General features: G+C 38.8%; 5 protein-coding genes, 2 long non-coding RNA genes and 1 pseudogene across 9 annotated transcripts; 4 read left to right on the top strand and 4 right to left on the bottom strand.

The window, feature by feature from the left end:
• The first annotated feature begins 7,629 nt into the window (after positions 1 to 7,629).
• On the top strand, positions 7,630 to 26,277 carry CNRIP1 (cannabinoid receptor interacting protein 1). Its single transcript, XM_043603539.1, has 3 exons — positions 7,630 to 8,428; positions 10,458 to 10,608; positions 25,264 to 26,277. The coding sequence occupies exons 1-3, from the start codon at positions 8,250 to 8,252 to the stop codon at positions 25,426 to 25,428; spliced, it is 495 nt and encodes a 164-aa protein (XP_043459474.1). The 5' UTR covers positions 7,630 to 8,249; the 3' UTR covers positions 25,429 to 26,277.
• A 31,461-nt stretch (positions 26,278 to 57,738) lies between these two features.
• PPP3R1 (protein phosphatase 3 regulatory subunit B, alpha) lies at positions 57,739 to 124,552 on the top strand. Of its 2 annotated transcripts, XM_043603537.1 has the most exons (6): positions 57,739 to 57,845; positions 92,347 to 92,386; positions 115,296 to 115,472; positions 116,946 to 117,005; positions 118,144 to 118,328; positions 122,429 to 124,552. In XM_043603537.1, the coding sequence occupies exons 1-6, from the start codon at positions 57,843 to 57,845 to the stop codon at positions 122,474 to 122,476; spliced, it is 513 nt and encodes a 170-aa protein (XP_043459472.1). In that variant the 5' UTR covers positions 57,739 to 57,842; the 3' UTR covers positions 122,477 to 124,552. The 2 variants fall into 2 exon arrangements, with proteins under 2 accessions (XP_043459472.1, XP_043459473.1); XM_043603538.1 differs by lacking the exons at positions 57,739 to 57,845; positions 92,347 to 92,386 and adding an exon at positions 115,085 to 115,129.
• On the bottom strand, positions 88,171 to 89,694 carry LOC122496934 (annotated as a pseudogene).
• Positions 124,553 to 125,514: 962 nt separating the features above from the next.
• On the bottom strand, positions 125,515 to 137,705 carry PNO1 (partner of NOB1 homolog). The gene is made up of 7 exons (XM_043603536.1): positions 137,408 to 137,705; positions 137,020 to 137,169; positions 132,888 to 132,971; positions 132,409 to 132,469; positions 132,050 to 132,167; positions 126,639 to 126,709; positions 125,515 to 125,976 (listed from the first exon to the last, which is right to left on the bottom strand). Exons 1-7 carry the CDS (start codon positions 137,612 to 137,614, stop codon positions 125,909 to 125,911), a joined length of 759 nt encoding a protein of 252 aa, XP_043459471.1. The 5' UTR covers positions 137,615 to 137,705; the 3' UTR covers positions 125,515 to 125,908.
• A 396-nt stretch (positions 137,706 to 138,101) lies between these two features.
• Positions 138,102 to 163,301, top strand: DNAAF10 (dynein axonemal assembly factor 10). Its single transcript, XM_043603535.1, has 8 exons — positions 138,102 to 138,309; positions 147,374 to 147,474; positions 150,522 to 150,652; positions 153,263 to 153,364; positions 155,496 to 155,611; positions 156,802 to 156,936; positions 159,241 to 159,338; positions 162,395 to 163,301. The coding sequence occupies exons 1-8, from the start codon at positions 138,127 to 138,129 to the stop codon at positions 162,600 to 162,602; spliced, it is 1,074 nt and encodes a 357-aa protein (XP_043459470.1). The 5' UTR covers positions 138,102 to 138,126; the 3' UTR covers positions 162,603 to 163,301.
• Positions 163,302 to 164,317: 1,016 nt separating this feature from the next.
• LOC122496929 lies at positions 164,318 to 182,638 on the bottom strand. The gene is made up of 2 exons (XR_006300990.1): positions 180,530 to 182,638; positions 164,318 to 164,665 (listed from the first exon to the last, which is right to left on the bottom strand). It is a non-coding gene; the product is annotated as an uncharacterized LOC122496929 (long non-coding RNA).
• A 4,725-nt stretch (positions 182,639 to 187,363) lies between these two features.
• LOC122496928 lies at positions 187,364 to 204,065 on the bottom strand. The gene is made up of 3 exons (XR_006300989.1): positions 203,961 to 204,065; positions 203,371 to 203,530; positions 187,364 to 188,513 (listed from the first exon to the last, which is right to left on the bottom strand). It is a non-coding gene; the product is annotated as an uncharacterized LOC122496928 (long non-coding RNA).
• A 38-nt stretch (positions 204,066 to 204,103) lies between these two features.
• C1D (C1D nuclear receptor corepressor) lies at positions 204,104 to 224,525 on the top strand. 2 transcript variants are annotated; one of them, XM_043603533.1, is made up of 5 exons: positions 204,104 to 204,175; positions 218,474 to 218,620; positions 219,344 to 219,410; positions 219,968 to 220,023; positions 222,897 to 224,525. In XM_043603533.1, exons 2-5 carry the CDS (start codon positions 218,483 to 218,485, stop codon positions 223,059 to 223,061), a joined length of 426 nt encoding a protein of 141 aa, XP_043459468.1. In that variant the 5' UTR covers positions 204,104 to 204,175; positions 218,474 to 218,482; the 3' UTR covers positions 223,062 to 224,525. The 2 variants fall into 2 exon arrangements, with proteins under 2 accessions (XP_043459468.1, XP_043459469.1); XM_043603534.1 differs by lacking the exon at positions 204,104 to 204,175 and adding an exon at positions 214,717 to 214,745.
• The last annotated feature ends 63,833 nt before the right edge of the window (positions 224,526 to 288,358 follow it).

Genomic DNA, 288,358 nt, shown 5'->3' with positions numbered 1-288,358 from the left:
CCCTTACTCAATTTGTTTCTTCATTAATCAGAGAACTCTAAAGGTAGAATAAACTGCAAAAGATCATTAAAAATCCCATCTGGTCTTTGAACTCCATAGCTACGTCTTCAACAAAATTAGACGGGATCTAATGACATGGGTTGACAAGGGTTATCAGTGGCGATGGGCTTGCCAGGCACTGTGCTCGGACTTCAGGCACCAGACTTGGACCATCTCAGCTCAGACTCCTCCTCCATCATTTATTTTTGTTTTTATTTTTTCTTTTGCTTGACCAGTACCTTCACTGGTCTTTCTTTGGGAAATAGCACCCCCTTCTTTTGGGAAATGATTCTTCTCTCCAACCATTTGTTTTAAAGTTTCTATTTCTAGTTATTCCTGAGGTCCAGCTAATACTTCCTCTCCTCTGTACTATCCTTTTTTTTTTTTTTTTTTTTTTTTTTTTTCATAAAATACCCAGACAGCCTTTACCTAAGCTGGTTAGAATTGAGTTCCTTTACTTGTAATCACTTGCAAATTAATCCTAATTCAACTGTGCTATGTGTCATGGTGTAAATAAAAGAATAGGAAATTATGGTCTGACTGTATCATAAGACATGTAAAAATAATTAGAGACCTATGTAAGACAATACATAAATATAATTATGGTAATCAATTACCTAGTGGTATATTAAGTGGGTTTTAGCTAAAGACCATTTAAAACCCAATATTCCATTTGTGAAAAAAAATTATTAAAATTGCCACACTTGCATGTTAAAAAAATCTATAATTGATTATCATATGCTAACCATTAATACCCTCACCAAACAGATATAATGTATAATATTTTGCGGCAGCCAGACATTCTGCCACTTTTCTGTGGAAATCCAAGCTCTACTCTCTTGTTGAACATCCAAAAGTTTAAGTATTATTCACATAACTTTAGTAGTCAAAATGTTAGCATCCTAACATTGAAGAAAATTTCAAAATATTTGAACAAATGGAAAAATGGGAAGAGGGGAAAAAATTAAGCTGTCCCTATCCTTATCACTTGCATTTAACAGAGCGAAAACAGGAAGGGGTCACTTTTTTAAAGTGCTCCTATGGGAAGAGAAAATGTGGCAATAATCTGAACCTATCACAGGAGACTCAGTGAATGTCCTGCTCTGGTTTGTTCTGCATCGAACGAAAAATTTTGCAGCCTAAGAACAGAAGACAACTTTACTGTCTTTTTCTTGGGTAACCATATTAATACAATGCCATGAATTTTTCAGAGGACATATTGAAGAAAATAGAAATGACCAATGGCTTGAATATAATACATGGAAACCTCATTTGTAAACACTGAGAAATGACAGCTACATGAGGTTGTTCAGTGTGAGGATGGAGAACAGTAGAGGAGGGAAGCAGAGAGTAAAAATAAAATTGTGATCAATACTTCAGCCTATGGGAAGAATGTGTAGATGTCTAAAAAGACAGTTTGCTCGATGATGAACTCAGATTTCATGGGCTTCATTGTATTATTTGAGAATAAAGAAGAATACTGGACCATTTTTTGGTCAAAAACTTTCACCTTTAGAAAGGAACCTATAAAGAAAAAATATTGCTCTAAAATATTAGGCATACTCTAAATATCATATTCATTTTGCACTAGATTTTGACTAATTTTATTTTTATAGAATTAAGTAAGGAAAATTAGAAGTGGGATATTTCCCACTTCCTGAGTCTACCTCTCTTCCCCTCATGCACTCACATGCCTGCGTGCTCAGATGCCTGAAACCACACCCCCCCAACCCCTGACATGAAACAGAATGCACAATACCAGTCACTACAAACTTGGGTTATCCATGTCCATTTTCTCCTCTTGCAGTCTGCCATTGCCCCCAATATTCCAATTAGCTGTCAGTTGACTATATTGTGATTGCTCTGGGACTTGAAGAGCAGTGAGTATTGGTGAGGGCTGGGCTAGTCAGTAACAGCTTTAGGAAGAAGGCAAGACTTGACTTAGGCGTTGGTGGATGGGTTAATTACAAATAATTCTGAAAAACTGTGATTCATTGATTCATTCAACAAATATTAAGCACCTATTATTTGCTAGGTTCAGTTCTAGGTACTGGGAAGAAGGTTGTAAACAGGATAGAATCTTTGCCCTAAAGGTTTTTATATGCTGGTGGAGGAAACAATGTACAAGTGGACAAGTAAATGTATATTTTATAATTCGAGATGCTAAATGTTCTGAAAATAAAATAGGGGGATGGCATGGGGGCTAAATTTAGACCTCTCTAGTGAGCTAACATTTGATCAGGGGCCTGATTACAAAGACAGAACAAGGAATGCAGAGATGCAGTGAAATAGCATTCCAGGAGTTTGGGGGGAGGGGAGAATGGGAACTTAGTGTCTCACCCAGGCAGAGTTTGAGTTGGGGACAATGAAACCATTCTGGAGATGAATGTTGGTGACGGTTCCACAATGATGAATGTACTTAATACCACAGAAGTGTACACTCTTAAAACTGGTTAAAATGGTCAATTTTATATTATGCATATGTTTTAAACTTTTTACCATTTATTCATTATTGAGAGACAGAGCACGAGCATGGGAGGGGCAGAGAGAGGGGGAGACACAGAATCCGAAGCAGGCTCCAGGCTCCAGGCTCCAGGCTCCGAGCTGTCAGCACAGAGCTGGACACTGGGCTCGAACCCACGAGCAGTGAGATCATGACCTGAGCCGAAGTCGGACACCCAACCAACTGAGCCACCCAGGTGCCCCTATTATGCATATTTTAATCACAACTGTTTTTAAAAGGTTTGTATCTCTATGAAATCTAATTTTAATTGAATATTTATTTTGTGAACAAAAAGTGAGTACTGTTCTTCAGATTACATCCATGGCAGGAATTAACAAAAGTTTTATTTGGATGTCACTTCTTTTTTTTTTTTTTAATTTTTTTTTTCAACGTTTATTTATTTTTAAGACAGAGAGAGACAGCATGAACGGGGGAGGGGCAGAGAGAGAGGGAGACACAGAATCGGAAGCAGGCTCCAGGCTCTGAGCCATCAGCCCAGAGCCTGACGCGGGGCTCGAACTCACGCACCGCGAGATCGTGACCTGGCTGAAGTCGGACGCTTAACCGACTGCGCCACCCAGGCGCCCCCTCTTTTTTTTTTTTTTTAATTTTTTTTTTTTAACGTTTATTTGTTTTTGAGACAGAGAGAGACACAGCATGAACGGGGGAGGGGCAGAGAGAGAGGGAGACACAGAATCGGAAGCAAGCTCCAGGCTCCGAGCCATCAGCCCAGAGCCCGACGCAGGGCTCAAACTCGCAGACCGAGAGATCTCGTGACCTGAGCTGAAGTCGGCGCCCCTGGATGTCAATTCTTATGCTAAATTGATCCAGAACAAATGCAAGCAAGAACTGATATTAGGATCACCATCACTGAGCCAGAGTCTGCACACTAACTGCATGAGAAGGTAACCAGATTCCCCCAAGAGTCTAGCAGACAAACAGTAGGCCTGTTGCTCATCACCATGGCTACAAAATCCTTTGGGCATAAAGTAGGACCTGCATTCTTCAGAAATGGTCTGGGAGAATGGCTTTGCCTTCAAGTCTAGCAAATGAAACTCAGAGAGGGAGTCTTAATAAAATAGACAGTAAACTAGTTAAAATCTCTGCCACTGAGTCAGTCTGAGCAGGAGAGAGGAGTCTGGCACATCATAAATTACTGATACTAATGTTTTTTAAAAAAAGGAAGGAAGAAAGAGCTTCTGCAGGTATTAAAAACTGAACATAGATTGAATGAAAAAGAAAGTAGCTAAGCATGCTGGGATTGGATTTTATGTATATGTATATGTATACACACACACACACACACACAGAGCTATGTCTTATGTCATAATGCTGATTGCTTTTTGAAGCCTATTATGAATTTAACACAGAGTCTGAAACAGTGAACATGGAAAGTTGCTAGCCTGGTTCCTCTGTCAAACCCACCATTCACTCGGGCTAAATTTACCAATTTCCAAAAGAATATAATAATTGTTTCCCTGTTGATAGACAATGTTTAAAGTCATCAATTTGAGATAGTAACACCAGAGACCTTAAAAATATTTGGGGGGGGGGGGTGCCTGGATGGCTCAGTTGGTTAAGCATCTGACTTAGGCTCAGGTCATGATCTTGCGGTTTGTGAGTTCGAGCCCTGCGACGGGCTCTGGGCTGATGGCTCAGAGCCTGGAGCCTGCTTCAGATTCTGTGTCTCCCTCTCTCTCTGCACCTTCCCTGCTTGTGCTCTCTCTGTCTGTCTCTCTCTCTCTCAAAAATAAACATGAAAAAATATTTTTTTCAAATAAAAATAGCTACAATTTATTAAGTATCTATATGTATCTGATACTCTTGCTTGTTTTATATAACCTCATTGGGTTCTATGAGCATCATATATGTTACCATTATCATTGAACAAATGAAAAACCTAGGGTTCTGAGAGGTTAAGTAGCTTGGCTTGTTCAAGGTTACTAGCACATAATCAGCAGAGTTGGGATACAAACACAGATCCATTAGACTCTATTCTCATACTCTTTGCACCTTTGTGTTAAAAATAAGAAAATTTCCAGTTACTTTTACATTTACTAATTCCATTTTAAGAAGTTGCATTTTATCATTCTGAAAATGTTATTCCTAATGCATTTTGCCCAGCATCTGTAACACCTCATATTTGAAAAGTAATTTATTTTTTTCAGATGTTTTCCATTTTCTCATTTAATTCTCATAGTGTTGGGAAGGACATATTTTAATTCCCATTTTACACATAATGACAATTGAAATGCAAAGATCTTAAGCGCTTTGCATAAAGCCACTAATTAGTGGCTGAGCCAGCATTCAAACTGGAGTCATCTTACTCCACATCCCATACTCTTTTCAACACACAGGTAGAAGTTGACTTGAGACTGTGGCATTGCTGAACAAAAAGTGGAGGAAAACTAAACTTTCCAAAATGACTTTAAAATAATTCCAAAAGAGTATCACCCTCTTTCTAGTCCCTATCCACCAGAGTAACCAACATTACGCTTGTTGTGTACCTTCTAACTCTTTTTTAAAGGACTAATAAAAACAGATACACATTTATATGGTTTCAATTTTTTTTTTTAGTGTTTTGTAATACTATCATCCTATAGATATTACTTGCAATTAGATTTTTTTTTCAGTTTACATTACTTCAGATAAATCATATGGGCCTAATTACTTTTCAAGATATGGGAGAATTTACATAAGAACATGTTTAAACCAAGGACAGAAATTCAATGCAACAAATATTTACAGAGCCCCTACTATGTGCCAGGCACTGTTCTATGCATTCTAGGTTACAGCAAAGAACAAAACAAAAGTGTTTGCCCTTGGCCTGCCACAGTTTGCCATTGTGTACTGACCCCACTTTTACCAATAACAGTTTTAGCATATGTGTTTGCTAATACAACATATAATTATATTAACAGTGGCACAAATTATATAGCATGGGTATATAATAACTTACTTATTGGTTGACATTCAGTTTATGCTTTGTTTTGAATTTTACTATCAATGATGCAATTAAGAGCCAAACTACATATATCCAATGAATGTAATGATGATTTTATTTTTTCTGAAGAATTGGTTTTTAGGGGCGCCTGGGTGGCGCAGTCGGTTGGGCGTCCGACTTCAGCCAGGTCACGATCTCGCGGTCCGTGAGTTCGAGCCCCGCGTCAAGCTCTGTGCTGATGGGTCAGAGCCTGGAGCCTGTTTCCGATTCTGTGTCTCCCTCTCTCTCTGCCCCTCCCCCGTTCATGCTCTGTCTCTCTCTGTCCCAAAAATAAATAAACGTTGAAAAAAAAATTAAAAAAAAAAAAAGAATTGGTTTTTAAAAGTAGGATTGCTGACCCAGCAATGTACGTATGTACATACATACATGTATACATACATGGTTTAACTTTAACAAAATTCTTTAGATTTTTTATTTTTTAAGTAATCTCTACACCCAACGTGGAGCTCAAACTCACAACCCCAAGATCGAAAGTTGCATGCTCTACCTGAGGCAGGCAGGAGCCCCATTTACAGTTTAACTTTTAATAAATTCATTAAATTACTTCCAATAAAAGGTTGTAGCAATTATATTCTTCCACCAGGTTATAACAGCGCTGATTTCCCTACCTCCTTACTATCACTGAATTTTAAGTCTTTAAACTGATAGACAAACTGATAGACAAACAAAAAAGTTTGATATTACTGACCTAGTTTGCATTCCCCTGGCTTTGCTACTAGAAATGACTAAGCATCCTGACATGTTTATTGACCATTTGTGTTTCCACTTAATATTAATTGCTAATATTAGAGTCAGGCACTGGAATGTGCATCATCTCATTTGATTATCACAATAACCCTATCAGAGAGATAACGTTTTCTTCCTCTACCCCTTTTGCAAATGAGAAAACCGTTTCCAAGAGGTTATGAAATTTGCCCAAGGTCACACAGCTGGCAAGGTGATAGAGTGAGGGTTTTAACAAGTCTGACTGTAGGGTTTCTGGGCTTAACTACTACATAAACTGCCTCTGCTGCCAAGGAACATTTTCAAGTCAATCCCTCCAGCTTCATTCCATCCCTTCTAGTGAAGTCTGAACAACTTGGTTAAACTAGCAAATATTTAATCCTTGCAGAAGACACTATGGTAGACATTATTGGGTGATCTGAAGAAGAGCTCCTGCCCCCAAATCTTATTGGGGAACCAAAGTACATTTTATGTAAGGAACATATGTATCAGGTTTTTAAAGGGATTTTATTTAATGTCAACAACTTTGGTATGGTCAACAAACTTATCAATGTAGAGAAGTGAACAATCACACAAAACTCTGCAGCCTGACAGAATTTAATATTATTCAAGAGTAGTGTAGGGAATACGGCAAACAACTGCGAAATGAGAGTTAAAGCTGATGTAGCTTTAATGTAGGAAACAAATCACTTTTGAGATGATGTTATTTCTAAAGAAAAGCAATACTAACCTGGTTGAACAAAAACTACCGCACAGACCTCTCCCTTCCCATTCGTCCTCACCAACCAACTTCTCCATTCCCCAGGTGTGCTCAGTGGCTCTGGTACTATCCACCCAGGTGGTGCTGAAGCAGGTGCTTCCTCCCGTTTTGCGAAGCCATTTCCAGTACAGCCCTAATACCCTTGGTCTCCTCTTGCTTCCCAAATCATGAGCTGTCAACCGACTTCTCCCATGGAGACGCTCCAATCTCGCTCAATAGGAAATCTAAATTCTGCCTTGTCGCAAGGGGTGCCCTGCCAATAATCTTGTGACCAATTCCTCCTCTTGGCCATTGTCACAAGGGTTATTAGCTCATTTTTCAAGATTTATGTAAATATACGCGACTCATTACACCGTGTCATCCTTGAGAAAAAGATATACATAATAGAAATACACATCTACAAGAAGGTGGAGTTCTTTGAATATGTATTGGTTATTTTCTTTTTTTTTTTTTCTTTTTTTTTTTTCTTGCGCACATTTCTAATCCAGTTTAGTTTGCTGGTCACATTAGATGGAATTGCGCCTTCCCTCGGCCATTTCCCCCAAGCTTTGGAAGGACTCATATTTCCTGACATCTAAATCACTGGCTAGCGGTTTCCTGCCCCGCTTCCCGTCTCCTTTTCGCCTCTCCGCCTCCTCCTGCCTGGCTGGTGCCCCGATTCGCCAGCAATGGTGTCCACAGCTCTCAGTCGACCGAAGTGGTATCCAGATTACGAGGTCTCGGTCCTTGGTGTAGTGTCGCTTAACCCCAGCACCCCAGTACCTCCTCCTTCCCAATCCTCTTCTCCGCCCGCCCCGCGTGGCTCTAGGAGGAGCCTAAATGTCCTCTTCCCCAGCTGAAGGGGATTGTGGTGCGTAAACAGGATTAACTCTCTCGCCCCCAGCTGCGCGGATCTGCCCCGGGCCTGCCGGCTGGAGCGAACCCATCAGTGCGCGGAGGGCGCAGCACCGGAGCGGGGGATGGGGCAGCTCGGGGCCTCGGAGCTATCTCCCGGGCTCTCTTCCTCGCCGAGTGGGGCGGGAGGCCACGGCCTCAGGAGCTGCCTCTCAAAACCCAGGGCGAACGGCCGCGACGGTGCGGGCTCTTAGCTGCAGCCTCCCCTCCGCCACCACCCTCTCCCGCCCCGTGCTTCCTCTCCGCCCCCCACGCTCCAGCCGCTCGGTCGCAGTCCGCGCAGTCCTCCGCCCCCCGGAGCCTCCGCGCCGGTCCCGCACCCAGCCATGGGGGACCTGCCGGGTCTCGTGCGCCTCTCCATCGCGCTGCGCATTCAGCCCAACGACGGCCCGGTCTTCTTCAAGGTGGACGGGCAGCGCTTCGGCCAGAACCGCACCATCAAGCTGCTCACCGGCTCCTCCTACAAGGTGGAGGTGAAGATTAAGCCCACCACGCTGCAGGTCGAGTGAGTAAGCGCGCGAACCGCGGCTGCCCGGCTCCGCTAGGGGTCCGCGCGGAGGACTGAGGCCCCCGGGACAGCCTGAGCCTCTCCCCTGTCCCTCTGGCCTCGCGTCGCGCCCAGCGGGCCCAAGGGTGGGAGAAAGAGGTCAGTTCCCTGCTCTTTTTGGTCCCCTCCTCTGTTTTATGCTTGACTTTCCCTATTCACGCTTCCTTCCACCCGTTGCGGGGAGGGATGTTTAAAACAGCGTCAGGAAGCCAGGGTTGGGCCGAGGGTTTGTTTTCTTGCAAATTTTTCATCCCTTCTGCCCAGCCCTCGGCACGGACCCCGAGGCATCCCGGGTGGTTCACCTACCGCAATCCCAGCCCTGTCGACTCGCCGGATTCAGCCAACCGCGAAACTAAGGAGCGAGAAGGGCTGAGGAATGAGGTGTAAAGGCGGGGATGGGATGATTATTGGGGTTCCCTAAGGGATGCACCCTACTCCACCATCAGCCCTTATGTGACTGGAGACCTTGGGGCTGGAGTAGCAGCCATAAATCCGAGCTCAGCCTCCTCTGCTTGGGCCTAGGTTCCCGGTTTTCCTTGCCAGGTGTTTTTCATTTTCTCCTGATTTGTTTGTTCATCCTGGTGATGGTGCCTGGGATTAGCAACCTCCCTGCCACAAAAGGATGTTTCTTGGTTTATTTGTGGCAGGGATTATCTCTCCCCTGCTACCACAATTTGGTTCACCCAGTAGACTTCTTCAGTATAGAATGGTGCAGTAGTTTATGGGGAAGTATCTAGGGATGGAGCCCGTTACCTCTCAGCTTCCACTTAAAGCATGGTGTGAAGTTTAATATGGAAAGGGGAAATAAACCAGCTTACACTATATCTACCATGTGCTGAGCTTGCAGGGCGGGGAAGGGTTTTGAATCCACCAGATACCTTGTATAGCTGAAGTGTCATCTGTAGTCATTAAATTCAATAAACTTGTATTGGCGTTCTAGGTATCAGGCCCTAATTCAAGGACCTAGAACAAAACTGGTTTGTTTCTGGTGCTCTGGCCCATCTACTTGTCACTGTCCCCCACAGCTACATGCACTGGTTACTTTCATTTCCCAGAGTTCTGTGCATCCCCATATGATCCAGACTTCCTTTCCCATCTTTCCTGGCAGCCTCTTCTCCCAAGTTATCTGTTCTATAACACGTTTTCTTCAAGGTGGTTCTCTATTTTTTTAAAACTAATCTAAAATGAATGTGTTAATGACAACTATTTTTTCTATTTACACTTTAATTTTATCAAGTATTTTTTTTTTACTGCCCTAACCTAGTAGTTCTTAAACTTGAGTGTCTGTCAGAATCATCTAAAGTGTTTACTAAAACACAGATGGCTGAGCCCCACCCTAGTTTCCAGTTGCTATGTCTAAGGGTAAAGCTTAAAATTTTGTTTTAGGCAGGCGATGCTGACACTGCTGGTCTAGGAACATACCTTGAGAATCACTACCTTAACACAAAGGAATGATGTCAGTGAGAATTCCTGATTCTGTGGCTGGCTTTGAGTAGCCCAAATCATGGGACCTCTGATTGTTGGAACAGAAAAAAATCATGAAATAACTAGTTCAGTGTTTCTCAACCCTACCTGCAAGTTAGAATCACCTAGAGAACCTTAAGATAAATTTACCAGTGCCCAGACCATACCCAACCAGTTGAATTCTAAGTTCCAGGGTTGGGAATGGGGCTGGGTATAGGTAAGTTTTTCATAGCCCCACAAATGACAAACTATAGAGGAGGACTGATGGAGTCTGACTCAGCCTTGTACAAGTATTCTGGATGAGAATACTGAGGTGAGTCCAGAGAGTTTAAGTAGTTGGTCTAGGGTCACGTGACTGGTTAGTTGGAGAACTCAAGACTCCTGACTTTTCAGAACTTTCTACAACACCAGAATGTCTCCTTTAGCCAAACCCGGTAGGATTCCTGCCTAGGGTGTGGTCCAGACCAGGATGGGGTACCTAAGCTAATTCCTACCATATATAGGTAACCTCTGTCCATTGCAGGAACATTTCCATTGGTGGTGTGCTTGTCCCATTGGAGCTGAAGTCCAAAGAGCCTGATGGTGACCGAATTGTTTACACGGGCACATATGACACGGAAGGTGTGGCCCCAACCAAGAGTGGAGAACGGCAACCCATCCAGATCACAATGCCGGTAAGACCTGTATGGGGGTGTCAGGGCAAATGGAAACCATGGAAAAGAAAACAGTCACTATCTTCCCTTAAGAAATAAAAGGAAATACTATGAAATTATAAAATATTATTTTAATTCATCATTTCATATTGGAATCTATTTGTCTATAATATCCCAATGCAATTAATTAAATAATCCGTGCTTCTTCAATGGTCAGTTTCTTAGTAATTTCTTATATGGCAAAAATATTAAATCTCTTCCCACACTTTCTAATCTGTTCCATTGATCTGCCTATTCTTAGGCTAATACTGCATTGTTTTAAATGTATTGCTTTTATAATATGTGTTCATGTATTTTGTAACTGGCCACCTTATTAAATTTGCTTGCTAAAATTTTTCATTTAATCTTAGGTTTTTCAGATAGGCAGTCATAATCTACATATAACTGTCATTTTCTGAATCTTGTTGTGCACTGGCTAATGTTTTTAGAATAGTGTTGCATGCTAATGGTGGTAACAGGTATCCTTGTCTTCAGGGTTTTACTATTAGGTACAATGTTAGTTTTAAATATTTATCATGTTGGGGCGCCTGGGTGGCGCAGTCGGTTAAGCGTCCGACTTCAGCCAGGTCACGATCTTGCGGTCCATGAGTTCGAGCCCCGCGTCAGGCTCTGGGCTGATGGCTCAGAGCCTGGAGCCTACTTCTGATTCTGTGTCTGCCTCTCTCTCTGCCCCTCCCCCGTTCATGCTCTGTCTCTCTCTGTCCCAAAAATAAATAAACGTTGAAAAAAAAATTTTTTTTAATATTTATCATGTTAAAGCATCCTTTTTCTAGTTCACTAAGAGGTATTTTTTTTTAGTTGGGAGATGTGTTGAATTTTATCTAATTCCTTTTCCCGTCTATGGAGATAATTGATCTACTTTGATACATTAATGTAAGAATTATATAATAAACTTTCCAGTAATAAACTACCCTTTACTTCCTAAAATAAACCGTACTTAAATGTTATGTATTTTTTTAAAAATATCACTAAATTCAATATGCTAATATTTTACTTAGGATTTTTAGATTTTTATTTTATTAATTTTTTTATTTGCTTGATTCATCAGCAAATGTGAGGATTTCTTACCTATCAGGCACTGGAGAGGATTAATGAACGAAATAGATATCCCTGTCTTCATGGGGCTTCTAATCTAGAGGAGGAAAACATACTTTATACATGATTATCAATAAATAAATAATTGTTACTATACAACATATATTGGAAAAAGTAGTAGTGCCTTTGGAGCATATACCAAGGGTCTTATCCTAATCCAAGATTTTGGGGTTGGCCTTATTGAAAAATAAACAAACAATAAATAAGAGTTGAGGGAGGAGGGAACACTTGAGGAAAGAGGAGCTACAGAGGTCAAGAGCTGGGGGAGAGTATAACGTGTTGTAATGAAGGAGAGAAACCCAGTGTGGGTGGAGCAGAGAGGGAAGCAGAGACCGCTCAAGATAGAGCTGGGGCAGCATAGGTGGATTTCACTACCTCATCTCCAAAGCCACTTTCAGTTTTAAAATGGTATAAGGGTTACAAATAGACCTAGTCAGGTGATGAAGGAAGTCAGATTCCCAAATATAGTTATTTAGGAACACTGAATAGGTCTGAAGGCCAGCAAGTCCCTAGTAGGATTCCTTTTTGATTGGGCACAGATACAGAGAGGAGGGGCTGGGAATATATCCTAGCATCTCAAGGATTTACATATTGTTTTAACATGAAAAAAATTAAAACTTAAATGTGAAAAGGGGCACCTGGGTGGCTCAGTCAGTTGAATGTCCGACTCCTGGTTTCAGCTCAGGTCATGATCTTAACGCTTTCATGAGTTTGAGCCTTGTGTGGGGCTCCACGCTGATAGTATGGACCCTGCTTGGGGGTTCTCTGTCTCTCCTGCTCTCTGCCCCTCCCCCACTCATGCTGTCTCTGTTTCTCTCAAAATAAATAAACTTTAAAAATGAAATAACATATCAAGTTTCAGAAATTTGAACAAAAACTTTTTAAATTTTTTTTTTTTTTTTAGTGTTTATTTATTTTAGAGAGAGACAGAGCATGAGCAAGGGAGGGGCAGAGAGAGAGAGAGGGAGACATAGAATCCGAAGCAGGCTCCAGGCTCTGAGCTGTCAGCACAGAGCCCAATGCGGGGTTCAAACCCACAAACCTCAAGATCTTGATCTGAGCTGAAGTTGGACATGTAACCAACCGAGCCACCCAGGCACCCCAAGAAAAATTTTAAATCAACAGTAATCCCTACATTTTGACTCTGTTGATTTTCAGATTACCTTTCACATATATATAGTTGAGAGTTGCAGTCATTTTTATTATATAATCGTGCAACATTCTATACACATTCATTGTTATAATTTTAATGGCAACATAAGACTGTATAATGCTATGTCATAATGATTAGACTGTTCCCCAGAGATTAGGTATGTCAATTGTTCTCATCATAAAAAGTGCTATGATGAATAATTCTGTGCATATAACTACCTCAATAGGAGTAATATTATTTGGCCAAAAGAAATCCTTATGGCTGTTCCCACATATGGCCATTTGTTTTCTGTTTTGTTTTTGTTTTTTTTTAAGTGTTGTATGTACTCACTTTACAATGTTACCAGCAATATAGAAGTCTGCTATAATCATGACATAATGGGGAATTAGTTTAAAAAATAATACATTTTCTACTTTACACTTTTTACTATAATTTACAAGAATGAACATTTCAACATTTAATTTTCTTTTTGTGTAAATTGGTTCTTTCATGTTTTGTCAATATTTCTATCAAAGATTATTTTTTATAAATCAGAGTCCTAGGGCATGCCTGGGTGGCTCGGTTGAGCATCTGACTCTTGATTTCAGCTCAGGGCATGATCTCAGGGTCATGGGATAGAGCCCCTCATCGTGCTCTAAACTGAATGTGGAGCCTACTTAAGATATTCGCTCTCTCTCCCCTCTTTCCCCTCTCTAACCTCCATCTGCCCCTCTACCCTGCTCACATGCTTGCTAGCACTCTCGCTCTCTCTCTCTCAAATGAAATAATGTAGGGGGCGCCTGGGTGGCTCAGTTGGTTAAGCACCCAGCTTCAGATCAGGTCATGATCTTGTAGTCTGTGAGTTCGAGCCCCACGTTGGGCTCTGTTCTGACCCCTCAGAGCCTGGAGACTACTTCAGATTCTGTATCTCTCCCTTTCTGCCCCTTCCCCACTCATGCTCTGTCTCTCTCTCAAAAATAAGTGAATATTTTTAAAAAAATTTTAATAAAATGAAATAAAGTAAAATTAAAAAGTGGAGTTCTCATGAAGATTTTTTTTATATCTGTCATATCTGTCGTATTTCTCTCACTATTGCTTTGCTTACTTTAATTTTCCATTGTGTAGAAACATAATTACATTTAAATCTCTCCTTTTCCTTTATGATTTCTTCTATTTAAAACTGAGAAGGTTATTTTTCCAGAGTTGACAGTTTATTTTGATGTTTCCATAATTTTAGATTTTATGTTATTTAACTTTCTGCTCATTCAAACTTGATTTATATGTTTATACTATAGATCATCTTACGAAGGATTTAAGATTGTATTAGCATTTTTTGAGTCCCAGTAGTAAAGCCCAGGTTCTTACCTATAATGCCCACATCTAGAAGCAAGTGCTTGATAGTTGATTGTTCCAACAATGACCACACTGGTCATGAGCATTGTCCATGTACTTGTATGGTATCTGTAATAGGCTGATTCTAAGGAAAAAATTGAAGTTATAGAAGATTTCCTGATCAAGTCAGCAGACTTAATGTTAAATTCAAATTTCATTCTAGTAATGAAAGCCTCACATAGCCTTTAACACTATTTTATGACTTTTGTCATCAGTGTTTCAAGCTTAAGTATTGTAAATTACAGACACAACCACACTTTCACAGACAATAAGGAAGCCTTGAAATGTCCAAGTAAATCCAATTAATCAAGTAGGTGAATCCAGCAAGGGAAACTGAATTAAGGGTATACAAGAGAAACTTCTTAGAAGTGTAAAGTTACTTCAAAGTATTTTTTTTTTTATCTTTGGATAAATAATGCTGGGATTATTGGCTATTTGGCGGGGGGAGGGGGGAGGGGGGGGAATCACTGTTATTCTTTCCTGATATCATACCTCAAAATATATTTCAGATGAATCAAGGGGTTAACTGTAAAAAGTCAACTTCTTAAAAAATTGGCATGAAAAGAATTAACTTAAACCTGTAGAAATGGAAGATATCCAAAGCTAAAAATTGAAAGTTTTGATTAAATGCAATGTAAAGTTTCTGTCAAACATCATAAAGTTAAATTTTCATTAAAACATTTTAAAAATTTTTTAACATTTATTTATTTTTGAGGGAGAAAGAGAGAGCGCGAACTGGGGAGAGGCAGAGAGAGAGGGAGACACAGAATCTGAAGCAGGCTCCAGCACAGAGCCTGACACGGGGCTCGAACTCACAAGCTGTGAGATCATGACCTGAGCCGAAGTCGGATGCTCAACTGACTGAGCCACCCGGCACCCCATCATTAAAAGACCATTTAAATTAAAAGGCAAATAGCAATTGGTGAAAAACTTATTTGTAACATGCATAGTATCCTAAGCTATGTTGCCTTGATTTTCAGCCACTGCCCACACGGATCTTGCTTGCTGCCATTAGTGACTTTTCACAGCCCTTTACTACCCACTGAAGCTGAAGGCAGGAAGTAGTCAAATAATATCTGACTTAGGCTGATGGCAGTGATCTGTTTATTCAGATAATTCCAGAGGCCCCAGCACTGGGAGTGAATAAAGTGATACCCAACTCTTAAAGCTCTCAACCTGCACTTCAAACACCAGCACTGATTTGTACCTTAATGTGACTGATGCCCCACTCAGTCCCTCCAAGGAGAGAGTCCAGGTGGAGATTCTGTTGGCACAAATCATCCCATTCCCCTTTTGTTGGCCCTCTTCAGTGGGAGGCTGGTGGGAGTTTGAAGGAACAAAAAGGGCAGGGACTTATAGGCGCTTGTTAGGAGGCTATGTGCACAGAGGTAGGTAGCCTTACACATGTCTTCCCAAATAGACAAGTTGTTCCTCATGTCAGCTCTGTGGAGTCATTTGGCAAGATCTGTAACTTAATATACAAAGAATTCTTAGAAACCAGTGAGAAAAAGATAACCATGGGATGTGGCAAATGGAAAAATAAGCAAAAAAAAAGAAAAAAAAAAAGCAATTCACAGAAGAGGAAATACAAATGACCAATATATATATTTTTAAATGGCTTGATTTCACTATTGTTAAAAACAAAAAACAAAACCCTACAAATAGTGCAATGCCAATTTTCACCTACAAAGTTGGTGAAATATTAAAAAATAATACCAGTTAAGTGCGAGCATATTTCTTAATGAAATATAGTAATTTTTATAAATTGATATTGTATCCTACAAATTTGCTAAATTCACCTATTAATTTTAGTAGCTTTTTATTAGATTGCTTAGTATTTTCTGCAGAGTTGTTCGTCTATAAATAGAAACAGTTTTACTTTCCCTTTTTTTTTTCCCTCTTGCCTTAAGGTACTGGCTAGGACCTTCAACACAGTGCTAAACAGAAGTAGTAAGAGCTGATGTTCTTGCCTTATTTCCAATCTTACAGGGAAAGAACTCATTCTCTTACCTTTAAGGGTGATATTAACTATAGATTTTTTTATCAATGCCCCGTAGTCAGATTAAAGAACTTTCTTTCTAGCCCCAGTTTGCTGAGAGTTTTTATCATGAATGGATGTTGAATTACCAAATGTTGAATTATCCATCTATGGATATGGCTTTTCTTCTTTATTTTTGTTAATACGGTGAATTACGGGGATTTTAAATTATTCAACCATCCTTGAGTTCCAAGGATAAACCTCTCTTGGTACTGTTGTAAGATCCTATTTCTAGATTTGATTTATTAATATTTCAAGCAAATAAAAGTTAAAAGCAAATTTTATGCATAAGTCCATGAGGAATTTTTGTCTGTAATTTACCTTGTAGTATCTTTGTCATTTGTGTTAGGGTAAAACTGGCTTCATAAAATGAATTAAGGGGCAGTTGGCTGACACAGTCAGAAGAGCATGCAACTCTTAATCTCTGGGTTGTGAGTTCGAGCCCAACATGGGGTATAGAGATTACTAAAAAATAAAGTCTTTTTTTTTTTTTTTTAATTTTTTTTTTTTCAACGTTTATTTATTTTTGGGACAGAGAGAGACAGAGCATGAACAGGGGAGGGGCACAGAGAGAAGGAGACACAGAATCGGAAACAGGCTCTAGGCTCTGAGCCATCAGCCCAGAGCCCGACGCGGGGCTCGAACTCACGGACCGCGCGATCGTGACCTGGCTGAAGTCGGACGCTTAACCGACTGCGCCACCCAGGCGCCCCAAAAATAAAGTCTTTAAGGGATACCTGGGTGGCTCAGCTGGTTAAGCATCTGACTTCGGCTCAGGTCATGATCTCATGGTTTGTGAATTCAAGTCCCGCATCAGGTTCTGTGATAACAGCTTGTAGCCTGGAGCCTGTTTCAGATTCTGTGTCTCCTTTGCTCTCTCTGCCCCTCCCCCACCTATGCTCTGTCTCTGTCTCTCTTTCTCTGTCAAAAATAAACATTAAAAATTTTTTAATTAAAAGATCTTTAATAAATAAATAAATGAATAAACAGTAAAATGAATTGAGAAGTGTTCCTTCCTCTCTTGTCTAAAAGAATTTATGTAGAATTGTTATTTTTCCCTTAAATGCCTGAATTTATCAGTGAAGCCATTTGGGCCTGAAATTTTCTTTCTGGGAAGATTTTTAACTTTGGATACAATTTCTTCAGTAAATGGAGGTCTACAAATAGCCTGTAGCTTTCAAGGATTTTGTCCATTTCGTTAACTGTATTGGTATAAAGTTGTTCCTAATTTAAAGTTTTTAGGATCTATAGTGATAATATCTCTTTAATTCCTGATATTGGTAACTTGTTTTCTTTTTCTTGCTCTGTTTTTCTAGGGGTTTATCAATTTTTAAATTTTACTTGTTTATTTATTTAAAGTAGGCCCCAAACCCAGTGTGGGGCTTGTACTCACGACCCTGAGATTAAGAGTCACGTTCTCCACTGACCAAGCCAGCCAGATGCCCCTACGGTTTATCAATTTTTTAAAAAATTTTTTAATGTTTATTTATTTCTGAGAAAGAGCAAGAGAGAAAGAACATGAGTGGGAGAGGAGCAGGGAGAGAGGAAGACACAGAATCTGAAGCAGGTTCCAGGTTCTGAGCTGTCTGCACAGAGCACGACGTGGGGCTCAAACTCACAAACCATGAGATCATGACGTGAGCCTAAGTCAGATGCTTAACCAGCTGAGCCACTGAGGCACCCCAGGGTTTATCAATTTTTAAGACCTCTTCCAAAAGCCAGATTTTTGGTTTCATACTTTTTCTTTGCACTTTTTTTCTCTAGAGTCTTATAGTCTTTATCATTTTCTCTTTTCTGTTTCATTGATTTCTACTTTTTATTATCTTCTCTACCACTGGACTGACTAAAATTAAGAGGACTGGCAATGCCAACTGTTGGATAGGATGTAGAGCAACTGAAATTCTCATATTGCTGGTAGGAATGTAAAGTGGTGCAATCAGGAAAAGTTTGACAGTTTCCTATAAAGTTAAACATACTGTATAATTCACAGAAGTTTTAGTCCTATCTGTTCAACTAAGAGAATTGGAAAACGCGTATTTACTAATAAAACTTCAAAAGGTACAGGAGTAGAAAGGCTTGGAATCCAGTAGGAACTGATAGATCACTCCACACTAAAAGTCACAGGTGCTTATTATACTGAATTTGTTTACCAATGAAGTAACATCATGCTTCTACCAATATAATGTTGCTCTGTGCTCTCAAGTCAATGGGTTTCTGAGTGACCCATATGAATTTCATATATCTCTAATGTAAGTGGGTGGCGTGGTGAGAAGTACTCTAATGATTCTAGGCCAACTGGTTGTAGGACCATCGATATTATTTAAAACAAACTTTTCAGACTCCTTATTTGTTACTGAAGATGACAGATGAGTCTCCTCTCCATGGAACTGGATGCTTCTCTTCCATATCAGTTGTAAAATAAAAATATACCAAGGCTTGCAACTTGTACAGACAAGTGACAAGTAACATGTCCAGGTCTATAGTAAAGTGTCACTTTCAGAATACAGTAGACTGGGTGGCTTAAACAACAAATATTTATTTCTCACAGTTCTGGAGGCTGAATTCCAAGACCAAGGCACTAGCAAATTTGGTGTCTGATGAGAGCCCTCTTGTTGGTTTAAACAGTTGCTTTCTGGGGCGCCTGGGTGGCGCAGTCGGTTAAGCGTCCGACTTCAGCCAGGTCACGATCTCGCCGTCCGTGAGTTTGAGCCCTGTGTCGGGCTCTGGGCTGATGGCTCAGAGCCTGGAGCCTGTTTCCGATTCTGTGTCTCCCTCTCTCTCTGCCCCTCCCCCATTCATGCTCTGTCTCTCTCTGTCCCAAAAATAAATAAACGTTGAAAAAAAAAATGTTTTTTAAACAGTTGCTTTCTTGCTGTATCCTCACATGAAAAAGCATAGAGACATCATCCCTTTTTTGTCTATTTTTATAAGGGCACTAATTCCATTCACAAGGGCTCCACCCTCATGAACTAATTTCTTCTGAAAGGCCCCACCTCCAAATACCATCACATTGGGGATTTAGGCTTCAACATATGAATTTGTGGTTGGGGGGGGGGGTTGCGGATACACACATTCAGTGCCTAGTAGTGTCCTAAAGCGTTCTACATATGACAATCCATTCATGTTCTTAAGGAGAAAAAAGAAAAATTGTTCCATTGACTCTTATCTCATTTGCTTATATAAGCAGTTTGGTTTAGTGATAATAGCTACCAGATGGGAATTAGGAAACCTAAGTTCTTGACTTTCTCCTATCGTTAGTTAGCTGCATAGTCTAGACCTAGGGCAGTCACTTAACCTCTCTGAATCTTAGTTCTTTCATCTGTAAAATGGAAATGCTAAAACTAGTCAAAAGACCAGAGTAGAATGACATATGTAAGGTATTATATAAAATAAGAAGTGCTATACAAATGCAGAGAATCATACCTGTGTAAATCACATCACCCAGGGAGCCTGACTGGGTAAGTTTTCCTTGGAAGGCACAGATGGGTTGGGAGGGAGTAGAGAGCCTGTGTAGTTGCTTCTGTTCTTTAAGAAGAATATCAGCTTTTGAGACCCCATCTGCTCCTGTATCAGAGGAGAAGAAATTCTCAGCTAGGTGTTGAGGCATCCTGGAAATAGAACTCCAGAAGAAAGACCAGGAAGAAGGCTAATGGGAAGTTAGGACAAGTAAGGCATGGGGAAATATATGCATAGGTAGCAGCAATTAACTACAAGATGACCTTGGGTCCAGTATTAATGAAAGAAAAAAAACAGGGTGCCTGGATGGCTCAGTCTGTTGAGCATCTGACTCTTGATTTCAGCCCAGGTCATGATCCTAGGGTCATGGGTTCTAGTCCCATGTTGGGCTCTGAGCTGGTGCTGAGTGTGGGTGTGGAGCCTGCTTGAGATTCTCTCTCTCTCTCTCTCTCTCTCTCTCTCTCTCTCTCTCTCTCTGCCCTTCTTCCCTGCTCATACTCTTCTTTCTCTCTCAAACTTTAAAAAAAAGAATGATTTCCCCCAAATCGAGTAAACTAAAAGACTTGGAGATGTATGACTTAGAGAAACAGTTTACCAGTATTGGCACTGGAGAAAGTAGCTATAATGTATGGACTCACCAAATGATGATAGTAGCCAATAAAACTATTACAAATCCCAAGCATATGCAGCTATTAAAGAGGAAGGTACTTTATAATTCAGTTTTCTGGTTTCTGTTTTCATTGACGTTCAAGTACACATTTAGTATTTCGTTCAGCTACTGAAGAGCTGAGATTAAGCCTTTAAGATACATCAGGCTCTGCTCTGACAGCGTGGAGGCTGCTTGGGATTCTCTCTGCCCCCCACCCATACTTCCTCACATGCACTCTCTTTTTTCTTTCTCTCAAAATAAAAAAAAAACCTTTTTTAAAAAGAGGGAAAAAAATGAATTAGAAGCACCTAAACATTCCATATCTTTTAGCTCTGACTGTTGCTGTCAGCAGATTTCTACAGTGGTCTCCTGTGTTACCTTGAGACTTTCTTAATTTTTAGGTTATTCAGATACAGTGTCACACCTTAAGGTTTTTCTTCCCTGTAGTCATAATCATCTTTGTTTTTGCAACCAACTTTTATTTATTTATATCTATTTCAAGAAAGGCCTCGGTGTTGTTTCTCCCACTTACCCAGCATGGTCTCAAGCTGCTTTCCTCAAAAGATTAGCTGGTATGTGTAAAATATTTTTATAGCTTAATGTAATTCAATTGTACTTAAAATGTGCAGTGCCCTGTGCTGGTCAAATAATAATAATCCCTCTTTAAAAATCTTGGTCATTTATAAAATGAGATTTCAATTTATTCTTCCCATAACGACCCTGCTGTCAACAAAGCTGTGATCTTTTCATTACTATATATGTATCCTTGATAGAATTTATAAAACTGCTGTGGTGAGGGAGATATATATGTTAATTTTTTAGGGATGATAAATCCATTTCACCCTTTAAAATATTCTGATTATAGGGGTTTCTGGGTGGCTCAGTTGTTAAGTGTCTGACTTTGGCTCAGGTCATGATCTCACGGTTTGTGGGTTCAAGCCCCACGTGGGGCTCTGTGCTGACAGCTCAGAGCCTGGAACCTCCTTCAAATTCTGTGTCTCCCTCTCTTTCTGTGTTCCTCCCCTGCTCACTCTCTGTCTCTCTCTCTCTCTCTCAAAAATAAATAAACATTAAAAATAAAAACAAAATGTTCTGATTATAAAAGTAACATGTTTATTGCAGAAAATTCAAGTAGAAAAGATGGAAAAACACTCAATTTCTTTACTTAGAAACTTTATTGTTAATATTTTTCTATCTTTTTTATGTCTTATTTTACATACTGGAGCTCATACTGTATATATACTGTCTTTATCCATCTTTTGCTTGTTGATACTGTTCTAAGCATTTTCTCTCACCATTAAAAACCCCAAATTCCTGTGAAATGGTTATATAAATCCATCATATGGATATGCCACCACTTCTATTATATTACCCTGAAGTTGGATGCTTAAATTGCTTCTGGTATTCAGAAATTTTTACCAAGTTGATAGGTGAATAATATCTCTGTAAAAGTTCACATGTATTTTTAATTTTTTATTTTATTGTATAGAGAGAGCATGCACATGACTAGGGGAGAGGAGCCGAGATTGGGGGGGGGAGAGAGAGAAAGAGAGAGGGAGGGAAGGAGGGAAAGAATCTCAAGCAGGCTGCACACTCAATGTAGAGCCTGACACAGGGCTTAATCCCACAGCTCTGGGATCATGACCTGAGCTGAAATCAGGAGTTGGATGTTCAACGGACTGAGCCACCCAGGGTCCCCTAATATTACATTAGAAGATTTTTCAGATGTTAGCTATTTTTTCTTTTTAATGAATGTGTTCCAGCTTTATCCAAATATTCATAGTAGCTTACTAATTAATCATATGATCTTTTATATTCAGGATGTTAACTATTTGGTAATATCTGTTGTAAATACAGTTTAGCTTAATTTTCCTTTCTGATTATAAAAACTAAATCATTGAATTTTGAAAATACAAATAAGTATACAGGATAAATAAAACCCATTCCATCCGTGTTTCTAACATGAATATGTATATTTTAATTGAATTAATACCAGATGTTCTTGTTGGTACTTTGCTTAGTTCAGGTAACAATGGAGAATAATAGAAAAAGTTTATTAAATATCTACATTTAGTGGGAAACTGGGTGGCTCAGTCAGTTAAGCAGCCGACTTAAGCTCAGGTCATGATCTCATGGTTTATGAGTTCAAGCCGCTCATCAGGCTCTCTACTGTCAGCACAGAGCCCACTTCAGATCCTTTGTCTCCTACTCTCTTTGCCCTTCCCCTGCTCTTTCTCCCTCTTACAAAAATAAATGTACATTAAAAATAATAAATTTTTGCATGTAGAATTTCTATATAGTATTCCACTACATAGATATACCATAAAACTGTCTTAAAGATAGGCATTTAGTGTTCAGGTTTTCACTACTATAAAGACTGTGTTATTTATTTATTTGTTTATTATTTATTTAGAGAGTGAGAGTGAGCGTGAGTATGCAGCGGGGTGGGGGACGGAGTGGGAGGGAGTAAGAGCAGGAGAGAGAGAATATCTCAAGCAAGCTCCATGCTGTCATCATGGAACCCAATGAGGGGCTGGATGCTGGATCCCCAGAACTGTGAGATCATGACCTGAGCTGAGAGCAAGAGCCCATTACCTAACCAACCAAGCCGCCCAGGCACCCATCACTGTGATGTTCTTAAGATAAATTAGAAGTAGAATTGCTCAACCCAAGTATATTCACTCTTTAACCCTTTCTAAAGCCTGTACAATTCAATTCCCACTGGCAGTGTTTAGGATATCTGTTTCCTTGTAGCTCACTAAAAATCCATATTTCTTTTTTTTTTTTAACCAACTTTGAGGCGTACTTTCCATGTAATGAATGCACTCATTTTAAGCATACTGATCAATGAGCTTTGACAAATATACATATACTTGTATAACCACCACCCCAGTCAAGATGTAAAACATTTTCTCCAAAAAAGATCCCTCTTGTAGATTTTCATCAATCATTAATTCCTTCCTCCTACCGCAGGTTCTTTTTTGATTTTTTTTTTTTTAACATTTGTTCATTTTTGAAAGGCAGAGATAGAGTGTGAATGGGGGAGGGGCAGAGAGAGAGGGAGACACAGAATCTGAAGCAGGCTCCAGGCTCTGAGCTATCAGCACAGAGCCGGATGCAGGGCTCAAACTCACGGACCACGAGATCATGACTTGAGCCAAAGTCAGCCACTTAACCAACTGAGCCACCCAGGTGCCCCCACTCCCACCGCAGGTTCTAAGTAACCCCAGATGCTTCCTGCTTCCTGTCAGCATAGGTTGTATTCCATCACTGTAGATTGGAGAGATAGACAGGCAGACAGACAGACAGGTGTGGCGGGGGGGAGGAGGGAGGGAGGGAGATGGAACGGAATCATACAGTATATGTGTTCTTTGGGATCTGAATTCTTTTGCTCAGCACATCTTTGAGATCCATCGTTGTTGCTGCCTGAATCATTATGTTTCTTTTTATTGTTGAGTAAAATGCCATTTTATAGATATACCAGAACTTGTTTATCACCAAGTGAGTAATGAAACATTGGGTTGATTCCAATCTGGGGCTATAGTGAATAAAGCTACCGTATACTTATACAGGTCTCTAGACTGTTAAACCGTGATCCACTAGAAAAAGGTTCTTTTCTTACCTGGGGAAAGAGTTGGGGACTCTAGGTATATCACCCATTGTTTCAAGTCAGGCAGATTTCTCAGAGGAAAGCCAAACCTTGTTTTGGAATCAAATTAGCAGGATGAGGCAATGGTGCAGGATATAATTTTGAGAGCATCTTGGAAAGCCATCTGGGAAGCACCTGATCATCCTCCTCCTGTAGCAGCCTCAAGCATAAGGCTCCTGTTGCTCACTGCCCTGCCACCCTCCACGTCTTCTGGCTCCTGACAAGTCTAAGAATTCTGCCAAGTCAGTCCCTCTCCCTTCCCATGACAGGAGAGGGTCAGAGGAGAAAATAACGTCAGGCATCATGCTGTGTAATGCCAGATCCCCTAAATAGCTCCAGGAGGCAGTAGCAGGGTCAGGCTACCCTGCAGGCCACTTGAGCACCTGCCCAGTGGCCTCTAGGCTATTCTATGCCCTCTTCTTAGCCACATGCGAATTGTATGGTTATGGCTCAGGAAAAATCTGTGCAGTGACCCGCAGGGCCTACCTTCTGGAAGTAAAATGCAAACTTCTTGAGGGCAAGAATCACACCTTATACACATTTTTATATGTGTAAGGCACATAGTAGGCACTTAAATATGGCTTTTGATAATGTGTAATCAAAGCCTGAGACATAGGCCTGGATTCCTGACTTATAAAACTCAATAGTATTTGCAAAAGTTAAAGAAGGGTCTTAAACAATCAAATGCTAAGAAAATATTTTCCCCTGGAATTGAAATTAATGATGGAAGGGCAATTGTGTCTTATGTTTAGTGATATAGTTCATATGTTATTTCATACAACTGTCTTTTGAAATAGAAACCAAAAGATAATCATTAATGACTATTCCCTCTCTTTTCTTCCTCATCCCCCTTTGTAACAAGCTCTGAAATTTTGAGATTCAAAGAGTGGTTTCCAATAATTAAATTTGGAAAACAGATAAATTTGGGGAGTTATTTTTATTAAAGACAGTGTGACAGCAAATGCCACTGGCACAATGGGAATAAGATTGTACAGAGGGGGGAAAAAGTGGTTTACAGCTTTTCAGGAAAATATCTCACATAATAAAGGAAAACAGTGCATTAAAATAAAGGCCTAAGCTTTGCAGACCGAAAGAATCCTGACTGATTACTATTGATTATGCAGGATCTCTCTCACTACCATTAGCTCTTACCTGTTGCTTGTGGCAGAATGAGGTTTTTATGGGGCGTGTTTCTCTTCCCTCAGTTCACTGACATTGGGACCTTCGAGACAGTGTGGCAAGTCAAGTTCTACAATTACCACAAGCGAGATCACTGCCAATGGGGAAGCCCCTTCTCTGTCATTGAATACGAATGCAAGCCCAATGAGACACGTAGCCTCATGTGGGTGAACAAGGAGTCCTTCCTCTGAAGATGGCTCTTTCGGATGTTGCTGGACAATCTCTTCAAAACCCTACGTTTAGATAACCCAGCACAAGCCTTCACCAAGGCACACCACAGCGTTGCTGTTACCCATCGGGTGCTGATGACCTACTAGCCCCGACTATTTTGAAAGTGTAATTCCCTTCTGATGCAATGCTCCTGACGTAAAAGATTGTGAGTGATGTACCATCCCCAAGAAGATCCCTTTCTGTATTCTGTGTTGGTGTTCCTGCATCCAGTTGTTCCCGGTCATGCGGTTGACCGCTTGTGAGGAGCTCAGTGGAATTGCAGACATACCCCTTCTTAATGATTCCACTGAATGTGGTGTTTTGTTTCCAAGTTGAGTGATTTCCCCCCCTTTTTTTTTGTAAAATGCTAAATAAAAAATAACAATGTGTTGTGGGTTCTCTCCCAAGTGTAATATGGTAACATGTAACTTGCAATGTTATGTGGCTCTCTAAGCAGGCTTGGTGAAAATGTAATACAAACAGCAGTGAGTTGGACTCAGATGCTGTGCTTCCTATAAACAGCTCAGCTTTTTCAGGGAACAATAATGACAAATAAAAGGACAAATATTTAAGAAGTATTTATAACACATTAAAACTCTTTCAAGTAACTTAAGGTATTATGTTATGGCCTAACAGAAATGGGAAAAGGCGTCGTTGGGGTCCACTGTTAAGGTGACAGAAGTTGTAGGGTTACCCTTTTGACAAGCTACCCTAGTACTCAAACATGCATATGATGGCATCCCTACGTTCCCCTTCACTTGAACTTTGTAAAACTGTGTATGCAACTGTAATGAACTTTTGATATTTCTTAATAAAGGTATTAAAAATCATGCCTTGACTTGCCTTCTTAATTTGGTTACTATCTGTCTAGCAGGTGGATCACTGCTTCAGGTTAGCCCTCTTCAGCTCTCCAGCTAAATTGCAGGATAAGGAGGATATACCTGGAGTAGAATTAGCACACTTAATCGTAGATCAGCTTTGACAGTCAGCACTCCAGCCAGCTCTAACAAAGTTAGCAGAGACTCTGGCACTTGGTGAGCAATCAGAAAAGTTTATCCTGGGGCGCCTGGGTGGCTCAGTTGGGTAAGTGTCTGACTTTGGCTCAGGTCATGGTCTCACGGTTCATGAGTTTGAGCCCAGCGCCAGGCTCTCTGCTGTCAGTGTGGAGCCCACTGCGGCTTCTCAAACTCCCTCTCTCTTTGGCCCTCCCCCGCTTGCTCACTCCCCCAAAAATAAATAAACATTTATAAAAAAGAAAATGTTTGCCCTGTCTTCTCTCCGCTCCTCCTTCCACAACGACCAGTCTCATCAGCTGGCTATGTAGCTGAGCAGCCTGAAGATGCACTACTGTAACAGAGCACGTACACCAGGGTAGAGACCTCCTTGCTTGCTCCCAGGGTACTGCAAGTTAGGTGACACAAAGCCCTTACTCCATGCAGTTTGAGGGTAAATTCCCTGAGAAGGAAAGAAACTTTTTCTGGAAAAGTAACATACTACTCTGCAACAGTGTTGTCATGTTCACTTGGGAAGAACAGCTCCTACCGTGTTGGGAAAAGTTAGCTGTGGCTTTGCTTTTTTTGCTACCTGCAAAGCCTTTGTAGGAATATGCTAGGTTAATGGAAGTGTAAGCCGTTTATCGTAGAACCACGTTGGCAAGGCTGGCCCCAAACCCTTTGCCCCTCTAAGTCACGTACCTGTAATGAGGCTGTACCGCCAGCAGGGCACAGCAATGCCTTGGGTTTAGGCTAATCATGAGCGATGTTGAAAGAGAGCAGTGTGTTTCTCAATTCATTTGTCAAAAATAATAGTGTCTATTACAACTGCTAAATACAAGCATTAATCCATTCCTAACCTCTGTATTTAAAAACCAACGTTCAATTATTTGAACAGACACTGAGATAAGTAATGGATTTACTACAGACAGAGGCTTAAGTTTTCTTCCAGAATATCCAATAGAAATGCAGGCTTACAGGCGGTGGGAAAACGTGAAAATGATATCTTCTAGTCTTTTGAAGCATTCGATTAGGAAATACTTTCATTTGTGAAATGAGGTTTCAAGCTAGTGACTCCTCTGTCAGGGCTTTAGTATTGGTTTTGAGGAGGGGAAGCAATATCACAGCTTCTGTAATTTTTTTTTTTTTCAACCAGAGGCTTTAATTTTTGAGTTTACAATGACGCAGGGCTGGGGCAATATGACCTGGTGTACCTGCACACACCCTCCCACAGAAGAGTGGGAAGGTGAGCCCCAGACAAGAAGCTGGAGGATCTGAGTCCCGCAAACATGCTGGTTGAGCCTAAGTGGTCACCACCTTTGTAGGTCTCCGCTTGTGTCTAAAACGAGGAGTTAGGCTAGTAGAATTCTAAAGCCCTTGGGGCACCTGGGTGGCTCAGTCGGTTAAACCTCTGACTCTCAGTTTCCAGTCCGGTCATGATCTCAGGGCTTCATGGGCTGGGGCCCCATATCAGGGCTCTGCGCCGGCAGAGTGGAGCCTGCTTGGGATTCTCTCTCCGCCCCTCCCCCCTACTCACGCTGTCTCTCTCTCAAAATAAACAAATTAAAAAAAAAATTCTAAAGCCCTTTAAGTATCTCAACTTTACTCTCTCCCTTTTTTTAAATTTAGTTTTCATTTATTTAGTATTTTTAAATTTACATCCAAGTTAGTTAGCATATAGTACAATAATGATTTTAGGAATAGAATCCAGTGATTCATCCCCTACATATAACACCCAGTGCTCACTTAACAAGTGTCCTCCTTAATGCTCCTTGCCCATTAGCCCATCCTCCCACCCAAAACCCCTCCAGCAACCGTCAGTTTGTTCTCTGTATTTAAGAGTCTCTTCTGTTTTGTCCCCCTCCAAAAAGTGTGTGTGTGTGTGTGTGTGTGTGTGTGTGTGTGTTCCTTAGGGCTAAGAGGTAAGGTTGAATCAAGAGAGGTGGGGAGGAGATGGAGAAGAAGTAAACAGGAAATCTTAACAGCTAATCTGCCACGTTAAGTGATCTTTCCTGGCATATACTGTTCTACTTATGATTGGAGTCCAGCCCAGTCTCTCTGGCTAGTTCTCGCATAGCTCTCCTCCTACTCCAAAATTTGAGTGCTCAGCTATATCAAGCTGCTGAGTTGTAACTTTGCCCCTCAGCCATCTGGAAGGGCTATTTTTATACAAGTTGTAGCCATGTCCCTCTACTTCTAAGCATCAGATGGCTACCCAAAAGCTTGAGGAACTAGGCCATCCTTCTAATTATGATGATGACTAACACACTTTTGAACAGGTGGAAGAGTAGAAATGCCTTGAATTTATATTTTGTGACACCTCACTTATCGAGAAGTCACTTACCCAGCCATCCAAACTATCTGGATCACAGTGGATAACAGAAAACATGCCAAAAAATAAAGATCCCTGTCACAGATGTCACAAAGTCCATTCACTAAAGGCTTGGGTCTTCCCTCAAGACCTCACAACTCCTACTTCAGAGACAGTTCTAATATATCGGGTGATCTGGCTTCTGGATTTTAGGAAGTTGGAAGCAGAATAATTGGAAGAAAGAGGGCAATTTGTAGGAGTAGATACATTGAAGATAATTATTTTTTCACCGAGGACAAAGAAAGCAGGTAAAGTACATCAAAAAGTGTAATAGTGGGGCGCCTGGGTGGCGCAGCCGGTTAAGCGTCCGACTTCAGCCAGGTCACGATCTCGCGGTCCGTGAGTTCGAGCCCCGCGTCGGGCTCTGGGCTGATGGCTCAGAGCCTGGAGCCTGTTTCCGATTCTGTGTCTCCCTCTCTCTCTGCCCCTCCCCCGTTCATGCTCTGTCTCTCTCTGTCCCAAAAATAAATAAAACGTTGAAAAAAAAATTAAAAAAAAAATAATAAATGTTGAAAAAAAAATTAAAAAAAAAAGTGTAATAGATAAGGACATCCCTCTACTACAGGGATACAACCTGTGCTAGACCACAGTAGTTTCTGTGGACATCAAATAAAAATTTATATACACAGTCATTGCCCTGATTTATTTAGGAAGATGATCCATTATCTTCAGAAATGTAGCATCGTGACTCAGTGTTTAAGAGTTCAGATTCTGGGGGCGCCTGGGTGGCGCAGTCGGTTAAGCGTCCGACTTCAGCCAGGTCACGATCTCGCGGTCCGTGAGTTCGAGCCCCGCGTCGGGCTCTGGGCTGATGGCTCAGAGCCTGGAGCCTGTTTCCGATTCTGTGTCTCCCTCTCTCTCTGCCCCTCCCCCGTTCATTCTCTGTCTCTCTCTGTCCCCAAAAAAATAAATAAACGTTGGAAAAAAAAAAAATTAAAAAAAAGAGTTCAGATTCTGGGGGCACCTGGATGGCTCAGTCAGTTGAGCCTCCAGCTCTTGATTTCAGTTCAGGTCACGATCCCAGGGTCATGGGATCGAGCCCCAAGTTCAGCTCTGCACTGAGTATGAAGCCTGCTTAAGATTCTCTCTCTCTCTCTCTGCCCTTCTCCCCACTTCTGCTTTCTCTTTCTCTCTTTCTCTCTCCCTCTCTCTCAATCTCTCTCAAAAAAAGAAAAAAAAAAAAAAGATCAGATTCTGTAACTTAGAAGCCTCAAATCAAATCCTGGCTCATCCTCTTAACAACAGTATGACCTTAGGCAAGTCACTTAATATCTCTCTGCTTCAGTTTTCCCACTTAGAAAATGGAGATAATAAAGTCCCTTATGGAGGGGTTGTAAGGATTAAAGAAGTTAAATTATGTAAAATCTTTAGAATTGTGCCTGACACATAATATTATTTTTTTAATTTATTATTTTTTGAGTGTAGTTGACACACAATGTTTCATTAATTTTATATGTACAACCTGGTGATTTGACAAATTTATACATTATGCTATGTTCATCACAAGTATAGCTACCATCTGTCCCATCACATCGCTATTAGAGTATCATTGGCACACACATAGCATTGTTTGGTTCATTTTGTTTAAAAGACAGGGAACAATACATTTCCAAACAAAAGCATTTTAAAAATGTCAAGAAATTAAAAACTGAAGGTATTTAAGGGACTATAACTTCTTCTTCTAGGATATTCCTTACATGAATATGGAGTGATAGTCAAAGTTTATAGTCTATTTTTATACAAAAAAAAAAGAAAAAAAAGAAAGAAGAAAGAAAGAAAGAATAAAGAAAGAAAGAAAGAAAGAAAGGAAAAGAAAAACATATAGAGACAATATTTTAATGATTTAAAAGTAAATACCTTGAAATAGTATATTTTAAGATATGCTGGAAAAAGAGTTTCTCCACAACCAGGCTTCATAAAGTTTCTTTCAGGAAGACCCAGTTTTGAACAACATGGAAACATCAGGACAGAGTCAGAGAACTTAAAATATGGTAAAGGTCAAGAATGCTGTCTCAAGTTCTTTCTGTTATTTCATTTCAGGTAGGCAGTGCCTGTATCTCCATTTTCCAGAGGAAAAATAAGTCTCAGCTGCTGAAACTTAAGGCTTCAGTTTAATCAGCTGATTTTATAAGGAACTCCTTTCTTTGATCCCCGGTTTCCTCACTTATGAAACAGTGACAATAATATCCCCATCACAAAGTGTGTTCAGATTAAATAATATATCACATGCAAAGTACCTTCTTTCTCTTCTTCCCATCTCCTTCCGCCTGACACATTTCATTTAAAATGACTTCATTATGTGCCCACGCTCCTACAGTGTTTGTTTTTTTATCTTGATGGCTTTGCCTAAATTTATTTGCAGTCAGGTAGATCAGTTGCTTTTACAAAGAAAATAACTGCAGCTATCTTAAATATATATGATATATAGCTCATAATATATATGAGACTTAAAAATTACTGCCAATAAATAGAAGTACTCAATCTCTTGAAACTCAGTACTTGGTATAGAAATATATAGCACTCTACACAGCAAATTTCTTAAAGATGACCTTTTCTCTCTTTTTTTTAAATTATTTTTTATTTTGAGGTGGGGGAGGGGCACAGACAGAGGGAGAGAGACAATCCCAAGCAGGCTTTGAGCTGTCAGCGCAGAGCCCCATGAGGTGTTCAAACTCACGAACCCTGAGAACACGACCTGAGCTGAAATCGAGTTGGACACCCAACAGACTGAGCCACCCAGACACCCCAAGATGACCTTTTCTCTTTAAAGTCATAACTAACTACTATTAGAGCACTAGCTAAGTAAGATATTACCATTTTTCCTGAACAAGTATGGTATTCCACTCCCATTTGCTAACGAGTGAAAGCTCAGGCAATATTTTTGATCCCACCCAGGCACCGTAGATTCTAGCCACAGTGAATTTCTGATTCTCCTTCAGATATACCAAGTCAGAACAGTTTCCTTCCCACTGTACAGGCTGTTCCCTCTGCTTGGAATGCCCTGCTCCATTTTCTACCTAGCAATGCCTTCAAGTGCCAGTTTAAATGTCACCCCAGTGATGAAGTCCTTCCTGACTTCTCTAAAATGTTGACAGTCAAGAATAATGTTGAAATCTTGTTTACTGAAATATTTTACTTTTTTTTTTTTTACCCCATTTCTGAAAAGTGTCATCAGCCTCCATCTAACTTCTGCTTTTCTTAAGTTCTCTGGATGGCTTCCACATATTCTTACTGACTCAGTGAAAATGATCTGACTCAATAAAAAGGTGATGAGATTCTAGAAAGAGCTAGCTGGCTAGCTGGCTGACTGGCTGGCTGAAAAACCAACCAGTGAGAAGTTTGGAATGTATTAACCCTTCGGGGGTTAGTTCTGCTCTCTCTAGAAGAAGGAAAGCAGATGATAAAGAAAGAAGCTTCTGCATTTTCTTACTGACTTTGATTTAAGTGAATATAACTTTTCATGTTAGTATTGTTAATGATGTTGGTACTAAGATGTGTAGCTCTTTTAAGGAGTTTATTTATGTCAGGGTAATCGTTTGCGCTCCCCACCAAATGTTTCCAGCCTTCCCCTGTCTAAGCACATGATAGGATTGCACTTCTATGGCCTGGCCAGAGCCATGTGAGAGTAGCTCAGGCCAATAAGTAGTTGTGAGCAGAAGTGACTCTGTGCTTCCAGCCTGAAATATCCAACTATCTATGCAATACCCGACAGAGCTCTCTTTCCCTTTGCCATGGCAAACAGCCACTTTCAGGATGATCCATCATGAGAAAACATGGAGTAGAACCCTAGGCAGACTTTACTAAACCTGTAGCATAAGTAAGAAATAAACTTTTGTCCCCAACCTTTTAATGTGAAAATGTTGAAATCTACAGAAAAGTGGAAAGAACTGTACAACAAACATCCACATACCCATCACCTGGATTTCACAATTGACATATTGATATATTTGCTTTATCACTTATCCATCCATTCATCCACCCACCTATCCATCCATCCATCCATCCTCCTATGCTGAATCAATCTATCTTTTTTTTTTTTTTTTTTTTTTTTTTTGGTTAATGAGAAGCTACCGTAAAATACTACTAAGATTAGGTGTTGTTTATTATGACAGTATAACTTAGACTTTCCTGATCTACAGCTGAGGAGCCCTGACCAGCTACTCTCCTTTCCTACTGAGGATTCTAAAGTGGAACTACTCCAAAAGGAAAAGTAATTGTTTTAAACTAGTTCTAAGACATCATTTCCTGCCAGGGAAAATTTAAAGTCATGGAATGAATTAGGAGATTAATTAAACCATCTTTTTTTCCTCTCATGGACTTAAAAAATAAGATAAACTGTAAGCTAGTTTAGGTGAAGCTCTGTCTGGAAGCAATAGGATGGAATAAATGGGGGGAAAGGAAAGGCAAAAAGCACATTCATTAAGTGCTTGTTGTGGGGCAGACATTTTATATATACTATCTCATTAAATCCTATAAACTATACATGATTTCCATTTTTATTTTTATTTTTTTTCAACGTTTATTTATTTTTGGGACAGAGAGAGACAGAGCATGAACGGGGGAGGGGCAGAGAGAGAGGGAGACACAGAATCGGAAACAGGCTCCAGGCTCTGAGCCATCCGCCCAGAGCCTGACGCGGGGCTTGAACTCACGGACCGCGAGATCGTGACCTGGCTGAAGTCGGACGCTTAACCGACTGCGCCACCCAGGCGCCCCAATTTCCATTTTTAAAATAGGGATATTAAGCTCAGAGAAGTTAGGCAGCTGGCCCAAGGTCACATAGCTAGTGTGAGCGGAAGAGACTGAGTTGAAAACCCAATGATTCCAACACATGTAACCTTCTCTAGAAATCTGCAAACCCCTGTTCTCTGATAGCCCCAGAAGCTGTTTCTCTCCCACTCACAAAGTCACTCATAGAAAGGACATCGCCCATGAGGTGACACTTGGTGTTGGTAGCACTCTTCCTCAAATTATTTGAGAAAAATATTTTTTGAATATTCCAAAAATTCAACAAGCCCATTAAACATAGGAGCACGGTGAATTTTTCAAAGCTGAAACAGCTATTTATCCTTTTCCTTTATCAGTCACTTTCTCTGATTAACCAAAAAAAAAAAATTCAAAAATACTTCTTTTTCCATTTGTTTAGCTCAAAACCCAGTCAGAATGTTGATTTCCTCAGTTTATTCTTTAGGCTTGTATTTTGTTGTGGAATAGATGCACATGTGTGTGTGTATGTGCACACACACATGTACACTGGGCACTTATGTCCCCAAATGTAGGTGATTGCACCTTGAAATTTAATGAAGGGACCACACTCAGAGTCTATTTTTAGAATTTTGATGGCTACAGCCTAATGATTTTGCATTCACATAAGTTATACCCAAAGTAATCAGTGGGATGGATGTAACTTTATTTCTTTTTTAATGTTCATTTATTTTTGAGAGAGTGTGTGTGCATAAGCAGGGGAAAGGGCAGAAAGAGAGGAGAGAGAGAATTCCAAGCAAATTCCAAGCAGGTTCCATGCTGTCAGCACAGAGCCTGGTGTGGGGCTCTACCTGACAAATCTGTTTTTTTTTTTTAATGTTTACTTATTTTTGAGACAATGCAAGACACAACGTGCAAGCAGGGGAGGGGCAGACAGAGGGAGACACAGAATCTGAAGCAGGATCCAGGCTCTGAGCTGTTAGCACAAAGCCTGATGTGGGGCTCGAACTCACGAACCGTTGGATCATGACCTGAGCTAAAGTCAGATGCTTAACCAACTGAGCCACTCAGGCGCCCCTGTACCTGACAAATCTTGAGACCATGACCTGAGCTGAAATCAAGAGTCAGACGCTTAACCAACTGAGCCACCTAGGTTCCCCAAACTTGAAATCATCAGATTTCCATTCAGGGTAGGGATGTTTTTCCTGAACTAGGTAGCTCTTGCTTGCCTGTGTAAAAGGGAATAGCTCAGCTAGATTGCCTGGGAAGATAACCTAAGAACCCACTTAGCACTTGGGATTATAGGAATCTATCCTCACCCTGTAGATGTAATCTAATCCTGAATGACAAGTTCCTTCAAGTATTGAACACAGACTTTCTTAACTTTTTATACAGCTTAACCTTTTCCCAGTGATTTTTATGAGACTAAGCCTTAAAGTAAAGCATGGATACAAAGGGACAGCATGCAGGAGTTGCCTGGGGTGTTGAAACTGTTCTGTATCCTGACAGTGTTGGTGGTTAGATGAGTGTATACATGTGTTAAAACTCTATTCATAGAACTGTACACACACACACACACACACACACACACACACACAGTTAATTTTACTATATGTTTACTTTAAAAAAAAAAAAAAGCATGAACATACTAATGCAAAGTGGCCCATGAGTCAAAAAATCAAGTTTTCAAGGTCAGGCATCTCCCTAAAGCATCAGAGAGGGACAAATTCCACAGGGACAGACCACCGAACAGACTTCCCAAGGAGTAGCTGCCAGTATGGTTCTCTCCTCTTTCCTTCAGGTATATAGATCCTTCTGGGAAACTGACAAGAACCAAATGTTTTCCAGAAACCATCTGAGAAGAGTTCAGTGTCTTCCCCTGATGGTCTGCTTTGAATATATACATATCTTACCTTGCTTTTGTAGTGGTATTTTTGTCCAATCTGGAGTCATGAAGCCGAAGGGTGGGCATGGGAAGAAGACCATGATCTAGAAGTCAGAACCCGGCAAATATGGAGTCAGGGAAGTACCTAAATCAGAAACTACGTTAATTCAATTGGGTTAGCCTCATCGGATCTGAGGAAATCCAAGTCTGTAGAGCTGAGAGGGGGTTCACCAGAAGAAAAGTCACAGGAATGAGGAGTCAGGGCAAATCCAGGCAGATCCATGGACTTGGACAGTGGCTGACTAAGTAGGAGCCCCTGGACCTTTGGGAGAACTGGTGCTCGGCACCAGTGGGCATCTGCTGCCTAAAAGTTCTGAACTTAACCCATCTTTACCACTGTCTCTACAAGATCCTGTCATTTAGTTGTGTCAAGTCTTCACTTTGGTCAATGTGTTCCTTGGCAGCCCTGCATTGTCCTGTGAATCTTTTTGCAGCTTATCTATCCAGTGTGGGAAATTTCTGAACAGACTTGAAGGCAGGGGTGGGAGCCACCTGGTGAAGACACCAGTAAGCATTTGGTGGGGTGGGTGGGGAAAGTGAGAGAGAGCAGAGGGTAGGGGCTGGAATTATCCCACTCTCTCCCTCTTTGCTTACATCTGGTGCCCCAGGAGCTGTTCTTGAGCAATGCCTCTAAGAGTTGGCGTGAACTTGTGCTTGTTCCTCCCTCAGGGAATGAGGGAAGACAGGCTTAAAGCTGCTAAAATGCTTGGAGAACATCCAAAGAGAAGCTTAATACAAATGCAACGCATTAATGAAAACAGGTTGGGTCTGGCTAAATAGTGACTATTCTAACAAAACAAACATAACAAAACCTGACAATTGTTCTGAAAAAGAAACAGTCCAGCCTTTGTACATAAAGGTTGATGCTTCTTTAGAGTATTCACAGAATTCACTTCATTCTGGTTTCCTCAAACTCAGGCTGCTATCTATTTATTCTCAGAAGTGCCAACCACCTCAGGAGAACAGTCGCCTCAAAGGATCGCTTATGGGCATAAGCACATTCTTCAGTGTATGCCATCTCGAGGAACAAATGTTCCTTGCTTTTTTTTTCCCCAGATTATTTGCTTTGCATTCTAAATTTTTTTTTTCAACGTTTATTTATTTTTGGGACAGAGAGAGACAGAGCATGAACGGGGGAGGGGCAGAGAGAGAGGGAGACACAGAATCGGAAACAGGCTCCAGGCTCTGAGCCATCAGCCCAGAGCCTGACGCGGGGCTCGAACTCACGGACCGCGAGATCGTGACCTGGCTGAAGTCGGACGCTTAACCGACTGTGCCACCCAGGCGCCCCTTGCTTTGCATTCTAGGGGAGGGCTTCTTCCCACAGGCCATCGGAATTACCTGGGGTGCTTGTTAAAATGTAGATTCCTGAATTCTACCTTTTGCAGACCTGACAAGTTAGGTAGACGCTCTGAGAGTAAATCCAAAGTATCTGCATTTTAATAAGCACCTTAGACGACCCTTATCACAGTAAAGTTTAGAAACCGTAAGGTCTATTCTCTATAGTTCTTCTCCTTAATGTTCATTCACTCATTCAACAGACGTTTGTGCTACCAACTGCTCTGCAGGCCAGGAAATGGTGAGGGTACTACAATAAGTATTCAAAGTGCTTATCACCAGATAATTACAATAAAATGTGGTAAATGCTGTACGGAAGGGGATATAAAATACATAAAAGGATAGGAGGACCCTGCAGGAGTTGAAGGCAGTTTCATAGGTGATATCAGAGATGTATCTTGACAAATTAGTAAAATCTAATCAGGAAGGGAGACAGGAGAAAAAGCACATTTGAAGCACAGAGAAGGGATGGCAGGATATTTGCATATGAAGGCTGGTAATCCACTCTGGAACAAGGGATTCTGTGTGGGTGGAGTGTAGGGAATAGTGGAGGAGGAAAAAAGGCTCAGGTTGGGGCCAGACTGCGAGGAGCCTTGCATACATGCAAATGGTTTAGGCTTTGCTCTGTAGCAAATAGAGCTGGAGGAATTTTTTAAGTGCAAAATGACAGAATGAAATGTGTGTTACAGAGTGATCTCCCTGTTGGCAGTTCAGAGGCAGGGAGAGGAAGACCAAAGCATCTGCAGAGATGAGGAGTGAGAGGGGGTAGACCCAGACAATGGCCCATGTGGACAGAGTGGTCTCCGAGGTGGGGTTAACAGACTATGAGAATGAAGGAGAGGAGGCTGTGTGGAGGCACTGCTGGTTTAGACCACAGCATGGGGAGGTAGAGGGACTATAGCCCTGGGAAGGAATGGGGTAGGGCAAGTAATAATAGCTAGTCTGAGTCAAGAACCGCTCCAGCAGAAGGCATTTTTAATACCCATATAATTCTTCCAGCTCAGCAATTTGAAAGCCCACCTGACAATTATGCTTGTGAGCAAACCGTAGTGTCTGGACCCACTAGTGATCGTTTCTGTTGTGCTAGGGACTAGGTACACTTGTTAAGTGAAAAAAAAAATCACGCCATTATAGGTAGCATGATTCCACTTACATTTTTTAAAACTAAGCACAGGGAGACAAATAGAGAGGGAAACAGACAAAAAGAATGAGACAGACAGACAGGGGTTGGGATTTGAAGACGTGTATGGAAAAGGCGGGTTACTATTAATCAGGAAGAGGAGTAGGCCTGGGAGAGGGAATCTTGACAATTTGCTCTGAATTCCGGTGCATTTTCGAGTTGTTTTTAACAGTGAGTTTTATAGACGTATGCTTTTGTGACTTTTTAAAGCCGTTTGTTAAAAAATGCTTACACATCTTCTTGGTTGCCACTAGGTGGTACTGGTGGCAGGACAGATTGGACAGCCTTTAAGTTTGCTGTGCCCCTCCAGGACACCTGCATGTGGTCTAACTTCTTAACAGTAAAGAGTGAAACGAATTACTTCACCCATTATTATTAGCATATATTCTCAGAGCTTGGGGATCAAGAGCCCCAGACGTCCCTTTTATTCCCCCTTTGGATATAAAATAAAGGATTTTCTATTCAATTTGTATCAAAATATTCTCAAGTTCAAAAATGTTCTTTCTGCATCAATGTAAGTTATACCCAGTTTAGTTCACATGTATTCAGATTTATCTCAAGATCTCCACTCTACAATAATATTCCCAAGCCAAATTTTAATCAGATGCCTAAAAATAATTTAACTCTTCCCTGTGATGTCACCCTCGACCCGAGGTTTCCTAATTCCAAGAATTAGGCCTTTCTTTTCATCCACGTACACTTAATTCTTTTGGAGAGTCATTATCTTCCACCAATTCAGCTGATGTGAGCAGGAGACAGAAATGTTATCACTTATTCTCTTTCCATGTCCCATGATAATGCAGTAATTGTGATTTCAGTTATGGGGGATAAGCAGGGCTTATCTCCTCTCATGTCATGGAGTGGTCTGAATTGTCCTTTGTTCTAAAACAGTATTTCATCCTCAAAACAAGTACCTGGGACTTCCAATCCTGGACTTACCATAGCCTAGCAGAATGCAGTGAAAACACTTGTGTGCTCCCTTCAAAATGCCAATAGACCAGCCCGGCACACACAAAACTACTTAGTCCCAAGGGCTGCAAAATCAAGAGGCGTCTGCTAAGGCTCTGGCTTGGCTAAGGCGTGCTCCTGGTCATAATCCTCCCTAGACCTGCCCGTGATTCTTCAACCTTCTTACTCCCACCCCCTACCTGACCCCTCCAGCAAGGGCAGTATGCTGAGTCAGCTTTTGGATCAAACCCAAGAAGAAAGTGACCAAGGTTACAGGGTTGTGCTCGACACTCCCTGCATAGCCAGTTGAGCCACTGATAAATACCAGGGCGGGGGGAGTCAGGAACATTCCATACCAATGGCATTAGATATCAAATGGATATTAGCTACTGTCCATTATGATTAATAATAAAGACTACTGTTCATTCAAACTCTTATTATTTGCCAAACCCTGTGCTAAATCCTTCACGTACTTTATCTTGTTTTCCCTAACCACGCTGTAAGGTAGCATTATTGCTCCCATTTTACAGATATGAAAACAGAGATTGGAAAGGTTCTAGTGGCAGGCTCAGATTTATCTGTTTTCAAAGCTTGTCCTCTTAATCCCTGTTCTTTTCTGGAGATGGTTAAGGGTCCTGATTGTTCAGAGATCTGTTTACACCAACATTTAGTAAGTTACCAAGAACCTCAACTTTCCCCGCTCCTTTACCTCTTAGTTCATTATCTTTTGCAAAGGGGAGAGAAAAGTTCAAGGCAAGAAGGTAAATGTAAATCATCCATGTGATATATATCCATGTGATAACATCTTGCCTTCACATTTTTGATGGCAAGAGCTATGTTTTTCAGTTACTTTTTGTCTTCCCTCGGCACTTCCCATGATGGTCTACCCACAATGGTTTCTCAATACTTTGATGCTTCAGTGACTGGCTGGCCTCTTGTTCACATTTGGGGTCAAGAAGGCTCATGGGATATAACCCAAGGTTTGTGATTTTCTGCGGGCAGAGATAATTTTTGCCATCTGTTTCCCTTTACCATGAATCCTTGAAAATTGGTCTCCAAATTGAAATATTTCATCTAGTTTTTAGATGGGTCTAATTATATTATTTTAAGAAAAAAACAGATCAAGCATAGTTGTTTGAAAGTAGTAAACAAAAATAAATCCACCACAACACTCTCTTTCCTAGGAACTTGGAGCTAGAGATTGTTTTCATGGTATAATTAGGTAGGGACTTCTGTGACTTAATTTAAAAGCCTGAATTATAATCACCTTTTTTTTTTTTTTTTTTTCAAAACAGTTTTCTTCTCTGCTACCCCTGGATGAACCTGGCTCTGCCTCTCCAAATTCAATGATGTCAGGTCAGCAGGGAGCAAATTTGAGACTGTACAATTCCCATCAGCTATTAGCTGGGGAGATGTTTTCATCCCCAAGGTCCAAGTTCAATGCTACAGGGCATGTTTTCTTTCTGACAGATGTGGTTATCCCTTATTAACAGTAATGGGTGTTAAGTGTGAATGTGAAGAAGACGCTATACCCCTAAGATTTTCCCAAGCTTGAATTTTGTGAGGCCAAAGTAAACACGGTTTTGCTCTTTGGCTCCATCCTCCTCTATGTTTGGACAAATGGTGACACCTGAATAAGACTCCAATGATGAAATGCCAACACATGTGGCTTCTGCATATGTCATCTAAAGGACGTGGGTTTTGAAAATGGGTTCTTCTCTGTGTAATTGTTGGCCTGGCAAGCCATTGTGACCGGGTGAGGGAGGCGAGGAGACATTTCTGAACAGTTTTCTTTTTCTGCCCAGATGTCCTACAACTTGTGCCAACAAATGAGATAATACTCAGCACTGCGTTAATGTCCTATTTGAAATGCTTGCATCCCAGTCTACCTTCAGTTGATCTTATCAGTATCAGATACTGTGCCATCACGGACTGAAAAACAGGCACTGAAAAAAAGAGCAACTAAAATATGAATAATGAACTGTTCGAGATGAGACGGACAGTTCTAGAGGGCTGGCTCCACTTGCCTGAGAGGGTGTATAGCAACGTCAAATAAGCCAAATAAGAGGCAGCCTTGTTTGTAAAGTACTTAATAGGCCCCAGAGGGAAAAGAGCTCAATGAAACAATCTTGCCTTATTTTTTCTTCCTTAGATTCTTTGCTCTATTTCATGTAACTGATGATTTAGAAACACTAAAATGTGCCGGTTGTAGGAACACCCGTCTGCCAGGATTGTTAAAATACACGTTAACAGCTTTAATCTGGTTGGATATACAGCTATCAATAGCAGCAGTGGCTTTAGCATGCACTTAAACTCAATAATTTCTGCCAATGAGGGCTTAGCTGACATTTATAAATTCTTCGCCAGAAAAAGAGTGGGAAATAATATGATTAATAGTAAGATGAAGACTCTTTCTTTTCCTCTGACATTATTTTAAGGATATAAACAACTCATTCTCTTCTTTGCTGGTATTAACCTACAAAAGACAAGAAGTCAACTTGTGGTTATTTCTTCATGACTGTTGGCCTCAATTCCCGGCTCAGGAGGTAACATAAAGCAGTTCAACTGGTTTCGTCTTGTTTGAGAAACTAAAATTAAAATCTCAGGAGTTACTTATTTTAACGCAGAAACAGGAAAGGAAGCAGTCTATCAGAAAAAATCATAAAAGTTTCCCAAACGTGCGGACTTTTTACACTTAGTACCAATCTTTCACAAAAAACAAAACAAAACAAAAGTAGTTGTTTTTTTTTTCTTTAGTTTTTTTTTAATGTTTTTTGAAAAATGTCTTTCTGTAGTTGCAACCCGACACTGCTACTGGCATGTCATAATCTACTCTGGGGAATGACTAACTAAATTACTATATCCATAAATATTCTAGTGGAAAACATTTGCAAGGCTCATTTTCAAAAGTACACTGAGGTACCTCGAAGTTGAGACCAATCTCATAAGACCAAATTCAATTCTATTTTTCTACATTATAGTCAACAATTTCAAGGTGTTATTTTAAACATCACAGCTCCAAAAGTATGACAGAAAAGAGTTATATGCATGCTATATAAACCAATACTGCAGTTTATTATGGAAAAAAAAAAACCTACTCAGTGATGGTGAATTCCATTTTTCATACTACCCAATTCTGATAGTCAAGCAGCCTCTGGAATTTATTCTTGGCTAGGATAAGTGATTTTTTTGGAATATAAGATTTGGACAAATGTATGTTATACTGGCTCTTGACACATTCAATCTTTCTGTTTTTTTTAAAATCATAAATCATGCTCCTGTTGTCAAATTTTAAGCTTTTGAAGAAGAAATAGCACTAGGTGTTTATTTACCAAAGCTAGCTCAGTTGAAGTCATCACAACTAATTCTGGCTCCTTCCTGGAAATCTGCTAATCACAAATTACTTGGTTAAAGGAGTAAATGTGCTATATTAACTGAATGCTTGAGTGAGTAAAGTTGTTTATACATTGTGTTACCCATTAGACAAAATTCTATACTAGTTACTGGACAATCTCTAATTAGAAGGGGTATTGTGTTTCAGCCAAGAAGGCTTTATTGAGTGCCTTCTATACATTAAAGGATAGAGACAGAAAAAGAGATCACAAAATAATTTCCAGATTATTTTACAAGTTACAATCGTTGAGATAAAAATGTGAAAGTAAAAACCAGGACAAACAAGTAAATAACCTATCTGCTGAAGAGGAAGATCTTTTATTTTCACTTTTACTTTTGGTCTTCATTGTTATTAAATTCCATTTTTTTTTAAATATCTTTTTTTAATTTTTTTTTAACATTTATTTATTTTTGAGACAGAGAGAGACAGAGCATGAACGGGGGAGGGTCAGAGAGAGGGAGACACAGAATCCGAAACAGGCTCCAGGCTCTGAGTTGTCAGCACAGAGCCCGATGTGGGGCTCGAACTCACGGACTGCGAGATCATGACCTGAGCCAAAGTCAGCCGCTTAACTGACTGAGCCACCCAGGCGCCCCTAAATTCCATTTTTAATCCACTTATAGGAACAATTTGAAGCTTACTAGGTAAGTTTAGATCTAAAAGATTGAGATCTTAGCATTATCAACAATTTGTGGTTGCAATTCCTGGAAACAAAGAGGTAACATTTTTGAGGGTCTCCATAGGACACACAACACCCCCCCCCCCCACCCGCCACCAAATATATCAATCTAAAGAGAAGTAGAAATATTTTTATGCATGAAAAATGAGTAGAATAAATGCATGCATGCATGAATAAAGAAGTTTTTTTTAAGACTTTTTTCTTTTCTTTCTTTTTTTCTTTTTTTCTTTCTTTCTGTTTTTGTTTTTTTTTTCCAATAACAACGCCCCGAGATCAAGAGTTGCATGCTCCACCAACTGAGCCAGCTAGATGCCCTGGAATGAGTCTCTCCTTAAGTTGTAAACACAAAGGGCTCCAACTCCAACCTCCTTGGTTCCCTTCTTGGCTTGGCAACTTCTTCCACACATCCCCAGGGTGAATTGCTTTGTCTCATGGACACTTCATCTTCCTGCCTGGAAAAAGGAAAGGAAGAATAATAATGCTTTGACAGCAGAGGTGTTGGTAAGAATTAATTTTTATAATATGCTACATTAAGGTCCTCAAGTAATTCATAACTGAGAATTTATATGGCACTTGATCATTGCTTAAAGTTTTTAAAACAGTCCTTGGTTTTTCAATTCAGGCAAAAAAAAAAAAAAAGAGCAACAAATCTTTATATGTCAAACAGTAGGATTAAGCATAGGAACATTTTGGCTTTCCTAGGAGCAATTATTTTCCTGAGGTGAAAATATTGCTTTGCTTTAGGCTATGAATAGAGTAGCTTTCACTTAGAGTTGATAAAAGCCCAAGGAAGGAGGTTTTTAAAAAAGCCATTTTAATAGCTTATTCTGCCATCTTTGGGTGTGTTTTCAACTAGTTATTCAAGGGGAATCGATTAATCTATTTTATAATTATTTAATTCTAGCACTTAAAAGAAACCCAAGAAGTCATTTGATTGATGTCCTCTTCCTGCAGAAATAGTATTGAGCACTTTTTCTGCAAAGCAACACTCTCATTTTATACATAAGGAACTGAAGGCTTGGTGAGCTTAAGTAACAGAGCAGGGATTTAAACCCACATCATTGGACTATATAGCCTATTCTCTTTCTACTAGCTCAAACAACCGTTTTCAAGAAATGATACCAAAAGGTGCCCTGCCCTGTGCAAATAGGCATTTCTTCTCTTTGTTCCTTTCCTTTCTCTGAACTTAAAAATTAAACTAAGACATTCTAATGGAACTCAGTCCCATGCCAGAAAGCCCAAATCATCAGTTATTTTTGAAGTTGTTTTTGAAGGATAGGTAGTTTATAATCATTTTAAAAAGATGTTTTTATGAATTTTTATTGAAGAAACAATAGGTACATATATCCTTTTTTGAAAATTGACTTAGTTCGCTCAGTTTCCATAATTACTTATAGCAAATTAAAATGCATGTTTTATTTTCAGAGCCTTTAAACTTTGTATTAAAGTATAATATATGTACAGAAATGAAATGTACTGCCTAAATAAATGTCTAAAGTCCATTCCATCTTCATCTTACAAGACGTGGTGCCATTTCACATCTCAGAGAAATCTATACAAGTAATAATGAGCTCTAATAATGTATAAATTACCTCATATACTTCAGAGTGCTCTGAAAGGTTAAGCTCATTATTTAAATTAAGATATTTTTGGGGCGCCTGGGTGGCGCAGTCGGTTAAGCGTCCGACTTCAGCCAGGTCACGATCTCGCAGTCCGTGAGTTCGAGCCCCGCGTCGGGCTCTGGGCTGATGGCTCAGAGCCTGGAGCCTGTTTCTGATTCTGTGTCTCCCTCTCTCTCTGCCCCTCCCCCGTTCATGCTCTGTCTCTCTCTGTCCCAAAAATAAATAAACGTTGAAAAAAAAGAATCTTTAAAAAAAAAAAAAAAAAAAAAAAAATTAAGATATTTTTATAAAGTATTATTATAATTGTGATTACCATTTTATTTTATTTTTTAAACGTTTATTTATTTTTCAGAGAGAGAGGGACAGCATGAGTGGGGGAGGGGCAGAGAGAGAGGGATACAGTAGAGAACCCAACGCAAGGCTCCACCTCACAAACCACGAGATCATAACCTGAGCCGAAGTAGGACACTTAACCATCTGAGCCACCCAGGAGCCCCGTGATTATCACTTTAAATGATAATTACATATTTTTCTTTTGCTTTTGGACAGCAGACAAGATAAAGGTAATTTTAAAAAGTGTAACCACCTCTGCGCATTATCACTGTCCTTAAACAGTGATTAATAACCCATACAAGTATGAATATGTATAAAATTTTCTTCATACAATTTACCTCCACACAATTGCATAGATCATCTTTGTTGCTTATTATTGGAATGATACGGCCTTCAGGGCCACAGATACCTAAACACTTGAATAGCAATTAAGAGGAGTCAGTCCTAAGTTGATATCCATCTGTGTCCTTTCATTTTGACTCCTATTTCTCTGTTTAACATTCACTGACATGTAAACAGATGGAGAGACCTTTTCAAACTCACATCATTGTTCTAAGCTGGTCAATACCAAATTCCCAACTATGGAGGCTCTGTGATGCTCGTGGGCTAGGAGCACCTATTTATGGAAACATCACCAATGAGCATAGGTCTTCTATTGTACTTGGTTGCATTCACTTATCTCGAGACGGTGAGTCAGTTCAGCACTACTTTTAACTCAGGTAGAAGGATATAGGCCACTATCCTTCTACCTAAGTTGAAAGTATGCCAAGACTCAAACGCACACACACAAAATACATACACCTTGAAAGACTTGACTTGGACTTAGTCCCTATTCTCTGTGTGTGTTATGACAGGTGTAAGAGCTGAGTGGCCTTCTGGGTACCATATCTCAGCTGTGCATCTCCTTCCTGGTCGTGGGGCTCTGGCACCATTAGGAGAAAACACCCTAAGAAAGCTTCCCCCAAGGGACTGAATTCAGCTTTTGTCTGCCTGGTGAAAAACATAATTCTTCTCCTACAGTTCCCCAAGGATTTTCCTAAGGGAGCAACACATAACACTAAACTGACCCAATTTGAAGGACAAGTTAGCTAGATGAGAAAGAAAACAACGTTCCATAAACATATTGACTGAAACCTCAGTAGTTTCAGTTTAATTTGCTGTCAGAAGTTGGTTAATTATGTTCTTTTTTGGCACTGAAATCTGGCCGTAAGTTTTCAGGAAAAATTATTTTTAGAAAATATTAAATATAAATGCAGGTATTAAAAAGATCATAAAAACTTTCTTAAGAGCTTTGTGGAGAGTAATTTATGTCTGAAATTTATTAGGGCCCAGTATAATCACCTATTTAAATAATTTGATTTTCTAAATTTTTTTCTTTAGAATTGAAATTTCTACAATGTTTTAGATTTCCCCCCAAATTTTATTTACATGGAAATATTTTTAAAGGTCTTCATTTTGGGGCACCTGGGTGGCTCAGTCAGTTGAGCATCTGACTCAGGTCATGATCTCATGGTTCATGGATTTGAGCCCCGTGTCAGGCTCTGTGCTGACAGCTCAGAGGCTGGAGCCTGCTTTAGATTCTTTGTCTCCTCTCTCTGCCCCTCCCCTGATCACACTCAGTCTCTCTCTCTCTCACAAAAATAAATAAACATTAAAAAAATAAAAGAAATAAAAAAATAAAGGTCTTAATTTTATAAAATTTACATGGTCCCAGAAATTAAGATAGATAAATACATACATACATACATACATACATACATACATAAAACAACTAAACAATAAAAAAAAAAGTTATGGGGTGAGGAGTAGAGAGAAATTAGAACTGATGTATTGTCATATATTTTCCTACTAAATCATACAGATAGATCAGCAGATATAAAGCTATTCCAATTTCCCTTGTAAAGACTTGGTGATAGTTTAAAAATTGCTATGGTAAGAAAGTGTTTCCAGATAGCTACAATTAATGATGAAAATGAATGGTCATTATCTACATAGAAACACTGTACTTCTGGTACAATGAAATTCAAAAACTAAATTCATAAAGCAACTAAAAATAAGTAGAAAGTCTATATGAATCTATTTCTGAGACAAGTCTCTTGACTAATTCAAAAAGTATCAGTCTTTGCTCCCCTTCAAATGATCACTTGATTTCCTTACCTTCTAGTTACATAACTGATTCTGTGACTTGTAAACAAACATCCCCATTTCTTGACAATTCTGGATCTGTGGGTTTGTACTGCTGTTTCCCTGTGGAGGTTGAGAGCTGCATAATGATTTATTCTTCCCCGCCCCTGCCTTCTTTTCCTATTTTGCTCCCTCTTTTTTTGTCAAAGTAGGTTAAAAAAAAAATTCAAGGGAACTAAATGTGAAAACAAACCCTGGTGCTATAGGATTGAGGCCAGCGATTTAAACACCCTAGGCATAAGAAATGCAAAATGTGAGGGTCTCATACTCAGATGAGCTCCCCGCAGGGAGACTACTAATCTGTAGTATTTTTCAGCATCCCCTGGAATCCTAAACATATGCTTCTGTGTAAAGCAGCTTTGATTCTCCTGATTTCCCACGCATGAAACTCATAGCTTCAAAGAGAGCTCTGCATGCAAAAGATCCATGGTTGGGCGTTGGGGGGAGTTCAGGAGGAGAACAGGCTAGAAGGCAGAATGTGGGTGAATTAACATTTGAGTCTGTGCTTTAATTCCAGTTCTATCTTTCATTGTTGTCCCAGTTAAAATATTGCCTGCTAGCAAATTAGAAGCTTTCTATTTTGGTGATTAGACTTAATCAGTTAACTGGAATTAAAACACACCTAATTCCACCACAGAGAAGTTAGATTCCAGATAGGATGTTATGTGGTAGATTTGATTTATTTTCCATAGTTTAGATTAACTACAATTTATACTGTGGAGTGTTGTACCATGCACTTACTGGCATTTTGTGTTGCTGATGGAATCTTCAGGAAATATTTTCATTACATAATCACTTGATGCAGGTAAAATAAAGATGAATAAACTAAGTTTTTGGAGTTTTTAAAAAAAATTTTTTTAACGTTTATTTATTTTTGAGACAGAGAGAGACAGAGCATGAACGGAGGAGGGTCAGAGAGAGAGGGAGACACAGAATCCAAAGCAGGCTCCGGGCTCTGAGCTGTCAGCACAGAGCCCGACGCAGGGCTCGAACTCATGAACGGTGAGATCATGACCTGAGCTGAAGTTGGACGCTCAACCGACTGAGCCACCCAGGCGCCCCTGCAGTTTTTAAAAAATAGAAATGTGATCTTAAGTGAGGACAAATAACAGAGCATTTATATACTTTCGATGATTATGAAATTTTAACTAATTCTTCTTTTGTGCTTGCTATTTTATTTATTTATTTATTTATTTATTTATTTTTTAACGTTTTATTTTTGAGACAGAGAGAGACAGAGCATGAACGGGGGAGGGTCAGAGAGAGGGAGACACAGAATCTGAAACAGGCTCCAGGCTCTGAGCTGTCAGCACAGAGCCTGACGTGGGGCTCTAACTCACGGAGTGCGAGATCATGACCTGAGCCGAAGTCGGCCGCTTAACTGACTGAGCCACCCAGGCGCCCTGTGCTTACTATTTTAGAAGACCTTTTTTCCTAAGTATTTTTTAGAACATTTTCTTTTCCACTTATCAGTTATTCTTCTATGAGTCTGGGCAGTGTAAATTATTTCTTTGCCAAAGAATCTCTTGGAACATCAGAATCTAACCTACTTGTGGACTTCCTTCTTTCATAAAAAGCCCCTGAAAGTATTTTATTAGCTGCAACAGGGCAGAAATAAGGATCTTTTGAAATTGCAAACAGCATCTTTGCATAATGTCTGGCGATTTGGTCTTAGTCCCAGGAGTGTTAAGTATTGTGACTAAGGAATATTTGATGATCTCTTTAAATGATGTTTGCCCTTCCCCTTTAAAAAAACATGTTGTCCTGCGAACTTTTTTACATTAGTGTATTCCCTAGCTTTATTTTTGAAATTTATTTTCACATGTATATTTTGGATCAGATAGCCCTATTCTCTCTGACCTTGATCTAGGTGATCCAGGTTGAAAGTGGCAGGCCCCAGTTCTGTAGCCAGCAGACTAAAAAGAGATTCTGAAGTGAAGTAGTTGCTGAACCCAAGAAATTAAGAGGAGCGTCTGTTCTTCCCAGAGACTATCATTAGAGCTTGCCTAGTTTTGCTCTGGCAAGTTTCATAAGGTCTGTTAGAAACAATAGAAGCATAGATCTACTGAGCTGAAAGGGATCGTGCTTAGCCTTCATCTATTCTAAATCCCTTATGGTAGAGATGAGAAAATGCATCCCAGACAGGGATTGTGATATTTTTTATTTTTAATTAGATATATATTTTTAAGTTTTTATTTATTTATTTATTTTGAGAGAGACAGAGAGTATGAGCAGGGGAGGGGTGGTGAAAGAGGGAGAATCTTAGGCAGGCTCTATGCTGTTAGCACAGAGCCCATGCAGGGCTCGAACTTGTGAACCGTGAGATCATGATCCAAGCCACAGAAAGTCAAGAGTCAGACACCTAACTCACTGAGCCACCCAGGCGCCTCAGGGATTGTGATCTTGAGGGGCACATTTTCTATTTGTATTCTTTTTTAAAAAGCCATTTCTAATTCAAGTTCATTTTAACAATATTTATACCGTACTGTGGACAGGACTCCCAAAATTTGTTGTGATTGCTCTGTTCATATGGTAGAGGAATTGAAGGGAAAGACTAGTTTGCTCCCACGAAAGGACTGAGAAAATACAGAGCAAAACATTGGACAAAACATAAGGACCTGGATGTGATTTGCCAGCCTCCATGTTAGTAAAAACAACTATTTGACTTACTTTATATAATCACAAACTTCAACTATGAAATAGAATAATAAAACAGTGTTATGGAAGACTACATGTTTCTCCATAATAGAACATAGTTGGTATTTTATTATTTTTTTAAGTCGTTTATTTATTTATTTTTTTTTTTTTTTAATTTTTTTTTCAACGTTTATTTATTTTTGGGACAGAGAGAGACAGAGCATGAACGGGAGAGGGGCAGAGAGAGAGGGAGACACAGAATCGGAAACAGCCTCCAGGCTCTGAGCCATCAGCCCAGAGCCCGACGTGGGACTCGAACTCACGGACCGCGAGATCGTGACCTGGCTGAAGTCGGACGCTTAACCGACTGCGCCACCCAGGCGCCCCTATCGTTTATTTATTTTACAGAGAGGGAGAGACAGTATGAGTGGGGGAGGGACTGAGAGGGGGGGAGGGGCAGAGAGAGATAGGGAGAAAGAGGATCCAAAGTGGGCTCCACGCTGACAGCATAGAGCCCAGTGCGGGGCTCGAACTCACAAACTGCGAGATCATGACCTGAGCTGAAGTCGGAGGCTCAACCGACTGAGCCAACCAGGTGCCCCCATAATTGGTATTTTGAAAAGGTAGTTTAAAAATTAGCTTTCTTACTCCACATACCTGCTTCCTGTGTATCTCGGAAACACATTTATTTACTGTATAAACAAAGTTGTAGTTTTTTTTTAAGTTTACTGCTACTTTTTGTTATTTAATGAGTAGAAACACTAGTTGAGGAAACAGTAGAGATTATCTTTCTGTTATTTCTACACTAGCCCAAAACATTCCAAGTAAGAAAAAGTTGGTGAGTCTGTTGTCATGGATGCCCCCAAATGTCTCTATGATATGACTGTTTTTACAAAGTCAGAAAAATTGGACCAATGCCTTTTCTCTCATTGCTACTTCTGGACTTGCTGTCTGACGGATGACTGGCACGAGTCATTGGTAGATTTAGTATGGCCTTCTGGGACTGTTCTTTACAGAGGGAATGGTTTTTATTTAAATGTGGTTCTCAGGCTAAGGGTTATATACCAGGAACCATTGTTACCAGAGCTCTCCAAAGCCTAAAGTGTTACACGAATACCACAGTTGGTAAGGAAAACAGTTACCCAACAGCGTCAACATCCTATTTTGATTTTAAAGAGAAAATTAAATACATAAGGGCAATGCATGTGTGTTTGTGCATGTGCACACAGATAGAGGCGTACCATAGTGGTGAAAAGCTTGAGCTTTGGAGTCACACAGACCTGAGTTCTACTTCCAGCTCCAGTACTTAATGTCCTCTTTTCTTAGACCCACAAAATGATTTTCAGTCAACTGTGAAGAATTAAAAATATGGTATGGGTTTCAAAGTGCTTAAAATTATGTCTCTATAAACTATTCATACTCATTCCCACATTCTTCCAGCCAGCCATACCTATGATTCTTTATGACCTGCTAACCAGCCAAGCTCAGATCTCTCACTGCTTCTCCACCAAGTACTAGAGGGCTCTCTGGGGTTCAAACTTCTTAAATTCAGTGTTTATAGTCCTTCATTCTTCCACCCACCACTATCTAAACATCCTGCAGCCCCTGCCTGTCCAAAGCTTGTTTACTGTCACAAAAACATGCAGATCTCAACGACTAGTTGATTTGAATCTTCTGAGACTCCTCTTCTGATCTCAACCTCATAAGTCCTTGTTCTTTTTTTTTTTTTTAACGTTTATTTCTTTTTGAGACAGAGAGAGACAGAGCATGAACAGGGGAGGGGCAGAGAGAGAGGGAGACACAGAATCCGAAACAGGCTCCAGGCTCTGAGCCATCAGCCCAGAGCCCAACACGGGGCTCAAACTCATGGACCGCGAGATTGTGACCTGAGTTGAAGTCAAATGCTTAACCAACTGAGCCACCCAGGCACCCCACCCAAAAACCAGTTTTAAATGGTAGAACATGGGGGCGCCTGGGTGGCGCAGTCGGTTAAGCGTCCGACTTCAGCCAGGTCACGATCTCGCGGTCTGTGAGTTCGAGCCCCGCGTCGGGCTCTGGGCTGATGGCTCAGAGTCTGGAGCCTGTTTCCGATTCTGTGTTTCCCTCTCTCTCTGCCCCTCCCCCGTTCATGCTCTGTCTCTCTCTGTCCCAAAAATAAATAAAACGTTTGGAAAAAAAAAAAATTAAAAAAAAATAAATAAATGGTAGAACATGTAGAATTTGCTGAGGAAAACTCATTTACCAAACATTTCATCCTTAGTCTAAAATATACAATTTTTAAGTAAAATATTTTCTTCTATTTCTTAGAAATACAATCACCTTCCTCATTCTAACAAAATTCATAAAATATATCTACATTGCAATTTCCAGCTGTGGCCTTGAAAATTTTAGCACTAGCACAATTTGCCAATTATGTAGAACCAATGAGTTCTATTTACAGTATTCTAAATTTTGCATATCTTCTACATGTTTATAAACTTTTTTCAGAAGACCAAATTATTTTTAAAAGCATATTGATTAATTTTAGTGACAGTCTTGAATATGTAGGTATGGCTCATTTACTGAATATTCACAGTTTACAACACTGTATTGGATATATTTCCTTCCACGAGTATTTTTCTTCACAATATGCCTTTTTGGTTACTCTTACATTTCCTGGAAGAATAGCATTAAATGTGGTTCTCAGGCTAAGGGTTATACACCATATCTCAACAGATATGTCCAGGTGTATACCAACGGCCTGGACTTTTCTATCTGTCTTAGTCCTATTTGACATGCTGCTGGACCATCCTTTTCATCGTGAACTCCTCTTCTTCAGCTTCCTGGGCATCCTTGCTGCGTCTCCTGCCCTTAGCCAAGTCCATTATCTTTTCTGTCACTTCCTTCTCCCTCCACTACTTAAATGTGGATGCTACCTTTGGTTCTGCCTTGGTACTGCTCTATTGCTTCTATGTTCTCTGATTTCTGTCCTCTATCTCATGGTTTCAACATTCATCTTTATGCAGATAACAACCTAATTCTAACATACTTATCATCTGGAAAAATGACCAGCACACAAAAAGAATTGCTCATTATATGAAGAGTGTTAACAGACAGCCTCTAAAAGTACTGTGGGATATTCCTCTAACACAGAGATTTAGATGTGGATTCAGGAAGTTTAGGAACACATTTCAAATTTTTTTTTTCAACGTTTATTTATTTATTTATTTTTGGGACAGAGAGAGACAGAGCATGAACGGGGGAGGGGCAGAGAGAGAGGGAGACACAGAATCGGAAACAGGCTCCAGGCTCCGAGCCATCAGCCCAGAGCCTGACGCGGGGCTCGAACTCACGGACCGCGAGATCATGACCTGGCTGAAGTCAGACGCTTAACCGACTGCACCACCCAGGCGCCCCTAGGAACACATTTCAGAAAGACTTTTATCCCCTTTTCTTTTTGGCCCAGTATATAATATAAAAATAACTTACATAACCAGTTAATCACATAATTTTGGGAAACTTTTCCAAATTTAAAAATATTTCTGATTTGTGTTTCATCTGAAAATTAAATGAGTTTTATTTTGAACAAATTCAATGTTGTTAATTCTTATGAGAATTAGAAAAGTTGCACATAATCCATAATTTAAAGTGTTTTATGCTTAAAAAATTTTAAATTCCATCCAGTAATTGATATACATTTTCCCCAAACTCATTAATTCATGAAGCTATGTATTATGAGCATTGTTTTTCTACCATTATGTTTTTAATAGCAAATACACAGAGTTTCAGCTACATTATCATTTAAATAGGCTTTTGCCGAAAGTCCATTGTTTACAAAACTCTTTGTAAAATGGGTTTCCACGGAGAAATGAGTTTCCAAGATGGAATTTAGAATCCTTGGCTCATACCTCTGCTGCTTAACAAGAAGGGAACCAGCCACTTGCCTGCCATCTCAGGTGCTGAGGAACTTTTCCTCAACCACACCCTTGAGCAAGGGGTGAGCTGGCATCCTGCTCTTTCTTCGGTACAAAAAAGGAAACAATATATTCCCCATGCAACCTCAGTTCCCACTGACAGGTAATTAATTTTATGGTGCGGAAGTAGCTGGCAAAAGGTACAAAATATTCTTAAATCTGGGATTCTTGAACTGGGGCATACATGTTTTATCTGGGAGGAGTGGTAGACATTTCCTCTAAACCTGCATTAACAATAAATGTGTACTAAAAAGGAACAGACATTACTTTCAAGTCGTTTTAACTCTCCTTCTTAATTGGCATTTTCTTCCTATATCTAAGTATAAAATTAAACACAGTATCTAGTTGACATTAGTCAGTACAATCATGAATAAAAGTGTGGATGCATTGGGGTAATATTGCACTGGAATATCTTAACTACAGGAATGGTAATTTGTTTCTCCTGCCACCCTTAAATCTTATATATGAATAAAGGACAGTGGTCAGTCCTTTAAGAATAAGGCATATTTCTGGATATCACAATGATCTGGAAAGTCTACACATACAATTTCCTGTGACATTTCTAACTTCTTGAAAGATACTTGTGGAGGCACTGACACCTGAGGCTGCCTATGGTCAAATAGGACTGTAAACATTACTCTTTCTTAAAACTTCCTTTCCCTTTAATTTGCTCTCTGCTTAGCAGCTTATTACTGTCTGTGGGTCCTTTCTTTTCTCTATCTCTAGGAGAAAATTTGAAGATTTCACTTTCAACCTGTTTTTAGGTTGATTCCCACATCTCTACTCCCTTCTAACCTGCTCTTCCAGCTCCCACCTGGTGCTTCCACTGGGATCTCTCATCAGCAACTCAAACTTAGCATTCTAAAATCCAAACTCATCCCTCTCCACTCAGCAACTAAACTTCTGATTTCTCTGTTTCTCTTAATAATGACATTATTTTCTGTCATCCAAAGTAAAATGGTCATCTTTTATTTCTTCCTCTCCTTGTTGCCTACATCCACTAAATTGTATAGTCTGTGCATTCTTGCTTCACGTCTTTCGTATTTACCCCTTCCTTTCCTCTGCCATTAGTACTTCTAATTACCTCATGCAAAGCTGTTACTGTTTTTGTAATTAGGATCTCTGTCTTGTGTCTCCCTCCAACTTACCTGACATAGTACTCCCCAACAATCATCTTTTGGTTGCTAAGTTTTCCAGGAAAAATATCCACTTGTTAAATATGTCCTTTGTATTTTACTTACCTAGTTATCTAAAATCAAGTAAGGGGACCATTTGGTACCTCCCCGTTCTCCCTTCCCCACCCTCCCATATTAAGCTTTACACCAAAACTTAATAGAAAGAGACAAGGAGAATGACTATCATACTTTCATTTTTTTACCTTAGGGTAAAAACTTGTGTGTTAAAGGCACATTTTAGGTTTACCTCTCTCCATGAATTCAGAATGGACTAATTAATTTCAGTGTTAGAAATGCAGCCTGCTACATGCCTATATTGTGTGCAGTATACACAAAGCTGAGAGAATGTAAGTGGTGAATCTGGGAGATTTGTAGGATGAGAAAGAGCAAGTAGACATGGCTCTTGTGTCTCTTGCTATGGTCAGTAACAGAGGCTGACCTATCTTTCACAGTGCCTAGCTTTCAATTTCTGATTTAGGTTCACAATACATACTTGTTGAATGATTGTAGTCTAAATTGGTTCATATCTTCACAAAATTATGGGTTACTCTAAATCTACTGCCTCCAATATAAGTCAAATGCCTTCTTCGTATTTAATCCTCAGTCAAAATTGTAATTTGGTTTTCATTGACTATGTCCGAAGGACATACACACAAATAAATGCAGTTATAGTGATTGTCTCTAAGAGACTTGAGGAGGAGGAATTTTTTTATGTGGTACTTAAAAAAAAATGTGCATGTGGGGTGCCTGGGTGGCTCAGTTGGTTGGACATTCGACTTTGGCTCAGGTCATGATCTCACATCTGGTGGGTTCGAGCCCCACATCTGGCTCTGCTGACAGCTCCGAGCCTGGAGCTTGCTTCGAATTCTGTCTCCCTCTCTCTGTGCTCCTCCCCTGCTTGCACTCTGTCTCTCTCTCAAAAATAAATAAACATTTAAAAAATAATTAAAAAAAATTAAAAAATGAGTATGTCTTAATTTCATGATAAACTAAAATAATATACCTAAAAACATAAATGATATACATTTTAGCTTAGGGGCTTTTCTCTGTTTTAGAACATATTAGTATCTAAACACTATATAAGAAACATATATAAGAAACTTAAGTAGCAGAAGTAGTGTCATTTCTTGGCCTTTCCTTGATACATTCACTGTATGAGACAACTTGTTACCAGTCTTACTTTTCTTTATTCATCCGGACACAGAAATTATCTCTAGGAAAGAAAGAGACACAGACCTATGGCATGCCACCAAGCCTCTTAGAAAAGATGCAGGCTTATCATGGAAAAATAATTACTAAAGAATAACACTCATGTGAGGAACTTCAACAGACTGCTCTTAAAAACACTATGGCTTTTTATTAAACTACTCAAAGGATTTGTAAGATGTTTCTGACCACTCAGAAAACATTCTCTCCCTCTCTTTGACACACATAAAGCACAAGATTATCAAAGATTTGAAAAGGAATAAATGGTTAAAATAGTTGCAAAATGTATTCCTCACTATCCTTATCACAACTCTCCTATCGGCTTCCCCCCGCCCCACATTACTTTCCTCCTTATGCTCTTCAATACTCCATTTTCCATTAAAGTCTGAATTTTCTGGGAATGGTAATATTCACCAAAGTCGATATAGTCCTACAAAAGGGATAAGTGGGCGATCTATCTGCGAACGTGTTTCAAAAACAAACACTGGGCACCCCGTCAAACGGCAGCTTGGAGGGTTTAAGGAAACCACAGAGCTGGGTGAGGAAGTCTTCGCGGGAGTGGGAAGCAGTCCTTCTACTCGGCTGTCTTACGGCTCCCCAAGCCTCAAGCTGTAGTCAGCTTTGGCTCTTGTTCCCTGTCTTTCCAACCTGGCTCCTGACCCTGCCAGCTCATACTGGGGTGTGGGCCTGCGGGTGCTGCACCGGGGTGACAACACTCTAGATGGGCCGAGCAATTTTGTAGTGGGTCCAAACCGGTACACTGATAAATAAAGTATTCCCGAGTAAACCGATTCCCTCTAGGGCTTGGATTCTTTTTTTCTTTCTTTCGGGTTTTTTTTTTTTTTTTTTTTTTTTTTTTGGTGCAGTGTCTGGGTGGCTCTGACACCTTAAGGCCGCTCATCTGCTCCTCCTCCCCCACGAGGATCCTACTCCTGGATCCAAGTACGCCTTCTCCCGGAGCTCGCGCACCCCTTGCATTTCCTCCCTCTCACTGTACCCTTGCATTTCCTCCTCCTCCCGACCCAGCCTCCCCCCCACCTGCCCGCCTCCAGCCACATGACAGGAAGGGCTCCGCCACGCGACGTCACCGACGTCCGCGCCCCCGTCCTCCCCCCGCACCGCGCGCAAAGAGCGGCGGGCGGAGGGGAGTACGTGGTCGCACGCTCCGCGCTCCCCAACCAGAGCTCGCCAGAGCACCCCGGCGGCCACCGCCGAGCCGGCTCGCGGGTTCCCGGATGTGCGCCGCTCGCGGAAGCCCCGCCCCCGCCGCCGGCTCCGCGCGCGCCCCCGCCCTCCGCCCTGCTGCGCTCCGCTTTCCCCTCCCTCTCCGCCCTCCCCCTTTTTCGTGCCTTGAGGTTGCGGGTCAGCGCGAGCCACTGCAGTGAGTCCGTCACGGCTCCCGCGCGAGTTTAGGTTGCAGCCCTCGAGCCGCCTGGCCCCCTCTCCCCCTTCTTCCCCTCCTCTCTGCTTCTCTGTCTCTCCCCTTTTTCGCCATCTCTCCTCCCCGCTCTCTCCGTCTCTGAATCTCGACCTTAATTTCTTTTCTTCCCCGCCCGCTCCCGCGTGCCCAGTCACCCGGCCGGCGCGGGCCCCGCGGCGCCGCCTCCCCTCCCCTCGGGCGTCCCGAGGGCCGCAGCCGCCCCAGCCCAGCTGGGCCGCCGCCGCTTCCTGCGGGAGCCCTTCTGAACGCCGACACTCTTCTCCCCCCGCGCCAGCCGCCGACTGCCCAGCAAAATGGTGAGACCTTTGCTTCCCCTATGCACCATCTCTCCTCCGCTCGCCGCTTTCAGGGACGGGGGCGGGGGCGAGCCCCGACGCCCCCGGCCGGCTTCCCCCGGTGGAAAATTCGAGAGACCCAGGCAGGCTGGTGCCGCGGCGGGTCCGAGAGAGCCCTCAGCGGCCCGGGTGCGTTGGCGGCTGGCGGGGGGGCGGTGGGCCGGCTGCTTGACAGGGCCACCCCCCAGCCTCTGCGGGGCGCCCCTCCGCCCCTACCCCCGCGGTCGTCTGGAGTCCGTCCGGGCCTCGACCCCCTCCTCCCGGCCCATGGGCCTGGTCCTGGCCCTTCGTCGCCCCGCGTTACTTCCCTCAGGACCCTCCTCCACGTGGAGACCCCCTTTCACCACCAGCCTCCCCCCCCCCCCGCCCCCGACTCGCTCCTTCAAGTTCTGGCATATTCCAGAATCCTGGGGAAATAATATGTGGTAAATGGCTTTTTATGTAAGACCCACTTTCTCTCCAGAGCTGTTCTTTATCCCACTCCATTTTCAAACAGTGAGCCTTGGCAGGAATCCTGCCACTTCTCCCCTTTTCTGTTAGTATTTTGCTGCTGTTTGCAGCCTTATGGGGCTCCTTTCGCTGCTGCTTTTCTCTTTGCACTGGCGAACCGGAAAGGTCCAAGGTGTATATTCATGAAAACGTAGTCCTGCTCGGTCTTTGATAAATGGAGATACTTGTTTTTAAAGCTTCCTTACTGTCAAGGGTTTTTCGTGTTCTTTGTTACCGTCGTAAGTCTCTCTCTCTCGTGGTGGTTGTTTTTGAATCATGGCGATTTAAATTTGTCTTTCCTTACCCTCACATTAATCCCTAGGTAGAATTCATTGCTGTAGTGTTTCAAACCGACGCTAGGGGTGTGTCTCCCGCCTCTGTCACCGTGGCCAAGAAATCAACGACGCCCTTTTAGCCTGTTACCTTACCGGTTCTCTTGCTCCGGGTAGCCGCGGTAGTTTCCTCTTTGCAATCACGAACTGTATACGTAGTAGTTAAAGTTCGCAGTGCTTTTCCATGTAAGATATTCAAACATGGAATTTGGTGGCTACGCTTTTTCTAGAAGTCTTCAAACAGTTGTCAGAAGATTTTTAGACCGATTGTTTGACGTTGGGTAGTTTCTTGTATTGTATTTCACCCCGTATGTAGAAATCAAGTGTTTGAAAACAGAGTGGTGGATTAGTGAAGAGAGAAATTCAGTTGATTGCAACTAAACATCAGTTTGGTGTGATTGTGAGGGGACAGAGTGAAACTAGAAAATTCAAGTCAGCTTTTATTGAAAATACAGGGCAAAAGATTAAGTGCACTTTTCAGTGTACTTAAAATCCAGATTAAGAACAGACTTAATAAATGGTTAGTGATTTTGATATATAGAGGAAAATTTTCCCTGTCAACTTGGGAGGCTGCTCAGAGACAACTTTGGCCGTCAAAGTTACAAAACTTAGGTTTTTCCAGACCACTACAGAAAGCAGCTTAGATCAAGGCCCTTCATAGAGCAGTCTTTTTGTTGCCATAGTTTTTTGGAGTTAGGAATTGCACTTTAGTGCTTTAATACCACTTCCTTATACATATATTTTACTTGACGGTCAGGATCTTGAAGATCTTTGGCCATTGCAGTGAATGTTTTTACCTGCATTTCATTGTGAGGAATAACGATCCAACTTTTTGTTGCTTGTGTATTATATATCAGAATGCACTGTTTTCCAAGTAGTTTGCTTGCTTGCTTGCTTGCTTGTTTTCTGTAGTGTGTCCCCTCAGGAACCTCCTCTCCCCCTTTTTTTGTTCTTAAATTTACTTTCCTGGTACTCAGTGTTTTCTTATCTTTAAAAATTTTAAGATTTATTTTATGATGTTTTCTTATAGGTGATTATTTCCCTCTTTCTAGTTTCCTCTTTAGTATTTATTTCCAGATTTACTCTTGGTTCTTTTAGTCTGCCATTCTCTCAATTCCATTTCAAGACCTAGTTAATTTGTTGTGACAGAGGCCTCCCAACTTTGGGATTATTTTGGTCTGTTGAATGTAGTAGCACTGGTTTGAAAGTGTCAAGACGATACCTATAGCTGAATTCTGCTATATAGGATATTAATTAGCTCAAATAAATTGGGCTTTGGAGTGATCTGGTTCACTGTTCTAGTTAATGGAGTATAAAGTTCTGAAAATTTTCACTCCCTTTGGAAAACTTTATTATAACTCTTACTGAGTATCATGAACCTGTTTACAGTTTTGTCAGTGGGTTTTAATTTAGGAATTAACTTATAAATATCACTGATTAATTCAAGTAAGGGGAAGGTAAAAAGATTGGATTGAACCTATCAACAATCTTTTCTGACAGGTATTTATTTTAGTTGCTACATTAAATATACTTTATTTCTTCTTTGCCTAAGAGTTCAGTCTTTCCCTCCCTTCACCTCTTTTTGAATTTTAAACTGTTGAGCATCCAGGCGGGATGAAGATTTTATATACACAACACACACACACTTGAGTACTGTGCTTCTAGGAATTTTCCCTTACTGGTCAGTTGTCTATGGTAAAATAAATATCTGTTTATAGAAATACATAAATAGATAACTTCACCATTTTTTCTATAGGTGGGCATGTGTATTTAAATAGAGTACTTCAGTGTTAATGGCATGCAGAGGAATGTAAAAAGAATTAAATGATAAAATAGAGTGTTTAGGTCAGTGGGATTGAAAAGTTTTTGGAGGAGTAAATTTTTAAGGGCATTTTTAGAAACCATTAACTTTTCATGTATCAGAAATAGTTTTTCTTACCATGTACTTAGGATAATTTAAAAATAGGATTTTATTTTGGATGCATATATGAATATAGTGCATAAGTAATTGGCTTTTCTTTTAAATTTTGTTTCTTGGGAAACCTTAAATCTTGTAAATGACCTTTTTATATCTCTGTGTTTTTTAAAAATGTTAATTTATTTGAGAGAGAGAGAAAGAGCAGGGTAGAGGGGGAGAGAATCCCAAGCAGGACCACTGTCAGCATGGAGCCCCACTAGGGGCTTGATCTTACTACCATGAGATCACAACCTGACTCGATATCAATAGTCAGACGCTCAAACGACTGAGCCACCTAGGTGCCCCTATTGTTGTGTTTTTAAACTTATTAAAATCATCTCTACAATGTATAAATAGAACTTAAAACATTTATTGCTGTCTACGATACCTGCACTTAGAGTTGCACACGACATACTCTAATTCTGTGACAAAGGCTAAGCAAGCCTTTGCAGCAAAGCAAGCAACCTGTCTTATGGTCAGCAGAATTAAAACTGACATCAGTCATGAGGAGAAAATTTCTCTGCTCATTATGTCCCACAGTGGATGAGAAAATTGAAAAGGTGCAGATTGCAAGGTAAAGAAGCTAAGGGTCAGTTGGCAAAGCAGTGCAAGGGACAGACAAGTGCGGGAAGGTTGAAGCATCTGTCATAGGTAGTAAGGCAAGCAAAAGTACAAGGCAGTATAAGGAAGTCAGCTTGGGCAAGGAGGATTAAGTGAGTCAGACTGACCATGGGCCCAGAGTCTGGGCAAGCAACAGGATTCATTCATATCACGAGTACTTGTAGATTTTGTCTCATGTTCATTGGTTACTGTGCTTGGTTGTTGAGGATGTTAAAATGATTAAGGCAGGTTTCTTACTGTCATTTTCGCCTATAACAGTAGACAATGCTAGTAGGTGTGAAAAGTTAGCTCTAGTTATATGAATAATATAAAGCCTGATAGAAATTGAGGAAAGAGCAAGATCAGTTTCTTCTGGGATAGGGAAAGTTTTATGAATCAGGTGACAATTGAGCTGGGATTAAAAAGGTTATTAAGATTGCAGTAGGCAGAGTTGGAGGCATCAAGGAAAAGACTCTTTAAATCTTGGAGAAAGGAAGAGAAAACATATATTTGGAACACTAGTATTCAAAATGTGGTTCTTGGGCCAGTAGCATCATCTGGGAATTTGTCAGGCCCTAGTCTGGACCAGCTGAATTCAAAACTCTAGGGATGGGGCCAAGCAGTCTAGATTTTATAGCTTTTTAGGTAATTCTGAAATATGCTAACTTTTCAGAGCAACTATTTAGAAAATAGCAAGGAATGTTTTTATTTAAATTTTAGTTGAGTATTTGTTGACATACCTCATACTGGCTGTATAAACATAAGACATAATTGTAATTTCCAAGAACTTAATCAAGTGGAATAAACAAGACAATTATGCATGGTGACGTGCTATTAACAAACTAAAGTTGGGGATGCTTAAGAGTACATAGCAGGGGAGGGGTACCCAGCTGCGTCAGTCAGTGGAGCATGTGACTCTTGATCTCCAGGTTGTAGTTTGAGCCCCACACTGGGTGTAGAGATTACTTTAAAATCTTTAAGTAAAAATATATGGCAGGGGAGAGGCTTAATCTAAACTGGGATGAGGATGAGGCAATGAGATGAATGTCCCTCAGAGGAAGCTTCCTGGGAGAGATGGTGTCTGAGCAGAGTCAAAGGATGCGTATTTAGCCAGTGGGAGAGGTGGTCTGCTTAGAGTATTATGTTTAAAGCCATAAGATATGCAAGCCTGTTTAGCCTGGTTGGAGGGTAGAGGATTAGGGTGGAAAGGAGAAAGAGGGTGGTCAGGTAGATTGAGGCAAGACCATGGAGGGGCTTGCATATCATATGAAGGAGTTAACATTTTTTTCCCTAAAGCCAGTGGGAAGCTATTATTTTTAAGAATGACATTGTCTCATTTACTTTTTTAGAGAGATTAGTCTGGTAGCCATGTGGATAATAAAGTAGAATAAAAGAATATAGGTACGGGGACCAATTAAGAAATTATTACAGTAATTCATGTGAGAAGTAAGGACTCAAAAAGAATGTAGGAGCAGTGCAAATGGAGAGGAGAGACCAAGTATGAGACATTTTAGGAGCAGAAGATAGGACTTGGTGACTGTTGGATTGTGGGTAAGGAAAGGGATGAACCATGTGTGGCTTCTGGCTTGGGTGACTGGATAGATGATAGTGGTATCCGTTCAGCAAATATTTACTGAACACCTACTAGGGTAAGATTCAGTTCTTCATATTCTAGGGGTATATGAGAAATGCTGTCCCTGTCCTCAAGAAACTTCCAGTTTGTTGGTATGACTTGTTTTATCTCTAGTGTTCTCTCCTCATTTGGTAATCAATGCTTGGAATGCTATGTTGCAAGATTCTAAGTTCGTTAGGATACAGTGCTGTGAAACATTAACACTGCCTGCCACATAGATATCATGGTCTAGGATAGAAGAAGCTTGGTATTCTAAAGGTAGGAAGAGGTAACATATGTTAGAACAGTGATTCTTAGTACATACGTGGATCTTGAACTAGCTGCATCAACATCATCTGGGATCTTGTCAGAAATGCACATTCTCTGCCTAGGAGGTATAGGAAAAGGAGATTAAGGGAGTGTTAATAAAACTGTTAATAGAGGTCATAATCTCTAAGTAATTTCCGTTAAAATCTGGGTGATGAAAATAAGATTGTAAGGAAATGTAAACTCTAAGAATGCAGAGGCCTTGTCTTTAAGATTACAGATACTTGGTATATTCCAGATATTAAGTAGTGTTAGAAGGAATATGTAAATGAGTAAGTGGCATAAAGGAGTAAGTGCTGATGAGACCATGGAGGCAATGAGTGTTCCTTTTTTGAGACATTTATGAAAAAAAGGACAAAGAAAAGTTAATTTCAGTGGTTTACAGTTGGGATGTATTCTATTTAGGATAGCAGATGTTGGTATTCTTTAGAATTAGAAGAGAAGCCAGGTGAGGGAGCTCTAAGAAAGGATGATTAATGGAATGAGTCCTAGAAGTGGCAGAAAGAAGAGGGGAGGGATAAAGGGAAAGGAGGGACATCAAAAGAGGGGAAAAAAATCAGAGTGAGGAAAGTAGGCCATGGCAACAGATTTGTTTTAATAATGGAGTTCATGTGGTATGACCTAAATCATCTCAGTAATTTGAGATAGTTTGAGGCAAGATCATCTGAAGTTGAGATTAAGGCTAGGCAAATGGGGTGAGATTGAGGGTGAGGAGTATGGAAAAGGATTATAATACTTATTTGGGGAGATTTGATATGCAGTTAATAGGGTATTAAGTAAATGTTGTTAAATAGTAAGTGGACCCAGGAGAGAGCACCAGTGAGTCGGTGACCTAGGGAATGGATCTAGGAAATTGGAGTATTAACAAGAAAAGAGGTTAGTACTTTGTCAGTCTTTTTTTTTTTTTTTAAGTTTATTTATTTTCAGAGGGAGCGAGAGAGAGGAGTGTGTCAGTGCACGAGCAGGGGAGGGACAGAGAGAGAGGGAGAGAGAATCCCAAGGAGGCCCCATCTGCAATGACGGCATGGAGCCTAACATGGGACTCTATCTCACGAATTGTGAGATCATGACCTGAGCCAAAAATCAAGAATCAGAAGCTCAACCGACTGAGCTACCCGGGCGCACCTGTCAGCCTTTGTTTTAATAACTTCTGATGAAATTACATAGGTCTAAAAGGAACCATTTTTCTGAGTTCAGATTTTATATAAGGGCTATATCTAGTTGTAGATTGATATTCTTAATTTTTTTTTAAAGTTCTAAGGACACTATTAATACATTTGCTTAAAAATTCAAATTATACTGAAAGGTATAAATGGCAAGTGAGCCTTTTCTGGGCACCTCTTTTGCTTGTATTGATCACTGTTAAGTTTCTTGTATACTTTTCCAAAATGGAGCTTTTTGGTATTTTTTTCAACCCACGGCAGTGTATGGATTTATTACTATTTCATAATTAAAGCGATTTTAACGATACCATGGTCTAGTTACTCCTTACAATGTCATTCCAAGGTTTTTAACTGTATTTCAGTTAAGCACTGACTCAAAAACAATTCAGTGTAGTTTTTTAATCAGCGATTTTGTAATGATTGAGGTTGAAAGTAATCTCTACACACAGTGTGAATTGAACTCACAACCCTGAGATCAAGAGCATATGTTCTGACTGAGCTAGCCAGGCCCCGTGAGAAAATATTTTACCAGAACATTTTTTTGTACTTATTTTTTCTACTTATCACCTTGCTAAGCATTAACTAAATGGGTAACAGTTTCTTTCTTTCTTTTTTTTTTTTAACTTTATTTTTGAGAGAGAGTGAGCAGGGGAGGGGCAGAGAGAGCCAGAGCCAGAGAATCCCAGGCAGACTCTATGCCATCAGCACAGAGCCTGACGTGGGGCTTGAACTCACAAACCGTGAGACCATGACCTGAGCTGAAACCAAGAATTGGATGCTTAACCAACTGAGGCACCAAGGTGCCCCAGGATAACATTTTTTTTTAAATTAAAACAAGAAAATGACCTCCAAAATGTAGTCTATAAAGCATGTATTTTATTTCAAATTTGCCAGATTAAAATTACTTCCTCACTTTTATACTTCCAAATAAACCTTCTCTTCAGCAGCCCACATCTACTCTCTTTTCTGAATTTTCTCCTTGAACTCCCATACCCTTTTTGTGATTATGAGTTGACAGTTAATGTGTAGATCTGGCACAGGAGTAAATTTCGAGATGTGATTACTGTATGTTTTTGGGTTTGTCTTTGGTTTTGATAATCTTGTACTATAAAAATGTTTTTAACACTTGAAGATTTCTATAAGAAATCTTTTATTTATTTTTTTAAATTTATTATTTTTTTTAACGTTTGTTTATTTTTGAGACAGAGAGAGACAGAGCATGAACAGGGGAGGGTCAGAGAGAGAGGGAGACACAGAATCTGAAACAGGCTCCAGGCTCTGAGCGGTCAGCACAGAGCCCGATGTGGGGCTCGAACTCACGGACCGCGAGATCATGACCTGAGCCGAAGTCGGATGCTTAACCCACTGAGCCACCCGGGCGCCCCAGAAATCTTTTAAAATTTAGCATTGAAAACGCAGCGACCGTAGGTTCTTACAAGTTCCTTCCTCAGAGTTTTGTTTTGTCAGTTAAAGCCCATTATTAGGTGTATCATAAGGAGGGCTGTGTTGATAATCTGTTGCTATCCCAAGAAACATTTCTGTGAGATGATACTTTGAATTGTTTTTGTAGCATAATTAAATTTATCTGTACTCTAACCAGGTCTCTTTTGTCCTTTGTAAATAATACAGAGTATTTTTGTGTGTGAGAATTAGGTATGCATTTTAAAACCTAGGTACAAGGTAGTGAAGCATAGCAACCTACCATTGGCTTTAATGGAGCTGTCTGTTAGCACTTTTATTTATCCTTAATCTGTCTAGTTTTAGGGCTGATTTTTTTTGTCCTATCTACCTGAGTCTGATGCCACAACCAATCTCCTATTATAGGTGTGCAGTAAGCCAGCATCCTGGGGTATTATTTACTTGTAAGGCAGTCTTTAATAGAAATTGTTAATGTCAGGAAAGAAAAGTGCGAGTAGGTAGTAAGGGAAATCTGTGATTTTAAATCTATTTGTGTTAAAACTGTTTTCCTAACAAATACAATTTTATGAATTATAAACTAACTCATAATCTTTTTCAAGTAAATAATGAAATTTATGAACAGATATATTTACGCTCTGCTTTTCTGTTTGGCTGTCACTCTGTCATACTTCTTGACTATTTGCTCATTTTCTTGTTTTTCAGTACACTACAGTCTAGATCTGTGATGTCCAAATTACTAGCCACATGGGACTATTAAAATTTTAATTAAAATGAATTAAGATAAAATTATAAATTTAGTTCTTTAGTCACAGTAGCTACATTAAAAATACTTAGTGGCTACTTGTGGCTAGTGGTTACTACATTTGTGCAGATATAGAATGTTTATGTCATTGCAGAGCAGAAAGTTTTATTAGATAGCACTGGTCTAGAATGATTATGTATCTGCATTTCACTGAAAGTTATTATGTTGGCAGTAATCTAATTACCAGCATGAGATTTGGAGTTAGAAAGATTTGAATTTGGATTCTGGTTCTGCCATTCATTAGCTATGTGACCTTGAACAAACACCATAAGCTCTCGACCTTATTTAGTAGTGTAAATTGGGAATTAAGAACACCTCAAATTGTGACAATAATGAATGTCTGGAAATCCAATTGGTACTCATTAAATGTATTTGGTTCTTCTTTCTTTGTACTTGGCTTCTTTGTAACGTTGGAACTTGTTGGAAACTCTTGGGAGTTCTTTCCTTTTTTGGCTTCCGTGACATTTTCTGCTAGTTGCTGTTCTGTGTCTCTGACCATTTTTAATCTTTGTTGCTAGCTTTTCATCTGGGTTTGGTCCAAGGCCCTCTAAGTATTGATTGTATCACTTTCCCATTTAAAATCCTATATATCATAGGATTAACACAGCCTTAACATAGCTCAGAGACTTGATAGGTTCTACTTATTGCTTACTTTGCTTATTTCACCATGTTCCTGCTTTTGCTCTATGCTCCAACAACTTGGTCTTGTTACGTTTTATTAAGTATTGTATGCTAGGTTTATTCTGCTGTTTATTACTACTGTCAGAGCTTTTTGCATCGGCTATGTTTGGAATGCCACAAAAGTCCCTCAAGTAAGTGACTGAGCCTCCCACCCCCATGGCAGGTCACACCACGTTCCTATATTATGCCAGCTGCCAGCATAGATTCCTCCATATTATAAGAATTTAATAAATATTTGTTGAACGGGTGAATTGAGTGAATTGAATAAATTCTTTGTTTATTTTCAAAGTTTCATCATCTCTTACGTAGTGATGATTCATATCTTCAGCCTGCGTCATTCTTTCTGTTCAGTCTGAGGATCTAACTGCTTATAGGATATTCACTCTAAATAAAGGTGTGTGTAAGTCACCTCAACTCATCATAACTAAAACCACATTCATTATTGTCTTCCTATTCATGCTTCCATTATTCCCTAATTTTTCTTATTGGAAACAATTATCAATTCATTCACTCCTGGCCGGAAACCTGGCATACCTTCTTCTCCCCTTTACTACTAAAGTCTTAAGCAGTTCTCAGTTGCAGCCTGTGCTAAGAGTAGTAGAACATAGAAACATGTGGCCTGACCTGTGGGGGTGGGAGGCTGTTACTTACTCAGTTACTTACTTGAGGCATTCCTGTTGAGTTCACATACTATTACTGATAAAGAGGAAAACGTATTTATAATGTTCCCAGCATGTTAATACTTTGTGCCATCAAGCAGTGACAGCTGAATCCAAAACACACTAACAAAGCTAAAAGTAGTGAGCCAACAAAGAATAATGTATACTATCCATACAGCCCACATTCTTCCTCATGACTCAGTTTGGCCATTTATCTATGTTGGAAGAATTTATTGCACAGTTCCTCCAGATGTTTGTGCATTTTTCTTTTGTTTCTATAACTTAGTTTCAGATACCCCTTAACACTTTTTTCTGTTACTTTCATCTGTACCTTTATTTTAAAAAAATTTAATGCTTTTTCCTTTTTTTTGAGAGAGAGGACAAGTGGGGGAGGGGCAGAGAGAGAGGAGACACAGAATCTGAAGCAGGATCCAGACTGTGAACTGTCAGCACACAGCCCGATGGGGCCTCGAACCCACAAACCGTGAGATCATGACTTGAGCTGAAGTCAGATGTTTAACTGACTGAGCCACCCAGGCTCATCTGTACCTCTTAAAAGTCCCATACTGGGGTGCCTGGGTGGCTCAGTCAGTTAAGCGTCCGACTTCGACTCAGGTCATGATCTCACAGTTCGTGTGTTCATGCCCTGCCTCGGGCTCTGTGCTGACAGCTCGGAGCCTGGAGCCTGCTTTGGATTCTGGGTCTCCTCTCTCTGCCCCTACCTTGCTTGTGTGCTGTCTTACTCTGTCTCTCAAAAATAAATAAATGTAAGTAAAAAAATTTTTTTAAAGTCCCATACTTATTAGTTAGCACATCTTTATGCTTAATTAGGATTTTTGTTGGTTTTGTTGGTACTCTGATTGCATAGGTTTTGAGTGTCTGCTTCCAACTGTTTTCCTTAAGCCGTTTTGTTTATTTGTTTGTTTATTTTAAGTAAGCTTTTTGCCGAGCATGGGGCTTGAACTCATGACTCTGAGATTGAGTCACATGCTCTAATGACTGAACCAGCCAGGTGCCCCAAGCGATGTTTTTTTTGTTTTTGTTTTTGTGTTAATGTTTATTCATTTTTGAGAGAGAGAGAACATGAGCAGGGGAGGGGCAGAGAGAGAGGGAAGCACAGAATCCGAAGCAGGCTCCAGGCTCCGAGCTGTCAGCACAGAGCCCGATGCAGGGCTTGAACCCACAAACCGTGATATCATGACCTGAGCCAAAGGCAGGCGCTTAACTGACTGAGTCACCCAGGTGCCCCAAACCATGTTATTTTTAATCGTAGTTTTAAGAGCATGAAGTTTTTTCAGGAGCATCAGTATCATGTTATAACAAACCTGTCTTCCCATTTAGAATCCCCCAAATGCCTCTTGAATCACCTTCTTTATCCCCATTGCTCCTGGCATTGTTGGAATTTCATTTATAGTTCATGTGGACTATTTCCATAGCCACCATAATGCTTTGATGTTTTTGCCTATAGTTTCTTCCTTCTTCATTCTGTCTTCCAGAGTTGCCACCAGAGTTTTTCTTCTGAAAAGGAAATCCAGTGTCACTGCCTTATTTGAAAGTCAATGCTACCTCTTCTATTAAAATTTTAAATTCCTTTGAATGCCACTCATGTTCTGATCATTGTTTCTAGCCATCTTTATGCTATAACCGAGTCAGGTTACTTGATTCTCAAGTGTCTCATCTTTTTTTTTTTTAACTTATTGGTGCCTTTGTATATATTTTTTCTTTCATCTACACTGTGCTTCTCCTTTCTCTGGCAAATATCAAGATCCTGTTACAATGGCATTGGGTGAAAACTTTACCAACTCCCTCAGGCAATTAATGGCCATTTGTAAGTAACTTTCATAATAGTATATACCATATTTCATTGTGTTTAATGCCTCCCCTAAACTGTGGCCTCCTCTAAAGCAGGGGATGCATTTTTATTCATCTTTGTAAAGCCTGTTCCCATTGTAGTATCTCTCATAGAATATAAGTGTAAGTGGTGGATAGGTAAATAGACACTTTGCTTGCTGGCTTGGGAAGCCAGCAGAGGTGCAGCTGGGTTAGTTATATTTATTGTATAGGTCTGTGGAGGTATTTGAAAGTCCTATGCTTAAGTGCATTAGCACGGTGGGGAAGCTACTGAAGGATACTATTGATTCTGAAAGTTACAGGACTTCTTTTATGCTTCAAGAGTTTTTTTGTGTATCTGAGTAAATTATCAGTTGGATGTGAGTATGTTATTTCATTTGTTAAATGGTAAGTAGACTTTTCCATAAATAAAGGAGACTCAATTTATAAGTAGTGTTTTTGTTTACGTAAGTTGATTTACCATAACATTTTTGTACTAAATGTATTCTAGAACAGCTGATAAACTGATACTCCCGTTCTAGATCTTTGATTTCTTAATTTAGCGAACTTCTGTGTTTGCCCACTGCATATATCAAACATAGCGTTAGGGACAAAAATGAAGGAAAAAATACATAGCTTTAAAGATTCCATAGCATAGATTGAGTCAGGCACGTGGAGGAAAAAATGATGATACAATACAATTGTGTGTGTATGTGTATGTATATGCACACACACACAGGTTTCAGTAGAGCTATTATAAGGTGCTAGATTTCTTCTGGTCACTGTGCTTGTCCAGTTTGAATTTGACATGTAGCAGCTATTTGGACATTTTATTCTGGTCATATTACTCCTAGAATAAAGTTGTATAATGTCAGACAATTAAGTACTGAAAGAAGACTGTCGTCATTTTGTTGTTATGTTGATTTCAGTGAATTTTATTTGATGTTGTGGAACATAATATGGTGTGGTGGAACACTGTTGAGATATAAATTGGAAGACCTCTAATGGAGTATGCTGAATTTACACACACACACACACACACACACACACACACACACACACTATTTGTAAAGTGGCCACAAGACTGACTAAAGTTCTTGTGGGTACTGAGTAAGATAATTATTAAGGTGCTTGATAAAGTGCAAAATACTGTTTAAAGTTTAAAAAATCAAACTACTAAAGGGTGGCTCAGTTGGTTAAGTGTCTGACTTCCGCTCAGGTCATGATCTCATGGTTTGTGAGCTTGAGCCCCACAGCTCAGAGCCTGGAGGCTGCTTCAGATTTTGTGTCTCCCTCTCTCTGCCCCTTCTCCACCTATACTCTGTCTCTTTCTCTCTCTCTCTCACAAATAAACATCAAAAAAGTGTAAAAGAAAAATCAAACTACTAAAAACTAGTCTGTAGTATTCTTAGCAGATCTGGGTTTCATAATCACTTCATTCTGATTTCTGTGCAGCCTCTGTCCATTAAGAGTGTTGGGTATAAGTAACAGAATACCCACCCAACTAAATGTGTCCCAAATAATAAGGAATGCACTAATTCACAAAATGAGAAGCCCAGAATCAGAGTTAACAGAGTGGTTCAGCAGTTCATCCAGTTTCATCAGGGACATAGGTCAAGATCACATTAAAGGTCCACTTGTCCAAAGAGGACCGCCACAATTTCATATACCAGCATATGCCTGAAGGAAAAAAAAGCAGGGAGCACTTTCTCAAGTGTCCCTTTTTATTAGGTTCCAAGTCTCATTACAGATTTTTTCTTAAGTTCCATTGTATTTTCCAGGTTTCTTACATACCAAAAAAAGACCTTTGTGCCTTTTGACCACCTTCCTTCAAGGCAGATCTTATAAATTGTCCCTAGCTTACCATCCATCACTAGGCCTTATGTAATAAAAACAAGCTCAGTATTTTATTTGGTGCTCTGAACAGAAGTCACTGATTACTGATGGGATTGTAGGCAGTGAAATTATATCTGGTTTCTGATGTTAATACTGTATTTCTTCCCTCACCAATACATGGCTATAACCCTGTGTTGTCAGCCTCTTCACAAAAGTATTTTTTGTACCTAGGTTACCCTAATCAAAATTCTGCTTCCTTACCAAGGATATCACTTGCCTTGCGCAGCAGCCGCCTCAAGTGAAGGAACAAGTTGGAAAACTTCCAGTAAAAGACCAGACAGTAAATATTTTAGGCTTTGTGGGCGCCATACAGTCTTTTGCAACTACTAAACTGCCATTGTAGCTTGAAGCAGCTATAGATAATACACAACAAATGAGCATGGCTGTGTTGCAAAAAAAAAAAAACCTTAGTATACAAACACAGGTGGCGAATTCTTTCTAAAAATGCAAACATCAAAAGAAAAATAAATTGAACATCATAAAAGTTAACTCTCATGCTTCAAAGAACATCAAGGAAATGAAAAGACGACGCACTGAATGGGATAAATTTTTACAATTCATAGACTAATAAGAGACTTCTGTTTAGAATATATAAAGAAGTCTTACAATTCAACAATAAAAAACCCAGCTAAAAAGTGAGCAAAGGATTTGAGCAGACATTTCTCCAGAGAAGATAAACACATGTCCAATAAGCACATGAGAAGATGCTCTATATCACTAGAGAAATGCAAATCAAAACCAAAAAGAGATACCACTTCATACCCACTAAGCATGGCTATAATCAGAAAGACCAGATAAGTGTTGGTGAGGATACGGAGAAATCAAAATCCTCATAACATTGCTGGTGGGGATGTAAGTGTTGTAGCTGCTTTATAAAACATTTCTATAACATATTAAACATAGAGTTGTTATATAACCTCGTAATTCCATACCCAAGTATCCACAAGAAATGAAAGAAAAAACTTGTATATGAATTTTTATACAGTATTATTCATAATGGCCAAAAAAAAAAAAAATGGAAACAGGCCACATGTACACAGATTAAATAAATTGTGGTATATCCATATAATATTATTGGCAGTAAAAATGAAGTATTGATTCTTGCTGTATTACATGAATGAACCTTGAAAATATTCTAAGTAAAAGAAGCCAGTTATGGAATACATACTGTATGGTTGCATTTATATGTGGTATTCAGAATGGGAAAGTATGTAAAAACAGAAGGTAGATTAGTAGGATGAGTCAGGGAGATGGGGAGTGACTGTCAGTGGATATGGGCATTCTTTTTAGTGTGAGGAATTTGTGGTAATGGCTGCACAACTCTACGAAAAACCATCCACTTCAGGTGGGTGAATTGTATGGAATGTGAATTATATTTCATTATAAAGCTATTTATTTTAGAGTGTGCGAGTAGGGGAGAGGGGCAGAGGGAGGGAGAGAGAATCTTAAGCAGACCCCATGCTTAGCGCAGAGCCCAACACGGGGCTTGATCCCACGACACTGGGATCATGACCTGAGCTGAAATCAAGAGTTGGACACTTCACCGACTCACCCACCAAGGGGTCCCTAAAGCTATTATGTTAAAAAACCAAACCCATAAAAGCTATGGTAATCAGAACAGAATGGTATTGGCATAAAAACAAACACCTAGATCAGTGGAACAGAATATAGATCCCAGAAATAACCTACACATATATATGGTCAGTTAATTTATGACAAAGGAACAAAGACTACACATTGAGAAGAGGATGGTCTGGTCTCTTCAGTAAATGATGTTTAGAAAACTGGACAGGCACATGCAAAAGCGTGAAACTGGACCACTATCTTACACTATATACAAAAATCAATTCAAAATGGATTAAAGACTTAAATGTAAAACCATAAAACTGGAAGAGAACTTAGCTCCTGGACATCTGTCTTGGTGATGATTTTTTGGATTTGACAGCAAAAGCAAAGGCAACAAAAGACAAAGTGAACAAGTGGGACTGTCACACTAAAAAGCTCATGCACGGCAAAGGAAACTGTCAACAAAATGAAAAGGAAACCTACTGACTGGGAAAAATATTAATAAATCATATATCTGATAAAGGGATATTATCCACAATATATAAAGAACCCTACAACTTCATAGCAAAATGACAGTCCAATTTAAAAAATAGGCAGAGGATCTCTATAGACATTTTTCCAAAGAAGACATGCAGGTGGAAAACAGGTACATGAAAAGATGCTTAGCATCACTAATCATCAGGGAAATGCAAATTAAAACCACAGTGGGATATTACTTCACACCTGTTAGAATGGCTGTTACTAAAAAGCCAAATAATAAGTTTTGATGTGGAGGATGTGGAGGAAAGAGAACACTTGTGCACTATTGGTGTTAAGTTGGTGCAGCCACTATAGAAAACAGCATGGAGGTTCCTCAAAAAATTAAAAATAGAACTGTATGAGCCAGCAGTTCCACTTCTGGGCACTTATCTGAAGGAAATGAAAACACTAACTCTGAAAGATGTATGTACACTCATGTTCATTGTAACATTTACGGTAGCCAAGACATAAAGCAACCTAAGCATCTATTAATGGATGGATGGATGAATGGATAAGAAACTATGGTGTGTGTGTGTGTGTGTGTGTGTGTGTGTGTGTAGGGTGGAATATCACTGTCATAAAAAAAGGAATCCATCTGCAACAATGTGGATTGGGGGCAATATGCTAAGTGAAATAAGATAAAGAAAATTACTGTATGATCTCACCTGTGGAATCTTAAAAACAAAACCAAAAACTGAATTCATGGATACAGAGAATAGATTGGTAGTTGCCAGAGGCAAGAGATGGTGGATGAAATAGGTGAAGGTGGTCAAAATATACAAACTTTAGTTATAAAGTAAGTCATGAGATCTACAGCATGGCAACTATCGTTAATAATACCGTACTGCATATTTGAAAGTTGTTACGAGAGTACATCTTAAAAGTTCTCATCACAAGAGGGGTGCCTGGATTGCTCAGTCGGTTAAGTGTCTGACTCTTGATTTCCGCTCAGGTCATGATCTCACAGTTTGTGGGATTGAGTCCCATGTTGGGCTCTGTGCTGACAGCCTGGAGCCTGCTTGGGACTCTCCCTTTTTCTCTGTCCTTCCTCTGCTTGTGTGTGTGCATGTGCGCCCTCTCTCTCTCTCTCAGATAAACATTAAAAAAAAAAGTTCTCATCACAAAAAAAATTTTGTGACTGTCTATGGTGATTGATGTTAACTAGACTTACTATGGTGATCATTTCACAATATATACAAATACCAAATCATGTTGTACACCTGAAACTAGTATATGTCAGTGATGCTTCAATTAAAAAAAAAAAAAAGATAATCACTGAAAAAACCAAACCAAACCCCTAGAGGTGGTAGGCCTGATATGCTTGGGGCCATAGTTTGGCAACCCCCTAATAGATTATTACTTCTTAATTCTCACGCAGAGTCATTTCCTTCTATCTGACTGTGTTTTCCTTTATCTCTTTTCATTGCTGCCATCTAACATCTTCCTGGATACTCCAGTTTTTCATTCACAATTTAGTATCTATGTCACATTTTCCCTCTAGGATCCCCCATTCCTTAATTGTTTATGCACATCTTGCTTTAGTCTTCCTTGACCTTTCGTTTTACTAACTTATACTTTGAACTGCTTACTTTCACACTAGTTAGGGTAGTTGGTCTCTTACCATCATCCAGAACTGTGCTACTACTGGGGTTATATTTCCTCTGTTCTGAGATTATTTTCTTAATTATAATTACTGAAAATGCTATGCATACAGAGTTTTCTATTTTGTTTTAGGATTATGTATGTTTTTAAATTAAAATATAATACCAAATTATTGTTCCAAGTTGTTGGATGGTTTCTGTGTAATAAAGTGTTTTATATTTTCCATTGCCATACTATTCTCCTCAGCTGTCTCCACCTGTCTCACACCCTATTATTGTCTCGTTTTTGTGATTGAGACTATGTTAGATATATGAACAACACATTTTAAATTGCTTTGTCAGTGTAAGTTGGCAGTGACTAGCCACTTGAACCTAAGTTTTCCAAGATGAGAGGAAAACGGTTTCAGTAACTTACAGCTTCTCTTATATAGAGAGGATATAGCTTTATCATATATTGGTGAGAATACTATGGGAATTATGTTAGTGTGAGTTCAAATTTGGTCTCTGTCACTACCAGTTTTGTGACCTTGTGCAAGTTGCTTAACCTTGACATCCCTATTTACCAAGAAGATTGTTTGGAGGATAAATGAGATAAATGTATGTAAAGTCTCTAAAAGAGTGCCCAGCACATAAATGTTATTTCTTTTTTTTTGTATTCAGTAAACTTTTCTTTTTTGCATCCATATTTATATTTACAAAGCTAACTTGTAAAGATTACTTTCTAGATCTGTCAGCTTTTGCCTTTAAAAAAAGCCCATGAGAAGTTGACAAAGTAACATTTATTGTTTTGCATGTTTTGTTTGAACTAAGGTAGTTTTTTCTTTTAAGTTTATTTTGAGAGGGGTGGGGGAGAGAGAGAGAACAACAGGGAGGGGCAGAGAGAGAGGGAGAGAGAGACTCTCATGCAGGCTCCCTGCTGTCAGCACAGAGCCCAGTGCAGGGCTCAAACCCATGAACCATGAGATCATGACCTGGGGCCAAAACCAAATGCCTAACTGACTGAGCCACCTAGCAGGAGCCCCGGAACCAAGGTAGTTATTTAAAAATTTAAGTTAGTGCATCTGAACTTAGTCTGAGATATTAGGACTTTATATAAAGAATTGTTTTAATTTGATGGAAATAATGTTATTGTTATAAGTAAAACCAGATGAAAAGAGCCAGCAGGGTTTTTGCAAACCTAGACTTTCAGAGAGGTCTCTGCTTTAATAAAGCTTTTGTTGTGTCTTGCTACTTGAGAAGTATCTTACACCTTTGGGAATGAAATCTTATTCTTAAATCCTTCCTTTTATTAATTGCTTACAGTGTATTAAATACTGGAAGATATCATTCTTAACTTTTTGGACATACACTCCTGTAAAAATTTTGGGTTGGCATAAAGATGATTAATTGGTGAACGGACTGTGTTTAAAGTTCATATGACAGTTGTTTGGAACTTAATACATTTTCCAAAGAAATAACAAAAATGGATGTACCTAATAAAGGTTTACAACAGAAGCATATTTCAGTGATAATTCAAAAATATTTATTAAGTATTTTCTATGTGTCATGCACTGAAGAATAACTGTAATGAAAAACAAAACACAGTAAGAATACAATCCATTGAACAAATTTGTGGGATGTAGCTAAAGCAGTGCTGAGAAGGAAACTTAACAGCGCTAAATGCACATTTCAGAAAAAAAAAAGTCTCAGTAATCGTGAACTCCCATCTCAAGAACCTGAAAAAAGATAAAAAACAGCAAAATCTACCCAAAGCAAAGAAGGGGGAAATAAAGATAAAAGCAGAAATCAGTGAAATTGAAGACAAAAACAGAGAAAATGAATGAAATCAAGAGTTGGGTCTTCAGAAAGATCAATAAATTGATAAACCTCTACAAGATGGGAGGAATAAAAGAGGAAACAAATTCTCAGTATCAGGAATGAAGTGGAGGGTATCACAATAGACCCTTCAGACCTGGCAAAGATCATATGGATATACTATGAACAACTCACATATAAATTTGACAACTTTGATGTAATGGACCGTTCCTTTAAAAATACAAACCACTACCGTTCACCCAATATGAAATAGATGATTTGAGTAGCCCCCATTACCTTGATACCTGCCCCCAAAAGTACAAACACTGTCAACTTTCCCATATTAATGTATATGTAAAAATTTTAACAGAATGTAAGCAAATAGAGTTAGTTAAGCAGAATGGAAAGAAAATTGTATACTATAACCAAGTATGAGCTCACTGCAGGGATGCACAACTGGTTCACTATTTGAAACTCAGTATAAATAATCTGTATGAACAACTAAAGAAAACTCACATGACCACATAATTTGATGGAAAAGGCATTTAATAAAATTCAGGACCCATTCATGGTTTCTTTAAAAAAAATAAAAATACATATGTGGAAGAACTAACTCAGTTGGTTATGGAATATCTATAAAAACCTATAGGAGGGGGGCGCCTGGGTTGCTCAGTCAGTTCAGCGGCTGACTTCAGCTCAGGTCATGATCTTGCGGTTTGTGGGTCCAAGCCCCGTGTTGGGCTCTGTGCTGACAGCTCAGAGCCTGGAGCCTTCTTCAGATTCTGTGTCTCCCTCTCTCTCTGCCTGTCCCCTTCTCGTACTCTGTCTCTCTCTCAAAAATAAATAAGATTAAAAAAAAAAAAAATCAAACCTATAGGTAACATTATACTTAATGGCAAAGACTGAATGCTTTTCCCATGAGATCAGTAACAAGGCAAATATCTGCTCTCACCACTCTTTAAACGTAGTGATGAAAGCTCTACCTGGAATAAGGGAAGAAAAAAATAAAGGTATACAGATTGGAAAGGAGGAAAATCTCCCTATTTGCAGATGACATGATTGTCTACATAGGAAATCCTGGGAAATCTACAAACAAAAAACTAGAACTAATGAGTTCAACAAGTTTGTAGGATATAAGGTAAACATACAGAAATCATGGTTAATTGTAGGAGAGAAAAATAGGATTGGTTAGGTTAGCTATTAGGTAAATTTTAAACTGCAAAATAAAATAATAGGTATCACTATTTCAGGCCCCAATATGCAGTAGGATCTTTAAAATAGTTAACATTATGTACCTTCAATCATTTACTAGGTGAAGTTATAGAGTAAAATTTTGGAGTATTTATCAGGCTAGAAAATTTTAGGGTTTTGTTTTTCTCCTAAAATAATTTGACAAGGTCAGATGTTACTAACTTCTGTTGGAAAACTGGTCACTTTAACAGTGGTATACTGTATTAACGAACATTTCTGTCATACAATAGCATCATAACTAATTTTTATAGAGTATCTACAAAATCCCTGTTGCCAGATTTGTTGCTATAACTAAGGTCATGTTTGATTTGTATTGCTAACAGCATCTGCTGTTTTTGAGATTTATTGCCTTTTCTTATACTGTCTGTTGTACTGGCTTACAAAAGAACATAATATAAAGTTAAGCATACTCTGTTTGGGAAACTTTTGTCTTCTGGACCAGCAGGATGCTTCAAGGTGTTTCTTGACATTCCATGTCTGCCTTCTCTCTCCCTATCTCCCTCCCTCTCCTTCTCTCTTCCATATTTAAGTATGTCTAGCATCTTCATTAGTAGTCAAAAAACAATATACCTAGGAGGATCCCTTGAAATCATCTAGTTGAACTTTTTAAAATAACTTTATTTTTATCTTTTAAGTTTATTTAGAGAGCGAGTGTGTGTGCACGCAGAGGTGGGGGAGGACAGAGAGAGAGAGAGAGAGATTCCCAAACAGGTTCTGCGCTGTCAGCTCAGAGCCTGATGCGAGGCTCGAACTCACGAAACTATCGTGACCTGAGCCAAGATCTAAAGTCAAACACTTAACCAACTGAGCCACCAAGGTGCCCCCAAACTTCCCTATTTCCTGAATGGAAAAGTCAGGTCTAGAGAAAGGGGTACTTGTGAACTCAGCCTGATAGAGACAAGAGATTGGTCCCTGGAAGTCTATGATCTTTTCACTTCCTTTCAGCCAAATTGATCTATCCACAGTTTGAACCCCTTGTTGTATACTTCTGAGAGTAAGAAATAATCTGTCCTCAAACAAGTATTAAGATGGTTAGTGATTTTACTTTAGAAACTGATTTCTTTATAATAATTATATTAACTGTGGGAAGTTGGCAAACTTTGTCTTTCAGCAGATGAAGACTTTTGGACTCTCACTTTTTCTTATTTAGTATTTTTCAAATTTACCATATTGTAGTTATCAATTTTGATACACATTAAATCAGGAATAGGAATATTTCTGGCAAAGAAATGAAAGTATTTTTGGATCTCTTTTATTTCATTTTGTTTAGAGTTACTTTGATCTTGAAGTGTCTAGATGTAAGAGAATAAAAATAAATTTTATGAATGCATACTGTAAATTTTAGACTATTTTCAAAGGGCTGCTGTTAGAATATGTAGACATTTATCTTTAGTAGACTTTAAGAGGTGACAACATTGTCTTATTTGGTTATAGGCTCTTCTTGGGAACTATAAATATTACTTAAGTATTAGAGTACTGCTTGCTTATTGGACATCCAAGTGCTTAGTAGATACTTATGAGGGTGAGTATCAAGGGAAGCAAAAATCTAAAGTTCTTTAATAACTGGACGTTTAAGAATTTATTGAATAATATACCCTTTAACTATTTTCGTTCGTTTTGTTTGTTTTTTGTGTTTATTTATTTTGAGAGAGAGAGAAGAGTGTGTGAGCAGGGGAGGGGCAGAGAGAGAGAAAATCCCAAGCAGGCTTCATGCTGTCAGCACAGAGTCCGATGTGTGGCTCAGGGCTTGATCTCATGAACCATGAGATAATGACCTGAACCACAATCAAGAGTTGGATGCTTAACTGATTGAGCCACCCAGGTGCCCCAAACATGTTCTTTAATATGTTGATGCTTAACATGCCACTTAAACCAGGTTCCTAAAGGCTATCTGGATTTTTACATGCACCTATAAAATACTTCCTTGCATAAATTTAGGACAGTGTTAAAATTGGCAAGGGATATCAAAGGATAATGAAAACAATTGCTGCCTTCATGGAGTTTAAGATCTAAGAAGGGGAGTAAGTAAAGGATGAAAGAATTAGAAGGACTATAATTAGACTGTGTTAGAATTAAAATTACTATAAGCTTCTGGTTTCTCATTGAAAATTAATCTAAAAATATTAATTTGCTGCCTTGAAATGAGTATGTTATATAAACAAAAATCCATATAGTTCTTGAATTATATGAGAGGAAACTATTACTATTTTAAAAGAAAGTGATGATATATATATATTACACATATATATATTACATATATATATATATTTTAAGTTATTTTGAGAGAGAGGGAAAGAGAGTGAGTGGAGGAGGGGCAGAGAGAGAAGGAGAGAGAATCTCAACCAGGCCCTGCACTGCCAGGGTATAGGAGTCTAATGTGGGGCTAAACTCAGGAACTGTGACATCATGACCTGAGCTAAAACCAAGAGTCAGATGCTTAACCAACTGAGCCACCCAGGCACCCTGAGATGTTTATATTTCTAACTAGAGACTTGAATCTATGAGTTATAAAGCAATTCCATTATACTTGAGATCAGTTTTATTGAGGTATAACTTACATATAGTAAAATTAACCAATTTCAGGCATACAGTTAATATGTCTTGACAGATGTATAGTTTTGTAAGCACTTCCACAATCAAGATGTAGAACATTTCTTGTCACTCTAAAATGTTACCTGATACCCTCTTAAATCCTAGCAACCCCTGATCTTTTGGTAACTATAGTTTGCCTTTTCTATTACTTATAAATGGAATCATGCAGTATGTAATGTTTTGTATCTGGCTTCTTTCACTTAGCTTACTGGTTTTGAAATTGATTTATTTTGTTGTGTGTATCAGTAGTCTTTTCCTGTTCACTACCCAGTAGTACTCCATTGTCTGGATACACCACAGTTTATCCATTTGATGGTTGGTGGACATTTAGATTGTTTCTTGTTTGGACTGTTAACAGAGCTTCTGTGGATATATTTGTACAAATCTTTATGTGGACATGTTTTTATTTCTGAATGTTATGTTAAACTTACTATTAAGAATCTGTCAGGGGCACCTGGGTGGCTCAGTCGGCTAAGCATCCGACTCTTGGTTTCCACTCAGGTCATGATCTTAACAGTTTGTGAGTTTGAGCCGCACATCAGGCTCCCTGCTGACAGGGCAGAGCCTATTTGGGATTCTCTCTCTCTCCCTCTCCCTCTCTCTCCCTCTCTCTCTCTGCCCCTCTTCCTCTTGCTCTCTCTCTCTCTCTCTCTCTCTCTCTCAAAAATAAATACACTTAAAAAATTATTAAAGAATCCATCAAATTGTTTTCCAAAATGTGTTATTCTGCATAAAAATTTCAGTTCTCTATCTTCACCAACACTTGTCATGTCAACATTTTTACTTTTAGCTACATATACTGTATACGTCTGGGTGTTGATTCTATTGCTGTGTTACAAATAACCGTAAATTTAGTGGCTTAAACAGCACTTAACCGTAATGCTAGTTTAACATGGGGTCTCTCTTCAGGGAATCACAAGGCTGAAATCCAGGTGTCAGCCAGAGTGAGTTCTTGTCTGGAGGTTCTGGGGAAGATTCTGTTTCTGAGGTCATTTATGTTGTTGGTAGAATTCAGTTTCTTGCTCTTGTAGGATTGAGCTCTCTGCTCCTTGGTTTACTGTCCACTAGAGGCTACTCTTAGCCCTTACAAGCTGCCTGCATTCAGTGGCATGGGGCTCACTCCCTAGTCTTGAATTCTCATGGTTTGAATCTCTGACTTCCCCTTTTTGCTTTTATTTTATTTTATAAAAAATTTTTTTTTAAATGTTTATTTATTTTTGAGAGAGACAGAATGCGAGTGGGTTAGGGGCAGAGAGAGAGGGAGACACAGAATCCGAAGCAGACTCCAGGCTCCGAGCTGTCAGCCCAGAACCTGACACAGGGCTTGAACTCACGAGCTGTGAGATCATGACCTGAGCCGAAGTCGGACGCCAAGAACTGAGCCACCCAGGCGCCCCTCCCCTTTTTGCTTTTAAAAGGCTCTTATGATTAGAACAGACCCACCTGAATAGTCTTATCTTATGGTCAACTAATTTGGAATCTTAATTACATATACAAAATCCCTTTGAGCCAATACCTAGATTAGTATTTGAATAACTGAGAAAAGATGTTTGTATACCTAGGGCTGGGAATTTCAGAGGGCCATCTTAGAATTCTGCATAGCACATAACCATTTGTTCTACATTTTCGGCAACATTTTATATGTCAAGTTTTTAAATTTTAGGCACATATATACTAGTTGCAAGTATTGTATGTAATTGTAGTTTTAATTTTGCATTTCTCTGATGTCTAATATGAAACATATTTTGATGTGCATATTTGCTGTGTCTGTATCTTTTGTTATAAAATGTCTACTCAGGCACCTGCACAGTTAAGCATTTGATTCTTGATTTCTGCTCAGGTCATGATTTCACAGTCATGAGATCGAGCAACCCATGTTGGCTGTGTGCTGGGCATGGAGCCTGCTTAAGATTCACTCTCTTCCACTCCACTCCCTCTGTCCTTCCCCCACTCGCCCTCTCTCTCTAAAATAAAATAGAGTAGAAGAGAATAAAATAAAATAAAAATCTACTCTTTTGTCTTTTCCTTTTTAAAATATTGATACCCATTTGTTTTAGCATCATTTGTTGGAAAGGATTTCTTCCCACTGAATTACCTGGACACTTTTGCCAAAAACTTAACCTTTGTGTGTGTGTGTATGTGTGTGTGTGTTCTCCATTTTATTCTGTTCCATTTATCTTTTTATCTAGTCTTACACCAATATCATTCTATTGACGATTCTAGCTTTATAATAATTCTTTAAGTCAGATAGTGTAACTCCTTCAGCGTTGTTCTTTTTCAGATTGTTTGGCTACTTAGATCTGTATGGAAATGCATTTGATTTTTGTATACACCTTGTATTGTGTGGCTTTGTTTCATTCATTTATTAGTTCTGAAAGTCTTTTGTAGTTTATTATTTGTGTACATACACAGTCATGTTATCTGCAAGTAAAAGCAGTTTACTTTTCTCTTTCCAATCTGTATGCCTTTTATTTCTTCTCTCTTGCCTTATTGCATTGGTGCAGATACCTTTATCTTGTTCCTGATCTTAGGGAGAAGGCATTTAGTCGTTCACCATATTAAGTATGTTAGCTTAGGCTTTTTGTAGATAGGCTTAATAGATCGAAGATCTTTGCTGGATTGTGGTTCTTATGGGTGTTGAAATGTGTCACATGCTTTTGTTTATATATGTTGATGATCATATGGTGTTTTTTATTTTTTAGTCTGTTAGTGTAGTGAATCACACTGATTTTGAATGTTAAACGAAGCTTGCATCGCTGGGATTTTCCTCAGTTGGTCATGAATTTTATTCTCTTTAAAATTTTTTCTGGGGGCGCCTGAGTGGCTCATTCAGTTAAGCCTTTGACTTCTGCTCAGGTCATGATCTCATGGTTCGTGGGCTTGACCCCTGTGTCAGGCTCTGTGCTGACAGCTGAGCCTGGAGCCTGCTTCGGATTCTGTGTCTCCCTCTGTCTTTGTCCTTCCCCCGCTCATGCTCTGTCTCTGTCTCTCTCTCTCAAAAATTAATAAATATTAAAAATTTTTTTTTCTGGATTTACTCAGATGTTGTTAATGATTTTTGTATCCACTGTCGTGAAGAAGTATGGGAGTATAGTTTTCTTTTTTATAATGTAATGTTATTCTCTGATTTTGGTACGAAGGTAACACTGGCGTCATTAAATGAGTTTAAGAACTATTCCTTCCTTCTGCTTTTTGAAAGAATTTGTGTAGGGTTGGCATGTTTTTGTACTTGGAATATATGATTGAACTGAGCAGTGAAGCAATCCGGGTCTGTAGTTTTCTTTGTAAGAAACTTTTAAACTCAAATTCAGTGTATTTTAAGAGCTGTAGAGCTGTTCAGCATTTCTTTTTTCTCTTGAGCCAGTTTTGTCATATGGGCCTTCAAGAAACTTGTCTATTTATCTTAGTTATAAAATTTTTTTTTTATAGTATTGCTTAGAAAATTCCTTTATTTTTCTTTTAATGTCTGTAGGATTTGTATTGATTTGCCTGAGGGATTACTTATTGACCTTTTCCAAAAAAGTTTTTGTCTATCGATTTTTCTTTGCCCATTTCTATTTTATTAATTTCTCATTTTTTTTCTTTCTTTAGGTTTAACTTCTTCTTTTTCTAGCTTTTTACTTTGGGAACAGATCATTATGTTTTGGACTTTCTCTTGTAACGGCATTTTCCTCAAAACACTGCTTAACCTGTATCTTACAAGTTCTGATGGGTTCTGTTTTCATTCTATCCAAAGCATTTTCTGATTTCTCTTTGTCATTTCCTCTGTGACTCCTGGGTTATTAGAATTGTGCTTTGTTTCCAAATATTTGATTATTCCCAAATACCTTTCTAGTTTAATTATATCATAATGGAAGAATATGTCTGTATGATTTTAGGCCTTTCAATTTATTGATACTTTTTTTTGAGGCTCAGAATAATGGCTTTGTGAATGTTCCATGTTCATTAGAAAAGAATATTCTGCTGGTTTAGGACATGTTGGTTGATCATGTGTGTTCAAATCTTCTATAACTTTATTTTTTTGTTCTATTTGCTTTCTTTCAGTTACTGTGAGAGAAATATTAAAATCTCCAAAATGATTGACTGTTTTCCTTTCCATTCTTTAATTAGTACTTGCTTTCATTTATTTTGAAGCTGTGTTAACTGTGAGTGTGTGTGTGTGTGTGTGTGTGTGTGTGTGTGTAGACCTAATTACAGTATGGGAGGCTCGGGGGTTCCCCACACATCCGCACAATTTCTGGACATTAGTTAGATGTCCTACAATTCAGTTCTGACACTGTCTACCTAGACATAGCATTTGATTCTACAGGTGAAGGGCTCAGTCCTGCAAGACTGCCTCTGTCTCTCTCCTTCAGATGCCAGTTAACAGATCTAGATTGTCTCCTGGGGTTCTGACCAACCTGGTATAGTTGGAAGGATAAAATGACCCCCGTTTTGGGTTTGATTAATTTGCTAGAGTGACTCATAGGACTCAGGGAAACACTTTATTTACTAAATCACAGTTTATTATAAGGATATAACTTAGGAATGGCCAAATGGAAGGGACACATGAGGCAAGATACATAGGAAAGGGTGTGCCCTCTCCAGGTGCTCCACTCTCCCTGCATCTTTTCGTGTTCACCAACTTGGAAGTTCTCTGAACCCTGTCCTTTTGGGTTTTTATGATGGCTTAGTTACATAACTACAGTTGATTAAATCATTGATCTTTGGTGATTAATTCATCCTGTAGCCCCCACTCCCCAAAGGTCAGAGGGTAGTGGGGCTAAAATTACAGCCTTCTAATCATATAATTGGTTCTCCTGGCAACCAGACAGTCCCTATCTTTAGGTGCTCTCTCACAGTCCCCTCCTTAACATAAGACATCTTTATAGTTCTCACTTAAATTCTGAGGGTTTTAGAATCTCTATGCTAGAAACAAAACTAAATACATTTTTTTATTGTAAATCACAATAGACTTAGTATCATTACATCTTCCTAATGAATCCATTCTTTTAAGAAGCATACAGTGGCTAGTAACAATGGAAAATGCAGAATCCAGAACAAGTAATACATTATCAGGGATAGAGAGGGCTATATAATGATCTTTATGATACTGTTGTATTTATCTTTTTATTAAAAAACAGTTGCTGGGCTCCTGGGTGACTCATTCGGTTTGGCATTTGACTTTGGCACAGGTCATGATCTCGCGGTTCACGAGTTTAAGCCCCGTGTGGGCTCTGTGTTGATAGCTCAGAGCCTGGAGCCTGCTTCGGATTCTGTGTCTCCTGCTCTCTCTGCCCCTTGCCCACTCACTTTCTCTCTCTCTCTCAAAAATAAACATTAAAAAAATTTTTTTTAAATTAAAACAGTTGCTGTAGGGTTTTTAATACACATTTTTTTTAATGTTTATTTATTTTGAGAGAGCAGAGGAGAGGCGGGGGCAATGAGACAGGGAGAGCGAGAAGCCCACGCAGGCTCCATGCTGTCAGTGCAGAGCCTTACACAGGCTCATACTCATGAACTGTGAGATCATGACCTGAGCTGAAATCAAGAGTCAGACGTCAGCCCAACCAACTGAGCCACTTAGGGCGCCCCTATAATATACATCTTTAACATTATGCTCTACTTTCAAATAACATTGTAATGTTTCCCTCATAGTGCAAGATCTTGACAACATACATCATTCCTCTCTCTCATATTTGTGCTGCTGTTGTCACACATTCTACTTCTATGTACATGTTAATATACCCCACAATACATTGTTACTATGTTTGTGTTAAGTAAGTTAATTATATTTTAAAGATATTTAAAAATGAGAAAAAAGTCTTTTATATTTACATACAAATATACCTTTTTTTTTTTTTTTAAAGTTTATGTATTATTGAGAGAGAGTGCGAGCAGGGGAGGGGCAGAGAGAGAGAGAGGGAGACACAGAATCCTAAGCAGGCTCCAGGCTCCGAGCTGTCAGCACAGAGCCCCATGTGAGGCTTGAACCCACAGACTGTGAGATCATGACCCGAGCAGAAGTCAGACATTTAACTGACTGAGCCACTCAGGCGCCCCACAAATTTATCTTTTTGGTGATCTTCATTTCCTGGTCTAGAATCAGATTTCCATTTAGTACAATTTTTCTTATGCCTGAAGAATATTCTTATGACGTTTCTTGTACTACACATGCATTGGAGCTTAATTCTTTCAGTTTTTGGTTATCTGGGGAAAACATTTTCCTTGATACTTGAAAGATTTTTTTACCAGGCACAAGACTGTTCAGGTTGAGGTTGAAGTAACCTTTTGGATATGTAGATTTTAAGTTTAGGAGACAGATGAGGCATTCAGTATTGGTGGAAAAGCACTGAAGGGCTCTAGCTGGGCTGGTCCTTGGGTCTTGTGGATGTTGGCTAGCTGGGAATCATGTGGATAGAGGATTGATGGTATTATTTATAAAGAAGTGATAACGCTGTGAAGGTTGGTGGGAGAAATAAGGACTGGGTTTCAGAGTCGTCCTTGAAACTACCATATAACTCTTTTGCTCTCACTTTTTTTTTTTCTAAGTTTTATTTATTTAAGTAATCCTTGTACCAAATGTGGGGCTCGAACTCTTAACCCCTAGATCAAGAGTTGCATGCTCCTCTGACTGAGCCAGCCAGGTGCCCCATGCCCTCACTTCTAAGACAATTATAACATTAATCATTATCATAAAACACACACACACACAACTCAGAATGACAATTCAAAGTGTCATTATACTCTTTTGAGAATGTTTCAAGAAACATACTTTAAGGTAGAGTGAGATTTTTTTTAAAGCATATATAAAATTTTAGGTATGAAATACGTATGTGAGGCAGTAAAAGATAGGAATCATTAGAGTCTTAAAATCAAGTAAGAGGCAGAATAAGCAAAACTCTATCTCTGTTCATTACTAATGGTCAGGTTTTATTAATGTTTGCTATTTCTTCTTAAGTATTTTCTTAATGTTTATTTTTGAGAGCGAAAGAGAGACAGAGTATGAACTGGGTAGGGCAGAGGGAGACACAGAATCTGAAGTAGATTCCAGACTCTGAGCTTTCCATGCAGAGCCTGATGCGGGGCTTGAACTCACAAACCATGAGATCATGACCTGAGCTGAAGTCAGAGGCTTAACTGACTGAGCCACCCAGATGCCGCTGTTTATCATTTTCTTCTACCTTTAATATATATTTGATATTAAAATATTTTATCAACATTTTATATGCTTTATTGAAAGTTGACAAGTGCAGCTGTTAAATACAGTGACACCTTACAACTGTGTAGAGAACATGCACAGAAACAAATGCGTATAACTACTATACAGGTAATATGCAGAAACCCCTACTGGGAGATCCATTTCATTAGCTAGAATGGATCATTTTTCAAAGTATTCAACCAGCTCAATCAAAAGACTTCAGCGAACAGGAATTTACTTCAAGATATTCAGCAACTAGAAGAGTTCAGATTACACAAAGTGACTGACGATGCCAGATTCTTAAAATTTCTTCAGGTGTAGTTTTCTTCATGTAGCATTTTTTCTGTAGATCTCTGTATAAAAGACAATTCACACCTCTTCAGACATCTAGATTTCAATCTGTACAACATAAATAGTAGTTACAGCCCTCTATTGTACAAAATAGTTCCACTACATACACAAATATACAATAAGCAAAACAACCTTCATGGTAAGATAGCCTGGGTCCCAGCTACCTGTCACCATTTCAAAGAATTTTGTGTCATCTACTGTTTTAGAAAGAGGCACAGTACTATCGTTTTATGGATTTTTGGTGACAGTCGTCAGTTTGTATGATGAACTATGTTTCCCCTCATCTTAGGTGAGACTATGTGTCAGTCTTTACTCTGACCTCCCTTTCAAGTTCCTCATGGGGAAGAGGAGAGAGGAAAGCCCACTGGAGCCCCACTGCTTCTAACCCCATGGAGTATACTACCTGCAAGCAGGAGAGAACTCTTGCGAGCAGGGATGGGGAGCAGGGAAGGGATGATGGAAAGGCACACAGCTCCTCAGCATGAATGGAACCACTTCTCACATATCTGCCAAGCTGCATGAAGTCCCAGTATATCCATGCTAATTATCTGATTAACCTTTAATTCACCCAACTAAGAAATTTCTTCAAGCCAAAAGCACATGAGTGTTTAATACTGGAAAACAGACACAATGGCATAGGTCAGCTTCACTTCTCTTGTGCAGTGAGCAATGAAATGGGTGACTGTAGAGGTGGATGGATTCCCCCTTGTATATCTTCTCTGGTCTGTTCAGTTCAGACAGCAGCGGCCAGTTCTTCAGGGGCATGGGAGGCTATGCGGTTGGTCCTGAGCCCTGGAACGCTGGCTGGGCTGGGGGCTGTGTGGTCACAGGGCGGGAGCCAGTCTGCAGCTGGGCCTGAATCTGGGCAAGCTGCTCAGGACTGGCCAGTGTCTTCAGCAGATTGTTTTCCTGCTCCAGGAAATTTTTCTCTATTAGTTCTTTGATTTGCTTTTTAAGGGTTTCCACTTCCTCTCTAACCACATAACATCAGATGGCTTTTCACCAGATCCATAGCTTGCTCGATTTTGTTGTCAATAGCTACCACACTTGCACCCAAGGAGCTATTGTCAAGTCTCACAGAAGTGTTTTCAGTCTCCAGCAAGGATGACAAGAAAGAAATTGAAAAATGTCTCAGTTGGTGAACTCCTAGATCCATCACCACTGGTCTACACCATTGGGATTTCATGCAATTGCAGCCACAAACAGCCTCACGGGAAAAAGGAATACCAGCAGCCTTGTTTGAGCTAGATAAAAATCTTCTAGCTTTTTGCAGCCCAGGGAGAAACAGAAAACAGCAGCCCTGGTTTAAAGAAACCCAGCTTCTGGGGCTTGTTGATCCCAGGAAGATGTTGATCCCACTGCTGTGTGGAGAAGCCTCCGAGGTCTACTGCCGGGCTCCACTAAGGCTTTTCAATATTAAAATATTTTTAATGTTTATTTTTTATTTTTTTAACGTTTTATTTATTTTTGAGACAGGGAGAGACAGAGCATGAACAGGGGAGGGTCAGAGAGAGGGAGACACAGAATCTGAAACAGGCTCCAGACTCTGAGCTGTCAGCACAGAGCCCGACACAGGGCTCGAACTCATGGACCGCGAGATCATGACGTGAGCTGAAGTCAGCCGCTTAACCGACTGAGCCACCCAGGCGCCCCTAATGTTTATTTTTTAAAGAGGGGGAGAGAGCACATGCTCAAGTGGGGGAGAGACAGAGAGAGAGGGAGACAGAGAATCTGAAGCGGGCTCCAGGCTCTGAGCTGTCAGCACAGAGCCCGATATGGGTCTTGAACCCATGAACTGTGAGATCATGACCTGAGCTGAAGTTGGACACTTAACCTACTGAGCCACCCAGGCGCCTCAATATATATTTGATATTTAAAGTAACCTTAAATTAACCAGTTCTGGAAAATTGCAGTTATCTGCTATAATTTTCAAGGAAAAAACTAACTAATGATTGGTAGCATGCATAAGAATTGAAGATGCTAGCTAATTTACAGGATAACCTTTCTTAGACTTCAAATTTACATAGTGTAAGATAACTTTTTAGGAGTTTAAAAACTAGTGAGCCAGACTAGAATGTTCTTTTCAGACTGTATTCAATAACTTCACAGGCTATTGTAAGTATATTCATATATTAATCCTATTGCACATGTTGCTAGATAGGGTCAAGATTAGGTAAATGGAATATAGGATGTGTAGTACTCTGATTTTATAACTGAACTTTAAAAATTCAGTTTACATAGGGGCGCCTGGGTGGCGCAGTCGGTTAAGCGTCCGACTTCAGCCAGGTCACGATCTCGCGGTCCGTGAGTTCGAGCCCCGCGTCAGGCTCTGGGCTGATGGCTCGGAGCCTGGAGCCTGTTTCCGATTCTGTGTCTCCCTCTCTCTCTGCCCCTCCCCCGTTCATGCTCTGTCTCTCTCTGTCCCAAAAAAAAAAAAAAAAAAAAAAAAAATTCAGTTTACATTAATTTAAATTCTGTAGACTTTAAGAGGATTTTCATTGTTTTTATCTCACATGAGTCTGTTTTACTAGAAGTTTTTACTGTTTTAGATTTAGAACTGGTTTCATCACTGATCAAATGATGTGATCATCCACCAGGTACTTTGACCTCCCTAGGGTCAGTTCATTAAGAATTGTTAAATGTGGGCTTTTGACTGGGTCTGTAGTTTTTCTAGAGCTCTTTTTTCCTTAAATAAATTCACATGGAATCCTGGATAGTAAATAGATGGTTGGTTTTATATATTTTATAAGTTAGGAGTTCAGATAAATTATATCAACTTGGAATTTACCCATGAGATAAGACTTTTCAAAAGAAAAATTTGAATTGGCTGCCTTACATTGGACCCATCTTCCTATTAATATTTGTTTTATTTTAGTTGCGTGGCATATAGAAGATAGTAGGTATAAATGCAAATAGTTTTTTTTTTTTCTTTTTTTTCTTTTTAACAGCTTTACAGTCTCAGGAAACTCTTCATTTAAATATATGTGGCAGGAGAAACTATTCTGACTTTTGTCCCAAAATGAATTTACTCAGCAAGACAAAACATTGACAGTCTCCTGTGTTTTATTTTTTTTTTCAACGTTTTATTTTATTTTTGGGACAGAGAGACAGAGCATGAACGGGGGAGGGTCAGAGAGAGAGGGAGACACAGAATCGGAAACAGGCTCCAGGCTCCGAGCCATCAGCCCAGAGCCTGACGCGGGGCTCGAACTCACGGACCGTGAGATCGTGACCTGGCTGAAGTCGGACGCTTAACCGACTGCGCCACCCAGGCGCCCCATCTCCTGTGTTTTAAAATTATACAATCCATATGTTTAGGGCATTAAAAATATTTAAAGTAAATTTTAGGGGCGCCTGGGTGGCGCAGTCGGTTAAGCCTCCGACTTCAGCCAGGTCACGATCTCGCGGTCCGGGTCATGATCTCGGGGTCCGTGAGTTTGAGTCCCGCGTCAGGCTCTGGGCTGATGGCTCGGAGCCTGGAGCCTGTTTCCGATTCTGTGTCTCCCTCTCTCTCTGCCCCTCCCCCGTTCATGCTCTGTCTCTCTCTGTCCCAAAAATAAATAAAAATGTTGGAAAAAAAATAAAAAAAAATATTTAAAGTAAATTTTAGTCAAGGGTTTGTATAAGTCATAATGTCAGGGACCCAACTCAGGCCTGTTGTGATTTGAGAGCTCTTTATATCCTATTTTATGATTTTTTTCTTATCAAAAAATGATAATTTATAGACCTAGATACATTGGTTTTTGGCTTATTTCCCTATGTTTGTGACTTAGAATATTTAAACCTTTTAAAGACATTTGTACCAATTTTGTGACTAATTATTATTTATTTCTTTCTCCAGGGAAATGAGGCAAGTTATCCTTTGGAAATGTGCTCACACTGTAAGTCACATATTCTTGTTATCAAGAATTTCTTTTATTTACACATCTCTCTCTCTATATGTATATATCATACAACTCTGTATATCTACATAGTAAAGTTATCCCTTAACTATTTAAAATGAGTAATGAATTTGACTTTGTCTTTTAAAGTTATCAGAGCAGGGAACTGTTTTTGTTTTTTTTTAATAGAGCTGCTCTTTATTATCTGTATTGTGCTGTAGTTACAAATCAGCCCTCAGATCTCAGTGGCGTAACCCAACAGAAGGTTTTCAGATTAACAAAGTTTCAGGTAAACAGTTAATTTACTTATCCTTTGGTTACATAAAATAAAGTGTGTTGAAGGCAAAACTTCGATAGACCAAATAGCTATTGCCAAAGATGTTTCTCAGAGGAGTGAAGAGTATAAGAAGTGTGGGGTGGTCTGGTTGTTTCTGAGTGTACTGGAGAATGTAAAGAAAGAAAATGACAGTTTTTGAAATTCTTGATTTAAGGATCAGAGCACTAGGGAGCTTATATAAAAATCATAAAGTCTCTTGTATGGAAGAGCAGTGATTGGGAAAGGGAGAGATCTTTAGAATTGGAATAGGGACCACTGGTAAGTTCAGATGGCATCACGAGGTCCCAGGATACCCAAACAGTTCTGAACCTTCCTTGCCATTTCTATTAGATGTAACTGGTCCTTCCCCATTTGGAGACATTATCTTGCAATGAAGTGTCGCTTGGTTTGTTTGTCACTTTCCCAGTTGCCCTTTGTTTCATTAGTCTCCTTTCTTTTCCCAAAACCTGTGTTAATTTCATTCTCTTCAACACCTTTGCTTGCTTATGCGCTCTGGGTAGAATGCTGTTCTATCAGCTCTTTATTTGACGTTGTTGTCATTCAACTGTCAGCATAAATGTCACCCCTTTGGAGATGTTTTTTCTCTCTCTGCTTAGATTCTCTGTCATGAATAGTACCCCATTTATTTTCTTTGTAGCATTTATAATAAGCTGAAATTATTTATCATTCCATCTTACATTTTGTAACTTCTATAATTTGTTTTTAAATGCTTATTCATTTGAGAGAGAGCATGTGAGCAGGGGAGAGGCAGACAGAGGGAGAGAGAATCCCATGCAGGCGTTGAGCTTGTCAGTACACAGCCCAACACAGGGTTCGGTCCCATGAGCTGCAAGATCACAACCTGAGCATACACTGTTGACAAATAATGCATACACTGTTAAAGCTGCCCCTTTCAGTTTTATCTTCAGAACTTAGTAGTAAGTCTTCTTTCTTACTACTTCATCTATGCTTTGATGAAACTGTTGAGCCATGTCATTGAAGATCTGTAGTTGTCAGTGATTGTGTAACCAGCTATGAATCTATCTGGGTTCTTCTACCCAGTTTATAGCTTTTTTTTCTCTGTTCCCTATTTGGTTCACTAGAATAAAATGTGCTTTTATAATATTTTATACATGATTTGGATGATTTCCCCAAAATGAACTTGTCTACACTGAAACCACCACTTTTCTCCCATCCACATATTGTAGTAAATTTTTTTGGTCACTTAAAAAACTTCTTTAGGTTTTTTTTTTTATGTTTATTTTTGAGAGAGAGACAGAGACAGAGCACAAGGGGGGGAGGAGCAGAGAGAGAGGGAGACACAGAATCTGAAGCAGGCTCCAGGCTCTGACTGTCAGCCCAGGACCCAGTGCGAGGCTCAAACTCAAAACAAACAGTGAGATCGTGACCTGAGCCAAAGTTGGACACTCAACTGACTGAGCTACCCAGGAGCCCCTAAAAAAATTTTTTTTAACATTTGTTTATTTTTGAGAGAGAGACAGAGACACAGAATTGGAAGCAGGCTCCAAGCTCTGAGTTGTCAGTGCAGAGCCTGATGCAGGGCTTGAACTCGGGAATCGTGAGGTCATGACCTGAGCCAAAGTCGGACTCCCAACCGACTGAGACACCTAGGCACCCCTGAAAAACTTCTTTATATTATTGGAAGAGGTTAGTGTTATCTGTGAATAACTACCATTATAGATAAGAATGTTAAAACTCATTTTTTTTTTTAATTTATTTATTCTTGAGAGAGAGAGTGTGGATGAGCCCGGGAGTGGCAGAGGGGGAGAGAGAGACTCCCATGCAGGATCTGTACTGTCAGTGGGGAGCTAGACTCAAGGCTCGAACTCCTATGAGATCATGACCTGAGCCAAAATCAGGAGTCGGATTTTCACTGACTGAACTACCCAGGTGCCTCTGTTAAAAACTAATTCTTGAGGCACTTCACTATTTATATGTCCCTGTTCAGGTTAAATAATGTCTTGCCTTCTCACCTCTTCAAGACTCACCTTAATTCTGTGTTCTTGATGGGTTCTTATGTAATTGTCTCAGGCTTGAGTGGTCTCAGCTCTTCAGGTAGTTACTGTCTGTTTTGTTCCTTTAGTATTTACCTTAAAAAAGGTAAGAAGATTCAGGGCGCCTGGGTAGGTCAGTCAGTTGAGCGTCCAACTTCAGTTCAGGCCATGATTTCAGAGTTCGTGGGCTTGAGCCCCACATTGGGCTCTGTGCTGACAGCTCAGAGCCTTGGAACCTGCTTCGAATTCTGTGTCTCTCTCTCTCCACTCCTCCCCCACTCATGTTCTGTGTGTCTCTCTCAAAAATGAATAAACATTTAAAAAATTAAAAGTAAGAAGATGGTAAATTATATTCTGTAAGGTACTGTCTTCAGCCTTGTGATATACCGACCGATAAAGTAAGCACCCACAAAGTACTTACATTCTGGCTATTGGGTAAAATTATTACAGTACAAGTAAACCATTATGAAAAATAAAAATTCTAAGGGAAAATTACTGTTGGTTACAGAAGTTAAGAGCTTTGTGGATGGGGTGATGAAATTGGTTTTGAAAGCTACATAAGATTCGAATGCTGATTAATTCTTTACCTGTCTGGTCCTGTTTGTCTTTTTCAGTCTCCTTAAATTTCATCCAGGTCTTCAACATTCTATCCAAATCCCTTGCATAATCCTTTCCAGTACTCTGCTTTTAATCAATGCCTTGTCTCCTGAGTCTTAAGAAAACTGAAAACATTTTAAGTGTTAGCCTCCTCATGCCCCTCCATCTTCTACCTCTCCCTGCCAGTTTTCTCAGTGCCAGTCATGCTTAACTGACTCCTTCTGTCAGTGTCAGTTTGGATTATACCCCCTTATTCAAGGTCAGCCTCCTTCCTTGTGCTTTTAACCTCATCCACTCTCATCTCTAGGACCTTATTTTGTTTCTCTGTCTTTTCCTATATATCTTAAGTTTTAGCTCTTCAGTTTACACATATAATGAACTATGCTTTGATTCTGATCCTTCATGTACCTCCTAGTTTTTCTTCACTTTTTCTCCTATTTGAGCTTCTCAAAAAAAGAGCATATACTGTACAGTTATCTCCATTTCCTTATTTCTTTTTTTTTCAACTTTAATTTACTTTTAATAACATGTAGTATTAGATTTTAGAGGAAAAGAAGGCAATAGTGAAACATCTGACAAAATGCAGTTGCATAATTTGGTTAAATGTGAGAATAGTGCCTCTTTACACTATAGAAAATGACCCAGCCAATAAGCAACACAGCATAGATCAAAGACTAAAATTTCACTCTTCCAGTCAAGTTAGGTCACTTAATCTGTCACTATGGATTAAATGTTCATAATGAACATAATTTCTGAATCTCAAAATACCCCAGAGATGAAGATATACTAAATATTTCTAAGTTTAACAGAGGTTAAAAAATTTAATAGGTCAGATCAAAAGCTAACAAAAACACTTATATTACAAAAAAAGAAGTCTTGCCACAGTTTGTGTAATAAGTACTGTATACCTAAGTTCAAATTCCAACTCTACCTTTTACTAGCTTTGTGACCTTGAGCACTTAAGTTATTTAACTTTTCAGTACTTTGGTTTCCTCATCTGTAAAATGGTAATAGTACCTGTTGTATAGAATTGTTGTTATTCAGTTAATACATGCAAACTGCTTTCAGCAATGCCTACAACTTACTAAGCACTATAAAGTGTTTGCCAATATCACTAATTAGAACAGCAGTATTCTGGATGTTAATGCTCTTGTCAAGACCAAGGAAAGAACTTTGAGTCACCAAGTTATACTCACATAGTATCTATTTCCTTATTTTTGCTGATTTCTTGGCCTGCTGCAATCTGGCTTTTATCTTTTACTACTCTAATGAAACTGTTACTCTTAAAGTCAATTTCATTTTATTGACACATTGACTATTTGCCAAACCCCTTGGATTAAAAACTCCTGTAAAATCATTTGTGCTGTTTTGGGGAAATTGGAGCATGATTGTTTAATATCAAGGAGTTAATTATTAATTTATTAATATTTTTTCAAGTAGTGTTATTGTGATGTTTTTAAAAATAATGTCTTTTAAAGATAATACTGAAGTTACAAGGAAATGATATGTCTGGAATTTGCTCTAAGATAATTGAAGTGGGTATGTATAAATAAGATTTCTCATGTGTTAATGGTTGAACAGTTGGATGATAGGTATATGGAATTCATTAAACTAGTCTCTCACCTTTGTATGTGTTTGAAATTTTCCATTATGAAAAGTTTTTTTTTTTTTTAATTAGAGAGAGTGCAAGCTGGGGGGCGGGGTGGGCAGAGGATCAGAAGCGGGCTCCGTGCTGACAGCAAAGACCCCAGTGTGGGGCTTGAACTCATGAACCTTGAGATCATGACCTGAGCCAAAGTCAGGCGCTCAATCAACTGAGCCACACAGGTGCCCCAGAAGTTTTTTGTTTTGTTTTATTTTTTAATGAATGGAAAAAGGGAGGAGGAAGAAACTAAAAGTAATATCAAGGAGCAATAATTAATTTATAGCTAAGTATGGCATATGCAGCACAGCAAGCTTTAATAATAAGAGGGTATTTTTAAGCTCATTTTCACCAATAAAGGAATTAAGGCATTGACAGTAAAAGCATAAGTGCAATACCTGGCATAGAGCAGATGCTGAATAAATATCTGTTGACTAAATAAGCTAGTATAGAACTCAGAGCTGGACTACATAGACAACTACTTGGATAATTTTAAAGGCTGTACCTTTAGGAAAACCCAGTGGTTACCAGTCACCCCATTTATTTTCATAAATAATCACAACGAATACTTATATGGCATTTAACATGTGCCAGGCATTATTCTAAGCACTTCACATATATTAACCTTTTTAATCTTTACAATAGCCTCATGAAAGAGGTTTACTTTCCCTGCTATATGGATGAGAAAACAGGCAGAGAGACCTTCACTAACAGACTTAAGGCCACACAATAGGAAAAGTAACAAAACTATGAGTTGATCTCAAGTAGTCATGCTCCAGAGTCATATATTTTTTTTAATGTTTATTTTAGAGAGTATGTGGGTGTGCATGAGTGGGGGAGGGGCAGAGGGAGGGAGACAGACAGACAGACAGATAGACAGACATGTAGACAAAGGATCCAAAAAGTAGGCTCTGTGCTGACAGTAGAGATTGTCAGGGCTCTAACTCCCAAACCATAAAATTATGATCTGGGCCAAAGTCAGACGCTTAACCGAACCAGCCACCCAGGCATACCACGGTTATATTTTTAACCACAATACTATGTAGTCTTCCGTATAGTAAATATTACCTGATTAATGTTATGTTTGTGTTTACATGAATGATTTTAGACAAAACTGGATTGTCTAATATGTAGATAAGTATTCTTTTATTGTCTCACAATTCAGCGTTTACTTTTTATTGAGTTAAATTATTCTAAGCCATTGTGACTTTGGCTAACTTGTCTGGACCAGGAAATGTATACTCTCTTGGGTGATTTGTTCAAAGATGGGACCTTAGTTGTAACTTGGCATGGTAACTTGGAAAAGTGACTCAGTGCAAGATACTACTTTAGATAGTTTAAGCAGAGGACTAAAATGGGGGAATAGTTGGAGGTATGAGTGGAAAATCAGATTCAGCTAATTTTTACTGCTGATAAAACCAGTATAATTCTGAATGTTTTTGATAAAATTGGTAAACATAGGGCTTATTTTGTAAACTGAATGTAGATGAAAGACTAAGAAATCTTCTGTCTAAAAAGATGTCTCAGTTTTCTTTCATTAGAAGGTGACCCAAGAAGAGCTTGGCAGACTCTGAAGGCATGTCTTTTGCATAAAGAACTATAAGACATCATTAGCCTATAGGACACTGCTCTCATTTTGAGTAAACAGTCTTGTAGTCAGGCAGTTTTGTTTCTGTTTTGAGTATTTACAGGTGACTTGAAAGTGTGGAGTAATTGACCTTACTTTGTGCTGTTAATTTCTGCTCTCAATTAGATAGTCTCAGGGAAATTTACATGTTCATATTCTTTGATCTAGTTTTTCTTTGTTATGAAAACAAAACTTTTTCAAAGAAAAAGTTCCTCTAAATTTAATTTCCTCTTTTTCTGCATTCTTTTTTCCTTTCTTATTTGAACTAGCTTAATTTCATTCAGTTTTTTTTTTAATTTACATCCAAATTAGCATATAGTGAAACAATGATTTCAGGAGTAGATTCCTAAGCCCCTTACACATTTAGCCCATCCCTCCTCCCACAACCCCTCCAGCAACCCTCAGTTTGTTCTCCATATTTATGAGTCTCTTCTGTTTTGTCCCCTTCCCTGTTTTTATGTTATTTTTGTTTCCTTTCCCTTATGTTCGTCTGTTTTGTCTCTTAAAGTCCTCATATGAGTGAAGTCATATGATTTTTGTCTTTCTGACTAATTTCACTTAGCATAATACCCTCCAGTTCCATCCATGTAGTTTTTAAATAATATGTGTTCTAAAGAGTGATTTCTGGTTGACTATCAAACTTTTATTCATCATCTCAAATCTTTGGAGGAAACCTTTTTAATATTTATTGATATTAAATTCAGTTTGAATGTGCACAGGTGAAAATAGTAAAACATTTTATTCCTAAAATGCCATTCAGTATTACTTAAAATTTTTTAAATGTTTTTTTGAGAGAGAGAGAGACTGTGAGTGGGGGAAGGGCAGAGAGAGAGGAAGATGCAGAATCTGAAGCAGGTTCCAGGCTCCAAGCTGTCAGCACAGAGCCCCACCTGGAGCTTGGAGTCAGGAACTGTGAGATCATGACCTGAGTCGAAGTTGGACACTTAACCGCCTGATCCACCCAGGGGGCCTAAAGCTATTTATTTTAAACCTTTTTGTCATTAACTTTGAAATTGACTTCTGTATTTGTTACTTTGATTAAAATGTTCATAAATTCATATCACATAGTCCATGTTTCTTTTTTTTTTTAAAGTGTTTATTTAATTTTGAGAGAGGGTGTGAATGTGGGAGGGGCAGAGAGAGAGGGAGACACAGAATCTGAAGCAGGCTCCAGGGTCCAAGTCATCAGCACAGAGCCCGACACTGGGGCTCGAACTCCCAAACCATGAGAGCATGACCTGAGCCGAAGTCAGATGCTTAACCGACTGGGCCACCTAGGCGCCCCACATAGTTCATATTTCTTAGTCTACCAGCTGTGATTTACCATTTACTTAATTATATAGTGATCCTGAACTCTATTTTACCTAGTCTGCTGAGAATTGCTTATATTCTACTTTCTTTCAGTAAAGCCTTAAAGCTGAGCCATGAAGGCAGGGGGAAAAAAAGTTTTCTAGGGGCCATGGGTGGCTCACTTGGTTAAGCAGGTAAGCATCAGACTCTTGTTTTCAGCTCAGGTCATGATCCCAGGGTTGTGAGATTGAGCCCCGCTTCAAGCTCTGTGCTGAGTGTGGAGCCTGCTTGGGATTCTCCTCCTCTCTCTGCCCCTCCCCTGCTCATGTGCACTTTTTCTAAATAGATAAATAGACATTAAAAAAAAAAAAAGATTTTGAAGTCTTTTAAAGTATAGTGTATGACTTGAACATCTGGGTTTTGAGTTGTTACTGTGACTTGCTGTTTTATGTGTCTTTTTTTTTACAAATACCTGGATTGTCTTCTAGGTTCTAAATATTTTGGGGTTTTTAATAGTAGTCTTGGGGCACCTCGGTAGCTCAGTCCGTTAAGTGTCTGCATTTGGCTCAGGTCATGATCTCATGGTTTGGTGAGTTTGAGCCCCATGTTGGGCTCTGTGCTGACAGCTTGGAGCCTGGAGCCTGCTTCAGATTCTGTCTTTCTCTCTATCTCTCCAATAAACACAAAAATTTTAGAAGTAGTCTTAATAAAAAGTGAGGTGCTAGACTATCCCATGTTGGTATGGCAGCACTTACAGATTTGTAGTTTTAACAGTGAAGTTCATGACATAGCCTACCACAAATTTGAATAATTTCGTAGGTGATAAGGAGAAGTCAGTTACTTTAGCTGGTGAAAAGGCCTAGCCATCCGGTTAGCAGAATATGATAAATTCTTGGATCTCCTTCAGAATGTTAGAGCAAAGAATAAGGAAAAATATACCAAAAAAGAAAGCTTTGTGGCACATATACAGACAGTAATAGCAACTGCCTAAAGGAAATTTGAAGAGATGTAGTAGATAAAAATAGAAGCAAAACTAATGATTGAAAAGTAGGAGAAAATTTCCCTCACCTGAAAAATAAAATCTTCTGATTGAAAGAGCATTCTGATTACCAAGAAGTTTAGATGAAATATGATCAACATTTAGTCTCAACTTCTTTTGAGAAGTTTACATTTTAAAATTCCAGGAGTGAAAAGAAAATTCTAAAAGCTGCTAGTTGGGGGAAAAATTGCCTAAAAAGAATAGGAGTGTTTTGGCATTGTATTTCTTAGAGATTAGAAAGCAGTGGAGCAATTTATTCAAAGTTCTGAGTTCCTAAACCTAGAGTTTGATACCAGCTAAATGATTGTTCAGGTGTGAGATCAAATTAAAGACATTTTCAGAAATTTAGGGACTTTTGGGAAATTTAGCTTCTATAAGTTTTTGAATATGTAGTCAGACAAATGAAATAGAAGTTAAAGCAGATGAGATCTGCAAAACCAAATCTCTAAGACACCCAGTGAAAATCACAGGATAATAACTATGCCTATGGGCCTAGAAAGCAGTTGGTACAAATTAGAGCAAGAAACCAGAATTGTCTGTGAAGAGTCTTCAAGAAGAAAGAAAAGAATATAAATTGTGTGCTGGAATTTCTTTTCTTTTTTTCTTTTTGGAATTTCTTAAGGTAAAAGGCAAATCATTATAAGAAAAATAGAGATTGGGTATGTAGTGTGACATTATTGATGATAAACCACGTTAAGCTCTGGAGCAGCCGTAAAATCTTGAATAATTGGTGCTAAAAGTAAAAGAAGTCTTAAATATGCATTCTTTTGTAAAAAAAAAAAATCCCATATTTTGGGGCGAGTTGGGGTTGGGGAGTGGTACAAAGCTTTAAAAAAGTGCGACTAAGTGTTTAAACACAACATAACACAGGAACATGATCCTAGGGTTGTGGGATTGAGCCCTGTGTTGGGCTCCGTACTAAGTGTGGAGCCTGCTTGAGATTTGGTCTTTCTCTGCTTCTGGCCCCTGTCCCCTCTCCAGGAAAACCTGGAGAATGTGATGTGTAATGAATGGGTTGGGATTGAATTTGACTTACAAAACATAGGAAATCTTTAAGAGCTGTGTCTTTTCAGGCTTACACTAGCTTACACAGTGTACACATAGGTTAAAAAAAAAAAAAAGTATATGGGGTGCCTGGGTGGCTCAGTCGGGTACGCTTCTGACTTTGGCTCCGGTCATGATCTCACGGCTCCTGAGTTCAAGCGCCACATTGGGCTCTGTGCCGATAGCCCAGAACCTGTTTTGAATCCTCTGTCCCCCTCTCTCTCTGCCTCTCTCCCACTCACACCTTTTCTTTCTCTCTAAATAAACTAAAAAAAAAAAAAAGTATGACTTGGTTATTAATAACAATGAGAAAACTTGAAGATGTGTTTTTATGGTGTTTTAACTATATGCTTTTTCAGTAGGCTAATGATCTATTTTTATTAGAACCACAGTGTAGATAAACCAAAAAGAGAAAAACAACAGCAATACAAACACCTTCAGTAGGAAAACCAGTAATGTATAACCTGGAGAACATCCCAGAAATCTGTGGTTTGATTTTTATTTCTTTGAGATGAGAACATTCTTATTGTTCTCTTTTCTCCACACTTGCCTGAAAATGCATGTTGAGGAACAGCAGTGTTTAGTATCTCTTAGCTTAATCTTCTGTACTAACTATTCAAATGGAACTAACATATGAAAAGAAATTAGATTAGAAAGTATTTCAAGAAATGCTGTCACTCAGTTTTGCCATCAAGCTTTATAGCATTTGGCAACTTAAATAATTCTCAGTCTGTTTCCTCATCTTGAGTTTTCATCTCCAAGGTTTCTTCCAACAATTTACATTACATGGCTTTTCTATGACAAATTTTTTTCTGAAGCTGTTAGCTCTGAAAACAATTTAAAAAAAATTTTAAGATTATTTTAACTGTGCAGCTTATTTTGACATTTTTGGATAACATTCATTTGCCTGAGTGAGTTCTGGTGTGGTGGATCATTTTGGGTCATATCTTTTATATAAGGTAGGAGGAAGTCTGTGGAACATAACAGTATTCACATTTAGAAGGAACGTTTTAGAAGAAAACACAATTACCAGTATCGGTAACAGAAGAACTGAAATCATTACAGATCCTACAGATGTTAAAAGGGTAACAAGGGAATATTATGAAGAATTTTATGCCAATAAAGTTCTACACCTTAGATTAAATGGAAAAATTTAATCTAAAACAAATACTTAAAACTGACAGAACAGTAAAAAAAAAATCTTGATAGAATTATATCTATTAATGAAACTGAATTCTTATTTAAAAACCTTCCCACAAAGAGGGGCACCTGGGTGGCTCAGTCGATTGAGCATGCAACTCTTGATTGCAGCTCAGGTCATAGCCCCAGGGTGGTGGGAGTCAAGCCCTCCATTGGGCTCTGTGCTGAGCATGGAGCCTGCTTAGGATATTTCTCCCCCTCCCCCTCCCCCTCCCCCCCTCCCTCTCCCTCTTCCTCTCTCTATCTCCCCCCCCCCCGCCTCCCCCCCCACTTGAGCATGCTCTGTCTCTCTAAAATAAAAATCTTCCCACAGAGAAAACTCCAAGCCAGATGGCTTTACTGGCAAATTCTAACATTTAATGAAAAAAAGTTATAATCCAGATTCCTTCAGAAAATAGAAGCTAGCATTATTACACCATTAGCAATACCAAAAATATCATAGAAAACTGTAGACCAACATGCACCATGAATGTACATGTAAAAATCTTTAAATATTTGTAAATCTCATCCAGCAGTATTGTAAAAAGGACAATAAAACATGACCAAGTGGAATTTATCCTCAGTGTGATTTTAACTAAAAAACAGTATAATTCACTATGTGGGCAGAGTAAGAGAAACATGATCTTAGCAATAGATGGAGCAAAATCTTTGACAGAGTTCAGTGGTAAATATACTTGGCAAATTAGGAATAGAAGGGAACTAAACTCGGATAGAGCACCTGTAAAAAAAACAAAAAACAAAACAACAACCTATAATTAACATCATACTTAATGATGAAAGACTGAATGCTTTCCACCTAAGATTGGGAAAAAAAGCAGTTTTTCACTCTGAAGAAGTGTAGTCAAAGTTGTACTAGAAGTTCCTGGGACTCCTGGGTGTCTCCGTTGGTTAAGCATCCTACTCAACATCTGCTCAGGTCATGATCTCATGATCTTGGGTTCGAGCCCCACATCAGGCTCTGCACTGACAGTGTGGAGCCTACCTGGAATTATCTTTCTCTTCTCTCTGCCTCTCTCTCTCAAAATAAATACATATAAAAAACTTAAGGAAAATTGTACTAGAAGTCCTAGTCAATACATTAAGTCCAGAAAAAAAAATATATTCAGGTTAGAAAGGAAGTAGTAAAAAATTGTCTTTACTCTTAGATGATGTCATTGTATATATAGTAAATTGTGAGTTACTAGAAATAAGTGAATTTAGCAACATTGTATGATATAAGAACAGAAGGCAAAAATCAGTGGAAGTTTTATATAATCACAATGAATAATTGAAAAAAAGTGAAATTGACAAAAATACCATTTATAAAGAATAAAAACATGAGATATTCATGTTAGAAGTTTAACCAAATATATGTAAGATTTGTACACCTAACTATGAAATGTTACTAAGCGAAATCATTAAAAAGACCTAAATAAATGGGGAGAGATGACCACATCATAAAATGAAAGACTTGATTCTGTTCTGCTCTGATTGATCTATAGATTCAAGTCAACCCCTATTGAACTCTCACCAGGCTTTTTGTAAAAATTACCAAACTAATTGCTAATTCCACATGGAAATGTATGGGTCTTAGAAAAGCCATAACAGTTTTGAAAAAGAAGACAAAGTATGAGGACAGTGCTCCCTGATTTAAATATTTACTATAAAACATTAGACTGGTATTGGCATAAGATAGACCAGCCTGTGGAACAGTAGAGGACATAGATCCATATAAATACAAATATATATATGTAGCTTCACTGGCAAAATATATTATTTGATTTTTTAAATTTTTAATTGAAATATAGTTGACATATATAACATTGTGTCAATTTAAGTTGTACAATGTTGATTTTTTACAAATGCGTCAAAGATACCATTGTAAGGGAGACTTTTCAACAAAATATATTTCTATATGAAATAAAAATTTGCCTCTAATCCCATATATAAAAAATTACATGGGTTATAGATTTAAACATAAAAGCTGTAAAACTGTGGAACTTTTAGAAGAATAGGAGAAAATCTTCATGCCGGGTTTACTCAAAGATTTAGTACACATAAAACATGAATCATAAAAGAAAAAATGGATTTCATCAAAATTGAACATTTTTGCTCTTTAAAAGATAACCTTTGAAAAGGTAGCTTACAGACTGGGAGAAAATACTTGAACTACCTACGTGGTGACAGAGGACTTGTGTCAGTATACAGAGAGAATTTCACAACTTTTTCAGACAACCCAGTTTTTGTTTTTGTTCTTAATTTTTGAGAGAGCATGAATAGGGGAGGGGCAGAGAGAGAGGAAGACAGAGGATCCGAAGTGGGCTCTGTGCTGACGGCAGAGAGGCTCATGAGGGGCTTGATCCCATATGATTCGTGAGATCATGACCTGGCCTGAAGTCAGATGCTTAAGCGACTGAGCCACCATGTCGCCCCCCAGACAACCCATTTTTTAAAAGGTAAAATATTTGAACAGTTACTTTTCAAACGAAGATATATATGAATTGACAATAATCACATGAGAAAGATGCTCAAGATCATTAGGTCTGAGAAATGCAGATTAAAACTATAATCATATATTGCTACCACCCGCTAGAATGGCTAAACTTAAAAAGACTGGCAGTACCACGTGTTGCCAAGGATGTGGAGCTCCTGGAATTCTCATAGATAGATGGTGAGTGTGTAAAATGGTACACCATTCTGGAAGACCTTTTGACAGTTTCTGAAAGTTCAGCATACAGCTTACCCAGTGACCCTGCAAGTCTAGGAAAATATTTGTTTACAAAAAGACTTTATGAATATTCTTAGTAGCTTTATTTCTAATAATTCCAAACAGGAAACAACAGGTATGTCTAGTAACAGATGCATACATTTAAAAATTGTGTATATCCATACAGTGGACTCTACTACTCTGCAATAAAAAGGAACAAGCTACTGCCATGTAGCAGCTTGAGTTAATCTGAAAAATTAGATGAGAATAAGAAGATAAATAGAAGAGTACACCTATATGATCCCATTTATATGAAATCCTGGACATAATTAGTGACAGAAAGCAGAACAGTGGTTACCTGCTATTGGTGGTAGGGGATGTGATTGACTGCAGAAGGGCTCGGGAACACTTGGGGATGATGGAAATGTGCTTTTATCTTGATTGTAGTGATGCTTACCTAAGTGTATACATTTGTCAAAACCTGTAGAACTATGTATTTAATAATGTGTTTTTGGAATGTTAAAGTTGGCTTAAAATTTATTGGTGTTTTACAACTTGATAATTATTTTGTTGGTGCTGCTGTCTAGCTTTTTATTTAACAATTTCATTTAAAAAAATTTTTTTTTTCAACGTTTATTTATTTTTGGGACAGAGAGAGACAGAGCATGAACGGGGGAGGGGCAGAGAGAGAGGGAGACACAGAATCGGAAACAGGCTCCAGGCTCTGAGCCATCAGCCCAGAGCCTGACGTGGGGCTCGAACTCCCGGACCGAAAGATCGTGACCTGGCCGAAGTCGGACGCCCAACCGACTGCGCCACCCAGGCGCCCCAACAATTTCATTTTTAAATTACATGAAAATTATAATCCAGAAACACCAAAAATGCGCCTTGCCTCTTACCTTAGAAAATTATGATATATCCCTAAAATCTAGACCTTTTTAAGTATATGCAGGTTTTTCATTTGTAAGAAAAATTTGTGTGACTTTGTGTTAATATTTCATAAAATACTTTTTCAGTTTTCTTATAATATTGTTAAGGTTCTTTCTTTGTTTGCTTTGTTCTGTTGTCAGACTATGCCTTGCAGAATATAAATATTAAACTGCTACACTAAAAGGTTGGTACAGAATTGGGGGCTTTTTTTGCAACTGCTTCTCTGTGACTGTCTCTATCGCGCCCTCTGGTGGGTTTTGCATCTAATTGGGGGGAACATGAAAATCCACTCATTACCTTTGAAGGAGATAAATCTTACAAAAGACTTAATAGAACTTTGAAATTAAACTTTAAGTTGAGAAATCACCCAGTATCTTCTATTGATAACACTATAATGCTTTATTCTTGTGGTAGACTTTATAAGAATTATTCAGTACATGTTTTTCCATAGGCTATTTTGTCCTGTCTGATGACTCTTTCCAGAATATTTCTAAGATAGAGATTCTGAGATTGCTTACTAGAGTAATCTTTCCTAATAGTTTTCATTCTGTAATATAGTTCTAAATATTCTGCCATACAAAAGAGAAAATTCCTCTTGAAAATATATAGTCAGAAGAGGCTGGAATTCCAGAGTCTGGAATATTTTATGGTGCCAGAAATTAAGGAGATGCTCAAAATGGGGATTGTTGAAAGGTCACACAGGAGCCAACCTGAGGTGGTACCTAAACAAAGCTGGAAAAATTTGATGAATAGTGACATTATTGAATTTTAACCTGTAGAATAAGTATCTGTGAATCTATGCTGATGTGAATAATTGAATAAAGAAAGAAATGGGGAAGGGGCAGTTTTTATTTGTTTCTTAAATAGGAACGTTTCAATGTACAAGGAAAGGGGAAAAGAAAATCATTAAGCAAATACCATAGTGATTAAATCTTGCACACCAGAGTCGAGTTGCCTGTGTATGCTAAAATTAGGTTAGAGTTTTAGGAAAAACGGGATATTTGTATAGTCTCAAAGTATTGTTTCCCCTTCCCCTGATACATTTTTTAAATATTTATTTTTGAGAGAGCGTGAGTGGGGGAGGGGCAGAGAGAGAAGGAGACACAATCTGAAGCAGGCACAGCACAGAGCCCAACACAGGGCTCGGACTCCCAAACCATGAGATCATGGATGCTTAACTGATTGAGCCACACAGGTGCCCCTCCCCTTGATATTTTTTAATACAAAGGGAAAGATAGTAGATTTATAGTGGAGAAATCTGACAGACACCACCCTGGCCAATTGATTAAAGTTAACATCACTAGCAAAAAGACATTGACATTGTGAACCCTTTGATAACAATGTGTGCTGATAAGGACACATCATCATTTCTATGGTATTTTTGCCCCAAATGCCAAAATGTATCCTAATCATAAGAAAATACCAGCAAGCTTAAGGTGAGGGACATTTTACAAAATACTGGATTAAAAGTTTCAAGGTCATGAAAGACAAGGGAAGAATTAAGAGCTCTCATAAATTAGAGGAGACTAAGGAGAAATTAAAAAGTCGCAAAAATAAGAGTTCCCAAATACCCCTCAGCTAGCTTCCTCTAATGTTAATGTCTCACTAAACCATAGTACAGTTACCAAAATCAAGAAATTAACATTGGTACAAACTGTTAAACTTCATATTTTAGTAAAAAAACTGGTGACATCTGAAAAGTTCTTTTCCAGGATTCTAAACAGGATCCTACATTTAGTTTCTTTCAAATTACTGTTACTGCTAGAAGAATTTGAAAAAACTTGATTTATTTTGTTTTTGTTATTAGATGATTAATAGACTAACAGATAGTAAATTGTCCATAAATTGACTATTTAAAAGAATTTCCTCAAGAAGGATTAGTCTTGTTGCTGTTGAGTACTACACAATTACTGGGAATTGGCTAAAGTTTGCAGAAAGTTTATTTTTCTACCATGCTGCTTATTTCTTTTTGTTTTCATTTTGAGAAATCTCAGAATCACCTAAAAGAGCTTAGACTTCAAAGTTGTTTTTCTTTTAACCCTAACAGTGGAGTAGTAGTAGTAGTATGTAGTAATAATAATAATGCTTTAACAGTTGGAGACCTAGATGTCTTCTATACTATTTTGGAATCTCTTTTATTCCTTTTTTCTTTTTCTTTAAAAAAAATTTTGTTTTAATGTTTTTTTTTGTTGTTGTTTTTTTGAGAGACACCCCCCCCACACACAGACAAGACAGAGTATAAGCAGGGGAGCGCAGAGAGAGAGGGAGACACAGAATCCGAAGCAGGCTTCAGGCTCTGAGCTGTCTGTACAGAGCCTGACGTGAGGCAAAAACTCAAGAACTGTGAGATCATGACCTTGAGCTGAAGTTGGATGCCTAACCGAATGAGCCACCCGGGTGCCCCATTCCTTTTTTCTAAGTGAGAAAAAAATAGGAAGGGAGATGGTTGTTTTTCTTCATCTGAGAGAGTGATGAATGAATATGCAACCTTCTGTCTCTTAGTATTATTCTAGTATTAATATGTCCAGTTGACAGTTTTTATTAAAACTTACTGCAGCTCTCTTCAGTAAATGGTATTGGGAAACTGGACAGCAACATGCAAAAGAATGAAACTAGACCACTTTCTTACACCATACACAAAATAAATTCAAAATGGATTAAAGACCTAAATGTGAGACCTGAAATTGTAGACATCCTAGAAGAGAGCACACAGGCAGTAATTTTTCTGACATTGGTCATGGTATATTTTTGTAGATGTGTCTCCCAAGGCAAGGGAAATGAAAGCAAAAAGAAATTATTGCCACTACATCAAAATAAAAATCCTGGACATAGCGAAGGAAACAACACAACCTAAAAAGCAGCCTACTGAATTGGAGAAGATATTTGCAAAGGACATATCTGATAAAGGGCTGGTATCCAAAATATGCAAAGAACTGATACAGCTCAACACCCCCCAAAAAACAAATAATCCAATTAAAAATGGGCAGAAGATATGAACAGACATTTCTCCAAACGACGTCCAGATGGCCAACAGATAAATGAGAAGATGCTCAACATCACTAATCATCAAGGAAATACAAAGTACAATGAGCTATCACCTCACACCTTCCAGAATGGCTAAAATAAAAAAACACAAGAAACAACAAGCATTCATGAGGATGTGGAGGAATAGGAAGGAACCCTTTTGTACTACTGGGGGGGGGGGGGGGGAGATGCAAACTTGTGCAGGCACTGTAGGAAAAGTTTGTCGTTTCCTCAAAAGGTTAAAAATAGAACTGCCCTACAGTAATTGCATTATTGGGTATCAACCCCCAAAATACAGAACACTAATTGAAAGGGATACATGCACCCCTGTTTATAGCAGTATTATTTACAATAGCTAAATTATGGAAGGAGCCCTAAGTGTCCATTGATAGATGAGTGGATAAAGAAGAGATGGTGTGTATATACAGAGGAATACTGTTTGGCTAAAAAAAATGAAACCTTGCCATTTGCACAACATAGATGGAGCTAGAGAGTATAATGCTAAAAGAACTAAGTGAGAGAAAGACATCTGACTTCACTTATATGTGGAATTTAAGAAATGAGCAAGGGGAAAAAAAGACCAAGAAACAGATTCTTCACTGTAGAGAAGCAGAGAGAATGTAGGTGGGTTGATGGGTGAAATAGGTGATGGAGATTAAGGAGGGCACTTGTCTGTGATGAGCCCTGGGTGATGTATGGAATTGTTGAATCACTGTATTGTACACCTGGAACGAATATACCACTATGTTAACTATACTGGAATTAAAAACTTAAAAAATATCTTAATGCAAAAAATAAAATTTACTGTAGCAAAATGAGCTCTCTAAAAGCAGATTCTTAATTATTATTTTATGTGTTAATGAGATTCTTGAAATCACTTGTTAAAATGAGTAACCATCTAGATTTCACCTTTATCCCTGAGTATAGTCAGGGTGCATTGATCTTCAGTAAGCTCTCAACAGTTTAATTTGGTGTTTTCTGTGTAAGCATTCCATCAGTTCCTTATTAATAACTTTATATTTCATAAACTCAGACAAAAAAAATCCAGCTTTTAATGTCTTCCTTAAATATTAGAGAATGATACAATTACTTTATAAGATTCTTTATTTTAGTGCTTTGTAATAAATTGACTATGTAGGCTTTTTCAACTATTAAAAGTGATAGTCCTTCCAAAGGCGTCCTTACAAAAAGTAGAAAAATAACGAGTTTTAACTTGGCAAAACATATGAAAGAGAGTATCTCTGAGTCACAAGATGAGTCAAGAGGGTGAGGTTTGGTTTTTTTCCCCCCTTGTCCATCTGTTTTAAGGGAGTAGGAAAAATCTTTGATCAAAGTTGCTACCAAAAGTTGGAATTTGTTCTTTAGTATTTGACTTGTACCAAGTGCAGATCTGAAACGTTTAATGGTACTACCAAGATGGGTTTAATCTACTTCAGAGATCTGTGCCTAATTTGTACGAGATTGGTGGATGCTGATACTTCAAGAATCGAGATTCTGTTTCATGCTTTAGCACACATTTAATCCTGCAACACCTCTGGTCTACAATGCTGGCAAGTGGAAGTGCTGAATAACTGCTTCTCTGGTGACAGTAATGACCAAATTCATCACTTTGTTCCATACCTAAAATAACTATTTTTACCATTTGTTGTTGAAAGCTAGCTTTCTTAGATTTTGGCTTTAAAAGATATTTATGGCATTGCCTTCCATGTTAACCATTTAAAAATACTGAAATTATTTAGTATAGATTCCTTGTTCAGCTAGCCTCAGAGTACTGAGTAATCTAGTCTGTGTCTTATTATTGTAATCCAGGCAGGAAGGAAGGGACAGAAAGGAGGAAATAAATGGGTGGTTGGAGAATAGATATTGCCTACTTTCAAATTACACTGTCTTCCTAAAGTAAATCCCAAGGTGAGTTTTGGCTGCATGGGGTATGTGCAAATGGTGGTGAACAGAAGATTAGATAGAGGTCATTCCCTCCATGTTTTATTTCTGGGGCTTTTTAAAAAGCCATTTGTCACTGGCACATTGCTTTGCCTTTAAGGAAAGTTGTAACTACTCATCCAGAATAGGTATCAACTATTTGTAATATTTCACAAGCTATTTAAAGCAAAAGACAGAAAATGTCTTTTAAAATGTTGTTTTAAGGGGCGCCTGGGTGGCTCAGTCGGTTAAGTGTCCGACTTCAACTCAGGTCACGATCTCGCGGTCCGTGAGTTCGAGCCCCGCGTCAGGCTCAGAGCCTGGAGCCTGCTTCCGATTCTGTGTGTCCCTCTCTCTCTGCCCCTCCCCCGTACATGCTGTCTCTCTCTGTCTCAAAAATAAATAAACGTTAAAAAAAAATTAAAAAAAAATGTTTTAAGGGCTTGTGCCAGAGAATTAATGATACTCATAACTACAGGATATACAGTTAATTCCCCCCATTTTTTAAAGATTTTTTTTTTTAATGTTTATTTTTGAGAGAGCAAGCAAGTGGGGGAGGGACAGAGAGAGAAGGAGAGAGAATCCCAAGCAAGCTTCATGTTGTCAGTGCAGAGCCTGGTGAGGGGCTTGAACTCACGAACCATGAGATCGTGACCTGAGCTGAGACCAAGAGTTAGACGCTTAACCAACTGAGCCACCCAGGCACCCCAGTCTCCCCCCTTTTTAAATCAGAAATTGGTACGAGTCTCATGATCAGAGTGTCCAGCAGAGGGTATATAAGGAAACGGAGGCATGAACTTTATGCTATAGAAGAATTGTGCCAAGAGCATTGTAGCTAAAGTAAAGATGGGGAAGAGAAGGATGGAAATTTAAATTGAGGCTAAATATTGTCAAGGGCTTTAGACTTTGTATCCTGAGCGTGTTAGAAAGCCACTACACATTTTTAAGCATGAGAGCCAGCAATTTGGCTGAATGTGGTTTTTAGAAAGATTACTGTTGGCAGTGTAAAGAAATATATTTGATTTATGATTCATCTTTATTCTTAATATTCCTTGTTCATCTGTCAAGACTGGAATGCTTTTGGATTAGTGGGGTTTTCCAGGTAATTGAAGATAGTCCTTCACCTCGCTCTCAATTTCAGAATGTGACTTTATAAAACTGTTATCATGTTTATATCATAGCATTAGTAAATGGAATCTAACAGTTTCTATAAGTATTATGGCACAACAGTTCTGCCTTTGCTCTTTCCAATTAATGGTACACTCTAGAGTTACTCTAAATGAGATGCTGTTTGGGGACACGTTGTCTTTCCTTTTCCACTTACAGTGTATTTTAGTCATCCATTATGTTCAGTTTCCTCATCACCTTTTCTGGTTTGTGGTTGTAAGGCAAAACTAAAGATTACTGGAAAAAGTTAACTCATCCTTGGTATGGAGAGGGAGAGTAGCTTTCAGCAAACACTATGAACTTGGAGAAACTGTTCTGAAAGATCCGCTGATTGGTGTCTGGTAGGTTAAGTCGAGTTTTACTCTAAATTCTGATGGCATTTTGATGAGTAAGTTTTAAATCTGAAACACTTAGAATTAAAACTCATTTAAAACATTTATTGAGTACCTTTTATATGCAGTGTACAGAACACCAGTGAAAGGTCGTGGACTCTGGTCTGAGGTGGGGAAGACAGGTAAATAAATAAATGAAAAGCATTTAAGGGACTTAAGGTTTATTAAATTTTCCTCCCAGGAGTGAGGATATCCAGTTTCATCATGGAAAATAAGAAAATAAGGTTTATTTGAACAGTTGCTTTTATCATCTGTTCATTAAAGAATAAAAGGGACAAAAAAAGGTTATTTGTAGTTGATGTGTTTATGAGGTGCGTATTTCAGTTTTGATTGGATTATTGTAGGTATATATGTGTGTTTTGCTATTTGAAGCAATGTTCAGTTGAATCATTAACATAAAGACATTTCTCTTACAGTAAAATATATTTATTGAAAACCTCAAATGCTGCAGAATCACATGTTGGGAAAGTATGGTTTGGGTAGACTCAAGTATGCAGCTTTGTAGCAGAGTACTTAGAAAACGATCACGGTCTTAAAAATTTTAGCATAAATAGCCTCTGGCATTTGTATTACGCACCATAGCTATTCATTTATTAGCCTTAAACTAGGACTCGAGCTTCCTATTTTGGACCTTCCTCCAGGTCCTTGAGGGCAGCTGCTTTAGCAGAAACTAATTTTGTAAAAATTAAGTAAGGAGTCATGGTACAGTCCCTTTGTTAAGTGCTTTTTGAGGCTTGGTGGTGGGAGAGGTGGAGAGATGAGGAATTATCTTTGCAGCTGGTTCATTTGTACCCTTTTCACCATAGAACAGTGTTGGAAAGACTTCTGAAGTTCCTGAAGCTACTAAACTTGCTATTTTCTGTAAAGGAAGGCATTTGTTTTCACCTTTTTTCTTAAGATTTTATTTTATTAAGACTTGTTCTTTGAGAAAACTTGTCCACTTTTCCCCTTCAGAACGAACTAGGAAAAATCCGTATGAACCAGTGACATTTCTGTGCTCTGTTGACTCACAAACCAGCTCTTATGACTCCCTTTACCAGCTGCATATGAACTACTTCATATTAGAGCAGCATCTGGTAGTTAGTTGTATCGTCTGTACTTTGTAGTGCAGATACAGTTTTTATTTCACTTTAACATAATATTTTTATATTTAAAAAATCTTTAACTTTTAAGTTCTTATAGTGAGAATGCCATATATTCAAACTTTCAAGAAGTTTGCAGTCTCGGTCTCTAATACTGTGCGCCATAATACATGTATACCCATGGGCAGCATAACATTTGACTTAATTTTCTGTTAATATATTTGTATTATTTCTGTTACCAAGATTAAAATTATTTGTATGAATTTGATTTCTTAAAGGAATGAAGACAGTAATGTAATTTAGAAGAAAAAATCTTTCAAGAATGCATATGCATATTAGAGACTGGATACTGAATTTTTACAGAGTAATTACAAACTAATGCAAACATTTCTTAAGTGAATTTTGTTAGCTGTGGTTCTTTTGGTTAAAAAACATAAAAGCGGTATTTTATTTGCTCATACTTGCTAAGAGTATTTCTGGAAGAATACTCAAGAAACTGGCAACATTGCCTCTAAGGAGGGGAATTGGATGTCTACAGGGTGGGCTAGGAGGGAGGCTTTAATTTTGAACCATGTTCAAACCATGAACTATTAGAAAGAAATCAAACTTGAAAAAAATAAGTGAAAGATGCTTTGGTACAGAACAGAGATTGATTTAGCCTGCCTAGTAGGAATCACCTGACTCCATGATCGGCTTAGCATTGCAATCCTATAATATCTTGGTGCGTATACAGTTGGTTTGTATGTTATGGCAGGGGCAGGCAAACAAAAAGGTAACCAAATAAAAATACTCTGTACTTTTCTGTTACAGGCAATTAACCAATAGAATATGTAACTTTTAATTAAACTCAAACTTTGATTAACTGCTGGATTTTTTTCCCATATAATTCTCATAAAATCATTTTGTAAATCTTGCCACCTCTTTTGGTTTGTTTTTAGTTGATGCTGATGAAATTAAAAGGCTAGGAAAGAGATTTAAGAAGCTCGATTTGGACAATTCTGGTTCTTTGAGTGTGGAAGAGTTCATGTCTCTGCCTGAGTTACAACAGAATCCTTTAGTACAGCGAGTAATAGATATATTTGACACAGATGGGAATGGAGAAGTAGACTTTAAAGGTAAGAAAGTTTTTTAATTTAACAAGTTAGGTAATCTATCACTAGTCTTATAGTTCTGTGTATGAAAATGTCTGAAAATTTAGTTTTTTAAAAATGTGTTTATTGGTGATCTTATAATAATAATGTTAAATTCTTGAAACGTGTGGTATATGAACCTTAATGAACTAATAAGTAAAAGATCTTTTACCGCTTGGTTCATATATGATCAAATTTATCTATTTCCTTTGTTTTTGGAAAATTAATCTTATTTTGGGAAACATGTTAGAACTGCATTTTTAGAAACTTTATTTAAAGAATGAGACTTACACTAAGCAATAAAAAATAAACTGTAGTAATAAGGAGATGAGCATTTTACACAGGATTATTTTAATCTAGAATTTTACATAAAACAATAGTGATTTTGCTAATATTACCATGGTACATAATTTTATATTTGATTCTATACTTTGTCATCAACAGACTTTGTTATTTTAGTTCCAGGAACTGAGTTTTAAGTGAAGGAGGATCTAAAACAGATTTTATGATAGATTTAATGTTAAACAGGCAGTGAAGAAAAATGATCATTTTCACGAGGCTTCCAACACTTTATTTAAATGAGTCTGAATTTTGGGACCAGAAATTCAAAATTATTTTTGTTCTGGCAAAACAGTCGGGGGGTGCTTGCTGGCTCAGAAGAGCATGAGACTTCGATCGTGAGATCGTGAGTTCAAGCCCCACACTGGGCAGAGAAAATTACTTAAACAAACGGAAGAAACAAAACAATGTATAATCTTTTTTTTAATACTTGTAAGATTTTGTGTTTTTAAAATATTTTTATTTTATGTTTAAATGTTTATTTTTGAGAGAGAGAGCAAGCAGGGAAGGTGCAGAGAGAGGCGGACAGAGGATCCTAAGTGGGCTCTGCAGCTGACACATAGAGATGGAGCCTGATGTGGGGCTCAAACTCCTGTACTGTGAGACCTTGACCTGAGCTGCAGTTGGACGCTCAAGCAAACTGAGCCACCCAGGCGCCCCAGGATTTTGTTTTTAAGTCATCTCTACACCCAGTATGGGGTTCCAGCTTACAACCTTGAGACCAGGAGTCGCATGCTCTGCCTACTGAGCCAGCCAGGTGCCACTGTGATCTTTTAAAAAACCCCTCTTTTATAGTTCCATTCCAAAAAGAAAGAGTTAAATAGCTTAAATAATTGTTTTTTAGTGGTAAGCTGTGTGTTACTTAAGAAATATTGCTCAAATTGATTTGACCTTAGAGAACTGAAAGTTTGGATATTTAAAAAAATACATAGAACCTTGTTTGTTGAAATTTCAAATTCGGCACTTTCAGTTTAAAACACTGCTTTGTAATATTTTCTTTTGCAGCAAAAAAAATATTATGGATATGTTAAGTTTTTGTGTGTGGGGGGGGTATTATGTATTTTCCTATATAAAAAAAATGAAACTTCTGATTTGTAAACACTTTCTGTTCTTATTCAGAATTCATTGAGGGAGTCTCTCAGTTCAGTGTCAAAGGAGATAAGGAACAGAAGTTGAGGTGTAAGTATTTTTCTTTACTGAATTCATTCTTCCTCTTATACCACTACTACCCATACTACATTATAAACTCCTTTTTTAAAAATATTCTAAAAGATGACTTTTTCTAGATTCTTAGTATATGTAACAGAAATTGTATATTCTGGAGAAAATCCTTTTAGGCTCTTTGCAACTAGTATATTCTAATGATGTCATTGTTGCTTCTTAGTTGGATAGAAAGAAAACAATTTCCTTCTAGTGAAAACAGCTATATAAACTGCTTGTCTTGGATAAGAGATTTGTTGATGAAAGTGGGAAGAAATGTTCTAATGTCATTAGGTGAACTTAGTTTATATACATATTTAGCCAGAAGTCCACTCTTTTGGTTTATGTAGGCACCCTCTATCACAGTGAACATCTGTACCTTTGTAAGTTATTCAGCTCTTAATTAGACATTTTATTCAGTAATAGTTCTGTGAGGCACAGGATGTATGCAAACATCTTTTGTAAATGAACTCTTAATATAAATGAGAATAACAGTAATAGCAATTGAACGTTTGCCATGTTTCAGACACTGTTCTAAGCAATTTTTTACATGTATTATATGCCAGTTATAGAGTACTCTATAAAGAACCTGGGAAGTTGGAACTGTTATTAGTCCCAATTTTATGTATAGAAACTGAAGCTTAGCAAGGATAAATAACTTTCCTTTAGGTATGCTAATTGGCCCAAGCACTCTTGACTCCAGAACCCATACTTTTTTTTCTTTATTTTTAATTTTTTAATGTTTATTTATTTTAGAGACAGAGCGTGAATGGGGGAGGGTCAGAGAGAGAGGGAGACACAGAATCTGAAATGGGCTCCAGGCTCTGAGCTGTCAGCACAGAGCCCGACGCGGGGCTCGAACTTACAGACCGTGAGATCATGACCTGAGCCGAAGTCGGACGCTTAACCGACTGAGCCACCCAGGCGGCCCAAGAGCCCATACTTTTAACCAGCTGTGTAACTGCCCCTAGAGGCAAGATCAAATGTGAGAAGGAGCCATCTTCATAGTTATAATTCTAGACTAGATGTTTGACAACTCACTGTTTTCTTCTTCATTGAAGGTATTTACTTGTGATTGCCTTACAACTGCCATTGATTTTCCTTACTCTTTTTTTAGTTGCTTTCCGTATCTATGACATGGATAAAGATGGCTATATTTCCAACGGGGAACTCTTCCAGGTGCTGAAGATGATGGTGGGGAACAATCTGAAAGATACACAGTTACAGCAAATTGTAGACAAAACCATAATAAATGCAGATAAGGATGGAGATGGAAGAATATCCTTTGAAGAATTCTGTGCTGTGAGTACAAAAGAGCTGGTTCTTCAAAAGTTAGGTTTTAAAAGCATTTATAAAACTACTTAATAGAGAGTTCCTTATACTTATTTGCCCTAGAAATTTATATACAGTATTTGATTTTACCTAATTGCCCATATTCGAAGTTTTGAAATATTCCTTATGGTAACTGTTAATAACTAACCATTATTATTCTCAAGAATTCCTGTTCCCAGTGATTATCTGGTAATACACCCTAATGCTAGTACCATTTTACTTATACTAGTAACTTTTACTTATTGTTGGTAGTCCCCCACATTACAAACAGGGCATATTCTTAAGGTTCATTTAAAAATAAATATGTTTGAAAACACTTGTGGAGGGTAGGTGTTGATGCAGTTTCAGCTAGGAATCCAGAAGTTTGGCTTCATGAGGACAACAGAAGTGGAGTGCCTATGCATGTTAGACTCATCAGCTAGGCAGTGTAAATGGTGATTCCTCCCCTGTCCCCTCTCCCAAGCTACTGATGGATTTGCCACCACTCAGTGCTTCCAAACAGGAACACAGCTGCTCAGCTTCTTTCTCTACTTTGCCAAAGCAAAGATACTAGCCTTTTGATACAAGCTAGAAAGACCAGATAATCCAGAGGAGAGGCGAAGATAACAAAGAAAAAAGTTTTAAAGTTTTTCAGTTATGATTGGATGCTACTGTGGCAAGATTTCCTTCCTCCCTTTTCATTTTTTATTTAGACCATACAAGGAAAAACTAATGACTGCTTGTGTGTCATGTAAGGACTAAAGTTGTTACTGTGGCATTGAAGTAGAAGTTCACATTATCTTTTAAGTAGCTTCCTTGCTCTCAAGGGAATACTGTGTGCATGCTGTTTCAAAAAGTAGGGTGATGCTCTAAAATTGAAAGAACAGACTGGGTCTTTTTGGAAGAGGGTTAGGCTTGAGATTGGAGACTTTGTTGCCTGGTAGTACTGCTGGGAGGGTTTATGTTACTCCTCTGTTTCTTCTTTACCAAAGATCACGGAAAGACTGGTGTGGAGTGTGGTCAGATTGTGCTGTGGGACCAGGCTGGTCATGTCAGCATAGGTAGCCAGTTTTCAAAAGAAGGAAAGAAAAGGAATTCAGGGGTGCCTAGGTGGCTCAGTCAGTTGAGCATCTGACTCCTGATTTCAGCTCATGTCATGATCTCACAGTTCATGAGATGGAGCCCTGCGCTGGGTTCTGCGTGGCTCCAGCAGCGCAGAGTCTGCTTGGGATTCTTTCTCCCTCTCTCTCTGTCCGTCCTCTGTTCACACCTGCACTCTTTCAAAATAAACAAACATAAAAAAAAAAATCCTGAGCATTGAGGGAACAAAAGCAAAAATGGAAAACTCTTTCCTACAGTGATGTGAGATGTATATAGATGAAGATTCCATTTAGTAAATATAAAAATGTAAGTTAAAATTACACATAAATTGTCATTGGAAGAAAATTAAAATGTGTATGATGCTGTTTACGCTGAAGACATAAGCTGTGCTTTATTTCCAGTATTTGATAAATTGCTTTTGTATTTTTGAGGAGTGTAGTTTGGGGATGGAGAAAAACTTTTGTGCTTTAAACCCAACTTCTCTGAACATTGATCAAGTCCATAACTTTGGCTTCATTGAGTCCTTTTTATTCTGATTTCTCAAGCTATAGCGGTAAAGAGATGGGAAGTTACTTTAAAAGATCACATGCTTGTCTCCCTCCTTTAAAAATTTCAGAATACTTAAACATACAAAGAAAATAGAAACAATTGATGACAGTGTTAAAGTTGGCAGGTTGAACTGAATGCTTGTACAGCTGACCCTTGAAAAACATGGGTTTGAACTGCACATGTCCACTTATATGCTATTTTTTCTTTTCAGTGAAGTACTGCACATGTTTTTTTGTGTTAATGTTTTCTTTTTTTTCTAGCTTTATTGTAAGAATGTAGTATGTAATGCATACACAAAATAGTGTTAATTGTTATTCATGAGGCTTCTGGTTAACAGTGGGCTATTAGTTAAATTTTGGGAGAGCCAAAAGTTATATGTGACTTTTTTACTGCATAGCGGGGTTGTTATCTCCAACCCCTGTTGTTGTTCAAGAGTCAGATTATTTATTTTTGCTTTCCTCTCCAAACTCCAGTTTAATTAAACGGATTAAAAAGTAAAGGTTTTGAACCCACAGGACAAAGAGAATAGTAGGGAGGATAGCAACTAGACAATTTAAAACTCTGTAAACTGACTTAATAGGAGAAAAAATGAATTCTGAGCTATCAGCTTATAAAGCTGAGCGGCAACTTGGTATATAATGCAGAATCCCTGAAAGGCTCAGAAATTGGTAGCATAAGATAAGTGAAAGTGGAGGGGTGGCTCAGTTGGTTGGACCTCTGACTTTGGCTGAGGTCATGATCTCATGGGTTGTGAGTTTGAGCCCTGCATCAGGCTGTGCTGACAGTTTAGAGCCTGGAGCCTGATTCTGTGTCTCATTCTTTCTCTGCCCCTCCCCCACCTGTGCTGTCTCTCAAAAATAAATAAATGTAAAAAAAAATTAAGTGAAAATGGGGATAAAGGCAAGACTAAAAACAGTTGCTTGAAGTCTGTTTAAAAAGCATTCAGAACACTAGATCTCCCTACTCTGTTCAGACTCCTCCACTGTAGTGGGAGATTGGAGAGGGTGAAGTAATCTGAGTCTGGAAAACATGAGGAATAGATTGTGTGTGTTGGGGGTGGGGGGGTGTGCGTGGTGGTGAGTATCCAAGAGAAGGCAATGCAGGAATGTTATTTGCAGACCTGTAGGGAAATACTGAATATTACCTGAAAATCCTAAATGATTATCTCTGTGTAAAAGAAAACAGAGAACGAAGGCAGGGTAGCAAACTGCTGTTTTCATAGAAGTTGTAGAGCTAATTGGCTATTCAAGCTTTATTTTTGAAATAAAAATTTTGGGTTAAATTTAAAAATAATACAGATGCAGTTATACACAACATCATGGATTAATCTCAAAAACCTGTCGGGTGAAACAAGCCACACATGAAAGAAATTTCATTTTAAAATGTACAAAAACAAACCAAACTAATCCATGTTGTTAAAGTCACAGTAGTGGGTGGGTGTGTGTGGGGCGGGGGCGGGGGCGGGTAGGGCAGGAGGAAGGAGATGGCTAGTGCTGGAAGGGGGCCGCAGAAGACTGCTGAAAATGATCTGGGTGCTTAGCTACTTGGGTGTTTACACTGGGAAAATTCAAGCTATGAACATTTATGACTTACGTATTTTCCTTATGTAGGTTATATTTAATAATACAGGTAATTACACTTTTAGATTACCATGTCATTTATTCACTGAGATTTCTGTAACAATTCTGCATGTATTGAATGAAGCCCATGAGAAAATGTGCAGAAGTTTTTATTTGGCATTTTTATAATGCCTTCTAGAATGGACTGACAGGTTGGGTTTTGAGGATAATTTTTATGCTAACATCTGGTTATTATTTAATATTAAACTACCTTAGTGTAGGGGTTAGCAAACCAAAATGGGTCAAATCCTTCCCGTGGCCTGTTTTGTAGGTCTTTGAGCTTAGAACAGTTTTTTACATTTGTAAAAAAAAAACATGGGAGAGGAAAATGCCAAGAGAAATTATATGTGGACTACAAAGCCTATAACACTTCTTATCTGGCCTTTTAACTTTGCCAACCATTGTCCTAGAACACAAGAAAATGCCTGTTATCCAGAGAGAAAGCCCTTACCTAGAGGCAATACAGGTTTAAAAAAACCCAAACCTCAAAAGCCAGCTTCTGAAAATGGTTAAAGTAGTATTGTTTTTTAAATTGTAGGTTTGTTTTTTTTTTAATGTTGATTTTTGAGAGTATGAGTGGGGGAGGGGTGGAGAGAGGGAGGCAGAATCCGAAGCAGGCTCCAGACTCTGAGCTGTCAGCACCAGAGCTTGACGCGGGGCTTGAACTCATGAGCTGTGAGATCATGACCTGAGCCGAAGTCGGACACTCAACTGACTGAGCCACCCAGGAGCCCCTTAAATTGTAATTTGGTTAAGGTGGTCAGACTAGTAACAAGGAATTTTCAAACGTGGTTAAGCTTGATTTGTTCCTATCTGTTGCAGGTTGTAGGTGGCCTAGATATCCACAAAAAGATGGTGGTAGATGTGTGACTCTTTTTCTAAAGAGTACCACCCAACACTTTTGCTTTCTTCTCCATCTCTGAAGATCTGCTCAAGACGTCCAGCAATGCTCTCTGTGTATTTAAATGGAAGTATTTTTCTCTGTGAAGCCACATTTTCCAACACGAGCCTCATGAAGCCAACTAAGTGTTATTGAACTCTTATTCTCTCAATAACTCAGTGTAGCACTTTAAAGTCTGAAGGACAGCAACATGAAAAGAGCATATCAATGTGGTGAAGAAAGGGAAGGGGTTGGCTTTTTAATTTATTTTTCTTCATCTTTTATAACAAGAAAGTATCTATATATACATATGTAAATATTTATATATAGATATATGTAGCTTTCTATATGTGTAGGTTGGCTTTAATTTAATATACTTGATTCAGAAGCAAAATGATAGAGTACAAAAGTGCCAAGCAGAACATAAAACATCCTTACTTTTATTTCACACAGTTTTATATATAGATAGAAAGTTGTACAATTTGAGCCGGGTGTTAGGCCAGCTATTTTCCTTTTCCTGTGCTTTCTCCTTTGAGAGATTGACAAAGCATTTGTTAACGTCCTATTACTTACCTTAATTACATTTTTGTAACAGAGGAGTCTGTAATTTTCTTTATACCTATGAATAGATTTCCAGGGACTAGGTCTCGTTGCTGAGCAGCTCTACTGCATCTCTGCCTGAGGAGAAAGTACAGTGCAGTGCTGCTGCCAAGAGCTCCTCCTTGTGTTCCGGCAGGAACCGCACCAAGCTCACGGCTGCTTCGTTGTTACTTCTGAAGGAGGAGCCATTTTCCTTTCTTAAATGTCCCTGAGTTAAATGTAAGTTACCAGTTGTGGAAAGGCCGGAAGCTATCTGAGGCAATCACGATTTATCTTAAGACATTACTCAATGAAGAATACCTGAAGTAATCATGGACTACTTAGGATATCCATTCATTTGTTTCATTACATGGGTAAACAGTTTGTCATTAAACTTCTGTTTGAACCGTAAATTTCTTTTCCGTTTCAGAAAACTTGCAGCTAATCTGGAAAATTGGTGATATTTAATGTGCATGTACATATCTAAACACCCACACAGATTGGTGATTTAAATGGAAGAAGTCTTTTTATCTCTGTATGCCACAGAAGAGCAAAATTGTATCAAAATGTATACCTCTCCTGTTTCTTTACCACAAGGCATAGAGAGTGCATGGTGGTTTTCTTTCTTGATTTGCCCATATTTGTAATGGATGATAACTGAAGAAACGTGTGATATAAAAGTAGTGTATCATGTTCCACCACTTGATATTATCCCTTCCCTTTTCTGCAAAGGTACTATTGGCTGGAAGAGAACATTTTGGTTAGCTTTCTAGGAAAGTAGTCTTCCCCTATGTAGTTTTTCTAGAAAACCAGTTTCATAATCATGAGTGGAAAAGGGCAGGTTGAATCAAAGTAAATGAATCTTAAATTGGGCACGCCTGTCTGCCATCGCTGTTCCTTCAACTGAGTGCTGCACATCATGGGCTCTGTCTGTGAGAGAAAAATCCCGGTGCTTGGTGTCTTTGCATGACATGGAGTTTTGCATGTAGATCAATTTAAAATGTACCTCTTGTTTACATAATTTGCATAATTTTAAAAGATAATGTTGCCAAACTTTGGAAATGTTAATGTTCAAACTGAGAATCTCCACTACATGTAACTTTCTTCCTCTGGATCAGTACGTGGCTTATAATCCCAGCCAGTGGTTTGATCTGTTCCAGTGTCAACTGCCATGTGCTCTGCTTCAAGGGGGAACTAGTCTTTTGTGAATTTTTTGTACATAAGTATTTGTTACAAATATTTTAGCAAATGCTTTCTATTTCTCTTGCTTGTGCATATCTTGGCTGGCGTTACAGAAAAATAGTGCAAACATTATTTCCTTACTGGGGAATGAGGGTTTTTTTTTTTTTTCTTTTTCTTTTTTAGTGGGGGTGGGGGAGGGGTTTATGTTGAATGTTTAGTTTTTTCTTCTGCATGAAACGTCATGTTGTGGGATCTTTAGAAAACTTCATACTGTATGAATAAGAAAATAAAATATTTGAAACTTGCTTGAGTGTACTCACAGTCATCTTTGTTGGGCTCCCACAGCCATTAGGTAGTGTTTTGTCCATTAGGTAGTCTTTTTTTTTCATTCTTTTGATTTAAAAAGAAAATGGTAAATTGATGTTTGGTATTTGACTATAGGCCATAAGATAAATCTGCTTTATCACTGGTTAAAAACACAAGTCATTACAAGGACCTACAAAGCCTTTCCTCATTATGCCTTTACTACTTACCCTTCTGCTTCCAGCTGCCTTCGCCTCCTGTGGTTCCTGGATCTTTGGGCTTACTTCTGTGGGCCTTTGTATGGTCTCCCCTGCCAGATCCTGCACAGCTAATGCCTCCAAGTCTGTTCAAATATGTCCTGGCTCCCAATGATGTTCCTGGCCATCCCATGTAAACATACTACACCCGTGTCTCCTTTACCCCCCCCCCCCCCCTTTTTTCCCCCCTCTTCCGTTGCATTTACCCTCTGATGACAGAACTTACTTGGGTATTTTGTACATCTGTCTTCCCTGGTTACTGAAATAAAACGAAAACTCCACAAGGGCATTCATTTCTATTTCTGTCCATTGCTCACTGACAGCCTCACTTGTCTAGAATTCCATCTACCTCTTAGCGTTAGCTCATTAAATACTTAAGGATTAAACAGGCAGGCGTTAGTTAAAACAACCTCTTGCATTTGCAGAACATCATAGTCTTGGTAAAAACGTTCTTTTACCATTTTTCACCTTTACTACTTAGAAGAAATATGCCCAAACACTGGTCTGGCTACTTTAAGTGTTTATTTGAAAAATGAAGTTCTTTCTTCACCATCAACTTTGTGATGTTTTTAATTTTATAAACTACAAAATAGGTACAAAGACTAGCTAGCCTGCCTTTGTTCACTACAGTTATCTTTGAACTGCTGCTTCTATGATTCTAAAAAACCCACATACTACCTAGTATTAAGGGTCATGATTCAGAGCGGTTTTGTGCGATGATTTTTTTAATTACACTCCATAGACAAATGTTTATAAATTTATAAAAAGTTATAAATTTATAAATAAGTTCATACAGTACTGTTTAAACCAGAAGTTTCCCTCCTAGAAGAATCATAAACAATGCAAATCTTTTATTGAAAATGAAGTAATTATAGTTAATGTGTAAGTATAGTGTGCCAAATTCAGATATGGAAATTATCCTCAAAGTTGCTGTATTACCAAACCTTTCCTTTCTGTTTATGCTTCTGGCTGTGAGAACAGAAGTGATGAAGGCTTAGAGTGACTGGAATACTCTTCACATGGTTTCTTGTGACCACATGTGGAGGAGAAGGCTTTTTCTCTAGAGTCCAAAGACAAGATAAAAAGTCTCTTGATTTGAAATCAGAACCGATCTGCTGCTCTGCTAGCCACGGCTCGGATATTGCCATAAACCTTTGATGGAGGGTTTCCTGCAGAGGAAAATAAACGTTATCTATACAAATATACCCACATACAGAAGCTACATGGAAAGCAGTCTACAACTCTAAAAAGAACAGACATTTTCCAGTGGATCGCTCTTAAACCAACAAGAGAACTGTAAACCATACCCAAATATCCTCCAAAAACATTTTAAATCCTGAGTCAAAGGCACCAACCTGTTTCAAAAAGAAGCTGGTCAATCAGATCTGGGCACTGATGGAAAATCCCATCTAGAGCAAGCTACTACAATCCTGTAACTCTTAACAGAAGTTTGCTTTGCTGCAAACTTTGCTGCACAGCTTGAAAATAGGACTAAGTGTGTCAATTAAATTGATGGTGACCAGCAGCTCTTTTTTTTATTGAAACCTAAAACATGTTGCCTACTATTCTGGAAGGGCTTTTCACTGCACCTCAGGGGAAAGCAGCAAAGATTTAAGCAATATAATCCAACAAACCCTGTATCTTCTCTAGCAAGCAGAATCCAAGCAAAAATACTCCTTTTTTCTTTAGGTCCACATTTGCCAACCCCCATTTCTACTTGCTATCTTTAACATTACCCTTCACCTACACTGATTTGCAAATGTGGTTTGAGTTCTAAATTCCCTATTCTTTTCTTTCCAGAGAACACACCCAAGGAATAAATTGCTGTTACCCAGGATAAGGTTGCATATGGCAGTTCTTGCCATCTTGATGTTCTGGAAAGAGCCAAGGATGTGAACTTTCCTGCAGGAGAGAATGTGAGACAAGTTAGCAACAAAAAGCATTTCCTTAATGAAGCCCCCTAATCCAGAAACTTCGGAAAATCATGACAGATACAGATCTCTAAATAAAGAAGGTGGTGATGGCTGCACAACTCTAAATGCACTAAAAACCACTCTGAAGGGGAATATTATGGTATGTAAATTATATCCCAATAAAAATCAGAAAAAAAAAACTTTTAAGAAACCAAGAATTTAAGATTCTTAGTTAATGATGGTTACTAACAAGTGAGTGCCTTCTATGTGCTGTGTATGCCTTTATGTGTTCCCATTTTTTTTTTTTTTTTTTTTTTTTAATTTTTGAGAGAGAGGGGGGAGAGAGACACCAGGGGAGGAATACAGAGAGAGAGGGAGACACAGAATCCAAAGACAGGCTCCAGGCCTGAGCTGTCAGCACAGAGCCCGACATGGGGCTTGAACCCATGAACCGTGAGATCATAACCCAAGCCGAAGCTGGATGCTTAACGGACTGAGCCACCCAGGTGCCCCTATGTGTTCCCATTTAATCCTTACAGGAGCTTTATTAGGTAATTTACTCCCATTTTACAAATGAGGTAAATTTACAAGAATTAAAAAAACAAAAACCCTGTCCAAGATTACACACTGGCAGAGGTGGGATTATTAAGTACCCACAAATGCAAGTAACGCTGTATTTAATCAAAATATTTGGGTTTCAACTGCAAAGCTTTCTAAAGGTTATCTAAGTTTAGGGGTGCCTGGGTGGCTCAGTCGGTTAAGCGTCTGACTTCAGCTCAGGTCATGATCTCGCGGTCTGTGAGTTGGAGCCCGCGTCGGGCTCTGGGCTGATGGCTTGGAGCCTGGAGCCTGCTTCCGATTCTGTGTCTCCCTCTCTCCCTGCCCCTGCCCCGTTCATGCTCTGTCTCTCTCTGTCTCAAAAATAAATGAAACGTTTAAAAAAAATTAAAAAAAATAAAGGTTATCTAAGTTTCTTTATTCATAGGGTCATTCAGACCCTCCTAATGGGTATTCCTGGCTGACTGATTCAAACAAGATGGACAACATACTTTTGTCTTTTTGAGCCCATCTTTCAAAAAATATCAGTAAACTGACACCAAAATTGGCAGTGGGAACACCAAGAGGAACCCTCTTGCCCAGACAGACTCAGGCATTTCTGAAATTGGGGTAAAAGTGAAAGTCTGTTCAAGATGATCCTCCGATTTTCTTCCCTACTCCGTGGAATCAGGCAACCACCCACTGTAACGGGTGAAATTATGGGGGTGGGGGTTGTTCCCTGGAAAAGGTAAAAGACATGATGTCTGGACCAGGGGTACCAGGTACAGTTGAAGTAGGAGTACCATGTTAAAAACAGGGGCATGTCAAAGCAAATATCTGCACACTGATTGTTGAGACCTCCAACTGTCTTCCATAACCAGGCTTCAAAGTCTGGCAGCAAAGAGCCTGGAGAATGCTTCTCTGGGGAACCTGCCCTGCCCAATAAAGAAAGACTAAAAGAGACATTAGGGCTTCCTCAAAGAAACAGCCTGGCAGTAACCCGGAGTGAAGCCTACAGTCAACCAGCATTACCCCCTCACCCCCTCAGGCCCCTGTGAGCTCAGGGCTTCCAGTCTGCTCTTTGCTGCCTCACACATATGGCAAACACTGAGGATCACCAGAATCCGAAAAGACCATCTAATACAAAAAGTAGAAGTTACAACCAGCAAGGTGAAGAAAGCATTACAGAAACAGAGGCTGTGGGGAGAAAAAAGTGAAAACCGCAAGAACAAAACAAAATCAAGTCAGTAAGATCAGAAACGCCATTTCATGTACCCATGAATCAACAGCAGGATGTTAAGAAAACTAAACATAAGGATTAGAAGACAGAGTTACAGAAAGGAATTCCAGATAGGGTGGGGGAAAGAAAAGGAAAGCCAAAACGGTTCAAGAAAATTTCTAAGAAATTTCTAAAATTTCATTATAGAAAACAAGTTTCTAATTTGAAAGGGTCCAGTACGATGAATAAAAACAGACCCACACTAACACATATCACTATGAAATTTCAGAACACAATGGATTAAGAAGATAGTACAACTCCCAGATAGGAAGCTAAAATAATCAGATAGCAAAATGTCTTTGGACTTCTCAACAGCAACACTGAAAGCCAGGATGTAGCAATGTCTCCAGAGTTCTGAACGAACTGTATAGTTGGCCAGCAGCCAGGACATCTTCAAAACAAGATCTCAAAAAATGTTCTTCCTATGCTAATAAGCTTGCTTCTGGACTACCTACAGCACCAAAGTAAGGAGTACTCAGGGGTGGGTGAAATGAGTGAAGAGGATCAAACAGCACAAAACAGCATATAAATTCCAGTTATAAAATAAGTTAAGTCCTGGAATGTAATGTAGAGCATGTCAGCGATAGTCAATAATACTGTGCTACAAGCAAAGCTGCTGAGAATAAATCTTAGAAATTATCACACAAGAAAAAACAAATTTGTAACTGTGTTGATGAACGGATGTTAATAGACTTACTGTGATCATTTTGCAAGACTTATTGTGATCATTTTGCAATATATACAAGTATCAAAGAAGAAAAAAAAAACCCACAAGTACTCAAAAAGAATCCAACACCAAGGGATTCAAATAGCAAAGGGGCAAAGCTGAAAGGAGAACCCAGGATGCCAGCTGGGTGCCAGGCAGAGAGGGTACCAGTGCTTCTGAAAAAGAAGGATCCAGAAGAGATTTCTCAAACGTTTGCTAAATCCAGATACACCAAGGAGAGATACAACAGCAGACAGCTTTTTAACTGAATTTTACTGAATATTAAGAAAGCACACAGGTAAGGAATTATTTTTTCAAGTGAAAACAGAATTGTAAAGGACAGAGGAATCACAGTATATCACCTGGTTCAGCTGATGATACAGTGAGCAGAGATTCTGTACTCAGGGAATACTGAACACCAGTGTTACAGCACCCCCAGTTTATGGGGGACATAGGGAGGGAGAAGCAAACTGGATGTGAGAAGGCTTGAGTACAGGGGGTGGAGGTGGGGAGAGGGATGAAAGAAACCTAAATTTTCATCTTTCATGGTAGAAAGTCAACAGTGAATCTGGAAAAAAAAAATCAAGCTGGTATATAAACAAGATATTTGGAAATATGGGCATAAATAGTTTAAAATTAGCTAAAACAGTTGAAACTGGTTCCTCTGAGGAAGGGGAAATGGAAGTAGGTGGTAGAAATTTGGGGCTTGCTCACAGATGTGTATGTTTGATAAAAATAAAAATTCTTTACGACAGAGCAGAAAGGTGAGGAAATAGAGAAAGCAAGAATACTTGAAGTGTGAGTAGTTGTGCTCCCAAAGTAACGGGGCAAGATCTGAATGGAATGCAGGTCTCAGGACATATAGGCAACATTATTTGCCATCTAATATACCGAATATATTTGGAATAGTTTTTAGTTTATCGTGCTCACGTTATACTGTATTTTACGAGATTATCGACAACTCATCAAAAACAACATAGGTGCATCTTAGTCCACCTTACGGTTATATCATAATTAATGTAAGTTGTTGAACGTGTGGATTTCCAATTAGCCTACTTATACTGAAAACTCAAGATAGTGCATTTCTTTGATTTCAGGTAGTATGTAATTCGGTTTGTAACAAAAATACAAAAACATAAAAAGTTACTCAATAACAGCAACACGATTCATAATAACCCCAAACTGAAAACAGCCCAACTGTGAATGGATAAACAAAATGCAACACATCCATATAATTAGTACTTGGCAATAAAAAGGAATTACTGACACACCCAACAAAATGGAGACACTCAAAACAGCATGCTAATTATAAGACGCTATACAACAAAGACCACATACTGTGTATTTCCATTCATAGAAATTTCTAGAAAAGGCAAAACTACAACAGAAAGTAGATCAGGGACTCCTAGGTGGCCCAGTTGGTTAAGCATCAAATTTTGGCTCAGGTCATGATCTCAGTTTGTGAGTTCAAGCCCTGCATTGGGCTCTCATCAGGCTCTGTTGAGCCAGCTTCGGATCCTCTGTAAGCACCTCCCCACCCCCCCACCCCCATCGGTACCCCTCCCCAGCTCTAACGTGGCATACGCACTCTCTCTCACAAATAAACAAACATAAAAAAAAAAAAAAAAAAAAAAAAAAAGATTAGTGATTGCCTGGGATGAGGTGGGACTACAGATCTGCCCCAAAACTCACTGAACAGCATACTAATAGAGGTAATTTTGGAGGGATGTAAATCATACTGCAATAAAGCTGTTAAAAAAGCTAGTTCAATAGTGCATTTTAAGGTGACACAAATATGCTTAAAATTTAACACAACACAGTACCCATAATTTGATTACCAAATCAGTTACATTTTTAGATTTCTAAATTAACAAAGTTTTTAGGGCTACATGGGATACTTTCAAATGTGGTATACGTTTCAAAACATTTTAAAATTCCTAGTTCAAAAAAAGCTTTCCTCATGGCTCCACACTCCCAACTGCAGGCTCACGTCACAAAGATCAAAATTACAATACACCTGTCTTCAGTAAGAGGGCCACCAATGTGGTATTACCATTAACCCTCGAGTGTAAAACAGAGTCTAAAATTTAGATTCTAAATTACAGTGAGGCCCTGAGTTTAGAGCAAAGACAGTATGATTTTAAATTAAAATTATTTCTGGGTTTAGCAGCAGGCAGATCCCTCCTCCTCTCAGTCAACTGCTTCGTTCCCTAACTTCATGGCATTATATAATCTGCGAGCCATCTGCCAGTAACCCCGACCCAGCACTGCAGCAGCATCAACCCCCGACAGGGCTAATCCCAGCTTGACTTCCTGCACCCTTACTTTAAGCCTGTCTCATCTTCTTTCTGTTCAGATAGCTGCTCTCTAGTTTTTCATCCAATGTGCAACACTCTCCGTCCTTTTAGGGAGGACCTTTCCATGTAATTCTACATTATTTACAAAGTATCTACATATAATTCTTTAAAAAGAAAGTCACAAGGGCATTCAAAACACCTACTCTTTGCCCTCTCCTACTGATTAAAGAGTCCCCTAAGATTCTACTGAAATCTTCACGCGTCAAGTAACTTCTTTTAATAGTAATTCTAAACATTTCCTTTATTGCTGACAAAAAAGCTAAAATTTCTAAGATCTTCTCAACCTACTTAATCTGCTTTCAAAGTAACTATGTATTTCATTCAGAACCATACACTGACAAAGATTCAGTGGGAACATAATGGATAAAATACAATCTTTATAGCTTCTTGAAACCAGCAAAAGATCAAATATAAATTATGACAATAATTTTCTCAAGATCAGATACTTACACATCAGCCAAAACTATCCGCGTCCGTGTCACATTCTCTATGGTGAATTTGGTTTTTCCTCCTTTGCCAGCGATTCTTCCTATTGCTCTTGACAGGTGGTCTCCCTTTAGCGGCTTCACTAAATGAGAGGAGCGAGACCTCAGGAGGCAAGCCAATCCAGTACACTACCCACTCCATAATGAACTTTAATCATTAACTAAATTTCCCTACTAAAAGACACAAAACATATATTGTCTATTTTTAAAACCTGCTAGTAATACAGGTCAAATGATGCTATTAGAAAGCTAAGAGACACATACGATACAAAGTCAGCAATACAAAAGTACAATAATAATAGGAAAAGACCATCATACACTCACCATCTGTAATTTCAAAGGACTCTAGGAAGAGGTCATCCAACCTAATGAGGGCAACTGCATCCTACAACATAAAAATAAATGCTGTGGAGCCCTTCATTTAGATACCTGAGAATGACTATTAAGTTAAAATTCACCAACTGTAGGGGTGCCTGGGTGGCTCAGTCGGTTGAGCGCCCGACTTCGGCTCAGGTCATGATCTCGCGGTCCGTGAGTTCCGGCCCCACGTCGGGCTCTGGGCTGACAGCTCAGAGCCCGGAGCCTGTTTCAGATTCTGTGTCTCCCTCTCTCTCTGCCCCTCCCCCGTTCATGCTCTGTCTCTCTCTGTCTCAAAAATAAATAAATGTTAAAAAAAAATTTAAAAAAAAATTCACCAACTGTAGACCTAGAAAACCCCCAAATTTTTTTCGAAAAAGCCCAAATCCATTGAAACATTCATATTATATTTAAGCCCCTATTTCAGATGTCATGAAATCACTCACCTCTACCTGAAACCCAAGAATAAAGGCTTTCACAAAATCAGCTGCTTTTGTCAGAGCACTAACATCCTTGGTTTCTTTACAAGTCTGTTAAAAAAAAAAAAAAAAAAGGTACAAATTAAGATTGGAGATAATATTCCAACAAAACACTAGGACTGACCTTCCCCATTATTAAAATTTCCTTTACCACCACCCTTCCCCAATATATTCTCTACGACCCAGTTTTTGGTGACAGATCAGCACTACATTTAATTTACCCAAAATCTATAAAGAACTTACCAAACTTAACATCCAAGAAACAAACAACCCAGTTAAGAAATGGGCAGAAGACATGAATAGACACTTTTTCAAAGAAGACATCCACGTGGCTGACAAGATACATGAAAAGATGCTCAACATCGCCCATCATCAGGGAAAGACAAATCAAAACCATGATGAGATACAACCTCACACCTGTCAGAATGACTAATATAAACAATAAGAAACAACAGGTGTTGGTGAGGATACAGAGAAAGGGGAACCCTCTAGCACTCCTGGTGGGTATCAAACTGGTACAGCCACTCTGAAGAACAGTATGGAGATTCCTCAAAAAACTAAAAATAGGGGCGCCTGGGTGGCTCAGTCGGTTAAGCGGCCGACTTCAGCATAGGTCATGATCTCACAGTTCATGAGTTCGAGCCCTGCGTTGGGCTCTGTGCTGACAGCCTGGAAGCCTGCTTCGGATTCTGTGTCTCCCTCTCTCTCTGCCCCTCCCCCACTCATACTCTGTTTCTCTCTCTCTCTCAAAAATAAACAAACATAAAAAAAAAAAAAAAACCAAAAAAAAAAACCCTAAAAATAGAACTACCTTATGATCCAGCAAGTGTACTATTAGGTATTTACTCAAAGGATACAAAAATACATATTTGAAGGTGTACATGCACCCCAATGTTTACAGCAGCAATATCAATAATAGCCAAACTACGGAGAGAGCCCAAAGGTTCATCGACTGATAAGTGGATAAGAAGATGTGGTATATATATATACAATGGAAGAGGGGTGCCTGGGTGGCTCAGTAGGTTAAAACGTCTGACTCTTGATTTTAGCTCCAGTCATGATCTCACAGTTCATGACATCTAGCCCCATGTGGGGTTCTGTGCTAACAGCGTGGAGCCTATTTGGGATTTTCTCTGTCTTTGCCCCTGTCCCACTCACACGCGTGCTCCCTCTCTCAAAATAAATAAATAAATAAATAAAATGAATGGGATGGAACATTACTCAGCCATCAGAAATAATGAAATCTTGCTATTTGCAACAATGCAGACGGAGCTAGAATCTACTATGTTAAGTGAGAAAAGTCAATCAGGGAAAGGCAAAATACCATGATTTCATTCATATGTAGAATTTAAGAAACAAAACAGATGAACATATGGGAAGGGGAGGAGAGAAGAGAAGGAAACAAACCACAAGAAACTCTTAATAAATAATAGAGAACAAGTTGCCTGAGGGTTGATGGAGGGAGGTGGGTGGGTGGGAGATGGGATAGATAGGTGATAGGCATTAAGGAGGGTACTTGTTATGATGAGTACTAGGTATTGTATGAAAGTGATGAATCACAGAATTCTACTCCTGAAACCAATATTACTCTGTATGTTAACTAAAATTTAAATTAAAAAATAATAACTTGCAAAACAAAATGCTCCCAGCTTTACAGCTGGGTAGTTCCATCCTGCCAAATGACTACACTCCATGAGCGATCTCACTCTGGGGTAAACTGCAAGATTCCCTCTGGCACAGCCCAGACGCCCACACGCTGAGGGACCTCTGACCCTGGTCTATCCCGTCAATGCCCAGGCTGGTCCTCTTCTTCCTCAATGCATGCAGTCTTCCTGGGAGTTCTGATCTAATCTCCTGACTTCAACTGTCATTATATACTGATGTTTCTCAAAGCACTAACTCCAGTACTAACTACCAAAAATGATTTAAGCAGGGATCTTTTCCTCAAAGGCTTTACTGGATAATTGCAGAAATAGCTGCTATTCATAAAATTCCTACCACTGAAAATGACATGCATTGCAAAGGTGCTTTACATACAGCAGCTCTAACCTTCATGTCAACCTTGAGTATTAATATAAAAACCTTTACATTTGAGAAAACTAAAGTACTAAAATGTGAAAAAGGTAGAATTCCAATACAGGTCTGATTCCAAAATTGTCACTTCTATTCTCCCACACAGACTCACAATTTAGTTGAGACCACATATTTGACAAATTTAAAACTCTACAAGGTTGTGTAATGGCACATTTAAAATCAGACCCCAGTTCCAATCTTGTATGTGATCTTGGGCAAGTCCCCTTCTTGCTGCAGGTCTTAAGTTTTCTCATTTGTAAAATAAAAAGGTCAGAGTGGGAGGCCCTGAAAGCCACCCCCCCCCCATCAAGATTCACTTATTAGTGAATGAACTTTGACTAACATACTCTTTTTTTTAATGTTTGTTTATTTTTATTTATTTTTTTTATTTTTTTAAATTTTTTTTTCAACGTTTATTTATTTTTGGGACAGAGAGAGACAGAGCATGAACGGGGGAGGGGCAGAGAGAGAGGGAGACACAGAATTGGAAACAGGCTCCAGGCTCTGAGCCATCAGCCCAGAGCCTGACGCGGGGCTCGAACTCACGGACCGCGAGATCGTGACCTGGCTGAAGTCGGACGCTTAACCGACTGCGCCACCCAGGCGCCCCAATGTTTGTTTATTTTTGAGAGAGAGAGAGAGTGTGAGTAGGGGAGGGGCAGAGAGACAGGGAGACAGAGGATCCGAAGCGGGCTCTGTGCTGTTAGCACAGAACTAACAGGGGTCAAACCCACGAGCCCTGAGATGATGACCTGGGCTGAAGTCAGATGCTTTAACCAACTAAGCCACCCAGGGGCCCCAACTAACATACTCCTTTGACCCTCAGTTTCCTTGTATCTAAATGATGGGGATTTGTTAAGTACTTCACAGGGCTGTCCTAAAGGTTAATATGATGTGGTGCGTGCTAAAGCACCACTACGTTTATGGCCTCCGGCAGGACCAACAAGTGTGAGTGGAATCCAAACTAATGCTGCTGGGACATGTGACAGCCAAGCACAGCAAGAGTGTAGGCTCTGAAGAGACGACTGCAACACAGGCCAATCCTAAAGGAGAAAGCTCTTGAGCTGGATTCTGAAAGATGACTGGGATTGAGGCAGGAAAAAAAAAAGAGTACAGAGGAGAGGGCCTTCTTCAGAGAGCAAAGCCCCCAATAGTATGGACATAAATATGTTCAAAGAGATGGTGAGATGAGTTAGGACTTAAATTCCTACTTAAAAGGCAGGTTAGGTCAAAAAACAGCTTTTGCCCTTCAGAGATTTTGAAGACACTAGGATATCATAGTAAAAGCAGTGTGGTCCGGGCACTGGCACACAGGAAGGGGTGGTGAAAGGAGATCTAAAGCAATGAAGCAACGGAAACCCTTAAGGAAACAAGGTGTTCTCACACAAAGCTACAAAAACCTGCATGAAAGTGACAATGAGAACAAAGAGGAGTTCTACCGCCACGTTCTAGATTTTAAACTTTAGCAACTCTTCAGAGCTGTGCATCTGCTTTACTGCATTATTCTAGCTCAACATGAGCCTATACCAGTCCTGATGACGGTATAAGAACCCTCAAAACAGAAGATAGAATTAATTTTGGTTATTGATTCTAATACGAAACTGGCACCCAGGAAAAGAAGACCAAAGTCAATTAATATTAACTTTCAAACTGACACCATGAAATGAATATATGTGTGTGTGTACAAGTATGTACTTTTGTTCCTTATTTACATACTTCTTTTTATGACAACCTCTTTACTCCACCTTCTCTCATTTCAACACAGAACACATCATAAAATACATGTACAGGCATGGCCAGTATTTTGGTCTGACCTTAGGCCCACCTTATGAATTCAACTAATATACATGTTGAATGCAAACTTCAAAGACATTCAAGAAGTTCCAGCTCACTGTACTATTTTAGAAAACTGCATGACGACCGTTTAACAAAACAACTCCCACTAAGGAAAGCCTATTCACTCCTTTTCATCCCTGTAGGAGAGAGAAGCCCTAACATATTTGGAAGTGGTTGACATTCTCCTTACCCTGATCTCTACATTCCTCGATTTCAAGTTAAAGCGTATCTGAAGTCCCAAATGTTCTACAACAGGAGTAAATATCTTCATCCAGTTTTCTTTTAATGGCGTGTATCTGTTAGCTGGGACCGGAATTTTCCTTGTTTCTTCTTTCCCACTCTACAATAAACGAACACACAACTCGGGAGATGTCTCGAAGGATGGAGATGGGCATTGCAAAATGACAGCTCTTCCCCAAAAAGATTTAATTGAACGAATTAAACTTCGTTCAGGAGAGTCGGTTCTCTAAGAACCCCTCTACGGAAGAGCCCCAGCAGTTTTAACATCACCGAGAGGCCACCGGCTAGGTCCAACTTTGGCCCCGGCCTCGTTCCTCACCCACGGTCCCCGCTAGTACCAGGAATCCATCCCCAGCGAGGGGCGGGAAAACGGGTCTCTTCGCGGGCCGGGCCTCCTCTGTGTCCATGCGGGCCGCGTCCCCGCCCTCTCCCGCCGCGGACAGCTGCTCAGCCTGCCGTTTCTTCGCCCGCCGGCCACCCTTGCGGGTGACTTGGGTGAAGCCGTCCTCGGCCCCCGCGCTCTGGGCCTCCATCTGCGTTTCCATCCCCAGGAATCTCCAGCCCCAACATGTGCTTCCGGCCAGAACGCGAGCACCGCTACAATGCGCAGGCGCACCTCGCAGGGTCCAGCGTCCGCCAACCAGCCCCAGGGCTCCGCCCACTTTCCTAAGAAGTCCCACGGAGGGGCCCTGGAGCGGGATTTTGTGCGTTTTTTGGACCGGAAGGGGGAATATCCTAAAATATGCCTGATTCCTGTCGTGCCCTCTGGCTCCGCCATTCCCAGCCGACGCATTTGCAATCTCCAATATGTGTATGTGCGAAAGGCAGTAGGTAAAGACGATAAGCAAGTTTGTGCTGTCAGTGAAGAAAAATCTTGCTTCACTTCAGTGGCGCATCGGGCATTATCCGAGACAACTAAATCCAACTCTCCTTGGTTTTGGGGGCTACTACGGCAAGCGGGAGGGCGAAAAGCGTTAATGTTTGGAGTCTGGTTTCCCGGTTTGTGTTTTGTCAGGGTCTGCGTGTACTGGTTGGGCGGGGGGAAGTTGGCTGGACCATGTCGGCCTTCGAGAAGCCTCAGATCATCTCCCATATTCAGAAGGGCCTCAACTACACGGTGTTTGACTGTAAGTGGGTGCCCTGCAGCGCCAAATTTGTGACCATGGGCAACTTCGCACGGGGCACCGGCGTCATTCAACTGTATGAGATCCAGCACGGGGACCTAAAGCTGCTTCGGGAGGTGGGTGCCAAGCGGGACTGCCCAGTTCCAGGATCTGGGACTACCGTTGGTGAGGGGTCGAGTGCGGATCTGGGGTTGGGGGGAGTCTGCATTTCTTTTTGCCCAAGCCTCCGTCCAGCGTCCCCCAAAAGCACAGCTCGAGCTGCGCGGAACCAACGAAGATGATCGCAGATTGAGGAATACTTCCGACGTAAAATGCTTTGGTTCGAGTCCTGAATTCTCGGCTGGCCAGTTCATCCGCGCCCTGCTGGCCCCTTCCTGCAGTCACCCTCGCAGTCCAGAGCGGGGTCCCTGGGAAGTGACATTAAGATTTCGTATCTAAATTCGAGGCCCTTCTAGGCAGTGCACAGTTGTTTGTGGAGTCTTTTTAATAGGCCCTGTTAGTAAAATGCTTTTTCTTACAAGCAGAGACAAAGCTGGTACCGTGATGCCTGCATTATAATTGGAGGAGACAGCCGAACCATTTATTCTTCAGCGAGTATCAATTGATTGTCTGATATTCCCCGGCATGTGAATGACAATGACCCTGGTTTCACGGAGTTTATTTTCTAGTGGGAGAGAGAATCAGTTAAATGATCAAACAGACGATGCATAAATACAAGCAGATGAATTCTCTAACATAAAGGAACACGGTTCTATGAGAGTAAAAACAGATTTGGGAGAGTAGATGCTAACTAGGCCAAACTAGGAATAGAGGAGGTTTCCAGAGGAAACAGGGTATGCGGAACCTCAGCGATGGGAGTGGTAAGCAGGGACCAAACTTTGCAAGGTCTTTAAGTTGTTTAAAGGATTTACGCTTTTTTAAATGGGACATCTCTGAAGGACTTTTAACTGGATGTGGCAAGAGCAAGTTTACAACCTTTGTGAAGATCATTAGTGAAAGAATTCGAGAATAATGATGGTAACTAATATTCTTGTACTTGTTTACAGTTTTAAAAATGCATTGATCTCAGGTGATCAGTCATAATCAAGTATTAGGGTTGTAATAGACTACAGGGAAGGTTGAGAGCTCCAGGGATTAAAAACTATGGAGAGAATCTGCATGGAGAAGATTGGCTTTAAACTGGTAGATAAAGGTTGGGGCGCCTGGGTGTCCCAGTACAATGAGAGTTGGACTTCGGCTCAGGTCATGATCTCAGGGTTCCTGAGTTGGGCTAGCTGCTGTCAGCACAGAGCCCGCCTGAGATCCTCTGTCCCCCTCTCTGCTTCTCCATGCTCTCTCTCTCAAAAATAAACCAAAACATTAAAAAAAAAACAAAACCCAAAACAAAACTGTGGTAGATAAAGAATGAATACAATTTGGATAGGCAAGCTTGGATTAGAAGGTATATAAGATCGATCCCATCTCACTTTAAATTTCAATGAGTGCCAGTTTTCTTGTTCAGTTTGTCTCTTCTTTTTTAGTTTATTTATTTTGAGAGAGAGCAGGGAAGAGAGAGAAAATCCCAGGTAGGTTTGGCACTGTTAGCAAAGAGCTCACAGATTGTGAGATCATGACCTGAGCTGAAATCAAGAGTCAGACACTTGAGCCACCCAGGCGCCTCAGTTTGTCTTTTCTAGCCAGGTACTCAGAGTTCCTACACATGACTTAACCTTTTCTACCTTGCCTTGCTTATGTTGTTCGCTACTTAGCCACCAGGCACGTGTTGCTATTTTAGGGTCCAGTTCAGATTATTTGATTTAGGAAATCCCTTCCTGATCCCCACACAAAGTAAACTCTTTACATTGCATTATGCTGGTTCTTATCTGCTCCAGAAATAATGTAATTCTGTCTAATCTCTAATTAGATTGTAAACTCCTGGAGAGTAAGGACAGTGTCTTTTCATCACTGTGGTTTGTAAAGTTCAACCACTCAATAAATTACTTGTTAAAAGGATGAGTGAATGTATAGTCTGTAAAAGGATGTAACTTGGAAAATTTAAATATCAGTTTATTGATCATTAATCAACTGGGGTCAGGGTTTGAACAAATGGAAACATTGGAATAGCAGACAAAAGCAGGTGAAGTATTAGGAACAAATACCAAATACCATCAAATTTAACCAGAGAACATTTACAGACTCTGACTTTTTAAAATAAGGTATAATTTGTATACACTTAGGAACACACTTGTTCCACAGAGTGAAATAATGCCCTTTGTCTCTGTTGACAACCTATTTCAGGATACCATGCTAAAGAAGGACCAGAGGTACTTGAAGAATGAGTCCCTTCTTCTAAAAAGCCTCTTGTCTAGAGAAAGGATAAAACAAATGCAAAAACACATTTAAGAACTTAGATTGTGTTTGGCTGTTATGGTGCAGTGGAAAAGAATACAGGTTAAATATAGGCTCAATGGGTCTCAACTCTTACTGTGCATCAGGATCAGCTGAGTATGTTCTGTTGCTGTTGTCATAGACTGTGTGTGTGTGTGTGTGTGTGTGTGTGTGTGTGTGTGTGTGTTTTAAAACATTCATGCCTTGGTCCCGCCTTAAGAAATTCTGATGGAGTGCGACTCTTCATTTAGAGTAGAGTGAGGCCTAGATACCAGTATTTTTTAAACTTCAACCAGGTGATTCTAACAAGTACCAGTGTTGACTACCATGGGGCTAGATGAATTTCTGAAATACTTGATTCTTCAATGTGGAACCACCTCAAGTTATGTGTTCCAAAGCCCATGTATCCAAGGTAAAAATGTGAAGGAAGCAAACAGGTCTTTGTTAATGTTTGCCTTATCTTGTTACTAAGGATAGCTAGGGAATGAGGGCCTTCATGTATAGTTGAGCAGTTTGCTACACCACACAACGGGTTGCAGGGTTCAAGTGGAAACTGAAATCTGTCTCTTTCTCATCAAACTTTATGAATGTGAGACTTCCTCAGCCTATAAAGGACAACTTTCCTCTAATTGGCACAGAGGACTGGGGCAGCCCTGAAAACTGGAATCATAGTTGTGGATGTTTATACTTTAAAATTTAGTAAGTTAATAAAGTTCTGCTTTTTTAGCCCCTGTGCCACTTAGTTCACTGCTTGTTACCATGTGGTTCACTAACTCTTTTAATGTTAATTAAAGTAGTGCTAGGATGTGGAGGAGGAAATACTGACAAGCTGTACTAGACCCACCCACAGATGGAACAAAAATAGCTCTCATGGGACTTATCCATCATGGGCTTCCTTAATCATGTTAACTTATTGTGGCAAAGAGAACCAACAGCTAAGTCATGGTCATTTTCAGGGTCCTACAGCAAAAGTTATTAATATAAACCAATTTTCTTTTTGGAATAAATTTTGCAAAATAAATCTTTTTAGCTGTGTTTTTTTTTTTTGTTTTTTGTTTTTTTTTTTTTCCCTAGCAAGGAAAATTTAAGTAACCAGTGGATTTTTTTTAAACCCTTGTTTCCCAAAGGTAAAATATTTAACAGAAGCAGGGAAGGAACCTTTTTATGAACTATAAGAAATTATGAACTATAAGAAATTAGCTTCACTCCATTGCCCCTTCTTAATTTAGCTATTATGATGTCCGTGAATATCTTAGAAAGAGAAAACACCCTTGCTTCTATAAGTCCATTTGCCAGCAGAGCTCAGCCCTTCTTGGCCAACTGCAGTCCTCACTGCCATGCAAATAATAAGATGTTTATACATTTGAGGTTTTTTTAAAATGTTTTTATATTTTGAGTTGAATTTTATTCTTGCACAACAGACTGCTAGTATCTATAAATCTGTATTTCTTTAGTATAAGGAGAAAAGAGAACATGAGGGAGGCATAGATAACTATATATCTTGTAAAGATATGAATGAAGGTAGGAGCGAGAGGACACAAATCTGAAAGTAGGTTCAGTTTGTGACAATACCATTTACTCTCCAGTCCTTTTCAAGGTTGGAACATTTTTGGTACTTCTAATCACTCTCTGGTTTATGGAATCGGGGCTACATAATAAACTTAATTGATTTACATGTAGGTCTGGGGGCAGCCACAATTAGTATAAAGAACTTGGAATCTTCTTCGCTGTATGGACCTTGAGCAAGTCTTAGTCCTCTAAACCTGTTTCCTCATCTGGAAAGGGGTGTTGCAAACACTTAGCTTGCAGTTGTGTGAGGAAGGAAAGTGATGGCCTAGACTAGAAGAACATCTAGAACAGTATCTGATAGATGTGCTCAATATATGGATGCTGTTTTCATTATTGAGTATAAATGACACCAAAAACTATGGTGTGTCATGTGAAAACACGGTGGGAGAAATGGGATCGTGGACTCCCAATGGTTTTTCTCCAGCACTAGGAATGAGAGGCTAATAGATGTTAATTTATATTTTTATTCAACAAATGTTGAGCACTTTAAGGTGTTTAACAGATGCTGCAGGGCCCCATTTTCATGGTACTCATTCTAGAAAGGACACAGATCATTGAATAAATAAAATAATTTTATTGGTAAGTGCAATAAAGGAGATTAAACAGGGTGGGTGATAGTGATTTGGGGGTTCCACTTCAGATTGGAGGTGCAGGGAAAGCCTCTCAGAGGAGGTGACATTTAATCTGAAATCTGAATTTGGAGAAGACAGACATGATGTGAGGGAAGAGCAGTTCAGACAGTGGAAATAGTAAATGCAAATGTCCTGAGGTAGAAATGACTGTTGTGTCTGAGGAGCAAAAAGGAAGTTGCAGATGTGGCTGGAGTGTAGTAGAAAGGAGAGAAGCAGGAAATGAGGTCAGAGGAATCAAGGCAAGATTTCAAAGAGCTTAGTACATTTATCTACCACAGGCCTTGGTACCACTCCTATGAGTCTTTGCCTCTAAATGTAGATGCAGTTTATTTCATTCCATTATATTTCAATAAAGACTGACTTGCAGGGGCACATGGGTAGCTCCATTGGTTGGACTTCTGACTTTGGCTCGGGTCATGATCTTGCAGTTCGTGAGTTTGAGCCCCGTGTCGGGCTCTGGGCTGACAGCTCAGGACCTGGAGCCTGCTTCTGCTTCTGTGTCTCCCTTTCTCTTTCTGCCTCTCCCTGGCTTGTGCTCGGTCGGTCTCTCTCTCTCTCTCTCTCTCTCTCCCTCTCTCTCAGAAATAAATAACAACAGTTAAAAAAAAAAAAGACTGACTTTTAGAATTTGTGCAATGACAACTGTGGAAATATCTAGTATAGGATCTATTGTAATAGAGTGGCTCTCAGTTTGGTTTCTTTCCTTTTAAGGTAGAGATTCTCAGATGTGTTCAGGTGCCAGAGTGTCTGGACATTGTGGTGCTGTTTTTGGAACTCCATGAAATACTCGAGTAGTTTGTTCCAATTCCATACAAAGAAGGGGTTTTCTAGTGGAAAAATCAGACTATATTAGACATATTGTGATCTTTATATCACAAGAAGCAACCATACATAAACTTTAATCTTCATTTCCAGGTTTTCTTATTGGCGTTCATTTGCTAATATTTTCTAACAGACAAGGTAAACAATATTGAAGAAAACTTAAGTTTGAGAAAATCATATCCATTAGCTTTTTTTTTTTTAATTTTTAACGTTTATTTTTGAGAGAGAGAGACAGAGCATGAGTGGGGGAGGGGCAGAGAAAGAGGGAGACACAGAATTGAAGCAGGCTCCAGGCTCTGCGCTGTCTACCCAGAGCCCGGTGTGGGGCTTGAACCCACAAACCATGACATCATGACCTGAGCCAAAGTCTGACGCTTAACTGAGCCATCCAGGTGCCCCTGTCTATTAGCTTTTTAAAGGTTCTATCTGTGTGTGTAAATTTATGTTGGTGCTGGAAGATTAGTGTGTTCTAGGAGCATGGTCTGAGAATCTTTGTTCCAAAGGCTTAAAAGGTGAAAGTTAGATGAAGAAATACCACAGGGAGGAAATTTTTTGCTTCCTAGTTTTTTATTACCAGCAGTAAAATCTTCGAAGAACCATGTGCTCACTGTAGGGACTGAAAAGTAGAGGCTAGCTTTTATGGTATAACTCTTCTGTGGCTTAGGAAGAAGAGAAACCCTATGAAAGGCTCCAAGTGATAGTGGAATTGTGAGAAGCAGAGTGTTTAGGTGGTAAGAGAGGAGAAAATGGGAGACAAGTCTTCCCAGGTCCCTGAGAAGAATTTTCCTGGAGAGTTCTATCAATACATGATGCAACCTCCCCACAGCCCCTAACCCACGAGTCCCTGGAGCCATATTCTTGTCCATGAGGCCTACCAGCTGCTTACCCAAGAGGCCCATCTTCACCCTCTGCTTCAGACCGGGGTGGGGGGGGGGGGGGGAGCCATGACCAGTGACTTCTTGCTTGGGGCATCCAGGCCCAGTGTAACATAAGTGGAAGAAGGAGTGGGTGTCTATTTCATCAGTTGGCACACGTTGGAACTCTGAATTACTTTAACCATAGAAATTGTGTCCTAACAGTGATTAAGTGCTGTGCCACTACTGATATTTCAGTTACTTTTATTTGGGGGAAGTGGAAGGTGGGGAGCACAAAAGTGATCTGGAGTTGGAAACTGCTTTGTTTAAGTTGCCAAATTTTTGATTCTTCGTGTTGCTGAATTATAACTTTTTTTTTAGTAAAATTGGAAAAAATAATTGAAATAAGTGAATATCAGGTTTCTGAGTAACTATCTGGGACCACAAATGCATTAAAAAAATTATTCTTGTAATTTTGTGTTCCTCATCAATACGGTCTTTTACAACCATGTTATTACAGATGACTGCTTTTGTTTACTGGGCAGTTTCCACGGAGGCTGTGAATGCTTTCTTGTAGACCTGGCTACATAGTAACTGCTCATTTCTCCAGATCCCAAACAGTGTGAAAGCTTAACAAGCTGGGAGTTTCCAAAGCCCTGTACCATATAATAATATCTTTTGAATCATGAGAGAAAAGTTCAGTTTAGTTTGTATTAAGTGGATTTTTTTTTTCTTTGAAAACTGCTCTATGGAAGTGCCTAGCCAAACATTTAAAGTGGCAGGGAAATTATTTTTTTAATTCTATGAAACAGGCCAAACCTACTAGGAGGGATGAGATTGGCCCAGGAACTGAAAAGTTTCAAGAAGAAATCCCCTGGAAACTGGAGAACTCTGGAGGGAAAAAAGTGTATGCAGAATACTGTTATGTCAAAAAAAAAAAAAAAAGTCAAAGGAAAATATAAGGGCCTTCTTATATTAAATTAAACCTATGTGTTTAATTTAGTGTAAACGTGTAGAAAAAGATCTAGAATGATGGGGATTACTACTGGGGAGCATCAAAGGGAGACTCACTTTTTTCCCTTCAGTTTTTTGTTTTGTTTGAATTTTTGTAGGGAACATGTATTACTCTTGTACACATTAAGAATAGGGGCGCCTAGGTGGCTCAGTCTGTTGAGCCTCTGACTTTGGCTCAGGTCATGATCTCGCAGTTCGTGAGTTTGAGCCTCTTATCTGGCTCGTTGCTGTCAGTCTGTCAGCAAGGAGCCTGCTTCTGATCCTCTGTCCCCCTCTCTCTGCCCCTCACCTGCTTGTGCTCTCTCCAAAATAAATACTTAAAAAAAAAAAGAATAAAAATCTGGGGTTCTTGGGTGGCTCAGTCGGTTGAGCATTAGACTCTTGATTTCGGTTCAGGTCATGATCCCATTGTGGGATCAAGCCTTGCATTGGGCTCCACTCCATACCCAGCATGGAGCCTGCTTGGGATCTCTCTTCCTCTCCCCCTCTCTCCCTCTGCCCCTCTCTCCGCTCACATGCTCTCTCTCTCTCTCTCTCTCTAAAAAAAAAAAAAAAAAAAAAGAATAAAAATCTTAAAGTTTATAACAGACTAAGACAATAGGTTTACCCCGTTGAGGCCAAGTAAATGGAGGTGATATTATAGGGCTAGAGTATGGAGTGGGGTAGGCATCAAGCCTCATCAGATTCCGTATTGCCCAGAGTTCACAGGGGCCAAGGCAGCAGCTGACTCCAGGAGAATCAGGGCAGGTGGGGTTAGGGTGGGTGGGGGTGACAGAGTAAAAGGAGATTAGTGGATGACCCACACAAGTGTGGGAGTAGCTAAGAGTAGCATGTATATGTGGGAGGAGTCAAATAGGAACTGATATTTTGGTTGTAAACTCCTTCTTGAGGGCATGGCCAATCGCATTCATGTTTGTATCCTAGTCTGTTCAGTTCATTGACTTTATTTAGTAGGAACTCAATAAAAATGTTGGAATGCATAAGTTGGGCAAAAGTGTAAAGTTGTGTGCTTCAAGCTCTTTGCCTATGACAGGAGGGTATTGTATGATATCATTTCTTTTTTTTTTTTTTTTTAATGTTTATTTATTTTTGAGAGAGAGAGAAAGGATCCCAAGCAGGCTCCTTGTTGTCAGCGTAGAGCCGGACATGGGGTTTGATCCCACCAACAGTGAGAGCATGACCTGAGCCGAAATCAAGAGTTGGCCCCTTTACTGACTGAGCCAACCTTCGGCGCCCCTGTATGATATCATTTCTTAGGATCCTTTTGATAATATGGTCTAGACTTGATTTCCTTAAGCCATGTACCTTAACTAGTGCATTGGTATGTGGTTGTTTTACTAATGGGATTATATGCAATACTTGGAACAGAGCTTTTTAAAGAAACTTCAAAATATTGGCTAATCCATAGCAATAGCAGTGCCTTTGGCACTCACGCATCTACAAATCTGTGTGCATTGACAAGGTCCCAGAGAGAATAGTGACATAAACACTCTCAGTTTATAGGGTTCTGCAGGGAAAACTATAAGAGACACATGAACATTTTTGTTCCTGTAGCCATCTGGAAAGAATAACATCTTCATTATGTTCTTATTCCTACTGAGGATCTTAGAGAAGAATACCACATGAAATGTTGAAATGTTCATATTTGCAAACCAATGGAGATGGTGCACTTGTCAGCATTTGAATGTCTCATTAGTGAGATGAGAGCAAAGGCAAAATTAAAACTCATTCTTTTTGACAGTTACACACTTTTAAACTACAGAAAAGTGATGAAAGGAAAAGCATAATTTTGATCAGAAAATTTTTTCATTGCTTTTTATATTATGTGCCTTATTTAAGGCCCATAGTAGAGCCATAAATATCATGAATTATAAATAGCTGCTTACATAAATAATGTATCCTCTTTCCTTCCCTCTGTCAAGATTGAAAAGGCCAAACCCATTAAGTGTGGAACATTTGGTGCAACATCTTTACAGCAGAGATATTTAGCTACTGGAGATTTTGCTGGAAACCTTCATATATGGTAAGATTATTTAGTCAATATTAAGACGCAAGATAGGCAGTTTCCTTGATAGTCTTGTTACTCTTCCTCTGAAAGGGAGGTTTCTTATTTTAAAATGTTCCTTGTTCAATTTTAACTATTTATAAAAATGTAAGAATTGTCCTTTAATATATATTTCTAGATTTCATATTCAAAATCCATTTAAAAATACTGTTTTTCTTTAGCTAGTTTGAATAATGTTACCAATATTTATTTCCACACATGCTGTTTGGTGCTAGCATTTAATCCCCTGTATTTGTACATAAAGGGCTATTCCCCACACATGTAAAACATGGAAAACTTAAGATACTGTTTATATTTCAGTGAGACATTTGGCATTATAGAACGATACACTGAGTTTTTCTTTGTTTGAATTTTTTAATGTAGAATTCCCAATTCATTAAAAAAATTCTGCACATCTAAGCACAACTTTTTAGGAACACATCTATTGAGCAAATCAATGTAAACCTGTTGCAAATGAACAAGACCGTAATTATGCCAAATGCTTATAATTTTCATGTTCTACCTTTAGTTATTTCCTACTTAGATTGCATGAACTGAAATTCCTCAATTACTTTTCAAGAATATGTCTTATTTTTACTGTTTAAAGTATATAGTAATGTTCTAGAAAGAAACTATCTTCTCTACTTCATGTTTTCTAAGGTGACCTTTCTTGATTCTCACTTAGAATCTGTTGCTTTCTTATTAAATTACTGACATGAATCATAAAATAGAATGAAGCTATTTTAATTCCCCTTGCTTTAACTGCTTAATAATTAAGTTAGCATTTATTAGAATGCATCAGTTCTTACATATACTTTCAGAGAACTTGGGAGAAACCAGTCTGAATGTTCTTTTTAAAAATAACATTTCAGCATAAGACTAAGCAACAAATATAACTATTGACTGTCTCCCTAATAGAGTTTCCTAGCATAGTCACAGGTATTACTGACTTATTTTCATTGTTAAGTCTTATAATTTTGTGTTGTAAAAAGCATTATTTTAAAGTCAAACAGTAAAGCAATTCTTTGAAGTGGAATCTCAGTCCTGTTTAGTCCTGATTCTTTCACAATGATGCTACAAAAATAAACATGGTCTCCTAGGTTGAGCTATCTGAAATTTTAATTAGGGAGATTTTACTAATCAATCTTGGCCTAGTAATAAGTTGGGATTACATTTCGTGAATAGCTACCTTCATTTTTTTTTTAAGTATAAGTTATCAAAAACTGACTTGTTAAAGAGAAATGTGGATAGAAGCTCCAGGAGAAAAGAGGGAGGCAGGAGAAGGGGTGTATTAACATAACTTACTTGAGCCATTCATCACCCTGCCATCTTGGGTAGACTCAGACACCCACAGTAGTGGGTGCTTTCCTGCATTCCTTTCTCTTAACTAACCTGGATTTAGACAAGCTTCAGCCAGTTTGACTGTAGATTTGCTGTGCCTAGCATGATGGTACACTGAAAAATATGTAACTAGATGAAAACAGTAAGGAATTTAGTGAGAAAATAATACATTATAAAGGAGGAAACATATACAAAGTAAACACTACTCATATTTTATCCTTCCAAAAGATCTCAAGATCAGACTACCAAGGACTACTTTGGAAACATTCTAAATCACTTTGAATTTACTCTATGTTTAAAGTAGTGATTATCAGACTTCAGTGGACCAAAGAGTCAGCAGATTTGGGGCTGTTTATCCATTACATCTGTGGAGGAGCCCAGGAATCTGTATTTATTAGTAAGCTCACCTGGTAAGTCATGCGCAGAGGTCCTAGATAGATCATCTCTGAGAATCACTGAGTGTGCTCAGGACTTTGAGTTCCAAGTTGAATGATGGCAGTGCTCATTAAGGGCTCAAAAGAAGCTAAAGTGGAGAGAAAATATTGAAAGTAAATGTATAAATTACCTTCATAGCAAAACCCTTATTTTTTTTAAGTTTATTTATTTATTTTTTTTATTTTTTATTTTTTCAATATATGAAGTTTATTGTCAAATTGGTTTCCATACAACACCCAGTGCTCATCCCAAAAGGAGGAGATGCCCTCCTCAATACCCATCACCCACCCTCCCCTCCCTCCCACCCCCCATTCAACCCTCAGTTTGTTCTCAGTTTTTAAGAGTCTCTTATGCTTTGGCTCTCTCCTACTCTAACCTCTTTTTTTTTTTTTTTTCCTTCCCCTCCCCCATGGGTTCCTGTTAAGTTTCTCAGGATCCACCTAAGAGTGAAAACATATGGTATTTGTCTTTCTCTGTATGGCTTATTTCACTTAGCATAACACTCTCCAGTTCCATCCATGTTGGTACAAAGGGCCATATTTCATTCTTTCTCATTGCTACGTAGTACTCCATTGGTATATAAACCACAATTTCTTTATCCATTCATCAGTTGATGGACATTTAGGCTCTTTCCATAATTTGGCTATTGTGGAGAGTGCTGCTATAAACATTGGGGTACAAGTGCCCCTATGCATCAGTACTCCTGTATTCCTTGGGTAAATTCCTAGCAGTGCTATTGCTGGGTCATAGGCTAGGTCTATTTTTAATTTTTTGAGGAACCTCCACACTGTTTTCCAGAGTGGCTGCACCAATTTGCATTCCCACCAACAGTGCAAGAAGAGGGTTCCCGTTTCTCCACATCCTCTCCAGCATCTATAGTCTCCTGATTTGTTCATTTTGGCCACTCTGACTGGCGTGAGGTGATACCTGAGTGTGGTTTTGATTTGTATTTCCCTGATGAGGAGTGACGTTGAGCATCTTTTCACATGCCTGTTGGCAATCCGGATGTCTTCTTTAGAGAAGTGTCTATTCATGTTTTCTGCTCATTTCTTCACTGGGTTATTTGTTTTTTGGGTATGGAGTTTGGTGAGCTCTTTATAGATTTTGGATACTAGCCCTTTGTCCGATATGTCAGCAAAACCCTTGTTTTAAAACAAAAATCTAAATATGGTATGCATTCTTAAATTTCATTAGTGGACTAAATGTTTAGGACATGTGGAGTAACTAAGAAGCTGTGTTCTGTTGCCTAGGAATTTGGAAGCTCCAGAGATCCCAGTATATTCTGTAAAGGGCCATAAAGAAATTATAAATACCATAGATGGTGTAGGCGGACTGGGAATTGGGGAAGGTGCACCTGAAATCGTGACTGGCAGCCGAGATGGTAAGTTAAAGTATTCTGTGTATTTAAATTTTTTTTTTCTTTAGATAAGTCTCTGTGCAACAATATGTCCTCTCTATATGGAAATCCTCTTCAGAGGCCTTGACTTCCTAAATCTAACAGTGTTTTTTAATGGGCAAGTTTAATTGCATATCCCTCAGTTGCTTCAGACTTTTGAAGTATTTTGAGATAGAGGCATAGCACTTGCTATTTTAGTTTTGAGCAAGTTCAGCTACTAACAACCATAGTTTCCTATGAACCTTGAAAGATTTAAAATTTCTTTACAGGTTTTTGAGGCAGCTCAAAAACAATATAAGGTGGGCAGCAACTTTTCATTTTCTTTTTTTAAAAAGCAGAATTGGTACTTGTGAAAATTGTCATATTGACAGTTAGTTGAACATCGAAGTTCCGCGATCCTTCTACTGAGCATCATAGAATGATCCAAGGGCACCAACTCCGCTTTTCTGCCCTGTGGTGACTAGCAAGGGACAGGTCTGTTGGTGTTCAAAGCTGTTCTGAATGACTGTAATGGAGTCAGAATTTTTGTTGCTTCACGATGGGTACGTAAGAAGTTTGGTGCCTTAGTGGGTTTGGCTGCTCGAGACCATGAGGAAATTACTTTAAAAGAAAAGAGATGTATTTTTCTAATAGTTACTCAACAGTGTCTGGGTTTTAGAAATCAATTATCCGGGGTGCCTGGGTGGCTCAGTCGGTTAAGCATCTGACTTTGGCTCAGGTCATGATCTCACAGTTCGAAGGTATGAGTCCTGCATCAGGCTCTGTGCTGACAGCTCATAACCTGGAGCCTGCTTAGGATCTGTGTCTCCCTCTCTCTCTGCCCCTCCCCCACTCGCTCTCTCTCAAAAATAAATAAAATGTTAAAAAAATTAAAATCAATTATTCTTTTTAATCATAAAAGCAATATGGAATATATAAGGAAAAGTAGCATTCAATCTACCACAGTAACATAACCATTAGATTTGTTTTCCTTTCCAATCTTACATACAATTTTGTGTAGTTGTTTAGATATGATTTTTATCTTTTTTATGTTGTGTCATATGCAAATGTTGCTGTCTCCATAATTACCATTTAATGACTGTAATATTCCATTCTATGTATATATCACAGTGTCCTTAACCATGTCTTTGTTAATAAGCACTCACTTTGCTTTAAGTTTTTATTGTTTTGGGAGAGTGACTTTAAAATAATGAAGGAATGAGTATCATCATGTATCTAACTTTTTTAGAATAAACGTGTTTTATGATTTTTTAAATTTATTGTCAGACTTGCCAAAGTATTCATGTACATTCTCAGCTACAGTCGATGAGGTAGATTTCGAGTCTGTCCTACCAGCACTGATTTTCTTTTTTCCCCCCTAATTTTAGATTAAAAAAAAATTATTTAATGTTTATTTTTGAGAAAGAGACAGAGCACAAGTGGGGGAGGGGCAGAGAGAGAGGGAGACACAGAATCTGAAGCAGGCTCCAGGCTCTGAGCACTCAGCACAGAGCCCAATGTGGGGCTGGAACTCACGAACTGTGAGATCATGACCTGGGCCGAAGTTGGATGCCCAACCGAATGAGCCATCCAGGTGCCCCTCCTTAATTTTATAAGTAAAAATGGTCCTGCATTCCCACTTGTGTTAACTTCTTTCTATATTTGTTTACTAGTTAGTTTTGCTTTGTGAATTGTCTGTTCATGTTCCTTGCTCATTTAACTATTGCAAATTTCATATGAATCTTAACGATTTGTATGAACCCTCTACAGTAATATAATAATCTCTTGTCACATTTGTAAGAAATTTTTTTCTCCTTAAAGTAGCCTTTTTAATGACTGGCTTTATTTTATCCTTAGAGACAAATCTAGTGGGATATCTCCCCTTTTCCTGAGTTTATTTCCCTTTTAAAGATTTTTTGCCTTTTTCCTGTTCTCTCTCAAGTACTTACTTGCCTTTCAGCCATTTTATTAAATGCATTTGTATTTCTCCTAGGCAGTGATGAGTTTAGTTAGTAGTCCTGCAATTTTCAGTAAAATGAGGGAGTTGAAATTCAATTGAGAAGAAATATGTGTTAATTTTATTTAATATTTCCCTCATCTCTATTGCCACAGGGAAATTAAGTTTAATTGTATGTGAGATAGTGTTCTAAAACCCCATATAAGAAATCATAAATGTAAAAATCAGAGTTTATTCATCTGTATAAGAAAAATGCCAATGATTATATGGGTAGTATGGAAAAAAATAAAAATTAAGATGACACTGATATTAGTCTAAGTAAATAGTACGTTAGTTTTAGGCTCAAAGAAAATAAGACCTGATCTGAATTACATAACATTTGTGTTTGCCTTGTCGGTCAGACCTTATTGATAACTTTGGAATAGTTGTTGGCTCTTCTGTGTATCTATTAACTTGGAAATCAAGTCAGACAGTAACATATGGGTTATATCTCTGATATTAAATACAACTTGCCCATTTAGAAGTCAGAAATATGTGAAAAATTTTCAGGTTTTTTAGTATCTGTAATACCGCCATGTACGTAGGAAGTCATAGGAAGAGAATGCAGAAATGTCCTCAATCAATGTTGAATTTTGCCAGCTCACTTGTATTCACAACAGGAACTGTGAAGGTGTGGGACCCAAGGCAAAAAGATGATCCTGTTGCCAATATGGAACCTGTACAAGGAGAAAACAAGAGAGACTGTTGGACTGTGGCATTTGGTAAATTCTTGAAGAATTCTTGCATTTGATGTATCAGATGGTAAAAAGCACAGTGGTTCAAGGTAGTCTCTTTACAGTCTGTTTTTTGGATTATTCTGATAGTTTACTGAGGCAAATAGAGATGGTGGTTAATGTCAGCCACTGGCGCCTAGGTTTGAATCCTTACTTTTTTATTTCTTGCCTGAGTGAGGTGGGCAATTTAGCAATCTTCTCTGTTCCTTAGTTTCTTCATTTATGAAGTGAAACTAGTAATAGAATTTACCAAATAGTTTTATGAGGATTCAATGAAGTAGTACATATACAGTGCTCAGAATTGTGCTTAAATTATTAAGTGCTCAAAAATATTTGCTACTATTACATACTTGGGTCTAACGAGACAATGTGGACCTAGTTTAGAGTCAAGTGCCATTAGTGGAAATAAGCAGAGTCTGAAACACAAGTGGTGACCTAAAAAAATCTTACATTATACTCTACACAGAGGATGTTTATTTTCTAGAACATAGTTATGCCATTACAGAATTATTTGTTAATAATTTGATAACAGTGTTCCTCTGTTACTATACTTAAAGTGAATATTGATTTTGTAGGACTAATTGATATTCCTTAGTATCTCTTACTGGGAACGAAAATGAAAATAATTTTTGCTACTACAGGATATGGGTCATACTTTGTTTGAAATTTGAAATTCTTTCTCCTTTTTCATTGTATAATACTATATAGATAACAGACATTAATAGTGGGATTTAACAGTACATGTGAACTGTTTAAGTTCTATATATTATTTTAAAATCGCACTATTATTTAATCAGAGGAAAGTTTTAGATTTCCAAATTAAAAACTAAGTTATCGTATGGGAATTACTATGTGTTTGTATATAATGAGCAAGAATATGTAAACTTAACACATGTACGCTTTGGGGAGAAATTTCAGGATTTGTATTTAGAATCATCATCTAAAATTTGATGTGATAATTAAAAAGTAATTATCTGTGGGCCATTAAAGCCTTTCATCTTTGACCTAAGGGACATAAGTACAATTTAAAATCGGGGACATTAAGTTTGAAAAACAATCCATTGATTTGACCATTTTATGAATGTCATAGTACTGTACTGTGGGCATGCAAAGTGAGAGAGATTCATATACTACCCTCCAGAAGCTTATAGTTCAGTAAAGAGGGTGCAATATCTACACTAATTATAGTACCGGGTAAGAGTGAGAAAAGGTCACAAGAAGTATGGATGAATATAGAAGGAATCTTCAAGTGAGAAATGGCTGTGGAGGAAGAGCATTTTGACCTCAGACCAAGTATACATAGGATATCAACCACTGAAATTGGGAGGAAGTGTCAAGCATAAGGAATAGCCTGAAAAGTGCCAAAGTAAGTATGTTAAATGAAATAGTGGTAGAAGTAGCCTTAAATGTGGCTCAGGGCCACAGTGTTGAGAAGTGTTGAGATGGTGGGGAGGTAGTGGCAAACTTCTGAAGGTTTTTGCAAGGATGAGATGTGACTGAAGCTTTAGGAAAATCACATTGGTGTGTGTACTGGGGAGAGAGGAGTGCCAGAGGTACTCTAGAAAACATCCTGGATCCAAGCAGGATGAATTAAACTACAGATTATAAATTTACTTCAGGGGCCACCATCCATACAAATGTTTAACAGTGTATTACAATGTATTTCAGATTTCCTTGCAAAGATAACACCAGACACCATTTTGCAAACTAAATGGTTTTAAAGTAGTTTCTATTTGCATTCAAATATAGTTACTACCAAGAAAGCAATAGAAGCATAGCTGTATTTATTCTACCAACCCCTGCTATGTTTGAACTGTAATTGACCCGTTAGTCTGCAGATATAATAAAGACCATTTGCTTTCAACTTAGACTCCAATAAACATTTTCACTCACCCCTTCAATATATAATCTCAGCAAATGAGCTTTAAAAAAAAAAAAAAGCAAAATTAGATAACCAACTTAATAATCTTGATGTCCTATCAGGTTTGGCAAAGTGAGATTCTGCCTAGTGTGATTTTGTATAAGGTATATGTATAAGGTATAAGGTTCTATAACATTATTTTAGCAGCCTTCAAATTAGTGTTTATAAAGATACACAGTGTTGTGTCTTGATTTCCAGGCAATGCTTATAATCAAGAGGAGCGTGTCGTTTGTGCTGGCTATGACAATGGGGATATCAAACTGTTTGATCTCAGAAATATGTCATTGCGGTGGGAGACGAACATAAAAAATGGGGTAATGTACCTTTGGGTTCTTATAGTTTGTCTGAGCATGTTTTTGTCCACCTCCAAACTACTTCAAAAGGATAGCACCTCTAATAACTCATCTCAGTACAGCCCCTCTGCCAATGGTTTTTAACCTTTTTGAGCTGTGGAGCCCTTTGAGAATTTAATGAAAATCATGGATCGTTTCTTCAGAAAGTGAACACACACTCAGATGTGGTATGACAACTCCTGGTGAGTCACCAGCTCCTGTGTCCTATTTGTGGACCCCTGTGGGCTATGCGCAGTGTGATATTAAAATGAGCTAGGCTAGAGGCCTTTTTTCCTGCTAATATTAGAATAGTAACAGCCTCCACAAGTTCTTTCAGATTTTTGGGTCCTGAGTTGTACACCTTTAGTGAAGAATGTGGTTCCTTCTTGTTTTCTAAAATCAGCTTTGACTGGACTGTATAAAATAATTATGTAACAACAGGGGCACCTGGGTGGCTCAGGCAGTAAAGTGTCCAACTTCAGCTCAGGTCATGATCTCGCAGCCTGTGAGTTCGAGCCCCATGTCGGGCTCTGTGCTGACAGCTCAGAGCCTGGAGTCTGCTTCAGATTCTGTGTCTCCCTCTCTCTCTGCCTCTCCCCCACTCATGTTCTGTGTGTGTGGGTGTCTCTCTCTCTCTCTAAAATAAATAAACATTAAAAAAATAATAATTATGTAATAACAGTAAAAAATTATATGGCTTTACAAAATAATCTACCAGACAGGGGAACTCAGGATGGTTTTGTTGATCCTATAAACCAAAAAGAAATTTTTTCATTTAAAGGTATTTGATGTATTGGTTCTCAAAAGATAAAATGATTATTTAAATCCTTTCACATGAGCTGATAATTTTATTTTTTTTTTTAATTTTTTTTTTTTCAACGTTTATTTAATTTTGGGACAGAGAGAGACAGAGCATGAACGGGGGAGGGGCAGAGAGAGAGGGAGACACAGAATCGGAAACAGGCTCCAGGCTCTGAGCCATCAGCCCAGAGCCCGACGCGGGGCTCGAACTCACGGACCGCAAGATCGCGACCTGGCTGAAGTCGGACGCTTAACCGACTGCGCCACCCAGGCGCCCCTAGCTGATAATTTTAAAGTTGTTTTACTTAGTTTAAAAGAACCTCCTGAATAATAATCATTAGACCATCAATAATAAATATTTTCTATTACAGGTATGTAGCTTGGAGTTTGACAGAAAAGACATAAGTATGAATAAATTGGTAGCTACATCACTGGAAGGAAAGTTTCATGTTTTTGATATGAGAACACAGCATCCAACCAAAGGTTTTGCCTCTGTTTCAGAAAAGGTAAATATGGGGGAAATGTCTTTCTATGAAGGGGAATGTTCATAGCTTGTTTTAGACTAATAAATAGAATTAGTCATCAAGGTTCTTTCCAGGTCTTTATATGAAGGGAGCTATTTTTAATATATTCTTGTGGGAACTTGACAGGTTTTTCTGTGCAGAGTACTTCCCCAAAGTTTATCAGTTTTAGATTTCTTGACTATAATAAAGGCTTCAGTTGGCTAAGAATCTTATTTTGTAGTTTAGGAGCAATCAAAAGAAAACTAGCTGATATTGATAATTGGATCAACAAAACCTAGCGTAGTGTTTTCTAATAAATATATAGTATTTGTATTAATATCTAATTATATACTTTTCAGAACATATCAACATATATACATTTATGTCATTTCATCACATCTTATTTCATATTCTGGTTTGCTACATTAAGTGAAATTATTTCAAGCATTAACCCTTGTACATAGTAGGTTCAAAAAAATTATTCAGTCAGTCATCCACACATACATACATACTTTACCTTGTCCCAAAGAGTATTTGAGGTAGCTTAGAAGGAAACATGGTATTATCACATCAAAAATAGATGAAGAGAAGGCTGAGCACAGGAAAAATACTGGTTAAAAAAAAGAAAAAAAAAAAAAGATGGTGATGCCTGGAGTAAGGGGATTGCATAAATTCCTGCTCCAACACCCTGTCATTTGCCAGAGATGGATTGGGAATGTGACTCTGACCTTCCTCGAATGTAAAAGTAAAGATCAGTTACAGATTTGTAGTTTCCACAAGATTAAAATATGTAAATTGCTCAAGAAATAAAAATTGACTCTCTTGTTCCCTCTCCCTCCATTGTGGATTCAGTAGTACTTCTCAAACCTTCCCATTTTGTCTTTTTTTTTTGTTATTGCTGCTTATTATTATTATTATTGCATATAAATTACTGTCGCTGCCTGATGAACTAAATTCTTAAGGTAGCTATAAGTTGCAGTATTGTTTTGCCTTTGTTATTTCAGAATATATTAAGTATCAACAACATAAAGCACTTTATTAAATTGTCCCTTATACAATTGTAACATGGTTCTCATCTGCCCATTATAAAGTGTCATCTTCAAAAGTTTTTGTTATATTTATTTAATCAAGTAATTGCTAAATCTGTCAAACAAATGAGGCCACTGTATTTTAAGAGGTCATGGCCCCTCTTTTTGTGTTTTTACAATTTCCAGAAGAAAAAGAGAAGTTTAAACTATGAAACAAAATAGGTTTTAACAGCCTGGACCCACTCACTTGAGGACTGTCACACACTTAAAGGGTGTATTTTGAGATATGTGTTTTTAATCTGCTAATGGTAATCCCCTTACATGACTATTAAGTCAAATGCCTAATCACTAATCACTCCCTAAAATATAGTGTCTAAGAATGACTTAGATCAAGTTAGTTGGTCTCACTGCTCCTGCAAAGCAGAAATCTTTCCTCCCTCTTTCTCTCTTCCACTCTACCCCCTTGTCTCTCCCTCTCTCTAGGTCTGCCCCTCACCCTCCCTTCCTTTCTCTCTGTCTGTCTTTCAAATTCCTGGCAGTGAATATTACACCATTAACACTGATTTACTAGCTGTTGTTGAGGTGCTAACAAGCTGTTAACCTTCCAGTTGCCATTTTTGTCTTTTAGTTTAATATGACTGAATAAAGATCCTGGCTTATTATAACCTTAAACCCCATCTATAAGTCCCTGTGGTCCTTATTTTGAAGACTAGATAAGTCAAATGGTACAAATTAAAGAGAAGCCTCTTGGAACTTTAAGTTAAAATTCATTCTGTATATGGGAACTCTCTGAAGTTCCCACTCAGTTTTCTGGAAACGTGAAACTGCTCTAAAAAATAAAGGCTGTTTTTGTTGTTGTTGTTAGTTTGTTTTTAAATCAGTCTATCCTTTTTTTCCCTTAGGATGAAGTATGTTTTTGTACTTTGAGTTTTTCTTCTCCCTCAGAGTGAGCTAGGGATATTTACATGTGTAAAATCTATGTATATGGTACTATATACCTAAATGGACTTTTAATCTGATAACATCTTTTTTTTTTTGATCCAGTAGAACTTTGTTTCGTAAAGCCACAAAGAAAAATGATGCTTTTATTACTTATGATGAACTCTGTAAATCTCTGTAGCCCTTATGAAGAGATGTGCCAGAAATACTGGAATTACTTCTATAATGGTTGTTGAAATTATAGTGGTAAAAATTCTTTTTTACAGTATTTCTCTTCTCGGATAATCTTTATCATATAAACAAACATAAAAACTAGTTATGTGCCTCTCATCCTATTTAGGCCCATAAATCAACTGTGTGGCAAGTCCGACACCTGCCACAGAACAGAGAGCTCTTTCTGACAGCTGGAGGCGCCGGCAGCCTTCACCTCTGGAAGTAGTAAGTCTCCGCTGATGCTCATGGCTCCTTGTTAAGTTACTGGTGGGTGGAAAGTAGGATTAGATTGAACTTGGTTGTCCTTCTTCCTCCTTTGACTTAGTTCATTTCGATAATGATTTTAAATTAAAGGGTGTTATTTTGTCTGCTTTTTCAAATTAATGTCATTATTTTACACTTAGTAAGTATTAACCTTCTTTTGGCACACTAAGTATATTTGTCATTTTGGTTGTGTCTTCCATCTATCGGGGTAACTTAGGAATAGTTCTTTTCATAGCTTAAAATCATGGCTTTGGCTAGGTTTTATTGTTGTCGGTTTTTGTTTTTGTTTTGCTTTGGATGTGAAAAACTTGACCAAACGCTTTTGTGAAGTATTACTTACTGTCTGGTCATTAGAACACCACCTCTAGAGAATAAGAAATGGGTTGGAATTCTTAATCGTAGATCCTGATCACTCACTTGACCAAGTTCAGATACCGTTGTTGTGAAAGAATCCAAACAGCACTGAGGTGACGGATGGGTCTCCAGGAAAAGCCCCATCACGGAGTTTGCTTTCTGTGTGCTGGAGGCAGTGTGAGTTACAGCCTTGGCTGTGCTCTGAGTCCCTGGTGCCCTAACGTGGCACATACTAGGTCAGCTGCTCATTTATAGGGCCTGATGAAAACCGAGACTTAATGGTATTTCTTTCTCCATCACTCAAGGGGGAAAAAACCCACTAACACAAGCCCATAAATGAAAGATATTTCCAAAATAAAGTTTGATTCATGATATAAGAAGAAAACCACCATCTTCAGTATGGCTAGGACTTTCACACCTACAAAATACTTCTCTATTTATTAGCTTCTTTTAGAAGGCAGCAGGGGAGCTGAGAAACAAGGCCACAGTTGGAAAGTGTTCAAGTATTTAGGGATCTGGCCAAAAAAATGCTTGAGATCAAGACTGTACAGGTCCTGTGAGTAACAAGCAGAGGAAAAGCTTTACGAGTTGTGGGAGAATGCCCAGTAGATAGACCATTTGATAACTCGTCTTCTCCTTGTACCTTGCCCATTGTCCTTACCCAATTCTCCCAAACCAGGTCATGCTCCCCATTAGTCTCTGCTGATTGGATCGTGCAGCAGCACATCACTATTCTGCCTGTGACCAAACTATTTAGGCTGCTTCCTTGAAGAACTAGTTCCAGTTTTCTCTGTAATCCACATACGGAGTTGTAGTTCTGTGTGATGTGCAAACACGTTTACAGCTAGAATTTTTGATGATAGTGTAAAGTGGAGTCTTGTATACAGTTGAAATTTGAAGCTAATCTCAGGGTGCCTGGGTGGCTCAGTCGGTTAAGCATCCAATTCTTGATTTTAGCTCAGGTCATGACCTCACGGTTCGTAGGAATGAGCCCTGTGTCGGGCTCTGCACTGACAGTGTGGAGCCTGCTTGGGATTTTTTTTCTCTCTCTCTCTCTGTCTGTCTCTGCCCCTCCACTCAATTAATAAATAAACATTTAAAAAAATAGAAACTTGAAGCTCATCTCAGTATGAACTTTAATCCTTACCATAACAGGTATCTAGTCTAATCTTCAAATTGGTTTGGAGCTTTGCTGTCAAGTATTACACCAGCAAAAGAGATTTGGTTTAAGTAAAATGATATTTAGCTTTATTTCCATTTGCCAGTCTCCTTTGGTAGTAATGCACTTAAATTATAAATATTTATTGAGCACCAGAGAGTTCCTAGAGGAACTCACCTAGTTAATTCAGAAATCGTTTTTTGAATGAATGAACCCCAACATGCTGATTTTTGTGTGTGTGTGTGTGTATATTCAAAACACACAAACATACATTCTTAAAACTTTAGTAGACAATATAGAGGGTTTAAAAAATCTTTATGTTGTTTTAAATACTAAATATGTATTTATGTTATGTTTTAAATACTAAATAAGCTAAGAGACCTGAAAAAAAAATCTGTAATTTTTTCATCTGAATATCTTATTCCTCTTAATCAAAAGAAGTTGTATGGTCCAAGAAGAAGAAAGAATAGTAGGTTATCTGCCTATCACTTCTATTTCTTCTCTGCTTTTGAGTTGCTTTGTACCTTTGAAACTCTTACCCTTTATTAGCACTTAAGAAATGAAGGTAGTATCACAGTCGATACCTAACAGGTTTTAAAGGCCTTCAGAGGCAGATTGACCCTGTATTTCACTAGGAGCTCATCTCTGCTGTAGGGAGGGATGTTTCTTTTTACTCTCTCAAATCCAGACCAACTAGTCTTTACAGTTGTTAACCTTCAGCTCTACTTATTTTATAAATTGGTATTTTCAGCTGAAAGAAAACAAATATTCTTAGAATTGCTTTTTTTTTTCCTTGAAGCAATGATATTCTAGGGTCTAAAATACCTGAGTAGCACATTCCCATGGAAATGGTACACAGAAGGTGTGCATTGGGTCTGTGTCATGGGGCTCGAGGGTTAGAAACAGTATCTGTTCTTCATTCTGGAAGTATGTAGGTGAGGTTCTGCAAGTGTTACTCACAGCCTTTGCTTTTGCACCTTTTCTGCCTACGGTGTCCTGCAAGCCGAATCTAGAGAAGAACTGCAATAAAAGATTGTGAGGAACACAAGTGAATTTCACAAAGAATGCTAGATCAATCTAAGACTTTTATTATGAAAAGAAAATACAGACTCATGCTGAACACAGATGATATTTAAAAGTTTTTAGGAGAGGGGTGCCTGGGTGGCTTAGTCGGCTGAGTGTCCGACACTTGATTTTGGCTCAGGTCATGATCTCATGGTCGTGGGAGTGAGCCCCTCATTGGGCTCCACGCTGAGCATGGAGCCTACTTGAGAGCAAGCACTGTCTCCTCTCTCAGAAAAAAAAATTGTTTTTAGTAGAACCAATCCCCTTTAAAGCTGTTGAGGTTGAAATAGTGTCTCTTTGTATAAAACTCAACATTAGAAAGATTATTTGTTCCAGTAATCAACTGAGAAGTAAAAATAGAGTCACGGATTATATGTATATGAACACAATGTGGAGAATGTTAAGATTTCTCTCCTTACCACTCTGGTCTTGTTCTCAGCGAATACCCTATTCAACGGTCAAAGAAAGATTCTGAGGGAGTAGAGATGGGAGTTGCCGGCTCCGTCAGCCTTCTGCAGAATGTCACCTTGTCTACCCAGCCCATTTCCAGTTTGGACTGGAGTCCAGACAAAAGGGGTCTCTGCGTCTGTAGTTCATTTGATCAAATGGTAAGAGTACTGATTGTTACAAAACTCCATAAAATTTGATCTAAAGACTTTGGACTTGAAACCTTCCAGAAGAACACTCATAGTATTTAGAATGTGCCCTGGAATCCTCTGACCTTCACTGAACAAAGTTGGATTTGACTGAGAAAACAAGCCCCAGATGCAAACATCCAGACTAGCCCGTCTCTGGGTGGGAAATGCCGAGAGGCGTGTTCCAGCAACCTGACTGGACACCGGTTTGCGGTTTGTTAGCGCATGGGGCACCGCTGTCTCCAGGGCCAGCTCTGTTCATCTCCCCTCTGTTTCTAAGAAAAAGTTGATACTTGTCTATATTCAAACATATTTTTAATTTGTTCTTCATCACCAGAGTTATAATACTTTACCATAACACCTAGTTTAAAATTGTTTGTTTTGGTAAAACTACTGTGAATTAATTAACCTTCATAAATATACTTTGAGAGATTTCAGTGTCAGTAAGTTTCTGGAAAGAATAGTACTTTATAAAATACCAAAATGTCATGGTCAGACTAGATTTGGGTAACGGTTTTTAGCTATATAACTCATAAAATGAAATATTATTTACAATGACCTCTTTTTACTTCAGAAATAAGAGTAAAATTAGACTTTTGCTTATTGAGTGGTAAGTGATGTTGAGATGTATAAGATTGTGGGGTTTTCTAGCCTTATTTTTTGTCACATCTTTTTATATATTTTATGAATAAATTTGTTTTTTGAAATCTATGGAAGCTCTGATTCTGATAATTTAACAGTAGTAATAAAGCTGACACCAACACTGCTTTGCTGTATAAATGCTTAATAAGTACCTCTTAATTCACTTTGTTTCCTTAGTGTTCACTAGATCTTTTGATAAAGCTCAGAGGTATTCACTTTATCACTCATTAAGCCCGCCCTCCCTCACTCTTCTACTCAAGAGTCAGAGCCACCTGAAGCATTTGTAATATGTAAGCTTCCTGTGATCTCATGGGTTCTTGGAAAGTTGCTAGTTCAGAATATTAAATTCAGAAAATTAACCTCTTAAAAAAACCAACAAGATGTTTTATGCTGTGGACAGAATTATGGAAGTAAAAATTAAATTGAACTTTAGGGGTGCCTGGGTGGTTCAGTCATTTGAGCGTCTGACTTTGGCTCAGTCATGATGTCACGGTTTGTGGGTTCCAGCCCCACATCAGGCTCTGTGCTGACAGATCGGATCCTAGAGCCTGCTTCAGATTCTGTGTCCCTCTCTCTCTTTCTCTCTGCCTTTCCCCCGTGCATGCTCTGTCTCTCTCAAAAATAAATAAACATGAAAATAATTCAATTGAACTTTAAAAAAACCTATACCTGCTGGGTTTTGGTTTTGTTTTTTCAATTTTCAAGGAAAAATAAAAAATTTGTGAAATTCTTTCTCAGAAAACTTGTGTTTGAAGGTATAACTAGAGAGGTTTAAGTCAAGGATAGTAAATACTTCTATCATTAAATCTAAGATGTCATTGATTGTAAGATGATCTGCCACAGAGAAAGGAAAACGCTGCCAGTGAAACCAATGCACACTTCTTATCACTTAGCATTTCTTTAATATTCCTTGAATGGTCTTTTAAACTTAGATCATCCTTATAAAGGAAAATATATACAAAATAAATTTGGTATGGTATGCCTCAGATTTCTGCCAATTCAGAGTCTGAGCCTTCTACATCACCTTTCCATGTTCCCCTTACGGTATTGTCCTTTGTACCACAAAAAATGTTGGTGAGGCAGGATTTCTTTAAAACATGGTCTTTAATTAATTGTCACTTACTCTACAAATTTGGTGTACACATGCCAGCTGTGACAACTGTCGTCATGATTGCTGCCAGCTTACCAGGATCTAGCAGGATCGTTCAGTTATCTATTGCTGTGTAACAAATCACTGGGAAACTTACTATCTGTGCTCCATGCAGCCTCAGTCAGGCAGCCAGACTTAGGGCTGGAGGATCTGTTTCCAATGTAGCCTTCATATGGCCTGCAAGTTGTCAGCTGGGACCTCAGCCAGGCCTGAGAACCAGGGGTCTCTCCACATGGCATGTGCTTCTTCAGAGCAATGGTGGCTGGGTTCCAAGGATGAGCATCTGAAAAGAGGAGGCCAGGTAGAAGCAATATCATTTTTTTTTTAAGTTTTTTTCAACGTTTATTTATTTTTGGGACAGAGAGAGACAGAGCATGAACGGGGGAGGGGCAGAGAGAGAGGGAGACACAGAATCGGAAACAGGCTCCAGGCTCTGAGCCATCAGCCCAGAGCCCGACGTGGGGCTGGAACTCACAGACTGCGAGATCATGACCTGGCTGAAGTCGGACGCTTAACCGACTGCGCCACCCAGGCACCCCAGCAATATCATTTTTAAATAGCTTAGCTTCATAATTCATTTAGTGTCACTTTTGCCACATGATATTAGTTGAGGCAGTCACAAAGTCCCCCCCCACACACCCCCTGTTCAAGGAGAGAAGATATAAATTCTACTTCTTGATGGGGGCTTGGCTAGGTTCTGGACGAGCCTGTGAGACTTAAAATATTGTGTCCATTTTTGGAAAATACAATCTGGCTTGGTGATACAAGATGCATCTCAATTTCAAAGATGTAAAAAAGGAGGGAGAGGAGTGATGGGCTTGTTAAAATTGATGAAATTTGTTAGTTGGAATGCAAGTCCTCTATCCCACTCAACTGCTTACACCCCTCCCTGCCCCTAATTTATTGCAGCCATTATTAATCAATCATGGTACTCATTTTCTCTGAGCCTCACAAGCTTTATTACACAACTAGGAGCTACTACCAACTGTTGGTGATCCCCTGTGGAGTCCAGCTAGTCTCCTGGACCAGGCATTACCTCAGTGTGGACCCCCTCAGTCCTTGGGTCTAGTTTTTGGTATCCCACACAATGATGGGGGTCTCCTGCATGAGACCATCCATATAAACCAAACATGCAAAAACAAAATGGCACTTCATTTGTATACCATGAGAAGTGAGCCTCTTAGCTACCACAATGCTTAGGTTTGCCAGTAGGTGTACCTCCTGTCAACTTACCTCATGTGTTGCATTGTGAGGGCCAGATTAGAAGCAGACATTCACAGCATTTAGAAATAATTCATCCAGGCCTCAGTACAACCTAAAAACCCAATTTAGATATTGTGTACATTTTAGTGTACTTGTTTCCATTCTTCTTTAGCATAAACATGTGGCACTTTGCTAGGGGTGGTGGTAAACTATCAAAATATTTTGGTAAGGGATCCCTGGAATAATTCTGATCATGGGGTCTAGGCCCTTCTAGGCAAGTGCTACTTTGTAAAGACATGTTTTCCTTTGGTCACCAGATTGTCCCTTAAGGTAGGTGAAGCAGCAAATAGGCTTTGGATACAAGGCTGGTTTATGCAACCTGAGTATAATATCTCAATCTGCATTCAGTCGCTATGGCTAATTTGGAAAATAAGTGGGCAGTTGGCTTTTAGCTATGTTCCTTAAAAAGGACTGGTTGGTTTTTTTTGCCCGGGAAGGCCTCATCCCTGCAGGTCTACCCTTGTTGTCTTGTGTAGCCCCACCTCATTAATCTGGGTGGGATTAGGCTGCCAGAGCTGCACAGAGCTGCACAGAGCTCTCCCTCAGAGCTGGGCCATGCCCACCAGTCCCTATAAGCCAGGGGGCCTGGTGTTGCCTCCTGAGAGAGCCTGGGGGCACTGAGCCCATGCTGTTCTTAGACCTGCTGGGATCTGCTCATGGAAGTCCTGTCCCACATCCAGACAGCTGAGGACTCAGGGCTGCTAGGACGATGCCCCCACCCCACTCCACCCACACCCCTCTACGCTGCCTGGAGTGGGGGGCAGTTCTTTGGCCAGTAGAATCGCCCCTTCGTCTGTCCCACAGGGCTAGGGTGGACAAGTAGCTGCACAAAAACTCTCTTTTATCCAGATCCTGCAAATCTGTGTCACTGTATCGGGATCTAGAGGGAAGAAGATCTGCCTGTCCTTAACCTTGAACCAGAAAAGTGGGTGGTTCCTAATCAGAACAACACAGAGAAAGCAGATGCACATTGGCCTCACAAGGCCATGGCCATTAATGTCCATAGGTTTTGTATATTTTCCATCAACCATCAAGTTTGAATGCAGGAACAGATTCTGGCTGTGTTTTAAGTCATAAAGGGAGATTCAGGATAAACACAACCTCTGCTGCCAGGGAAAACACAGATGTCAGAAACAGCTATGGCTGTGACCAAATACAGCTGCATTTATTTATGTAGTAGCACTGAAGCAATTTTCAGGAAGATTTTTTTAACAACTGAACTTTGTTTCTGGTGGTCCTGATCCAACTCTGTCCTTAAGTCAACTTAAAGCCAGATCATCCAGCAGTGCCCTTCACACAACATTCAATACATATAGATTGGTGATTAAAAAAATTATGAAATTATGGCAAAACCCCCAAATTATTTTTATTTAAAAATAAAATTATTTTTATTTCTCTCTTCCAAACATCTAGGTTGGCAGTCTAGGCTGCTATGGTGGCTTCATAACGAGAGACCTGACCCTATCTTGTTTTTCTACCATCTTCCTTATGTATCTTTTACCTCATCATCCATCATCACTGGGGCTGTTACAGCTCCAACCATCACATCCACATTCCAACCATCAAGAAAGTAAGAAGAGAAAGGATACCCTGTCACTTAAAGAATATCACTTCTGCTTTCATTTCTTTGGCCATGGTTGGTCACATGGCCACACCTGCCATAGAAAGGTTGAGAAACAGACTTATTCTGTGCAGTGGTATACTCAACTCACATCCAGGAGTTCTGAGAAAGACAGGGGAATGAATATTAGGAGACATAATGGATTTGGCCAGTGTCACAGAATAATAGTCTAGCATAACACATCCCTAAGTTCTCCCATGAGGTGAAAACCAGGGAGTGATCAATTCATACTTCCTCAGGCTGGATCTAGATCTTGGCAACCAATATACACTTTTGGGAAATGCATCTTCTCCCTCAGCTAGTATAGACATGACACAGTGGAATTACTTGTTTTCCTGACCTGTTAAATCTTTTATTATCCTTTACATACATTTAATGGAAGCCTAGCCCTGTACAAAAATATGAAAGGTAAGTTCTCCCTAAAACTGAAACTGATCTTCTATCCTAAATTTCTTTCCTGGAAAATTTGTGTTTACTTAATAACAAATTGTTTCAAATTCTAAGCACTGCTTCTGTCCACTGGACAGTGCAAAGACTTGGAATACAACGTGAGTGGAACACTTGACCTCATGCATTTCCATAAACTCACAAACGAAACTTGAAGGGAAAACAATGTATTTATGATTCAGTGTATAGGTCTCTGCCTAAAATTGCTTTTGTTGGTGACTTAGGTGGATAAATTTTGTGTAGATACAGAAAAAATAATTTGTTAATACTGAAGAACTGTCCCTCACACAAAATGATTTCATCCTTTTTCTATGTGAGAACAACCAAAAGGTTTCTGGCAGATACTTAGGGCTTTCAATTATGCCGAGGTACTATAAGATCTGCCTCTTAACAGCTTTTAGTGAATTGTCTTCCCTCTGGGAAGGAGTCACTCTCTCCTAGGGCTGTGCTTTCTGAATCCCAGGCCTTTGTTACACCTAAAGACCCTGTGGTGTGCTGCCCCCTTGTGGGAAAGTGTGGGCATTGGGGATCACAGAAGAAAATAGATTTTGCCCTTCAGATGCAACTGGAAAACCTTCATTGTTCAATTCACAGCAGGCACACAAGTCAAACTGGACCGCAAGAAAGACATTATCTTATAGAAATTTCTTCTAAAAATGAGAGTGTATTTACGAGGAGAAAAACACTTTACAGCATGGCTAAGCTTGTACACAATGGATTTATTAGCCAAAACTTGTATAATTAGATTTATTATAGATTCAACCTTTTAGTGCACCATGAGAGCTGACTTCCAAAAGGAAACATTTAGCTTTTTATAAAGTGGGACATTATCTTGTAAAGTAAATAATCTCTGCCCCACCTCCTATCACCCATTCATTCTGTAAGTTCTAATTGTAATACTAAGTATTTCTCCAAGTAAAGACCTCTTTATACCATTGGCTATCTTCCTGCAAATATTCTAGAATCCCCCCCTTCCTTGTTCCATATTTGCATGGGATATAGTCACTGATTTTACAAGGTATTTCTGCACGAACAACTCAATGAGCAGGAGCCCTGCATCTGTCCACTTTTGGCACTGTGACCACACAGCTAAAACAGGCAGCACAAAGTAAAGTGTGGTCAAAAGAGATTCACAATTCTCCCTCACACGAGAGGCTGAAGACACTCACATTTCCTGCTCATTTTAAGTCTTCAACTTTTCTTCCTTCCCCCTAAGAATGCTCCCACTGGGGTTTTTGTAGCAAAACAGAACGTCAGCTCTGGAAGAGGCCTTTGAGTCTGCTGAGCCCCATCCCTCCGTTTGTATACAGACTCAGGAGCTACGTCTCCTGACCCCCTCATCCAGTGCTCTTCACCCTGCACCACCTGGAGGCTGTTCCATGCTCCATCCACCCCCCCACCCCTGCCGAGAACCAGGGCACCTTTCAGTCTACCAAGCCAGAAACTGAGATCAGGTGCACAAACAACACCACCTTCAGAGGTGATAAGGTAAGCAAATAAACACCAGGGAGGAACAGAAGCAGAGTTTGGCTGTCAGCACCCTGGAGATAAGTGTTTGATCTGGGCTGAGCACATCCCTTATCTGGTGAGAAAGCACATTCACACTCAGAGGGAGCTTGCAGCAAGCACATCTGGAACCCTATGAGTGCTGACCTGGTCCTCACACTAGCTGAACAATGGATTAGGGGCAACTGTTACCACCCACCCAGGGGTCCCTGAACTCCTGGGAGATCATAAGCTAAAGATTCCAAAGAAGACAGAGCCAAAGTTCTCAGCTGAAGAGTCCTGGTGGCCCCAGTCTCTCCTTATCCACTAAGGGCCTCTGGGGCATGCCATGGATTTTCCAAGTCTGCCCAGTAAAGCTTCTTAGAAGTGTCATAAGCCTCATTCTCTCTCTCACCGTTCAAGTTACTGAAGCTGAAGAAAACAGTGAAGAATGAACCCAGGGAGAAAACCATTAGCGTGTCTCTAAAGAGACTTGACTAAGATGACGTACATACAGATAATAATAGTGACAATAATAGCAGCTAATGTTTACTGAGCATTTACTATATGCCAGGCACTATACTAAGTGTTTCTCCTTCAATCCTCACCACAAAACTTTGAGGTCAGTACTATTGTTGAAATTTGCAATTGAAAAATAGGATTCAGGAGATTAAGAGACTTGCTCAAAATCCCACAGCTAGGACACAGGAGATCCAGGAATAGAAACATGGTTTAAAGATCCCCTAGAACCCAGACTCTTAACCTCTTCTTTTTCATATATTGGTGTAAGTTGTTTGATGCATTTTCCCCCCATCTGTTTCGCTACATTAAGGATAAAAGTCCTGTGAAATAGTGTTATCACAGTGAATGGAGCCTTTAGCAGGGATTTTCATGACAGCAGGAGAGATGGAGGGAGCATTGATTGAGTGCAGGATTGGGAGGGGGGCGGGAAGGAAAATGTGTTCTAGCATAGACTGGGCGCTGGCTTCCTTTCCACCCTCGGCACAGCCCTGTTTTCTCCCATTACGCAGGCAGCAGTGGCCTCCCTGCCTACTCTTTCCTCCTCCCTCAATAACAGGAACCCATTTCTATTGTAGCACACAATAAAGATTATGTTTGCCAGCCTCTCTTTTAGCTAGTTGTGGCCACTACGGTGAGCACGGGCTTGCACTACAGGGACAGCAGAATACAGAGCATGAGGAGCCTGGGGACAGATGGTGGAGAACCATCACACCTGCCTGAGGCTGTTTACCTCGACTTCTTCCACATGATGGACAAATGCACTTGTTTTGTGTTTAAGTTCATAACTTGGGATTTTCTCTTGTGTGCATGGATACCTAGTCCTAACTATTAACTTTTTTTCTTTTTTTTATAAAGGGATTCCCAGAATCCCTCTCCTGGCCCACGTGACATGAAAACATACAGGAAAGGGAATTCTGGTAAGTGTAGTTCAGCCTAGCCAGGTTGGGATATTATAAAGCTACCTCAGGTAGCTCATGGAACTGAAGGAAGAGCTGAAGAATCAGGCTGGACAGGAAAGAAAGCAAGGCAGCTCTGCGGATCTGGCAGATGACACCCCTATTTTCTCTATGTCTCAGAGTCACCTCCATCTGTATTCCCTCCTTGTACTGTTCAAATTCTCAGGACACAGTCTCATTGGCTGGTGAGGTCATGTGCTCATGCCTTGACCAAAGGAGAACAGACTCCTTGATTGACTGTCCAAATAACAATCCATGAAATGGTGGAGTGGTGGTCCCCCAGAGGGAAATCAAAGTGCTGTTTTAAGAATAGGGGTGTGCATGCCGTAAAGGCAGACACAGTGGATATCCATTGCACCTGTTATTGGTCTGGATTGACTGCATTTTCAAGCAGACTCTCCCTACGTGGTAGCTGAAGAGACTGAGTGTATATCAGCTCAACTGAGCAGCCCCTGTGGGCAGAAGGCATGTTCCCCTACCAGATCCAGTAGAGATCTTGGGATCAGGGTTCATTGGCCTTGCTGGTCCCAGGGCTTCCCTGAGCTAACTTGTGATGGTCAAGGACAACAAGTGCTCCCATTATTTAGGCCCAAGCCCACAAAGTCCAGACAATGTGGAGAAGATCGGGTGGTTCCTATACCAAAGTGAGGCTACTATCACTACAAGATGCAGGGGAATGGCAACTGGGCAAGCCAAAACAGCATGCGTGGGGAGGCTTGGCCCCAGCCCTGCTCTTCACATGCTGCAGGTCTAGCTTGAGGCCTGTACTTGCAAAACCAGCAACTGAGACAGCCTCCTGCAAATCTAAAAGGTCAGACCTATGAGGAAACCAGCACAGAAGACACGAGAGCATGAGTAAGGGAAACAGAGTAACCAGGATGAGGGTGGGCAGAACCCTGAAAAGCATATAGAAACAAAGACCTCAAGATCCCTGGGTGGGGAACAAGCATACATAATTGTTTCATGTTGGATACAAGAGCAGACATCACCAACCGATAAATAACTTGCATAAGAGTCATTCCAGTAATAGCTGCAATTCTCAGCCCATGGACATTCTCATTAGTAACCATTGGGGAAGACCCGGCTACATTTCTGGGCCCCCTGGGCCTCCTGCCCTCATAGCTCTGTCAGGAGCAGCCTGAGTAAGCAAGGAGAAAAATGGGACCTGTTAATTAGTGTAGCTCCCATGTGCCTGCCTGCCATGGGGAAAGGACACCCAAGAGGGCCTGGTCCCTCAGGCTGGGCTGTTATTTACCAGGCCCAGTGAGGCCCGAGGCAGGAGCACTCCAGTGACCCTGGTGCTAGTCTCCAAGGAGAAGCAAACTCTGAAGCAAGATGCAAGGCAGTGCAAACCCAGTGAGTCAAGCACCCAGTGGCAGCCACGAGGTCTGCTCTGCATACAACAGGTAAAGGCCTCTTAGAGAGGTTATTCCAATCCACATGCCAGGGCTCCTCCCCTCTAAGCATGATCACCTGTCCTGGGATGTTGCTGGGCTTTTAGTTAAAAACCCAGAAAAGTGCCAGGCAGACCCGGAGGAGTTGGTCATTCTATCCACCTTCTAGGACTGAAGTGTCCTCTGACAATTCAGAGGAGCTGACCAGGAGGGGCTTGAGTGTGTATGTGAGGGGAGAAAAAGTCAACAGGGATAATTTGGACTTTGCTCACCCATGCTTTGGGGGCCTTAAAAATAAGGAAGGAAGCAAAATTGTCTGCCTGGTTTGTCATTCACTTCAAGGCAGGTGACACCATCTTTGCCATCAAAGTACTTGCAAGCTAAGAGAGGTGTCCCACAACAAATTCAGAGGGGAAGCAAAAATGCTGCTCACAGATCATTCATGGTCCAAAAAAGCATTTGCTCCCAGTTCAGATAAAGAGGAAAATAATTAATAAAATGTTGTCAAGGAGGAAGACCTGCCTCTTCCTTGATGCACAGGTCCTGTCCTGTCAGTAAACTGAACAGATACTTTCCTGAGGATCTGGTATGTGTCAGAAGAATTATACTCTTTTATTATGTAATTATTCCCACTCCAGAAAGTAGAGGTTATTATCCCCATTCTACCGATGAGGAAACCAAGGCTCAGAGCAGTTGAGCAAATTGCTTCAGGTGACACTGCTAGAATGTAGTAGATCCAGGACTTCCCTCAGTTCTTCTGCTCTGTATCTGGTGTCCCTTCTCCTGCAGCAGGCTAAATAAGTCAGGTACTAATACATTACTCACAACAGAGATCCCCTGGGTTTGATTGCATTGACTGTGAACCTTTGACGCACTTGCTTTCCATTTGACAAATTCTACAGGACCTCATGTAGATGAAGAAGGAATTTTATTTGCTGTCTTTGCCAGTGAAAGTGGGACTTGGTTTGGGACTCAGGCACTGTCCGTGACACCTGTCATCTGCAGGGTGGGTGTTCTGGATACGGGATGGGAGAGGACCCTGGGGAGGGAGGTGATGGGCCATTACAATGGTCAGGAAGGATCCTTTGGGGATATGTGAGGAAGTCACTCCTGCTTGATCCTCACCAGGGACAGGAGCAGACTCAGTTGCCAATAAAGTCCCATTAATCTTTAGAAGGCTACAGCCATCACATTTATTCAATAGCAAATATGGATTGTTACGCTAACTGGACCATAACTTAGAACAGTAGTCTCTAAATTGTGCCTTTTGTATTCATCACTGTAATAAAATTGTCTAATTGGAAAAGTCCATATTGACAAATCAACAGGAAGCACATTGATTTAATAGTAGCTCTGAATTATTAATTCTGCAATTTTTTATTCCATAGAGCTATTACATTTTCATCAGATGGACCTTCTCTTAAAGAGGGCCAAAGGGTTATTCTGAAAAATTCCTGAGACTGAAGTAAGGAAGTTTTATGGGTGCTGTGAAAAGCCATTCGGCTTTTTGTATGCACTGCTGTATGTGTGTGTGTGTGTGTGTGTGTGTGTGTGTGTGTGTGTGTTTCTAGACTGATTTTCTTAGGTGATCTGAGCCAAAGATGGGAATTTAAAGTTTGCTCTGTTAGTTCTGTGGACTGAGATTACCATTTGGGGAAGAAGAGATGGGAATCAATATAAAAGATCACATACCTGGCCACACTAACCCCTCTGAGGACAGTCCAATTTGGGCACAGGCAAGCTTACTGTGGTGATAATCCATAGCACATGACTAGGCCCATAACAAAGACTGGCTTATGGGTTAAATGATTGAATGGGACACTGTTGGTTAGGAATTGCATTCCTAACTGCATGTGACAAAGACTCTTGAATATAGTGGTTTATTCTCTTATATAATGGCAGTCAAGATGCTGGCAGTCTAAGGTTGTGTGGTGAAATCACATTATTCAGCCTCCTTTCTTTCTTTTCTCCAATCCCTCGTACATACATCATTTCTAATGTTCTTCTCTATGGAATGCTAGCCATAAAACCACTGCAAGGACACCTGGGTGGCCCAGTTGGTTGAGCATCCTACTCTTGATTTCCGCTCAGGTCATGATCTCATGGTTTGTGGGATAGAGCCCCATGTCAGGCTCTGTGCTGACAGCGTGGAGCCTGCTTGAGACTCTCTCTCTCCCTCACTTTCTGTCCCTCCCCTATTCGTCCACATGCATGCTCTCTCTCTCTCAAAATAAATAAATAAACATTAAAAAAACCCCACTACATATGTTGGAAGAAGGCATAAAGGCAGAAGGGCATAAAGTGGCATAACTTCCAGTAAGCAATATTGCACGATATTCTAGTAACATTGCCACTCACAGCTCAGGGGCCAGAGATAGGCGTGTGGTCATACTTCACTGAAAGTAAGGGTATGAAGTGTAGCCTTTAGGTAGGCATACCACCATTCTGAAATAAATTAGGGAATCCCTACTCAGGAATTAGGGAAAATGGATATCAATTTTGCATTAGTAGTTTGTTACAAAACACCATTAGTATGGCTTTTGGGGGAGACAGATCGGCAACATCTACCAAAATGTTAAATATTCATATTCTTTAAACTAAAAAAACACTATTTTCAATGCATTTTTTAGAGAGAGAGAGTGCAAGAGGGAGAAAGAGAGAAAGAGCGAGAGAGAGAAAGAGAAAATCTTACGCAGACTCCATGCTCAGTGCAGAGCCTGTTGCGGGGCTTGATATCATGACCCTGGGATCATGACCTGAGCTGAAATCAAGAGTTGGACACTCAACTGACTGAGCCATACAGATGACCCTAAAAATTTTATTTTTAGAAGTCCTTTATATATATTTACTCTCACATATGTAAATACACAAAAATGTATATATGTGCTTATTATAGCACAGCACTATTTATAATATCAAAAAATTAGAAACAGGGGGTGCCTCAGTGGCTCAGTCGGTTAAGTGTCTGACTCTTGACCTCAGCTCAGGTCATGATCTCGTGGTTCATGAGATCAAGTCCCACATCGGACTCTGCACTGGCACCGTGGAGATTGCTTGGGATTCTCTCTTTCTGTCCCTCCTCCACTCTTTCTCTCTCTCTCTCTCAAAATAAATAAACACTAAAAAAACCTGGAAACAAACTAAATATCCATCAACAAATTGTCCAAGAAACTATAATATACACTATGGGATATTATGGAACTATGAAAAAAGAGTAAGATGACTAGAAGTACTGAGATGGATATGAGGTATTACTAAATTAAAAAGCAAGTTGCAGAATACTACACATATTATAAGTGCAATATTATCTCATTAGTAGAGTTTTTAAATGTGTATTTAGTTATTTTTTGAGATAGAGTGGGCAAGGGAGGGAGGGAGAGAGAGAGAATGAGAATGAATCCCAAGAAGAGCCCCGACATGGGGCTTGATCCCACAAACCGTGAGATCATGGCCTGAGCAAAAATCAAGAGTTGGACGCTCAACCAACTGAGCCACCCAGGTGCCCCTAGTAGAGTTTTATTATATATATTTCTGGAGGTGTATCAAAATCTTTGTGGACAGAGGAAGGAGCCTGTGTTATTTGAAAGAGCTGCCACTAGGGCGCCTGGGTGGCTGTTGGTTAAGCATCTGACTTCAGCCCAGATCATGATCTCACAGTTCATGAGTTTGAGCCCCACGTTAGGCTCTGTGCTGACAGCTCAGAGCCTGGAGTCTGCTTCGGATTCAGTCTCCCTCTCTCTGCTCCTTCCCCAGCTCACACTCTGTCTCTCCCTCTCTCTCAAAAATAAACAAACATTAAGAAGAAAGAAAGAAAGAAAGAAAGAAAGAAAGAAAGAAAGAAAGAAAGAAAGAGCTGCCAGAAACTCTAAAAGAGAGAATCATAGTTAATGACTGTGAGCTGAACCCCTGATAACAAATAAATGAGTGGAGTCCATGGTCAGAGAAAGTGTTACCAATCTGGTTTTCAGAAGAGTTCTGCTTGTACCAAATTTTCACCAAAATGTTGGGTAGGCCAATCAGATGTAAGGTCTCTGTGGCACGCTTTAATGATGAAACTGGGGTGGTTCCTGGCAAGATGATGAACAAGATATCCTGATGTACTGCAATGGTGCTGCATCGAGGGGACGACATGCTTTTTAATACACTGACCTCTCACCAGAAACAAAGGGAACTTTCCAATGATAATAAGCAAAAGAATAACATACAAACATGCATAGTAAGCTAAAACCAGGATCGAGAAAGGAAAGAAAACTGTAAATTTGGAAGATAAATGCCAATGCCAGTCACAAATGCAGGGACTGGAAGCTAAAGTCACCCTGCTGCTGGAGCCCATTCCCTCATTAAGAAGGTTAAAGCTGTCTCCTAGTGGTGGTACACATGACTCTAGGAGTAAGTAAATGCAAATCCATTTTGGACAAGGGTGTCATTATTCAGGTTTACAGGGTTCTCACAGATTATGAAAAACTAAAAAAAAAAAAATCACAATAAAAAATTACCAAACAAGACATAATGATTATATCACTTAGAACTAAATGTAACATCACATGGCAAAAAAAACCCAAATAATGGTGGCTGAAACATGTGTTTATTTGTTTTCATATTAAACAAACCAAGAAGTAGGTATTCAGGGAAGGTTTATCACAAATTCATCAGGGACCTGTTTTCTTATGGTTCATGAACCCTCTGAGATCTTGGTTATGATCATTATTCTTGTGATCCCAGGTGGCTGCTGGAGCTCCAGCTATCCACATTCCAGACCATTATGGAAGGAAGGACAAGAAAAGCATAACTATTCTTTTTAAAAACATATTTTGGAAGTTGTACATAGCACTTCCACTTAGAACTTATTGGCAAAATTCTAATCCAAAAGGTCACATCTGGATGTCAAAACAAAAACTAGGGAGTTTAAACTGGCTGGCAATAAGTATGGCTAAAAATTAGTATTTTCATTCCTAGGAAGGAATGGAAGAATGGATACTTACTGACCACTAGCAGTCTTTGGCATAATGAGTATATAGTAGGCTGACAAATGGGCCCCCAAAATATCCCGGACCCAATCCCTGGATCCTGTGAACATTACCATGAAAAAGGGGACTTTGCAGCTGGAAACTAAGATTAAGATTGAGATGGGGCAATTATCCTGGATTATCCAAGTAGACCTTAGATGCAATCACAAGTATCCTTATAAGAGGAAAGAAGAAGGAGATTTGACTACAGAAGTAGGACATGTCATGATGGAAGCAAGAGGCTGGAGTGATGCAAGGCAGGGGTCCCAAGCCAGGGAATGAGGGCAGCCTCCAGAAGCTAGAAAAGAGAAGGAAATCAATTCTGCCCTAGAGCATCCGGAAAAAAGCAGCCCTTTCAATACCTTGGCTTTAACCAAGTGATTTTGGACTTCTGGCTTCCAGAAATGTCAGAGAATGAACTTGCACTGTTTTAAATCACTAGTTTTGTGATCATTTGTTACAGCAGTTATAGAAAACTAATAAAAAGAGTCAGAAGAAACAAAAACCAAATATAGTGCTCCTTCAAGAGTTCAGATGTTGTAATGATCAGATACTGTAAACACTTTATTTTTAATTTTTATTTATTTTTATTTGAGAGTGAGAGAGGCAAAGGGAGGGGGGAGGAGAGGGGGGGGAGAGGGAGGCAAGGAGGGAGGGAGAGAGAGAGAGAGAGAGAGAGAAAATCCTAAGCAGGCTCCACCCTCACCATGGAGCCCAACATGGGGCCCAATCCCATGACCCTGAGATCATGACCTGAGCTGAAATCAAGAGTTGGATGCTGAACCAACTGAGGCAGCTAGGTGCCTCTGGAAACACTTAAAAGAAAGTTCAAATATAATTTAAAGATAAAAAATTTTCATGTTAAAAATGTGTGTGGAAGAGACTATCAACAATGACCTAGAAATCAGAAATGGAATCCATTTCAGAAATGAAAAATTATAATCTTTTTATGAATAACAAATGGATGGGTTAAACAGAAGATTAAAAATGGCTGAAAAAAGAATTGATAAGCTATAGAAAAGAGCTGAGGAAATTATCTGTAAAACTGTGCAGAGACATGAGGAGATGAGAAGGATGACATATAAGTTAAACAGTATGGAAGATAGAAAGGGCAAGAGAGGAGAGACAATGTTTGAGGTGATAAAATATGATGAAAGCCATGAATCCACAATTACAGGAAGACCAACACATAGCAGGCAGAATAAAAAAAAAATCTACACCTACACACATTTTTGTATGATTCCACAAAATGCCAAAGATCTTAAAAACAGCTGGAGAAAAAGGATCACCTATAAAGCAAAGGCAAGTGGGGGGACAGTCGACTTCTCAGTAACAACAAGGGAAAACAGACCAATAGAATATCTTCCAGCTCATTAACATACTGTCAAAATGAGATTGTAGTTCAGGAAAGGTATTTTTTTAAAAACAAGAGCTAAATAAAGATACCTTCAGAGTACAAAGAATGAGAGAATTTACAATGAATGGTTCTTAACTAAATGAATTTCTAAAGGATATCATTCAGGAAGAAGAAAAATTATCTCAGTAGGAAGGTCAGAAATATAAGCAGGAATGATAAGCAAAAATACCTGGTAAACATGAAGGCTAAACTGAAGTAAATGTGAACAAACATTATCTGGATATGATTAATAATATAATACAAATATACTAATATGATGATATACAAATACAAGTTGAAATCAAATAAGATACTACCCACCCACTATCTTAGCAAACACGAAGAAGCCTGACAATACCTAGTGTTGGTGAGAATGTGGAACAAGGACTCCTACATATGGCTGAAGAGTGTAGACTGGTGCAAACACTTCGGAAAATAATTTGACCCTGCAACACCCTAGAGAAATTCTTGCACATATGGACTTGATGACAAGTTCAAAATGTTCATAATAGCATTGTCTGCAACAGCAGAAACTGGAGACAATCCAAATGCCCTTCAATGGAGAATGTACAAATAAACTGTGGTCTATTTTCACAAATGGAGTCCAGCAGTGAAAACGATGACAGCACAGTCAACTGACACAATAGGGATGAATTTTAGAAACATGTTGAATTAAAAAAAATTTTTACATTTATTTATTTTTGAGAGACAGAGTGTAAGCAGAGGAGGGGCAGAGAGAAAAGGAGACACAGAATCTGAAGCAGGCTCCAGGCTCCAGCACAGAACCTGATGCGGGGCTCAAACCCATGAACTGTGAGATCATGACCTGAGCCGAAGTCAGACACTCAACTGACTGAGCCACCCAGGGGCCCCTAGAAACATAATGCTGAATTTTAAAAAACGTAAGTCATGAGAGATTATGTATAATATGATTCTACTTTTTAAAAGCTCAAAATCCACACTAAAACTATAATTTTAAGGATATCTACCTATGTGGTAAAGGCTATTTTACATGCCTAGAGGGTGATAAACACAAAATGGTGATTTCTTCAGGGAGTTAGGCTGGAGATGGAATGAATAGGAGCAAGTAAGTCACTTCAAAGATATTGGTAGTGATGGAGCTTTAAAGTTGCATGGTGGCTTATGTTATTATTATGCTTTGTAACATACATGCCTTATTTATACACTTTATGCATCAATTATTACACAACAAAATAAAAAAAATAGTGAGGGTCTGGCTCAAAGCCAGATTGCCTGGGTTTCAGGCCTGGTGCTGCTACTTAACTGGTTGTGTGACTTTAGGTAAATCCCTTAACCCCTTAAATCCCAGGGTTCTCACCCTTAAAATAAGGACAATGATAGTTCCTATCATCCAGAGTTGTTATGAGGTTTGTATAAGATAATGCTTGTAGAGCACTTACTAAGTGCTCAGTAAATGTAAGGAGCAGTTATTGTGATTACTCTTATTTTGGTCACTGTGTGCAATTGAGCTCTGCCAGTGTGCAATCCAGTCAGCTTCACCTCTACTTCCCCAGTACATCTCCTTTTTCATGCCCAAATCCTTACCCTCTCCTCCCTACTCCCCCATACAAATATGAGCATGGAGAGCATCTAGAACTCGTCTGACAGAGCATTTAAAAGCACACATATGGATGCCAAGAAGGGAATCCTAAGCATGAAGAGACAGAATATTCTTTGTGTTAAGGCCCAGCAGATGTGGCTTTTGCTTCAGAATGTGTTTGGATGGTTCTGTTTGGCTCTTTATAAAACTCTGAATGACTAATGTATAAGTGATGCATCCTTAGGGTTGCAACCAGGACATTCAACTCTGACTAAATAAAACAAAAAGGCATCCCTTTAGGGAGATTTGGATGCTTATAGGGTCTGAACGGGCTGTGGAAAATGCTTCCAGAAGTGGGATCCCTGAGGAATAATGAAGGCACAGTTGATCAGGGCAGTCTGACAAACCCTGCTAGAATCCTGGCAGCAAAAGTCTTGAGCTGAAAGTTCTGTTTCATTGTGCCTTAGGGAATGGAGAAAAATAAGTACAAACTCACCCTTTCCCTCCACTTTCTTCTTTTTTTAGCTCTCGTGTAGCACAGGCCGCTTTCATCTGGCTCAGGAACTAGGCATTTTGCAACCTGTTTTGGAGTGCTTCCCTTTGTGTTCTCTGGAACTGCAGCTGGTTTCCTTGGCTGGAAACAAAGATGGAAAGAGAAGCTCATATCTAGCTGCCTTCACTCTCCTCCAATCCCCTAACTCAGTAAATACAATCCATGGCGTGATGCCTAATGTAGGTCTTCTGTCCATGCCTGCCGGCTCCCAATTCTTTCTCAGACTTTTGTCTTCTTTGGCTACTGCCACTGTTTCATGCAATGGGTTGGTCTGCATCCTCCTAAAAGATGTGCTGAAGTCTGTATTCGTCAGGGTTCTCTAAAGGGGAAAAAAAAATCAACAGGAAGTAATAGAGATATATAGGAAGAGATTTATTATGAGGGACTGGCTCACGTGATTATGGAGAATGAGAAGTCCTGTGATCTGCAGTTGGCATGCTGGAGGCCCATAAAAGCCCGTGGTATAGTTCCAGTCCTAACATGAAGGCTTGAGAACCATGAGCATCAGTGTCACTGGACAGGAGAAGATGGATGTACCAGTTCAAGCACAGAGAGCAAATCTGCACTTCCTCTATATTTTGGTCCAGTCAGACCCTCAACAGGCTTGATGCCTACCCATAATGGGGAAGGCAATCTCCTCTACTCAGCCCACTTATTCAAATATTAATCTCATCCAGAAATACCCTCGCAGACATGCCTAGAAATAATGTTTAACCAAATTATCTGTATATGCATCCTATGGCCCAGTCAAATTGACATGTAAAATTAACTATACTCTGCCTCCCTGAAGCCTTACAACCTAGAAGTTAAGTCAATCATTAACCCTATTTTGTAGAAGAGGAAACAAAGGTTAAGGGTTTAAGTAGCTTGTCTGAGGTGACCCAGCTATAAAGCAGTAGAGCCAAGATTCAAGCCAGCATATCTGACTTCAGAGTTGGTGTTCTTGGCCCACTCAGTTGAGGCCGATCAAAGGTGAGGGACTACAGTTGACCCACAGAATCTGTCTTAGTTGGCAGCTGTGCAATAGCTTTCATGGCCTCTCTGTTATGGTCCTTTTCTCAAACTTTGGCATATATAAGAATCATTTGGAAGACAGGCTCAGCCACTCATGCAAATTTCTATCCTCTCAGAAAGTCCCTTCTAGTAGGTCTGGGATGGGGCCCAGGAGTCTGCATTTTGAACCATGTAGCTCTATAGGATATCTGTCCAGTCAGGAATTACAGGATAAACTTACCTTTTTTTTTTTTTTTTTTTTTAAAGTAGGCTTCAACTTGGGGCTTGAACTCACAACCCTGAGATCAAGACCTGAGCTGAGATCAAGAATTGGATGCTTAACCAACTGAGCCATTCAGGCAGCCCAGGATAAGCTTACTTTTAGACAGCATGTTACTTACCTTTTCAAATAATAAGCTGATGTGGTTTTAGGTGAAATAACCTTTCAATTAAAGCAAAGGATCAAACTGTTAATCTGAACAAAATGTAATACATACATTCCAGGAAGTCCAAAGGCTGTTCAAAAGGTCTGAGAAACAGGTGGAAAATGGAGTATTGTATCTTTTTCAAATTAAAAATTGGACTCATTGCTTTAAATTTAGAAATATTTCACTTGAAAACACAACTGAGCCTATTTTTTGAAAAGGGAACATCTGTTTACAAGTTTATCTTATCACTACCAATTTCTGAATATATTGCATTTGTGTGGTCTCAGACCACATCTTTTGAAAAATGTATTTATTTCCATGCCCCTATGGTCATGTCTACAGGCAGAAAGAACCACACTCTACAGGAGTGAGGCTGCTCCACACCTAGGGCCATTGTAACATGGATCGGGGAGGATACTTTCAACGAGGTAAGTGTTGTTCACCGTGTTGCAAACAGAATTAAGAGCCTCTCAATTACTCTTTCCATAGGAGGAGATTGCATTAATGTCCTATCCAGATTACACTTCTCCTGGGCTGGTGACTAGGACATTTCTTTGTCCAGATAATTGGTAGTTATATTCTGCTCTTCTTGCTTGTTTAACCTCACTTGCTCTACCTACTTCTTCCTTCTTCCCACTGACAAACCTAGCCTTTATTGACAGATATAGTTTTCTGAAAAAAATCCCCAGGCTGGATGCTAGGTTGGTGACAAAAGAGTTCCAGCCCAGCCCTCTCTTCCCACTAGTTCTCTTCCCCTACCCCCAACCCCCACCATCATGCTCCTTCCAAAGAAAAGTATCACTGCAGTTGGAAAATCTTAAACCAATTAGATTTTAAACCAATTAGTTATTAAATTGGGTCTCTTAAACCTTAATGAGGGTAGCTGTAAGTTTTAACATTTTACTTCAAGCCTATATATGATTTATTTCATACCTACTAAGTGTCAGACTGTACAGGGCATCAACGTGAATAATCATATTTGGTCATTACAACTGACCTGCAAGGCCGACAACTGTGTTCAATTGTTTGGAAGCTTTTGTTCTAAACTATTTTTTTTTTAATTTTTATTTATTTTTGAGAGAGAGAGAGAGAGAGAGAGAAACAGAGAGAGCTTGAGACAGGGAGAGGGAGAATCTCAAGCAGGCTCCACACCCAGTGAAGAGCCCGACATGGAGCCTGATGTGTGGCTTGATCCCACAACCCTGGGATCATGACCTGAGCTGAAATCAAGAATCAGACACTTAACCGACTGAGCCACCCAGGCGCCCCTAAATAATTTTGTTCTTAATCTCATTTAGGGGCGCCTGGGTGGCTTGGCCGATTGAGCGTCCGACTTCGGCTCAGGTCATGATCTCACGGCCAGTGAGTTCGAGCCCTGCGTCGGGCTCTGTGCTGACAGCTCAGAGCCTGGAGCCTGTTTCAGATTCTGTGTCTCCCTCTCTCTCTGCTCCTCCCCTGTTCATGCTCTGTCTCTCTCTGTCTCAAAAATAAATAAACGTTAAAAAAAAATCTCATTTAAAAAGTAGTAATTTAAAGGGGCGCCTGGGTGACTCAGTCGGTTAAGTGTCTGACTTTGGCTCAGGTCATGATCTCACACCTTGTGGGTTGGAGCCCTGTGTCAAGCCCTGTGCTGACAGCTCAGAGCCTGGAGTCTGCTTCAGATTCTGTGTCTGCCTCTTTCTCTGCCTTTCCCCCATTTGCACTCTCTCTCTCTCAAATAAACATTAACATTTTTTTTAAAGTAATACTTTAATTTTATATAGATAATATATGCACAAAATCTAAAGGCAATTGAAAAAGCCAATCCAAAATGAGATGTAGTATAAGTGCAAACTGCACACTGGATCTTGAAGGCTTAATATGAAAAAAAAAAAAAGAATGTAATATGTCTCATTAATAAGTTTTTTTTAAAGTTTATTTGAGAGAGAGCGAGAGAGAGCACACATGAGTGCAGGGGAGGAGACAGAGAAGAAGAGAGAGACTCCCAAGCACTCTTTGTACTGTCAGCACAGAGCCTGATGAGGGGCTCAATCTCATGAACCGCAAGATCATAACCTGAGCTGAAATCCACAATCAGACACTTAACTGACTGAGCCACCCAGGTACCCCTCATTAATAAGTTTTTATACTGATTAAATGTTGAAATGATAATATTTTGGATATATTGGGGCTAAGTAAAATCTTTTGTTAAAATTAAATTCACCTGTTCTTTTTTTTTTTTTTTTTTAATTTTTAATGTTTGTTTTTGAGAGAGAGACACACACAGAGCACAAATCGAGGAGGGGCAGAGAGAGCGAGTGAGACACAGAATCCGAAGCAGGCTTCAGGCTCCAAGCTGTCAGCACAGAGCCAGAAGTGGAGCTCGAGCCCACAAACCCAGAGATCATTACCTGAGCCAAAGTCGGATGCTTAACCGACTGAGCCACCCTAGAACCCTGTGTTTCTTTTTTTAAAAAAATGTGACCACCAGAAAATTTTAAATTACATGTGTGGCTTGTGTTGTATTTCTACTGGACAGAGCAGTGCTGAAATAGTCAGGAAGAGGAAACCACCCCTTTGCAGACTCAAAGGGAAGACTTAAGTGGAGGCAATGGTGCATGACAGGTGACATAGAGCAAGCTCTGGTAAATAACAGGGAGGGGATCAATTAATATTCTCTATTTAACATTTAGTTCCTGTTAAGGATGTAAAAGTTGACATTGAGACCATGGCTTGTCTTACACCTTCAATCAGGTATTCTGCTTTCAAAACAATGGCACTTAGTGTTCAAATCTATCAGAACTCCTCAGCGAGCCTCCACCCCCAATCTGAGCATTGTATGGCTCCTGCAGATACTCAGTCCTCAGTCACAATCTTGAGGGATTTAAGACTACTTCATTTTATTCCCAGAGCCCTTTTCCTTTTATGAAAACCTGGCCCACTGACACTATGAGTCCTTATTTAGAAAACAAGCATACAGGCATATCTTTTAAGAAAAGGAAATCTAAGCCTTCCATATATAAATGTTTAGCTGGTTTACAGTGAGCCTAAAGCTGAAATCAATATAAATGGTGTCTTGGATAGAATTCCTTAGAAGCAGAGCTTGACACAGGGACTTGGGTACACATGATTTACTAAGGCAGTGCTCTTTAGATAGGTAGGTAGGTAATTAGAGGCAGGAAGACAAGGAAGCAGGATAAGGAAGGGGAGAGATCTGAGCATGAGCATTGCCTAGGTGAAATCTAACCTTGGCCTGATCCATGGTGGGTAGTCTCTGGAGCCATGCTGTCCAATAAAAGTTACTGCTATGTTGGGAATGTTCTATGTAATTGGCACTGCCCAGTATAGTTACCACTAGCTACATATAGCCATCGAGCATTTGAAATGTGGCTAGCATAACTGACAAACTTAATTTTTAATTTAATTTAATTTAAAGAGCTACATACCGCTAATGTCTACTGCATTTGGAGAATGTAGTGCTGGAGTATAAGCCTCAAGACAGAACAGGGAGGAGGAGGCTGGCCCCTTGTGCTTTCATTGGCTGTGGGCTGCCCTAGCCTTGGTGGGAGGGTGGATGGGGCATAATTTCCCAGGCAAGGCTGTTAGCAGGGGACATTCACACTGCTGATGAGTGGGTATACTGGCCAAGTAAAGGTGATGAGGTGCACCCCAATGCCCACTACATGTTAGTTCTCAACTAGATCTCCTGACATCTTATTTTCATCCCTCCTCATGGATTCTCCAAGAACTGAACTGTAGCCATAGAATAACCTGAAGCCAACAGCTGGCCATGTGCTTCGTGCAGAACAAATCTCCTAATCCCCAGAGCTGTGGGTTCTTCTCCACTCCATTCTCAAATCTTCCCTGGAAATTCTACTGATTTGCTGGTCCCAGGAAGAGGGTCACCAAGTTTTGCATAGGTATGCAGAAGGAATTTTTCTGTGGGCTTCTGATTATTAGCTTTTTCAGCCATAGAGAGGAACTCTATTTGATTTTACAATATCTACTACAATCTTTGAGATGGCTAACCCAACAGCTCTAAAAAAAGAGAAAAACAAAACCAACTTTGCCCTTTTCCATGCTGAAGTGTCATAGATCTGAAGTTATAAATGAGGAAACCTGAGTTCATGTTTTATTTATACCTATTACATTTAATTTATGGTGTTGGAAAACATATTCAGCTTAATTTATGCAGGAATTAACTTTGGTAGAGATTAATTTTGAATCTATGGCCCCTTCCTAAAGTATATCATCTCTTTTCATAATCTTGGCTTGCAGACAGAGATGGTAGTGAGTGGGGGGGGGGAGGGGAAAGAAAGAAAAAACCATAAACAAAACCAAAAAACTTTAAAGGGGAAATACTTTAGATCCTTAAAATGAGAATAATAACATGTTTTAGAATTAGGATACCTTTAGAATTCACAGAATTTAGAATTTATATAATGGTTCTTTCTATTGAGTTCAGACATCCAGTAGGTTTTAGATGAAAATACATAAAACAGAAGAAAATAAAAAACAGGACCTTGGCACATATTAATACTTAAGAATTTAAGAATTCTGAAATATTTAATCAGTATTACACACATGTTATCTATGCTACATCTTTATAGATTACCAGGTAAGTGTGTGTGTATGTGTGTTAGGAGAGGAAAGGGATGGGAAGGAGTGGGAGATCACTGTGTCAAAAAATCAAAGGAAGGTGCCTAGCTGGCTCAATCGGTAGAGCATATGACTCTTGATCTCAAGGTCATGAGTTCAAGCACCAAGCTGGGCATAGAGCTTATTAAAAAAACAAAAACAACAACTTAAAAAATCAAAGGGAAGCACAAAATACAGCTTTGAGTCTCTGGACAGTCAAGGAAAAAAAGGGAACAATAGATATCATGCCTAATACAAGAAAGTATATTAGTTTGCCAAGAGGAACTAATTTTGGTTTTGTTTCAGAAAGTTGTCTATCTAAATAAAGAAAGCTGTTCTTTATTAAAAACAACAACAACAACAAAAAACAAAAAAAGAAAACTAGGGGCGCCTGGGTGGCTCAGTTGGTTGAACATCCTACTTTGGCTCAGGTCATGATCTCTCAGATCTAGTCACACCTGCTTCTTCCTGTTTAAGCCTCAGGAAGTCAGTGCCACTAGGTGGATAGAGAAGGAAATAAAGTGAGTTGTCTCCCACCCTTCCCAAGGCAGATGACACCCTCTTTCCACAGCCATTATGGTCTCCACCGCTGTTATGGTTTCCTTTCCTGAGCCCCTGGCACTGTCTTCACCCCAGGAGCCAGCTGGCACCCAGAACTACAGGCCACCTCTGGTGATGGGACAGGTGTGCCAAAGGAGGGCATCTGGGGAGAGGGTACCAAAAAGCACTCCCTCAATAATGGGGTCTTGTCTGTTAATTTTTACTTGAAAAAAGGCAGGGGCATTCTACCTATCTATGTGTTTTACTGGACAAAAGAAGAGAGTATATATAATATTAAGTCATCGTTCTGTAGATTACCTGACCAAGTGAGTGATTCTGGTTTGCTTCTTGACTGTGTCGTTGGCAGTTGCATGTTTAGTTCTGAAAGGGAGAACAAATCTCTGTCCTTCACCAGCACTGCACAAAAAGCAATGCAGGAAGCTTAGTCAAGTGCGCAAATCTCTACTATCAACTTTTCTGCCACATATGGGGGAATTACTGGCCCTTGAAAGCTATCACAAACAGATAAGAAGCAAGGTTATAACATGATTTGACACGGAGTTTTGACGGGCTTCACTCAGAAATGTGGAAAGTGCGGCTTTAAAGGCACCATTTCAGGAGATTAAGATTTGAAATTGTGTTGCTTTATCTTGCTGTTTTCTTTCCACAGCCTTTTCCTTAGGCCTTGCGGTGGAGTTCTTTTTTTTCTTCCTTTCTTTCCCTAGTGTACATATGAAGGTTTGCAACGCTTCACGCTTGAAGACTTGAAGAAAACTGAGTAAATTTAATATGACCAACTTCATAGTCACTGGCTCCACATGCATTTGCTTGCTGTGAAGAGAAAAGCATGTGAGGAAAATATATTGCCACTGAAGGAACGGATCTGTCTCAAGTATAATTGCTCATTTTTATCCATCCCTTGTGTCTTACCAGAGAAGATTACTAAAGAGGCTAGACCTGCAGCACAAAGCCCTCTCAGCCAGATCTTCAGGATGGGCCACATCTCTAGGCCTCCTTGTTCTCCATCCCAGGCACACCAGCAATAGCTCAGCAAACACCAATTCCCTGGGTCCCTTCTCAATTCTCTGACATTCCTTGAGCTTTTTAAAATGCTTGAGTCCCTGAGCTCTTGGCAGCTGAAACAAAACCTGAAAGAAATCCACTAAGCTCCACAGTGTGTTAAACCCCTCCAACAGCAAGAGGCGAAACCCTTCTGTTTCCAGTCATGTGGATGCTGGAGCCACTGAGCTCAGATTACTGGGTTAATGGTCTTGGAGAAATTGAGCCCAAACTCTACATCCAGAAAGGAAGAGCAGATTGAGTCCTCAGCCCAGAGCTGCTTCTATTTCCTGAAAAGAAATGAGGAAGCAATCACTCATATCAGACTTTCTAGAACAATCCTGTTTGAGCTTTCCTACAAATTTTGTGGGCTATAAAAGAGCTTCTGTCCTTATTAGAGCACATGCTCTAACTGTGGCTGGGGGTGGGAGATGGAGAGGTTGGGAAAATGTCGATCTAGCAGCTAACAGAAACTGAAGGTGGAGAACTGCTCCTATTGTTTCTGGGGGCCCACTGCAACTATTAGGGCAATGTGTTATGAGGAAGAGCTGTGGACCAGAACTGCAGTTGAAACTGGCTTATCTGTTTAGCACATTCTCAGTCTTGTCAATTAAACAGAAACCGGGGCTCTGACAAGTGTGGGGAAGGAAGAAGAATGACAAGGCATGGAGCTGGGAGCACTAGTAAAGGCTTAAAGCCTCTGGCAGCATCACATAGGTTGTGATGTACAGGCAGAGACTTTCCAAATGGCCCTGGGGACCTGGGATAGAGGTTAAGAGGGAAAGGGAGACTCAACAAAAGGAAAGTCTGGGACAAACTCTGCCTATTCCATTGTTTTGCTTAAGTCAGCCTTAGTTGATTTAGTTCTACATAATGAACTAAAAATGTTACCAGGAATAAAGAATCACCTAAGATACTGATCTCAATGATGGGACACATTGCCAGGGCCTTTGGTCAGGGTCTGGTATGGTTTTAACAATATGGCCCTAGTCTGTCTTTCTCAGTACATCATTTTTTCTACCTTCCCATCAATCCAATCCCTTGCTCTTGTCCTTACCAACTCTTCCCCTTTCCCAGGCAGACCACGCACTTACACAGCTGTGCTGAGAGTATTCTCACTGCCTGGCAGAAGTCCTCCCTCTACTGTCTAAAGAAGTTCATTATCTGTTCTTCACGTTCCCTGTCAAGTTCCTTCTATAATGACTTTCCTAGCTCCCCAGACAAAACTAATCTTGTCCTTCTTTGAATTTCCATTTTTATGCTCTCTAGCATATGTTGGATTATGATGATTTTTTCATTTGTTTTGCTCTGGTAGATCATGTATGCTTTAAGTGGAGGGGTAGGGGAAATCAAAGTTAGGTTTAGTTACCTTGTCCTGCATTAAACTAAATGAAAAGTCTGAGATATGTTAAATATTGTCTTAGTATTTGGTAGATGTTTATAAAAGGAGGAAGTAAATAGAGGTAGAGAAAGCTCTATCTTTGTTTTCAGTGTTGCATACTGGCATACATACACACACATGAATATAAATATATAGAAGTACTATGTAACATATACCATGCTAGGCAATTTTACATGGATGTTTTTATTTAAGCCTCACAAGGGTCTGTCGTAAAGGTGAGGAAATAGAAATGATTAAGGATTTAAGTAATTTGCCCAAGGTCACGTAGCTAGTAATAGAGCGTAAATTCAGATTCAGATAATCCGACTCCAGAGCCCAAGATTTCACCTGTTACTACTAGTTACCACCTTATATCATATCTATAATGGATAGCTGTTATTTTCTTGGCTGCCTGCCTGCCACTTTAAAAGCTGAAAAGTTCAGACATTGTCCCAGCCTCCTTTGCAGCTAGGATGCAGGCACTTGACCCACGCTTGACAAAACAGATGCATCTGCTGGTGACTTTGAACTGGGAGCTGGTGACATAAAGAGACAGAGACAGTGGAGAATCCAGAGGCATTGAAATGGTGGTAGCAGGAGGAGTGCCATCCAAATCCAGTGTCTGTGGCTACTGGGTGACCTGCAGCATCTGTTTGTTGTTCAGTGGTAGGGGCGGTGGTGGTGGATTTCTCACCACATTGGTTAAGTGGTGTGCTCTTGGCTGGGATCCACTTGCTGCCTAGCTCCCTTGTTTGGTCTCCTTTTCTAGCCTGGTTCAATTCTTTTTGGAATGTCCTTGAATTATTTAATAACTCAGTAACAAATATGTATAATCTTTTTTCCCCCTTTTTTCCCCACTAAGTCAGCCAGAGTTAGTTTCTGTTGCTTGTAGCCAAGACACTTGGCTGGTATAATATCCAATCCCATTGTCTTGCATATAGGTTCCTATATTCCTACCTGGAAAAAAAAATCCCACATGTGTCCAGAATTTTATGAAAGTTCAACTGAGTAGAGGATGAAGGTGGCAGATTGTGTATCATTGGGAAGAATGATTTCTAGCTCATCTATCTGACTACCTATTTATGATGCATATTGCAGTTTGCATGGATGAATTGCATGGGGAATTTTCAGTATGTTGCTACTATACTAGAATCCAGAAATGGATTTTTACCTTCCAAGTAAATTTGATGTCCAGGTCTAACTCTGATTTCCAGGTCTAATTCTAAAACATTTGTAATGAATTTAGCTTTTGAATAATAATAAGAAAAAATACTAAATATCTTTCCTGCTCATTACATGCAAAATGGCTTCCCCAAACTGTAGTACTTATGAAACTAAGATCACAGAGGAAGTTGAATTGCTGAATTATTTAATATAATCTGACTCATTAGAATCTTAGTTTCTGATATGGAAGAAGATATGATAGCTTACATAAAGATTATCGATAAATTCCAAAATGAAATTCACTTTGAAGAGAATGAAATGTGGTTGGGTGTAACTAATCTCTCTGTCCTAATTCAATGAGGGAGCTGAGTTTGCAGTTTGACAAAGGGGTTATAATTACAAGACATCTTGGAACTTCTGGAAGAAGCTACTGCTTCAGATTGCCAAGTGGCCCACTGAGATGTCAGATACTAGACACAAATAAACCTTACAGAGGCCAGAGGTTTGACCTTGGTAAGTCTAGACATACTAACATGATTATCATCACTCTAATCAGATTATAAAGTAAACACACACTCTACAAAGCAAAGAATCTCATGGGGTTATTTACAGGATGATGAAAAGCTGCTTTCTATCTTTACTGAGGACATAACAGGAAGATATGGGGTGGTTTTTAGCATGAGAGACTTTGGGATGATTAATGGTTTTGAACCAGGATTAATTTGGAGACATTTTTGGTGGAAAGGGAAGGGAGGCGTTACTGGCATCTAGTGGGTAGAAGCCAGGGATGCTGCTAAACACCCTATAATTCACAGGACAGTCCCCACAACAAAGAATTATCTGGCCCCCAAATGTCCAATAGTGCCAAGTTTGAGAAACCCTCAGTTAGACATAAGAAAGAAATTTCTGAGTCTGAAATTATATAAATAGTGGAATGGGTTTACAGGTCCAGGACTAGTGTGAGTAGAGTTAAGTAGTTGCCTTAGGGTACAAAATTTAAGTCCCAAAAAATATCAGTTATCAAGATAAATAATATTTAAAAAAAAAACAAAGTCAATGCAAAAAAAAATCTATGATGAACAATATAACAAAATTTTAAATAAAGATAGGATTCAACAGGGAAGGGATTTGGGTATACAAAGTTGAAATATTATTTATTTTGACTACTGAGGCTTTGGCAACTCCTTCACCTGGCCCCTTTTAAGTTTGTGCCTGAGGCAAGTGCCTCACTCCCCTCATCCTAGTCCTGGCCTGTTGGATTATTAAGGGCATGCAATTGTTTTAGCTAATGGGTGATTTGATTAGTTTATAACTAAACTGGGGTTAGTAAGGTCTCATAAAGTTAAAGAAGAAGGCCTTTCCAGGTCTAGAATTTTAGATCTTAGTGACTACATTAAGTAAGGAAGCAATTCATTTATTAAACCCCATAGAATTTCCCTAACATGGGTTTTTAATTTCTCTGATTTATAGCCTGGCCTTGATTAGCCAAGATCACCTTCATTATGAATAGTAATATATGAATGGCATCCCAAAGAAATATGTGGCATTAACTGTGGTCTTAAGCAATACTCATCTGTTGTAACTCACCCTTCCAGAAAAACAATCCTTGTATGACTTTTCCATTTTACTTAGCAAGTAAACTATTCCTGCTTCTTATCCTCTCTTCTCCCCAATCCCACTTCACCTCAAAATCAACTAAATATTCTTTTCTGGGCTCCATTGATTTTGACATTATTTTATATTACTTGTCCCTTTTGTCTCCTAGAATGCCCTAGATAGAATTTTTTAGGGGCCGGAGGAGAATATTTTAAGTATTTTTCCTTCTAATTGGTTGGGGAAATATCTATAATTACTAAGTTTATGTATGTGGTATATAGAGTACTCACAACATAAGGCTGACCCCCTCAGAAATGTCAGATGAAAGATTCAAAGATAATTTACTATTCTGAGCAGGGCAAGATAGACAGTTATAAAAAATTACAGTAATATTACTAATTAGGAGAAATGTGGTCTTGGATCCATACCAGAACAAACACTCTAACCATTATAGATTGCTTACTATTAATCTCCCTGGTTTCCGTCTATGTGTGGCTAGCCTATTAGAGTACCTGTATTCAGCAAATGTACTCGTGCATAAAGTAACTGGATATGGGACCTACCACTTCCCCACATCCTGTCACTTAATCTGACATATGTACAATTCCTTTTGATCTATGTTAACCATCTTTATCTCAATGCACATCTCAGCTTCCTATCTGTTATTTTACAAAATGCTTTAATCAGAGGGTAGCAACAAGTTGGGTTGAATTACAAGGTTTGGGTTTAGGATTTTTTTTTCCATTCTGTTAAAAACAAAGCAACATCAAACTTGGGCTCCTTCTTCCCAACCACGTAGTCATTGCTATTGTGATGAGCTATTTTGAGTTTATTTCTTGAGAAAAGAACAGAAAGAAAGAAGAGAAAAAGGACCTAAGGGACTAAGTGGTATATGGGTAGATGAAGAATAATTCTAATATTAATTGAATTGCCAAAGCTAGACATATCCAAATGTTTTCTTCCTTTGTCTCCTTTTTCTTTTATTTTTAATTTGTGGTCCAGCGGTAAACAGAAGTTCATGTGCATTTGTCTACTACTTAAGTAAAGGATGCATTTAATTGTCTAGGATTTGGGACTCTGAGCTGCCTAGATGTGTGCGTTCCAGAAAATCTACCAGAAAGAGCAGTACAGAGCACTGAGTGGAATGCATTTTGCCCTCGGGAAGAAGTCCTTTTAGTATTATGCATTTTGACTAAGGACAGGTCATAGGATCTAAATTGTATGTGGCTAGGTTTTTCAATCCACAAAATGGTGATGGCAATGTTTAAAGCTTCCTTTATAATAAACTGTATACATGAATATTAACTTTGTGGGCTACCTATTGTTCTGTTGCAGAAAAAACAAAACAACTATGTTCTTTAGAGAATTTTAGCTAGACCTTGAAAGAAAATCAAATGAGACAAATGGGGTGTTTGTTCTCTTTTCTAAATACAGAATACTTTTTCTCTAAACAAATGTTACTCTACCTATTTTTATAATATATCCTGGTCAATTGTCCAGTTAATTTTCTTTCTTTTCAAGATTATTATATATATATTTTTTATGATAGACTTCCAAGTGAAAAGAAAACAGCTTTTTAGAAAGTATATTGAAATGAAGCATGATATTCTATTGATGGGGCTAGTTAATCTAGCCATTGACTCAACAGGTTTGGGTTTATAACCGGTGAAGATATTTTTAGTTCTTAGGTAGAAATGAAATGATCAGGTCTTTCAAGCAACCACTTGCAGGACTTAGACACTAAAGCTTGAAGAGATGGGAACTCTGAAGAACCGCTGAGAAAAACAGAACATATTCCTGAGGGTCCCTTGGAGACAAGTTGCAAGAGTGGTACCAAGATGGATTTATCATCTTGTTTTGTGAATATCAGAGAAGGAAAGAGGACATTTGCAAAGCATTTCCATGCTTCTCACCACACAGGGTATTGCAGCAGAAGATTCTGCTTATAGTCAGTGCTCAATAAATGAGATGCCAAGAATAAGGCTCTTAAAGGTTATGTGAGGGCTTGATGTGAGTTAATATGTGAGATTCTGGTTCTTTGCCGTATCTGGTGGGTTCTTTGTGTAGTTATCAAGCTTTAAGGACTAATGACTTTGAGACAGGGAACTAGAAGTACTGTGGAGTCATTGCTTCTAATTATGCTTCTTAAACATCTTATTTTTGCTGTTTCAAACATCTATTTTATGTTTTGCTTTTAGTACTGACACTTCAACATTGTCCCCTTCTAGAGGGGTGGAGAATATAGGGCAAAGTCAAGAAGTCTTTTCTACTGTGAATGTCCCCTCCTGTTCCTTGAAGAAGGGTGAGGAATCCGGAACAGAGTGTGATGCCAGGGTTAAGACAGAGCAACAATTACACATGACAGGTAAGGAAAAGTTTCAAGTCCAAATACTTATTAAGTAGTGAACACAATTATTTAAGATCACAAGAACTTCACACTATTTTTTCTCCTTAAAAATGACATTTTGAGGGGCACCTGGGTGGCGCAGTCGGTTAAGCGTCCGACTTCAGCCAGGTCACGATCTCGCGGTCCGTGAGTTCGAGCCCCGCGTCAGGCTCTGGGCTGATGGCTCGAAGCCTGAAGCCTGTTTCCGATTCTGTGTCTCCCTCTCTCTCTGCCCCTCCCCCGTTCATGCTCTGTCTCTCTCTGTCCCAAAAATAAATAAACGTTGAAAAAAAAAATTAAAAAAAAAAAAAAAGACATTTTGATTTGATTATGTAGCTATTAATTTTAAAAAGGAGCCGATATTGGAAACATTAACCTGGAACTGTATTTTTCTGTTGCTTTATATTAAAAAAAAAAAAGACTATAGTGAATCTCTGTGTGAACTTCAGCCATGAGATCTGAACCAATGATGCTCTAGAGAGCAAAGAAAAGTGGGAAAATGTTCAGATAAATGTTGACTGAAATAGTAGAGATGGGATCCTTTGTGAAGAAATAAGACACTCTAGCATTTCTTCAAGTGTGTTTGTTTGGTCCAAATCAGTTATAAGGGTGGTTGTGGAGGTGCTTTAAAAATGACCCTGCTCCTCAGTGGTCTTGAGAAGAATCAAGGCCACAGACTGCAGTGAAAGATTTTCCAGGTAACATTGGAACATGTTTGGAAATACAGCTTTAGAATTCCTTCAGCCTCAGAGGACTGGCTCAGGGCAAAATCTCCAAACAAAACAAATTACTAAACATCCACAATGGAATAAGAAATGCTCCCTTAAGGTGTGTTTAATTGAGCCATTAATGCACAGTGAGGAGCGGCCCAAAGCACTTGCATTTCAACCTCCTGGCTCACTCACTTGGGCATACTAGGCATGTCAGCACAGCCTCGTAAAACACAACCAATTGTCTCTTATTCCTTAATTAACATCTTGTAAAGTTGACAATATGATTATGATTGAATTGAGCCAGAAATGAATTGGTACTTTTATCTGCATATAACATAGCTTCCTCTTGGGAACTAAAGGGGTAGTGTGGATAGGAAGGGAGCTGCCCACTGTGTGAAGAAAAGCAAAAATTGTGTTATCAGAAGCTCTGTAAAACCTTTAAAGAATAACAAAGTAAGTGGATCTTAAAGGCTCTATAATACTTAATTTAATCAGCTTCCTCCTCTTTAGCATAAGACTGGCTGTGTATATAGCACTAAGGCAGAGTAGGAAGAACCAAGTGCCAGGTGCAATTTTACCTTCTTTTTATAGATTATCTCATCTAATCCTGCAAACGAATTATGAGGATGTTACAATTATCATCTCCTTTTCAGGGAACTAAAGCACAGAGAGGAAAAGTAACTTGTAGAAGTTCACACAGCCAGAAGTTCTGTGCTAAGGTTACCACCTGGAATTCTAACTTTATAGTTGTGCTTTGTACCATTATACCACACTGAGTTTTGTCTACTAACTTTTTTTTTTTTTTTTTTTTAACTAAGCTTTATGCCCAATATGGGGCTTGAACTCATGACCCTGAGATCAAGAGTTGCATGCTCTACGGACTAAGCCAGCCAGGCAACCCCCTGCTAAACTCTTAAAGCACTGTGTCTCAAGTTGGGGTCCAAAGGCAAATTTTCCTGGACTCAAATTCTGTGAGAATTAGCATTTTTAATGGTCTAATATTTTGTGACAATCTGAAAAAAATTAACATAAGCATGTTTGGGGAACCATGTTATAATTGGGTATGGGCATGTGTTGTGACTTCTTTTTGCCTATGTAAATTCCTGCCTCCTGTGAAGCCACAGACTGTGGGAGAGAGGGATTTAGTCATTAAGGTCACATGCTTCTGACAGTCATGACATCATGGAAGAAAATCTCTAAATACAGTTTGTATTCCTTGTTTATTTCTCTGTTGGGAACTTTTCCTTTTTTCATTGTTTGCCAATTCTCATTGGCTATTTTGTTTCCTTAATTTTTTAATGTACTTACAGTGTAGGAAAAGTGGAGATACAGGGTTCCCTGCCTTCCCAACATTAATTATCTGTATTCCTACAGTTATGAGGCTGAATATTTTATCTAAAATAAATAAACAAACAAACTTGTAAAATTAGTCTTCCCTCAAACATCTCTCTCTCCCCACTTACTCTAGAGTCTATCACCTTCCAAATGCCCAGTGTGGGAAAAGCAGGTTGACTGCAAAGTGCCATCACAAATATTGCAAAGGATGCTATATTTTAGTTGAGCAAAGTGATGGAAAAAATGGAAAGTCATGGACAAATGAGGACCGGCAGAGTTAGACTAGTTATCATTAAAGAGGAGAGAATCTACAAGGATTATGATAGGATAGGTGCTTTAAAAGAGAAAGATTTGTCTCCAGGGACTAAGAGAGGCCCTTGGGAAAATTGGTACAGTCTTCACATATTTCTGCACAAATGAATCTCTTCGTGGTTATGTCATGCCATCCAACAATTTTGAAGTACATTTTTAATTTTGGAATATGTTAGATTTATAGAACAGTTGCAACTATAATACAGAGGTCTTGTCTCTACCTCTTACCAGTTTCCCCTAATGTCAGTTCTTAACTTACCAGGATACATTCGTCAAAACTAAGAAATTGACTCTTACACATTACTTTTAACTAAACTCCAGCTTTTCAGATTTCACCAATTTTTCCAATTTTTTTTCTGTTCCAGGATCCAATTCAGGATACCACATTGTATTTAGCATCTCATAATTTTGTTGGAAATATTTTAAACAAAAATCCCAACCAATATTTGAATCTGTCCTTCTTCATTCTAAGAATTAGTGTGTTGCAGTTATAAGCAGAATTTTGCTAATATATAATAAAGTAAGTTTTTAATAATATTTTTTCTTCCAATTTTCAAACTGTAGTACAAATCAAGACATTTCTTACACAATTTACTACCAAATTTTATTTTAACTATGTTACTTTAACTGATTTTATCATCCTACTATGTTTAGATGACTACCATAGTTGGCTACAGGGGCTTCTTTAAAGTATGCAAAATAGGTTATTAGGATCTGTGGAAAAAAGGAATAAGTAAGTTTGCTGTCTGTATAATCAGTAGAACTGTGTACAATGCACATATTCATTATTTGAGCTAAAAATTAATTAATAAATTAATGAAACAAAAATAGTTTTGATGCATTACAGAATGCTCACATGAATACCTGGACAGTAATGCATTGTCAGACGGTAATTACTCTCTGCCTTCCTCATGACACACAGATGTATACCTTCAAACAGACACGCAGCATTATGATAAAAAAATAAAGTTTTCATCTATTTCAGCAGTATTATATTTCACCACTATTACTTTTATAATATTATGAAATAAGCCCCACTGAATATGTAGTTTATATATTGGGGGTAAGTTACCTTTACAGTTTTTTTTTTTTTCACCTTTACATTTTTTGGTTTAATAAATAACTCTTAATGTCTAGGAGAATTAACACTTTCCAAGAAGCCAAACTTACTCCTCTTCTGTTTCACATATTTTTAAGAACTGTGGCCATTAGCTAGTGCCAAAGTTGTGTGATTGGGGCATACAACTCTATATATTTATTTCTCTGGTGTTTGAATTCAGCTAAATTGGCCTACTCCTGATCCTGACTGGGCTCACTTGTGTGTCTGGGCATGAGCTGTAAGACAGCTAGTTTGGCTGGGCTTAATGAGATGACTGGGTTTTGCTCCATGTGACTCTCACCTTCCTCCTAGGACAATGGGCTAGCTGGGCCTATCTTTCTCATTGTGATGGCAGAAGCATAACAAAGCAAGCCCAGATTTTCAAGCTTCCTCTTGCATCATATCCATTAGTATTCCATTGGCCCGAAAAAGCAAATGGCCAAACTCATAATCATGGGGTGGGAAAATAAACTCTAAATCCTGACGGGAGGAATAGCAAAGTCATCTGGAAAACGGCACAGACACAGAGGGCTGAAAATGCATTGACCTGTTTCTTTCAACAGTTTTGCCTTCTCATAACAGAGACCCATCTTACAATGTTGAAAATGAGGTAGGGCCTGGCCTTGTAAGGAATACATATAGAAACATTTTCAAAGCCTTAACTTGCAAACTATAGCACCTCATTTCTGTCATAAAATTTAGGAAAGGCAATTAGTAGTTTGGAAATTATGATTTTGCAGATTTTATAGACTAGGTACAGAGTGCTTAACTGAATCACACATGTCCACACCATTGATGAGGACTGATTTCTGAGTCATGGATCATCTAAAAATGCCCTTTCCCTTTACATCCTTGATTGTCATTCCTTGATCACTATTCTTCATGTGGGAATGGCAGGAGCCACAAAGCTACATGCAATTCATAGAATTGATTCATTCTGAGTAATAAATATATTTATTTTCATTATGCCTATAAACATTATTTTTTTTTTGGGAGGACGTTATTATGTGGCAAGGTTTCAGGGTATTTTTAAGGAGTATGACAGGAATCAATTTCTTAAATAAGCACTGAATTATCAGTTATTTGTTCAATTGGCTAATTCTAGGAAGGTTTTAAAATCCTGTCTTTATTCCATTTTTTAAAGAAGTTTTTAATGTTTATTTTTTGAGAGAGAGAGAGAGAGCATGAGCAGGATAGGGGCAGAGAGAGAGGGAGACACAGAATCTGAAGTAGGCTCCAGGTTCCGAGTTGTCAGCACAGAGCCTGATGTGGGGCTCAAACTCACAAACTGTGAGATTATGACCTGAGCCAAAGTTGGATACTTAACCGACTGAGCCACCCAGGTGCCCTTATTCCATTTTTTTAATGTAAATAACTTAGGAAAATAAAGCACTGTGAAGTGAAGATGAGTGTTATGGTCTGAATGCTTGTGTCTGCCCCAAAATCATATGCTGAAATCCTAATGCCCAAGGTGATGATACTAGAAGCTGGGCCCTTGGTGGGGTGATTAGGTCATGAAGGAGGAGTCCTTATGATGGGATTAATGCCCTTTTTAACAAGGTCTGAAAGAACTCCCTTCTGCCTTCCCTAAGTGAGGACACAAGAAGTTGACAGCCTAACACTGGAAGACAGCCTTCACCCAACCTTACTGGCACCCTGATCTCAGACTTTCAGACTCCATAATTGTGGGAAGTAGCTTTCTATTGTTTATAAGGCACCCAGTCTGTGGCATTTTGTTATAGCAGTGTGAAGGGACTAGGACAATAAGGGAAGAAGTGTAACTTTTTTGTGTATTTAGAATGACTTATGAGCTGACAACCTAGCTTAAATTTTCCCATTCCACCAGATGTTTCAAATGAATCAAATATTCTTTGAGACCCAGAAAACAAAACCAAACAACAACAACAACAACAAAAAAAAAAGGAAAGGAAGGAAAAAGCACAAACAGAAAGAAGAGGAAGTGGTTTATTTATTTAGGTTATTTAGATAAACAGTAGAGATGGCGATAGCATCAATTGCTTATTCCCTAGAATCTCTTACCCTTGGCTTCAAGATAGAATATTCTTAACATCTGGGTATTCTTCCAGGGTGTCATGAAACACTAATGACCTCCCCTGCGCTAAGCCTAATTTGCTCCTAAATTCTTATTGTCTGGAATATTTCTGTTTCTTATAGCAGGAGTCAAATCAGGTGGAGTTAGATTGCAGATTGTCTTCTGAGCTAGCAAGTCAGGGCCCCAAGTGGAGCCAGGCATACATGCAGGGATTTCCATCCTTTAGTACCTACCTGTCTGAGCAAAGCTTACTCTCCATCAGTCCCTCTCCTGCAAGGCTGGAAGATGAGTGGAGTGTGGGGAGGCTCAGTGGCAGAGCAGCCTCACCTGCTTATTTATTCTCACTATCTAGCCTGAGAAGAAGGGAGAGAGTGATTTGGCTACTTTTGGCTCAATGATTAAAAAATGAGATTAATGAAACGTTGAAAAAAAAAAATAGAGTTAAAAAAAAAAAAAAGGGGCGCCTGGGTGGCGCAGTCGGTTAAGCGTCCGACTTCAGCCAGGTCACGATCTCACGGTCTGTGAGTTCGAGCCCCATGTCGGCTCTGGGCTGATGGCTCAGAGCCTGGAGCCTGTTTCTGATTCTGTGTCTCCCTCTCTCTCTGCCCCTCCCCCGTTCATGCTCTGTCTCTCTCTGTCCCAAAAATAAATAAACGTTGAAAAAAAAAATAGAGTTAAAAAATGAGATTAATGAATGAGAATATGCTTCCAAATGCTGGTGTGGACAAGTTCAGTTATTTTTTAACTCATGATATATGAAACAAAGATAGAAACAAAGCTTACTACTGTAATTGTTAACGTTAGTATAATCTGCAGTTTACTTTTCAAAATTGAGGGAGGGCATTGGGGTGGCAACAGGCAATATTCTGCAAAGTAATATTTCGCAGAACATAGACCATAACCTGTGGTAATTTTTTCATCCCAGGTCCTTAAAACTCACAAACAAGATGGGAATTTTGTAAACAACCCACCCACAGAGCAAAACTGCTACATTTCAGAGAAGGCTCTTCCTCTCTGGTCTCCCATCCATCTTCCTTCCTCCTGTCCTTCCTCCCTCCCTTTCTTTTCCTCTTTCTTCCTTCCTTTCTTTCTTTCTTTCTTTCCTTCCTTTCTTTGTATTTTACATTTAGCAACTTGTAATAATAATACAATACACTTTCTCATACCATTCACCTAGATTCACCAATTATAAACCACTTTGCACATTTGATATCTCTCTTCAACATAATTACTATTATTGTTACTATTAGTATTTTTTGAAATCATTTGAGAGTAAATTGAAGACAACATGGCCCTTTACCCCTAATCTAAATATTTTAGCATGCATCTCTTGGGAGCAAGAACATTCTCTAACGTAATCATAGTGCAATTTTCAAACACAAAACATTTAACATATATTTAATACATATATTTAATTTTATATTCAATATAAAATCTATATTCAATTTCACTAACGGCCCCAATGATATTCTTTATAGAGTTTTTCTTCTTCACTGATTTGGGATTCAATCCAGGATCATGCATTGCCTTCTGCTGCTGTGTCTCTCTAGTTTCTCAATCTAGGACAGTTTCTCTTTTTTTCCTTTCATTATTCATGACATTAACACTTCTGAAATAGAATTTTTTTAAAGAATGTCCCTCACTTTGGGTGTGTTTAATATTTTCTGAGGATCAGATTCAAATAATGCCCTTTTGGCAGGAATAATACATTAAATGATGGTGCAGTATTTCTTAGTGCATCATGAAAGGAGGCATGTGATGTCAGTTTGTCTCATTAGTGGTACTAAAATAGAACAACTGGTTCTATATCTAACAGATTTTGCTATTGTAAGATTACCATTTTTACTTTCGTAATTCAAAAATAGTCTGTGATGAAGTGTTTTAAGGTGGTGTAAATGTCCACCTCTAAATCAAACTTTCACCTAATAGTTTTAGCATCTACTGACGAATCTCACCTGAGATTATTATTATGCTGGCTGTAACAGTGATCTTCATATGTTATCATTCAGAAGTTAGAAAAAAATTATAATATTTTACTCTGATATTAATTGGGAGCCTGATTTTGTGATACATAGTTTGAATACTAAGATCTAAGAAACTCCCTAAATTCAACATCAGAATTTTCTTTTTTGATCAACACTGGAATTTTCTCACTTCCTTCTTTTTTAGAGATAATATTGTATAGTGATAATTACTGTTACTAATAATTAATGTTTATTAAATGCTTACTCTGTGCTGAGCACTGTGGAAAGCACTTTTGGTGTCTCATCTGACACATAGTTATTATTAGACTCTATTTTCCCCCATGAGAATATTAAGGATCAGAGGCTAGTAACTTGACTAGGGTCACATAGCTAGTTTGTCCCAGCTACTTTTGCATACCCTGCCATTATTTCTACTGTGAAGTAATAAAATGGGAATTGATCTACTCTGGGAATGTTGTCAGTGCCTTTATCTTCCAGTTCCAAGGCCAGCTATATTGTTATATATCGAGTCTCTTTTCTTGCAGCCAAGAGCTGGAGTATTCACTAGTACTGAGGTGAATTCAAGCCTCTTGATGTGAAATGGAATAAAAGAAACTGTGAGGTAGCATAAGGCAGTGGTTTTCAAATGCTATCCGGAGGCATTCCCCCTGCCCCCCACTCCTGTGACGGGGGATTTTGGATAACTTTTTTTTTCTTCTCCTCCCCATTCCCCTACTCCCGCCAGTTTTATTGAGATATAGTTGACTTATAAAACTATATCAGTTTAAGGCACACAATATAATAACTTCATATATCTATGTCTATATCTATCTATATCTACAAAGTTAGGAACATAAAAATGATGCTGTTAATCACTTACAGTAGTCCCGACCTCATCCTTAGAGAATATGGTCCAAGACCCAGCAGCACCACCCCACCCAGCAGCTCCATGCCTGAAACTGCAGACAGTACTGAACCCTATATATACTATTTTTTCCTATACACACATACTTGTGATAAAGTTTAATTTGTAAATTAGGCACACTAAGAGATTAACAACACTAGTAATAAAATAGAACAATTATAACAATATACTGTAATAAAAGCCATGTGAATGTGGTCTCTCAAAATACCTTATACTCACCCTTCCCGTGATGGTGTGAGATGGCAAAATGCCCAGGTGATGAGATAAAGTGACATGAATGATGCAGGCATTGTAATATGGTGTAAGGCTACTATTGACCTTCCAATAATTCTTCAGAAGGAGGGTCATCTGCTTCCAGACTGAGGTTAACCTCAGGTAACTGAAACCAAGGAAAGTGAAACCACGGTAAGAAGGACTACTACTACATTTTCAATGAACAGTTTTTCCTCTCATATACTGGCTGTATTTATTAAAATATAGTTTTGTTCATTGAAACTAATAATGAAAAATCTGGAGTCGTATTTTGCCTTTTCCCCATTTTTGAAGAAATTCATTTTTTGCTGTATTTTACGAAGGCATTTTTATCAATGAATTGTAAAAATAAAGAACCTGTGCTTTCGCCACAGATAATTTGGGAGTCCGCTCTAGAAGGTTAATTTTGAGGTGGGCGAAGGGAGTGTAGTAAGAACCAGGGTCCCGGAACCAGCTTAAACAAAAATAAAAACCTGACCAAAGCTTTAGCAACTAACATCGTTTTCTGGTTTAATACGCTCAACTTGTATTACGGCGGGTGTCCGCCGAGTACAAACCTAGTAAAAAGTAACCGCTTCCCGCCGCAACTCCCTGCACAGCTTTGGCCTGAGGCTCTTGAGAGTTTAGGCTAGGGAAAAGGAGCCAGCGGGGCGGGGCGAGCAGCGTGAGGTTATCAAAGAGCGCCGCTGGCGCCCGGGATAGAGCCGGCGCCTCATTGACGTCACCACTGCCCGACTGCTTTTCCCGGAGACCGGAGTAGAAGGCCAGCGAGGTATTATTCGCAGCTGGGGGTTGAGTTTGTCTCGTGTTTCTGCAAAAGTTCGCTTCTTCTAGGAGTCCCCCTTTCTTCTCCTGGCTGACTGTGAGGAGCGGGTCGAGCTGCGTAGCCTTCGTGAATGCGTTCCCTCACACCCGAGCGTTGGGGGCAGCATTGCTTCAGGCCCTCCACTTGGGCTTGCCCTGCGGCTGCTTGCTGGCTTTGGCTAACCTTGGACCCTTACTTCTCCCTCTTGATCTGGCCTTTACTTTTTTCTTCTCAGCTCCTCCTATCAAATATTGGAAGGCGAAGGAGAAATTAAATAACTTAACAATTTAAAGCTGCCGTCAAATCTTGTTTAGGGAGGAAGGCCAAAGTGGGAAGTGTAGAGGAGTAACTTTACTGTGTTACCCACATTTTTCATTCACATATATGATCACCAACTGCCTGCCGCTGCAGTATTAGCCCACTTGAGTCGGTAGGCTAATCTCGATTTAAAGGTGAAATCCAGAGTGGGTACTCAAGAAAGTTTTCCTTTATGCCTCAGGAAGAAGGTTGGGTGCGATTCAAACTTCTGCTTAAAATTATCTTTAATGTCTTCCTGTGTGTTGACCGCAGTTCAGTTTTTGCTTGATGAAGATGTATGTGTCCCGCTTATTAACCTCTTTGGACTGTCTGATAATATACTGAAGTGAGAAGTAATTGTATGTTGACATTGGTTCCAAAAATGTTGGATCCGAAAAAAAAATCCGACAACTATTGAAATGGAGAGAACTGTTTGTGATGGGTGGAAATGCCAGAACTCATTGTTTTGTTGAAAGATAAAATAATGACAGTGTGAACAGTGGTTTTCCAAAATGCTATAGAATGTTATAGCTCTCTCCAATAGCTATGTTGTATGTATCACAGTACAGAGGTGATACAGTTTTTCATAACTGCTTTTAGTTTTTAGATGGTTCTTTATATGTGTTATCTCAGCTACTGTTTCCAAACAGTTGGCCCTTCAAGTTTGGCTTTGAATAGTCCACATTGGATTAGGGTATTTGATCATTTTCACTTTAGTAAAATAATAACTACTACTACTAGCTACTAGTGATAACTGAACCATGCACTGTTCTAATAGCTTTACCAATATTATTCATTTAACTTTCACAATAGCCCTATATACCGTTACTCTTTTAGAGATGGTAATATTGTAATAAGCAAATTCCGTGGTTTTGGAAGGTAGTTTTGCTGCTTCATATCTATAAATTTGAAAATATTTTGAGTTAAACATTAACATTAAATAATCGAAGTAAATTCATTACAATCTGATGTAATTATTCATCTCAATCTTGAGCAACCTTTTGTAATTTCTATCTTTTTCTGTTATCGGGCTTTGGGATAAGTTTTTTTAAAGTTATTTATTTTGAGAGAGAGATAGAGAGCAAGCTGGGGAGGGGTAGAGAGAGAGAGGGAGACTGAGTAACAAGCAGGCTCCCGTGCACTGTCAGTGCAGAGCCTGATGCGTGGCTCAAACTCAGGAACCATGCATGAGATCATCACCTGAGCTGAAATCAAGAGTCTGACGCTTAACCAACTGAGCCACTCAGGCGCCCCTAAATTTGTTTTTTAGAGGTTAACACCTTTAAAAAGAAAAAGTTAATCTTTTCTCAGGGATTTTACTGTAAGTTTGAAGGAAAATTATAGGTGGTACTAACATGGGTTGTCTGCCAAAGGAGTGATATTATTGACGGATTATTCTATATATGTTTCACCGTTATTTTCTAAGAAAATGCAGTGCAAAAAGGTCATTATGGTAATAGAATTCTGGTGTGACATCTGCAGATGTCCTCTAGTGCCAAAAAAATTATAAATTGGATTTTTTTCTGGCTTAGTTCATAATTGTATGTAACTCTGCTTAGCATAGGAATGGAAATAGTCCTAGAATGTACATTATGGTACATTTTTCTTTTGGATTCATGTGGTGACTTCCTAATATCTTTAAGTATAAATTCTAATCTGATATTAAGATTTTCCAAAATTTGTCTCCAGTTTACTTTCATTGGTTTTAGACAGTTAACAGATAGTTACGAAGTACCTAATATGTGTCAAGACATTGTTAGTCACATGCAGATGCAAATGTCATGCAACATGAATCCCACCTTGAAGGAATAGCACAGAGGATACATAACCAGTGGAATGTTTTGAGCAGAGGAGTGACATGATCTGATTTAGGTTTTTAACAGGATCACTCTGGCTGCTGTGTTAAGAACAGATTGTTGAAGAGTGGCATAGGCAAAAGCCAGGAGACTAATTAGGAAGGTGTTGTAATAATTCACATGAGATTATAGCAGCTTCATAATCTCATAGGGTGGAAAGAAATGAATATGGTGAGTAGCAGTTCAATTTTGTAGGTAAAGCTAACAGATTTGTTTATGGATTAAATGTGGGTTGTAAGAGTAAGATAATTGTCAGGGTATGGGACTTGAACAACTAGAAGGGTGGAATAGCCATTAACTAAGAAGTGAAAAACTATGGGAGGAGCAGGCTTGTGGGGGAAGATTAGGAGTTCAGTTATGACATACTATGTTTGAGATGTCTATTAGTCATCCAAGTTGAGATGTTGAGTCTACCAAGTCTGGAGTTCAGTGGGAGTAGATCATTGCTAGAAAAGAACATTTGGGAGTTGTCAGCAAACAGATGGTATTTAAAATTGGGAGACTGGAGATAATCACCAAAGGAGTGAATATAAACAGAAAAGAACGTAGTACAAGACCTGAGTCCTTAGGCATTTTAGCCTTTTTAGGTTTGGGGAGATGAAGAACTAGCAAAGGAGACAAAATGAATAGCTACTGAGGAGCAGGGACAGTTTTGAGAATCTAGTGTTGTGGGATTCAGGGCCGAGTAGTGTGTTCGTTTTTGTCAAATGTAATGAATGGATGGGTCATTTGAATCTTGATCTTTGAATTTATCAAGATACATGAAAATGTGTATGATTGATGGATATATGATAACTAAGTCTGGAGAACCATGAGAGTAAAGAAGAAGGAGAAAAGAAGGAGACGAAATTACTCCTTTATAGAGGAGAGGGCATTTGATGTTGGTTTAAAGAATTAGTGTTTCACTGGGCTCAGAATACAGGGGATGGAGTATAAGGACAGGTATTCAGAGCAGAGGGAAAGGCTTTACTTCTTTCCCTTCAAGGCCATACCTCCCAGGCTGCTGTTTTAAAGATACTTTTGCAAGTCCTTTCCTTTGTGTCCGTTAGCCAATTCCTGCATTCTTGGTAATTGTTCTTGCTCTAGGCCTACTGAACGCTGCTAAAGAAATTCACAAAACCCCAACCAGGTCTTCTCTCAGTTGACTGACAATTCCTTTATTTATCCTTATCTTAGCACGGAATCTACGATGCCATGTAAATGAGTAATTTTCACTGAACATTTACTACATGCCAGGCACTAAGGATTGATTCTGAGTAAAGACTTCCCTGTATGAAGCTTACAGTCCAGTGTGGATGATGGACATTAATCAAATAATTGCAGAAATATGAAATTACAACAATGATAAGGAGAAAGAAGGATGCTGTGAGACTGTACCTAGTGGATATGAGGGGTGAGGGAGCGGAGTTAAGCAGGAAAAAAATCATGGTGGCTGGGAGTCCTTGCAATTCTAGGAGTTCTAGGGATAGCACACATCCAGAAAGGTTTTTGTAATGTGAGAAGAGGGAGAAAATGGCCTCATGGTGGCTAGAAAATTTATGTGTACAGAAGGGAATCTATTCATATGGTTCTTTGAATATAATAGAGCTAAAAAATGTAGGTTTGATTTTAGCTGCTAAGTTGGGGAAATGACATTTTTATCTGGTATATTTCTGGATGAAGTAAATTTCAAAGAATTGAAAAACTTATATGTAAATACAGATAATTGTTATAATATGTATATTATTGTTTGAAAATAATAATTCTGAGAGTATAACATAAAATGTGCTCCCTACCTTCCTGCTTTTTGGTTTCCCAGGAGTAGCCACAGTTAACAGCTTCTTTTTTAAGAAATTTACATGGATATACAAGTATGCCTCCATACTCATGTATCTTTTTTCTTAAAAACAAATGAGTGTATTATATGTGCTGTTCCGTTTTTGTTGACTTAATATATCTTAGGAATCCGAGCTCTACTTTATACCTTTTCATGGCATCAGAGTATTTTATTGAATGAATAGATCATAATTTATTTAACCAGTTCTTGTTGATGGGCATGTAGAGTGTTCCCTGCTTTAAAGTGTCAGTATTTTAGAGTGTTGCAGTAGATGTCCTTGAACATTATCTTTGGGAAAATGTACTCTTTGGGAAGTAAAACTGCTGGGTCAAATAATTTGTACATACATAATTTTGAAGCACATTGCCAAATTCCTGCCACCCCCCATGCTCAATTTACACTCCAGTTAATAGTGAATGAGAGGCTGGTTCTCCTCACCTTTGCCCATATTAGATACTATCAATCTTCTTAATTTTTGCTTGTTTGACAGATGAAAAGTGGCATTTTGTTTTAGCGATTTATGTTTCTTTAATTATAAGATTAAGTAGCTTTCTTTATGTTTATTGGTCATCTGGATTCCTTTATATGTGAACTGCTGATTTTCTTTGTTCATTTTTCATTTGGATTACAAGTATTCTTTTTGTTGTTAAGTTGATTTGTAGAGGTTCCTTTTTATCTATCTTTGTTGCAAATATTTTCCCTAGTTTTATATATGACTTTAGACTTGATTTGATGCTTTGTTTATTTATTCATTTTTGCATGCATTCATTTTTAGGAGAGGCAGATAAAGTATACAGCATCAGGATTTTTTTTAGAAGGAAATTTGTGACATTATTGAAATAATTAGACACTCTGGAATGTCAGCCTTTGTTGGAAATGTCAGTAATAAACACCTCATTTGAGGCCACAGGGTCTGTTTTGTTTTTATAAGCTTTGTTCAACAACTATCACAGATCTGGTGAGCACACCCAGTGACCTAGCTTCCCATTACCCCCAATTACATTTGGAATTGAAATGAGATATAGTAGAGCTGCTTAAGTATTCTAGACCGTACTTTCTATTTAGGTGTTTTTAAATTTATGAACTGAGTTATATTCTAAATGTTAATTTGTGAGTTAGCTATCTAATTTCACTATAGAAATAATGTACATAGGTTCTTATCTTGACTCTCAAAGTATAATTAACTCATGAAGGCTAGCTTTTTTTAAAATGCAAATTCAAGATGTCTTGTAATTTTACCCCTATGTACTTAAGTATGCACCCTTAAATAAGGATATTGTCTAATATAACTATAATGCCATTTGCATAGCTGTGTATTTGTTTATTTTGAGAGAGAGGAAGAGAGAGAGAGAGAGGGAGAGAATCCCAAGCAGGCTCTGTGCCGCGAGTGAAGAGCCCAGTGCAGGGCTTAATCCCACAAACTGTGAGATCATGACCTGAGCTGAAATCAAGAGTCGGAGGCTTAACCGACTGTGCCACCCAGGCTGAATTCACCTGATAGCTCATTTCTAATTTCATAGCAAAATTATCAATGATCTGTTAGTGTCATCTAACACCTGATCCATGTTCAGATTTCTTTGTCTCAAAAATAATCTTTTTACACATGATTTGAATCAAGATCCAAACAAGGTCTACATATTCCATTTGGTTGTTAGCTCTCCCAGATCTCTTTAATCTCTTCTTCCTCTACCTCCTCTCCCCTTTCTTAGTTTTTCTTCATCCCATTTATTTGTTACAGAAACCAGGTCAATTGTCCAGTAGAGTATTTCTTATTCTAGATTTGTCTGTTTGCTTTCTTGTGATGTTGTTAACTTGTTTCTCTATCCTCTGTATTTCCTGTGAAATGGAAGTTAGCTTTAAGGGCTCAATTAGGTTCAGATTCAACTTTGTTTGGGGATGTTGGTCATGCTACAGAGATGGTGCTGTGTACATCACATTGCTTAACATCAGGAGATTCATAATTTGTTTGTGTCCTACTTTCAGTGATGTGAAGATTGATCCCTGGGTTTAAGTAGTGACAGTCTCGGGGCCTGTGGGTGGCTCAGTTGGTTAAGCGTCCAACTTCGGGTCAGGTCATGATCTCACAGTTAGTGAGTTTGAGCCCTGCGTTGGGCTCTGTACTGACAGATCAGAGCCTGGAGCCTGCTTCAGATTCTATGTCTCCCTCTCTTCTCTCTCTGCCTCTCCCCTGCTTGCACTCTGTTTCTCTCTGTCTCAAAAATAAATAAACGTTAAAAAAGAAATTAGTGACAGTCTCACCCCTCCATTGTAAACTTGCCCCTCACCCCTTTATCTGTCAGTGATTGTTGCCTGTATCTATAATTTCAATAGGGGTTGCAAAATGATGATAGATTTTTTTGTAATTTGTCATTCCTTCACATTTGTTAGCTGGAATTTGAAGTCTAGTTTTATTACTTGGGAATCTACGGTCAGGAATAACAAGACTTGTGGGGAAATTCTGTCAGAACAACAGCTTGTAATGCTAAGAATGTACCTTTTCTGCTATAGTTCTGGAGGCTGGAAGGAGTGTGATTGTCTTTTTGATGTGACAGCTTAGTGAGACTGCAGCCCCCAGATATTCAGTCCAATACCAACCTGGATGTTGCTGTAAAAGTATTTGTAGATGTGATTAAAATCCAGAAATCAGTTGACTTTAAGTTAGAATATTCTAGATAAGCTGAGTGGGTTTGATTCAATCAGTTAAAAGGCTTTAGGAGCAGAGTTAAGGATTCCCTGACAAAACAGAAGTTCCACCTGTGGACAGCAGCTTCCTCTTGTAGCCAGGAGTTCCAGTATGCCCTTCCTTGATGGCCTGCCCTGCAGAGTTTGGAATTAGTTAGCCAGCTCCCACAGTTGTACAAACCTGTTACTTGCAATAAATCTCTTTATATATATCTCCTATTGGTTCTACTGCTCTAGGTGAGCTCTGGCTGGTACCAGGAGCAACTCCCCTGATTCCTGTTCTCTAAGAAAATGGGGTGGGGAGTGGTGGTAAGGGTCAGAGAATCTACTTTTTTTAGGGTGACCATATGACTTATTGTTCAAACTGGCACTTGTGGAAGAGAAATGGAGAGCTGGGCAGATGGCAGACTGAAACAACAGGTATAAACTGGGATTGTCCTGGGCAGATCATGACATAGTCATTCTGTGTGTCAGCCACTGGTGATACAACAGCAGTATGACACAGCCCCTTCAAGGAGCTTGTAGTCAAAGGGAAGTCAAGTACATCAACAGACATCACCAAATAGTGTTTTAGGTGACATGACAGCTTGTAGTTGTGTTTCTCCAGAGAGAATGGGAGGGTGGCACTCAGAGAAATCTTCACTGGCTGAAGTAAAACCTGATCTTACCTCCAAAAATAAGCAAGGTTTGAACAAAGTTAAGTGCGAAGAACGGTTAATGTACAGAGAACCATACAGGTGAAAGGTTAGAGTGAATGAGCATGGCACATCTGGAAAACTGCCATTGTGGCTGCAGCTATAGGATTGGAAGAGGAGGGTGATGAAAGATGAGGTTAGACAAACAAGGGCCATGTAATAATAGGCCTGGCATCCATACTGAGGGGATCGGGAACTTTTGCAGGATTTTAAGCAGGGGTGTACAATGATCAGAGTATCCATAGAAAAATCATATTTTGTAACATCTCAAAATTGAGAGTGGAAAATATTGACAGTAGGGAGATTGCTCAAAGGCTCTTGAAATGATCTAGCCAGTGAAAGTGGAGGAAAGCTTGTGGTGTAAGGACATTAAGGAGGCCAAACTGATGGGATCTGGGACCTGAGGAAGGGGTAAGGGGTGATTCCTATGTTCCTGGCTGGACTGACCTCCCGGAAGTAAGAGAATCAAGGGTAGCAGATAGGGGGATGGCTTCTGTTCTATGTGTGATGCTGTGCACCCCTCTTTTCTCTTGCCTGTACTGTGGTTTCCCTTACCACTGAGAGGAAGAAGTGACAGTAACATCCTATAGGAGTTACAAGGGGAGGGTTCCCCCCTCTCTCTGTGCTTTAGTCCCAACCAGACCTTAGAGATGGAAAGAGGCAAATTTTCTCATGTCCTCTTCCACTTCCACCTTTGCCGTTGGTACTTTAGAAGGAGGAGGTGAGGTGGAAGGGTGAGAAATACCTTTAGAACTTGGGAAGGAGTAAGGAGCAGAGGAGGGTGAGTTGTTTTCTTCTTTCTCTTCTTTGGGCATTTTACCATGTACAACTTTGGGCAAGTTATTGAATCTGAAGTAAGTGAGTATACTTAGAAGTGTACTTAGAAGTATACTTAGAGTATACTTAGAAGAATAAATAAGTCAGATGCTCTTAGGCAGTGATTTTCAAATGTTTGCTATTGCTGCTAATACCATACATGCATGGTGTCATCCTGGGACCTGAGTAACAAAGGGAACAGAGGGAAGTTTCTGCAGTTCTCTCCTTGTAACTTTTCCTGTGGAAAGAACAAATATTCAGGAACTGTCTGTGTAAAATGTTAGAAGAAATCATGAATTGGAGGGAATTTCTGATTATAGAAGAACCATTATTTTGTAGTCGGCCTTGCCTTTATTTTTTAGTTAGGGAAAAGGCAAGTGGTTCAGTTCATATTTAATGAGGGTAATTATTCTTACTGCCTTGCTTTCAGTGTTCACCCTCACCCATTTTAACAATAAATAACTACTTGTTTATTGGGGCTTAGGGACCAGGAATAATTGCAGGAAAAATCCCCATCATGATTCTAGGGAGGGAAATTATTCACTAATAGAAAAATTGGATGAAAACATTCACATTTAAATAAAGGCCTTTTTGTGTTTTTTATACTTGCAGTATTTGTTAAGAGCCAAAACACTTTGTTAAAATATGCCTTTATTTAAATTTAATGATTATTTTTATTACGATTTTAATACATGCTTTTTGAAATAACAAAATTTAAACAATGAAGAATGAAGAGTTAGAAAAATGAGTCAGCTTTGATCCTATTCCCTAATCTCTGACCCTTTTCAGAGAGAATGTCTCTTTTTTGTATATCTCCTTCCAGACCTTTTTCTTTTTTTTTCTTTTTTTTTTAAATTTTATTTTTTCCTTTTTTAAATTTACATCCAAATTAGTTAGCATATAGTGCAACAATGATTTCAGGAGTAGATTCCTTAGTGCCCCTTACCCATTTAGCCCATCCCCCCTTCCCACAACCCCTCCTGTAACCCTCAGTTTGTTCTCCATATTTATGAGTCTCTTCTGTTTTGTCCTCCTCCCTGTTTTTATATTATTTTTGTTTCCCTTCCCTTATGTTCATCTGTTTTGTCTCTTAAAGTCCACATATGAGTGAAGTCCTATGATTTTTGTCTTTCTCTGACTAATTTCGCTTAGCATAATACCCTCCAGTTTCATCCACGTAGTTGCAAATGGCAAGATTTCACTCTTTTTGATTGCTGAGTAATGCTCCATTATATATATACACTGCAACTTCTTTATCCATTCATCTGTCGATGGACATTTGGGCTCTTTCCATACTTTTGCTATTGTTGATAGTGCTGCTATAAACATGGGGGTGATGTGTCCCTTCGAAACAGCAAGATAAATGCCTAGTAGTGCAATTGCTGGGTCATAGAGTAGTTCTATTTTTCATTTTTTGAGGAACCTCCATACTGTTTTCCAGAGTGGCTGCACCAGCTTGCATTCCCACTTCCAGACCTTTTTCTACATATCTTTATATATACCGGTTTTTAGACACAAATGGCATATGTTAGATACATATTGTTTTGTATACAATGTTCTATGAATTTTTTCACCATTTCTCATTTGTGTTACTACATAAAGATTTACTTCTTTGTTTTTAATATTCTCTTGGATGGATGTGCTGTAATTCATTTAACTGTTTCCTTATTGATGAATATTTAGATTAGTATTCAGTATTTTGTTAGAGATTTTTCATTCAACAAATGTTTATTGACTGTCGGGCAGTGCTAGTGAAAAAAACACAAAAATTTCTGCTCTCATGTAGTTCCCTTCTTTTGGAGGTGGCCAGGCAGTAAATGAATAAATAAGTCAGATGCTACTGAGGACTCTGAGGCAGAGGAGATCGGGAGTGCTGGGAGTGGGGTGTGTGCCTGTTAACATAGGTAGTCAGGAAAGGATTACCTGCAGGTGACCTTTGAGTAGAGATCTGATGAAGGTGAAGTATTGTGCTCTGAAGCACCTGGTGGGGGAGAGGCATTCTAGGGAGGGAAGAAGAAGCACAAAGGCCCTGAGGTAGGGGCATACCTGACGTGAAAGAGCAATGAGGCTGTTATGGCCTGAGTGGAATGAGGAGATGAGGTCACAGAGGAGGTAGCAGAGAGGGCTTTTTAGGCCACTGTAAGTAAGGAGTTTGTCTTTTATTATTTTTTAAAATTTTTACTTAAAATTTTGTTTCTTTTTTATTTTAGAGAGAGCCCGCACATGAGCAGGGGAGAGGGGCAGAGGGAGAGAGAGAGAGAATTTTAAGCAGGTTCCACGCTCAGTGCAGAGTCCGACGTGGGGCTCAATCTCATGACCCTGGGATCATGACCTGAGCTGAAATCGAGTTGGACCTTCAACTGACTGCCACCCAGATGCCCCAGATTTTGTTTTTTATTGAATGAGGCGTGGTGAACCTTTGAATGGAAATTTCCTAAACTATCAGAATGGAAACAAGGAGGTCATTTAGGAGGCTACTGCAACAATCTGGGCAAGATACAGTGATGGCTTGAATTTACTTGGATCAGGGTGGTCTCAATAGAAATGGTAGGATGTGGTTGGATTCTAAATATGTCTTAAAGCTAGGGTGAAAGAGAAGAGTCAAGGACCACTCTGTAATTTTAGGTCTGAACAATTGGGAAGGTGGAGTTGGAAACACTACAGTAGGCAAGATTTGGCTTTGGGCACATTACATTTGAGAATCTATTAACATCAACCAGAGGTATTGAGTAAGCAGTTGGAAATATGATTTGGAGTTCAGTGGGGAGGTCAGGGTTGGAGATAAAGACCTGGGAGTCATCAGTATATTAATGCAATTTAAAGCCCTGAGCTCACCTAGTGAGTAAATTAGAGAGGAAAAGAGAATCAAGGACGCCTGTGGGCATTTCAAGGATAAGAGGCTGAGGATATGAGAAGGATGCTGCAAAGGAGACCAAGAAAGCAGCCATGAGGTAGGAGGGAAATCAAGAAAATGTGATGCCAAGGAAATGAAGAGAGTGAACAGTGTCAAGTGATGAGAACTGGGAATTGACCGTTGAATTTAACCATGTGGCTGTGTGGATGACCTTGACGAGAGCAATTTGAATGAGAAGGACGGGGCCCGATTGTGGCCGAATCAAGAAAGAATGGAAGGAGAGGAATTGGGACTGTTAGTGTAAGCACCTGTTTTGAGGGTTTGTTCTAAAAGCAGTTGGAACTGTTATTATAAGCACTTCTTTCAAGGATTGGAAAATGAGGCTTTTGCTGGAGGGGGATATGAAATCAAGATATTTCTTTTGTTGTCAAAGATGGAGAAATAAAATGTTGTAAGCTTATGGATAATGACGGAGCAGAGGGAAAAATTGATGCAAGAGAAAGTGGGAGAGATTGAGAGAAGAGTTCAAGGAGTGCATTTTAATAAATTTGTATGTATGTATACAGAAATTTCTCTAAGCTAGATTCTTAAGAGGATTTCCTGAGTCAAAGGGTATGTATGTTTAAAAAATCTGTACCAGTTTATATTCCACCTTCATTGTATACCCTTGCCAACATTGAACTTTGCTCATCTTTAAAATTATTGCCAGTCCAATGGGTGATACTTTTTTAATTTGTAGGAATTCTTTATAAAATTGAACTAATCCTTTTTTATATTCTGGCAAATATTTTCTCCCATGCGCTTTCTTGCCTTTTAACTTTGCTTACGGTATACTTTTACCATGTGGATTTTTTTTTTCTTCCAGTTTTTATGTAGTTAAGTCTGTCATTCATTTCCTTTCATAGCATTTGTGTTTCATTTGGATTATGTAAATATTTTATATAATCTTTTAATAAGTTTATTCGTTTGCCTTTTTAATTCATCTGGAGTTTATTTTTGTGTGTGTTATGAAATAGGTATCTAAGTTTTTCATCTTTTTTTGTGTTCTTAAACAGTTAAATACTGTAAGAAGTAACTGTTGCTTAAAGGTTTAAAAGAAAATACCTAGATCTTCTAGGCTTGGAGCCTTTTTGAAGGGTAGATCTTTGACTTAAACATTTTCTTAATAATCTATTTGGTTTATGTACTTCCTTTTAGGTTAATTTCGGTAACTGGTTTTGTTTTCCCTCAGCACCACATTTCTTTTCAGCCAGATTTTCAAATTCATTGGCTTAAAATTCTACATAAAGAGAAGAAATATAAGTCTTCTTTATATTTGCAATATATCCTTTGTACTTACACCTGTATTTGGGCAGCAGATGCTGGAGCCTTTCACAGATCTAGAGATTGGTTTAGCTGTTTTCAGCCCTCATGGCCCAGCTCTTATCTTATTGCCCTTCATCTTGGGGTTATTCTTATGTTGTCCTTCTCTCTCTCTCTCTCTCTGTAGGGGATTTCTGGCTTCTTGTATTGCTTTCCTATCACTCTGGTCCCATTTGCTCTTTAGCTTACAAAAATTTGTACTGTTGAAGTCTGCTCATGGATACATGCCCTTCTTGGTTTCCAATATTACTATGGACTTATTTTTATATTTCTTCTGGCATTTTGGAGAGTTTTGGGGAGGGATCAGAGGCAAATGTAAATTTTCAGTTAGCTTTTTGAAATAGGAAGTCACAATTCCTTCCTGTGGGGTTTTCTTTTATCACAGTTCTTTGTTTAATTGCTGGTTGCACAGTAGTTAGAGTGTAATTTTACAGCACAAGTAGTGATCATCAGATGGATTTCACCTTCTTTTTTTTAAGTGAAACCAGATGTCTCAGCAGAATATACTTGTTGAATAGAAATGTTGATATATTGTCACTAAATATTCCAATAGTACTTTTTAAAGTTGTGACATAGGCATCATAACATTTAGAACTATAAGGGACTTTACAGATCATTAGACCAACTGTCTTATTTTATGGATGAAGTAGTTGAGGCCCAGAGACTTTTCAGTGATTTATCTAAGGTGACAAAGTCAGTAATCAAGCAAGACAGAAAGCCCAAGTCTCTTTACTTCAATTCTGCTATGTTTTGCTCTTTCACACATTCTTGGTGGTTCTACTTAGCTTTGTAATATGAAAGAGGTATTTTCAGCTAATAAACTTCTTTTAAACCTAAAGATGATATGTATGGCTTGGGATTGCTTCTGAAATTTGGTCTTAGATATCATATTAAATGCCTTGATGTGGATTTTGTTTTTTCTCACATAGATATTATATATTAAGATATAAATGTGAATTTTAAAAGAATGGGCTGTCAAGGTATACTCTGGCCTAAATGAAAACCATATAGTTTATTCCTCTGAAGTTTCCTCTTTTCTGCTGTGATTAATGGACTCTGTGAATTTGTTATTAATATTTTAAAGAGGCTTAAAGAATATATATATAGGCTTCAAAATGATTTTAGTGATAGTCATAAGATAATTCAGACCAAGGTTTTCTAATTTTTTAGTTTAATATACCATGCTGCTAGATCAACATCTAAATTTATGGTGTGCCTGAGTGGCTCCGGCGGTTGAGCATCCGGATGAGTGTAGGACTTCAGCTCAGGTTATGATCTCGTGGTTCGTGGGTTTGAGCCCCCCGTGTCAGGCTCTGTGCTGACGGCTCAGAGCCTGGAGCCTGCTTTGAATTCTGTGTCTGCCTGTCTCTCTGCCTCTGGGCTGTTCACTCTCTCTCTGTCTGTCTCTCTCTCTCAAAAATAAACATTAAAAAAAATTTTTTTTTAATTTAAAAGGGCTAAAATATATGTTTTTGCTTTGTGATTTTTCAGCAACCATAGAGATAGGATATACTCATCATACTTTCATTGCTTTGCTTGGTTTTTAACTTCAACAGAAAGTTTTTTAAATGTAGGACTTTGATTAATGATAATCTATGTTTGGTGGTCATGTCTTTTATTCTTGACAAACATTGAGGCTCTAATATGTACAGCATTAGTGGACTTGGGTGGGTTCTCTTTTCCCCTTGCCCACCTCAAACAATTTGAGGAGGGGAAGTTTGAAGGTAGTTGCTCTAGAATTATATTCTAAGAAGATTTGTTTACTTATCTTCAGGTTTTACCTCTTGTAGCACTTTTTAAACACGTGATATGACGTATTGATTTTGTTTTTGTAAACTAAAGAGCAGTCTGTCTCCCATGAATTCTAAGAATTTAATTTTTTTACAGTTGGTCATAATGGCAGGTGAAGAAATTAATGAAGACTACCCAGTAGAAATTCATGAGTATTTATCAACATTTGAAAATTCCATTGGTGCTGTGGATGAGATGCTGAAGACCATGATGTCTGTTTCTAGAAATGAGTTGTTGCAGAAGGTATTTTAAAAATGTAATTTAGAAAACACAGTGCTGTGTTATGAAAACATACAGAAGACATAGATTAGCGATGTGCTCCTTTTCCCCTTTATTTCAAGTGTTTGGGTATTTTTAAGGGGAAAAAACAAACCAGAACTTCAACTTTAGGAAATACTTCCTAACTATATTTTTATTTTGACGTGGTTTTGAGAAAAAAAGGAGCACTCAAAACGTTCTTTTTGACAGACTCTGTCTTTGACCTTTTAAGTATTACAATGATGTTATCAGAGTTTCTGGAAACCCTATAGGACAAAAAGAGTAAATTGACTTTGACAGTCTAAAACAAATCTCATTATGTTTCTTCTGTCTTTGGTATTGCCTAAGCATTTTAGCCTGCCTCTTATACATAAATGCATCATGTACAGTGTTTACATTGATAAATTACTTTTGACATACAAAGCCCAGATCATAACTCCTGAAATTAAAATAATTGAGAAGAATTTTTCTTGGATTATACATATTCTTTGTCTAACTAAAAATGATACCTCGAAGTGAAAATTTGTGGGCAAAAATCTCTAGTTAACAATTTTTTTTTTTTGCAAATTATTTCAAGATCATTTGGTTATTGGATTATAGGAAGTGAAAGAAACATCTCTTTGATACATTGTATTTGGTGAAAGTTTAAAATATGTGATGTGTTCATTGTATGTACTTCTTTTCTCTCTCTCTTTTTTTATTAAATAGTTGGACCCCCTTGAACAAGCAAAAGTGGATTTAGTTTCTGCTTACACGTTAAATTCAATGTTTTGGGGTATGTATATTAATTTGGAGTTAATTATGAAGCAAATTATTATGTCAAAGGTGATTTATTTTTTATTTTTATTTTTTTTAATTTTTTTTTCAACGTTTTTTATTTATTTTTGGGACAGAGAGAGACAGAGCATGAACGGGGGAGGGGCAGAGAGAGAGGGAGACACAAAATCTGAAACAGGCTCCAGGCTCCGAGCCATCAGCCCAGAGCCTGACGCGGGGCTCGAACTCACGGACCGCGAGATCGTGACCTGGCTGAAGTCGGACACTTAACCGACTGCGCCACCCAGGCGCCCCAGTGATTTCTTTTTTAAATGCTAGCAATTTATATATTGTTATACTTCATGGCAATTTTTATAGTCAGATATTTATTTCTTTTAAATCAGAATATCAGATGTCCATGAGCCGCATAAAATTTAATATTACATAGAGGTTAAATAAGATTTAATTTATCATTTTTTTGTGATATTTCTTTTTTGTGAGTAACTAGAGTTTCTTTAACTAATGCTCGCAATTAATATATATGCCATTTTGTTCCATGAAATCTTTGTCTTGTAGTTTATTTGGCAACTCAGGGAGTTAATCCTAAGGAACATCCAGTAAAGCAGGAATTGGTAAGATTGCAGTGGATTTCTTTTCATTTGACTGTTTGTTGTGGTATTCCTGAAGTCAGAGTCATAGTACTTTATCACACTAGTTGTGGAGAACAAAATTATTTAGAGTCCTAATTATGAAAGTGAGCCAGATTTCATCATGTCTTTAGTTTTTCTTTTCTTTGCCTTTGTCAGAGAATTTGTGTTCCATATATTATATAAATCTCTGGATGGGAGAACGTTAAGATTCAAGTAATTATTTATAACTTCCATATTATTTATTCTATAAATTCTTGAAATCCTGTTCATCTCTACAACTGCCCCCCCCCCTTTTTTCTAAACTCTTACACAATTCTTAAAAGTATATTCTAGTTGATTTACTAGCAAAGACGGGAAAGTTTCTCCCCCACCTTTTCAATTCTTCCATTAATTCATTTTCTCAGCAGTAAAGAATCCAGTTCAGCAACAAAGCTAAAAGCTTTTTTGGCACCAGTTGTATGTGTACTGTCCAGTAATTCTGCATTAGTGACATATTTACAACCTGTAATAAATCTTCTAGGTTTGTCTTTGTATTCCATTTAGATGTATAAGTACAGTATATAAGGTCTAGTATCTTGAAGTTTTTGCTGACTTCAAAAATTAAATCATTCAATATGAAAGAAGAAATTAGAAATCAAACTTATGGTTACCTTCTTGACTTGGCTTGATGAATAAGAATATTAATACATTTATTCTTTGTGTTTATAAAATACAAGATAAATATGTGAAATACACTTGACACTGTATTATTATTTTTAAGTCTTAAGGTGTTGATATGTATGTTATTTACAACTTGCTAGAGTACTTGGTCATTTACAAAAAAAATGAGTAAACCAGAGCTCTTGTCTTAATTTTATAAAATAGGGAGTAAGACACGTTCTTCTTTTAAAGTTCTTGGGGGGAAAAACATTTATTTTTAATGTAGAAATTGTGAAAAATACTTACAGCAAAAATGTAAAACTATATGAGGCACAGATCTTGATTTGACCAGTGGTACTGGCTTTAAAATCTTAAGGAGGGTGCACTGTATGTATCATCTGTTTTCAATTTTCTGATATGGACTTTACATTTGTAAAGTTCCTCATTTTTCCTTAACACAAAGTTATTTGTAGTATTTTAATACTTGATTCTTTCATTGGAAAAGGATAAAATTATTATCTTTTTTCTCCATCAGAACCCACTTTATGGAGGAGTACATTCATATTCTGGACGAGAGTTGGCACATAAAAAAGCATACATAAACCTATTCCCCTTTCCTGACCTTGTGACAGACATCACTAATTGATCACAGAGTCAGCGTGTGAGAGGAAATCTATTTGTCATGTATATCATGAATGGGGAAGGGCATTGCAAATAGTTTATTTATTCAACAAATAATTGAGTGCTTACTGGAAGCCAGGCATTATATCCAAGTAAGATGATTCCTCTGTAAATAAAGCTGATAAATACCACTGCCCTTGCAGCAGATGCCAGTCTATCTAGTGGAGGGAGACAAGCATTTAACATAATAAGCAAATAATAAATATATGTGGTATGTAGTATGTTAGAAAGTTGTAGCTTATGGGGAAAAAAAAATAGTGTAGGGTAAGGGGGATTGGAGTGCTTGAGTAGGATTCCATTTTTTTTTTTTATTTTTTTTTCAACGTTTTTTATTTATTTTTGGGACAGAGAGAGACAGAGCATGAACGGGGGAGGGGCAGAGAGAGAGGGAGACACAGAATCTGAAACAGGCTCCAGGCTCCGAGCCATCAGCCCAGAGCCTGACGCGGGGCTCGAACTCACGGACCGCGAGATCCTGACCTGGCTGAAGTCGGACGCTTAACCGACTAGGATTCCATTTTAAATGGTAAAGGCAGCGCCTGTTAACGAGATTAACGTTTGAACCAACTGGAAGGGAGAGAGGGAGTGGTTATGTAGATATTTGAGGAAGATAACTCCAGGCAAGGCTGGAGTGGGTCTGTGTTGGGAAGACTTGGGCTTTTACTCTGAGAGAAATAGAAAACCATAAGAGGATTTTGAGCAGAGTGGTCAGCCTTTCACAATTAAAAAATTCTAGGGGTCTGCATTTTTCTGTGTAAATTTCTGTAACTATTTTGATTATTTTAATGAAACTTGCTTTTCATCAGTGATCACTCATTTACTATGCTATTTTATGGCTCTCATCCCCTTTATTTAAATTTTCCAGTCAAAGTATAGAATAGCCCTTTATTCTGATTAATGGTCTCAGAAGATTCGAAGTGATATGGCACAACCTATTCTGTTTTTCACCTTGTAAAGTCTGATTAGAACTATAGTTTTCATCAGAAAGTATTGTGTGCTTATTGATCAAAAACTATGAAATTGAACAGAAGATTTTGTATTTTCATTTTGCTTATTTTAATTGTGATACTAGAAAGTAAAATAAAAAAATAGTTAAGTACTACTTCATCCATTTCCTGTTTAGAAAAATTTCCAGTTTAATTTGTATGCTGCAAGTATATGAGAGCTCTATTTTATAGACTTCAGATATGTAAGAGTTATTATGTGCATTTAGGTTAATGCTAAGTTAAATATATAACCACACATAAACAATTCAATGTTTATCTCTGTAGTGATGTCTTAGTCTAGTTCTCCCTATTTTGAAACATCAAAACACTTCTGAAATGACTTTTTAGTGTCTATTCCCCCCCAGACTATGAACTCCAGGAGAGCATGGAGCATGTTTATCCTATTCACTTGCACTTACTATCACCACTCAATAGGCAATAAATACATATCTGTTGAATTTAACTGAGGTATAGTATAATAAAACTTAGTGGTGGTGAACAGCTTAGTAAATCTATTGCTTTCTTTTCTTCTTTTTTTTAATCTTTAAGGAAAGAATCAGAGTATACATGAACAGAGTCAAGGAAATAACAGACAAGAAAAAGGCCGGCAAGCTGGACAGAGGTGCAGCTTCAAGATTTGTGAAAAATGCCCTTTGGGAACCAAAACCTAAAAATGCATCCAAAGTTGCCAATAAAGGAAAAAGTAAAAATTAGCCTTTTAGTTTTGATGTACACCTATTGAAAAAGTACATCATTTTTATTGTTTTCCACAAAATAGATGATTATGTGGCAATACAAGGTTTAAATGTATTCCTTATTGAATTCGTATATAAAATTTACATTTTAAATTTGTAATGCTAAATATTTTTTCCCCAGAAAGATTGTTATCTTTATTGATTTTCCTATAGACCACTATGAGATTTTTAACACTGTGGTATATTTTATATTTATAGTTTATCATCTTTCTTGACAAGACTCTTATTTCCCTATACAGGTCAATCTTTCAAGTACCATTTTATAAGCAACTATGAAATTTAAGTTAAATGTTTTTTGTAAACATTTGTCTATTTTAAATGAATAATGACTTTATGAAGTATGCTTATCTGAAGGCTGAAGTTATAAATACATCTGTTTTCACTATATAATATTAAGAGAATGAAATGACTTAAATGTCCATTTTTTTCTATGTTGTTACTTCATGTTTTCATGATTTTGGGAATTACTATTTTCTTTTGATATTTGAAGTGTGAAATTAAGACTTTAAGGTTATATTTTTATTCTTGGCAGTTTGCCTCTATGTCCCATTTAAGGTAAAATATATTCTCATTAACTTCAGATGGGAAATGAGGTTGTATATTGATGGCTGAATTTTGGCATAATAGCTATATCCTATCAATAAAGGCTGTAAAGTTTGTATAGCTGACTGTTTATTTTTCTCTTTTGTATAAATTTGCCCTTGAAATTAGGAAGATAGGTTTTAGAAATCATTAGGAATAAATTCATGAGTTTTTGTTCCTTCTGCATTATGGCCATAGTTCTCTTGGTCTCACTTTTTCAGATTTTTGGATTGCATGTTTTTGAGGTGATACCAAGTACATACAAGTATTTTGAAACAACTTCCTATGTTATATAATGCCACTTAAGGGGAAGAGAAATCCAGAAGAGATTATATTGTGTTTATATCCTGATTTATTTTTCTGGAATATTTGTCACAGAGAATTATATGTATTAAATTTTTTTTAATGTCTAAGTCCTTGAACTTTAATTATATGCTCTTAATGCTTTCAGTCTTTGAGTCCACATCATTATGTATAGGAATGCCAAGTACAGTAAAGTACTTTAATTTTTGAAAAAGAAGTTGTTAAAATTTTCTGTGTGATTAATTCTCCATAAGTAACCTTGAATAAATGGATTTCTTGATTTATGGTATAAGATATTGGAAACGGTCTTAAAATGTAATGGATTTTGTAAAGCATGTTGAACTCTTTCTATGACACATGAAGAGGAAGTCACTGATAGATGCAGAGTCTTTTGGCTCAGTTGTCAGACAGTTTTTGAAGTGGAAGAACATTTATAGTTATTTCATTTCTTCTTTCACCTTCATCCTCTCAAATTTTGAGCTTTTTTGAAAAGTAACTTCTTCATTACAGAAATAAATGTTCTTATGACCAAGTGTAATATATGTGTTGTTTATTACAAAGGAACTTATAACTTGAATTTTTGTATATTTTCTAATTTCATAAAGAAAAAAGTTAAATGAAAAATGTCATACAGTTACAGAAAATCATTAACCAAGTTATTGGTTTGTGAAAATCCAACTTTTAAATTCTGTTAAGTTGGAGTTTCTTAGTGAATAATTCTTTCAGTGTTTTATTTAGTAGAAATAAACAGTTTGAGCATATTCCATTTTAGTATGTAGAATTTGAAATACTTATTACCTGGCACATAATAAGGAGCTGAATGGTAGTAGTGCAGTGGGTTTTATTTTCATTTGTTGTTTATTCATTTCACAAATATTTAATGACATTTATTTACATTGCCAAATACGATGCTAGGTTCCATGGAAGACAACTCAAGCCTTTATTCTACTTTTATAAAGTGTTATGAAAGAAGTAGTCTTTTTGTTCACTTTTTCAGAGTTACTAGAAAATTTATGACAAATTGTGCTCATTAACCTTAGTCAGAACCATAAAGGGTGATGGGTTGATCTATTTGACTATGGTACAGTTATTGTTAACATAGTTTTTTCCAAATGACAGTCTGCTCTAAGTTTAGATGTTAATCACATCTTTTATTACTCTCTTTGGGAATTAACAAGTTGGAGAGGTTATAGCTATAGATATTTTTAAGATTAGAATTATAGACTATTAATCTAATACTAAATAATGAGATTTCGTTTTTTAATATTATTTTAAGTACAATTTTCTTGTTTCATAGTTGCAGGATGGGAATTCATTTTAGTAAAGTAGAATATGTTAAGAGGAAAATTGAAGGATGAATTATGGTTTACATTCCTGGAATTAGGAGGTTATGTCAAGTTGATTGGTTTTTAAGATACCCTGCAGATTAAAAAATTGTTCTACTTAGCTATTAGAAATGGATTGGTATTATTTCTAAATAAGGCTTTTAAAATTGACTAGAAATGTAGGAAATGTTTCAAAAATGGACATTGTATTGAATATAGATACTTATTTCTTAAGTAGGTCATTCGAGGAAAAGATGCTCTAGGAATCACTCAGTTTATGATATAGTTAAACTATGATTTTACGCAATAAGTTATCAGAAATTTCGGCTTTACAAAGTGACATTAACTGAGAAAGATTTTGAACAGTGATCCTGACCCTCATGTAATAGCTAAGTTTGGTATATAAATGGAAGAAAAGGAAGCACTGGCATCTCATTTTCTTCCCTCATAGCATAGTTCATAAACTTGCCTGGATCAATTCAGTGGCTCTTTTACCAAATGACCTTGGTAGCAACCTATTTTATATAAATGTGATTTGAAGGTACTTTACTAATAAAAACATTTCCTTTTCCCTGTATCCTGGTCTAAAACTCTTTGGTTTTGGAAATACAAACCACATTTTGTTTATTTTATATATTAGCATTTTATAGTTGTCATTAACAATTATGTTAGGGGAAAAAGTATACAGGACTTTATAATAGAATTTTGTAGACTTGTTCTACTTGGTTAATTTGCTGTTGCTTGTGAGCAGGATTTCAACAAAATGCTTTGAATGGTTTTGGTTTGCAGAAATGTTTTCCTATCAGTGAGCTGCCATAGACTACTCTTTGGAGCAGCCACCCTCTGACGTGATGTGCCTTTTTAAAGTGTTTATTTTATGGCATAATTTTTAATATACCTAGGAAGGATTAGTAAAGTTATCTAGAAAAGGGGATAGCTATAGTGATATGTGTTGGCAATTGAGGTTTAATTTTAATTCTGCACCCCGCCCCCCACCCAGGCCAAAAACCAAAACCAACTTAGCTCTGTATTATTCTTCTGTTCATAAAAGGTTGAGAAAAGATGCTACCTGCCTCCCCTCCCCCCATAAGCCTGGAAGTTAAGCAAATGTATCCTGGCAGAATAACTGCATGCAAGATGTCAATTTTGTCAAGTGATATATTTCAGACAGTGTACAAAATTTGATGGTGGGAAAAATAAGCTTTTATAAATGAAACATTTAAGAGACTTTTTTATTATTTGCTTTCAGTTTAGTGTTGCCTTTTAGGTGCACCATTTCAGTTTGGCAGCTACAATAAATGACTGAAGGAAATTGAAGATGATAATTCAACATTTCAAGATGCTTCTGCTGAAATGAATGTAGACCTATCCAGAATTTATAGTAATACAGTTTTTTAAAGCCAAGGACCCAGGAAATGCTATGATTTGAATGAGGTGATTAGAAGAAATATAAAGTATCTTCAATCCCTTGTTATGTAGGCATTATCTATTGAGAGCCTATGTTGAAAATGGTAGTGTAAGAAGAATAGAGGCTTGTTGTGTACAATTTACTGTAGTGTGTACAATTCATCTTGGGCCTTGTCCAAAGAGGTTTAGTTATTAAAATAGCAGAAGAGTTCTTCTAACAAGGAATCACCTGATTTAGTGATCCATTTAGCAATGGCTTATCATAAACCATATTGTAATGTATCTGGCTGATACTGTTTCATTTAGTGACCTTTGCTCTCTCTAATAATAACACATTCCATGACTTATTTAAATCAAAATCATTTACTACCTCATTTCTGATACTTTTCTAGTATCTCTCCCTTAAGAAAGAAATCATCAATAAAATATGTATATTTGATGGGTTTTATGAGTTTTGACATTTTTGAGCTTTAACATTTGTGATTTTGACTACGAATGACCTTAGAGGTTCATGGGATATGCGGTATTTTGCAATTTTGCCAAAGCATAATTCTAATTACTGCTAAACACCATGCAGAATGGCATTACTCAGCTAATGATGTAGGCTAACCTCTCAGCAGCCACGGTTTCTTCCCTTACAGTCTTATGCATTTATTCACTTATTCGTTCCACAAATATTTATTGGGCCCCTTCCGTGTGTCAGGTTCTATTATAGGCATGCGAAATTCAGCAGTTATCCAGACGGTATGTAGTGATTGGAAGATGTCAAACTTTATTATGTGCAAATGGCTGCTATGGGTTGAATTGTGTTCCCGCCAAAGACATATGTTGAAGTCCTAACTCTCAGTACCTTGTAACTCAGAAATAGGGTCATTGTAGATGTAGATAGTGAAGGTAAAGTCATTAGAGTAGGTCCTATTCCAATATGACAGATTTCCTTATAAAAGGGAAATTTGAACATAGACATGCATAGGGAGAACATCAGATGGAAATGAAGGCAGAGATCAAGGTGACGATTGTAGAAGTCCAGGAACGCCAAAGATTGCCTGCAGACCACCAGAAGCTAAGTGAGAGGCCCAGAGCAGATTCTCTCTCACAGCCTTCAGAAGGAACAAACTTTGCCTGGGTTTGTAGTCTCCAGAGCGGAGACCATACATTTCCATTGTATAAGCCACCCAGTTTGTGGTATGTGTTATGGCAGCCCTAGCAAACAAATACAATGGCTGTTCGATGTGAGGAATTAAAAATATTAATAATTTGGATGTGTAAATATGTGTGAAAAAACTTTGACCTAAGATGACAGTGTAATTCTGAAGAAAACTGGGAACCTGTATAAATTTATTCAGGAATATTTTTGAATTTGGGCAAAGATCTCAGGACTTAGACTTGAAATGTCAAGGGTCTGTTATACTCATTCTGCAGCCAAAATGTTCAGACTTTCTAGCAGACATTGTCAATTATGATTGAATGTACCATCCTTTAAACTTGGTTTGAAGAAACTCATTTCCCTGAAGGAAGGAAAATTGTCAGGTTTCCATGGAGAGAATATTTTCACCAAGCCTATTATATGCTGTGTGGTCTTTTCCCAATATAATGCAGCAGTCAGGTTTAAGTAATGAAAATAAATACTTAAAACATCTTACCCAAGTTGTGCTTATCCAAGAGCACAAACCACTTAAGAAATCTCATTGAATTCAGCTTGATAGAGGTTTTTTTTTTTTTTTAAGCTCTTATTCCCACCCTCCCCGCCCCCCCCCCCCCCAAGTCGAAACTGTATAATGTGCTATTCAGTTTTCTTTCTTTTAAAGTTAGGTATTAGAGAACTCAGAAGTGGGTTTTATTCTTAGTGATTTGGGCCCAGTTTAATATTTTTTAGCAATTTAAATGCTGCTTATTCATTTACAGCTTTTAGAGTCAGCCAGTAGATTAAACATGGAAGACAAGCATGTAAACGAAACCAACATTGACAATGTAAAAGTAAAAGCATATAGAAGGGCATTTGAAATGAGAATAGAGCATTCTTATATGGGGAGAAATCCAGATGCTGTACAACACTGATGGATGAATATGGTTTTCAGTTTATTTCAGTTTTAAAGCCCTATTATTTTTTAATTCTTACATTGAAAACTGGAAGGAGTAAGGGGGACCAGGATAAGTTAAATCCTTATATTTAGGATGGGGAGTCCAATAAAGTCCAATGAAAATTAGCAGTGTAGATATACATTATGAAGATAATCATCAGAATTAAAGACAAATGATTTGAAAGTGCTAATACCTCATTGGAACAGAGGTAAAGTGGGAGCACAGCTTTTTTTTTTTTTTTTTTTTTTTTTGTACATGGCTTGGTAAAAAGTGAAAAAATTGTACTGATGAGCAAAAAAGTGAGGAAGTTGTACTGATGAGCAAAACATTTGTTCAAAGAAGCAGCATGACAATTAGATAACCCAGTAAATCCTAGTTATTTTGTTTTTGAAAAAATTTTTAGTTTTTGAAATGCTAGGCAATAAACACTTAAGTAAGAATGCTTAAGTGTGTGTGCTTATATTTGTCTTAAACCCTCAAACACCTGTGTATAAATATGTCTGTAGGTATTAAATAATTTTCCTACATTTGAGCCCAGCTTAATTTTCATTTTAGGCAAGTTGCATTCCAGACATAGCTAGAAAGTAAGTTTTTTTATTTTTATTTTTTTTAATTTTATTTTTTATTTTTAAAAATTTACATCCAAATTAGCATATAGTGAAACAATGATTTCAGGAGTAGATTCCTTAATGCCCCTTAGGTGTCTCTCTTTCTCGTCTGCCTTCCATGTTCTTTCGGAACTTCTTTTTTTAAGTTTATTTTGAGCGAGAGAAGGGGGAGGGGGTGGAGAGGAAATCCCAAGCAGGCTCCACATTGTCAGCGCAGAGCCTGAAGTGGGGCTTGATCTCATCAACCATGAGATCGTGACCTGAGCTGAAACCAAGAGTTGGGCGCCCAACCGACTGAGCCACCCAGGTGCCCCTCTTTCAGAACTACTTTTTTTTTTTTAATTTTTAATTAAAAAAAAAAATTTTTTTTTTAACATTTATTTTTGAAAGACAGAGCATGAGTGGGGAAGGGGCAGAGAGGAGGGAACCCAAAGCAGGCTCCAGGCTCTGAGCAGTCAGCACAGAGCCTGACGTGGGGTTCGAACCCACAAACTGTGAGATCATGACCTGAGCTGAAGTGGGACACCTAACTGACTGAGCCACCCAGGCGCCCCTCTTTCGGAACTTCTAAATGTTATTCAAGATAAAGTTAGATGCCACAACAACAGGGTTATATGTAAGTGATAGTGTGATCTTTGCTTGAATGTTTTTTAATAATGCTGAATTGGAAGACTGACTTTCTTGTATCTAATTTTCACACCAAAAAAAGTTCATAAGAAATGCCCTTACACTTTTTTTCATTATCTTTTTTCACACTGTAGTCTAACTAGATATATGGAAATTGGTTGTTCAGTAACCGAAGTTACATTTCAGAAATATAGCAAAATGTAAAATCTTTTTAGGATTTGTCCTAACAATGGTTAAAATTAGGGTTTAAGGAATTGGAATTGCTAGATTTTATCTACCACTTTTAAAATTTGTAAGAAACAAAGACTAACTTAATAGAGGTTTTCTTAATTATTGATGCTATTTAAAATTTTCCTTTAACACAAGTTACCTAGCTATATTGCCTAAATACATGACAGTGGAAATAACCTGTAATTAAATTTCATTCTCTCACTTATCTAGGCATTTAAGATAACCTTAAATAATTTAAATATATAACAATGAAAAGTAATGTTAAAAACAGCTTTTGGAAATAGTGTTAATGTGTATTTTAATCCTCTTAAGGGAAGTCTACAGCTTAATTCATATGTCCTAGACTATAACTTGTTAAGCTTAATTCTTATGTACTGCCTTGAAATTTATAGAAACACTGAAATAGTCATCTTAAGGTATAATTGTTTATGATGTATTGTTGCCTCTACTCCTCCTCTTCCCCTTTTATATGTAATCTTAAGGAAATTAAGTAGTGAACTTTATTTTCTAGGACAGTTTTAGGTTCACAATGGGAAGTACAGAGAGTTGCCACATACCCCCTGTCCCCCAACATCCATAACTCCAACACTGATGACATCCCCCAGTAGAATGGTACATTTGTTACAATGATGAACCTACACAGACACATTATTATCACCCAGAGTCCCTAGTTTACATTATGATTCACTCTGGGTGTTGCACATTCTATAGGTTTAGGCAAATGTGTAGCGACCTGTATCTATCATTACAGCATCATACAGAAGAGTTTCATTGCCTTAAAAATCCTCTGTGTTCCACCTAGTCATTCCTCCCTACTTAGAATCCCTGGCAACCACTGATCATTTTCCTGTCACCATAGTTTTGTCTTTTCCAGAATGTCATAGTTGGAATTATGCAGTATGTAGCCTTTTCAGATTGGCTTCTTGCAACAGTAGTATACATTAAGTTTCCTCCATGGCTTCATGGCTTAATAGCTCATTTGTTTTTAGTGCTGAATAATATTTCATTATTGGGATGTACCACAGTTTATTTATCCATTCACCTGTTGAAGGACATCATGAATGCTTCCAAGTTTTAGCAATTATGAATAAACATCCATGTGTGGATTTTTTTTGTGGACATATGTTTTCAATTCCGTTGGTTTAGTAAAGACCAATTATATGCAATTGCTAGGTCATATGATAAAACGCATTAGTTTTGTGAGAAATTGCCAACTATTTTCCAAAGTAGCTGTACCACTTTGCATTTCCACCATCAATGAATACGAATTCCTGTTGTTCCACATCCTCACCAGCAGTTGTAATTTATTGGGGGTGTTGGCAGTGTTGTAATTTATTTTTAAAGCTTTTATTTGTAGATTCTGCCATACATTTTTGTATTGGTTTAAAGAGAATTAAGTGATCAAAGGAGATATAGAAAATCTTAAAAGTTCTTTTTAAATTTTTTTTTTAACCGTTTATTTATTTTTGAGACAGAGAGAGACAGAGCATGAACGGGGGAGGGTCAGAGAGAGAGGGAGACACAGAATCTGAAGCAGGCTCCAGGCTCCTAGCTGTCAGCACAGAGCCCGACGCGGGGCTCGAACTCACGGACCGTGAGATCGTGACCTGAGCTGAAGTCGGACGCTTAACTGACTGAGCCACCCAGGCGCCCCAAAAGATCTTAATGATGACACTGGAATGGAGCTAGAATCTGCATCGTGAAAAGCTGCCAACTAGAATATTTCATTCAGAATGAGACTTGGGCTTTATTTGATTTTGTTTTTAGTTTCTTTCTTACCCCCCCCCTTTTTTTTTTTTTTGAGAGAGAGAGAGAGAGCATGCACACAAGTGCAGAAGGAGAGAGAGGAGAGGGAGAGAATCCCAAGCAGGCTCCACACCCTGCCCAGAGCCAGCCAGAGCCAGAGTAGAGCCCAGTGCAGATCAAAAGTCAGTTGCTTAACTGAGCCCCCTAGGCGCCCCTTGGTCTTTAATTTAAAATCCATCTTAAAATTCTTTAAATTTCCTGATTCATTGGAGAACATTTTCATTATATTCAAATTTTTATAAGCCAAAGTATTGGAATCCTCTTCTAAAAATATATATATTTTTGTCAGAGGTAAATAAATGCTTGTTAATATGTTAGTTGGGAAGTACAATTGAAGTTATTAGGGCTTTTTTTTTTTTTTAAGTTTATTTTTTTTGAGAGAGAGAGAGGTGGGGAGGGGCAGAAAGAGAGGGGGAGAGAGGATCTGAAACAGGCTCTGTGCTGATAGCAGAAAGCCCCATGAGGGGCTGGAACTCATGAACTGTGAGATCATAAGCCACTGAGCCACCCAGACAGCCCCCCCCCCCCCCCGAGGTTTAATGTTTATTTAAGGGCTTTGTTTTTAATGCTATCTTTACCAATTGTTTTAAATATTATTACACTTATCAAGATAAACTGAATACTGGGTTGTCATTTTCATGGCTGGAACTCAGGCTCAGTGTTTACCATATTTTTGTACTAGTATCTGTAATTAAAGCACTGGTTATTCAATTTAAAAAATGACTACATGGGGCATCTGAGTGTCTCAGTCGATTAGGCATCTGACTCTTGATTTCCGCTCAGGTCATGATCTGTGGGTTTGTGAGCTCAAGCTCCATCTCCAGCTCTGCACTGATAATGTGGAGCCTGCGCAGGATTCTCTTTCTCCCTCTCTCTGCCCCTCCCCCACTCATGGGCACGTGCACGCGAGCTTTCTCAAAATAAAAAATAATAAATGACTACAAATGAATAAAAAGATCCTCCAATCATTCCTTTCTGAATAGTGATTGTTCTGTGTGTGCGGATAATTGTCATGCACTGTCTCTGTGTGAAAGTCTGTGCATTTATGGCAGCTAACAGCAAGTCCTTGCCACGAATAATCCAGGCTTTTTGTTACTGCATTTGGGATCCATGCAAGCCAATCGAGGTGCATATTTACTATGTTTTTGTTTACAATGTTACTGAGGCTCAGAGAGGTTAGGTCTTGCCCAAGGTTACACAATTATAGTCGTCCCCGCTTACCTGGGATTTCGCTTTGGCCCTTTTAGTTACTTACCCAGGGTAACTAAAAGGGAAAGCAGATGGATCTCCTTCTGACCAATCACAGAAGGTCAATAGTTGACTCACGCTGCGTCAGAATGCCATTTTGTTTCAGTGCACGTGGACATTTTATTCTCTCCTGGCGGGAGAGGTGAGTATTTTGAGAGACAGAGATTCCATGTTCATGTAACTTTTATTATAGTATAGTGTTAAAATTGTTCTATCATCAGTGTTGTTAATCTCTTACCCTGCCTAGTTTATGCACGGAACTTTATCAGAGGTATGTATAATTGTCGTTTCTCTCCGCGGTTTGGACATCCACCGGCGGTCTGGAACGTAACCCCACTGCAGACCCCGCTGGCGGTCTGGAACGTAACTATTGTAGGGAGGCTAGGATAGGGGTCCACTGGGAGACTGCACCTTCACCGCTGTGTTCGCCCGCAGCTTTTTTACCGGTTGAGGAACCTCATGCAGAAGAGGCTTGGGGGAGAGGACCTGGCTCGGTCAAGGATGCTGTTGGCTGATTGACCAGGCTTGCAAGCGAATTTTCAAACACTGTGTAGCTGGTTTTAGTTTCAGTTTTATGTAGTAGCTGTTAAATTTGCACAAGTTTTAAGCATGATTTGGAGCTGTAACACATTTCTGACAGTGCACTCTGTTGCTAATGTCAGTGATGGGAAAATCATCCTGAAATTTTTTTTAACTTTTTTTTTTTTTAATGTATGCTCCACGCTTGAGACCCCAAGATAAAAAGAGTCGAATGTGCTTCTGACTGAGCCAGCCAGGTGCCCCAATCACCCTGAATTTTTGACCAGGTCTGACAATTTGTCCTACAGCTCAGACCATCATAAAACTAGTCAAGAAGCCTACTATTGATACACCTGGCATATTCCTCAAAGATAGTTCTTTCCTTAAATTAATAGATTTAATTTATTGATTCCCCCTCCTGGCCATGTAAAACATGCTCTTTATAGAAATTAAAGAGAAGTCTCTCCCATCCCCTACCAGGAAATAATTGACTAATATTTAAATATTTTCTTTCAGCCTATTATTTACATTCACATTTGCATTCAGCTGCATTGTGTTTTTGCATCGTGTTTTTATCACTTTATTATAAGAATTTTAATGAAACAGTTTAAATACGTAGTTGGTTAAAAAAGAAAAAAAGATGTAATTGGTTGAGGTAAACAGGTGTTTACTCAGTGCCTACTATATGCTGATGCTGAGCCAGCCTGACACTATGAAGAGTGAAAGGCAGTATCCCCCACTGTTGCTTGATTTTACAACCTAGGTGAGGTTTTTCCTCAATATTTATGCAGCAAAGGAACCCTTTACTGATTAATTTTTAATTTTTATTAATTTTTAATTTTTTTAAGTTTATTTGAGAGAGAGAGTGAGCAGGGGAGGGGAAGAAGGCGGCGAGAGGGACAGGGAGAGAATCCCAAGAACACTCCATGCTGTCAGTACAGAGCCTGATGCAAGTTTGAACCCTTAAACAGATCATAGCCTGAAGCAAAACCAAGAGTGGGATGCTTAATGCCACCCAGGCACCCTAAGGAACCCTTTATCATGTAACTACTCACTTCAAATTTTATCGCTTTTAATAATTTGGATTTTCACGCTTTGGGTAAAGATGTGCTTATGTCTCTTCCGTGTTAGATTTGTCATCATTGCGTTTACCGATCAGAACCATTGGGTGGCAGCAAAAGAACACAGAAGATTTTTTATTTTTCTTTTGTGTACACAAAAATGAAGTGAAAGCTATTTGGATTTCACGGGTGATAGGGAGAAAAATACAGTGATTAAAACTTGACATGTAACTACAGCAGATGAGACCCAACACATCTCATCACTAAATACATGTTACTTACTGCAGGTAAAAAATTCAATTTATGTTTTATTGTTACCAAAGCCATATTGTAAAATTCTCCTTTCAGTTTTCTTTTAGTCACAAGAATATCTTTCAAGATTCCTATGCAGTTACTTTTCTATTTATAAAGGTGAAGAGAAAAACCCAAGCCAGATACTAAGAAAAACTTGTTTAGTAAGAAACTTGTGAACAGAGATTTTGAATGTCAAGCAACAGTGGAAAGGAGTAATTTTCTTGACGGTCTGTTTTAAAGCGCATTCTTGGAAAAAAAACTAGTTGAGTTTGGAGTTCTTGTTCATAGACAAGAGTTTGTTTTAACTTTTAAAAAATCGCTTAGCAAGCAGATTTTAAGTAATGTGAGTCTCTTTGAAGATTTTGTCCATACCTATAAAGTTACAAATGGCTTAGCTCCAAGCTGAGTATACCTTACGTATGATAGACAGCTCCAACTAAAAATGTGAAGTGGTCATGAAGCAGTGACAAGGTAACAAACACTTGTTTTATTTTTCGTACAACTATTTGCAATCTGTTTAGGTAAAAATATAGCTTCCCCTTTCTTTCCAGCGTTTTAAAACGTAATACTTTAAAAGAATCTTGTCTTTTAAATTTTAGACAGAAATATATTTAGCTTATATGAAAGCTTCTAAATGAGCTATATAAAATATTAAGTGCAGAATGAGAAGTTTGCTTTTTCCAGAGAGCTGAGTATTGAGCAAGCAAGGGTACCATTCTGGAGCTTATTGTCAGAGGGTTATGGAAGAACAGTGTTTATGTTTCTTCCTGTTCAGCTTGGGACCTTCCAGTTGTGCTTGGAGGCTGAACCCTTCTTGATTTTATTTCTTGTTGGCAACATTACCATTGCCTTTTGATGTATGTATGATACAGATCAGTGAACCTTATGTTACTTGACGCTTAGTGGAAATTAAATTTAGGAAAAATGGAGAAGTTTTTTCCCCCCACCTGTAACGAGTATATGGCCACCAGAGTCTCAATGGTCACTTTTCTTTAGCAGTACTCAAATGAGATGTTCCAGCAGTATTTATCGGTACTGAAACCCCAATTTGAAACTATAGGTGGTAACTCTCCTGGGCTTGGACTCTGGCCATCAGTGTCTGCTGTAAATCCAGAACAAGGACAGAGAAATAATTATTTTCACTATTTCCTCCTCTTGAAGCAATTTTTTTGGAAAGGGTGGGATGGGGAAGGGAAAGCATTTGTTATTATCCCAATGCAAGATAGATTTATGTGAGATGTATTTAGTTTCTTTAGAAACTATGTAGAGTCACTCTGGTGAGAGAGTCATTTGCTATTTCTAGTAGTCCACAGTATTTGAGGGCCAGAAGGTTGTAAATCCTCTTGGGAAATTTCTGGGAAAGAAAATTCTACACACTTCCTCAGTAATAACACTTGTAAATTTTTTCTTATGTCTATCGTCTGGTCACTTGATTTTCATTTATTTGTATTGGGTGTCAGTACATTAAAAGCAATTATGAACACAATGAAACAAAGCTTGTTTTGAAAGTAAATGGTAAAACTAAAGGCTGAAACTAAATATAATTTGTAGTTGTCTTTACAGACTAGAGAGACCTGTATTTCCGGTTTCAGGATAAGTTTTGTTTCAGACTTACTATTTGTATGGCTATTTTAAATTTTGTGGAATTTGGTGATCCAGTGTTCTTAAAATATATCTTGAGGTAAATACCCCAATAGGATATTTTTAGTATGAGTTGTAGAACATCATAAAGAATATTGTAACACAGCTTCAATTTCTTGATTCTGTCAGTGACAATTGACTTTGAATGAATCACTGAAATTATGCATATGCTTCTCCATCTATAAAGTGGGTACAATCATATCTATTTTTTCTTATCAGCTATACAGATTCAAATTCAAATGAAAAGGATTCATGTTTTTGGAGGAAAATGCTATTAAAATGTTAAATTTGTAGTAGTAAAATTAATGATGTTTTACAACAAAACTGGACAGATTTGATGGAAAGTTTCTCTTCTAGTTCTCTATTTTCTTTTTCCCAAATAAGGTTCGTAAATTAATAGTTGAAGAGGTCATTTTGGGAAGTTAGGGCTCTCAAACTTTGCACTTGCAAGGTTCTTTGCATGAAACCTGACCCTGGAGTCTTATGTGCTCTGGAGATGTAAGGTTTTGCTAGGCTGCTTGAGAATATGGCCCAATCCTTGAAGGAGTCAGGCAGTAAAAAATTTCTAACAAAGGAAAGGGGATTATGTTTTATGAGAAAGTGTCAGTCCTTTTCTAATTCATTTGAAGAAAGAAGGTCACACCACAAGGTGTAGGTTCTCTCTGTATTTGTTACAAATGAAAGTTGTTCCTCTTCAGAGCAGTGTCTGGAGCAGGGACTCTCAGCTCTGGCTTTGCATTGCCATCATTCTTGAAGGTTTAAAAAAAATTCCCCATGCTCAGGCCCCACCCTAGACTAACAAATCAGACTTTCTGGGCATGGGGCCCAGGCATTAGTGTTGTTTGAAGCTCCTCAAGATGTACCATGCAAGGTTCAGAAGCACTGGTCTAGAGACTGTAGTGGAGAGTAGCAACTTTGCAAAAGTCTTAAACAGGAGGGCAGTCTTCAACATTCATTACTTTGTGTTTGCTTCTCTTTTAATGTATTATTTATTAGAGAGTGTGAGCGCATAAAGGGGGAGGGGGGAGTGGGGAGAGAGAATCCTAAGCAGCACAGAGTCTGACACGGGGCTCTATCTCATGAACCATAAGATCATGACCTGAGCTGAAATCAAGAGTCAGATGCGTATCTGACTGAACCACCCAGGCACCCCTGTTCTTGCTTTTATTATCTTACTTTCCCAAAGCAAACCTATAATCTGAAGACAAAAAACAAAAAAACAAAACAAAACAAAAAAGCAACCCCCCCCCCCAAAAAAAACCCAAACCCATATAATAAAGATGTGCTCCAAAGTCAGCAAATCTTGTCAGTTAACCATGGTTCTTTCTGGAACACTTCTAACTTGGCTGTGCCACCATGAAGGATGGGGTGATTCTTTCCATCCTATCTGTTCACTGTGCCATTAAAAGGAGCTTAAAAATGAACATAAAATTAATCTGAACCCTCTCAGGTACTGCTGAAGTCCTTAGATATTGACACAAAATGAAGGAAATGTTTTACTCAACTTGACATGAACCCACTGAATAATTGCCACAGGGTTTAATAAATTGGTGGTTTTTCTATTCTGAGATGATTAAAAAGAGAAAGAAAGGAAAATAAACTCACAACTCGAAACAGTCAAATAATGATGTTAAATCATTTGTACATACATACAAGCAAAAACACGTTCAGAAGGTATTTGTTATAGAATCTAGGCTGTCTATTTCATTATGTGGACCTGGATAGACAGAGATTCTGGACTTGAGTTGGCCCTGGATAGCTGGGACCTTAAACATTTCTTTTATCCTCACTTAACTTCAGTTTCCTGATTTATAAAAGGTGGCTGCATCTATGGTTCTGGCAAGCCAGAGATCTTATTTGCTACTTCTATAATCCTTATCCACTTCTCAAATCAACTCTGCTGTAGAGAATCAGAGTTCCAATTAGCTATAGACCTGCTTTAGAAAAATTCCAACCACAGGTGATAATTTTTCCTGGGTGAGTAGAAAAGAATGTTGATGTCATTTACTACCAATTGCATTTGTCCCTTTTTATGAAGAAGATAACGCAGACATTGGATTAAATTTCAAGGCTGTCTTAGAAAGACACATTACACAAAGAACTGGGAAATATTCTTTTTCAGTGATTATGTTACAGACACTAATGTTTAATATGACCCATAAATCAGTAAAGTACATGAGCAAGAGTCTGACATACTTTAAAAAAGAACCCAGCAATTTACTTATATATTTGATATATAGTTGGTACTCAACAAATGTTTGTTAAATGGTGAGTGAATTTGAAAGGTTGAAAGGCAATTTCTCAGTCTCTAATGCTAATTTGAAGAGGTCCTAAAAAAAAAATCAGTGTGTTTTGGTTATAAAATATGTTTTTGATTTGAATTTTCTTAAATGGTTAAAATTTGAGTATAGTAAAATAGGGCAAACATGATGGGGAAGAGGTGGCATTTATTTTTAAAAATTTTAAGTGTTTATTTCTGAGGGAGGGAGAGAGAGAGAGAGAGTGTGTGAGCAAGCATGACCGGTGGGGGGGGGGGGTGCAGAGAGAGAGGGAGACACATAGTCTGAACCAGACCACAGAATCTCACAAACCGTGAGATCATGACCTGATCCGAAGTCAGGTGCTTAACCAACTGAGCCATCCAGGCGCCCCAAGAAGTGGCATGTTCTAATCAGTGTTTGGAGTTATAATTTATAAAATCATTTTGAAAAGTTTACAAAGGTTACAGCGAGCTTTGGAGCATTTTTAACCCATTTCATTAAAACTGTGATCTCAATGAACAACTCCAAGGTTGTTTTTCCTATGGGGTGTATATCTAGTTATTTCTGTGGTGATATCAACTATGATAAACTGGTGGCTATGAGGCACAGTTTTAATAAGATTTTAAAGACAGTGGAAGTCATATTAATATTCTAATATAACCATTTGTTTGCTAATACTTTTAAAAGACATTATTTTGGTCAAGTGAGTATTTGGTTATTTTAGATTAAGTAATTATAAATTGAGGAAACACTTGGGAATAGGAGGAGTTAGAAAAATTTTGTTTTCTTAGCTCCTCCTATTTAAGATCAGAAAGAAGAGGAAATTTGTGTTTAAGTGTCTTCTGTTTTAGTAATGGTGGGCAGTCATTTGGACTGACCTGCTGAGTCCAACTTGAAAAGCTGGACCAAACCCAGCAAACAAACAGACAAAAACTGCATAAGGATCCCAGAAAGTGAACAAAATAAATAGCAAAGAATTCCAAAGCCAGGATCTAGAGATAGGGCAAGACTCAGAGGGTGGTCTTAGAACTGAGTCTGCTTTTCTTGCATTTCTTGGAGATAGGAGGCTGAGAGGTCAAGTGGTCATGCAATAGTTTTGATGTGCTCTGAGCTAATGAGCAGCAATAAGAGAGTTCTAGTGCCTCCTTGCCCCACTTTGATTTGGGATTCCAAAGGATTGCATTCTAGGGGCAGAGAAAAGTGAATGGGAAGTTGATCCAGGGTGCTAGTGTTCCTAGGCACCCAGTGAAGAAAATATAAGTCCCTCCTGGAGAAACAACATCATTATCCAATGCCTCAAATTACTTTTACAAGGAATTTTGCAAAAACAATATTTAGGGCATAATAAACAATAGACAGACAGGAGACATGAATGAAAGCCAACAGAAACAACACTGTGGAAATAGACTCACAAGGGTGCCAGATGTTAGAATTTTCAGATACAGAATTCAAAATAAACATACCTACTTTGGTGAAGGTGGTAAAGGACAAGATGGAGAAATTTGGCAGATGTGGATACTATAAGAAAAAAGACCAAATAGAAAATCTGGAGCAGAAAATTTAATGATGAAAATTGGAAGATCTCAGTAGTTGAGTGTGACAGCAGATTGACACAGCTGATGAGAGAATTAGTGAGCTGCCTGATGGATTAAAGACAATCTCCAGAGTGAAATTTGTAGAAATGAAAAGAATGGAAAATGAGAATAGAGGACAGAAGATATGGAAGATGGAGTGAAAAGCTCTAACTTATGTGTGATTATAGTTCCATAAAGAGAGAAGAAAGAGAATGGAGTAGAAGCAAATCTGAGTAAACTAGATGTAAGAATTTTCCATAGCTGATGAAATTCATCAACCCATAAAGAATTGCTTATAAATCTGAAACAAGGTAATATAAAGAAAGGCACATTCTAGTAATATTACTGAAACAAAGGTAAAAAAAAAAAAAAAGAAAGCAAGCAAACAAGCCAGATTTAAAAAAGATAGACTGCCTTCAAAGAAGCAATTGAACTGACAACTGATAGAAAATGATGGAAACCAGAAGACAATAGAATCATATTTTAAAGTGCTGAAAAAAGACCATTGCCAATCTAGAAATCTAAACCTGTTGAAAAGATAATCCAAGAATAAAGATAAAGAAATTTTAGGCAAGAACTAAATTTAGAGAATTTGTCAGCAGATTCACACAAAAATAAATTCTAAAAGGTTTTCTTTAGACAGAAGAAAATTCAGATGAAAGTTTGGGAAGAATGAAGACCTTCCCTCCCAAAAGAAAGTATATTGGTAATTCTAAAGCAATTATTAATTGCACAAGACAGTTATAAAATGTCTTGTGGGGTTTTAAGTAAATAAATAAATAAAACCACGTAAAATACATGACAAAATGGCACATACCTTGTTAAGGGGAGATGCATGGTATTTTGTCCATCAAAGGGTAAAAGCAGTAATTAGTATCAGATTTTTGTTAAGTCAAAGGATGCAGCTTGCTATGTAGAGTCACTGATAAAGACTATATAACTTCTGAACTAATGGGCAAAAAGTTGGAATAATAAAAAATACTTAGAAAAATCAAATCTGAAAGATAGGAAAGAAGAAAAAAAGAACCACAGAATGAGTAGGACAAGTCAAGAGTACTTAGTAAGATAGTAGAGTTAATCTCAAAGAATTAGTCATTACATCAAATATAAATGGACTAAAATTATCAATTGTATAAAAATTTCAGGAGATCTAAAACATAAGGATACAGAAAAGTTAAAAGGATGATAAAGTTTTGATGTACCAGAAAGCTATAACAATTCTTGTTTTGTATGTAATAACATAGTATCAAATATATCAAATATATAAAGCACTGATAGAAACTAAAAGTAGTAGAGAAACAGACTCTCTTAGTTATTGATATTAACATGCCATTAACATAGAATAAACAGAAAAATTATAAAGGTGTGGGAATTTTGAGTAACAGTTAATAAACCTGACCTAATTGACATATAGAATACTTCACTGAGTATCTATAGAATTCTTTTCAAACCCACATGCAACATTCTTTTTTAAATTGACTATAGACCATTAAGCAAATTTCAGTAAATTCTCTGGTCATAACATAAACTTGAAAGGGGTAACTAGATAATTAACTAGAGAAAGATTACTAGAAATTTCCCATATATTTGAAAATTAAGAATTATACTTCTAAATAATCTGTGGGCCAAAGAAAAAATCATAATAAAGATCAGAAAATATTCTGAATTGAATGAAGATGTGATATAATGTATGAAATTCAGCTAACATAATACATAGAAGGAAACATATCCTTAACATGTTTATATTAAAAAAGAAGAAAATCTGAGCCCATAATCTAAACTTTTACCTCAAGAAGCTGGAAAAAGGAGCAAATTATATCCAGAGATGAAGGGGAAAAAAAGAGGTAGTGAAGAGTAGAAATCTATGAAATAGGAAACAAAGGTACAATAGAGAAAGTCAATGAAGGCAAAAATTAATACAATTAATGAAATCTCTAGCAATAAAGACTAAGGAAACAATAGGTAAGGTACAGATAACCAGTGCTAGGAATGGAAAGGGGGACATTATCATAGATCATCTCAATAGATGCAAAATAAGCATTTGATGAAATTCAGCATTCATTCATGATAAAATCTGTGGGTAAACTAGGGATAGATGGGAACATCCTCATTCTGAAAAGGGTAATTACTAAAATCCTGCTGCAAACATTACACTTTCCCGTTGATTTTGGGGAAAAAGGTAAGAAAAAAGTAAAAGGTATAAGGACTGAAAGATAACAAAACTGCCTTTATCTGAAGATAAGTAAAATTAGAAAATTTAAAAGAGTCTACAAGTAAATTATTCTACTTCATAAATCACTTAAATTTTGTTATTTTTGGGAACAAATGCAAAAAGCTTGGTGCAAGTCCTTTTATGGACTGAATGTGTCCTCTCCCTCCTCCCCCGCCATTCATATTGAAATCCTAGCATCTATCCCTCCCTTCTCCCACTCCCTGTGATTGTATTTGGAGATAGGACCTCTAAGGAAATAATTAAAGTTAAATGAAGTCATATGGGTGGGGCCCTGATCCAATAGGATTAGTGTCCTTACAAGAAGAGACACCAGAGAGCTCTCTTGCTGCTTGCTGTCCCTGCTCTTTCTCAGAGTAGAGGCTATGTGAGGACAGTGTTTGTCTGCAAGCCAGAAGAGAGTCTTACCAAGAACCGAGTTGACTACACCTTGATCTTGGACTTCTAACCTCCAGAACTGTGAAAACATAAATTTCTGTTAAGCCAGCCAGTCTGTGGTATTTCTTTATGGCAGCCCAGCTGCATAGTACAGCTTCTCTTCAGGAAACTATAAAAAAATCACTGAGAGCCATTAGGGTAGACTTAAAAAAATGGAGAAGTATAGCAGTTCATGGATTGGAAGAGAATAATTCTCTTCAAAGTGATCTACAAAAGTGCTTCTCAAACTTTACTGTGCACACAAATTATCAAGGGACATTGTTCAATGAGGTTTCTGATTGAGGAGGTCTGGCATGTGGCTGAGATTCAGCATTTCTAACAAGGTGGCAGGTGATGCTGATGCTGAACCACACTGACCATCAAAGAAATCCCATTCAGTGTCCAAACGGTCTCCCCACTTCCTTCTCCATACTATCAGCTAGTGAAATAACTTCTGCAATTCTCAGCATATGGTCTGCTTTATTTCCTCTATTACCCCCCTCTTTCTCCTGCGATGGATTCTCTTGAAGTTAAATTAGACATGGTATCCTATCATCTGTAAATACCTAGTGTAAGTCTTTTTAAGGCATAACCATCTTACAGTTATCATAGGTAAAAAAAAATGGATGCTGCTTCTCAAAATCATCAAATATATAGAAAGTTTTCAAATATCTCTTCTTGGTTTCTTAGAATTTATCAAGAAATTGATGTACAGTTTCTCTTTTCCTCCATGATGTGGTTTAATATGTTCCTCTGTAAAATAGTAATAGATCTAGATAGGGCTTGATGAAATTGGGCTTTGACTTTATTTTTCATAAGAACACTTAATAGATGGTGGTGTATGTATTTCCTATGGCACCCTGGAGAAGACACATGATATATGTTTCTATTTTCATGATATTAAGATTGATCACTTGTTCACCTACTGGTTTTAGCAGCCATTGTTGGTAACTTCCCACATACATGATTTCGTTAGGGGTTACAAATGGTGATATTCTAATTTTATTATTTCTTATTTATTAGGTGGAACTCCTTTCCTAAAGAGGGATTTTCTTATCAACTATTGTTACCCTGATGCATAGTTTGTACAGGAAAGGCAGAAGAAATGCTTGATTCCTTTCCTTAGTTTTTCAGCCTTTAGAATAATGAATTGATTCTCTAGAATTTTCTTTTTTTATGTTTATTTTTATTATTATTTTAAAATATAATTTATTGTCAAATTGGCTAACATGCAGTGTGTAAAGTGTGCCCTTGGTTTTTGGGGTAGATTCCCATGGTTCATCACTTACATACAACACCCAGTGCTCATCCCAACAAGTGCCCTCCTCAATGCCCATCACACATTCACCCCCTGCCCCCCGTCAACCCTCAGATTGTTCTCTGTATTTAAGAGTCTCTTATGGTTTGACCCCCTCCCTCTCTGTTTGTAACTATTTTTTACCCCTTCCCTTCCCCCATGGTCTTCTATTAAGTTTCTCAAGATCCACGTATGAGTGAAAACATATGATATCTGTCTTTCTCTGACTTATTTCACTCAGCATAATACTTTCCCGTTCCATCCACGTTGCTGCAAGTGGCATGATTTCATTCTTTCTCATTGACAAGTAGTATTCCATTATATATATAAACCACATCTTCTTTATCCATTCATCAGTTGATGGACATTTAGGCTCTTTGCACAATTTGGCTAACATTGAAAGGGCTGCTATAAACATTGGGGTACATGTGTCCCTATGAATCAGCACTCCTGTATCCTTCAGATAAATTCCTAGTAGTGCAATTGCTGGGTTGCAGGGTAGTTCTATTTTAAATTTTTTGAGGAACCTCCACAGTTTTCCAGGGCGACTGTACCAGTTTGCATTCCCACCAACAGTGCAAGAGGGTTCTTGTTTTTCCACATCCTCACCAGCATCTGTAGTTGCTGGAGTTGTTAGTTTTAGCCACTCTGACTGGTGTGAGGTGGTATCTCGGTGTGGTTTTGATTTGTATTTCCCTGATGAAGAGTGACGTTGAGCATCTTTTCATTTGTCTATTGGCCATCTGGATGTCTTCTTTGGAAAAGTGTCTATTCATGTCTTCTGCCCATTTCTTCACTGGATTATTTGTTTTTGGGTGTTGAGTTTAGTAAGTTATTTATAGATTTTGGATCTATAAAGATTTTGGATACTAACCCTTTATCCGATATGTCACTTGCAAATATCTTTTCCCATTCCGTTGGTTGCCTTTTAGTTTTGTTGATTGTTTCCTTTGCAGTGCAGAAGATTTTTATCTCAATGAGGTTCCAATAGTTCATTTTTGCTTTTAATTCCCTTGCCTTTGGAGATGTGTTGAGCAAGAAATTACTGCTGCTGAGGTCAAAGAGGTTGTTGGCTTGCTTTGTCCCCTAGGGTTTTGATGGTTTCCTGTCTCACATTTAGGTCTTTCATCATTTGGAGTTTATTTTTATGTATGGTGTAAGAAAGTGGTATAGTTTCATTCTGCATGTTGCTGTCCAGTTCTTCCAGCACCATTTGCTAAAAAGACTGTCTTTTTTCCATTGGATACTCTTACCTGTTTTGTCAAAGATTAGTTGGCCATACATAGTGGGTCCGATTCTGGGTTCTCTATTTTATTCCATTGTTCTATGTGTCTGTTTTTTGTGCCAATACCATACTGTCGTCATGATTACGGCTTTGTAGTAGAGGCTAAAGTCTGGGATTGTGATGCCTCCCACTTTGGTTTTCTTCTTCAATATTACTTTGGCTATTCGGGTCTTTTGAAGTTCCATACAAATTTTAGAATTGTTTGTTCTGGCTTTGAGAAGAATTCTGGTGCTGTTTTGATTGGTATTGCATTGAATGTGTAGATTGCTTTGGGTAGTATTGACATTTTAACAATATTTATACTTCTAATCCATGAGCATGGAATGTTTTTTCATTTCTTTGTGTGTTCTTCAACTTCCTTCATAACTTTTCTGTGGTTTTCAACATACAGATATTTTATATCGTTGGTTAGGTTAATTCCTAGGTATTTTATGGTTCTTGGTGCAATTGTAAATGGGATCAATTTCTTGACTTCTTTTTCTGTTGCTTCATTATTGGTGTATAGAAATGCAGCTGATTTCTGTACATTGATTTTGTACCTTGAAACTTTGCTGAATTCATATATCAGTTCTAGCAGCCTTTTGGTGGAGTCTTTCGGGTTTTCCATGTAGAGTATCATGTCGTCTGTGAAAAGTGAACGTTTGACTTCTTTGACAATTTGGATGACTTTTATTTCATTTTATTGTCTGATTGCTGATGCTAGGACTTCCAATACTATGTTAAACAACAGTGGTGAGAGTAGATGTCCCTGTCATGTTCCTGATCTTAGGGGGAAAGCTCTGTTTTTCCCCGTTGAGGATGATATTACCTGTGGCCTTTTCATATGGATTTTATGGTGTTTAGGTATGTTCTTTCTATCCTGGCTTTCTTGAGGGTCTTTATTAAGAAAGGATGCTGTATTTTGTCAAATGCTTTTTCTCCATCTATTGACAGGATCATATGGTTCTTATCCTTTATTTTATTAATGTGATGTATCACATTGATTGATTTGCAAATATTGAACCAGTCCTGCAGCCCAGAAATGAATCCCACTTGATCATGGTGAATAATTCTTTTTATATGCTGTTGAATTTGATTTGTTAGTATCTTGTTGAGAATTTTTGCATCAATTTTCATCAGGGATATTGGTCTGCAGTTCTCCTTTTTTGTGAGGTCTCTGGTTTGGGAATCAAGGTAATGCTGGCTTCATAGAATGAGTCTGGAAGTTTCCTTCTGTTTCTATTTTTTGAAACAGCTTGAGAAGGATAGGTATTAACTCTGCTTTAAATGTCTGATAGAATTCCCCTGGGAAGCCATCTGGCCCAGAACTCTTATTTGTTGGGAAATTTTTGATAACTGATTCAATTTCTTCACTAGTTATGGGTCTGTTCAAATTTTCTATTTCTTCCTGTTTGAGTTTTGGTAGTGTGTGGGTGTCTAGGAATTTGTCCAATTCTTCCAGGTTGTCCCATTTGTTGGCACATAATTTTTCATAGTATTCTCTGGTAATTGTTTGTATTTCTAGGGATTGGTTGTGATAAATCCATTTTCATTCATGATTTTATCTATTTGGGTCTTTTCGTTTTGAGAAGTCTGGCTAGGGATTTACAATTTTGTTTATTTTTTCAAAAAACCAGCTCTTAGTTTCATTGATCTGTTCTCCTGTTTGTTTCTTTTTTTTGGATTCTATATTGTTTGTTTTTGCTCTGAACTTTATTATTTCTCTTCTTCTGCTGGCCCTGGGGTTTCTTTGTTGTTCTGTTTCTAGTTCCTTTAGGTGTGCTGTTAGATTTTGTATTTGGGATTTTTCTTGTTTCTTGAGATAAGCCTGGATTGCAATGTATTTTCCTTTCATGACTGCCTTCGCTGCATCCCAAAGGGTTTGGACTGTTGTGTTTTCATTTTAATTTGTTTCCGTATATTTTTAAATTTCTTCTTTAATTGTCTGGTTGACCCATTCATTCTTTAGTAGGATGTTCTTTAACCTCCATGCATTTGCAGGTTTTCCAAATTTTTCCTGTGGTTGATTTCAGGTTTCATAGTGTTGTGATCTGAAAATGTGCGTGGTTTGATATTAATTCTTTTATATTTATTGAGGGCTGTTTTGCGACCCAGTATGTGATCTATCTTGGAGAATGTTCTGTGTGCACTCGAGAAGAATGTGTATTCTGCTGCTTTAGGTTGAAAAGTTCTGAATATATCAGTCAAGTCCTTCTGGTCCAGTGTATCATTCAGGGTCATTGTTTCTTTATTGATTTTCTGCTGGATGATCTGTCCATTGCGGTAAGTGGAGTATTAAAGCCCCCTGAGATTACCACATTCTTACCAATAAGATAGCTTATGTTTGTGATTAATTGTTTTATATGTTTTGGTGCTTTAAAATTTGGTGTATAAACATTTGTAATTGTTAGCTCTTCTTGATGGATAGACCCCATAATTATGATATAATTTCTTGTTGCAGCCTTTAGTTTAAAATCTGGTTTGTCTGATATAAGAATGGCTATTCCAGCTTTCTTTTGACTTCCAGTAACATGATAGTTGGTTCTCCTTCCCCTCACTTCCAATCTGAAGGTGTACTCAGGTCTAAAATGGGTTTCTTGTAGACAGCAAATAGATAGGTCTTGTTTTTTTTATCCACTCTGATACCCTGTGTCTTTTGACTAGAGCATTTAGTCTATTTACATTCAGTGTTATTGTTGAAAGGTATGGGTTTAGAGTCATTGTGTTATCTGTAGATTTCATGCTTGTGATGTCTCTGGTCCTCTGTGGTCCTTGCAACATTTCACTCACAGAGTCCGCCTTAGGATCTCTTGTAGGGCTGGTTTAGTGGTGATGAATTCCTTCAGTTTTTGTTTGTTTGGGAAAACCTTTATTTCTCTTCCTATTCTGAATGACAGGCTTACTGGATAAAAGATTCTTGGCTGCATATTTTTCCTATTCAGCACATTGAAAATATCCTGCCACTCCTTTCTGGACTGCCAAGTTTCAGTAGATAGGTCTGCTACTACCTTTATGTGTCTACCCTTGTAGGTTAAGGCCTGTTGGTCCCTGGCTGCTTTCAGAATTCTCTCTTTATCTTTGTATTTTGCCAGTTTCACTATGATATGTCATGTAGGAGATTGATCGATTCAAGTTATATCTCAAGGGAGTTCTTTGTGCCTCCTGGATTTCAATATCTGTTTCCTTCCCAAGATTGGGGAAGTTCTCAGCTATGATTTGTTCAAGTACACCTTCTGCCCCTTTCTCTCTCGCTTCTTCTGGAACTCCTGTGATACGGATATTATTCCGTTTCATTGAATCACTTAGTTCTCTAATTCTCCCCTCATGGTCCAGAATTTTTTGTCTTTCTTTTTCTCAGCTTCATCTTTTTCTATAATTTTATCTTCTATTTCACCTGTTCTTCCCTCTGTCTCTTCAGTCCTCACTGTCATGGCCTCTAATTTATTTTGCCCCTCATTTACAGCATTTTTAAATTCATCATGACTATTTTTTAGTTCCTTGATCTCTGCAGCAGTAGATCCTCTGCTGTCTTCTATGCTTTTTTCAAGCCCAGTGATTAATCTTATGATTATTATTCTAAATTCTTGTCCAGTTATATTATTTATATCTGTTTTGATCAATTCTTTAGCTGTCATTTCTTCTAGAATTTCTTTTGAGGAGAATTCTTCATTTTGTCATTTGGATAGTTTTCTGTCCCTATGTGTGTGTTTTTTTTTTTATGAAATTTATTGACAAATTGGTTTCCATACAACACCCAGTGCTCATCCCAAAAGGTGCCCTCCTCAATACCCATCACCCACCCTCTCCTCCCTCCCACCCCCCATCAACCCTCAGTTTGTTCTCAGTTTTTAACAGTCTCTTATGCTTTGGCTCTCTCCCATTCTAACCTCTTTTTTTTTTTTTTTCCTTCCCCTCCCCCATGGGTTCCTGTTAAGTTTCTCAGGATCCACATAAGAGTGAAACCATATGGTATCTGTCTTTCTCTGTATGGCTTATTTCACTTAGCATCACACTCTCCAGTTCCATCCACGTTGCTACAAAAGGCCATATTTCATTTTTTCTCATTGCCACGTAATATTCCATTGTGTATATAAACCACAATTTCTTTATCCATTCATCAGTTGATGGACATTTAGGCTCTTTCCATAATTTGGCTATTGTTGAGAGTGCTGCTATAAACATTGGGGTACAAGTGGCCCTATGCATCAGTACTCCTGTATCCTTTGGATAAATTCCTAGCAGTGCTATTGCTGGGTCATAGGGTAGGTCTATTTTAATTTTTTGAGGAACCTCCACACTGCTTTCCAGAGCGGCTGCACCAATTTGCATTCCCACCAACAGTGCAAGAGGGTTCCCGTTTCTCCACATCCTCTCCAGCATCTATAGTCTCCTGATTTGTTCATTTTGGCCACTCTGACTGGCGTGAGGTGATACCTGAGTGTGGTTTTGATTTGTATTTCCCTGATAAGGAGCGACGCTGAACATCTTTTCATGTGCCTGTTGGCCATCTGGATGTCTTCTTTAGAGAAGTGTCTATTCATGTTTTCTGCCCATTTCTTCACTGGGTTATTTGTTTTTCGGGTGTGGAGTTTGGTGAGCTCTTTATAGATTTTGGATACTAGCCCTTTGTCCGATATGTTATTTGCAAGTATCTTTTCCCATTCTGTTGGTTGCCTTTTAGTTTTGTTGGTTGTTTCCTTTGCTGTGCAGAAGCTTTTTTCTTCATAAGGTCCCAGTAATTCACTTTTGCTTTTAATTCCCTTGCCTTTGGGGATGTGTCGAGTAAGAGATTGCTACGGCTGAGGTCAGAGAGGTCTTTTCCTGCTTTCTCCTCTAAGGTTTTGATGGTTTCCTGTCTCACATTTAGGTCCTTTATCCATTTTGAGTTTATTTTTGTGAATGGTGTGAGAAAGTGGTCTAGTTTCAACCTTCTGCATGTTGCTGTCCAGTTCTCCCAGCACCATTTGTTAAAGAGGCTGTCTTTTTTCCATTGGATGTTCTTTCCTGCTTTGTCAAAGATGAGTTGGCCATACGTTTGTGGGTCTAGTTCTGGGGTTTCTATTCTATTCCATTGGTCTATGTGTCTGTTTTTGTGCCATGTCCCTATGTGTTTTAAAAGCTTGTTATGTGCCCTGCACCTGTGAACACTACTATACTGAAGAGGGGTCATACACTGTCCAGGGCCTGGCCCTTCAGGAGGTGTTTTTTGGAGTGTGCTACTTGCTCTTTGTTGTTGTGACTTTGGTTACTTTATCTCCCTACTTGTAGTGATGTTTTGGACCCTCCACCAGGTGGGCTTTTATTTGTTTGTTGAAATAGGCCTGGAAAGGAAAACAAAACAAAAAATAAAAACAAACACACAAAAAAAGCCCCCAAAACAAAAAAAACCAGAAACACCAGATACAAGTAGCCAACAGGGTGGAGGCGGTGCTGATGGAAGAGGCCTTATCCCATACAAAGAGAGAAATTACAGGGGCAGGGGTAAAAGAAAAGAGAATAAAAATGACCAAAGAAACTATACGACTTAATCCAGAGAGAGAGTAAGGAAAATAAAGAAGGAGGCGGGGGAAAAGGAAAAGAAAATAAAATTGACCAGACAGAAACTATATGGCTTAATTCAGAGAGAGAAAGGAAAATAAAGAAGGAGGTGTACATTATGTATAAAGAGAATAGATTAAATATTTCTGCTTAAACAAACCAACAACCAGAGTAACCAGACTAGAGGAGGGAGGAGATAAGGAGAAAAGGAAGATTATATATGTATATACATATGTTATATATATGTGTGTGTGTGTGTGTGTGTTATATGTATATATATGTGTTATATATGTATATAAGTATACATACATATGCGTGTGTGTATTCTTCCATATATACATATGTTCTTTCTGTATATATTATATATATAATTCTATATTCTAGGTTATATATATAGAATATGTATAATAAGAATTATCCAAGAATTAAACCAGGCAGTGCAACAGCCCTAGTCTGGAGGAGGGGCTGTCTGGTTTGTCAGCATCAATACTGCTCCAGTAGATATGCAGTTACCAGGTGCAGAGCGGCGTGGTTCGGTTCAGTGTAGGTGGTTCTGCCTCCCATGTGGGCCTGCTGTCCATTCCCTGAAGCCCCACCTTGTTGGTGATGGGGAGATAGATGGCGACCCCCCAGTCTCTCCTCTATGGATCAGGTGCCCCAAACCACTCTGTTCAAGCCATCCTCACCGTGGTAGGGGCACAAATGAGGTGGTTTGTCCTGCTCCATTGATTCCCGTGCCTCCCTAGCGCTTGGCTGGGATTTAAACCCGGATGTCTTAAAGAGTCCCACTCCGTGCACCCTGATTCCAGGGAAGAGCCACCCCGTGCCAGTGCACAGTGCCTCCCGTGGTTTGTCCCACTCTGCGAATCCTTTGTCTCCCTGGAGCTAGCTGCGACATAAACCCCGATGTCTTTAAGGTTCCCACTCTTTGCCACCCAATATATGTTCTCTGGCTGGTGGGCACAGGCAGGGTCTTTGTCCTTTGAATGGCCATATAGTTTCTTCCCACAGCACTCCAGGGAGGGGATTACTTTCTCTCACTGCAGACTGCGCCTCTGAACTAGTTACTGAGCCTGGGACCAGCTCCTCTCCTCCCCAGGTGTGTGAACAGGGCAGCTGGCCCCAGTGCAGAGAAAGCCCCACAGTTAGAGATTGGATATTTCTCTGTCCCAGTCTGTGGTTTTTCTCTTGTCCAGATACAGTCCTACGCTTCCCCATCCTCTCTTTCTCTTCCTGCAGAAGGGGATCCTTCCCCTCCGTTCCTCTGCTGCCCATTTTATCTCTCCCAGTTCGCAATCACGCACCTATGGCCCATCACATTGTCCCAGTAGGTCCCTGGGGATGTCTCTGTCACTTTGCCACCCGGACTCTTGGAGTTCAAAGTCCTTTGGCCTCAACACTGCTGTGTTTGAGAGACAAGGGAACTTTGGATCCCCTACTTCTCCGCCATGTTAGCCCCCTTCTTTTAATGTTTATTTTTGAGAGAGCTCAAGTCGGGGAGGGGCAAAGAGAGGGAGACAGAGGATCTGAAGTGGGCTCTGTGATGACAGGCTGACAGTGACCCCAATGTGGGGCTTAAACGTTGAAGCCAGACGCTCAACTGACTGAGCCACCCAAGTGTCCTGATTCTCTAGAATTTTCAAGAGGCAACTAATTTTTTAAAAAACATCATTATTGGAGCACCTGGGTGGCTCAGTCGGTTAAGCTTCCAACTCTTGATTTTGGCTCAGGTCATGATCTCACGGATCTTGGGTTTGAGCCCCACATTGGTCTTTGTGCTGACAGCATGGAGCCTGCTTGGGATTGTCTCTCTCTTCCTCTCTCTCTGTTCCTTCCCTGCTTGCATGCTCTCTGTCTCTCTCAAAATAAATAAATTTTAAAAAAAGGTATCATTATCAACTCTGGAGTTTTCAGTTTTACTGGGTTTCAGTTTTTTGTAGGTATTATTCTTCTTGATGTTGCAGTCGTTCCATCTTTGGCCAGTGGGAGCCTTTGCAGGTGGTCTGCTACATACTTTTGACATGACCCCAATAAGTCTGCAGCTTCGGCCCAGTTCATTGTTTAGCATTTATATTCTTTTCTGGTCCACAGAGATTTTTTTCTGGCTTTTGAGCCCAAGTTTATACTTTTGTTTTTCTGTCTTTACACTTTATCATTGCTTTCTTTATGGAGTAGGGTGGTGAATGAAAATATCGCTTCCCTGCACCACCTTGAGGACAGTGTCCAAAAGAAGTTTTGAAATGATCACCCATTTGTAAGATGTCTTCAACAAATAAACAGAAATTTCAGTGCAGCAATGACATAGGAGAAAAATGTCATGATCATGAGACACACCTAAGGAGATGACGGGTCCAGAAAGGGTCAGGCTGAAGACTTGAGGTCTTGACCACAGTGGTAGGAGGAGGAAGCAGATATCAGAACTGTGCGTTTGCTCTGTACATTGCGCTCTGGGTTAGCCACAGAAAAATGTTTGTCCTTTACAGTCTAGAATGTAAGTTTTAGCCACTCTCAAGAAGTTATATCTTGCCTTCTTTAAGTTTTAGCTTAAAGGACTCTTTAAGGGAATGTTTATCCATAGACTCTTGGATGAGGTGACCGACATACCTGGTGTTGGGAATAAGCAAAAGCAGAAGAACTGTCCTCTGAGACTTATTTTTGTTGGAATGTGCTTTTTACTCTGCAGTGACATAGCTGAATTTTAAGTTCTTGAGTTGATACTATAGAAATAATCTATTCATGTTCTACTTTTTAAGAACCTCCTTATTTTTCATTAATTATTGAATAGTATTTCAAAAAGATGGGTGTTTCTAGTTAAAATGATATATATTTTATGCTGAATGAAAATGTCTCAAATATGTCCATTAATTTAAAAAGACAAAAGTGTGTGTGTGCGTTTGTGTATTGTTTTGGGCTTTACTAATATCATCCTTATCTGGCATCACAGAAATCTCCACACTTTATCCTTCCCACAGATTCATGATTGATCTTTTAAATTGGAGCTAAGTAGCAAATAAATGAATATATACATCAATAACAATTATTTTCTGAGGTACTTTTCAAATCTGAAGATTTTGTTTAAACTGTTTTTATTAAGTTTAGAATAACTGATAACTTTCTTTTGATAGGAGAAATGCTACAATTAATCCCAGACTAATATTGTATTTTTCTGAATAGTATTATAATTTAAATTAGCTCATCTTGTATTAGTTAATACAGTTGAAACAAGTTCAGTTTCTTTTATGAGTATTAGTGGAGGTTTAGACTCTTGGGCATTAAAAAATAATGCAAAAAAAGGTGACAAAATATTTGGTGGTTGATAAGGCTTAGAGTTCCTAGTTATGTTGTATATGAATTGATAAAACACCGAACTTTGGAAAGTGAGATCTTGTCAAATGGAATGGGAGCTTTAATTCTCCAACGTTGACTGAAATCAGTTAATTTTCCTGTAACATTCTTGTCTCTGCTTGAGTTACTTTGTTAATAGATTTTTTTTTTTAATTGAAACTTGGGGCAATACTTTTTACAAGTTTGAATTTTCAAATTTTATAGACAGGTAATCCAAGCCCGGGCATGAAGTTTAGGAAACCATGACCTCTGCCTTGGCTTCCTCATCCTGTCCAGTCCAGGAGCTTTATGCAATCAGAGCTTTGTGGCATGGCAGCTTTGAGATGGCAGATCTACAGTGACGGTGCTACCAACACTGCAAGTTAGATCACCTCTATCTCATGCTGGGTAAAGTATGGTTTTGAAATGCCTTGTTCTTAGTTTTAAATTGGAGAGCTTAACTAGTATCAAAAGCTATGTTTACTCCTATGTTTTAATTATGCTTTTTGCATTTCCGTCTGGTATTGTAGGTTTCAAGTGTTTTCTTCTTGCTACTGGTGTAATAAATGCTCATTGTAAATGCCCAAACATGAGAGAAATTCGAGGTATAAAACGAGCACACCCAGCAATCCCACTGTAGAAGATGCATCCTTAACCACTTAGGCCTACCAGTTTCATGCACCAACCAGCCTGACTTTCAACTGTCAGCACCTGAGAGTCCTTGAGTGAGGATTTTGCTTGAGAGCAAATTGTGTTTGGGCTAGCTACAAGTGCTGAGGAATCAGTTGCCCTTGGGAGCCCTCAACCGTGACTGACAAGATGTGTTAGTAAATGGCTCCACTTCCTTGGCTCTCAGTTGGGATAACTAAAGACAGTGTTCTAGGTCTTCCCAGCATTCTCCGGTAGGATTAAGCTTCTGTTGTCCACACTGGTAACTTGCTTGAGGACAACACCCTCTAATGACTTCCCCCCCTTCCTATCTTACTTCTCTACTCCCCTACTGAGTTTTCCTGGGATTACCTCCTAAATGAACCTCTTGTACTTTTTTCTTCTGGGAGGACCTAACTTAACATACCCATGTTCCAAGGATGATGCCATAACTTCAAATTCTCATTCTTTTCATGTGAATGTGAAGAATCACTGCTGTTCTAGGGGCTTTCTCTAGGTTGGAAATTTAGCCAGAGATTCTGTCCGTTACCCTCCTGTTCATAGGAACTGAGTCTTTGGGAGCAGGGTTGTCCATTCCCTCTGGGGAGTCACTTATCAGGGTTTCTCCAGTTTGGCAACATTGACATTTGGAGCTGGGCAATATTTTGTTGTGGGGCTGTTTTCAGCTTTGTAGGATGTTTAGTAGCATCCTTGGTTTCTATCCACTAGATGTCAGGAGTATCCCTCACGGCAATTGGAACAACCAAAAATGTCTTTGAACATTGCCAAATGTCCCTGGGGGCCAGAGTTGCCCCCAGTTGAGAACAACTGAGTTAGATCAAGTACATATGGGTGGAATATGGCAAGTTTGTTTGGGGTACTTGAAGGCTTTCTGAGCACCCAACAGGAAGGAAAACGCAGATTGAAGATGACCTGAAAGAAATCTTCAAAGTTACCCTTTTGTTTTGGAGTTACCTCTGCCCCATAAAATAAGAATAAAAGAAATATATTAGAAGAATTCTTTTATGGTAATGAGGGTTCACTGGTGGTGGTGCTTAGTTTGACAGAAGCTAATGTCTTTAGAGAGGGTGATGGCTAGCTAGTGTCCTGATGGAACGTGGGAAGATGCCACTGAGTTTCTTCAAAAAGAGGGGCTCCATGAAGACCTGAGTCCTGGGTTGAAAAATCCAAGTTTTAAACTGAGTAAAAAGCCTTTTATGCTGTATAGTTATGCCTTTGTGTTCAAGTCTGTGGTTTCAAACCTCCCTGGGAAAGGAAGGGGACAAACCACTGTCAAGCATAGCTGTGGCAACAGCCTAGTCTCTCATAAAGAACAAGTAAAGATTAAGTGCTTGGGGTGTCTAAGAAATAGCTGAGCATGGCTTGATATACTTCAGAGAAATGTATTGACTAGGAGAGGCCCAATAAACCTGTACCCCAGGGCAAGCCTGGGTGGACAGGCAAAGATCTGGAAATACAGTGAGCAGCAGGAATTCCCTGGGGATTGCCTCCAGTGTTGTGCAGGTGGATAAAAAGCATTTGATGTTTTCACCTGCTGTGCTTCCAGTTTGGTGCAGTGAGAAATTCAAAACCAGAGACAGGAAGCCAAGAATTTTTTGCACAAACAAGAGTCAGTCAGATTATTTCCTAGAGCAACATAAGGGTGGGAATTGAACAAGTGTTTGACATACTTTGTTTTCACACCAGGTGTCAGAGATAAGATAAGACTGTCCAAAGTCAGAGAAAATGCTGGGGAAAAAGGGATAGATTATCATCTAGTTGATAGTTTAGAATTCCAACCCCTCCTGCCATTCAAATTCTAGTTTTCAAAAGCTTGACAATTCCTCTTATACACCCTGGGAACATATTCTAAACTTGTCTGAGCTTACTTTTTTCTTGCTTAAAATATAACGGCAGATCACTTCTACTTTTCAAAGTGACGCCATCTTTTCTGGTGTTGAAAATCGCAGTGGCTGACTTTATCCTCAATTTGGAATCTTGGGGGGAAGCGTAGGAGTTACTGGAATGTCAGCCTTTTATTAAAATTATTGGACTGTCATGGGAAATAAACTACTGGAGCTTCTGTTTCACAGTCTGCATCAGTGATTCTCAAAAGTGTAGTTCCAAAACCAGCAGCGTCACCATCGTCTAGAACCTAGTTAGAAATGCAGATTCTCAGGCCCATCCCATACCTGCTGAGTCATAAACTCTGGAAGTGGGACTCAGCAATCTGTGTTTTAACACGTTCTCCAGGGGATTCTGGTTTATACTCAAGTTTGAGAACCACTGGTCCACGTTATGGGGGAAAAGACAAAGTGAGGATGTCTCACCGTCTAGTCACAGGCTCCTGCCTAGATTCTTTTTTCATTTAATTTAATTTAATTTAATTTAATTTAATTCAATTTAATTTTTATTTCATTTCATTTCATTTTTTATTATTTTATTTTATTTTAAATTTTATTTTTAAATTTACATCCAAATTAGTTAGCATATAGTGCAACAATGATTTCAGGAATAGATTCCTTAATGCCTCTTACCCATTTAGCCCATCCTCCCTCCCACACCCCCTCCAGTAACCCTCTGTTTGTTCTCCATATTTAAGAGTCTCTTATGTTTTGTTCCCCTCCCTGTTTTTGTATTATTTTTGTTTCCCTTCCCTTATGTTCATCTGTTCTGTGTCTTAAAGTCCTCATATGAGTGAAGTCATATGATATTTGTCTTTCTCTGACTAATTTCGCTTAGCATAATACCCTCTAGTTCCATCCACATCTTGCAAATAGCAAATTTCATTCTTTTTGATTGCTAAGTAATACTCCATTATATATATATATATATATATGTACCACATCTTCTTTATCCATTCATCCATCGATGGACATTTGGGCTCTTTCCATACTTTGGCTATTGTTGATAGTGCTGCTGTAAACATTGGGGTGCATGTGTCCCTTCGGAACAGCATACCTGTATCCCTTGGATAAATACCTAGTAGTGTAATTGCTGGGTTGTAGGGTAGTTCTATTTTTCATTTTTTGAGGAACCTCCATACTGTTTTCCAGAGTGGCTGTACCAGATTGCATTCCCAGCAGCAATGCAAAAGAGATCCTCCTTCTCTGCATCCCTGCCAACATCTGTTGTTGCCTGAGTTGTTAACGTTAGCCATTCTGACAGGTATAAGGTGGTATCTCATTGTGGTTTTGATTTTATTTCCCTGATGATGAGTGATGTTGAGCATTCTTTCATGTGTCAGTTGGCCATCTGGATGTCTTCTTTGGAGAAGTGTCTGTTCATGTCTTTTGCCCATTTCTTCACTGGATTATTTGTTTTTTGGGTGTTGAGTTTGATAAGTTCTTTATAGATTTTGGATACTAACCCTTTATCTGATACGTTGTTTGCAAATATCTTCTCCCATTCTGTCAGTTGCCTTTTAGTTGCCTAGATTCTTACACTCTGGGACGGTCCTTGTCTTTACCTGGTTGCCAAGGAGGCACTGATACCAGGCCATGTGGAAGACTGCCTCTCCCAGTAATTCTGACCTCTGTGTAGCACCTGTGACATGGACATGAGGAATGTGGGTTCCTGGGACCAGAGAGCAAGGCCTGGCTACCTTCCAGTAAAAGGCAACAGATTCATTTGTTGAAATGCCATCGCAACTGCCTGTCAAACATAACTCTGGGTGAACAGTGGTGCTGGATTGTGGAAATATTTCCTCTGCTAACTCCCTAAAACAAATAAGAATAAGAAAAATGGTCATCTTTAATGAGTTCCAGTGATGTGCCGGGCACTGTGCTAAATTAGCCCTATGTGTGTAAACTTCACTGAATCATCACAGCTCTCTGGTAGGCATTTGCTGTACACTGAATGTTTGTGTCTCCTCCAAATTTGTATGTTGAGTCTATAACCAGACTCAAGGGGTTTGCTGCTTGGGGTGCATCAAATTGAACACAACCCAAGGAAATGGTGAAACCAAAGAACTTTTCATTACTTGTTACAAGTAAAGAGATGGGAAGATAGCTCGTAAAGTGCTGTCTCCCTATGGTGTTAGTACAGGCAGCTTTTGTGCAGTGTATTAGAGGTGGGGGCAGGGAGCTTGCTTAGGCACTTTGGTTCAATTATGCATGCCTAGTGTATCAGCTTGGTGGTGCATACATCATATGTTCCAAACATGGTGGAAAGCTCTGCCCATAGGAGGAGATCTTAGCATTATAATGAGCTAAAAGTAACTTCGGACAACTGAGGGGAGCTTCTGCATAGGTCTTCAGCTCCAATTCATCTCAAACTGACTCATATAAAGAGCTGTCAGGTGAGACACACCTAGCAAGGGGTTATTAGGTGAAACACTTACTTGGGTGACTCTTGGCTAGAAGTGTTGCTTCCTCAAAACAAGACACATTCTTTCCCTACTTTTGTCCCTTCCCCTCCTTGCTCCTGCTGATCGCTTTCAGTCCTCTTATTTGAGTAACTTCCTGTTGCATCCTAGCATGACCCACCCCCACGTGATGGTTTTGGATATGGGCCTTTAGGAGGAGGTGATGAGGTTTAAAGGAGAGAGGCCATGAGGTTGGAGCCCCCATAGTGATATTAGTGTCCTTATAAGATAGGGAAAGACCTGTGTTCACATGCTGTCTCTCCTCCATTTGAGAATACTGTGAAGAAGTGGCCATTTACAAGTCAGGAAGAAGTCCTTCCCCAGAACCTGACCATTCTGGCACCCTGATCCTGAACTCCCCGCTTCCAGAATTGTGAGAAACTACACTTCTGTTTAAGCCACCTTGTCTGTGGCATTTGGTTCTGGCAGCCAGAGCTGATAAGGTACTATTATTATCCCATTTTATAAATGAGAAAACGGGTTCAAAAAGGCCAAGTAGTCTGTCCTGGTTAACCCAAAAAAGTGTAGATTAGGCTATTACCTCACAGTAGATTAGTGTTATGGCCTGTGTGATTCTGTCCTCTCAACCTGAAAATCCTAGATTTCCTGGTCAACTGAGGGTGTAAATTCCTGCTTTTGCTGGAACCTTAGCAATGTCTCCTCCTTGTCTCATCAAACATGCTGGACTTTGGACCTTCTTCCTCCATGATCCAGGGCAGGGTTTTCCTGGACACCACATTCTGACTCCACAAAGCTCCCCATCCACTTAGGGAGGAGCTATATTCCCTTGCTCAAGTTCAAATGCACTTCAGATCTCTTGCACAGGTCTCAGTTCCCTTCTTTCTTGTCCCAGCCCCACAAACACACTGTATCCTCATGACTTGAGGTGCCACACTGCACGCTCTCTGCTCTAAGAAGACACTTTTCTCTATCTTTAAAGACTATGCAGACTTGTCTTACTTTTATCTAGTGTAAGCAGACAATTCACTTTGTCTATCCCTTAAGAGGTGGACTGTCATTTCTCTGCATGTGTGTAGTTAGTGTTTGCCTTGCTTCTCTAGTGATCTTGTCCCTTTTAAGAGCAAGGACAACGCTGGAATGCCTGAGTTTTGCCAGTCAGTGAGGCGAAAACAGAATTGTGAAGAGAAGGGCCCAATTGGATAGCTTTGTGACTGAGGAAAGGCAGATGTGTGTGTGTCTGTGTTGATGGGGGTGGGGATGCTCTCTAGTGGCAGAGAGGGAACACTGCTATTCTAGATGTATCTGTTTGTGTTGACATTCCATGTTGCACAACCTCACAGCTTGATATGTTGATCCAATAAAATCATCAAGGGAGTGAACTAAAAATACCAAGAAGATCAGTGGACAGGAGAGCCAACTGTGTGAAAGGCACCAGAAAACTCTTCTTGTCACACAAAGCATTGCTAGAAGGAAAAAAAAAACCAACAACAACAAAAAAAAAACAGTCAAAGAAAAAAGGTCCAGCAGGCAATAAGGTGATGGCAGGTGCTCTGAGTTTGCCTTGGGTCTCTAATGATAGGCTTTTATCCTATTAGAGCTGACTGACACAGAACTTATTAACAAATTAAGAAGTGTTCATTCCTTGAAATATTTTGGACATTATACCAACTTTTTGGGTTGTTGAAAGGACTCTATTATGTCAGGTTGGCTTGGAACCCAGGAAATGAGTTGGCACTCTTCAAAGTTAATGAAACATCATTTGTCATAAGATTTGCAGGTGTGACTCAGTTCCTGCATTAAAATATACAGTAAAAGCTGAGGGCTGAGGAGCCAGCCTTTTGCCAAGCCTATTGAGTCTTGTATAACTGGCATGCTCCGAGAAGTCAGGGATCTTCTGTATGCTATCTAGGTTTGACGGGTTTTGCTTGTGTGAGGATCAGTACCCTCACCCCCATGTAGTCCCATCTTGCCAGGGGGCCGAGTGCAAGAGAACCCCTTGCTGTTTACTGGTTGCTGGTCGGAGGTTGTCCTGCTGATACACTTTGGCATTGTGTGACTTTTGTCTTTGTGAAGATGAGATTTTATTGATTTTGTTTGTCCATTTGGATAGGCTCATGGCAGTGGCAGTGGCCCCACAGTGGTCAAAAACTGAGTCTTTTTCTAGATGAAGTAGATTCCAGAGGTGACTGGAAATGCCAGTGTGGAGTGCAATTGTGTTCAGTCAGAATCTCGCCTTCCCAAGCCTTTTATTGCTTATGGGATCCATCCCCACAGGGAACCATCCCCACAGGGAACCAGAACAGGCTGATGACCCCAGGATGAAGCGCTCCCACCCCAACATATCTCCTCTTTTTCTGTGTCTGAAATTCCTTTTGAAGATGATAAAGTGATCATACTTCAGGTAGAACAGCATTTTTCAATCTTTTTGGTTGTGGGGTCCCTTTACACTTATAAATTAGTGAGAACTCGAAAGAGCTTTTAAGTCGGTTATATCTACTGATATTTATCATAAAATATAGGGGTCAGCAAACTATGGTGCATGGGCCACATCTAGCCCATGACTTTTTTTTTTTTTTAACGTTTATTTATTTTTGAGACAGAGATAGAGCATGAACGGGGGAGGGTCAGAGAGAGGGAGACACAGAATCCAAAGCAGGCTCCAGGCTCTGAGTTGTCAGCACAGAGCCTGATGTGGGGTTTGAACTCACGGACTGCGAGATCATGACCTGAGCCGAAGTCGGATGCTTAACTGGCTGAGCCACCCAGGTGCCTGTAGCCCATGACTTTTTTTTTTTTTTTTTGTAAATAAAATGCTATTGGAACAAAGCCAAGCCCATTTATTTATATGTTGTCTGTGTGGCTTCAATGCTATAACAGTAGAGTTGATTAGTTGCAGCAGAGACTGTATGAACCATGGAGCCCAACATGTTTATTTGTACCTTTACAGAAAAGTTTGCATATCCCTGATACAAAATGTAAATTGAGAAATGTTTAAAATATTTATTAATTCATTAAAAAATATCAATAGTAAAACCATTACAAGAAAACATTACTTTTTTATTGAAAAAAAAGTCTATACTTTCCAAAACAAACAAAACAAAACAAAAAAATGCTTGCTAGTGAGACTCAGAATGGCATTGTTTTATACTTTTGCAAGTTTCTTTGATGTCTAGCTTAATAGGAGCAGCTGGATTCTCATCTGCCTCTGCATTTAATCTGTTGTGGTATGTTACTTTAGTTGAAGTGGGTAAAGAAAATCCAACTCGTAGAAGTATGTAGCCAGAAAAGGGAGGAGTATTTTAAATAGTCATTTCAGATATTTATGGATATTTTCTTTGACATTACAACAAATCTTGACAAGTGGTAATTTCTAGGAGGTTGCATATAGAATCTGAAACCAGAGCAGTGAAAATTTCATACTCTGTTACATTTAAACACACTGGTCTAAATTGCACTTTGAATGGATTTTATACCCATGTAAGATTTTGTAACATTATGCATTAATTATTTTGAAAATATTAGTTCACTGAGTTATTCAGATCTTCCAAATGTTGACGTATTTCATTTTGTATCATATCAAAATAGCACATTTGTTAATGTCACCATCAAGCTCATTAAAAGAGTCTTTAAGCTGTCAAACTCATGGTAGTGAATACAAGTTTCCCAAAATTCTAATTTTTGTTTGAAACCTCAAATTTTATAATTGACATCAAATGCTGTCAGTTGTTTTCCTTGTCGAGATATGCTCATTTCATTCATTTCCAAGAAAATGTCTGCCAAATACCCAAATCTGTATAACCATAGTTTGTCTGTCAGTCAAATAGAATGGTGTCCCATTAAAAAAAAAAAAAAAAGACCAATTCAGCTTGCAACTCAAACAGTTGCACAAGAACATTTCCTAGAGGCATCCATTGTACTTAGTATGCAGAAGTGCCTTGCATATATTTCTCGTTTATTTACACAATATATTTAATATATGTATATTCCCTGGTTGAGCTTTAGTACAATTAATGCTTTTCTATGTTTATCAAGGACATTCTTAAGTAAAACTTTTTTCTTTCTTGGGAGTATGTGACAGTAAGAGGTACAATGACTAGCACAGTTTGAGGCCACTGCCTTGATATATGCTAAGGCACCATCAGTTTTACCCTCCCCTTCACTGCTTTTGTACCATCAATGTTCATGTCAACACAGTGAAGACAGATATCATCTTGCTGTGATTACAGACATAGTTTTGACTTCATGGATCCTTGAAAGTGTGTCCATGGACCACACTTTGGGAACCTGCTGAGGTAGAAGAGCAATAAATTGAATTAAATTCTGCTAGTTCTAGGAGATGCTTGTGGGTAAAGTGTTTTATGATTAAGTCATGTTAATGATTTAACATGTTGGGAAAATGTGGTATACTGTATCATATTGTTGGAATTTCCCAGTTCTCATTAGGTTGTAAAGGCTCTGAGAAGTCCTCAAGAAAATAAACATCTTTATTTGTTTAAAGATTTTGTTTTAGGGACGCCTGGGTGGCTCAGTCGGTTAAGCTTCTGACTTCGGCTCAGGTCATGATCTCGCGGTCCGTGAGTTCGAGCCCCACGTCGGGCTCTGTGCTGACAGCTCAGAGCCTGGAGCCTGTTTTGGATTCTGTGTCTCCCTCTCTCTCTGACCCTCCCCCATTCATGCTGTCTCTCCCTGTCTCAAAAATAAATAAACATTAAAAAAAAAAAGATTTTGTTTTGAAGTAATCTTTACACCCAATGTGGGGCTCAAACTTACAACCCTGAGATCAAGAGTTGCATGTTCTGCTAACTGAGCCAACCAGGCATGCTGAAAATAAATATCTTTTAACTTTGGATTTCCCAAACCCATTTTGGGGAAAACATCCCTTTTCCTTCTTAAAAAAATTTTAGTTCTTTTATTTTTTGAGAGAGGGCATGTGAGCGGGGGAAGGATAGAGGGAGAGAGAGAATCTTAAGTAGGCTCCACGCCTAGTGTGGAGCCCGACACGGAGCTCAGTCTCACCACTGTGAGATCATGACCTGAGCTGAAATCAAGAGTCTGACACTCAACTGACTGAGCCACCCAGGCATCCCCCTTTTCCTTTTTTGATATATGTGAATACCTTTTGGGAAACCATGGCCTTTAGGGCATAAACATGGCTCTTGGGATCCCTCCTGAAAGCAGGCTTTGATGGACTGAGAATTGGTGTGTTAAAGGGGCTGGGGAATAGCGGGGAGCCTAGGGCCCTCAGAGACTGACTCCTGGACATAGGCCACTTCTAGGTCCTCTTCTCCTTCTTTTCTGGGCCGGGTTCCTGACAAGAAAGCCAGTGAGTCACGGGAGAGAAAGCAGTAATCCTCTTGGCTAGCTCAGAGTGCCTCCTAACCACTCCTTTTAGAAAATGCCAGCAGATCTGCATTTTTCACATTGCTGGATGGATTTTAAAGAGCTGAGCTAGGCAGAAAAGACACTGGCCTCTGCCCTGAAGGGTGCGGGTACACGGCAGGTGGTGCTTGGCAGCAAGGGGTTTGTTTCTGTCTCCAGATCCTATTGTGTTTGTGGTTCTGGAACCTCACCAGCCTGCCTGTGGTACTTGAGGTAATCGGGTGCACCTCTTTATTAATTGTGACAGGCTGGCCCTGGGAACCTCTGAGAAGGGGCAGGCCCTTCCAGAAACCTTTCTCCTGGGGATTACTCTGTGCTGCCTATCCTCAGATAGAAAAATCCCCTGTCTGCAGGAAAAACAAGGGTTTAGTTTTGTCCTCAGTGAAGCTGAACTTTTGGAGCTTATTCTCCAGTCTCACCTCATCCCCTCCTGATAAATACTCCCAATCAGTTGATACATACATCCCTTTTAGTGGCTTCCTAAAACTGACCCAGGATCTATGCCTGCTTAAGTTTAAACAGATTCATGTCATGCTTTTTCCTACAGATAGTAACAAATCTTGCAATGGAAGTGTGGGGCTGTTTCTCTTCAAAGTCCTTCCAGATGTTCCCCACCCTCCATGCTCAGGGTGGAGCCCAACACGGGGCCACAACAGGTATTTGATTCTGTCAGTCCCTGATCTGGTTGATGCTATCAATGTTGTGGTGTGATTATAGGCAATCACTTCAAGAGCTTTTTTTTTTTTTTTCTTTTTTTAAGTTTATTTAATTATTTTCAAAGGGGGGACGGGAGAGAGGGAAAGAGAGAGAGAATCCCAAGCAGGTTCCACACTGTCAGTGCAGAGCCTGATGTGGCCCCTTGAACCCATGAACCGTGAGATCATGACCTGAGCTGAAACCAAGAATCAGATGCTTAACAGACTGAGTCACTCAGGCGTCCCCAATTCAAGAGCTTTTCATTGAGCATCCACTGTGGGCAAGATGCTCTTCTAAGGGTGTGAGTGTGGGTGAAACAGAGCCCATTGAAGTGTCCAGTGTGAGAAGGTGAGGTATTCTCAAGTGTCCTCAGTGTAGGGGAAAAGGAAGCAGGAGCCAAGGGAGGCTTGACAGATGGCTGTGGCTGGGAAGACAGGGAAGGAGCACTTTGACTCTGAAGATCCCAGGAGGCTGCCAGGAGAAGGTGGCATTTCTGTTGGACAGTGAGGGTTGGATAGAAAGCTGACAGGCCAGAGTTTGTTTGAACCAAAGAATCTACTGCCTGAACAATATGCTGAAAATCACCAGGAAATAGGTCTGCTAAATTTCCTGTCATCTCTAAATTTATTCTAATCTCAACTTCCTGATGTTTTATGGGCATTTTCTTAATGTTTCTCATGCATTTGGTCTTTTGTCCCTTCTCAGTGACACACTTCTGGAATACAGAAGCTTCTATGTAGTTTTTTTTTAAGACATCCAGCCTGGGTGTGTACACAAACCTTCGGTAACCATTGAGGGAGAGTTGCTGACAGTGCTCTGAGCAAGCTTCCGAGGTCCCATGGTTTAGTGCTCTCTGAAAACTGACCAGTGGCCACATAAAGTGTATAGTGAAAATGGCAGGAGACCTGGGTTTTGATTCAGCTTGCTACTCCTTAGCTCTAGGCCTGGGACCATTTGTGTAGATTCTCTTGTTCCTGGTTTAGTTTTCAGTGAGGTAAGGGAATTGTCTTAAAGCCATATTTCCCAAAGTGGGCTGTTGAAAACTATACGACCACCGTAGTGTGTCCAGACTGTCCTGCAGGTTATAGACTGAATCCATAATGTCATACACATATATAATTATTTTTCCAATGTATTTAGAAGTGGTCATGACTTCTAAAATATGGGTTCATTTTGAAGTGTTACTGAGTTCATAATGGCTATTAATGGCAAACATAATAAAGAGTAATGTTTATTAAATGCTTGCCAAATGTGAATTGTAGTAAGTGCCTGTCTCAGGTTGGAATTCCAGATCTGGAGAAGAGGATTTGTGTATGGAGGGGCTTATATAGGATTTGTTTAAGAATTGGAAGAAGCAGAAGAGAGGAAAAGAAACGAAACAGGGATGTAATTCCAGGTGAAGTCCCAGCCTCAGCCTGAATGAATTGGGTGGGTGGGTGGGTGGCCTCTGGAATGTAAGTGACATCATAGATGTCATAGCTTGTCCTCACTCATGGCAGAAGAACTGGGCCTTCATACTTCTACCCTGGTCAATCTCTGGCTAAGGGCCACATTAGCAGGGTGATGGTGGTGTTGGGAGACACAAACTCCCAGGTATTTCTGGCTTTTTGAGCCTTACCATAAAGCAGTTTCAGTAGCCTTCAAACAGTTCTCTGACAAGAATTACAGGCAGTTAGAAGATAAAGGAGAAAACCCCACCCCAAACCACTCCATACCAAGAGTGGCCAGAAGCCACATGTAAGGAGACAGGTGTACAGAAACCATCAAAGTGCTCCAAGGGGGGTCTGATGGAGTGTCATACCAGCCACAGCTGGCAAGCAGTAGATCCAAGATTCCAAGCAAGAAGCCCATACTTTTACCACCATAGTGCATATTGATCACTGCTTCCCCAAATGCAACAAGCTATCATATGTGTAATGAAGAAAATTTTGGGAATAAATGGACAAGATATTGGAGGTACTATGTGGTGGTCTAACATTTGATGATGTCATGATCTCATGCCAGTGTTGTGCTCTGATTTCAAAGCAATTTCAAGGGCAATTTGGATTTCAGTTATTTTCTGTCTTAACAACCCTTCTGACTTAAGCAATTTTAATCAAAATCAAAAGATCCAGCTGCAGTTTGTTAATAGCTAAAAAAACAATGGCCAAAGGTGAAAGATTTTCAAAGGACTACACAAGGCACTTCTGTTGGCAGAATAATTGAGAGATGGCTGTTTGAGTGGGAAACAATGTAATTTGGATTCCTAATTCAGCAAAATTACTTAATTGGCAACACATGCTTCCCAATCACCAGAGAAGAACAGGAGGGTGGTTTTAATATGGGAGCGGAGCAAGATGGCAGGTTCCTAAATATGGAACAGGGAGAAGTTTTCCTTTTATTCAGTGTTAACTTCTTGTCATTACCTGTCTCATCCTTTCTGTAATCCTGTGTTCATGAGGATAGTGACTCAAAGCTCCCATCATGAGTTGCTCTGAGAATCCCATAGGCTGATAAAGAACTCTACAACTGTACCATGTCTGGTACGGTAAATCGTTGAGGGCATTCAGGGGGTCTTGACCTAGACTCACGGTGTTTCTCAATCAGGGACAGTATCCCTCCCCTCCTGAAGGGTTTTTAGAAATATGTGTGTGGGGGGAATCATTTGTTGTCACAATGAACAGGTTGTCGCAAGGTGAGTGTATGTAGGCTAGTGGAATGTAGTTCCTGGGGGGCCAGTGATGCTAACCATCTTGCAGTGCACAGGATGGCCCCACTTGAGGAAGAAGTCTTACTTTAAATGCTAATGACACCAGCACTGAGAGACTCTGGGAGAAGTGATTTGAGAAAGGTAATCATCTTTAAATATGAGACACAGTGGCCTCTGAAATGACTTATACTTTTCCATATACCTGTAGAAAACCACTTACGAAATGACAGGGTTAAGCAGTTAAGGCTACTCAGAATGGAGTTGCCCTTGTCGTTAGTAGTGAGCTCCCTGTCACTGGAGTTATTAAAGAAGAGGCCAGAAGCCTCAGGTAAGGGATATTGTTAAAGGCATACCCAGCCTGAAGGAGAGGATGGATTAGATGTTCTCTGAGAGGCTTTCTATGACCAGGCTTCTAGGGTTTTGCTTACTATTTATTCTCAGAATTCTGGGTGAGAATTCCAGGGAAGCCAAAGGAATTAAAACTGAAAATCATGCACACATGTGAGGTTTAGTTGGAGAGACAGGTTGGGTGGAAAGAACATGAGTTAAGATTAAGAGATGATGGAGAAGGTGCATCATAGGTTAGGAGTGAACCAGCTCTGATTCCTGTCTCTACTAACTCACTGGCTAGTGTGGTCCTGGGCTTACCACATTTTCTCTTCATCTGTCGGGTGGTGGTGCTCAACTGTTCATTGCTCAGAATCTGTGATTCTATAGTTTGAGAGTAGATCATGTTCTTTGACATAATTCTACTGGAGCTTTAGATAAGTACCTTAATTGATTATTCTTATGCAATGTGTGAAATAAAAATAAGCTCCATTTTGTTTTTCTCATTCACAAGGAAAAAAGTAGGCTTAAGTAAGCTTGTATCTAAAATACCTTAAACGTGGGAAGTATAGTAAAGTAAGTGCCATTTTGAGATTTTTCTTTTGTAACCCCTTCCTATAAATTCTAGTGCTATTGGATAAATGGGTCTCAGGAAGCTGCTTGAAGCCCTCACAGGTCCTAGATACCTTTATTTTTGGAGCCCTATGCTCCATCATATAAGACTTATTAAAATATTCTCACCTTTCCCATTAAATAAAATGTATATATAATAATATGTTTTTTATTTTTTGATTTTAATGTTTATTACTTATTTTTGAGAGAGAGAGAGAGAGAGGACAGAGCATGAGTGGGGTTGGGGGTACAGAGAGAGAGGGAGACAAAGAATCCTAAGGAGGCTTCAGGCTCTGAGCTGTCAGCACAGAGCCTGACGCGGGGCTCAAACCTATGAATTCATGAGACCCCGGGCAGAGAACTCACCTAAGTGATGCCCAGGCTCCTGACCTATGGGAAATGTCAGGTGGTAAGCAGGTGTTGTTTTAAGCCACTAAATTTGGGGTAATTTATTGTATAGCATAGAAAAGTAATATATAGGGGCACCTGGGTGGCTCAGTCGCTTAAGCATCCGACTTTGGCTCAGGTCATGATTCCACTGTCCGTGAGTTCGAGCCCCGCGTTGGGCTCTGTGCTGACAGCTCAGAGCCTGGAGCCTGCTTCAGATTCTGTCTCTCTCTCTCTCTCTCTGACCCTCCCCCATTCATGCTTTGTCTCTATCTCAAAAATAAATTTAAAAAAGTTAAAAAAAAAAAAAGAAAAGTGATATATATTGCTTGGTGGTATGCCTTTGCTCAGGCACAAGACAAGATTTTAGGTGGTTGGGTAACTAGTTGTCTTCCCTTTTCTTCTTGGGTTACTCAACTGAGTTTTTACATCTATATGATTCACATTATATTTATCTCAGGAAAAGCAAGGAGACTCTGACTTGGCTTCATCATTAAAAGTCCGGCTCATCATGTACTTCATGTGTGATGGCATTTCTGTGGTGAAGCGCTTTGCATGTTTTCCTATGAAGGTAGTCCAGGATGGGTTTCATTAGGAATTGAAAAAAGCAAAGTGGATGAAAAGCCATGGCGTAAAATAAAGAAGAAGTGCCATAAGAGACCAATAATTTCTTTCCAGATAATGTTTCTAGTTCTCCTTTCCTGTTGCTGACAGTTACTCTTTGTTTGTTTTCAAACAAATTCTACCAGTCAGCAGGCAGCTGGAAATGTGTTTGGTTGCCACAAGGTTGTCTGTCTTGCTTTCTTCCTGGAGAGCTGAAAAGCTGGGAACTCACCCTGTTACTCTCCAGTTTTTTTAGAAAAAAAAAATCTGAATTGTCCCTTAGAGAAATAAAATGCTTCCACAAACTGGGGCCCTGGTGGGTGTGAATTGTGCGGGTGGAGGAAACTTCATCTTGTGTCTTCCACATTGTGTTGTACTTGATTCAGGATTGTTTCATCCTGCTGAAGGTGTCTCTTTCCCTCGTGACCCAGGGCCTCTTCCTAATCCCTCTCTGAAAGCCTCTTCCTTTTCATTACATGGTCATAATTATTTCTCCGTCAAGTGCGTAACCTAACACCTCTCCATGCACACTGCCAAGGCTTGAAACCATAATAAGCGGAATGCTCACCTTTGAAGCCATTATTTCAATCATTACAACACAGTTTATTCCTTGAGAGGACATTAACATTTGAAAATGTGTCAACCAGAGTAAGAAATTCATCATGATCATAGACCACCTGCCAACTGATTAAAATGCAATGTTCTGATTTTCCTGGATTTTTTAGATCTGACATCAGTTTACATTTTTACATTATCTTGGTAAAGTTTTTGGTAAAGTGCTTGTGAAGGCCAGAGAAGTTTGATTTTTAAACAAGAAACTAGAAAAAAAAATGCGGTCAGAAGAGGGCAAAGGGATCCCCTGGGAGCATCAGGGTTGATGGGAGAGATGCCCCATCCCCCGCCCCTCATTGAGAAGCCATTTCCCTCCTAGCAGGACTCAAAGCTGGGATGGCTTCTGCGTTTGGGCACCTATAATTTTGAGCAAAAATGAGTCTGGTTGCTGTGCTGAATTTCTTAGAAGACTTTAATGAGATCATCTCTGCAGTTCAATTGGTAAGGAGTAAAGGACAAATATTCCACTTCTGTCTAGCAAAAAGCCACATTTCATCATTAATACAGTTGAAATTGTTAGTTGAAAACATCTAGCAAAAAAATAAAAAAGGAAAAGGGAAAGGTGGGTTTGAAAGTAAAATATAAATTCTCTGGAAGCTGGAACGTGGGGTTAATATCATGTCAACCTAGAGATTTTCTGGATGGTATTTGTCGTCAAGGTAACACTACTTCTTTCTAAAGCTCAGAGAGGAAACCGGCCAAGGAAGGTGGTGCAATTAGAGTGACCTTAACCACTCACCTTTCAGCTTCTGGAATGTATTTGAAATGGCTAATATTTTCGGTTAGGTATTTCAGTGGATCCATTTTTTCCCAGTTACTTAGTCTTCATAACAAGCCACCCAAATTTTAATGGCTTGAAACAATAATACTTATTTTGCTTCTGGATGTATAATTTGGGCAGAGCACAGTGGGGACAGTTGTGAAGTCAGCTGGAGTAGCTTGATGGCTAGGGTTGGAAACATCTGAAGGCTCGTTTAGTCACGTATCTGGGGATTAATCCTGGGAAGACTAAAACAGATGAGCTAACACAATTGGGGTTCCTTGGGCATCTTTCTGTTTCTGTGTGGCTTTTCTAGGTGGTCTCTCCAACATAGCGGCTTCAGGATAGCCTGACTTCTTACATGTCAACCTAGGGTTCTCAAGGTGCATGTTCTAGGAGAGAGCAAGGCCTATAGGCAACAATACTGTATTACAAATGTAAAATTTTGTTGAGAGGGTTCCTGAGGGCAGGAACTGCAGATATATATATATATATATATATATATATATATATATACACACACACATATATATATACACACACACACATATATATGTGTGTATATATATATATATATATATATATATATATATATATTTAATGTAATTTATTGTCAAATTGGCTAACATACAGTGTGTGAAGCGTGCTCTTGGTTTTTGGGGTAGATTCCCGTGGTTCATCACTTACATACAACACCCAGTGCTCATCCCAACAAGTGCCCTCCTCAGTGCCCACCACCCATTTTCCCTTCTCCTCCACTCCCCGCATTAACCCTCAATTTGTTCTCTGTATTTAAGGGTCTCTTGTGGTTTGCCTCCCTTCCTCTCTGTTTGTAACTATTTCCCCCCCTTCTTTTACCCCATGGTCTTCTGTTAAGTTTCTCAAGATCCACATATGAGTGAAAACATCTTTTTGTTCCCCCAGTTCTGAGCCTGGCACCCAGTTCAGATTTGTGAGTTGGTTAGTATCCTGACATCCTATGCTTTCTAACACCTACACAGTTCTGTGAGTCAGAAACCTTTAAGTTGCAAGTGAAAGAAACCTAACCTACGCTAATGTAAGCTGCATGGTCATTGACAGCACTGGAGTGCCCCATCTTTCTTTTTCCCTGCCTTCTAATGTCTCTGATTTCTGCATGTTGATTCATTCTTGGTTCAGTTCTCTTCTGTGGTATGAAGATAACTACGGGAAACTCCAGATTTATTTTCTCACATTTTCTGATTAGTCCCGGAGCAAAAAGAAAATGTGTGTTTCCTGAAAGCTCTGGCTGCAGTCCTACAGTGGCTGTGATTGGTCAGATTTGGGTTGTGGTCTCTCTGAAACAATCTCTGCGGCCAGGGCTTGGGATACACTGGGTCTTGTTCTCACACTTGTGATAGGAGAATCAGCTCTGGGTGATAGCCAGCCCTACCAGACCAGAGGGTCAGTGCTCACAAGGAGAACGTAGCACGTGTTTATTAAAATAGCTGACTCAGCAGTGAGGGAGGAGAGAGTGACTGCAGAGACTCAGGGGTCTGAAAGGAGGAATTGTATGGCAAGAAATGAAAGGGAAAGAATCTCTTCTTTTTTTGAGTACCCAATGTATGCTATAAGCAGTAGGCTCTTTATAGATTCTGACCTCATTTGATTCCCCAACAATTCATTAAGGCAAGTAGGATAATTTTAAGTTTAAAGAAGGGGAATCAAAGCTTGATGATGAAGGTAGGATTCAAATCCAGGATATTTGTCTTCAAAGGCCCTGTACTTTCCTCTAACCAGGGTTTCTCAACCTCAGAACTACTGGCATTTAGGACCAGGGAAATCTTTGCTGGGAGGGCTGTCTTCTGCATTGCAGGATGGTTAGCAGCGTCCCTGGCCTCTACCCATTAGATGCCAGTAGCACTCCCCACCCAGGTTGTGACAATCAAAAATGTCCCCAGATATTGCAAAATATCTCTTTGGGGCACAAAATTGTCCCAGTTGACAACCAGTGCTCTAAACCATGCAGTTGAGCTAATTCAAAGTTGTGGTGCCTAAAAATCCATGCACCTGCAGTTGGGAAACACCACTGCAGGTCATAGCCTTACATTTTCTTGTGTTTTTGTTTGTTTTAGGAAACTTTGGCATTCACATGAGTGATTTCTCTAATCCAGTGGGAGACAGTCAATGGTTTGCCACATAAAGTAATTTTTAGTGTCATTGGTTCACAGAAATGCTTCTTTATTTGGAATGCACATCCAAGAATCAGTTTCAGAATCAGAGCTTCTAATATTAAATAAAAAGAAGAGGTGGTAAATGGGAAGGTGTTTAGTTCTGTCGGCCACAGTCTGTGTGAAATGAAAGTGGGGGTGTCTCTGTTGTAACTGTCCCCAGAGGCCATTCGCTGTGTGTACGATGGTTTGTTTCTGAGAGCAGTCGAGACGCCCTTTCTATGTGGAGAGAAGGGTTTGCAAGGCCTGGGTGGACAGAGCCGAGAGAGGAAGTTGGCACGGCCCTTGCTGACTTCATCTCTCCTGCCAGTCTGAGCTGATTTGTAAGGCTGTGTTTGGTGCCAGGGATGGGATGGGAAAGGGGAAGTAAATTCAAACAAAAAACGCCCCTGAAGTGTCTGAAAAGAGGCTTTTAGCACCATTCTTTGAGTGCTCTCAAGCAGACTAAAGGTGCAAAAATTTAAAAAGCAGCCACAATCACTTTGGAGAATGGGATAGTGTATCCAACACAGTGATATTATCACATCTATTTATTAGACAAAGGACTTCATTGTATCATAAAATAAACATGTTTCTCCTTCTAGTTCCTGCTTTGTGATGAATCTTCAAAAATGAGCTTACAAAGGAGCAGCCTGGAAACTTGGCAAAAGTTGTTTTTAGACAAGTGCTTCCAAAATATCTGATTGAAAGGGTTTTCAGACTGTTTTCCTGGCATGCTGTGCAATTTGCAAGCGATTTCTTTTTTCTTTTTTTTTTTTTTTTTTGGTCAATTGTAGGTGGGAAGGATTGTTAAGAGTATTTGAAACTCATTTCTTACATTTATAGACAGATATCTTCCAAATTTATTAATTTCCAGCATGGGTAGCAACTGAACATTCTTGCCCTTAATTATGGAGTTCACATCTGGACCCCCAAGTGTCTTAGTGGGTTTTGTGCCAGGGTTATTACCTGCTCCTCTTCCCTCCCTTCCATTCAGGATACCTCATGGACACCTTCTAATGTCCTGGTGAATTCTAGTGGTTAAATCTTTTATCTTTAGAGTTTCATTAGAATCTCAGAGGGGCGCCTGGGTGGCGTAGTCGGTTAAGCGTCTGACTTCAGCCAGGTCACGATCTCGCGGTCCGTGAGTTCGAGCCCCGCGTCGGGCTCTGGGCTGATGGCTCGGAGCCTGGAGCCTGTTTCCGATTCTGTGTCTCCCTCTCTCTCTGACCCTCCCCCGTTCATGCTCTGTCTCTCTCTGTCCCCAAAATAAATAAAAAACGTGGAAAAAAATTAAAAAAAAAAAAAAAAAAGAATCTCAGATTTCCTCAGAAATTAAACACTCTAAGTGACCTGAAGATGGAATTTTCTCCTCAGTAAAAATCTAGTCAACATTCTCCCCAGTCAAAAAATCCAGGATCAAGTTGTAAGGCTAATTTCTCATGAGTGTAAAACTGCATAGCTTATCTCAAAAAGGTATGTACTGTATGATTCCATTTGTATAACATTCTCAGAATGACAAAATTATAGAGATGGGGAGTAGATCAGTGGTTGCCAGGGATTAGGTAAGGGAGGAAGGGTGTGACTATAAAGGAATAACACAGGGAATTTTTTTGTGATTATGGAAGTTTTGTCTTGATAGTGGTGGTGGTTACACAGGTCTCCACGTGGGGTAAAATGTCACAGGATTATATAAGGACACACCAAAAAAAAGAGCTGATGCAACATTTGGTGAATTTCGAGGAGGGTCTGTTATCTATAATTATATGGTGCTGGTGTTGATTTCCTGGTTTTGATAACATGCTATCAATATTTAACATGTCAGGAGAAGCTGGATGGTGGATACACAAAACCTCCCTGTACTATTTTTACACCCTTGTGAGTCTATGTATGTATGTATGTATGTTTGTGTGTAGGCTTCATGTCCAGCATGGAGCCCAATTCAGGACTTGAACTCATGACGCTGAGATCATGGCCTGAGCAGAGATCAAGAGGTGGATGTTTAACTGACTGAGCCACCCAGATGCCCCTAAACTATTTAAAAATAAAATGTTAAAAAGATTCTAAAAAACCCATCTAAACTGTATGGCTTTATAGCATCTGGCATGGCAGAGAGGAGATGGCCCATAGTAGGTTAAGACATGAATGAAATGAATTACTGAACGGACAGAAGATTTTTTGCATTATATTAATGAAAGTTTAAAAGACTAATAATAATAGATGACACTTCTGATTACTTAATATGTGTCAGGGTTTGTGCTAAACATTTTAAACATTATCTCATTTAATCCTCCTAAGAATTTTATGAAAAAAAATTTTTTTTTCCTTTGAAGGTAACTTTACAGATTTGGTAGAAGTATAGAAAAACAAGGGAATTATTAATGACAAAAATATCACATTAGTAGGTAACATGGTGGGTGGGAAGACAATGCTGTTACGGGGCACAGGTGTATGGAGACACTACAGTGGATATATAGGGGTGTCGTATCATTCTTCTTCCTCTTTTTTTTTTTTTAGGAATCAAAAGAGAGGAACTTTCTTGACATATCCATAACTTAATTGTAATGTCAGCAATTTCTTTTTTCTTTTCGTTCTTCACGTTTTAAAAATTAATTTATTTTAAATTTTATTTAAATCCAAGCTATTTAACATGTAGTGTAATAATAGTTTCAGGAGTAGAATTTAGTGATTCATCACTTACATACAACACCCAATGCTCATCACAACAAGTGCCCTTCTTAATCCCTGTTTAGCTCATCCCCCTACCCAACACACCTCAAACAACCCTCAGTCTGTTTTCTGTCTTTAAGAGTCTCTTATGGTTTGCCTCCCTCTCTGTTTCTGTCTTATTTTTTCTTCCTTTCCCCGTGTTCATCAGTTTTCTTTCTTAAATTCCACATATGAGTGAAATCATATGATATTTGTCTTTCTCTGACTTATTTTGCTTAGCATAATACATTCTAGTTCCATCCAGATTGTTGCAAATGGCACATCTTTACCCATTTGTCAGTCGATGGACATTTGGGCTCCTTCCAGACTTTGGCTATTGTCGAGAGCGCTGCTATGAACATTGGGGTGCATGTGCCCTTTTGAATCAGCATTTTTGTATCCTTTGGATAAATCCCTAGTAGTGCAGTTGCTGGTCTGTAGGGTAGCTCTATTTTTAATTTTTTGAGGAACCTTCTTCATACTGGTTCCAGAGTAGCCACACCAGTTTGCATTACCACCAGCAGTGCAACAGTGTTGTATCATCCTTTTTAAAGTTGTACATGTTCTTTATATATTTTCTTGTATGAGTGCTCTTATTTATATATGGTAAGTCAGGTGGGGAAAATATATAAATAGGAGAACAAAACAAAGCAGAGCAATTGATGGTGTGACAGGAGTTGTTTTATCGACAAGGGCATACCAACCAGAGATAGTTGCTCCCAGGCAGGGGACACCTGTCTCAGATCAGTGGGACACCGTGACTGTTGGCCTGGAATACCAGATCCTCACAAAGAGGCCCCAGCATAAACTATCAGAGATGTGTCCTCCAAATGAGTTAGTGCTGTGGGGGAAATGAAATGCTTTTCTGTGAAATTCTGACAGCACACTGGTGATTCATGAATTCCTCATCTGCTCCTGGCCCCACATGGACATGTAGTCAGATAGTCAATTCTCCATTCTCAGTGTTGATAGAGGGAGCCAAGCATGCACACTTTGCTGTTGTAGCACCTTTGGATATGGAGATAAGAGGGAACACAGACCCAGAACATGAAACCCAAAGGTTAAGAACTGGAAAGGGACTTTGAGAACACTGGGCCAGCCTCTGTATTTTACAGATGAAGACAGCCAGGTGTGGAGACACTAGGATTGTTCCAGAGTTTGGAGCGACTGAGAGGACCTGAGTGCACTGTATCCTAGGGCTGCATGCTCAGGACTTTCTGTTGTTCACAGTACTTCCTAGGATTCTCCTGAAGAGTTTAAGGGGCAGAGATATAAGCAAAACAGACAACAAGCACACACGTGGGGTAATGGGAAAATAAACTAGGAAAACAAGATCAAGTTTGGAGGAAGGTTATTTTAAATGTTTGTTTATTTTGAGAGAGAGAGAGTGCAAGCCAGGGAGGGAGGGAGGGAGGGAGGGAGGAAGAGTGTGTGTGTGTGTGAGAGAGAGAGAGAGAGAGAGAGAGAGAGAGAGAGAGAGAGAGAGAATCCCAAGCAGGCTCTACAGTGACCTGCAGAGCCCGAAATGGGGCTTGAACTCATGAATTGTGAGATCATAACCTGAGCCCAAATCAAGAGTTGGAGGCTTAACCGACTGAACCACCCAGGTGGCCCTGGAGTAAAGTTTTTGTTCACAAGGTGTGTATGAAGCTGTTTCACAATGCCATGTGATTTTAACTTGATTTTAACTTGATTTTACTTGAATGAATGTGAGCTCTAAGGAAAGGACCAAGTGGCTCCTTCTCAAAGCTAGCAACAGATTGGGGAACTTTGGAGATATTTTATCTTAAATTACTTTTAAAAATAATTATAGGAGTAATATCTGAATACTTGCTCCCTGTAAAAATTCAAACAGTACACGTGTCTAGAATAAAAAATCAAATTACCTTCACTGATGCTGCTCTCCTTCCTGTAGGTAACCACTGCTAACCACTTACTTTGTATCATTCAGACCCTTTTGTGTGCATTTACATACAGGTATAAAAGATGCATATATGTAGCTTGAAAAAAGATAAATCCAGCTATCTGTATTCTGTGATTTGCTTTTTCTCTGAACAGTGTCTTAGAAATCTTTCTGCCCGGGTAACATGGCTTACCTCCATCATCTTAATGACTGCATCATGGACAAGTGGCATAACTGTTCTCTTCGTGATGGACATTAGAGTGAATCTAAATGAACGAGGATCAGTGGATATTCCAGTCCTTGTGGCTTGACTTGAGCCATACTATGAGTGGTTTTGTGAATCTGTTCTCTGAACTGGAAGAGCCTGGTGTCTGCACGGTGTCTGCACGTTTCACTAGATACTGTCAAGGTGGTCATCAAAAAACATATAATGAGTTACATACTCCCCACAAGATATGTTTGTCCATTTTGCCACATTCTTTCTATAAATAAATATTGTCAATTTTTAGAAATTTTGCCAATCTGAGAGATGAGAAATGGTACCATTATATTACTTCAATATTCCTTTCTATGGTTCTTAGTAAGGTTGACTGTGCTTTCTTGTGTTATTTGACACTTGTGTTTCTTCTGTTAAATTGCCTAATCATATCTACTTTCCTTTTTGAAAAAAAAAATTGTTCTTACTGATTTTTAGGCATATGAATGGGTAGTAACTTTATGATGGTGCAGATATCTCCTCTTGGTTTATTGCTTTTATTTGAAGTTTGTTTATGGTCTTGTTTGCCTGGAGATGTTTTAAATTTGTGAGTCATCAAGTTGGTAACCTTTTCTTGTTTTATACATCTTGTGTTTTGTTTAGAAAAGCATTCTCCAAGATTATAAAGTTATTATCTTAAACTTTCTTCTGATAACTTTTTAATACTTAGATCTTTAATCTAACCAGGATTTATTCTTGCACATAGTATAAGAATCTAATTTTATACGTTTTTTCCCCCAAATGGAAAGCCATTTGTCCTGACATCATTTATTGTCTAGTTAATCCTTTCTTTGTCATATACTAAATCTGCATTTCGTTTCTGAAGCTATCTATTCTATTTCATTGTTTAGTATGCCAGTGACACCCTGCCTATAAAATATTGTTATTTTTTACCTTGGATATATTTTGTGAGCTTGATCTTCTAAGTGAATTTTAGATTCAGCTTTCTTAGTTTCCATAAAAAACCCTGTTGATGTTCTGACTGTCATTTCTCAGAGTTTATAAATTAATTGTGAGAGAACTGATATTTTGCAAAATGTAGTCTTCTCATTCATTTGGGAAAAAAGTTTTTTAGTACTTCAATAAAATAGTTTTTTACTATAAGATTTATGCATTTCTTTTTTTAGTTATTTCTAGGTATTTCATAGTTTTTGTTCCTCTGGGGATTTTAAATTTTCATTGCAATTTCTATTAGAGTTTTATTTTGTTTCTGAAGCTATTGATTTTCTATATATTGATCTTGTAATAGGCTACCTTACTGAACCTTCTTATTGATTCTGATTTTCAGTTTATTTTCTTTGCTTTTTAACAAATAGATAATCATGTAATCTGATAATAGTGGAAGTTTTATTTCTTTTCCCCCAATACTTATGATTTTTTTTCACTTTTCTTACTTAATTTCATTGATTAGAACCTTTGGAAAAATACTGGAAACAGTTACAAGTTATCAAATATCAATCAAAAAGACAAGAAATAACAAGTGTTGGCCAGGATGTGGAGAAAAAGGAACACTTGAGCACCGTTGATAGAAATATAAATTGGTTTAGTCACTGGAAAACAGTAGGAGGTTTCTCAAAAAATTAAAAATAGAAATACCATATGACCTAGTAATTCCACTACTGAGTATTTACCCAAAGAAAATAAAAACACTAATGTGAAAAGATTTATGTACCCCTATGTTTATTACAATGTTGATATTTACAATAGCAAAAACATGGAAGTAACCCAAGTATCTATTGCTGGATGAATGGATAAAGAAGATGTGGTGTGTGTGTATATATATATATATATATATATATATATATATATATACACATACACAATGGAATATTACTCTGCCATAAAAAGAATGTGATCTTGCCATTTGCAACAACATGGGTGGGCCTAGAGGGTATTATGTTAAGTGCAATAAGTCAGCAGACGAAGACAAATACTGTATAGTTTCACTTACGTGTGAAATCTAAAAAACAAAACAAATGAACAAGAAACAAAAAAAACCATACTCTTGATCACAGAGAACAAACTGGTGGTTGCCAGAGGGGAAGAAGATAGAGGGATGAGTGAAATAGATAAAGGGATTAAGAAAAAAAAAACCCTAAAGATGGTTAGGTTAAAATAACTTATAAACTGGTAGAGACACTTATTTTGAGTTAAGAGAATAAATTCCAGATGTTGGTATTTACAAGAGACACGAAATGAAATGACACAGAAAGACCAAAAAGAAAGGGATGGATAAAGTTATACCGGACAACTTGTAACCAAAAAAAGATAGATGAGACAATATTAATTTCTAGGAAAATAGATTCCAGTATGAAAACCATTATTTGGTCTCAGGAGGATATAACATGTTGTTGAAGGATACAGTCCACTGAAAAGATAAAATTATTTTAAACTAAAAAGAAATCATTATGAACTACAGTGACTATATTTCATATTCATCTAATAAAATATCTGTGTACTGTCCTAGGTTTCTCAGACCCTTGTAGTTAGACGTGGCTGTGAACTAGTTCTGACCAGTGAGCTCTTAGAGGTGATGTGTGATACTTTCAAGCTAAGCATTTGAAAACTGGTGTGCAACTTCTGCTTCTCTCTTAAACATTAAGGTTAACAGGCATGCTATTTAAATTTATTTAGCCTTGGGGTGCCTGGGTGGCTCAGTTAGTTAAGCTCCTGACTAATTTCATGGTTCGTGAGTTTGAGCGCCACATTGGGCTCTGTGCTGACAGCTCAGAGACTGGAGCCTGCTTCAGATTCTGTTTCCCTCTCTCTCTACCCCTCCCTTGCTTGCACTCTGTCTCTCTCTCTCCCTCTCAAAAATAAATAAACATTAAACAATTTTATTTAGCCTTAACTACACATTTATGGTTTATTTTTACTCACACTATTTTTTTAAAACAATCCCTTTTCTCTTTTAGATTCACTTTCCATTTTAATATTGTATATATTCATATAATTTGTTCAGAAAAGTTTTCTAAGTTTGAAAACATTTGAATACTCGTGTACCTGAGAATGTCTTTATTTTGCCCTGATGGTTAGAAGATAGTTGAGTCTAGAGTTTTTGGTACTTCATAAGAACATTGAAGACATTGCTCCATTGTGTTTTAGATTGAAGACATTAGCTCCATTGTGTGTTGTAGAGGAGAAGCCTCATGCCAGGTAGATTCTTGTTCTTTTGAATGTAGCCTGTTTTTTTCTTATCCCTTTCTAGTGATTGATTTTATCAATCTCTGGAGTTCAGAGATTTCTGCAGACATGCTGAAACCATCCTTTTGTTTTCTTTATTCCACTTCCCTCCCTTCCTTACTCCTTCCCTTTCTTCCTTTGTTTCTTCCTTCCCTTCATTCTGTTAGCAATTCGTATCTGTTGCATGTTTTACAACACTTTGTGACAGTTCATGTTTTTAACAAGTGTATATAAATGAACACAATTGATAGCTCAGATATGTTTTTCCAGTGCAAACGGAAATCCCTGTTCCCTTTGGCAATAACTGTAGCTCTGGTTGGAGATGTTGGTGGTGGTTCTGGAGTGAAGAGCAGTTATGGGTCCTGGTAGGGTAGACTTTTCCTTTAGGGTGACCAGTAGTTTGTTTTCTGATGAAAGTTTGTTTCTTCCCTGGAGGTAGCCCAAAGTTACTGAGTACATTACTTTGTCCCAGCCCCAGTATCTACTCTGAGAATCTCTGTGTCAAAATTCCTGTATCACAGAGCTGCATTTGAGGGTAAACTCTGCTAGGCACTCTGCCAGGGGATGGACATAGTTCTTCTGTACTTTTGAATAAGTGACAAGCCTACCACCAACTCCTCCTTTTATCCTTACTGCCTCTTTTCCTAGAGTTGTTTTAGAGCTCTTTATTGGAGAGCTTCTCATTTGTCTTTGTGGAATTGCAGATTCTTTAGATCTGTTTCCTCCTGCTTTTTCTAGGAAATTCACAGTTCTGGTATCTTAGTGGAAACTCTCTTGGTTTTTCAGCTCTACTAAATTTATTTTTGTTTGCACATTTTCTTTGTCATTTCAGTGGAATTCAGAGAATGAGACCAGGTAAATACTTTTCTCCAGTTAGCCATGTTAAACCTTCATTTGATCTTTTAATAATTTGATGTGGGGGTGCCTGGGTGGCGCAGTCGGTTAAGCGTCCGACTTCAGCCAGGTCACAATCTCGCGGTCCGTGAGTTCGAGCCCCGCGTCAGGCTCTGGGCTGATGGCTCGGAGCCTGGAGCCTGTTTCCGATTCTGTGTCTCCCTCTCTCTCTGCCCCTCCCCCGTTCATGCTCTGTCTCTCTCTGTCCCAAAAAAATAAATAAAAAAAAGTGGAAAAAAAATAATTTGATGTGAATAGTTTGAGGTTTTTATATATACATGGCAGTATACTTTCCTTTGTAGAATGGGATTGTCGCCTTTAATATAGCTCATATTTATCATGCACTTAGTTGGTTTCAGGCACTATGCTAGATTTTTAATTACTTATTTTATTTTTACATTTTTTTATTGAATTAATTTTCTCACTTAATTTTTCTAATAGACCTTATACTTGGGATTATTATTTGTGACAGTTCATGTTTTTAACAAGTGTATATAAATGAACACAATTGATAGCTCAGATATGTTTTTAGTCCTTTAACAGATGAGGAACTGGTGCTCACTGAGGGTAACTGACTTGTTCACATTATCTAACACTTGTAAGCACCACATTCTACTGCCTACTATCTTTACTATCTTATAATCTGATTTGGAAAACAAATCCATGGATTCCTTTTCATGTCAAAAACTGTGTATACTGCAGCATTAATGGTAATTGCTCCATAATATTACATCTTACTGTATATACTCTTATGTATATACTCTAATTTATTTTGCCAGAGTCACCAATCCTATATTTGCCAAATTGTACTGAATACTTACCATGAGCTAGGCATTGTTTGGGCACTGAGATAAGTAAGACGTGGTCTTTGACCACATGGAATTTTCATTCCAGTTTGAGACCTAGACAATTACAAATAATTATACAAATGACTATTTAATTGCATATGTGAGAGATACAAGGTCCTAGTGTATGTTAGCCATGGGAGCTGGTCTGGCCTGGTAGGTATGAGAAGCCATCTTTGAGAAACTGACAGAGCAGAGGAAAGTTTTACTGTTGCTTGCTGGGCATTTGGTGGGCATTATGCCTCTATGGCTTAGTCTGTGAAATGGTGTTAAGTAGAATCCAATCCAAGAAGCCTGTGAGAACTATATTAACCTAATGACATTCTTACTAAGAATCTCTGGGATTAAGATCTCCTTGCTGTGCACAAATCATCTGAATGAATTAAACATGTAATTGAAAGGCTCATCGTGTGCTACTCGAATGCTTTGCTGTACCAGAAATAAAATGAAAATGAAATCATTTTCTCTTTCAAATAAATATTATATACTGTGGGCTTCACTGGCTCCATTAGCACTGTCCGATTGCACAGAGGCGATTATATTATTTATAATACGTGCAGATAGTAAGAGCCTCCTTCAACTGAAGGCAGACAAGCACTGTAGGATCATTTCCCTTCTTACTGGCCCACACAGTATTTCTTGTTGCTTCTCTCTCCTAAAATCTATGGCTGGTTGGTGTTTTTGTGTTCTGATTTTTGTTTTGTTTTCTTTGAGACTTCAGGTAGCCATTTTCAAAGGGTGTTTCTTTGCTCAATATTTTGAGCAGGTCAAAACTCATCATGAGACTGGAATATTTTGAGTGAGTCAAAGCTTGTACCCTCATGAGACTGGTATGAGAATTTTTTGTTATGCTCTGGTTGAGTTATGATTTGTTTGCAGGTTAACTTCCTGGTATCAACTTAGACACCCAGGGTGTGTTGTCAGTAAGCGAAGTGACTGTCAGATCAGTCATTGGCCCTATAAGTTCATAAAACTTTAAGGAGGTCCTTACCATTTTCCATAATATGATAAAAATGGAAATAATATTTATCATTCATTTAACACTCACAATGTGTCATGGGCTTCATATATTTTTCTAATTTGATGAGGAAATTGGGGATAAATGATGTTAAATAATTTGCTCAATGTTACTCTGTAGAGAGCCAGGATTTGAATCTAGATCTTTCTGGCATCCAAACATGGGTTTTTCTGTCTTTGGTGGTTTTAAAATAAATGGCTGCAAATTCTTTGACTCTTTTCAGATTGAGAGGTTGGGTCTGTGTCCCCTCCCTTTAAATCTGAGTGGACTTATGACCACTTCAACCAGTAGAGTAGGACAGAAGTGATACTCTATGACTTTTGGAGTTGGATCACAGAAGGCCATGAACTTCTGCTGTGCTTGCTGGAACATTTACTCCTGAATCAGTAGGTAAGAAGCCTATTATCCAGATGCCACCATGTTATGTGGAAACCCCAAACACATGGAGTAGTCATATGTGTAAGCATTGCAGCTACCGTTGACAGTTCCAGCTAAGCCCAAACTGAGACATCCCAGTCCAGGTGCTAGACATGCAGTTGAATAAGCTCTAGATGATTCTGGACCCTATCATTCAATTACCCCTGGACATTTGAATCTTTCTAGTTGAAGTCTAGATTCTATAGCACATAGGCAGTCTGTCTTCATTGTGTCTCATCTAAATTTCTGACCACAGCATCCTGAGTATAACAAGAGCCTTATTGTTTTATACCACTAAATTTGGGGTGATTTGTTGTGTAGCAATATTTTGCAGAATTGGAAGGGATCTTAGGTATTGACTAAACTAATTTCTACCTAGTAACCGGAATCTCACCTATTTTTTTTTAAGGTTTATTTATTTTTGAGAGAGAGAGTGAGAGAGCGAGCGAGAGAGCACTATCAGGGGGAGGGGCAGAGAGAGAGGGAGACGCAGAATCTGAAGCAGGCTCCAGGCTCTGAGTTGTCAGCACAGAGCCCAGTGCGGGGCTCGAACTCATGAACTGAGAGATCATGACTTGAGCTGAAGTCAGCTGTTTAACCGACTGAGCTGCCTAGGTGCCCCTCACCTATTTCTAATTGAGGAGTCACATACACTAGCAGTGAATGAGCTAGATCTAGCATTCAGAAGGGTTTTATTTGGCTGAGAATTTTGAGTTTTAACAATGATTAAATTTTACACAAGGCCTGTATTTCCAACTTCTCTGGGAAAACCAGAAGATCCGGAAATACTAAGTAAGAAAACAGTCCTGTGTTTCTGAATAGCAGCTACCTGCTTCATGTGGATCTTTGCTCTCCAGTGTTAGTGTTAGAGCACTCCTGATTTCACTACTGGCCCTCCCCGCTTCTGCCTGCTTACTGTAGGCAGATGTGTTTGTAGATGTGAGAGATAGATGATCCCATAGCCTGTTTCTGAGTATTAAAAGGTGCTTAAGAATTTTTGTTTCTTTTGCTTTTATCTTCCAAAATTCAAGTTCGGGTTGCATTACTGTAATCTATTTTGCATGTATAGTAATTATAGTGATGACTGGAATACCTTTTAATGCTATAAAATGGTACAGCTTAAGATGAGCATTAAATCCCAAGTCTTATATTTAAGCATCCATCTGTCATGATAAAGAAAGATGGAAAAGAAGTCAATTAACTTTAGGGTAAAAAAATTCTAAAAGAAGGTTATACTTCAGTTGTAGATTTAGTGTTCACTCTGTTCAGGACTTATGAATGGATTTGTTGTGGAGGAAGACCTGTCTTTCTTTTTTCTTTTCTTTTCTTCTTTTCTTTTCTTTTCTTTTTTTTTTCTTTTTCTTTTCTTTTCTTTTCTTTTCTTTTCTTTTCTTTGTTCTCTTCTTTTCTTTTCTTTCCCTTTCTTTCCTTTTCTTCTTTCTTTCTTTCTTTCTTTCTTTCTTTCTTTCTTTCTTTCTTTTGAAAGATCTTTCTTTGCCAAAGCCCTTTCTGGAAAAGAATTTGGATTTTGGCATAGATCCATTGCGTTGTGGTTGAAACCCAGCTCTTTTGTGTAGCCATGATAAATCATTGATTTAGGAGAGTCATCAGTGAAGTAGCTGCTATTTACTTTGTTGGGGTTAGTAGAATATTAATACGTATGCTTGCCAACTGTCTAAAGGGGTAAAAGGAAGAGAAGAAGAAATTTTGTATTTAGTAAATACTTAAAATTCAGACCAGAGCAGAATAACCCATTTCTGTTTTCATTGGCAGTATAGCAGAAGGGAATGTCTTAAAAATTTTTTTTTCCACTCAAAACTTTTCAGGGTTAAATAACATAGGAAATGATTACCAAAGGAAGTTGTAGAAACTTCATCTAGAGATGTTTAATGAAAAACAAGGTTTTCTAGATAGGAGAAAGTCATTCCAGCTTTGGAGTGGGGCAGTGGTAGGAGATAGGGAAAACCAGTAATCACTTGATAACCTTCTAAAATCTCTGGTAGAGCTTTAGTAGCTGCTGTACATTTTGGTAAGTGGCCATAGACCCATAGGAGAAGGTCTTAACAAAATTGGCTTGGAATTGGGTATGTATTGGATAGTCATTACTTATTACAGCTGATTGGCGTTTGCTGTTAGAATATTGTTCTTATGAGGCTAATGCAATCTTAACATCCATCCATGGCTTCAGATAATTTCTTTGGTGCTGTTCAGCATGATGTAAGTTACAAAGAGGACTTTCCACCTCGTAGACAAAGTACCACACAGAAATGGTATGGTGTTGGCTTCTAATTTTTATATTAGGTTTTAAATTTTTGGAAAATTGTTAGTATGTGGATACTTGCTGAGAGGGGCTGCAGCAAGGGGCTCTGGATGTTGATTTTAACCATGCTTTTAGCCATTGTTATTAGAAATCGACATTGAATGACTAACTCCACTAGGTGAAAATAGTCATAGAAAATCATAGATGGATACACAATGACCCAGTTTCTTTCCATGAAACAAGCATGTAATTTTCTAGTATTAGAAAAATGAGAGTAACACAACTTTCTCCACATTCCATGAGGCATCCTCCCCCTTTAGTGGCTATGTGAATCTTCTTCCTTTCTTGGAAAGAAATGTTAATCAAGTCTTGGACATCTGATGAGTAAAGTCTGTCCCACTTGCCATAGCCTTCTTCAGGAATGAATAACATCATTCTCCAGTTTGTGAGAGTATTATTAGTAGAAAACCCCTAGCTTCTACCTGTCTCCTGGGCTTGCCTTGGTGGAAGAAAACCACACGTTAAGTTATCATCCTTCCAGGAACAACACATAGATTTTTCCAGTGACTGATCGAAGTAGGGATATGCAAAATTCCATGACCACTGTCATATTTGATACCAAGTACAGAATTTGGGGGTCCCTAGGACCATTCCTCAGGCTTGATAATTTGCTAGAAGACTCACAAAACTCACTAAAAGCTGTTATGGTTATGGTTTATTACACTGAAAAGATACAGATTAAAATCATCCAAGGACAGATAAGATCCATCATCCAAGACCCATAGGACAAAATCCAGGAAAATTTTACATATGGAGTTTCCCATTGTCCTATCCAAGTGGAACTGTGGATAGCATTGATTTCCCCAACAACAATGTGTGACAAAAAAAAAAATGGAGTGTTGCTAACCAGGTCAGCCTACCTGA

The sequence above is a fragment of the Prionailurus bengalensis genome, chromosome A3, assembly GCF_016509475.1.
Source record: "Prionailurus bengalensis isolate Pbe53 chromosome A3, Fcat_Pben_1.1_paternal_pri, whole genome shotgun sequence".
Taxonomy (NCBI): Eukaryota; Metazoa; Chordata; class Mammalia; order Carnivora; family Felidae; genus Prionailurus; species Prionailurus bengalensis.
The sequence above is the reverse complement of the archived record's forward strand: the minus strand, read 5'-3'. Positions and strand labels throughout refer to the sequence as shown.

What these genes read in the sequence shown, in the direction of transcription:
- PNO1 (XM_043603536.1), bottom strand. Translation starts at nt 137,614, where the DNA reads ATGGAAACGCAGATGGAGGCCCAGAGCGCGGGGGCCGAGGACGGCTTC. An exon ending in TTCTTGGGTTTCAGGTAGAG is followed by an intron (nt 132,470 to 132,887) that starts GTGAGTGATTTC and finishes TTTATGTTGTAG; the next exon opens with GATGCAGTTGCCCTCATTAG. An exon ending in CGGATAGTTTTGGCTGATGT is followed by an intron (nt 126,710 to 132,049) that starts GTAAGTATCTGA and finishes TCTCTCCTGCAG; the next exon opens with GAAAGTTCACATCCTTGGCT.
- PPP3R1 (XM_043603537.1), top strand. An exon ending in TGGAGAAGTAGACTTTAAAG is followed by an intron (nt 115,473 to 116,945) that starts GTAAGAAAGTTT and finishes GTTCTTATTCAG; the next exon opens with AATTCATTGAGGGAGTCTCT. An exon ending in TAAGGAACAGAAGTTGAGGT is followed by an intron (nt 117,006 to 118,143) that starts GTAAGTATTTTT and finishes CTCTTTTTTTAG; the next exon opens with TTGCTTTCCGTATCTATGAC.
- CNRIP1 (XM_043603539.1), top strand. Translation starts at nt 8,250, where the DNA reads ATGGGGGACCTGCCGGGTCTCGTGCGCCTCTCCATCGCGCTGCGCATT. An exon ending in CCCACCACGCTGCAGGTCGA is followed by an intron (nt 8,429 to 10,457) that starts GTGAGTAAGCGC and finishes TGTCCATTGCAG; the next exon opens with GAACATTTCCATTGGTGGTG. An exon ending in CCATCCAGATCACAATGCCG is followed by an intron (nt 10,609 to 25,263) that starts GTAAGACCTGTA and finishes CTCTTCCCTCAG; the next exon opens with TTCACTGACATTGGGACCTT.
- DNAAF10 (XM_043603535.1), top strand. Translation starts at nt 138,127, where the DNA reads ATGTCGGCCTTCGAGAAGCCTCAGATCATCTCCCATATTCAGAAGGGC. An exon ending in CTGTTGGACTGTGGCATTTG is followed by an intron (nt 153,365 to 155,495) that starts GTAAATTCTTGA and finishes CTTGATTTCCAG; the next exon opens with GCAATGCTTATAATCAAGAG. An exon ending in TTGCCTCTGTTTCAGAAAAG is followed by an intron (nt 156,937 to 159,240) that starts GTAAATATGGGG and finishes CATCCTATTTAG; the next exon opens with GCCCATAAATCAACTGTGTG.
- C1D (XM_043603533.1), top strand. Translation starts at nt 218,483, where the DNA reads ATGGCAGGTGAAGAAATTAATGAAGACTACCCAGTAGAAATTCATGAG. An exon ending in GAAATGAGTTGTTGCAGAAG is followed by an intron (nt 218,621 to 219,343) that starts GTATTTTAAAAA and finishes TTTATTAAATAG; the next exon opens with TTGGACCCCCTTGAACAAGC. An exon ending in ATCCAGTAAAGCAGGAATTG is followed by an intron (nt 220,024 to 222,896) that starts GTAAGATTGCAG and finishes TTAATCTTTAAG; the next exon opens with GAAAGAATCAGAGTATACAT.